Raw genomic sequence first — 256,147 nt, 5'->3', positions numbered from 1 at the left:
CAGAAACATCCCAGCTGCAAGTGCCAGGTTTGGGCAATTGCTACCACCTTTTCTTCCCCATTCCATTGAGCCACTTTCCTTCCAGGTCTGTGTGGTTCATGGAGCCTGTTGGACCATATTCCCATTGTTCCTGCTCCAGTAGCAAGGAATCTACAAATCAGTTCCTGTGTCTGTTCTGATCAATAGTTATGTGCATTATTTTTGTTTCCAGCATCTAGCAATAAGGACAGGAATCTTCAGCCAGTTCCCCCACAATCTCCCTTTTGGGTAGCATTTGAATTCACAGGCACCACCATGTTTTGGGAAGGTTTACTTCCTATTAGGTAAGTGTTGAGCAATCCGTGGGAAATCTGAATAAATCTGCCCGAAGGCCATCCTTCTTTCCATTTTTCTAGGCAGGAATATTGTCATCTCCTTGGACAGGTTATTAATGCTACCCACAAGCATTGTAATAGAGATTGTGTTTTTTCATTCAGGGATTTTTGTCCTGATAAACAGACTGGCACAGACAAGTTACCCCAGTCACTGCACGAATGCTTGCCTTTAAACGCAGCCAAATCCTTGAGAGCCCCTGGCCCTGAGCCAGGAGACCTCTGTCATCGCTCTTGGCTCCTCCTCTGCAATCCATCAGCAGTGACCCGTCACCCGGCAGCTACCAGAAGAAATCTGGCATCTGGTGCATGTTTTTATCCCAGCCCGGGTTCTGGTGTCTTTCCTTTATCTTCATGTCTGGCTCAAAGCTGCTGAAACAGAGAGATATCTCTCTGTTGAATTCAACAAGCTTTGGGTTATGCTTTTCTTCCCTTACACAGGTCGTCTTTCTGTTTATTTTTGATGTTCCTTTGTGTAAGGGAACAAAAATTAACCTTCTCTCTCTGTTTACTCTATATCTCATCTTTATCTGTTCTACATGTTGTTTTTATGGATTATACATTTCTAGCTGTATATCTTAGAGATTCCTTGTCCTCAGCATTTCTCATACGATGAGGTGGCTTGTGAGGGCTGTAATTTATGAGATGCGGAGCATTTCCCAGCTAGGTCAGCAGTTCAGTTAACCTGGTTCAGTGGTGAGGAAAAGTTATAAAAATCTGAGCTTTTGGGTTGATGTGGACCAGGGTTCTGAACTCCAGATAGCCACGGGGGGCGGTGATTTGTGTTGTAAAACAGAGGGGGTGTTACATGCTCTGTGAGCATCACTGCCTGTGAGCACAGAGTCCAGGACAGGTCCTCTCCTTTGTCCAGGGAAGCTGTGGCTGCCCCATCCCTGGCAGTGCTCAAGGCCAGGTTGGACACAGGGGCTTGGAGCAAGCTGCTCTAGTGGAAGGGGTCCCTGCCCATGCAGGGGTTGGAACTGGATGAGCTTTAAGCTCCCTTCCAACCCAAACTAGGCTGGGATTCTATGATTCTCCTCCCCTCTGCACTGGGCTCCTGCATCTCACCGAGCCCCAGGAGATCTTGTGCAGGGAGCAGTGGACTGATGTTTTTCAGCACCCTCAGCAGCTGGGATAGGAGTAACCGGAGCACATTTACACTCCAACAGAGTATGGTGGCAGTCAGGGTGACTGAGCACTTAACGGATCATGGACCATTCAGTCACCCGTGTGACCCAGAAGGAGTAAAGCAGTTGTTTCTGATTCATCACAGGCAGAGCCAATCTTATCATCATGTAATTAGCACTTGCATCACCCAGTGGGGAGCAAGAGTGTGCACAGAGCTTGGGGCGGGGATGGGGTCCACTCAGCAGGACATCATTGCTCCCAGCTGCAGCCCTGCAACTCATTCCCCTGAGCTCAGATGACCATCATCTGAAATACCCCCAGGGCAGAGGCACAGCTTCTCCTTTACCATGTTGGGGCAGGAAAGCACCAGGTTTTGTAATGGTTCTGGAGCCTGACTGTGCTCTTGCAGAAAGAAGGCTAAAAATAGACCATAAGGTGTGAGGAGAGGAAAAAATGTGGGTGAAACGGTTAGGTCTGTAGTGGGTGACAAGTCAGGTAACTCACCCTGCAGCCACTGCCTTTCACCACTGCTGAAACCACCAGGAAACCCCAACTCTGTGATGCTGTCGTGCCTGCAGTAGGCTCCAGGTAAGAACAGAGCAGCTCTGGAGCCCACGTCCATGTGCACAGGCAGAGCTGGTGAGTACAAACAGGCTCCCCAACTGAGTGTTCTGATGTGATATATAAGCTGCTGCTTTAAATTATTCATTTGTTTGCCATAGTGTGTTTGGTTTATATTTAGTTTGATGTGGTCTAGGGGTTGGAGTCATTTTCTAACTCACTGAATGATCTTTTTTTACTCGCTTAAGCACCTTCTGTGCCACATGAAAACAATTTTCAATCAAGAGTACAAAGCACCCACTTGCAGTCGATGGACTCTATTTCCTGTGAACATAATTTAGCAGCTTTGGCTATATTTCATTGAAATATATTTGCATGGTGAGGCCAGGGTAGTTTTTGACTTAGGGTGAGCCAAACTCCTTTCCATGCAAATACTTCCAGGAGGGAGTGACCCCTGCAGCATGCAGGTTAAATATGCTTTTGCATAATGTGTGTGTGATGTGAAATGCTATTTCTGCCTCTCTCTTTCTTGCCTCAATTTTTTTCTCTTAAGGAAAGTAATTAAAGGAAAGCATTTGAGTGTTGTGGAGGGGAATTCTGGTTTGGGTTTTGTCCATTTGGAGCTATGGAGCATGCCTGGGTTTGCAGTGGGAATTGCCCTGCTGGCGGTGACAGCCGGTGTGCCCGGTCAGAGCCGCTTCCCTGGGTCAGCCTGGCAGAAGGAAATGCCATAATGCCTGTTTCCTGCCTGGATTCTCTTCCGCTGAGTGATTTATTAATTACAGTATGTCAGCTGGAGAATAAAACCTTGGCCTAGTTTTGGTTTGAGTGTCATAGGATGAGAGCTTGCTTAGTAGCTGCAAGTGGAGTACGTAAAGACTCGGCTGTAACGGGGCAAATGAGGTTTTGGGGAGCAGTGTTCACTAGCTTTCATATAAAGATTTCCATGCACCTTACAGAGGAGAGAAAGGACCATTTCACAGATGGGAAAATTGAGATACAAGGAATAGCAATGACGCGGTGAAGGTCATACACAAAGTGAGTCACTATCTGTGATCCCCAGGGTATCTACTGGAGTTTTGCTTCTTGTGTTCATCTAGTTTTCCTTAACTTCAAGTAGATGGTGAGAGAGGATGACAAGTCCACAGCCAATGCTGTACAGGAGGTTGGATGCAATAATTTCAGACTATTTTGGCTTCAAAAATCTACAAATTAATGAAATACCATCAAGGGTGAGATGAAGTTCAAGAGGTTCTTGATCAGCCCATCCTATAATCAACTGACATTTAATTTCCAAAGCTGCATTTAGATACGTTCGATGAAAATTGAATTTAAATGTGGTCAGAGAAATCCTTCAGACCAGCAGTGGTTGCACCCAGCCAGTGACATCAGAAATGAGCAGTATAATCAAACCAGTTTGTATTTATGGAGACCCCTGAGTGCCTGAAGCACTGGTTTACAGTAAAACCACTACCAAAGTATGTGAGAATGTAGCTGCTCCCGGGATAATCAGAACTTGATCTTGGAGAGCCTGAGAGAAGAAGGGAATTTGGAAGGAAAAGCAGTTTGATCAGCAGTTACTTTTAGTAAATAATCTGCTGAGCTCACTTGTGTCTGTGTTCCTCAGAAAAGCACTTAGAGGCAGTGGCTGTCTTTTAAACACGGCTTTGTGTGTTCAGCATCTTCTGCAAAAGAGGTTTGAGCTCTTGTCAGTAAACACTAAATAAATTATAACAGTAATTAAGAACCTGCCTTGTGCTTGCTCCACTTTTCCAGTGGTGAAAAAGGCTGTTTGTGGGCAGCAGAACTGTGGCTCTTGTGAGGTGGAGTACAGACCAGGTTCTGAACATGCTGATCAGTGAAATACCCCAGCCCAGGTGGCTCTGTGAGTACAGAGGAGGAAACGAATCCTTTCCTAATGCCTTTAATGCCAGCAGGATGAGTGTCAGCTTCCACTGGTTTTACCTGGTGAGAGAAACCCAAGCACCTGGAAACATCTTGGATGCAGCACTCAGCCTTTGGTGGGAATTTGAAGCTTTACCTACTAACCTGGAAATCCATTTTGCTTGCTATGAACACTTGAAGTTTCTGTTGTTTCTTCTAACATCACTCTGGATAATTCCTTCTAGCTATCTTTATAAGCCTAAAAGGTATTCAGATTCACCAGAGTATTCACTGCTTAAAGGCAATTCCTTCTGCACTGGGAGAAATAAATGGAGGCTTTCAGAAGCAGAAAATGAGCAGCCTGTGCTCTGAACTGGCGTTGCAAGTGCAGTTCCTCCTTGAAACCATGATGTGTTCCAGCCCTTTGGATTTCATAATCCATGGTCTTTCAGTGGGTCAACTGCATGACCCTTAAGCTGGGGAGGGAGCTAATACTGTGAGTTTAATCTGCCTAAAACTAGCCAGGTTTGAAATACTGAGTCAAAATTGAAGTGCAGCTGATCTAATACATAGTGATTTTTAGGTGTGTTTAAACTGAGTTTGTCTTGGAAATGCAGGTTATCAAGAAATGTCTGGGGCAAAATTCACTTATTCTTTTGTTTGCTGGCAAATAGGAGTGATAGGTCTGCTATAATATCAGTGCCATATTCTTTCTGGTGGTTATATGTATATAATATGGTGGTATATATATTATCAGTGGTTATATACCCCAGTTTGTCCCTTGTTCTAGTCTTACAATAAGGGACAAATTGGGAAATCATAGAATCCCAGCCTGGTTTGGGTTGGGAGGGACCTTAAAACTCATCCAGTTCCAACCCCTGCTGCAGGCAGGGACACCTTCCACTAGATCGCGTCTCTCAAATATAACCATTGATGCCTAATCAGTAGCTGAGGATTTCCAAGTCTGGGGGTAAAGTTTTGGGGAAGCAGCTTATTGAAAATCCAAGTGAAATGTGGTCTCTTAAGCTGCGGCTGTGAAAAATATATCCTTCCTGAAGCTGGGAGAGGCCTCATTTGCCTCAAGTGCTTGTAATGAGCTAAGCACTGAGATTTCCGATGTATCGCCTTTCTACAGCCCTAATCCCCCCATAAGGGACATCCTGTGTGGGCACAAGCTTAACGTGAGTCAGATACAAGGGAAAGAATTCCTGCCATCAGGAAACACTTCTGACAAGGGTTGCGTGATATTTTTGGTCTTAGGCTTATTTAAGATAAAATATTTGCAGTTGTCATAGGCAGCCTTCACAACAGCCAGGTCTGATAGCTCCAAAGGAGGTAGAGATAAATGACTTTAGCTCTGAAAATATGTGAAAACCAGGGAATGCTGAACGTAGGCACAAGCCTGAGCTCCAGCCCAACTAGAGGAAAGGCAAAGAACTGGCCCAAGGTTCATAGAAATCCCTGAAGTGTATTAAAATGCACAAGGATGTGCAGATTCACACCGGGAGGGTTTTGATCCAGAGCATCCATCTGACTGCTCCCCATACCCACCCAGCAATCCTGCCTGGAGATAGTTTTATAAAGAATGCTTCTAATAAATTGGATTTCTGCATAGAAAGATAAAACCTTTGAGAATATTTTGCAGCATGTTCCTATGGAATGTAAAATCTCCTCAAATGGGAAGCGGTGTAGCTATCATATTTAATTAATCTTCTTCCTCAAAGAGGTTCTTATCCTCCCACCTTTGTAATGCAGTTCAGGTCACTCCACTGGGATTTTCCCCCCATGTCTGGCATTAATGCCAATTCAATGCATCAGTTCAGATGAGGAGATGGAGGAGTTCAAACCAGAGGTGAACTGGGGTTATGCAATTTGAAAACGCAGGAGGTCTTTTGCTGAATATAGATAGTGCCTCGTGCTTCAAAGCCAGGCAGGAGCCCCAGTCCACTCTTCCTGAAAAAGACCTTCCTTCATCATGCTAACCTTGCCAAAGCTCCCCCTGCTCCCCTGCAGGGCGTTTGTTTGTGATCTCCTGGATATGATACACACAATACAATGTACAAAAGCAGAGAAAATGATAAAATATTTTCTTGGTCTTATTTTATCTCTTTTCTCTCTTTTCTGTGCTCTGTATTTTCCTTCCTTTGGGACTCCCCCATCTTACCCCTGCATTTCTCACATATGGAGCACAGACAGATGTTTCCAATGGAGTGTGTTCACTCCATCGATGCATCCCTTTCTGAGGCATCACCCATTAAATAAGTGTATCCGAATACATGCTGCCTCGCCTAAACCTGAAATGCGTTAGAGTGATGGGGATCAAATGCAAACTCTGGATTTGATTCAAATCCGGAATCCATGCTCAGCTGACGCTGTTCTAATATCAGCCTTTAGTTAATGCATTGAACAAGACAAGATTCTGCTGTGGTGGCTGCTTTCATCTGTATAGCAGTGAGAACTTGCAGCACTCCAGGCACATCTCCTTGACACTGAAGTTGTGTGCTGAAACCAAGGCTCTTCCTTATCTGTTCTGAGTTTTCCGGTTATTCTGAGTTCAGTACTTTGCTAGTGTATATTCCAGTTCTCATAGCTGGTCTGATCCCTCCTTGGCCTGAAGCAGGGTTTCTAGGTTACTATAGTTTGGCTCTTCCAAGCTCTCCTCTGCAGAAGCTGCAGATCCTAAAACAGTATAGAATCACAGACTTGCTTGGATTGGAAGGGACCTTAAAGCTCATCCAGTTCCAGCCCCTGCCACGGGCAAGGACACCACCTTCCACTAGACCAGGTTGCTCCAAGCCACATCCAGCCTGGCCTTCAGATACCTATTTCCTTCTCCAGTAAGGGGCCCCTAAACCACCGTGTACAAGTCTTTGTATTTATCATGTTCATCTTGGTTCTCCAAAGCTCCAGGACTTCCAGAAGGCAGCAGGGATGTGTTTGGGAGCTCCCCCTCTGTGGGTGCCACGGTCGGTTCATCCTGGCAGCGCCAGTGCTGATGTGACCGGGGCAGCACTTGCTGTCCTGCAGCTTGCTCCCAAGAGCTCTTCCATTTCAGAAGCTGCCTTTGACAGATGCAAATCTAGATTTATTTGCTGAGCTTTCAATAAATTATCCTGGCATTGGCAGAGCAGCTGAACTGAGAACACTCGGGGAAATAAACAAATAGGCAATGCAGAATTTATGCCTCTACATAAACTGTCAAATCCCTGGATGATTTATGGCTGTCTGGATGTGGTTGTTAATTGTTAGCTGCTCTTAGGCATTCCTTATGCTGATAGTAAAGCAGCAGAGCCCCTAAAGCAGGTTTGTACCTAAAGATCAGCTTGTAGATTTTGCCAGCGTGAATGGGAAGTTTCTTTGGGATGGGGAAGTGAAAGCCAAGTGCAAACAGGCAGTGAAGCTGCACACCACCTTACCTCCTCGTGCTTCAGTTCCATGTAAGAGGAGGGCATTTCTTCTGTTCTCTGACTCAGTTCCATCTTGTGGTCTTGACTTTAATGCATTCTTACCTCTTACCTCCCCTTCTCTTACATGCTTGGGACAGGAGTGTGTGTACCCAAGACCGGCTGCAACACAAATATTAAGAGTTACCTTTAGAACAGCAAGTGTGGAAACTGGGTAGCAATAGAGCAGTGATGTCCAAATGCGACCAAAGTTGTTTGGAAATAACTCCTCATTTTCTTATTCTCTTTTGTGCAGTCTCTTGGCAAATGTTTAAGAATCTGGCTCTTCCTGGCAGCAGTATTCATGCAGATCATCACTAAATCTGTTCCTAGGACGCACAAAGGGTTAAAACCAGACATCACCAGAAGCAGCTTTTTTTCTGGGTGGATGGGACAAGGAACATTTAATTTAACAAACCTTCTGTATCCTAAAGATGACTGAGGCAGTGAAATTCCAGGAGGAACCCATGTGCTGCATCAAGCAGGCATCTCATCCATTTTGAAACTGGATTTTTAAGTTTTCTTTCTGGAAATAAAGAATGCCCTTTCCCACCCTCAGTGCTGTCTCCTCCTGCAGAAACAAATGCCTCTTCAAAACCCTGTGAGCTTAGCAAACTAAGAAAATCAATGAGTTTCTTTTCCCCCACCAATATCTAAATAGACATTTTTATGTGGTTTTACATCACTAGCTGTTGAACAAAAGGTCACAACTCATTTGAAGTCAGGCTTTATAACCCAGATGGCTTTCAAATAGAAAAAAAAAACCCAACATTTCTTTGGCTTTGCTTTTATCAGAGAGAGAATAAAAAGATAAAAGAACCATGCAAATGTGCATAAATAACACTGTGCTCCGGCATTGCAAGAGCTCTATAGCAAAAGTCAGGCTGTTGACAAACACAGGGTACAACCAATGAACGGGTGTGACGTTCGGAAGCACAACCTTCCTGGTAGGCATTGGTCTATAAACCATGGAGATTTATGGACAAATAGTGAAAGAACAAGAACCTTTCTCCCTTGGAATGTTCACCTCTTGGTTCGTGTTGTAGCAGCGTGTTTGTGTCGGGAGCTGTTCTCTGGAAGTGTATCCTGTCAAAAGCAATCTGCTACAATGCTCTCCAGATTTAAGCCAAAATTAAAGAGAATCAGGCTTATACCGTAGGAGGGAGCAGAACTCGGTGCAGTTTAACTGCTTCTGCTGCAGAGCAAACGCCTGCTATTAGAGCTGCCCCAGCCAGAGTCCTGTGTTACTCCTGGGTAAGTGATTGAGCCTGGTTATGAGCAGAGGCTGGAAACCTCTCTGGAAGCAGTTACACCGGAGGGACTGATTTGTGCAAGTGGCTGTTTCCCCTGTTGCCACCTCAAGAAGTTCCCAGGCCTTTATACCTGATACCAAGATTAAATATTTCTCTTCTGAAGCAAACCTAAGCTGCATGTCCAAAATAGCGTTTGGTGGTCAGAGAAACAGCAAGGAGGGTGTTTGCTGATGTACCTTTCTTTCAACTGAACAGGAAGAACTTGTGCTTTGTGGTGAAGAGGGTAATCATAGAATCACGGATTGGTTTGGGTTGGAAGGGACTTTAAAGCTCATCCAGTTCCAGCCCCCTGTCCCTTCCAAGTGACAGACAGTAAAACCCCCTGGCTGGGCTCCTGCTGCATGGAGTGGGGTATTCACCCCAAAGCAGAAACAGGGCTGGAGGGAGCCCTGAGAGAGCTGCCTGCTCGTCCCAAGCAGGACCAAATCCCTGTAAACACTCCTGACTAATCTTTATCTAACCAATACTTAAAGACCCCCAGGGATGGATATTTCAGAGGCTTCACAAACAGTCCTTTAATAACCTGCTACAAAGTGAAAAGCAAATTTAATGAGGATTCCAGCAGCTCCCAATTCAAACATCACTTTAGAAAGACAAAGAAGTTAAAGAATTGAGTCAATTTGTATCTTTTGGCAGGAAAGTGTAAATTACTAAAAGGCATATGGTAAAATACACTCTTAGTACGTAAGAAGGAAGGGAAACTGGTGCAGCAGCTGCATTTACCAGCCGAAATGGGGAAAAATGAAAATGAAACTGTTGAAAAGTATCAAATCCAGCCAGTACCAGTGGTACTAAACTAAAGGAATAACCATCAAAGAGGCTACACAAAATAAACTATAGGATGTACCGGGATGGCACAGCCAGATCCGTGGGGCGAGTGACATCCTCCTGTATGAGGAGGAGGCCTCTGCAGCCATAGCAGAGCTACAGCTGCCATGCAAAGTGTTTCTTCCAAGAGAGAAAAATCAATGATTTTTTTCATTGCTTTTATTTAAATTAAAGAAAATAATCTATCTACAATAAGTTATGACATTAAAGAGGTGACTGAAATAATTCTTCAGAAAACAAATACCCATTTGAGACATCTTAATTTGGCCTAAATATAGTAGGCTCTGAGATGCACTGCTCCCTTACCAATAGAATCCGTGGTATCAATCAGGCTCGTGATGGGCACGTGGCAGCTTTGGATGGGTTCCCTCCAAGATGATTGCTCTGTCTGCTGGAAAAAACCCAGTTTAATGTGACATCATCAATCTAAGTGCAAGAACGGGATAGATTTTCTGATTATGAGGGTAAGTGATGCATCAAGAGAGAGCAGAGCTTGGTCAGTGCTAATCATTTAAATTTAGGAAGACTGAGGACCATGACATTATTGGCTGGCATTAAAGAACAGCTCGTTGATACCAGCCATTTGTATGTGTCCTTTCTTCTTCATGACTATATTTGTTATCCAAGCAATAGGAAAATAGGCTTGGGAAGCCATACGGTTCAGTCTTTTGGTCTTCAGTCCTGTTTAGCTGGTAACAGCACCATGATGTAACCCAGAAACTTGGCCAGGTCTGAATATAACACACATTTCGCTCTTGGGTCAGTGTAAACTCACTGAAACCATGGGAGAAGGGGGAAGTGTATCAGGTATAAAAGGAGCTTGGGCACTAGATTTGCAGACCCCGTTACTGGTGTGTGGTTTAACTTCAGTGTGTTGCTATTCTCATATAGACTCCAGGGCCAGTTTTGAGTCGGTTTCATCTGAATTGTGCAAAACAAAGGGTTGCATCTTCTGCAACAGTCATTTCGTTGATTAGAAATGTGGTATTATTGACAGTGAAATGACATAATGTGGAAATAGTCTGGTTTAAGCTTCAGCCAAGCTGGGAAGTAAAGGGAGGGACATCCATCTGTACCCCTAACAGCCTGGTTCACCTTTGTCTCTAAAGTTTCTTCCTTATACTGTAGTGGTTATAAATATGGCTCACAGCCTGCAAGAGGGTTTTTGTGTTTCTACACCAGCTCTGTCCATGCAGGTGTCCTGAGTGCTTCATGAGTAGCTGTGCCTGGGTAAGCTGCTGCATTGCTTCTTGCAAGACTTGGTTTCCCGTGGCAGTAATCCCGTTACTAAATCACTGTTCCCCGGTGCAGAATGTCAGCTCTTAGTGGAAGATGAGATTCCACTTTCATGAAAGAAAAAAGGAAGACAAGGTTGGGCCTTCGAGAGTGATTTTTAATTATTTCCAGATCTTCTGGATCATTAGGAAGATGAAAGATAGCATCAGTTAAGATGCAGGGCACACAGATAGAGGGTAATTGATTTTTACATATATTTAACTGATGATTCATAAAATGTGATGTGGCTGAAGCAGCACAGCCTTAAGTGCAGCCTGAATATGAAAGGTCCAGGCTCATAATAGAGAGATTACTGGGTCTGCCACTTCTGAAGGTGAGGGCCTGAGGAAAGGATTCTTGACATTATCATCCTTATCTGTATTTATAAATTTATCATTATCTGCAGTATAAAAAGAGGCTGCATCCTGGTGCTGATTGTGATGGGTGCTTGCAAGTAGAAGAGGAACGGAAATACAGGAGTGCCTGCTGGGGTTGGAATTCTTGTCCTTGCTGCGTGCAGGGATGTGCTGGCCAGAATCCACTAGATCATTTCTTTCCTAACTTTCTATCCTTTACCTACAGGAGGCTTGCCAACCCCACCATTCCTGGTATCTAACCTGTCAGCAGCCAAAAGTGGGGGTGCCCCTAGAGTCCCCCCCACCCAAGCGACCCTTAGGGGTGTCTGCAGCTCTGAGCGAGGGGCACCCACAGCCCCCTGCATCCCACAGAGCATCACTCCCAGGGTGCTGCTGCAGGCAGTAGTGGTGCAGAGGCACCAGTCCATTGGCTTTGCTATAAAAGTCCCACACCCTCAGAGAGCCCATAGATCACGGGCAGGATGGCTCAGGGCAGAGCACAAGCTAAACCCACCTTAAGTAATCTGTATCACAGCTACTATTTGTCAGGCTGAGGACTCTGAGGATTAGATCTGACAGTCAGCCTAGAAAACCTGTGCAAACCTTCCTCATCTGCAAGATGTTGCAGGCTTTGATAGCTTCAATTTTTCATTTGGGGGATTTATATTGATTGCTTTAAGAATTACACACGCACAGAGAGTACAGGAAAACCAGAGCAAACTTTTTCCCAAAGAGTTGTATCCCAAAGGACTGGGAAGGATTGATTTTTACACGTTCAGCTTTTAGGTTTATTCACAACTCAATCCAGACAATTTTCTTTCAAGGGAGTCCCCTACAGTCCACTTAATTGTATTTTCTGACCAAGCAGTGGAAGAGATTTGTTGGCTTTACTGTCCAGAGAAGACACAAATCTTTTCTTCCAGTTTTTTCCATGAGTTGATAATATAGTGAGTGTATTTCTGACCCTAAAAGCAATAAAATAGCAAATTGTTGAGTCCAGCACCACAGGGAAAAGATTAATCCATGGAGGAATTTAAAGACTTGGAAAGGAGGACCTGGCTGTGTTTCTAATTCTTTTATTGGATAGAAATTACTCTTAGTATAAGGTTCCAGTTTGGACAGGGCACTTTGCTGGCTTTGGTTCTGTGCTTCATGTAATAACTTGGAAAAATAATCCCAGTGTGGGCATTAAAAAACCCCATTCTTTTATATATTTTTTTTTGGCTCTGAGTTTAATAGTTGAATATATTGTACTTGACCAGGTTAGGAATTGCAGCGGCATCTTGTAAATTGGGTTAGAAATACAGGTTTGTAATAACTTCTGTCCAAGTTTGCAGGTGTATTTAGGGCTCAGATGTTCTCAAGTAATCAGTTAAACTATGCGCGTTTATTTGCAACCATGCATCCCTTACCTTAGAAGTAAGACCATGAGATAGGTCTGAAAGTGCTGCTTGGTGGAATGGCAAGACAATTATCTGGGGAGATCTTGGAGAAGCCTTCCAGTACCTGAAGGGGTCAACAAGAAAGCTTGAGAGGGGCTTTTGACACAGGGACAGGACAAGGGGGAATGGCTTTAACCTGCCAGAGGGGAGATGGGGTGAGCTCTTAGGCAGAAGTTCCTCCCTGTGAGGGTGCTGAGGTCTTCCTAGCTAAGAAGTCTCATTTCATAATCCAGCTTCCCGAAAGCACCCCCATGGACAGCCTGGTAAAGCCAAAAGTAAAGTTTCAGCCCACTTTGTTTCTTGCAGCAGAGGTTAAACCCCTTGGGGAAGGAACGTGAGATGCCCCGATCAAGCAGACATTGACCCTTAAACGCAACGTTGCACGCATGAAGTTGTAATAACTGTTACTGCGAATAACTGTTTATTCCATTCCAGCAAAACAAGCAAATAAAGTGCCGATGGTGGTTAGAAACTTCATCCAGTGTAATATTGCTGTAATGGAATGCTTTTAGAGAGGAGCAATAAAAATAAATTGAAAACCGCTTTGCTGCTGGATACAGCTGGCATAAGCACCATCTGAGCAAACAGGATAACATGAAGCTTAACGCGGCATCTCTGGTTTTATTACTCAGAAGCGACAGGTCTTATAATAGTATAAATTAACTTTAAAAAGTGACTTTTTTTAGAAGCCCTCTCTGTTAATTCTGAGCTGTATAATTACAGGTCTTTTTATGATTTAGGTTAGAGACCAATTAGCTTGCTTTTGAGGCTTCGCAAAGACTGCTCTTCCTCTTCCAGGGCAGGTCTCGCTCTGCTCTGAATTTATACACATGAAGCAGTAAAGTGAAACTGTTGATAACCAAGGAAGAGGCTGTATCTGTTGGCTTGGCTTTGCTTTAAGTACATTTTCTGCTGTCATAAGAAATGCAAATTAGTGACAAGGCACTTGCTTCTGAAAACTGAAGTACATAAAAGGGTTGTGTAGATCTTGGGAGTCATCAGTGGTTTTGCAGTCCCCCTCGGGCTGTCCCTGTGTCACTCCATCTTGTTCACAGGCTGATTGATTCCTTATCCCTCATGCAGCCTTATATGTCCTGTTCCCATCCCCATCTGGATACAAGCACCCATCCTGAGCCATCAGGACCTACCCAAGAAGTTGCCTGTTCTCAACAGTGAAGTCACTGGATTGCCTCTGAAAGCTTGGAAGCAGGATGCTATATAAAACCCATGTACTGTCCTCTAGGAAAGATATTCCAATTCATTCCCAGGTTCTGTGCATTAAAAAAGTGTCTTGTAAGTGGTTCTGTAAGGAGTTGCTCAAATTCATGTATCTGCTTGCTCTTATTTTGCACCGCTCGGCAACAAATCTGGATGTGGGTTGCAGAATGGTGTTACCCAGCAGTTTGAGAGCCAGCTCAACTTACCTTTGTAAAGAATGACAGACATGGCTTACTGGAAGGACTGTAGAAAGATAGAGAAGATTTCTAATTGCTAATCATATTACTTAATTTTTAAGCCAGGACTTTAGCTGGTTTAAATAAGTGGCATTCTTTCCCTACTCACTTTTTGTGTATCATGACTTGTAGCATAGCATGGACCCGTCTTAGTGAATCCAGAATGGGACAGTGTATAGGAAGTGTACAGAAAGAGTAAGACCTCCCTGCTTGATGTTGCTGTTGCAGATAAGGTCTCTAGTCTTCAAATTTCCCTTTGGAAGGTCATAACTAGGAAAAGCTGTCAGATAGCCTGAGGCAACTGCAGCACTACCACCAAATTCGTGCCACTTCCTTTACTAAGCAGCCACTCTGCACCTTTATTTCCTTACTCATGCTCAATAGTACTTGATGATGATCTGAATTCGTGTCATTCTTTGCATTCTAACTAAAGAAGACTTTTACATCTATATTAAGGGAGTTGCTCCATCACTGCAATGCAGGGTTCTCTGGGAAAGAGTTCCCTGGCTATTTAACAGTGCCTGCACACAACAGCTCCGGACATGAAGCGACAAATCTGTTATTAATATATGACTAAGTAGCCCAAGAGTTCCATAATGCCTTTCTCCTCCAGGTCACCAGTTCAAATCTAACACAAGCTGGAAGGTGAAGTTATTACCATTTGATGGCTTTTTGTTAGTCTGTGTAAAATTATGACTGCACATCTTGCACATTAATGGACTTTCTCCAGGACCTGTCTTAATGCCGTGTGCTTGGCAGAACTCTCAGGCATGCAGAATGATGGCCCTTTGGTGGTGTGCAAACGCTTCACCCTTTGCTGGTGTTGCAGAACTGATGTCAGTTGTTTGCTGTTTTCAGAGCTGTGATACTGATCTCTTTTTTGATGTCTCCTCCATAACTTACACACTTTCGAAATATGAGCAGGCTATTCTGGATATACTGACACAACATTTTATAGGGAAACGCAAGCTTACTCTGCTTTCTTTCCAAGCATTTTGATCTCAAGGCTGTACTGTCACATCTAACCTAAACTAATAACTCTGCCGAGTCTTAAGGCTCAGTGATGTGCTGATACACAGCTTCTTGTCATCTTGAAATGCAGATGGCTTTTGTCTGTCTTAGTCCCATCGTAGTGGGAACATTTCCTTCTAACAGGACACCGGTGCTCATTCAAGCCAGGTCCACCACGGGGGGGGGCTTCTCAGGAAACCAAATTCCTTCTCCCCATGAGCTCCTGGAGGCGGCAGCAGAACAAAGGCACCATCACGTCTTTGTGATGAGAATGGTCATGGGCCTTGTGCAGCTGCAGGCTGGCAGCAGGCAAGCACAGAGCCTGCCCCTTCCCTTTATTGCTTTTAATCGGGCGTGCAGTGCTGGAGATCGGGTCTTTAATATGTGACAAACATCTGATCTGTCCCCCATTCCTCAGGCCTGTCTTGTTGCCTTTCTTGTTACAGTAGAATGATTACAGAGCACTTTGTCAATAATCCAGCAAACCTATCATACAGTCCATCAATGAGAGCTGGTTCTGTCCAAACTTGCCTTAGCTCTGTGTCTGAAGAATGCCAAGGGGAGGGATATTGCTTTGTCGCTTATCAGGAAACATTGCCCTTACGGATATTCCTTTCTGTCTCTTTTGTCTCTATAAAACCTATTGTTGCTGATGAGTATCTAGGAGCTCTGCATAAAAGGAAGTCCCTCAGTTCCACTCCTGCTATCATCCATTAAGTCATATGTGATTTGGGCACTGGGACACGGGAGCTCCAGGCAGGACCGTGTCCCATCATACAGCACAGGCTCAGTGACAGCCTCTCCCCACAGACTGAAGGCATCTGGGGCATGAATGGACTGAGGGAGAAGATCCTTGTCTGTGTCTTGTAGTAAGGAGGTAGGAGAAGCTGGATCAAGCGGGTGGCCCAAGATCCCTGATCCCTGGCAGCAGTACTGGGCACTCATTGACCTTGAGACTGCACCATTCATATGGATTCCTATGAGGAAGGATAGGAAGCTGTGGGGTGGGTCCCCTCCTAAGAATCCTGCCGTGGAATTTTCCTGCTTTGTCAGAAGCACTTGCCTGAAGCAGCTGAACTGGGAACAGAATTGTCTAAAAGTGAAATAACGAGACACTTGCAGAAGCTAATTCGGCCCCATCTGCAGCCAGAGATCTTCCAGAGATGCCTGTCTGCTGACTGCTGCCAGCTATTAGCCATTGGATTTCTAACCTGGAAACCTCAGTTAAGTGCTTGAAGTGAGGCAGAGCAACTCCAAGCCCTTATGTTCCCATTTTTTAATCCTTTTATGAATCTGTGATCTTGGTGGCAGGGAATGAAGGCCCAGGGAAGCAAAGCTACAGCATTTCTGTTCACTGATAACACTGTGCCACTGTGTCCTCAGTGTCAGTGCCTGTGACCTGTACTCACTCACCATCTCCATGCTGTGGCCTTCCTATCTGCAGATCAGGAGGTGAAAGCTCTGATAGTATCTCCAGTGTATGTGCTTGCTGGTTCGCTAAATAGACATTTTAAAGACAAGCATGGGTGAAAAATACAGAAAGTACTGCATTAGCTGGTAATTTGTAGCGGCTGTTGTAAAAGCTCTGTCTGACAAGGCTGTAAGAACTAAGTGGATGTTTCCCTAATGCAGAGGGCAGGAAGGAATTGTATCCCAGTTGGTTATCTGACCAATTCTTGCTCTGGGTTTGCTGCTGAGTTTTTTTTCCATTGTTAATTGTATGAAGAAGGTGCCCAAAGGCTTGGCTGCTCATGCAAGTCCCTCTGCCTGTGACTCCTTTGTCCTCGCTGCCTTCCCCAGTGGTGGTGGCAGGCAGTGACCTGCTGTGCGTGCTCTGCTTTCCTCTTCTGTGCATGCCAAAGTTTTGCTCCTAAGAAACCAAGCTGGTGGGTCTAAAGGTTTCCAGTGTAGAGTCAGTGGTGTCACTGCTGCTTTGGGGTCCAGAGGGAACTGGACTAAAGGAAGATATGCTGAATTTGATATCCAAGGATGCTGCCCAAGGACAAAGCAGTTTGACCTAAATTCTTCCACGTAATGGCAGGGCTTGCAGTAATGAATTCTGTCTTATCTGTGTGATGGGGTTATGATTTGCAGACGTCAAAATCTGTAATTCAGTGAATGCTGCTCTAAACTTGGGAGGGCGGCTAAATAAATAAATAACATTTGTCAATGCAGAATAATGTGCTTGCGCATGGTTAACAATAGCCAGGCGACTGTAGAGTACAGCGAAGAATAATGTCAGGTTTTGGAATCAGATAAATTGCAAATAACAATGCAGAAAGCAAGTGAACCTTGAGGAGTATCAGCAGCTGGGCCAGATGAGGTGGCTGCAAAAAGCCATTGCTTGGAAGAGAGAAATAGAGACCAGTAAGACATGGGGGGGGGAAAATACCTGGGGAGGGAAGAGCAGGCCATAAAGCTGTGATCAAGTGCAGGAGACATGATAAAAGGCCATGGACATCCCAGGAAAAACATTAAGAAACAGTAAAATGCATCATCAATGGAGATAAGATGATAATTTGTTATTCTCAGCAGAGCTGTTTGTGCACTGGGGCTTTTATCTAGACTCAAAAGCTCAGCTCTGTTCTACCTTGTGCTTTGTGCAGTGATTTACACCTTGGGAAACCAGGGGAATACCCTCCAACCAGCAAGTAAGTGTTTGTATTCTTATGTGTGTGCAAGTTTTGGGGGGGAGGATTGGTCAGGGAGGAGTAGTGCATTTGTGACTTGTGCAAATGAGAATCAGACCCCAGGAAAAATGGCTCTGCAATGCAAGTGGAGATGTGAGAACCAAATGCCCCTGTAATAGGTGGTCAAACATGGTAGTTCAAGACCTTAGAGAAGCCTTCTAGTAGTTGAAGTGGCTGACAAGGGAGAGGGGCTCTGGACAAGGTGGGAAGGCTTTAACCTGCCAGAGGGGAGACTGAGATGAGCTCTTAGGCAGCAGCAGGTGGGTGCGAATGGATGTGTGCCACAGGGCAGAGCTACCTCCTGGGGTGTAGGAGCCAGCCTGAGTTGAAGTAACATGGACTGGAGAGTCTGGGGCTGCCCCTGGGGCTGGAAGGGAAGGAAGCTGCATGGAGCTACAGCTCAGCTCCCTCTCTGCATCCTCTAAATGACACAGGCATTGTTCAGCACTTTTGAAGATGCTGAGAACAACGATACAGATCCCTGGTACTTATTAAGCTGATGGCTTTTAAACATTAAATCTCAGCTATAATTAAATCAACTGAAATTGTAGTTTTAAAAAAAAACCAAACAAAACAACCACCAAACCCCATAACAATTGTAAGCACTCCCCAGTCCCATTTAAAAGGTGACAGAACTGCCTGCAGGCCTAAATCAGCGCTGCTGCAGATTGCAGCCAGGAATCATTGCTAGCTAATGACTGAAGTCTGGGGACTAGAGAGGAGAGGGGGAAGAGGGACAAGCTCTTGTCTGGGGAGGATTTCGTGGTGCTGCTGCTGTTTTGTCTGGAGTAGCTGTCCCCTGTGGAAGAAAGGCAATGTCTCTTCGGAGCTTTAATTACCTCCAAGACTTTCTCATCCTCTTTGTCTCGCAGGCAGCCTTTGGGAGGGATGGAGAGAGCATGGAAATGGTGAGAAGCAAAGAACTGGGGTTTGGCTCAGCTGAACTGGAGTCTGATGGGGTTTGGAGCAAGTGGAGCTGGGGTCTCTGGCTCCTTTGCGCTCTGGCAGTGTCACACTGCCTTTCCGTGCATGCTCTGCCACGGAATGGGGCTGCTGCTGGGTGCAGTCCTGGTAACAGCAAGGTAACGACCCCACTCATCCCAGCATGGTGGGGTTGCCCAAGTGTGGATTTCCAAAGGAGCTGGGGAAGGGAAGGCAGTGCTGAAGCCTTCGCTGGCCTTAATCTGAACGTAGCCAAGCGTCAGGCTCCTGAGCAGGCAGGCTGGGAACTCTCATGAGCACAAAAATCCATTTTTAAAGAGAAGAGCTGAAGGAAATGACAAAGTAAGTTACAGAGACTCTAACCCAGCTTGCTGTTCTGTGTTTAAATCCAGTGTTACAGCCTCGGGCATCCTGCAATAATTACTTTTGATGAGTGGCTGTGATGTGCTCCGTTCAGGTCTAGGTGATGCTACCCAAGGCACATCACAGCTCTCCAAGTTCTGTAATTCCAGTAGGGGCTGTGTCCTACCTGGAGTGGAGGAACCACCACTGATGGACTTCGGGAGGACAAACCCCTGAGCCCCACGCTCCTTGTCTCCCTGTGCTGTGTCTCTTCTCCCCATGTGAATGTTTTACAGCGTGTCCTTGGGCAGACAGGCTGCTGCCCTTCACAGTGGCAGCCCAACACAAGGCCTGAGGCAGAGTCAGATGGTCCCTCAGACAGCCACAGGCCCCTTTGCTGCAAATTACCATACATGGGGATAAAACCCCAGCAGTTTTCATCACTCTTGTGTAAAGAACTTAGTGCTGATGAAGCTGGTTTCCACTCCAGCAGCAGCATTTACCTGCAAGGGGAAACAGCTCTGGGACAGGCCAAATAAGAACTTATTTCTTAAAGGGAAAATTAAGACTTGGGATCAACGGGCCAGAGAAACACACTCCTGTATAGGTTAGTCCTCATCCCAACAAACCCAGTGTGTCTCTGGTTCCTGTTTACATCCTTCCCCTGTCATTTGGCATTTGAGCCTGGTAAAGTCCAGGATTCCCTTGGCCGTGGGCGCTGCTGGTGCGGCTGCCCACATGAACTGCTGCCCTGTGAGCAGGCAGAGACTCAGGCTGAGCATCTCCCTAAACCTGATATCCATGGGGAAGGCACATGCACTGGGATGTATGTGCTGCATCAGCCTTGTGCTTGTACCTCTTCACAGGGGTGAATTTAATCTTTGCGGCTTGCTTGGGTAGGTGAGATTAAAAGTGAATGTGAATGTCAGGATCTGCTCTTCAGAGGTTCTGAGCTACAGCACATGCTTTTGTCGGATCACCTTCACCAGCATCACCTCTGCAGAAATGGCTTCTGAAAGACATGTAACATTTCTGTTCTGGCTTTGAAGATCTGACTAAACTGTGTTCTGTTTTGAAGGAATTGAGAATATCCTCGTTAATTTAATAGCTGCCTTCTTCGGGTTGCAGGATTCATCCCTGTTAGGCACATCATTCAGAAATTACCCACTGTGGGTGTAAAAACTGATTCCAAGACATCTGGTTTTGTGCTAATATCTCTAAGTGGCAAGTCTTTGATTTCCTTCGTCCTTCATTACTGGCTAGCCCCAAAAAAACAATCCTTTCTTAATCAAGGCTTGCTTTTCCTGCCAGGTTATTGTTCATCACGATATATGAAGCAACAAGAAGGCATTTTCCTAAGGTGAGCTAACCGTCCACTGCTGGCAGCCCTGTTAAAAGAGAACAAGTTGAATGTTTAAGTCATAGAGGTTTACATCAAATCTATCACTTTGACAACGGACATGGCTTTCCTTTATTCCCATCCTCTGAATCTCTTTCCCAGGAACTGTGTTTGGACCAGTGAAAATGAATGTGTATTTATTTCCCAGTGTGCGTTTGACAACACAGGCAAGAAAAGGATGGCTGTGTGATGGGAAAAGGGACAGGGAACACAAATTCCTGTCTCACGAAGTGACCTCAGGTGTCCAAACTCCACAGGCTTTCTCTTTTGCTGTTGGGCTTTCTCAGATTAACCTCTCTCTCTCCTTCTCCTGAATAGGTTATGGCTGCTGCTGGAAAACAAAGGGAGAAAATCCTCTCCTGAGGTAGTAGGTGAAAATGCACTGAAGTCGATCAATGTGACCCAAGAAATGCAAAGGGAAATATTTTGTTGTTTTCCCTCTTCTGGAACAAGTTGCTTTTGTTCTTCAGGTCTGGGTGGCTTTGCATTTCCGTGTTGTAAGTACGCATAATCTAGTGAAAGCAGCAGATACCAATGCAAGCCAGAGCAGCATCTGGCACCTCATTTGGCATGAAGAGGGCTGCAGCAAACATCTCTCCTGTCCTATCAGTGCTCTGAAATGGCTCTTTTTGACTTTCTTATCTGTAACCTGTGTCCTCACATCGGGATTTTATGCACGGATGAAAAGAACAATAGGTAAAAATAAGATTATTACATCTCTTCCCCACCTGTTAGTGGTTTCTTCTGTGCTCCTCACTGGTTAATGCTGTAAAGTTTCTTTCCAGTGGTTGTAGTAGTGCCTTTTATCTGCTTTTCCCTGGGGCTCTCCCTGTAACATCAAAAGTACCAAATCTATTTTTATGAAATTGCCCTGTAAAAAAACCACACACAACAAAAACCACAACCAAAACCCATAAACTTAAAAGACCAACAAGAAAAAAAGGTGATGAATTAGATCCTAAAGCACCAGAACAGCTCCTCAGGCTCTTTTCTGCCAGAATGGAGCTTCATTTCAGAATGTTTTCTTCCCTTGTCCCCTGATTTTCCATGGTCTGTTTTACTATCGCTTTTCTTACAGCATTTATCTAACACCATGTCAAGTGTGAGGCTCTTGAAGTGCACTTTGCAGGGGAGGTGGTGAGGAATCAGATATCTCTCTACCGGTCTGGTGGATAGATGCATGTGGGAGTTTGGAGCCAGCCCTCCATGGTCTCACTTAGCTTTGCTAACTGAAGTTGAAGAGTTGAAGTTGGCCAGTGCCCTCTTGCAGCCCTAGAGCTGCACCAGAAGTTGGGTGCTACATGCAGCAACCCTGCCTTGGGGTTTCATCACCACTAGAGCCCAGTGCTGGGAAAGAAATCTGTGCTCCTGAGTTTCCCATAGCACCTGAAGCTTTACCCTGCATCCCCAGACAATAAGCTTTGTTCAGTTACAAATGAAAGCAAATATCACTTTAAAACAACTGGATTAAAATAACCTGGTGGGTTCTTTAGAAATGGAAAAAGGGATGCTGGTGTTTGAAGCTGTGTGCGGATGCGGTCACTAAGCTGTCTGGTTTTATGTCACCTGTGGGATTGTCAGCAGAAAGGCAAAGCTTTGGAACAAGGTTTTCAGGCCCTGATCAAATGGTTTATTCCCCTCCTCAAATTTGAGGGGGTTTAGATCTTCCCTGTGAGGGTGCTGAGGCGCTGGCACAGGGTGCCCAGAGAAGCTGTGGCTGCCCCATCCCTGGCAGTGTTCAAGGCCAGGTTGGACACAGGGGCTTGGAGCAAGCTGCTCCAGTGGAAGGGGTCCCTGCCCGTGGCAGGGACTTGGAACTGGATGAGCTTTGAGCTCCCTTTGACCTAAACCAGTCTGGGATTCTGTGATATTCTCTCACCCACCATCAAGGCATCCTAAATAATACTCACACCCAAGAGGTGCAGCTGCAATTCATCCAGGCTTCTGAGCAGGTTAGGTGCCAGGGGATGTAATAAATGCTACAAAGGAATGTGTGAATATTGAGAGTGGTTTTGTACTGCTCAGTTTTCTTTTGGACTGCACAGTTTATCTACCGCAGGTTTAAAAAGAAAATGGAAATCATCGAAACTTTTCACTTGCAGAAGGCAATAGAGTATGTGGTTTTTCCATTTATCCACGTTTAGGAGGTGTTAAATGTACTGGAACACAGCAATAACAGCAGGCTGCAGCTGTATCCCAGCTTGGACTCGTTAAGGCAGTAAGGTGCTAAAACCGGGTCTCCAGCTCTTTCCTGTGGGTCCTGCCCTGAGGGTGGTTTTGTCCAGGCAAAAGACTACACTTTAATTCAAAACTAATGCTCCTTTCTAGAGGTATCCAGCATGGAATGACTCCAAACCACAAAGCGGTCTCAGCCTTGCTGTGCTCTGATGCTGCCAAGTCCTGCTCGCTTTGGACCACCTTACTGCGAGCAAGGAGCATCTCCGTGGGGTTTCAAAGGGGCATTCAGAGCCTTGATTGGATCTTTGAGGCAGGTCATTCATTTTAGATGCGTTAAACTTGGCACTGGCAACGTTATTGTACATCCCTGTTTGACATCCTTCTGCTGCCTTGGCTCTGGAAGAGCATTAGAGTATTTTTTTAACAAAATTATATATGCCAAAGGCTCAAGTCCTGAACTTGTGTGGGACTGATTTATAGCTTTACTTGGCAATCTTGAAGCTGTTCAGTGTTACCTATCAGCTCTGTTTATGCATTTTAAAATAGAAAGGGTGACAGTTTGCTAATCCAGTGTGCAGCTTGATGAAAACTTTAAGCTTTCCTTGGAAACAGCAGCATTTTGTTACACTTGGAGCTCCCAAACTTCCTATCCCTGAAATTAGGATGGTTTCTTTTGAAAGCCGAGGAGCTTTAAATTCCACGTGTGCCTTACTCCTGGCTTTCCTTCCTCCTCGCTGCAGCACGTGACTGCAGCAGAGGTGACTTTGAGAGAGGCTTGCTGGGATGGAGGAGCACACAGGTTTTCCTCTCAGCAGGATGAAATCACTGCTTGCTCTCTGGATCAGCTAGCCCCTACACAGGGCTCTCCAGCCTGGATGTCAGGATGTCAGGAGCAGGGGAAGCAAAAGAAAGAGGCTGCAGCACAGAGTTAGTTAGAGCTGAAAGCTGGTGTTGACATTTGGCCTTGTTTAGGAGCTTCAGAGGAGGGATTCTGAAAAGAGATGGGGAAAGACACCTTCAGTTGTTTTTCAAGTAGGATAAAACCATCTTAAAGACACCATTAAGAGAAGAGCTGTTGAGGATAAAGGCCAATAAGGATGTGGCTGAATCTTTATTCAGCTGGAGAACTACTGAGCCAAAAGAACCAACAAAGTTGGGGTTGTATTTGAACTTTTCTGTTTCATCTGAAAGGGCTGGATTTGTGTTGGGTTTGGCTCCCATGTCACTGCTTTGGGAAAGGGGGAAGATTTGTTGTCACAGGGAGTAACCCAGCTGCTGAGGGAGAAATCTGAGTGTATCCCAGCATGTCCATTTAATCAGATAATCAAATCCTGGCATCTACAGCCCTCTTAACAATGGAGACAAAAGTTCAGCCAGGCATATTAACCCCTTAATTAATAATCCTGACACTTAACTACTCTGCTGTTACCCATTAAGCTTCTGCTGACATTGATGGAGTACCAGGGCACATAGTATGTGGTATGTACAGTGGAACCGGGTACTGCTGGTGGGCAGCAGATGTGCTTTCTCTTTCAGCAGTGTCCCTGAAAGTCAGTTGTGTTCTGTGGTGGTTCTTCAGGGTCTGTTGCCTGATTCACATAGGTACAAACTGCCAGACAGTGGTTACACCTACACTGGCTCCTCAATGCCCTTGCAGACAGCTCCATCCCCATTTCATCAATGATCTGCATTCTCTGAGGGTGAAAGGAGAAGGTGCTCTGCCACCCGGATAAAACCTCTGCAAGGGGAATGGCAGAGGGCTGTGTGTTCCGAAGAGGTCACTGTGACAAGTGGAACCCTCTCATCACCGGAGGGACACCAAAGAAATGAAATGGCCCATCCTAAAAATGTATGTCTTAAGCAGAAATACAATGTACAAATTCCAGATGAACTGAAGCATGAGCAATGGGATCACTCGTGTGGCGCATGACCCTGAATTGCTTTTGAATTTTCAGAAGCTCTAGAGTGTAACGTGGTACCCTGAATGTGACAAAAATCTGGTGTTTCATCTTGCAAATGATCCAAAACAGAGCCCGCCACATTCTTTTGCATTCTTAGCAGATTGTGCCATGTTCTTCTTTGAAGGAAGTAAAATCGAGTTGAGCCAAAGCTTGGAATTCAGCTGGCTAGTACTCAGCTGAAAACCTTGGGCGAGAGTCAAAAGTAGAATAGGAATATTGTGATTTTGACTGAAGCATAGAAATATGCAGGAGGGCTGGAAGAGCCCTGCAGGAGTCTGCTCGGGAGCACTGAATCATAGAATCCTGGCATGGTTTGGGTTGGAAGGGACCTTAAAGCTCATCCACTTCCAACCCCCTGCCACAGGCAGGAGCACCTTCCACTAGAGCAGCTTGCTCCAAGCTCAGTCTCTCAGTAGTATCTCAGATCTTATAGCACCAAAAGCAGTAAGGTTGCTCATGAGTAAATTTTTACTTAACAGAGGAGGATGCTGTCAGTTAATATTTGGTATCATGTACTTGATAGAAGCAGGATTTAAGCAGCACTTAGACCCTGTGCAGTATCTTTTAGATAAGTCTTTTCCACTTCACATTCTCTGATAGGTATGTATTTTTCCTTAAACTATTATGCCATTACTTTTCCAGATAAAGTACTGGAAGGTGACGAGAGTGGTGGCTGGCAGGCAGAGCCATATCGCTGTCAGAGAGCAGAGAACATCAGTTCCTAATGCAGGACGAGGAAAACTCATTGCATGCTGGAATGAGGGTATGTTCCTCTGCTCTTAGGGGAATTAGCAGACATGGCTTCCCAGAAGAACGTTGAATTGCAAATGCAAATTCCTACCAAAACTGCATTTTCATGCTGTATCTTTCATCTTCTGTAGAACTCTGTGTCTGACCCCTCTAAGAAACTGATGGTCTCTCTCATACACTAATAGCAGAGAAAGTCAAGGGAACAATAAATGAAATCCTTTGTTGTCTCTAAGAAAAACAGGCGAAAGCCTGAAAGAGTCACCAGTGCGCCTGTTTTCTAGGGCTTAAAACCAGATTCTTGGCTCAGAAAAGTACATGAAAACAATGAAAGTGTTTCCTCAGCCTGTATGCTCTCCCTCCACGTTAGGTGGGACCGTAAATGCATTGACCTGATCACTGTGCTGGCTTTGGGATTGGCCACAATGTCTAATTCACTAAATAACCTTGAGCATAAAAATGAGATTCTGCTCCAGAAAACTCTTTAATCTCCCTTGTTTTTATGGCTCAGCAAAGGTGTCAGAAGTTTGACACTCCGGATAACTGAGCTCCTGCATTTAGAGTGCAGCCTCCGAAGAGTGGCAACTTTGCTTTGAAATAGTCTTTCTAAACTTTGGTTGACAATTAGCATTTCAAACGGTTGCAAGTATGTAGCTGCCATCTCCTAATACACAGTTTGAATCAAATGCAAGGATTAATAGCACAGCACTAAAAACAACCATAAAATCCACCTGCTTTGGAAGTGTTCCTGCCAACTCTCAAATAGATGAAGGTCTTGAGCCATGTACCATTGGCCATCCTCAGTGTGGGGTGAGAGGAAGGAGACATTCACCTACCTGTGCAGACCAGACCTCACTGCCTGGAACTGTTTTCTGCCCTAGATAAGTGTTACAAGACACAGATTTATTTGCATGAAAAAAAAACATTAAGAATTTTCCCACCACAAGACAATGTTGGTTACTTCTAGGTGTAGATGGTAAAACTCTGATGTTCTGTCTCAGAGAGGAATAGTCTCCCTCCCGTGCATGTGTTGCAGGCACTTGCTGAATTAGCTCAGGAGGGAGCTGATGGACAGGGCTATCAGCAAAACACATCATTTCCATAACTGGGGGCCCACCAAAGCCAGGGACAATGTCTGCTCTGGTCATGTTGAAAAGAGAGCTAAATCATTGCCATGGATTTTATCAGCCATCTCTGACACTGTCAAGGGGGTGCTTGAGAGGCAGTCCGAACAATGGGAATTCTCCATGTGCAGAGGAGGACAAGAGGCTAACATGGCCAACAAGATCCGCTCAGTCCCACTTCTATGCTAGCCAGAGACTTAAGGGTTTCTCTTCGAGTGTGCTCACAAACTAATCAATAAAATAGAGCCAGAAGTGGCGCCCGGATCTGCTGTGCCTGCACATCACCGGGATGGGATCCTGCTCTCCAGGACTGCCTAATGCTAGGCAGGAATACTCTTATGAGGGGCGTTTTTTCCCTCTCCTTTAAATGAATGCAAGCAACAGGGGTTTTCTTTACAGCTCATTCTCTAATAACTCAGGTTAGTCATAATGAAATCTGTTCTTAGGGTAGAATTAATATGAGATAGTAATGGTGATGAGGTAATTAGCAGCTACCAGGAGTATTTAACCTTCCTGGTGACAGCGTGTCTGACATCACCTGAGCTCGTGCAGGCTCTGTGAAAAGAATTAACAATTTTAAATTACTCCATTTAAGTTATTAATTATGACATAGGAATGGGCTCGGGAAGAATGGCAGCAGTGCCCTGTATCCTGGTGGGTTTTCCACCTCTGCATATCTTAAATCTGTGTATTTTCTGTTTCATTATTAAATTGAAATAGGATGGCACGTATTGAAGGACATCTGCTTGGTAACCATTGGCTACTCACTTTTGTTACCCCACCTCCCATGAACCATCGGGATGACAAAATTCCTTTTCCACTCGTTTTACCTGGAAATTCAGTTCATACTGAAGGGTTACAATGGCCAAATATTTTGATCGTTTTTTTCTTAGTGCCAACGTTTTCCTTGGACCAGGATTCCTTCTCCCTGGTAATGTTTTTAACCTCTTCAACACATGTCATTGCAAGAGGTTATTGAGCTGCAGCGATACCTGAATTGATTTCTTTGTGTTGTCATGTACCATCTCCTGGAGTGTACACCTCAACAGGATGCAGGAATGATGCAGGAATGATGCAGCCATCCTCCTCTTGAGAAACACAAGAAAACAGAGCCCCCCCCCCCCCCTGCAGCACTGCTGATGGAGAGAGGAAAAGAAGTGACTCTTACTGAGAAGTTTCATAAGTAACTTGTCAGAGATACGGAGCTGTTGGAGGCCGGGAGGACAGTGAGGGGCTGGAGCACCTCTCACATGAAGACAGGCTGAGAACATTGAGGCTGTTCAGCCTGGAGAAGAGAAGCTGAGTGGAGACCTCAGAGCAACTTCCTGTGTCTGAAGGGAGCCTATGAGGATGCTGGAGAAGGACTCTTCATCAGGGACTGTAGAGAAAGGACAAGGGGTGATGGATTCAAACTGAAACAGGGGAGATTTAGGTTGGATATAAGGAAGTTCTTCCCTGTGAGGGTGCTGAGGCGCTGGCACAGGGTGCCCAGAGAAGCTGTGGCTGCCCCATCCCTGGCAGTGTTCAAGGCCAGGTTGGACAGGGCTTGGAGCAAGCTGCTCTAGTGGAAGGTGCTCCAAAAGAAATTTGCAAACATTTGCTTCTATAGTGCATTTTTATGGCTTGGGAGTTTGCTTTCATAAATTTTCCATCTAGTCATTTCATGGGTTGTAAACGTGCATGTGTGAGTGCATGAATCTGCCTGTGCACACCCACCCATACCCACAGGGTTCTGTCTGTCCCACCCAGGCTGACCCGCTCCCCTTAATGCACTTGCAGAGCTCTTCTCCAAGTTCCTCACGCTGCATTACAGTTTCTCTTCATTAGCAGCCAGTAATGTATTAATGCATTCCTTAGTGGGAAGTGTGCTCCTCACTATTACCTTGGACACTCATTTAGTTGAATTTGATAGTGACAACACATTGACATTGGTAAGGTTAATGACCCAATACTTTATTTCATTGAACAAGTTGAACAACATTTAGTACGTTGTTCCACAATGTCCTAGAGAGCTGTCAGTGCTATTACTTTTATGGTACTATGGCATTTTTGCCCTTTAAGTAATTGGCACCGTGAAAATATTCTCTAGATCTTGTCACAATTGATTAGTATTGCATTGAATTACAAAAAAATGACTTTTATTTTTCTTTTGCAATCCCTTTTTGTGGAAGGAAGGCAAAATTTGATCCTTATGGAATAGAAAGGCTGACAGCCCTAAAAGTAGATTGGGGAGACAAAGTCCTAACTGCTTCCTTGGCTTTCTGGATCTGTAGCCCCACAAAGCTCTGCCCCTCACCTGTCCTGACCTGCTGTGCTCATCCCCTCTGGATTTCACAGGAGATTGTTCTAGCTCTGCTTTTTTCTGGCCAAGGCAAGTAAGGCACAGCCATTCTCAGTGAGTTCTGCTTTTCCCTGTGCCCTGGCATGGCTGCAGGGCTGTTCATGGCTTAACCACATCCCACATTGCATCTGCAGGGGAGCAGCATTAATGGTGCTGCTGGTGGAAGGCTGGTCCCTGCAGCAAACTCTGAAGCACAGCAGCATCCCCCAGGCTCCTCTGTAAGATTGTCTTTCTAAAGGACATGACTGTGCTCATACTTTTTAGAGGAAGGAGAAAACAAATATAGACTTAAATGGACTGGGTGATGGATTACAGTGTGGCTGATTCCTATTTGCATCCACTGCTAGACATGGTGATGTGATCCCCTTGCACTGTATGTGCCAGGAGTCTTCATGGCTCAAAAGCAGAGAATACTGCATCTTCCGAAGAGGCTGGAGGATGAAAGGAAAGATGTGTAGGATGAATTCCCTGTTGACAGCCAGGTCTGAAATCACAGCTTCTAGAAAGAGAAGTGGCATCTGGTGGCAGTGGCCCAGAAGACAACCAGTGTTTTCAGCAAGGGACTTGAAGGTGCAAAGTAGAACATAGTTTTTGTGTTTGTATCAGCAACAACAAAAAAAAAAAAAGCCTTGACTTTGGATTCATGTTGTCCTTCTGTCACCTTCCCCTCGCTTTTAAATTACCCTTGATTGTACAACATCTGCTCCCTTCATGCATGCATATGGCTGTCTCCTTAAATCTGCATTTCTGTGGAGGGGCTGCATACAAATACCCAGCTGAAAGTTTTCTTTCAAAGATCTGACTACCCAGCTTGCTCTGGAAAAGCAAACTTGGCATCAAGATAACTGTAAAAAGCTGACAGTGGGGGAAGGGGATACCTGTGCAGAGGAATGGTAATGACAAGTGTCAGACAGGGACGCTGGCAACGACCGAAGATGAAGCAATCGAAGGATCAAAACTGGCAACGACCAAAGATGAAGCAATGGAAGGATCAAACCCCGCATCTTCAGAGGGGAGGTTGTGTTTCATTCTTGTATTCAAAACAGAAAATCCTCACAGATGTGAATCCTGGAACATGAGAGGAATGTCAGGTTTTTAGGTATATGAGAAAAACTCCTACAATTGGCATTCTCGGAACGTCTCCTCACCAGACATTTGCTACCCAAAATAATTCCCAAAGATTTTCAACAGAGCTCTGGGTTTCAGGTGTATAGGATGGCAAGATAAAGGTTTATCTGCTGTAGGCTCTACTTGGTAAAAAGTTATCCCTCTTTTGATTTTGAATCTTAAAAAATCACCATATAAAAGTACAGCACTGTCCTCTGATCATCTCTGGCTGCTTACAATATGTTATGTAGCTTGTTCTTCTGTTTTTATGGAATATGTTAGCTGGCTTTTAGTTTTGTGGTAGAGGAAATACATCCATATGTGGATGGTAGAGGGCTGAATTCCAAGGCCTTGGGCAACCTGGTCTAGTGGAAGATGTCCCTGCCCATGGCAGATGGTTGGGACTACATGATCTTAAGGTCCCTTCCATCCCAAACCATTCCATGGTTCTATGACTTGCAGTATGCCTGTAGGCTGCTTAATTAACTTCTCAGTGCCTTGACCTCTACTTGACAAGTAGCTGTTATCTCCTGTTCAAGTCCTTACTTGAAGCAGTCACTGTGGCATCTGGCTGAGCTCTATTCCTTCTTCTGTGCTATGTGAGGTTGGAACTGGCCAAGGGAGCTTCCAGGGTCCCCTGGGAAGAGTACAGGCAATACCTCTGTGACTGAAGATGCTCGGCTGAGGATGGTTGTGTCCACACAGGCAGCACCACTGTAGGACAGTGACATCCAGCATCCCAAGGTGAGGCAGAAGCATTTCTCTAACACTGCAAGAGAAAGGTCTCATTTGGTGAACAAGTATATTTGGGTTTTTTTCTGCTAACCTTCTTCTCTTCTGCCTTCCCTCCCTGCTGCCTACCCCCTAACCCTTTTACCTCCCTTCCCCAGCTGAGCCTTTCTGGAATATACTCTATATTTGTCTCCTGCTTCCCTGAACACCCATTATTATGTAGAATAATAATGCAGGAGCTCTGCTCGGCACCTCTGCTCAGTGGCTCCAAGTGGGTTGAATTGTAGCCAGCGGCAGGGGGTGATAAATGTAGCGTAAGATGCCTTTTCCACAGCAAACTGCAAATTGCCTCAGCAGCACAGCCCACAAAAGGTTCCTGCAGAGCAAATTTATCTCCCATTGTCGACCCAAGGAGGAAAGTGGAGAGGACCAAGCATCCTATTTTTAAAAAGTCACATTTGATCTTGTTCAGACTCAGAGTCCAGAGTATTTTAAAGGACTTTTCATGGAAACTGCAGACTTGAGAATGCAGCACAGATAAAGGGATTTATTTTTAACTGCAGCCTGGGTTCATGACCATGTAAGCATTTCAATTTTAAGCCACTCAGTTTGAATATTCACCAAAGTGAATGTTATGTCGCCTAATAACTCATGGGTGGGAGGAGGGATGGTGGCTGGTGAAGGGAAGAATAAGACTGTTAGAGAGAAATTGCCCTCTAAAGATTACCCTGCACTTCCTAAGCAAAGGAGAAGGGGAGGATCGATACCACGGGGGTTTATCTGCCCACTCCAGAGTTCACACTGTGCCTCCTCCCATATGGTTTAGTCCTCAGACAGCAGCATGATGGACAGTCCTGAGGAATGTGTGGTGATGGATATATAGTTGGAAACCCCCAGTGATGGATGACAGAGAAAGGGAGAGGGGGACGTTTGGTGATTGATCGATAGTGGCACAACCGCAGTATCCACAATTAATGGTATGAGGTGTCTCTGATGTATAACTCTAAGTACCTTTGTATTTGATACTTACTTGCCATCTTCCTACTCTACTGTCCTCTAAATGTCAGTTAATGAATTAAATACTGATAATTGGTATTAGTTTGCTGAGCTTGGCTGTGGCCAGGCAGGAGGAGCCCTCCCCACCATTCCTGAGCATCCACTGCTGCAGAGCTGGACTTGGGATGCGGTCCGAATGGTCCTCCACTCATCCGCACTGGTTGATGGGATTTGTGAGTGTGTTTCCAGGAGTAAATACCTGAGTGCCTTTAATTGTATCCTTCATTAGCATCCTAGAGTTATTGTTTGTATTACAGTAATTGTTAGGATCCACCTCTGAGATCGAAGCTCTGGGCAAACAGAGAACAGAGCAGCTTGCGAGCATCCACAACTGCGTGACAAGGGTGGGAGGAGAAAACAAGGTGCTGGGAAGCAGGGAGAATGGCCTGGGCATAGCTGACGGGTGGAAGGAATAAGCAAAACTTCAACCCCAGTATCCACACGCTGCTCTGTGCCTCCCTTGTGTGCTAAATCCCATGGAAATGCATTTTGCTTGTGTTCACTTGCCTTCAATATGAGGTTAAAGGCTTCAAAATCTGATACATGCTTGCTGTATGCTCTTCCAAAGCACATTAGTAAGTGCAAAGGAATTATTCTGGAATGAGGAGTGTGTAAATGGAAGTAGATTAGCTCTCTTTGCCTCAGCGTTCCTATTTGTGATGTATTGCTAAGTAAATACTTTAATGCTGGTGTGAAGTCAGGCTTAATTTATTAATGTCATGCCTAATTAACCTGTCAAGATCCTTCCTCAGAAAGAGGATTATTAGGAACAATAATGTTACTATTCCACTGGTGTTGCTTTTAGCTGAACTCACATGAAGAGGTGATCAGAACCTGGGAGTCAAGAAGCGATGAGCAGCACCAAGGGCAGCCTGACCTGTGTCCGGGGGCTAACAGCAGATTCCACCCAAGCAAGGAGGCTCGTGCTCTGTCCTGCAGGCACATGGGCAAAGGAATTGGTAAGAAAACATCTAAACCAGCTTGCATTATATATATATATATATTCATTTTCCTTTAGCTTAGTTGAAAACACATCAACCTATTTGCAATTCCAAGTTGAATTTGAGGGACTAGATTCTATTTTTGTGGCGTTAGCATAATGAAAACTAAACGTAAGGTTGCAGTTATTTTCTGAATGGCCTTTAAGCTTCAGGTTTATTTATACACTGTTTCCAAAGGACAGAAAAATATTCTCCCTTTGTCTTCATCTAAGATATCTTCACATCTTTTCGCATGCAAATAATTCATGTCACTGAGAAAAAAGTTGTCTGTGAATCACTGATGAGTCTTTGATGCTTAACGTGCTGTCCAGCGTATGCATAGAGTTCTCTTGGAATGGAGTTTAACAAGAGAATCTGATTTTCTTCCTCACATCCTTAAAGTTTCCCATTCAGATTTCTCTTTAACAAGCAAATGAATGTTCCAGCATCATTATGGTTTCTGTTGTAAAAATGGCAGCTTCCTCCATCCTGTGTTTTCACACAACAAGGAGCCCAGCAGCTGAGCCATGCTGTGATTGCTTCCAATATGGCCTGTAGCATGGTTTGAAACAGGAGTCTGGCAGGACTCTCAGGGAGGCAACTTCCCTGTGCTCAGGGAAAACATGGCAAAACCATTTGTTTAGGAGCAGGGTTCCTTCCTGAAGGGTTTTCTATAGGAAGTTGTTGAGTCAGCTTTGATGTGCATTTGTTCAACATTTCAGTGTGAAATCTTAATGCAGAAGGGTGTTCTTATAGACCCAGGCTGAGAGAGCTGGGCTTGTTCAGCCTGGAGAAGGCTCCTTAAGGGGAGACTTTAGAGCAGCTCCAGTGCCTAAAGGGGCTCCAGGAAACCTGGAGAGGGGCTTGGGACAAGGGCCTGTAGGGACAGGCCAAGGGGAATGGCTTTAACCTGCCCCAGGGGAGACTGGGATGAGCTGTTAGGCAGAAGCTCTTCCCTGTGAGGGTGCTGAGGCGCTGGCACAGGGTGCCCAGAGAAGCTGTGGCTGCCCCATCCCTGGCAGTGTTCAAGGCCAGGTTGGACACAGGGGCTTGGAGCAAGCTGCTCCAGTGGAAGGGGTCCCTTCCCTGTTGGACACACGGGTTGCAGCTGGAGGAGCTTTAGGGTATCATCTTCTAACCCAAACAAGTCTGGAGTTGTATGGTTCTCTTAGGAGCAGCCCAGAGCCACTGCTGCCCAGTGCTTGCTAAGGCTTCAAACCTGGCTCTTGCTGTGTGTTTGCAGAATGATTAAAATCATGCTCCAATACAAATAATAATAAAATATACAATGCATCTCAAAGTGCCTGAGAGAGAATGAATAATTAGCCATAGAATAGAATATATAAACAGAAACTGCCTTAAAACCAGATGAAAATATGTCGGGAACAAGCTACTGTTACATTTTCCACCCCCATCTGAATATGTCTGGGGATGCTTAAACTCTACTCTGGAGGAAAAAACCTCTTCTCATTTCTCCTTTACTAGTATGCTACTGTAGCAGTTTTGAGAAATTAAAAATAATTGATACATTTGAGAAGGCACAAGCAGTAACTATTTCATATTTTTAAAAGCTTTGCAAAATATCCAGGAAAAAGTGCTGTGCATGCATAATGCCAAAGCTAAAATCTGCTCGGAGTGATGCAGTCAAGCCCTCTTTTATGGGAATAACCGTCCATGTGGTGTAAATGGAGGGTTTCTGCTGTAGCTGGGAAGAACCTGAGTGATCCCCGGTTTAAGTACTTGAGCTCTTTTAGCTGGGCTGGGAAAGGTTTTCCCTTCAATCAGCAAAGGTGCTTGAGGGAGAGCTCCTGGTGTAGCACCCATTCTGCTGAATACATCCATGCTGCTGGCCTCACACGCCCTTGTTCTGTAACAACAAATGCCTTAATTACAAGTGATTTGGTCAAAGTCTTGCTAGCTCTGCATGCATTAAACGGAACAGATTAAACCTGAGACGAGGCATTGTTGGGGGATTCTCTGGCAGCGGTTTTGTACCACGTTTTTTGATGCATATCTAACACATCAGCGCTCTCAGCTGTTTACAGTATCTGCATTAGGAGCAATCACACAGAGTGGACCTCCAAAGGAGGCTGGTTTTGTTAGGTAAAAGGGAATGAAGCACAGAAAATAGTATTAAAGATGAACAAACGCTTCCATTATTTCAGCAAATTAAATGCACTTCTCCAAGTGAAGAAGGCAAAAGTCAGTCATTATCTGTCTGTGGTACAGCGCAGCAGATAATAAAGAGGGGTTTATGATCTCTGAAAGCAAATTAGAGGATATTTAAACAACACATCTTTCTATGAAGCAGTGATAATTACAAAATCAGGTCAAAATACAGAACAATCTAACCCTGCCCCAAGCTAATGTTACTTGAATAAGCTGAAATCTCCTGTATTCTCTCGCAGAAGAAGGAATCATTTGGGATGCAGCTGTTCTCATTATTGTTTATCATCTGGACTCATAAACCCTTGTTAGTGTGTGTTGATACTTGTCACATCCAAAGCTCAGCACTGCTTTGTGCCTTGCTGATCAGCTGAGCAGGCACAAGGCACAGCTTCTCCCTGCTGCCACCTTCACCTCCCGCACCATTTTGGGGTAGGAAACTATGATTCTGTGAGTCTGTGAAACTGGTCTTCCTCTGGCTTATGCAGCTACGCAATTCCCACTACCAGTATCTATGCGGTCCTGAAGTTTAGGAGTCAAACAAAGGCTTATTCAAACCAGGAGATGAATTAGTGTGATCTTCAGTGAACTTTGCATCCAACCCTTTGGTGCACTGGTGTGTCCATGTTGCTTGCTTTTTCTTATTAGGCATTTCTAATAGTACCTTTTCTTTAACGCACAGTTTAGGCTGGGCTTTGGAAAGTGTTTTGATAACCTGCTCTAACTCCTAGGACTCCAGGACTGATCATCCCAGGAGCTGCTGAGGATGTTGTCCAGCCTGGACCAAACCTGCTCCCTCTGAAGCCAGTGGGATTGTTAACTCACTGCTGGTAAGAATGTCAACACAGAGCACATTCCATGCTCATGAGTGACAGATACTGCATGGTTTTGACAGACAGAGAAATTAGGTTCTAAATCCTTTAGCTATCTTTTGCAAAGTTACCCATAGCCCGTCTTGTAGTGATTTTAATGACTTCTCTGGGATGGGGACAGCTGCCAGCCTTGCAGGGGCACCACGTGTTGATGGTCACATTGAACGTTGCAGGAAACGTGTGTAATGATCAGCCCCGAAACCAGGACACCTTGTTAATAGAAGCCATAATATCAGACTAAAACAAGTGTTTTGGATTCAGGCCACCTCTTTGCTATCTCCCTGGCATATGAACTCTGAATTATCAAGCATTCAGCAAAATGCTCAGTTTCCTGCTGGTTTAGCCCTGAACAAAATTTTGCTGATAAAACCAGAGGATGAGCTGATTCCCCAGACCTTCCCCTTGTCTAATCCTCTGTGACCCACAGGATGAAAATTGAACTGATTAAAGCACTAGAAAACATACTGTGGGAATCCTGTCGCCGTTCACCCCTGAGGGAAGACTGGAACGGCCTAAAAGGTCTTTTCCCTGCTCTAATTTGGGTGATCTTTATGATTCACTTTGCTCTGCTGGGGGAATACAAAGGAAGAGGCAGAGAACCTGGACAAATTGTTGCTGGCCTTGGATACTAATAGAAAGAAAGATGTCAGAGTAGATGACAATGAGGTCGCGCGTGCCAAAGGAGGGCAGCTGATGAGATCACAGCACAGCCACCAGCTCTGCCTGGCCTCTCATTAGCAGCCAGAAAAGAGCCCGGCTGATGGGAGAGGCCAGGGGTGGTGGCACCAGCAAAAACACACTGCCAGAGGAGAAAATCTCCCTCTTCCTCCCCAGGGAGCTGCTGCGCTGCTTTTCCTTCTTGCTGTGAAATGGGGAAATTGCCAGCACTCTCTCAGTCCAGGTTTGTTTGTTGTGTCCCTTCCCAGAGAGTTCTCTCAGACATCTGTGAGGACTGGGTATTAGGAACAATTCCTGTCCCAGCGGGTGCTCCGGCAGTGGAGCAGGCTGCCCAGGGCAGTGCTGGAGTCACAGTCCCTGGAGGTGTTCACACACCGTGTAGAAGAGGCCCTCGGTGCCATAGGTTAGTGGTGGCCTTGGCAGTGCTGGGGAATGCTTGGACTGGATGAGCTTAGAGGTCTTTTCCAACCTGGTTAAATCTAAGATCCCCCCTCAAAAAACCTGTCCTGGGGATTGACGGGCGTCCTTTCTGCCCCAGAGGCACCTTGGGCTGTGCCTCCCTTGGAAGAATCCTTCAGCAGCAAATGCAGTTTAAGAAGTCGAGCAAAATGAAGCACACTCCTCCTCATGGTTAAGATATTAATGCAGTGGTATCCTTGGAGGAACTACAGAGCAGTTTCTAAACAAGCAACCTTTCTGCTCAGCTTTGCTCCAGGCATCTCGGGATATGTCTGCAAACATTAAATTTCAGCCCTCTGCTGTCTGACAGTTTGGGACTGGAAACCGGTCCCGAGCAGACTCAGCAGCAGATCAGATGGGTGATGACTGTGTAATTTATGGAAGCCTTTGCCTGTGTTACAGAGAAAATAATTGCAGCAGCAGGCATAAAATAATGAGCTGTGGTTGTGCTGCAGATTGTTTTCTCTTACTTTTATGGCACCTGACATCCAGTGCATGTGCTGGACAGCACATTATAGAGTCGTTCCTATAGACTGGATGTGAGACATTCCGATTAGGGTTGAGCTCAGCTCGGAATTGGGAAGTGTAATGCTCCGGCACATCGCACTGACAGAGCAATTCCAAGGAAGCAGGGATTTAACTGACGTGCTGCCTGGCCAAGCTGGTCCTGAAACCAAACAGAAGCCCGAAGTTCAGAGGGTTTGCTGAGATTTGGAGTTTTTCCTAGGACAGGCAGTGCCTGGAGGCCTGGAGCTGCACTGGGAGCATGTTACTCGGGTCTTAGAGTCACTCAGGATCATCTAAAGAACAGCATTAAAAACCATGGGAGTGTGAAGGCTGCACCCATGGTGCATGCTGTAGTAGTGCCAAGCAAATATAAACGCTGTCAGCAACACAGGAAATGAATCCTTCCTTAGGACAAGGGGGTTTCCCTGCACAGAGTTTTCTGCTGTCCTTTTATCAGCTCTAGCCAGCTTGAGGAATCCAGCAAGAAACTGTATCTGCCTGGAAAATTCCTAAATACCTTGGTAGCTTTTGATTGAATGGCTTCTTTTCTAGGTCACAGCACTGCCATAGCAGGTACCATTTTCTCCATTAAACAGTGTCATTTGTTGTGAGTAATTTTGTAGGTCTCATCAGGTTACTTATTTCATAGAATCCCAGACTGGTTTGGGTCAAAGGGATCTAAAAGCTCCTCCAGTTCCAACCCCTGCCATGGGCAGGGAAACCTTCCACTGGAGCAGCTTGCTCCTCTAAGCCCTTTCCAGCCTGGCCTTGAAACACTGCCAGGGATGGGGCAGCCACAGCTTCACTGGGCAATGTCCCGGAGTCTACAGCCTGGGGCCTGGTCATGTACTGCTAAAAGAGCAGCTTCAGTTTTGGAGGTATCAGGGAAGGGTCACACACCGACCCCTGGCAGAGCTCGATCCCCAGCAGTCCATCCCTGAGATTAAAAAAGAGCATCCAAAGTCACAGGGCTTTGCTACAACCTCCTGTTTCCTTCCGTGTCTCTCCAGTTAATTAGTTATGTTCTTCTTCCACTTAATTAGCTCAAAACCATCTCTTTGTACTTAGCCTTATAAATTACAGACTTTTTCTGTCTGATATGTTATAAGGGGTGACACTTTCAGCATTTTCTTAGCAGGGTCACATTTACAATTCTTAAAGGTTTGGAAGGAGCCTCACTTAGCCCTGCTGTGGAGCACGGATGCTTGGAAAGGCTGTTCAAAGGTACCATGATTTCCTTTAAAAAATTGTCAGAGGAACTGGGAGAAAAAACTTGTGAGGATCAAAGCAAATGAACTCCATTAAAAAAGACTAAGTAATGACAAAAAGTTACTGAAATAGCAAACCTGCATGAAAGTGGCAAAAAGAACTTCAGATGTCCATAAGGTACCACCTGAAAAACGCGGGTGACTGTTCAATCAGGTAGATGACAGTAGGTTGCTGCAGTCAGTTTTAAGGTTGCAAGAACATTGGAAAAGCTCAGACTCATCTATTTAAAATCAAAAAGATTTCTGGCCTTTACCACCATGCTGGGCCTATGCAAGTGATAAGCTCTAAGTGTGGAATCTCCTCAGCATGGGGATGCACAGCTCACCCAAAGGAAGGTACAAACAGCAGCCCCATGATGCATCGTCCCCATGTAACAGATTAAAAGGCTGGTGGCACCCATGACATGAGGTGCACTGGAACCAGAGCCTGGTGAGCTAAAACCTGCATGCCCAGCAAGAGGGGATGGGGGCACTGGAGGTGCTGGAACATCTCCTCGGGAGAGTTTTTGAGAGAAAAAAGTAATTAATTCACAGTGACTGCAAGAATAAATACGCAGAGAAAGGAATTTGGTGATTTTGGACAGAATACAACAATACGTTACCAGTATTAGTATTTGGAGGAGGAGATGTCAGGAAGAGATCAATTGCACTGAAGACAAGAGTTTTAATTCCAGATTTACACCAGGGTAAGGCAGGCTAAAACCAGCCCTGTGAGTGCATTACTGACTCGGTAGTCATCCATCCGCTTCCTGCAGAAAAGCTGTGTGAACTGGGATCTGCTGGGGCTGCTCCCTCCCCACACAATACATCTCTGCTGCATGCAGAGCTGGGCTGTGCTTGCACTGTTTATCCATCTATCTTTCCACTCCAAATAGACCCGGCCCTGTGCATACACAAGACATAGACTCTGAAAATACTCCGTTAACAATGTGTCATTGAGGCAGGGAGAGGATAAACACCAACACAGCTCTTGGCAGACTTGACATCAAAGTTCACGGGTGGGTTTTTTTCCACCACTCCAGCCAGAAGTGATGTTAAGCAAGAGAGCTCCCGGAGCTGTGTTTATTGTTACAGAAAAGAGTTCACGTGCTTTGTGATCTGTTTGGAGCTTTTGAGCTCTTTCTAGGGCTGGACGCTGATTTCCTCCATGGCATTCAGAGTGCATTTCTCAAGTACACCTTATCATAGAACCACAGACTGGTCTGGGATGGAAGGGAGCTTAAAGCTTATCCAAGTTCCACCCCCTGCCACGAGCAGGGACCCCTTCCACTGGAGCAGCTTGCTCCAAGCCCCTGTGTCCAACCTGGCCTTGAACACTGCCAGGGATGGGGCAGCCACAGCTTCTCTGGGCACCCTGTGCCAGCGCCTCAGCACCCTCACAGGGAAGAGCTTCTGCCTAAGAGCTCATCTCAGTCTCCCCTCTGGCAGGTTCAAGCCATTCCCCTTGGCCTGTCCCTACAGGCCCTTGTCCCAAGCCCCTCTCCAGCTTTCCTGCAGCCCCTTTAGGCACTGGAGCTGCTCTCAGGTCTCCCCTTAAGGAGCCTTCTCTTCTCCAGGCTGAACAAGCCCAGCTCTCTCAGCCTGTCCCCAGAGCAGAGGGGCTCTGGCCCTTGGAGCCTTTTCATGGCTGCCTCTAGACTTGCTTGAGCAGGTCCGTGTCCTTCTTGTTTGGGGGGCTCCAGAATATCCTTCTACAAGGTTATCATGTAATATGAAGCTGGGGCTTGTGCTTTCAGTCCTCAGACCCAAGCCACAGAGCTCCTGGGGATGGAGTTGAGAGCAGAGCCATACATCAGGCTCTCTCCAGTGCTTCACCTTCCACTGGTGTTAACTGAAAAGGGGAAGAACCTGCCCAAGAGGGGGATAGCAGAGTTATGATGTCTCTTATTGATTTATCTACACAACACTAGGGAAAGAATACAGAAAGAGAATTTAGATAATACAAAGATAGACATTTTCAGTACTGACTTAGGGTCACAGGAATTCTATAATCAGATCTCTAACTCATCCACCTCACTTAGATTTTGCAGCAGTGGATAATACATGACACATCAGTCAGAAACCTCCGTGGCGAGCAGGACAGTGTTTTGAAAGCTGTGTCCTTGCAATATTGTTCCCATCAGAAAAGGACATTTATCTCTCCCTGGGCTCTGTGCTGCGTCCCCGATTGTTTGGAGAAGGAAAAAAGCCCAGCCAGACCAGGCAAAGCTGAAGTTTGCCATGACAAATTCAGCGAGCAGCTCATCTCACCTTGATGTCTTCTGCAGGTGCAGCTACATAAATCTAAGTGCCCGTGGTTAGTGCTCAGCTGCAGGACCAACATCTAGTGAGAGATTAGCTCAGAGAGAGGGGGAAAAACAATTCCAAAGCAGTCAAGATCTTAATCCCAGCAGTGAAAAGATGGAAGAAGTTTCCAAACAACCACATAGCTGCAAAGTGTTAGTAGTGAGCATGGATCTGATTTTACCTGTGGTAAAGCCTGCAGCCAACTGCTGGAGCCCAGACATTAAGCATAGAATCAACCAAGTTGGAAAAGACCTTTAAGATCATGAAATCCAAGCATTATGATGGAGTAAGGGCTCTGCGGTTTACACATGGCCTGCTCATCCAACCCTTCCCAGCTTTCAGCACTCAGCTCCAGCCAAATTCTTAGTTTATGGAAAGAAAATGTTGGAAACCCCCCAGTTTTCCTGAAAGGGTGTCTGAAAGTTGAATTAAAGAAGCCCAAATTTTCCTTGCCCATCTTGGATGGAGAACCCGATTGGGCATTGATCCCTGGCAGGGATTTAATCATTATTTGGCAGCAATTCCATGCATGGTTTGTATCCTGTCCCTTAATTGTTTTGCAGGTTCTGCCGCAGACATGGCTTTGACCTCCAGCTCTCACCCCAGGACGCACCATCTGCTGAGGGGTTTGAGGTGGTTCTCCCAGCCAGGATGAAGCAGCCTGTCCCAGTGCTTGGAGCAGGGCAGGGCTCGCCCTCAGGGACGCAGACTTTGTGCAGGTCCTTTAACACCAAAACTCTGGAATTAGGTAAAAAATCTCACCCTGGGATTTTTGGATACGAGCCTAAACTCCAAACCCCACGTGGTTGCATTGTGCCTAATTACAGCCTGTCTAAAATGTTAATGGATCCCAGCAATGCAATATTCATACTAGAGGATTATTATATTGCACATACTTTGCAGTTAATGTAGTTGGGCAAAAAGGCCCAATAATAGGAAACCAGCCTGCTGTTGGGTTGAGTTTTCTTGGCTTATTGATTGAGTTTTAAAGTTTAATGCGAGGAGACAGTTCTATAGTACAAAGTGTATTTTAAGCATCTATTTATTAAAGCTGAATTGTGCTAGAACTCCTGTGCAAAAGTACACCTGACAGCTAAATGAATAGCAAATTATTTCCCGGCGTCTGTGCTATTGTCTGATGTTTCTGTGCAGCTGGTTCCTGCATGTACTGCAGGTTAAAAGAATCCTCAACCTTCTATTTAATACAACAAACTTTGTCAGATGTTGTTATTATTTTTGCTGGATGTCATAGCCGAGTGTAATGTATGCATAAAAAACCTCCCTGACTCCTTGAGCAGCCTAAATCAGGTGGAAACAGGCTGCAGGAGTGAGGAAAATTGGAGCATGGGGGCTTTTATTTAATCTGGTTCAAACAGGCCGTAATTAGAGGCATTAAAATGCTGGTGAATCCAGTAAAACATTATTCACAATCACTAAGGAGTCTGGCTAGTTCCTCTACAGAGTGGGGAGCAGGAGCTGGATGGCAGGATGCTCTGGACAGAGCAGGGGCTTGGAATGCTGCTCATGGTCCATGAAATGATAGATACCATTGCCATGGTGTTAACAGCCTGAGCACCCCACAGAGAATTCTAGAATCTCGGGGACCTCAAAAATCATCTGGTTTAACCTTTCTAGGCACAGCACCACCTAAAAGATGTCCAGCACCCTGTCCAACACTGGGGAATCCACCACTTCCCTGGAGGGAGAAGGAGAGGAGATAGCACCCTAAGCTTTGCAAGGAAAGAGTTAAACTAGAGTTAAGGAGAGGTTCCCAGCTGCGTGTCCTTAGCAGTAATGAGCCCAGCTGGAACGAATCACCAGGTCCTTTACCATTTGGAGAGGTCCAGCAGGTGCCCAGGATTGGCAGTGGGCCTGGCTTTAAAGGCTTGTTGATAGCTGCAGCTCTGGGTGGAGGGTTTTCCTGCTTTGGAGTTTCTTGCTGGGATGATGTTCTCGAAAGAAGAAATGCAGATTCACTTGAGGCTTATTCAGGAGCAGCTTGTAGTAGTGTTTCTCCTTTGGGCAAGAAAGGTAAGAGAAATACCAATATGGAAAAAAATAGATATATGTGCTGTGTATCAGGGCATGGGGGCAGGAGTTCATTGCATGAGATACAGAAGTGCAATAAATCATTGCTATGTGTAGCCTAGAGTTGATTAAATCAGATGCTGGGTCTCTTGTTGAACCTGGAAAGTTGTGAGGTGACTTTGTGAGTTAATTGCTGTGGCTGTTGCTGGAGGGCTGGGAAGAAATGGGATTGAGGTTGCTGGTAAGGAGTCTGTGCTGATGGCTTTACCTTTTGTGCTGCTCTGCTGTAGTAACAACAGATGCTTATGGTTTCTTATTGTTGGGGTTTGGTGCAGTTTGGGTTTCTTATATTGAGTTCCTTAGCTTGAATTACCCTGTTCTCTGTGAAACAAAGATTTAGAGGGGAGGTTTAAGAGGAGATTTCCATTAGGTATATGTTTAAAATGAAAGGTGTTCGGAAGCAGCTAATAGGAAAGGAACTGGGAGTTTGATGCACGGTGGGTGGGTAAGCTGGTCATAAAGTTTGACCTGATTTATTTAATTTTCTGGGAATAATAATAATTCTTTCCTGAAGTGACAGTCTGCATGTCAAAGTTTCAGCTCAATTTGAAATAGCTGAATGATGGATTCCAAGGGGAAAATAATGCTGGGTGTGCGGTGTACGTGCTGACAGTGTCTAACCAAGGTGTTGCTCGCCACCTTAACGTGCCACAGAAGAAATTATAGGCTGGCAAAGAGAGCTGTATTTCATGTGATTATGGATTGCTTGTGTTACTATCCATTAGGAAATAAAAAGGAGAAAAGGCATTGGGGGGAGTTGTTAGTTTTTTAAGTCTTGCACTGAAAGTGTTTCAATCTGGAGTAACTGAGTTACTTGCAAAAATAGTAGTTTTAATGATGGTCTGGCCTCTAAGGGGGCAAAACGTCTGCCCTGGCAGAATTCAGCCACCTAACCTTATAGTAGTGCTGCTTGGAAAATCACGTTTTCCCTGAACCTGTAGCATTTTTAAGAAATTAATTAATTCTGCTCTAGTTTTCCTTGTGATAGGACCTTTGAAAATCAGATGCACTGATTCACTCGCTATCCTTTGTGTCCTGGTGTAATTTATCATATGGGAGCAAAATGTCCTGTGTAAATCACAGCTGAATATCTGAAGAAGCTCGCTAAAAATTATGGGGACCATCAAAGTTTGTTTCACTGATAAAATGTCTGAGAGCTGTTTCTGATAGTACACTGGGTATCTTTTATTAAAGATTTAATTTCAGGAGCTTTAGGTGTGATTGGATTTTGGAAGTCTCAGTGGGTAGCTTATGAGAGAAAGAACAATTGATGAAAATAGGTTGCTAAGATAACTGTCTGCAGCCTCTAATCTGTATGCTTGGTTGTCCCAGGACAGCAATCCCCACAGCCCTCCAGAGGCCTCTGATTTTATGCTATGCAGCAATAACATGGTCCATATACTGTGCAAAGACCACCTGTAACTCCTGGTCCCAGGTCTTGAAAACATTTATGTACATTATTTAACTCCACCTCTTAAAATGGGGCCCATTGGCAAGCCCCATGGATAGATGAGCATGTAAAAGCTGTGTTTGGATGTATCGGTGCTGTGAGCTATGGGTCTCTACCAGTGTGTTTGTATCAGCCCAGTGTCGCTGCAGCAGCTTCTGTGCAAAGAACAAGCCCAGGCACCAGCCTGGGACCACATCTGGCAGGAGCTTTCTCACCTTCTTGACAGTATTATGGGGCCTGAATTCAAACCAGGAGCTCGTAGTTGGCACCAGGTTGAGTTTATTTGTTTAGGATGTTCAGTTTTGTGGTGTTCTTTGCATTTGTTTTAAGAGCTAAATAAAATTTGCTGAGTCCATATTCCACTCTCTGTTGATGCAAGTGTAAATCAGGAAACTAGCCTGCCCTACCCCATAAAAGGCTCAATATTCTTTTCTACAACTGCCCATTAAGCTTCACAAATGGATAAATAAGGAACCGAGATGTGTCATTTATTCATAGCACTTGGAAGGCGGGGAGGAATGCCATAAATCCATGGGCACCTTGGGCTTCACATCTGTCACTAAGCAACCTGGAGCATTACGGCTGGCGGTGGTGCTGAGCACACGTCCCCTTGCCTTTCCCCCAGGCCTTTGTCTTCAGACCACAGGAGACACACTTTGCTGCCCACCACCAAGCCAGTGCCCCTGCCTGAACCCCGGGAGCTCAAGGGATGGTGGCTTTTTAGCCCTGCTCCTTCTCACCTCTTCTTTTCTGCCATCTCACCTGCCCAGACCCTCTGCCTCCTAATTTCTCTCCATTTCACTCTTCTGAACTCTGTAGACCTGGTTTCTTACTGTGTCAATGCAGCTTATAGGTAAGAAAAGCACCATAGATGTCACATAACCGTCGTGCCAAAAGAAGCAGGAAATAAGTTATTTAGCTCTCCTGCACATGTGTGTGATGTGTGTGTGGAAGGGGGGGGCTTTTGCAAATGCACTAGGAATAATAATTAAACTCGCAGCTCCTCATTATTAAAATGGAGTTACAGGAATGCTTCTGGCCTTCGGGATTATCTGACCATCCTCACATGGCATTATGTAAAGCCGAAGGCTTCGGGAGAAGGGCATCATCTGCACTAACAACAACATACCTCTCTGTCTCCATATAATAGAAAGCTGGCGGTTTGAAGGGGCTGATAGATGAGACGGGAGCACCTTGTTTGCACTGCAGCAGAGCCCAGTAGTGAAGGGGCAAAGGCAAAGGTGTATTTCTCAAAGAAAATGATGTAAATGAGGTAAGAATCCCTCCAGTTAGTGAAGTTACTCCAGCAAGTGGCTATATAAATGTCTTTATATTGTTATTTCTGATATTAGTTTGTTGTTCCTCCATGAAAGCTGATTTATTTGAAATGTTATTACTTGAAACACCCTAATCTTTTTGTAATAATTCATATACTGGAGATTACAGTTTTGGAAGGCAGCCCAGCTCTGGCTGGAATCCTATTTATGGATTAAAGGATTTGAACAGCATTGCAAGCTAGATCTCCGAATAGCAGGATAATGTAAACCTGGTTCCATATAAAATGCTTTACCTCTGCAATAGTAACCCCATTAAAGGCAGATTGTTGGAGGACATTGGACAAGAGGACTTTCATTACAGTAAAGCAGGATATCTTGCACCCCTGAAGAGCAAGGATTTTCAGGGCTGAGTCTTCCCCTGGTTAAGATGCTCTCAGCTGCATCTCTCCTTTCTTGTGGAAGCCATCATGCCAACTAATTATAGGGGCATTATGGTAGGTTTGAACAGACCTTCTGATGCAAGAGCCGTTGTTTCTGGTGAGAATTGAGCCACCACAAATGAGGTGCTCCAGCAAAGAGCAACTCCTGCCCCATAGCGGGAGGGAGGCAGCTGGGAGCTGTGATTCCATGTAAACAGCAGCACAAGGGCCCACCTCAGGGCTCATTGGTGTTATTGAAGGGATAATCCCACCCCAGGAAACTGGGAGCTTTGGGGAGTGTTGTTATTAATTTCCTATTTAATGTAACAGCATGTGGGGAGCCCAGTCACAGGCTGGAGCACTGTTGAGACAAGATTTGAAGCAGAGCACTGAAGTGGCTATGGGGCTATTTATAGGCAGCTTTTACCATAATCAATGTGCAATAGAGCCTGGCACCCTGGGCCAAGTGGAAGAAAAGGTGGGAAAGGGAGGCCAAGCAGTTGGGAGGGATGAGCTAGTGGAGAGCTGCACAGAAAGGGGTGATGCAAGACAAACCTGCTGGTGTTCAGAAGATGGAAATGTGCTTGTTGCAATAATTAGGCCGGAAGATGATGAAAACCTGGAGAAGACTGAACCCCAGGGAAGGCTGAATGGTAGAGATACTATGCAAAAAATCCCTCAAGATTTATTGGTGCTGTGGATGTAATGCCCTGGAGAGACTTCTAAGCTGATGCTCAGCTTTTCTTTATTGTATGTTCCCTATAGAAGCAGAGGAAGGCATTTGAGAAGAGTGCTTAGGAGAAGATTAAGATCTTGCTTTTTCCATATGGGTGCAGTGCTAATACTGAGGAGGAGGTGGGGAGGAAGACTGCTGTGATCAGCTGCACAGCATTGCAGGGGGATTAGAGCAGAAATACATGATGAGGATCACCTGCTCCGGGAGGTGAGGCTTTCCTTTGGTGCCAATGATGCTCTGCAAAGGCAGGTTGTAATAAACAGCTATAAATGGGGTGCTCAACACATGTGTTTGCAGGTATTCCTTGTATCCACCCACCCAATTGTGGTCTAAAAGCAGCAGTTCTGTGGCATGGGGAATGATTACAGCACTGCCCTGGGCAAAAATCATTCCACTGCTCCAGATCTCCACTTCCTTGTCTATGGAACAGGGTAATACTATGTGCATCCCAGAGGATTTGAGCATTACTTATTATTTCTATAGGGATTTGAAGGTTAATAGCTTTACACAAGCCTAATTAATTGCTATTATTTAGTTTAATATTCTCTCAGGGTACTTTGTCCATACAAAGCTTGTTCTACCATCCTCCATGTAAGAGCATCTTGAAGCAGCACAGTGTGGCTGTGGTACAGGAGTGTTTATCCAAAAATGAGAGGCTGTGCAATAGGATGCACAGGTATGCCAGAATTTATAGTGATCTAATACATTGCCTGCTATATTGTGCCCTGCTTTTCAGACAACAGTAGCTGGTCACTATTCAGGGTGTTCTGATAAAAACAGTGGTAGAGCAGCTCTTCAGTGGAGACAAGGTCAGATGGGACTACGAAAGAAATAAGGGTAATAAACACTTCTTTCTGTGATGTAGATTGTCTTAACTCTTTGTATTTGTTGACCCTAAGTGAAGGTGGGCTTTGGACTGATAAGCTCAAGTGTTCACTCTGGTTTTTGCAAGAGTCAGATTTCATGCCTCTTTAGGCTGTTTTCAGAGAGCCCAAACACTTCTTGCAAGAGAACTCTTGTGTTAATGCTTCTGAAATAATTCATGGAGGCTTTTGATGTGGTCGTGTTCTGGCTGACAGCCCTGGTGTTTAATGGAGTCTGAGACTGGGCTTTGATGGACATTAGTACAAGTTTGAATGCTTTCCCGTGTAAACAGAAGCAGCGTGATTCCTGCTGCAAATGACTTCATTTAGGCCTGGGTAGGAAAAGCTGTAGTTTGCTAACCCTGCTTTCCTGGTGCTTCTTGTTCTCTGGGAATTGTGGCACGAAGTGGTGCAGGAGCATCCTGAAACTGGGGCACGCTCGCTGTGCCTACAGGGGCTTTTCGCTAATACCACCAGTGGTGGAGAGCAGCCCCGGCTTCTCTGCACACCCTGTGCCAGGGCCTCGGCACCCTCACAGGGGAGACCTTCCAAAGATCCCGCATTGTTCCCTCTGGGAAGGCTCTGTTCTTGCAGGGCAGTGCTGAGGCAGGGGCTCTGCTGCAGAGCCTTGCTTGCCAACGAGGAGATCAAAGCTGTTCTCTGCAGTGTCTGGACAGGAACCGTGGCCTGCTCCCGCTTAAATAGAATGTGCCATTAATAACAAACAAAGCAAGAAGATAAGAACTTCACTGTTAGTGCTTAAACCCCACTGTAACAAATGAAAACTGCTGTAATGTCATTTGAGGGGGGACATGTGGTGTGCCTGAGAAGAAAGATGGATCGCATACATTGTGTGCCTGACAGTAAAACTAATAGCTATTGGATGGAGTGTTAAGTATATCATAAAATCAGTGTTAGCCGCATTCAAGAAGATGCATTCAGACTGTTTCCGTTGCCTGTACTGAGCGTGTGACAGCAGCCAAGGGAGCTGGGGACCACAGATGTCACCAGGGGTGAGGGAGGGCACGGATGGGCTTGCTCCCCAAGGGCTGGCCTGCAGCACCCTGGCTGTATGGACACAGCACTCTCCAGAGGACTACCAGAGCAAGCCTTTGCTCCCCAAAGGTGCTGGATGCCCAGCCAGCACCCTCTGAATGCAGTTCCTCCACGGAGTGGCAGCAGGGGTACCTATGGTAAGGTGCGTGGTGTAAAGCAGGGGGTGCCCAGAACATAAGGCAGGAATACTTCCCACCCCGGAGCTTCCAACAGCTGCTGTGTGAAGTGAACTTTGATTCTGGGAAGAGGTGATTGAGGCAGGAACAATGAACTGAGGGTTATCTGCTGCTGGCTGAGCAGGAGCGGGGGAAGGAGCAGTGCTATGGACAGTGATTTCCTCAGCCATTCCAGCCCTTCTGTGAAACTCGAAGGGCTCCAGCTTTGTTTTCCTTCATTAGTTACTTCTGTGCCATCTCCTCCCAGCCTGGCTGCGTGCTGTGGTCATGAGCATGGGGGAGGTCGGGGCAGCCCTGGCTGTGGAGGCTGGAGCACGAAGTGTGGCGGTCCCCTGGTTTGCTCCTCCTGGCCCGTGTGTGTGTGTTGTCAATACATCAGGAATTGAACATCCCCACCCTTCACAGGGCGAGGAATACTGGTGTAAGAGAAGGCAAATCACTGGGGACAGACATGGGCTTGGGTCACTTATGCAAAAGCTTCCTGTTGGCTTTGCAATTGGCCAGGGATCCAAAGTCCTGTTTTCTCCTGTGTGTGGAAGGCTGATGTAATGTTTAGCTGCCATCCTCTGGGAGGAAGCGTGGAGCTCCTGGGAGGTCACGTAGCTGGATCTGGGCTCTGTGCATCTGTTTCTTGCCTCTCAGGGCAGTGCTGTTGCCAAGCGGCCAAGCTGTGTGCTGGGCAGTGCAATTGGGGATTTATCTCGGGGCTCATTTGGCAAAAAGACCTTTGGTATGTGGTGTGACCCGGAGCCTCTTCCTGAGGCCAAAACCTATTCATTTGGTGTCCCGGGGATCTGTTGAAGGTCTATCACGAGCACTTGGATGCTTCATGAGATCATTGGTGTAAGAGATGAGCGGGATTCGAAGATGCGGGGAGGTGAGGAATGCTGTCCTTTCCCAAAATGTCACTTGAACACCCGCTAAAGTTGATAGAAGTTGCTGAAAACCTGACTGCAGGCCTCCTCATTAATAATGTACCAAAACCCCCAGTCCTTCCCCCTTTCAGGGAGACCAACTGCTGCTCTCCCTTACTCAGCATCCCCCTGAAAAGCGCAGGGTCTGCTCATGTGGCTGAGACAACCTTTTGCTGCTGCACTGAGTTCACTGGGTGGCCTGGGGAGGTGATTGCAAAAGCTACGAGGGCTTCCAGTAGCACAGTTTCCTGCAAATAATGGGCCTCAGCATTTTGGTTCTTGACTCCGTTTCTCTCCTTCTGCTCCGTGGCTGCCAGCAGGTCGGCTAAGTGCAGAGCGAGCAGAGCATGCTCCTTTGCTGTGATCTGAGGAAAGGAAAGGTGACTTCTGCTCCCCTTGCAGCAGCTTGCTGGAGGAGTTGAGGTCTGTGGTGAGCAGTAAAAGGCTCTATCAACACACGGCGCTGCCAAGCCCAGCTCAGACGTGGCGGTGTCTTCTCGGGTCCCTGGGCACGGAGCTGGGCTCTGGCCAACCTTCCTTTGGGGACAAGACGCTCCTGCTGGGAGCGTGGGCACTGCAGAAAGGAACATGCGCCCAAGCAAAGCCTGGTGTCTGAGTTCGTGGTGCTGGGGGTCAGTGTGGGTGCCGTGCACGATTCCATGCTGTAAGGAAATGCAAATGCCAATTAATCCCCTGTATCACCAGCAAACTGCTGTGAAAGAAGCTGGGAACACGTTGTCCATTCCTAGCCTGCAGCAGAACCTGTTTGTCCTGGTGCAGCCTCCCTGGCGTTGCTGGAGCTCATCCTGCTCCATCCTAGCACAAGAAAGAGGTGAATACCTGAAGCTTAACTGTATGCTTTAACTCTTGTATAAAAGTCTACCTGGCTCTATAAATTTTTTATGACAAATTAATTAAAAGCCCCGTTATGGAAGCTTTAAAAGAAGAAATAAATATTTCATATTTATTTAAATATTCATATGCCGCATGTTTTTTAATCTTGAATAAATATTTTGGGATAATCAGTTGGGTTTTTTTGTTGTGCTAAAAGTTTGCATTGTAAATGCAACCGTGATTGATTAAAAAAAGAAACAGGCAATCTATTAATTCTGTAATTACACATATGCTGCTCAGGACCTGGAAGAAATACCTATATCTGTTTTTCATAACCAGGAGAGTTATCAAGATAATTTGCTTATTGAAAGCTTCAATGAATGTAATTATGGCAAGATCTCTACCTTCATATGAGTGTAAGTACAGCTTTTGGGTTTTTTCCATAAATCATCTTTTGAAATAAACAAGACATGAGAAGTAAGGAGTGATCCCTCACGTTGCATTGGGAATGCTTGCGAGATCTGGATGTAGTACTGATAAGCTCTCAAGTTTTGTTTTGTTTAGATCATAGAATCCCAGCCTGGTTCGGGTAGGAAGAGGCCTTAAAGCTCCTCCAGCTCCAACCCCTGCCACGGGCAGGGACCCCTTCCACTGGAGCAGCTTGCTCCAAGCCCCTGTGTCCAACCTGGCCTTGAGCACTGCCAGGGATGGGGCAGCCACAGCTTCTCTGGGCACCCTGTGCCAGCGCCTCAGCACCCTCATAGGGAAGAGCTTCTGCCTAAGAGCTCATCTCAGTCTCCCCTCTGGCAGGTTAAAGCCATTCCCCTTGGCCTGTCCCTACATCCCTTGTCCCAAGCCCCTCTCCAGGTTTCCTGCAGCCCCTTTAGGCACTGGAGCTGCTCTCAGGTCTCCCCTTCAGGAGCCTTCTCTTCTCCAGGCTGATCCAGCCCAGCTTTCTGTTGTTTCAACTGAAATGCTGAACTTAATTTTCCAGTCCAAGGCTGGCTCACTGCAGGTGTTTACATCTGCTTGAACATGGCACAAAGAAGGGCTCACTGAGCTCCTGTGCAGTGCTTGTAGTGCTGCCTTGCCCTGCTCTGCTTTCACTCCATCCATTACTTTTTTTGCAGTTGTCATGGAAAGGAGTAGTAATAACTCACTCATTTCCTAACCCTATTCTCAGCGTTTTTAAAGACTATTTCTAATGCTTCTTGGACTTCTGCATTCTCTGAATAAATCACAGCAGCGCAAATGGTACTCGATGCGTGTTGTTCTTAATGAGCTGAGATGGAAGCAGCAATGCTGCTGACCCTGCCGTCTGTAGCCTGATTTATAAGCTGCTTCAGACTCTGACACTGAAGCTTAAGGAACCCTTAAGTCTCTTTTTCCTCTGCAAGACAAATAAAAGGCTGTTATTGCAAATTAGAATGTGAGCCAGAGCTGCTAAAGACACCAAAGCTGAAGCAAACAAAGGGAAACTGAAAGGATTGTTTGGAGGGGTTTGTTGCTATTCTCAGAAGGATTATTGTTGATTTTTAGGAACAGTTCATCCTGGAGGCAGTTGCGTTGCTTTAACAAGATGGAGCTGTTTAACATTTCAGGCTTACCCGCCAAAAACTAGTAATAGGAAGCTGTATGGAGAGGAATGTGCTGACAGCAGTGATGTTTGGATAGTAATTCACATGCTGGAGATGATGCTCTGGAAAGCTGCCCAGCTGGGTGATGCAGAGTGGGGATGCTCTGGTGCTGATGGCTGTACAACTGATTGGCATTTCTGCTCCGTCATGAGATCAGGTTGCAGATGAAATGGAGATGGCTGCAGAGGACAGGGCTTGGAGGCAGCAGTGTTAGAGGAAACCTCTTGGTGGTTGGCCTGATGTGATGGGAGCACCTCTCCCCTGTGTTGTTTGCTTTCAAAAGGCAGCTTGGCCATGGTTTGGGCTGAGGGACAAGCTGATGTTCTCCAGCAGCAGTAGGGGTTATGGGTTGTCCCAGGAACAGTCAGTTGTTGGTGTTGTCTAGACCTTGTTCTCCAAACCTGTTCCACGGGGTCTTTCTGTGATAGAGCACATAATTGTTCAGAGTAAAATGGTGCTCCTGGACCTGTTGATCGCTTTTCTTCTGTTTGTCATGGGGCTCCAAGTGGCATTACACTTCCTCATTCTGCAAATGGACCTTGTCCACGATGCTCTTGGATGGCCATGCTCCGTTTCGGGCACAGGTTGTGTTTACAGCTCACTCCCAGATCATCCAGCAGCACAAGAAAGGCAGAAACTGCTCCATTCTCCCACCACTGCAGCCTGTTTCTGTGCTCCCCAGGCCCTAACACAGGGATTTCCTTTTTGTCATGAATTTGAGTTGCTCTAAACCCTATCGAGGGGACCTAACACAAGAGACAAGATCTGTTGGTGATACTGTATTTAAAATTACTCCCTCATGGATTCTTTTCTTTAGAAATGGTTGAAGTGACTGATAACTGTTGTCTTTTAGCTCTGTGAGCAGCACAAGCTCCCCGTCAGAGTGCATACAGCCAACTGAAATGCAAATTCCACACCGCCAGCAACTTTATTACACATGAAAACCAGGTTTCACTGAGCTCAGAAGTTATCAGAGGGAGAACAATAGTCTATTACCACTCCTGTGCAGAAAAGAGGCAGCACTTGTCCTTGAGAGACCTGGCCGCCAGCCATGCTGCAAACCAGGCTCTTGGGTACCTACTGGCATTGTGTGGAGCTTCTTCATTAATAATTAAAACCCAAGCAATACCTGAGGAATAAGTAAGTGTCTATTGACACAAGTGCCGTGCTCTGCATCACTGCTTGTTGGCATTGTCACTGTTTAACCCCAGCCAGCTGCCGAGAAAGGGGCTCCTGATTGTACCTGCTCCTCCCTGAGCCACCGAATCCTCATGGGTTTAACAATGAGGATGTGCTGCGTTAAGGAAGACCCTCCTGCATCTTCTTCAGTGCTTTAAAGCCAGGGTTATTGAGTGCCATCCTTGCAGCCGGGCACCTTCCTGAGCCATTAGCAGGTCTGTGTTACAGCGGTCTTAGTGACTTCATTAGGTTTGAGCTGAGATCATTCTCCAAGGGCAGTATCTTTAGGTGTGAATATCCCAGGTTGGTGTCAGAACCTCAGGGTCTGCAAATCATCTGGGGATTTATGTTTCATCCCTTGCAACTCCTTGGAAAATGGTTGGGATCAGTTACAGCTGTGAATGTCTAATTACCCCTCCAGATGGCTTCTCCAGAGTCCCACTCACTTGATTCTAGCATTTGGTGGTGTCCAGGAATTACAGGCACAAAAAGCAAAAGGCCCTTTGAAGCCTGACTGAAAACTTGACTTAAGCCCCCGGAAATAATAAAAGGAAAGTAAAGAACCCAGTAAAGCTGCAGAAAAAGGATTAAGAGGGGAGAAAAGCCAATGGGGACAAGTAATTCTGGCTCTGTGTGATGGGGTGATATAATGTTTATGCTGTCACTGGAGCCAAGGACTGCTTCCAGGTCTATACACATCCACTTTTTCAATCTGCAGCCACTCTCCTCTATTTTTGTGCTATACTAGCATCATTTAAAAAGAAGCTAAAGTTTAAGAGCAAAGATGTATAATTTTTTATCTATTTCCCAGAAGTATTTTGTGTGTCATAAAGAGCCTGAATGTGTTCTGCTGCCTCTGAAGTCTTTACCAAGAAACCAGGCCAGCTCAAAACCAGCAGCAACAACAAATCTGCCTTTGGTTTGGCTTTTTACAGACAGTTTATTCCATTTCTCTGGTGGTGTCCCATAGGAGGGAACCACTGGTGTAACCATCCCTGCTCCTCATGAGCATCTCTGCCTCCAGTCCTCTCTCATGTTGGAAGAGGACCATGTGTCCCCGAGTTGCTGGTGTTGGTGGCAGCCAGCACCCCTGCCTGGCTCTCCTTACACCAATCTGAATGCATTCCAATGTCAGATTGTATTAAAAGGGTTATAAATCCTTCTGGTAGGAGCCTGCATTTTAGGATTGATGAGTGTGATCAGCAAACTATTCAAATAAGTATGCTTATTATTAAAGCCCTGCCAGCAACAGGATGACATGCAGAGAAACTAATGCAAAATAATTTCTCCTTCATTTCTGCGCCTTACCCTGGTTTTAATGCAGGCTTAAGAACATTGGGTTTTAATTGTTTCTTTGGGTAGACTGACTGCTTTTGTGTTTGTGCATCTCCACAAGCTGGGATTTGTATGGGAAGTGGCCATACATGTACATATTGCACTAGCCAAAGGCATTTGAAAAGCAGCCAGGGCTAAGACTGGAAGGTTAAAATGGAAAAAAATGGAGCAGCTTTCCCATTACTAATATCTACATTTTTATGAGCTGCTTTGTAATATAATTCCCACCTACTGGGACAATTCCTGAGCTGTTTGTTCAATATTTATCTGGTTCTGAGTCAGACAAAACTCCCAGATCTCCAGGCGACATAAATTACCACGGATGCTGTAACTGCAGCTGGGGACTGGGCTCTGCCGAGGCCAGGATAATCATGGAGATTTCACCTTATCTGTGCCACAGTTACTTGACACCAGTTGTACTACATGTGTGTCCTGATGTTAGAATAGGATTTAGCTCCTGCTTTTGTAAAGGCAGCAAATAACTGAGTGATGTGCTGAGCAAACCATGGCGCAGCCCTCTTGGGTCGGGCTGGTCTGCAGAAGCAAAGCTGGAGCATGAACACGTGTGAGCAGCAAGGAAAGGTTCAAATTGCTCAATTAAATGGAGAGTGCATGCATCTTGTGAATGTGTTTGGTGTGCAAGCAAAGTAAATGCACCCCCACTAGTATAAATGGGTCTGGGATGGAGACTGCTGAAGAGGAAAAGCCCCAGTAGACACATTAGCTTTCAAAACAAGTCTCTATGTATTTCTGGTACATGCTGAGTGTCCTTCAGTTTTGTTTCAACCTTTCAGATTTATAGGCTCACATTTCCTGAATGGCTTAAGGTGTTTTTTGTCTAATTGCAGTAACAGAAAACCCTCTGACCCACAGCAATTAGCCAGGTACCAAACCAGGAGTCCCAAGTGCCTCATCCCAAACCCAGGGTTTCACTGCACGCTGAAGGATTTTGGCCTGGTTTTCAGCACAGAAACCCTAAGAACCATACAATAGAGGTCACTGCTTTCCCTGTGCAGGTAATTTTTGATGTGGTAATAATCTGTTTCCTAAAACTAGAGAATAGAGAACTGGAGAATAAAATGCACTATAATGTGTGAGCAGAGCTCCTTGGAGCATCCCAAGGAGGCTCCGGGTCTCGCCCCGCACAGCTGCATGTGGCTCCTGCCAACACACAAACCCAGGTGCTGTCTGATTGCTGCTTTAATTCAAGGGAGTTTTAAAGTGTGACATTGGAGAGGATGAAACCCTGTGGCACGGGTTAAGAGCTGTTGTTGCTGGAAGGATGATCCCTCAAACACGTTCTGAATGTGACTTCCTTAAAATGATGGGTGGTTATTATGCAACTCTCCCCATTTATCTGCAAAACTCCTGTGGATCAAGACCTATGAATTATTAGTGTAATGAGATTAGGTATACATTTATGCTACATGGTCTTAAGTTGGTTTAAATTCTGAAGATGAGATAGGGTCAAGCATGAAAGGGCAGTGAGGCAGAGCGCCGGTGGCTGACCGTGTGAGTGACTCGTCTTCCTATTAATGTTGTCACATCCCTGTTGGGTGCCTTTCCCACTTCCCCTTCTCCCTGGGAGTTGGCTGGGAAGCTTCATCTCCAGAATTGGCAAGGAGGAAGAAAACCTGTGTTTGTGTGGCCTTCGGACTGTAGGAGGGAGATGGTGGTAGGGAGAAATAAAAAGATAGGGAAAAAGGTAAAATGAGGGGATGGAGTGGAGGAGGTGGTGGTGTCGCTGCTACAGAGGGAGCACGAGCCCTTTGAGTATTTCCTCTTGTAAAGCCTGTTGTAACTTTGGAATACGGGCAGGCACGTGTGTATCCCCACCACCCCTCCCACTCTTCTGGTTTGCTTCCTGGAGAAGCGGAGGTGAGCCCCCTGAGGAGAGCTACCAAACACAAGAGCCAGGAAAGCATCCATTTTTCTCTCATTACGCACAGCTGCTTGTGCCGTGTGGTTCCCCTGGGGCTGTCCTCTGCAGGGACACGGGTGAGACGTTCCACAGCCTGCAGCTGGCTCCAGAATTGCTTTGCCAAAGAGAAGTAAACATGGAAAAAGGGAAAAAAAACAGTTATTTTATAAGGAACAGAACATCCTGAGGTGCTGGGGTTTGATCCTGTGAGATCAGTTCCCAGCAAAGCCGATGTGCTGAGCCATACTTGTGCCCATCATTTGGTCACAGACCAACTCTGTCCAGGAATGGCACTGCTGGCTGTGCAGCACCCCGGGTCTACTTGGTAACTGGGGTGGGAAGGGTGGTTGTGATGGGGAAATGATGAGAAGGGTGATGTTTCCCCATCAGCGACAAACTAGAGAGTGTGAGATGGCTTTGGGAGCTCCTGGTTTCATGCCTGTTCATCGTGGGGCTCTGTGAAGGGGTTTGTGTTGTAATTGTACCCTTCCTGGTGACGGAAGCCCAAGGCTGGACAGCTTTCCAGTTTCTCCAGATCCCTGGGCTTCTCCTCTGGTCCTGCTTGCAGATTTGTCTGCATGTGCAGACCCCCCTGGAGATGGCTTGAGCAGTGCTTTGTGGGGGGATGACAAGATATTTGCCAGTTCCAACAGACAGTTTGTCTGGCAACTAGAGGTGGTTTTCCTAAACCCCTTTTATTAAAGCCAAAATGGGTCCCACGGTCCCTGCCTGTGGCAGGGGTGTGGAACTAAATGCTCTTTAAGGTCCCTTCCAATCCAAACCAGTCTGTGATTCTGTATTCAAAAGCAGGGAAAATAATAGCAGCACAGGCTCTGAGATGGTTGCTGGAACCTATTGTATAAGGGGTAGCTACAGCAGGCTCCTACTGCTACTGTTTTACCTACCTGCCATTAACAGCCTTTGTGATGCTCTTGTTTGTTTGCTGTACAGTGGTGATTTCCCATCCTATTGCTTTGGGTTAGGCGAGTTGGGGCCGAAGTGGGAGAACTTTGTGTGCTTCGGTTTTCTTGTCCTCAGTTCTTTAAAGTTACTCACCTTGAACGTGTGCACTTCTTCAGTTTCCAATGAAATATACATACTGTGGCATTCTTGGAGGGATGTGTAAGGGAGTGACAAGGAGGAAAAGCATTTTAAGATGAATTATAGATCAAGATTTTGATAAAAACAGTGATGGCCATATGCTGTCTGGTTGCACAGGGCTGGGTCTTGCTGTAGCCCTTGCAGGGTTAAAGGAGACAACCTCTTGTCTGACAGCGAGTCCATTCACTGCCTGGCAAATCTGTATTGCCCAAGAGTCCACATCCTAAATCAGGGCAACCACAAAGAAAAATGGAAATGGCTTAAAATATAACAGCCTCTAGGAAATTTGGGAAATGATCATGATGTAAAGCTGCGTGGAGATGGATTGGTGATGGGATAGACAGTTATAAAGTTAAAGAAATGATGTCTCTGAAACTAATTCTAAATTAATGACACCTTGTAGATCTTTACTGCCTTCTGTCTGAGGAACTCAAGTTGACGTATACTGACATTTATTAATTAGAATTCATTTTACAAGAGTACAAGCAGAGGCTGAGAATGGAGAAGTCGCTCTCAGCCCATCATAAGTCAGATGTCAGGGATGTTGGCAGCAATAAAACCCAAGAACGTGGATTCCCAGCTGTGTGCTTGCAGCCTGTGGTGATGCTGACCAGAAAGGCAGGAGAAATAAATTCTGCACAAAGGTGAAAACAACACTTAGGAATAGATTTATTTTCCTCGGAGTTGAAGTCATTGAGGCTCTTTGTCAGGGCTGAAGGAGGTAACAAATTTGTGCCACAAAGAAAAGCCCAATGTGAAACCCCCACGGGGTGTAACCCTGTTGCTGAATTAATTGCAGGATGATGAGCTCTGTAGATACACTGTGCTCTGCTCGTTTATCTCAAGTATCTCATGCAGGCTATACCTAGTGGATAACAGCCTTTAATCTGCCCTTTCTTCGAGCTTATTTGTACCTGTTTATGGGTTTAATTAAAACCAAAACATTTTAAAGTGACTGAAGGAAATGAGAAGTGATGAAGATGAGAAAAGATGTGTGAGAGCAGAGGAAGGTAGCAACAGGGAGGAAGGCTCTGCCCAGCTCCTGCCTGTGTTTCATTTAGCTTTGAGGAGCCATCAGGTAAAATTAATGTTTAGTGACATAGACAGTACAGCCTAATTCCTGTACTAGGACCGGCCTGGAGTCTTTCTTGATCAAAGTTAACAGGACAGGATTTAAACTGAGGTTCCTGAGCTGGAAAGGTGAAATGTAAATCTAAACTTGGTGCTGTTGCACAAGCCAGAAACAAGGTCAATTTTTCTTAGTGATGAAATGGTTTGTCTGCCAGAAGATGCCCTCTGGATTGACACACTACCCACAACTAAGTGTCTGCATGAAATTAATGAAATTAGGGGGAAAATAGTGTAATAGGGACCAAAACTGTAATTGGCTTCTGCGTCCTCTGGGGTTTGAGCTCTTACTGGTGAGGTTTTGTTCCAATTAAATGCTGTCTTGATGGACACAGAGCTTTCCGGGAAGGAAAGTGAAAAACCTGTAAGAGCTGCAAGACTCATAGAAGCACACTGTAAGTTCTTTAACCCCTTGCATCAAATCCACCTTTTCCCTGCCGCCAGCAGCAGCACATGCTGCAGCCTGGCCTGAGCATCCCTGCTCCTACAGGAACAGATCCTCTTTTGGCATAAATACTCCTGACTTTAGCTGGATTACCCACAGCCATCGAGGATCTTGTGGTTAGTATTGCAGCGAGGCCAACGTGTGTGTGATACCAGGTGCCAGAGGCATTTGCAGAGGTTGGGTATATCGTAGCCATGACCCACGGTGCTGCTGATGCACCAGTGTAGAGCAGGACCGTGTGGCTGCAGCTTGCCAAGCTGTACTGCCAGTTCCCCCCCGCTATAATCCTCTGTTTGGGTGGTGAGTGTCTGTCTTTTGATATGATGTGATGCCAGCAAGGCAAGCGATGCTCAGGCTGAACAATAATTTATACAGAACCAGAGCCAAAAAGGTAAAGCCTTCTACCGGTGTTATCTTTGCTTTGCCATAGAGGATCACTGCCCTGGTAGAGAATAGTTCTCTGTCAGCTGCTGATGTCCCAAGGAAATTCAGCTAAATAATGTAAATGGTGATGACCACCATTCTAACCGTTTCAGTGCTCACTTCATTCTTTCTTCTTGGCGGGGGGGTTGGAACTGGATGAGCTTTAAGGTCCTTTCCAACCCAAACTGTTTGATTCTATGAAGAATATGATTTAGCATAAATCAAGATCTCTCTTATCCACCTGCTTTGTTCCCATGGGATAAAGCCTTGCCATACATTAGTGGTATGGCAAGGACCGAACAGCAGCCTTGATTTTAAAATAAAAAGTTAAAAAATGGAATAGCCTTTAATACAGATTAACCAGATTCCATCCTTTTCTGCAGTAATGACTGATCTCGGTTACCCACTGACTCCTGATGTCTTTCCTGGCAAACTGGGGCAGCATTCAGCCAGGTGCCAAACTTCACTATTAAAATGCAACAGAATGAAAGTGAAATATTAGTTTCCCTGTGCACATCCAGCCCCAGCCTGCCTTTGAAGAAAGTGAGCTGTATAAAAAATGGATGAAAAGGATCCTTGGAAAATTACAGCGTTTGCCTACAGCACAGTCTGGTATTAGGGGACAGATCCACAAACGTATTCAGGTACTTGAAAGGATTGGGTTCCCCCCCACCATGTAAACCTAAGGAAGATGATGTGCCTGCCTAAAGAAGGCAAAAATGACCAGTCTCTGTTATTCCAGCCCCTTGGTTTTGCCTCAGAATAAGCCTGAAGATGAGATCAGAGCCTGTTTTCATGTGTAACTGAATTGTGACTTTGCTCCAGCAGCAGATGGAGAGTCCTTGGGCTTCTGGAGCCTGGCTCCGGGGATGTGGATGCTGCGGGACTGGGTGACCTGGTGCTGCCCTGCGTGGTGGGGGAGCCAGGCTGAGGAGGTTCTGAGCATCACACAGAGCCAGCAGGTTTTCTGTTAGCAGATACGCTTTTTGGCTTAAAAATCCATCTTGTCAGATGCTCTCACCCAGTCAAGCGTTTGCATGTGTTTATCTTCGTGGCCTCATTGTGTGATGAGCTGGGAGCCCAAACTGGAGAGTACTCTGGGGTTTTTGGATTTTTCCCCTGCTGCTCTGTAAATCACCAGATGTGCTTTAGTCTGCAGGGTGGTGTCACTTTAGCATAGAGAAATGGGTCAAAAGGGTAGAAGCACTGGGAGAAGGAAAACGTAGAATCCCAGCCTGGTTTGGGTTGGAAGGGACCTTAAGGCTCTTCCAGCTCCAGCCACAGGCAGGGACCCCTTCCACTGGAGCAGCTTGCTCCAAGCCCCTGTGTCCAACCTGGCCTTGAGCACTGCCAGGGATGGGGCAGCCACAGCTTCTCTGGGCACCCTGTGCCAGCGCCTCAGCACCCTCACAGGGAAGAGCTTCTGCCTAAGAGCTCATCTCAGTCTCCCCTCTGGCAGGTTAAAGCCATTCCCCTTGGCCTGTCCCTACAGGCCCTTGTCCAAAGGCTGTCCCTCGGTTTCTTGTAGCCCCTTTAGGCCCTGGAAGCTGCCTCCTGCATCGCGTGGTTTCGGGTACTGGCAGGCAGGAGCTCCCGCGCCGGGTTGTACAAATCACTGCAAGGAGGCAGAGCAACCAGCATCTGTCGCCTCAGTCAGTGCGGAGGATTGCTCGGTTCTTTGGGCCAAGGTTGCCTCCTGTGCTGGTTGTGTTAAACAGCACTTCTTCCTGACAAATATGTGAGCTGGAGCCTTTATTCCAGGCTGTAGCCAGAGTGTCTGGGCTGCGGGACGGGAGTGCTGCGAGTGGCACCTTGCTTCGCAGCCAGCTTTGCTGCGGTGGGCTGGAAGCCAGGTCCTGGGAAGATCCCAGACCCCTTTTTTGGAAGCCTGAGCAGAGCCAGCCTTTGCAGCTTGTTTTTCAGAAGGATGAAGCTTTGCTTCTGCTATGAGGACTCGCAGAAAAAGCGTCTGTCCCCTTCAGAGAGGAGCTACACAAGGGTCGCTCACCTCATGAGGTTTAAAAGGGGATTCAGTTATCTATCCTTCTCTGACCTTAACGTCTGAAGCAGCAGAGAATGCCTCCATTTGGGCATGTGGGAATAAAACTGCATCAGTCTTCCTCCTGCAAGGTCCTCTGCCTTGCCCTTTTTATTGTCTGAGATCTTGTTCAAATCCTGGCTCTTTCACATGTGATCAGCTTCTGCTGTGCTGGAGTCAGGCAGAAGCAAAACCAAACAGACCTCGATTCCCTGATACAACAGCCGTGCTGGTTGATACACAGTCCTCTAACCTCTTCCTGCAGAGGCTTTGAGCCCTTCCTCTCCCACTGCCACCCCCTTTAGCAGTGAGTCCCCAGCCCCTGCCATGGGGATGCTCCTCCATCACCTGCTTCCTGCTTGTGACTCAAGTTGGAAATTCATGGAGTAAAATCTCTGTGTGATCTAAAAGCTTGCCAGGAGTCTGGCTAACAGGTCATGAGCAGGAAATGCTGTGCTCAGGGTCTGATTTAATGCATAATACCTCATGTTAATGGGTCTGTTGTACCCATGCTCCCCTCGTACACCTCGCATGCTAGGTCAGTAGTGAGTCTTTAGCTTAATTTTACACAACTGGAGTAATACAAAGCTCCTGGGGCATGCTGGGAGGTTTGCTTACAGGCTCAGACTCCTCTTGGGAATGATTGATGGTGTTCAAGTAGCAGCACCCAGCTAACCTTTCCTGCCTGCTCTCAAAAGCAGGCAGTATTTTCTAGACTACTTTCCATTTTCCATATTAGCATACCGAAAGAGAGGGATCATGCTTAAATGAGTTTGTTCAGCTCTTTGTAACAGTTATGAGCATCTCGCAAAATCACACCACCACTGTCTGCTCACTGTGTTCAAATACACTGTCTGTATTTGAACAGAAATGAGCTTTGCGGCGTCCAGGTCTTGTGCGTGGTGATTTCTTTCCTAAAATACACCTTTTGTTCTGGACTTTGCCCCACTTGGGGATGGTTTTACATGGCCTGAGATCCCTGAGGAGATTTGGGCACCTTGCAGATGGGAAAATGGAGGGTTCTGCTTTGCTAACTCGGAATTGGGGCTGCAAAGACTCTGCAGACATTTAAATCTTCGGCAGAAGCTCTTCCCTGTGAGGGTGCTGAGGCACTGGCACAGGGTGCCCAGAGTCCCTGGCAGTGCTCAAGGCCAGGTTGGACACAGGGGCTTGGAGCAAGCTGCTCCAGTGGAAGGGGTCCCTGCCCGTGGCAGGGGGTGGAGCTGGAGGAGCTTTGAGGTCCCTTCCAACCCAAACCAGGCTGGGATTCAGTAATTTCATCCTTCCATTTATCCCAGATTTAATGGATAAAAGGTGAAAGCTGACAAACATCAGAAACTTGCTGTGTGCAGTGCTGATATGACAGTTCATCCCTATAATCCTGTACCATGATTACTCCATCCAGTCCATCATCCTGATGACTTCTCATCCAGTTTGTTCCTTTTCCAGCTCAGCATTTCTTTCTGCATATTCCTGCTGCAGGCATTCATATCTAAGAAATATAATCAATGACTTGATTTCAATGCTGTAGGTGCTCCCTATAGAAATCCCCTGCTCAGTCAATTAGTAGGACTGAATTTCCTATTCCTTAACATCTATACTCCTAGAAGGCAGGTGATTCCAGCATCTCCATCTGTATTTGCTGAGATTATTGCTCAAAGGTGGCTTACCTGCTAAGCCACTGCTGCAAAAGCTCTATTAACTGCTTTACTGGTTGTACGTGGGAGCTGGAAGGATTTCAGGACCACAGGTTGAATAAAGAAACCTGACACGGTTCTTGGAGCAATTAAACTTTGTAAAGTAAACTGTGTATTTCATTAAGGAAATGGATCTGTCAGCACTGGGAATACCAGGTATGAATGTTTCTTTGTAATGGAGAAGTGAGCGTGTTGACAGGATGAATTATTAGACGTATTTACAAACAGCTGTTAAAAAGCCGATGTCTTGGCTGTACCTTTTCCCTTTTTCTGCAGGGTTTACAGTGTTTGCTCTTTGAAAAGCCAGCTTTGATTGCCTTTCTCGCAAAGAGAGGTGAGCCTGATCAGTGTATTCGTGCTCCCCAAGACTGCGGTCACACCTGGGGGAGCAGTCTGTCTGTCTGCACTTTGTTCACGGACTAAACCCAAGGGCAGACAACCAATACACAGCCTACACAGGGTTTAATTGCAGCTATTGTGTATGCTTGCTGCTGGGATCAGGAAGTTTGAGTCTTTCCCCAGTCACGCCGATTTCTCATGGAATTCTGCACTGTGGGCTGTATGAGGAGGAGCTGAGGTCATTAGTGGGAGTTTGACACCAAGGGAGAGGGTTTGGGGCTCGCTGGCGTTGTAAAGGATCTCACATGGTTCAGTGGCTGATGCACCGGGTTTAAAGAGACAGATAGGCAAAGAAGGATTAAGACCAAGATATTGCCACTTGAGGTATTGTGAATGCTGCTTCTGAACGTGTCAGCTTGGAAGTTACAGGAAATGTGAGTACTGTGGCATTAGACAGATCACAGGTACAGAATATGCAATGAGATTATTGCCAAGACTTTCAGATTTTTCTCCTGTCTGCACCCCTCCTGCTGTCACTTCCCTGCTTCAATCTTTGTGCTTCTCTTATCAATGAAATAGGTACAGCAGCTCTCAGCTCGGAGAGGCACAAGCAGGCCCTCGTTCTGCACCCAAAGCACTTTGGGACTATGGCATACATGGCACTACAGCAGGGAAAGCTTGACCTGAAAAGAGCTGCGCCTGCTTCCCGCAGTGAGATTCCCCTGTATCCCCAGCCAGCCTCTAGCAGATCCTCTTTTTTTTTTCCTCTCTTTGACTAGACGCCATGTGGAAAGTTCCTTGTGTTGTTTCCATCTGACTGCAGCAGCATCTGCTGCTGCTGATAATGCTGCTAAAGAACTGGGAGAGGATCAGCCTTGGCCTGTGCGCTGCCCCCTCAAGGGCATCGGGCAATGGGTCCTGGCTGGTGGCAGTGCTCTGGACCCACCTTGGGCTGCATCAGCCTCCCCGCTTTGACCCTAATTGCAGTGCCCTCAGCCGTGTGCTCAAGTCCATCTCTACTTACAAAGGGGTGTAGCATCTGCTGGAGATAACAGAATGTGCTTAAACGTGAGCGCACACTTTAGCATGCTTTCTCTTTAGGGGTCTACCCCTGTCATCCATCTAAATCTCTCCGTCATCTTTCATCATCTCTGCTCCAGAGCCAGTTTCTCCAAGGGAGAGACTGTGGAGCTGGGGTTCTGTGGAGAAATGGAGCACTTGGGACTAGAGCTGCAGAGAGCCACTTGGAACAAGCTTAATGTTTTAATGATTTATTTGCTGAGGTCAGTTTCTGTATTGCCTGAACCTGGGCTTCCCGTTTCCTTCCCTTGGCTCCAGCAGTTACCGCTTTGCCGTATAGGATTGACAGAAGAATATTGTTCCTGTAGCACAAGAGATGATAATGTAATAGAAGCTGTGCAAGTTCTCTGTGTTTACAGCCATAGTTCTGATAAATGTATTTAAACAAATAGGCCTGGTCTAAAGCCAGCTCTGTTTTCATATGTTGTGATTCTCTTTGAGTATTTTGGGTCGCTTGAAGCTAAATGCATGAAAGCAATACAGTATTTTTTTTAAAGAAGCCTTTAAAGTTAAGAAATTGAAGTATATACTTACAAAGATGTTAGATTTGGTATAGCGTCCGTATCTAATACACCTAGTTTCAAAGGAGGTCTACGAGTTCTCTCTCTAGGGTCGATGGTCGATGAGAAACTTATTTGTAAGGAAAATCGACTTTGGAAATGGTTAAGAGCAAACTGCTGCTCTTTTCTAAGTCTCTACCAAGTGCTTGATTTGGTCCATAGGTTCATCAGATCATTGCTTCCAATAATATAATGTTGCTTATTTATTTCATATATGGTCAATATAATACATAATAGAGAAACATGGAAGTGCCAACCAGATTGTTTCTGGCTGTACCGGAGTGGCGAGGGGGCGCGCTCCAGCTTACACTATGTGCCTTGTGAAGCAGAAAAGCAATTCAGTCAGACTAAAGGCTACAGATGAGGCTGTATGTTCTCTGCAATAAATGCAAATGATTTGAATTCATTTCACTGGTAAGAGAAAAAAAGGGGAAAAAAATTAAAGCTAAAAGATATTGCAGATCAAGGAATTCAACTTTAAACAGACACAAAATTAACATAAAAGAAAACATGGCAATAAGAGAGGAGAAAAATAGATTTCACTAAAATAATCATCTTTAATGAAGAGCCCATGATCTGTTTCTGAAGTACCTCTCTGTGGTAGTGGTTTTCAACCCCTTTATTTCTTTTAGAGCATGTACAATAGCATTATGGCCTAGCTGCAATCAGTCTGCTGCAAACAGCTTGTATATATTTAGATGTTCACTGGCCCATGAGAGCAAATCGTCCTCCCTTACTGTCAAAGACTTTCTTTTCCAGTTCCTTTATTCGGTAACAAATGGTTCCTGTTTCCTTTGTTCCTCAGTGTTCAGCACATTCGGTTTTCCTGGCTGTGTTCTCATCTTTCTGTTTAGATTTGTTTAGCTGTTTTTGTTTAGATATGTTTCTTTGTTTGCCAGGGGATGCTGGTGTCTCTTCTGCTATTCACTAAGAAATACCTTGTAATGCAATACAGCCCAGAGCTTACCAATGCAGAATATAGACCGAGCTGGGATTCTGCCATGAAACATTCACTGCAGCATGTTGGGGTAATTCTTTCTAAAGCCTCGTTAATGGAAAGTAAATTCTTACTGTTCATGGCAGTGCCAGTAGTGCTCAGGGGGCAGCCAGTATCTCCCCCAGCTGGAGTCCAATGCCATAGAAGAAATAACTGATAAGAGATAAGAGAAGGCTCTGGGAAGACCTTAGAGCAGCTCCAGTGCCTAAAGGGGCTGCAGGAAACCTGGAGAGGGGCTTGGGACAAGGGATGTAGGGACAGGCCAAGGGGAATGGCTTTAACCTGCCAGAGGGGAGGCTGAGATGAGCTCTTAGGCAGAAGCTCTTCCCTGTGAGGGTGCTGAGGCGCTGGCACAGGGTGCCCAGAGAAGCTGTGGCTGCCCCATCCCTGGCAGTGCTCAAGGCCAGGTTGGACACAGGGGCTTGGAGCAAGCTGCTCCAGTGGAAGGGGTCCCTGCCTGTGGCAGGGGTTGGAGCTGGAGGAGCTTTAAGGTCCTTTCAGCCCAAGTAATTCTAGGATTCTATGACACGGGTTTATGGATAGTTTGCTCAAGTCTCTTCTTATTTAGTTTGAATTACTTCTAGGCTGAGGAGTTCTGTGAAGGAGTTCTGTTGTTTTCTGCATCCTTAGAGGCTCACCATCATAGGAATCCTGCCAAGGGTACGAGGGCTCCTGGCCCACCACCTGGATGGCCAAGCACAAAGTATGGGCTCTGCTTGCATGGGAATTACCCCATCTGACAGGGAAATGAGCTCGAGGCTTGGTTTTGAGTGATCATGAGTAACTTGAAGTGATTTGAGGCCTGAAGTTGCCACAGGCGATGGAGCCTGAGGATGCTGCGGCGCCAGCGGTGCTAAGGAATTCAGAGATGTGGCTCAGATATTAGCAAATCTGTGTATTTGATTTCCCCTTGCCCCTTTCCCCTCTCCCCAAGCTAAACCTCTGGCCCAGGCAACATCAGAAATCACGGAGTAGAAAAATATAAGCATTAGTAATTAGAAACAGCCTTTTTCTTTTGTCTGGGCTGGGTATATTTAACTGGTCCAGTTCTGCTGCCAATACGTATTTGCCAAGGAAAACTTTCTCATTTAAAGCTTCCACTTATCCAAATAAAGAGAGAGTTGCTGGAAGTAGGTCTTGGCGCAGTTTTGCAGGGATTTGAGTTGGGAAAAATACCACGCTTGGTCTCCTATTTTCCCTGTGATCTAGTCTGTTCCTATCAATTTGAAATTGTGAGTTGCTTTGCTTAAATAGGTGACCAGCGGGTGCACAGCTTGCAGCCCACATGGCACTGTTCTTGGTATCAGTTATGGCATAACAGTAACACAGGGGCTTGGGCAGGGGGTTTGTTCTTACTTTATTCCCCAGTACACCATCACAGATCCCAAGCAGCAAAGGCATGCTGCCCCAGCGCGCTGGCACCGGGGAGCTGCCATCGCCACCACCTCGAGTGGCCTTTTGGGAGGAAAAAATGGTGGTTTGGGTCCTTTTTCAGTGAGAAGGAAAGTTCTTAAAACCAAACCAGGTTGTGAAGACACCAGCAGCTCAACAGAGACAGCCTGGAAGAGCTCTTGGGGCTCTTGCTGGAGGGAATCCCATGTTTTCTGTTGCTCTTTGGTGTAAGCTGAAGGACTTGCTGGGGTTCCCCCGTCATGAGGCAGGCCTGTCCACGTTGGAGCAGAGCATGGCTTCATCCCCTTCTCCCAGCGCTGAGCACTCGGGCTCTGAAAGGCTTCATCTGAACCCCGGCAGCTCCCTTTAATGAACGCAATGCAAATGGGCTGCAAGGGAGAAGGTGCCAGTGAAAGCAAAAGGAGCTCATGAAAGGGAGTGCAGACAAGGAAAGGAAAAATTATTCACATAGCCCAAAAGTTTACTTCTAAGAGGTCTTTTTTTGTTCAATTTCATATATTTTCCTTGATCATTTGAGAGAAAAGATCCGTCCATAGACAGATCTCCAAAGAGATGATTATTTTTTTCAGCATTGCCATTGCTTTAATCCATGGCCTGTTCACACAGGGAATGTTTAATTGGTGCACTGGTGAAATAAAATGTTGAAATGGATTGAATGGCAGACTTTTTCCCTCTGTTGTGACATTAATCCCTCAATATTCCAGGGCCCCTTGCTGGGTATTGAGGCAAAGAAAAGAACCAGGGGAGGTCCTTCTCTATACATCTGCCTGTGATGTGAAAACTCCCTGGATACACTTATCATACATGATCCAATACATCAATTAAACCAAAGACCTTTCTGCAATAATCACACGTGAAATAAATTATGCCGTATGATACATCTTTTGTGAGTGAGGGCAGGCTTCTCTGCAGAGGCGGTGTGGTGGGGGAAGGCAGGAGAGGAAGCCCTGGTGCCTGCTCTCCAGCAGAACATCTCCCTGGAGGTATGAAACTGTGATTTCCTCAGCCAGCCCTGCATCATGCACGTGGGCACATGTGCACTGAGAGAGCTAGAAGGAGATTCCAGTGAAGATGATGAGATGGGAAGGTGTCCTGCTGAATTAGGCCGCCTTTATTACCTTAATTAGGTAAATTAAGAGGTTGGTGCTCTTGAAGTTGCCTTTTGTTGTTGGTTTTCCCCTTGGCAGTCTGTATTCATTGTGATTGTAGCAAGGTGGACAATATGTGTGTTTAAAAGGAACGTGTGTACCTGTTCTGCCTTTCTCTGACTTGGGCTGAGCTCCCTGCAGGGGAGTTCCTATAAACTTCTGGGTTTGCATTTGAGTGTGAACATCTCCCTCCCTGTCCTGAAGAAACTCCGAAGCAGCACTGAAAAGGCCGTGAAACGATAAGCAGGCTTCAAGCTCCACACTCCTCACTCACAAATTGCAGCTTTTGCAGCAGCAGATTAACACTCACAGACCCACAAATCAAAGGATTTCCAGTTCCACCCCCGTCCCACCCGTTATGCAGGGGAAGAGCTCAGTCTCCTCAGACAAGTGGGGAAAAAAAGAGATGAAATAGGGTTTAAAAGAATGTAGGTTTGTGTTTAAGTTGGTTTGCCATTGTCAGTAATACACATTGCCTTCAGGAAAATCACAAAGATTACTGTAGAAAAAAGGCAGAGCCACAGCGTGTTTGATGGTAGGCTCCACGGTTTATGTTCATTAGGACGGGAAGCCTGAAATACTCATTTCTTTATGATGAAGGAACTAAAGATTTCCAATGAACATGCTGCAGTGAGCATGCTTCGGAGAGTTATTGCTAAAGCAGCACGTTAATCACAGCGACCGCCTTTTAGGCTTCACGGGGAGAGTGACTAAGTTGTGGAGATGCTTCTCCCCCAGAACACCCCTTCCCTGTACTGGGGAGGTGGGAACCCTGCAGACAAACTTCAGCAGGTCCTGAGGGAGTTCAGATGTAGCTATTTAGAGCCAAAATCTTGGAAAACCTGCACTTTTTAAGGATTTCTGCAAATCTCCTAGCTGGGAATGTTGAAAGCAGCCCCAAGGGCTCAGCATCAGTGGTCTGGGATGGAAATGGCAGGCAACAGAACTGTGGTGGTTACCAGCATCTTAGAATAACACTGGTGATGCCTGTGTGGATCTGTGGGGTTCAGGGTGTAAGGACCTTTTCCCCTGATACTAGACCAAACCCAGACAGGAAATCATCAGAAGCTGCCTCAGGCACAGCGGGTTTGTTTGTAACTGTGTCATTAGTGAATAATTAATAAGGCAGATGAACCAGTGACAATAAAACCCAGGGTCTCTTGTGCTGCATCTGCTTCAGCTGCTGAACAGGAGCAAGTTGGAGACAGACCAGGCTGGTGCTGGTGAGCAGCTCTGAAGTGACCCCATGAGCAGGGAATTGTCACTTCCTTGCTGCAGAACGTGCCTCTGATCGATGGCAAAGCATGTCAGAACAGGATTTGGCCCTTAGGAAATCATTAAGCTGTAAATTCTCGACGTGACAGGCTGGCGTAGTGCTGGGCTTCTGTTTTGTGTCGAAGGCTGTGCGGAGTCTCCTTCGTTAGAGGGTCGATAATTGGCTCAATGGGCTGCAATCGCTCACCCCGGGCAGTCATGGTGTGGAGGTGGAGGTGCAGCCTGGCCTCACACAGCCCTGCCATGCTCCGGCAAAGCACATCCCAGCCTCGAGCATCACTTGGCAGCTGGAGGGGCCACATCTGGATCGTGGGTCAGCAGCTGGGGCAGGTATCGATCCCAGAAGTGATGGATGGATGCCCAGTCCCATGGCCTGTCTCAGGGGAAGCTTCCTGCTCCCCGTTCCCAGGCATCCAGTGGCTTTTCCGGCTCCTCTGTTTATCTGTGTGATGGCGAGGGGCTTGCAGAACACTTTGGTGATGCTTCTGAAAGCAGTTGTGTTGCAGAGCGAGAGCAGAGTGCCACAAAGAGTTGACAACCTCTTCAGACAGCCCTGGTTTGGGCAAGTTGCTTAGCTAATGACTGAGATAGAAAACCTCTCCCCGTTTCTGGCAGTACATTCAAAGGGAGGTGTGGAACACGGGGATACAGCAGGATATTTATCTTTAAAGAGAGATGGGAGCGGCGTTGTGAGTAGCCCCTGGGTGGTCACGTTGTGGAGCCAAAGGAAGGGCTAGGAAAAAGCAATCCACTTGCCTTCTGCCTGTGGGCCAATGTGAGCAATGTTTTCATGTTGTGATCTGTTGGGTTTGTATAAATCACTAACTACTGCTAGTATCTTTGCAGGGTTACTTTTGTGCTCTCCCCTGTATGATGCCCTTGATTTCAGCTGAGGCAGTTCTTAGCTGTAGGAGGACAATTAAAAATGGCCTGTTGTCTGCACCTTGAATTTCTGACACAACCTGGGCACGCGCTGCCGGCAGTTGTGGTTTTGACAGTAACAAGATGCTCTGGAACTCGGGATTCGGGGACTTTCTGTTCTCCTGCCCTTGCTCCCAATGAAAACAGTTTGTTCTAGAAAGAAGAAATGTTTGTGAGTTAACTTCAGCTCAGTTCAAACCAGAAGATCCAGAGGCAGGAACCGAAGCTCACATTTGTGGGGAAACCTGAGGAGGGAAGAGGAAAAGGCACATTAGGAAAAGGAAGATCCTTCTCATTTTTGAAGAAGGTGTTATGAACAGTAGAGAGAGGAAGCAAATGACTTGACAAGGTTCCCCTGAAGAGGAGGGATAGCAGAAAGTGCTGGGTAAATTCCCATTGATCTTTCACTCAGCTTCCCTATCCATGTGGGTTTGACTATTTAATATTTCCTTTCACTGTCATAGGTAATAACTGAGTGGAAACAATCATTTCTAAATAACCGCCTGTGATTCTTCTATTGTAGTGATTAGTGCTGAATAATTATTAGCTCTGCTGCATATTGCATGGATAGATATGATGCGAGGAACTGGAAGCTGACAGCCGCTGGCACCTGCGCTCTAGAGTGATGCTGCGCGGTCCCTATGGATGGTGCCTATAGATGGAGCTCTTCCCCTCGCTCAGCTCAGCAGCTGCTCTAAGCCAGCCCTAACGGGTGATCAGAGGCCAGGGATGGGCTTTCCTCACCTCAGTGGCTTGTCCTAAATGGGCACAGAGGAAAAAAACAAGGATACTTTCCCACTTTAGAAAATAGGGAAGAGCAGAATCTATTGTATCACCCTGGGAATGGCAAATGCAGAGCAAGTACTGATGTTGGGTCTTGCTGCATCTGTGGGCACCAAGAGAAGTGCCAGAGGCAGTGTATGAAGCTGGGTTGTCCAGGACTCTGAGCGAATATGAAGGGCTGATGCTGGGAGGATAGAAAGGCTCGTTGCTTCTCACGGCTCAGACAGATTCATGACCCCTGTGCTCTGAAGCAAGGGCGTTTATCAAAGATGAGGACAGAGAGAAATTGTGCATACACAGGCTAGAAACAGAGAGCGATCTTTCACCGGCGCTTTGCTTCACCAGCTGCTTAAAGACTGCTTTGTCATCTGCAGTCCAGATCCTGCCCTGCGGAACAGGAGTGCTCAGCAAAGGGTCCTGTGGCTCAGGACACGGAGCTGAGAAGTTGCGTGCCGAGAGTTTGAAGAGGCCTTAGAGCCCATCTTCCCCGCTTGGCCAGCGGTTGTTGAGCTCCTGGTTTGCTTCATGGTGAAGCTCAGAGCTCTCTGGGGGATAGGATGAGGGCAGTGCCAAGGGTCTGTCCGGCAAAGCCATGGGTGTGTGTTGGTGACCCTGTTGCCAAAGAACCCAGGTAGATCCCAGTTGTGCATCCCAGCGCCCTTCCTGCCCTGGCTTGGACGCATACAGGGGCTGTCAGACATGGACTGATATTTGCACTCCTGGTTTAGTTTGTGGTTTTGCGCATAGGTATGTATGTGTGCAGAGGTTCCGTGGAGCTTTGCGGGCATAGGATTGCACTTACGTGTATGCGCATCTCTATGCGCACACCATGTGTATTTGATTGAACTAGTGGCAGGTTTGTCCTTCTGTTACAGCTCCAGACTTCGATTCCAGGATTGTGCCTGTCACCCTTTCCAGGTAAAGGTGACTGCAAATATCCACAGAAGGGGGGAGATTTAGATTGAGCATTAGGAAAAACGTATCTCCTTGGGAGGGTGCTGAGGCGCTGGCACAGGGTGCCCAGAGAAGCTGTGGCTGCCCCATCCCTGGCAGTGCTCAAGGCCAGGTTGGACACAGGGGCTTGGAGCAAGCTGCTCTAGTGGAAGGGGTCCCTGCCCGTGGCAGGGGTTGGAGCTGGATAAGCTTTAAGGTCCCTTCCAACCCAAACCAGGCTGGGATCCTGTGACTTCTCCAGGAGCTGTTTCAGCACAGAGCTTGCTGATATTTAAAGCACAGAGGCACCTCCTCAGCCCAGCAGCACATCCATCACCTGAGCAGACCCAGATGAATCTCCACCTGTTTTGTTTCTCTCCCTGCATGCTGGAACAGCCCTTTGCTCACGTGCCCTGTGCATGAGCTACTCCACAAGTCTTGGGGCTGCTCCCCAGCTGAGCAATCGTGTAATGAGCTTGTGCTGGACTCTCTATACAGGAACATAATTGACCATTAATTAAAAGAAGGCAGGATGCAAGAGGAGAGAAACGGTTGTGGGGATGCTCTGACTGCCTCATATGGACTTTGCAAAAGGAGAAACAGCATTAGTGGGATGTGCATTTAACCAAGGATGGTAGCTGTAATCGGGTTTAGCATCATTCATTGTGAATGCACGGCACAGTAAGTGTATTAGAGACAGCGAAAGAGAAAAGCTTGCTAAGGAACCAGTGCTGCCATCCACTGAGTGTCTTCTGTTTCCTCGCCTGAGCTGAACAGCTGCAACCTGTGTGTCTTCTCAGGATGTCAGAATCCCCACTCTGGAGCTTCCAGAGAAGTTGAGGGGACCCTTTCCGTGGCAGTGACTTGAGTGGGGTGTGGAGGGAGCTTTGCCTGTGCTCCACAGATGGTGGCACAGGCACTATTGGAAAAGAAATCCTTTCCTGAAGGACGGTGAATGTGGTGAGGATGGGGAGAGAGACACCGGCACTGGTCTCCCTGGAGAGGGGGCAGCACAGGCACTGGTTTACAGCCCTCCTGGAGGTGAAAAGCACAAGATCCAGAGCACAGTGGGATGCAGAGGCATTCCCTGCCCAACCCCACACAAGAGGCTTTTGAACCCTGTACACAAGGCAGGCAGCAAAACTAACAGCAGCTGTGTCTTCCCCTCTCCAGACCTGCTCTTGGGTCAGTTCAGTCAGTTGGGTTTATAGTGGCAGAGGCCCAGGATTCTGGCTATAATTTTCTCTCTCAAATACTGCCATGTGTAGTAAAAAAATCCTTGATGACAGGAGATGGAAGACAGCAATCCATCATGTTATTGATTCCCTCCACCAGTTGGGCTGCTCAGAATTGCTCCTGTGCCGCAGTGTTGGGGCACGTTTAACTGGACCGTGGTGCTGCTGGGATTTTGGGGCCACACTGTCCTGGTGGGGGTGACTCTGCCTTCCTGTTCCCTGGCAGGTAACCAGTGTGGCTCTGGGGTGGTTGGAGATGCTCCTCACTTTGGGCACCCTAACAGCTTCCAGGTATTTTTCCAGCACTTGAGCGAGGCCAGGTAAGGGCTCTGTGCTGAGCTGCTCCATCCCAAGGAGGGATCCTCTGGATCCCAACAGCGGGTGGTCACTGGGCTCCTTGTCCCAGCTGGCTGTGGCCGCTGTGGTTGGTCTTGGACGGCTTTTGGCAAGCCAGGAGGTGCGAGGGTTGGTGGCTTCAGAGACTGCAGCGCACAGACAACTTTTGCTCTGCTGTAGGCGATGCGTTCTTGGCACAAAGCTGAGCCGTCAGCTCGAACGGCATTGACCTAAATGGGGAAACTGAGGCACGGAGCGCTTGGGGGTCAGCGTCCGCACCAGAGCCTGCGGGGAAGGGATGTGCGGGGGGCGGAAGGAAGAGCTCCATTCCCCTCCCTCCCAGCGCTGATGAGAGGCTGCAACCCACCCAGCGCGGGAGCCTTTAGGAGGGCGCAGGTGCGGGAGCCGCTGACTCGCTCAGCGCGGCCGGGGGCGCGCAGCCGTCGAGGTGAGTGCGGCGGCCCCGCTCCCCGGCTTTGTTCCGTTGCGGTGCCGCGGGTTCCCGGTGCTGCCCCGCCGCCGAGGCTGCGGAAGGGTTAAACGTGGATCGGGGGCGGCGCGGTGGCGGCGGGAGCGCGCCCGGGCTCGGCGGCGGGCGGATGCCGGCGCGGCGGAGGGGAGCCGGGGCTCGCCGCCGTGCTCGGGCAGGGGCTGCGGAGGCATGAGCGGGCGGCGGAGCTGAGCCGAGCCGAGCCGGGGGAGGCCGAGCGGCTGCGGGAAGGCGGTGGAGTAGCGGGCACCCGGCCCTGGATTTCCATGGTGTCGGGAGCCGGGTGGACTTCCCCGCCGTGAGCCGGCACCCCGAGGAGGCGGGCGGCACCGGAGCTGCGAGGGCTGGTGAGTGAATGGCCGGGGCTACGGAGCGTCCCCGGGGCTGCGGCTCCCTCGGGCATCCCCGCTGCCCGGTCCGGCCGGGAGGGCGCAGGGAGGAGGAGGAGGAAGAGGAGGTCGGGGCTCGTTCTTCTCTCCCCAGCCCCGAACCGACCGCGGGCTCTTCCCCGGGGCTGCCCGGAGCGGGAGGTACCGGAGGCTGCAGCCCGCGGGCGGTGCGCGGCGGCGCCCGCCCTGCCGCGGTACCGGGCGAGCCCCGGGAGGTTCTGCCGAGGGGAGGCTGGAAAAATGCCTCTGAGGTCCCCGTGCCCGGTCACCAGCCACCCCCCTCTTCCCGCGGTTCCGTTTCGCGGCCAGGCACGGGCTGTAGCGGGGATGGATGTGCTCGTTAATTCCGTTGTCATTCGTTACCGCTCAGTCACGGTCTGGAGCAGTCAATGCACCAGAATCGACTCATTTCCATAAAAAGTTACTGTTGGCAAGGAGGGGCTGAAAACACCCGGAATGCTGGGGAAAAAAATCCCCGTTAACGCTTCCCTAAATCCTCACAAGACCCTTTCTGAAAGGGGATGTAGGGAGGGAAGGGAATGCACCCGTGCTCCCTTCAGGGGAATCCTTACTTCAGTGTGATGCTGAGTTTCCCCAGCCCTGGAGCTGGTGGATGGTGTGATGAGCTGAAGCTGCTCTGTGCGAGCACTGGAGGGGCCACACTGTGACCTCCCGTTGTGACCTCCGTGGATGTCCCCTCCTGTTGTGACCTCCGTGGCATTACGGGCTTTATCTCCCTTTAAGCTGTGGCAAATGCTTTCACCTTCCCGTAGGTGAAGTGAATGATGCTCAATTAATCTGTGCTCTAAGGGGTATCAGAAAGTCAATAGGTTAATATTAAGTGAGGTGAATAGTAAGTGGCAGAGAAAAAACCTCTGTACATCGGTGACCAACAGTTCAAGGGACTGGCTTGGGGATGAAAGAATGTGAAGTTTGCGGAGTATCGTGATGAGAAAACCTGCTGCTGACAGGGTTTCCCTGTTGTTTGCTGAGCACTTGATGCTTTGCTGGTGGCTTGAATGTGTTTAATAGATCGCAGCTGACTCGGGAGATGGTCTTGTCTCTCATTCTTCAGATGGCTTCATTGATACGGTGTCTAAAAGTTAAATCAAATGACCTACTTTAGAGCTGAAAGACAGATGCCTTGGAAGAAGTCTGTGCTGTCTTCAGAGCAGCTGTTCAGCTTCTTTCCTTTAGCACAGAAGTGTTGGATCATTTAAAACACGATGTTTTTTTGGTCTTTATTGCTGTCCTTTTGCCATTTGTTGTCACTTTGAGGACACTCAAAGCTTAAAGTGGTATTTTGGGGTGGTGCAGGGAACCAGTTAAAACAGCTTTGATTTAAGAAACTTGGTGCAGGTGATGGGTGACGTGAATGTACAACTGTTGTGAAATGGCTTATCTAGCAAGCCAGTCATCTTCCTCAACTCTTCTAACCATATCCACAGCGCTTGTTGCAAGAAGATAAAGTAGCCCAATTTACTCTTCATTTACTTTATGGTGCTGTTTGATGTAATTAATTGTGGAGTTCCCCCAGCTTATAACAAGTTTGTGTGGTGGAAACAGGTAACAGATGCTACGTAAGATCTACACACCATCCATCCACCAAGATGATAGAAACAGTGCTTCCCGATGCTCGTGCTACACTGGGTCTTGCTCTTGGTGTTAACCCTGAGCTTCCCCTCCCTCTGAGCAGAAGGGAACTTGAGCTGGATGCAAAAGGGAACACACGAATCCCAGTTGACTGCGGCTACTTGGGGAAGAGGGGTCTGCTGCTGCCCTGTGCTCTTTAACTCCCTTCAGCAAATTGCATTAGTATGTGACAAATTGGCTTGCAAAGCAGCTAAATGGAAATGACATTTGGAGCCGTTTGCTGGGCAGACCCTGTGGTGTCTCGGGGAAACCTGTGCTTTGTAGCATCTTCCCGAGATCTCCGCTTTAACTACCTCTGCAAGGCTTTCCAGAACTTACTCCAGGAGCTCCTGTTGCAGCTAAATGTGGGAGTCTAGAGCATGTCTTGGAATAATTGCCCAAGAGCTAGGGCGAGATGTGGGTGCAGACTGTCTCATGGTGTAGGCAGCTTCTGTGAAGAACTGGAGTAGGAAAGGAAGCAAAAGGTAATATTCATGGGGCAGGAAGGCTTAAAAAGGAGCTTATATGAAGAATTGAGTTAGGAAAGAGAGGAAAGAGAGCAAAAGCTAATACTTACGGGGCAAGAAGACTTAAGGTAGGAGCTTATATGAAGAACTGAAGTAGGAAAGAGCAAAAGTGAATATTCGCAGGGCAAGAAGGCTTAAAGGGGAAAGCTGTGCTTGCCATTGGGCGCTAACCCAGTGTGGCCCTGTGGGAGCTGCATCTTTGAAGCCCCTTTTGTTCAGCTGTGGTTGTTTCGGTGGCTCTCTGAGGAGCGGGCTGCGTGGTACCACACCAGGAACGTGTACCCCTGCCTCCCTCACCCCTCTCCTCGGAGCAGCCGCGCGTCTGTTTGAACACAGCAATGATCAAGCTGGTTTAATTGGCCCCTCTGCAGTTTGAACAATAAATATGCAACGTGGGGAGAGTGCCCCCCTCTCCTGCCCGGCGCCGAGGCTGTCATTTCTGACGGGGGAAGCGTGTGTGCTCTCCGCTCGCTTCGTCCCTGCACGCTCGGGCACCGCGCTCTCTCCCGCTCCAGCGTGTGAAAACTGCATCCCCCATCTGTGTTTGGCATCCTTAAAAAGGGAGGGGGTGAAGAAATGCTGAACCTGAGCACGCAGTGCTCCTGAGACAGGCCCCTTCACATTTCTAAACACTCTTGATTATTCAGCTAATCTTTATTTCATGGGCCTGTTACAAGAAACACAAACGGGGGAGAAAGTAGAAGGCGGTGACACATTTAAAATACACAAGAAAAGTGCTGGCAGGAATATAATCGTTCTTATTCCAGCGATATGAAATATTTATGGGCCTAAGTTGTGGCAAGATTTTCTGCTTCCCCCCCCCCCCCCTTCTCTCCTCCCACCTAACTCCAAGATGTTTATCCCAGTAAAACAGAAGCTGGGGGCACCGGCTGTGCTGTGGCAGAGCCCTGTCCCCATGCACAGCCGGAGCCAGTGTCCGTCTGTCCATCCCTGGGCAGAGGAGCGCGGAGCTGTGGCCAAGCTGCCCATCTCGCAGGGGGAGCAGAGCCTTGTGTTACAGTCTGTTAACTCAAAATAATCCAGAAGCATCCCCTCGGAGAGCCTGTGAAAAGCCCCCTTTGAGGTGCCCGTGTTTGGTAGGAGCCTGCAGCTCCCCCAGGGCATTCTGCTATTAATTCATTAGATCTGAGGGATTTTTTTCCTCTCTTCCCCCTCCCCTCTTTCTCTTCTCCCCCCCTTTCTCTCCCTGGCAATTCAAACAGTGATGAATGGACAAAAATCCCTCAAGGGAAACATTTTTTCACTTAGTTACAAAGATTTCATGGCTAATTAGAGTAAATGTGGTTTTTAGAGTGTTAATCTCTTAACCAGCTTGGCTAGGAGGCCACCGCCACAACAGCAAAGGGGAGGGCAAGGGGGAACCCAGGGGGAAAAGGTCCCACTGAGTTCTTCCTGGGGCTGAGCCACAAGCGCCGATGGCTGGATCTGATGTGTCCTTGTCACCGAGAGCATCCCATGTGTGACCTCCTCAGCTCTGCTAATCGGGTGCCCACCTTCCTTCTCAGGGCATGGCACAGGGCGAGGGCACAGCTTGGCTGGGTGAGGCGTGAAGGTGGTTTGGTGTGAGGAGGCCACGAGCTCTTTTGTCTGCAGAAGTGGTGCAGAGGGAGCCTCCGGGATGGAAACCAATGCGGGAACAAAAGCAGAATTGAGGGCAGTGTTGCTGTCCTTGGGCAGCGGCAGCGGCCGCCTGGGGCTTGTGTTCATGTTCTTTCCTGCAGTGTAAGTACACACGTTTACTGGGTGGTTTAGTGATGGAGATGGGCTATGAGCGCACGTGGTGGGTGCTTCTGGCTGTGTCCCCATGTGCCACTGCAACCACAGTGGCCACGACGCCTCCAGCCTGTGCTCTGCAGGCTTGCTGGTGAGGTCCAGGTCTGGGTGGCACCTCATGGCCAAAGGCGGGTGTTTTACTGATGGAAGTCATCCTCTCTTTGCTGCCGTGAAGGGGATTTATCCTTGATGTCTGCTGTCTTCTTCCTCTCTCTTCCTATCCGCGCTGCCTCCCGGCATCTGCCTTTTCCAGCCTGGTTTTGACTTCATTCCAAATGGCTCTGGCCAAACGGGATGAGGAATTCCTGAGCTGCAGCCCATCACTCAGCCTGGGCTGGCCGGTGGCTGATGCGGAGCTCCGGAGGAGATGGGAGTGGGATGTGGGCTTGAAATTCCTCCTTATCCCACTAGAGGGGATCCTCCGGATCAGGCTGACGGAGCCCAACTGGAAATGAACATAAACCCGGCGACTGGCAAAGCTGCCCTGAGATGATGCAGCCTCTGGCTCCCGTGTGAGCCCCTCGGAGGGGCTGCGGGTCAGACCCCTGCTTTTGCATTTAGGGGCGGGGGCAGGAGGATTTTGGTGCTTTTTGGACATTCGTGCTCCTTATCCAGGAAACTGTGGCCCCTGAGCACAAGCCCTGGGAGCTGCTCAGGTTGGGGTGAGGCTCTGATAGGACTTAACCAGAAAGCACAGGTTTACCAAACACACAAGTGCAGCATATGTCAGTGATGTCCCTGATCTGCTGCACGTTATCTGCTGGGCTTTGCCTCCCAGTTATGATCCATCTGTGTGTTTCGGAGGGGCTGAGTGATGCTGTCAGCCTCAGGCTGGATATGGGGCTGCGAGGCGGGGGGCTGCCAGGGACAGGGTGCTGGGAAAGAGGTGCCCTCCCCTCCGTTATCGGGTAGAGCCCATCTCATGTTTCTCACTGTAATCGCTGCTTCTGTTTGGGTGAATTCCAGCTGGGAGGTGGTGATGGGGAGGGGGGCAATGAAAAGCAAGATAAATGTATCGTATTATGAAAATTTAATCCTGCTTTGCCTGGGCTAAAATTGCATTGAGAGCAGGAGATAAAAGGCATCAGAGTCACGTTATAAAGAAGTCCAGATCAGCTCCAAAGACAGAGTGATAGTGAGCGTGGGAGAGCCCTGCCAAGCCAGGGCCTCTGCTGTGCCAGGGCAGCAGCAAGTGCTGGACAGGGGACCAGACCTGGCTCCGTGCTGGGAGGCACGCTCGAACCCATCTCTCCTCTTGGCAGAGGAGGTGGTGCTTCCAAGAAACAGAGGTCCCCTGGGGACGTTTTGGGAGCCAGCTGATGCACTTCCCTGCTGGCTCCCTGCTCTGTGTGCCTTGCCTCCTGGGAGCTCCATAAACACCACGGTGCGGAGGGATGGCCCCGTGGTGTGATGGGCTCCTGTCTGGAGGAGGATGTCCTGAGGTGCAGGACACCTGGCTGCTGCCTACCCCAGCCATTCCCTCCGCCTCTCCAGTGGGGTGGATGACAGCAGTAGAGGGAAGAGCCCAGAGCCCAGCCCCAGGTGTGTTTCATGGCTCTCCGGAGCCGTCCTCGTGTTGTGCTTGGTGTGGCAGCAGCTTCCCAGGCAGGATCGTCCCCCGCAGCCCTTTTCCTGCTCCAGCGCCGCTTCCCCGCTTCATGAAAGTGAAAGGTGACCTCTGAGTAAATATTACCCTGACCTCTCACCTCGCCTCCTCCCGCCGCCATCGCTCCTCTTGCAGGGCCCATTAACGGAGCTGCGGGCTGACCCGGGGCTGCGCTGCCCTGGCGGGGGCTCAGCGCCGGAGCACGGTCCCAGCACCTCACCACGGGGCCGGAGGGGAAGGGAAGTCTCCTTCCTGGCTGCTGCCGAGGCTGAGCCTCCTCCCGAGCGGGGTTAAGTGGATGCTGGATCAGCTTGGGCTCGGTGGGAGCAGCGTGGGCTCGGTGGGAGCAGCGTGGGCTCTCCCGGTGCGTGCTGGTGGTTGTAATACCATAGCTGTGCTCGCAGTCCAGTGGCCGCTGGTGCTGGTGGGAGCAAAGGGAGGTGCTGGTTTTGGGTGCTGAAGCCTTACGGGAACAATTACACCAGCACAAATCATTGTGAGCAGGAGGCTGTTCGGAGGAGCGGGTGTAGGTAGGAAGAGCTGAGCACGGACCTGGACTCTGCTTCTCTGTGGTGACTTGGAAGGGCTGAACCAGTGGCTTCCACCTTCCATGACCTCAACTCAAGCATGGGAGTACCAGGAAGTGGGGGGTAGGAAGCCGTTGGGGTGCACAGGGAAATCTTACTCCATTTTCCCGCTGAAGGGATGGTTGTGGATAGTCCGTGGAGAGGCCATTCCCTGCCTGCATCAGGGAGTGTTAAAGGAAACGGCTTATTTTGCTTTCAGCTCCTGGCTGGCTCTTAACAGCGGTTTAAAACCAGGCGGTTTGGTTCCTGCAGCAGCTCGGTGTCAGGCTCCGGAGCCCCCTTTCCCTGTCCCATCTCTCGGGAAGCCGCGCGGCACTGGGGAAAACAGGAAACCTCTTGGGCAGCGCTGGGCTGCTGCTCTGCCGCCCGTGACGCGCGCCGGGAAGGAAGCGCATCCACCGCGGCCGGGCCGGGAGCTGCCGTCAGACCCTGACTCAGCGTGGAATAAGTTCCTCGTGTTATTTCCAGGCGCGGGGAGCTTGGGAACCAGCACCTCCCGGAGAGATTGATGTGTACGTTTCCTCCCTAGCAGTTCCATGGCATCGGTAAGAGCGAGCTCCAGGCGATGCCTCGCGTGCGGCGTGGTGCGGTGGAGGAAGCCGGGCATCCAGCAAGCAAAGGGCAGAAAGCTGTAGCTGTAAAGGGGTTTTCCTTGGTTTCCACTTCTGTTTGTTAACCTGGGAGCGAGCTTCCAAAAAGTGAGTTTGAGCCTTGAGGTTTTGAGATTAATGATACCCAAAGCAAGGCTTTGAGTTCTTTTTCTTTGCTTCCCGGTTGCTGCGTTCTCAGAGTTTGCCTTGTCAAGGTTTTCTTTATAGCCCAAAGGAGCTGTTTTCGCCCCCAGGAGCGGGAAGCTGAGGTTCTGGGAATTGGCTGTTGGAAAAGCAGGTGCTGTAATGAATGGCTGTGCAGGGCTGAAACCTGTCATAGTACTGAAATGGGCAATTTCCCACTTTCTGGAGGCTATTACAAAAGCAATAGTGAGTGTGGCAGACCCCAGCAGGCTGGTGGCTTGCCCAGGTAGCCAAATCGGAGGGATTCACATGTAGCCAGTTCATGTGAAGAGCTTTGTTCCCTGTGGCTGGATAGATTTATTGGTGTCAGAGCAGAGAAATGGTAAGTTGGCTGCTTAACAGGGATGTTACAGTTCAACTCCATAAAACACACAGGCTGTCTCCTTTACTCATTCATTTGCCAAGTCCCCAAAAAGTGGCAGTGACAGGAGCAGAGGATGGAGCACTGCCCTCATGGTCATATTTCCTGCCTGTGCTGGTTTATGTCACAGCCTGTAATGTTATTGAAACAAAAAAAGCCTGTGAATTTCCTTTTGATTTCTAATGGAAGTGCAAAGAGGTGGGGTGGGGAGGAAGCAGGAGCATGCCTGAGGTTTCCGAACCGCCTGAATTATTCTTATGCTAAAGATTTGTCGTCTCACGGGTTTTAAATCTCCACTGAAGGCAAACCAGGGGAGCTCCTGCCCTTGGGGCATGGAGAGGGTCTGAGCAGGGTGGGGGTGCTGCTGCTCTGACTGTGGTACAGGAGTACAGTTTGATGCTGGCAGCAAACCCCACTTGGAGTAAGCTGTTGCTGGTTCTGTGTGATGTGAGGGATGCTGTGTGAGATTCTGCGTACTCTGAGCATCCCGGTTATCCCAGGCTTTGACGAGGAGTGACTGTGTGGGTGTAACGGACCCCTCCTTTATCAAAATCCACGTGGGCACAAGAGAGCGCTGGTTTATCAATGTACCCGTTCCGCTGCTGGCCCCTAAGCGTGTCTTCTGCTGTTTTCCTCTTATTAAGTGTCAGTGCTGAAGGTAGGGCACAAGTGAAAACAAAGATGCCTAAATCTCTTCTTTCATTCAGCCACTGACTCTGGGAGATGTAGGGCAGCCAGAAAGGCAGGACTGCCTGGAGAGGGCTGGTTTTTGATTCAGGGTTCTTCAAAATCACTTCGTTGTGTATTGAGTGCTTCCCAAAGATGCTGCTTATGTACTTGTGTGGGGTGGGGAGGGAACGAGCTCTTCCCAGTTGGCAAACTGGGAGTAAGAGCTTCTCAAAGTCTACCCCCGATTGAGAAATGTTTCTGTGTTTGCCCTAAAGCTTCTAAAACTTCTGACCTTTGATGTCTGCCCCTCTGTATTTCCAAATCAATTTAACACGATGGAGGCATCATCCGTTGTGTTGTATGAAGCTGGAAGGGCCGGATGAGAAACATCCACAGTAAGTAATCCGTTTGGCTGAGAGATGGTGCAGCAGCAAAAGGTTTGCTGCAGGCTAATTTTCTCCAAGTTGTGAAGTTCTCTCTGCTGCTCACAAGGAGTTAATCGCAGCAGCAGTGATGAGCCCTTCTCTCATCAGTGGGCTGTGGTGTCTTTGGCTCCACTGGCAGACGAGGAGCTTTATGGAGCAGGAATTGTGTTAAAAGCCCATTTGGTGGTAACAGGTTTCAACTGCCTTTAAAATCTCATAGCAACCAAGGAGCACTGGCAAGCACTCCAGGGTTCACTGGAAGAAAGAGGCAGGAGCCCCTTTGCTTGTCCACCGGGATATAATCAGGTGCTGGTACAAGTGCTCATGCAACTTGGCTTTTCAAGGCATAAATCGTGTGACGGGGCAAATCTGTTCCATCGGTTCCACCAAATAAATTCTGTGACAGGGAAATGGCCACAACTTGGGAAGTGCTAGAACAGATTCTCGGGGAGAAACCAAAGCCAGAGGCTTTTGAAGGACTTCCAAGGATGTTGTTTAACTTGTTCTGAAAAATAAGCCCAGGATACTGGGCCCCTGGGAGATGTCACCTCAGGAGTGATGGGTTAGGTGGGATTGGACTGACTTTGCAGGTGGAGTTTGTCTCTTTGCAGTGTGATTTCAGCACTATGGGGTATTTTTAACCATTCATTTCCTTGCAGACTTGTCCAAAACGTCAGTCCCATTCTTGATGTCAGTAAAGGCCCATTCTCCTTGGGTGTGAGTCCTGCTGGCACAGGGCTTTGGGCAGCTCACCTTCCCCACCAGCCCTGCTTTCACACTGTCCAAATGGGCTGCAAAGGTCCATTGAAAACTGAACCATTTTGGCTTAATTTCCTTCTCCTTCCAAGACTGAAAGAAAGGTTTTTACCACAAACAGTGTAAATTCTAACATGACATAAAGCAAAATACTGACTCATTCGTTCATCCCTGACAATTCCTGTTACGTTCTCTGCAAGTTTCCATTATCAACATGACACTTTGCCAGACTATCTGCTTTAGCCATCTTGTTACGGAAGAGGATATATTATTAATTTTCTTGTCATTTAGTTTTTCTCATATACATGGTGTCATTTGGTTAAGAGTGTTGTGAATCTTAATGTAAGTCAGTTGGGCTTTGCTCCTGCCATCTAAACAGACAATGGAAGCAGCACTGAAATGATCCTGGGAAATGCACCAGTTTGCTGCAGAGCTGCAGGGGAGCACAGATTTGGGAGTTGCTTTTGACAAAGCATCTCGACCCTGTTGTGTCAGTGGAAGCACAGCTGTAGCTCATCTCCCTCCTAGATCCTCCCTACCTTTTAGGGAATCAAGGGGATCTCATTACCAGTTCTTTAGCCATCACCCCTCAGTGATGACTCTGGTTGGGGTGAGGAGGAGGTGTTGGTCCACGCTTGGGCTTGTGCAGTGCCCCAGTGCTGCTCCGGGTGGCGGGAGCAGCAGGGCTGGGACCTGGGCCAGGGTGATCTGGCCTCCACCGAGGAGTGTTGAATTAAAGGGTGTGTGAGGAGCTCTCCAGGCAGGCAGGCTTGCTGCATTCCTGTGAAATATGGCCTCACAAGCCCTTGAAGGATTTATTGTTTTCCAGGCACTGCTGGATCCAGTCCGATAGCCTGGATATAGGAAGGAAATGACTCAGTTGCTCTACAGACAAGTGCAGCTTTGAAATTCAAAGAGGCAGGAGACAGCTGAGAGGCTCCAACTCATTCCCATCGGGAGCCGGGTCCCTGTGTGTCTCTTATTCCTTGTGCACAGCACTTGGAGGTTGCAGCGGGTGGGAGGGAGGAGGCTCTGCTGGGTCACACCATGACCCAGCCGATGCCTCAAACCCTGCGGTGTGAGGAGAGCGGATGATGGCGAGTGCAGCCAGGGGCCAGAGGAGGGGTGATGGCCACTGGCGCTGGGGCCAGTCTATGGTGCTGGGAGCAGCTGCTGTGACCATTGCCAATCGATTGCCACGCCAGGGGCACAGAGCGGGGCTTCAGGAGCTTGTGTTCTCCAAGGCATGTTTCCAACACAGACGTGCAGTGACCCTTGAACACGTGGGGTTTGGGTGCTCCGTCTCCTTTTATAGAACCCCAGAATGGTTTGGGTTGGAAGGGGCCTTGAAGCTCCTCCAGCTCCAACACCTTCCACTAGAGCAGCTTGCTCCAAGCCCCTGTGTCCAACCTGGCCTTGAGCACTGCCAGGGATGGGGCAGCCACAGCTTCTCTGGGCACCCTGTGCCAGCGCCTCAGCACCCTCACAGGGAAGAGCTTCTGCCTAAGAGCTCATCTCAGTCTCCCCTCGGGCAGGTTAAAGCCATTCCCCTTGGCCTGTCCCTACATCCCTTGTCCCAAGCCCCTCTCCAGCTTTCCTGCAGCCCCTTCAGGCACTGGAGCTGCTCTCAGGTCTCCCCTTCAGGAGCCTTCTCTTCTCCAGGCTGCCCCAGCCCAGCTCTCTCAGCCTGGCTCCAGAGCAGAGCTGCTCCAGCCCTCAGACCATCTTCATGGCCTCCTCTGGAATCGCTCAAGCAGGTCCATGTGTTTCCTGGGCTGGGAGTCCCAGAGCTGCATTTTCCTCTCACCCAAGTTGCCTGGGGCTGGCCCTGGTGTTTGCCCTCTGGTCTGTGCTACACAGGGATTTGTGTAGCTGATGGTTCTGCAGGATAGGCTCAAGCTTCTGGGCCCTCTCCCCCATCAAGGTGTCCAGTCCCTCCTTAGCCTCATGCTGTAACTTCTGGTTGATGTCAGATGTGGACGTAAGCAGATGCTTCCTCCCGCCGACGATGAGCTTGGCTGGAAAGAGGAGTTTGTAAATGACAGAAAGATCCTTAGCAGCGAAATGAGAGTTAGTGTTCGAAATAAAGAAAACAAGACAGCTTGTTTCATCTAAACAGAAGGGTTATTAAACAGGCTTGAATTAATCAGTGATCTGCCAGAGCTCTGAAATTGAAAAGCAGGGCAGAGGAGCATGGAGCAGACGGGTGGGAAGGGAAGTCACTTTCTTGAGTAGACACTGATGTCTGAATGCTGTAGGAGAGGAGATGGTGTTCAGCTGATGGTGGGGATGTCTCCAGGTCCTTGGCTGGACCTGCTGGCATTGGGAGCCCTGTGGGGAGGTGTGCACGGGACTCAGTGGAATCCTGCAGCAAGCAGTCACTGTCTGTGTGGCTGTGAGCTCTGCAGTGGTCACTGCTTGTCACGCTCGGTGGAGCAGACTGCGCAAGGAATGGAGATGCTTTACATTTCCCAGGGCTCAGGCGCTTGGAAACACGTTCAAAAACTGCATCAAACACCCCAGTGATGCACTTAAAAGGGCAGGTGACCCTGTGTAAAGAGGCTTCGAGAGGTAAAGGCACTTCTTTCATGTGGCTGATAATGCTGGTGTTGGTTGCAGTTCATAGCACATACTTCCACTAAGACAGGCCTGACGATGGCTGGTTAATGGTCCCTGAAGGGTTCTTCAGTGCTGTGTGGCTCTCTCCTACATCAACCTGTCTGCTTCAGTTTTGTTGCTAATTTAAGGGCTTTTGCAGTTGTTTTCTGCTTTCTGAGTCCTTGCAATCCCACAGTGGCACCATGGTGGATGGTAATTTCTTCCACTTCTGCAATGGGAATGCATCATCCCTGGCAGCTGAAATCTGGAGAGAAGCAGTGAGGCAGTGGTGCTGGTCACACAGTGGGGATGAACCTCTCCCTTTGTGTGTTCCTTTGCTTTTCATCCTGATGGCTCCTGCCCTGGTTTGGTGCCGTTACCACCCCTACCCTCATAGTGTGATGGGGAAGGTGCAGTGATGGGCAGCACGATGCTCTGCAGTTCTGTAGGCTTGACTTGGTGGTTGTGGCTCGTAATCCCACTCTGGAGCGGCATAACCAGTAAACACAGGCAGTGGCCTGCTCTTCAGCATCCCAGCGCTGCAGGCTGAGTGAAATCTATAGCTGCACAGTCGGGGATTCAGCATCTCGGAACCTAATTTTAACAAATGTACAATTTCCTGGTTTACTTAGGGAACAGTGCTGTGGCTACTGTGTAAATACATCTGGCCGCCGTAGGGAGCGGTGGGGATAACGAACACCACTCGCTGCACAGGCCTGGCACAGCCAAAGGATTTCTGTTTCAGGATTTCTGCTTAATGGAGTGGCTGGGGACCCATTTAATTTGAAGCTGGGGTTCTTCACTTGCCTGTGGTGCACTTGGAGTGAGGCCAGGAGGAGCTGCTGCTTATTTTACTCCTCCAGCTCGGTGGCCGCGCTGTGATCCTCCCTTGTGCCGCGCTGTAATATGCTCCTGTAATAAAGCGCAGATGGATGTCACCCAGGGAGAGGCTGGGCTGAGGCTGGGCAGATAAAACCCCTGCCTTTGCCACGGGGACCTTTTGACCAGCCTTGGGCAAGTCACTTAATCGTTTAATCTGCTTGCGCCGGAGGTCACCATCCATTAAACTGTGTTTTGTTGGGAATCAAGTTCATGAATAATCAAAGGATGCTCAGGTGCACCAGTGAAGAGGGGTGGATAAACCTCGGTCCATCAGGACCTGGGTAAGAAACCAGCAAAAAGCACTTCTGAAGGGACATGCTGACCTGGATTGCCTGGAGGGCTTGTGGAGGTCCTTAAAGACAGTTTAGAGGAGAAACCTATTGAATGAAGATTATAACTGGTCCTTCCAGCAAGGGACTGGACTAGAGAATCACAGCTTCCTGCCCACTAACTTCTATGGCTGAATGTTATCCAAAGCCAGTGACCTGTTTGCAGAGGTTTGGCTGAAACCGAGACTTCCCCTAACTTGACTGATCACCTGTTAAACTCAAGCAGTGTTATTTTCCCTTTGTGTCATACTTCATCCAGGAAAATCGGGGTCTGCTCTGCTCCGTGCTGCGGTCATGGAGTTGTCTCCAGCCTTGGGCCTGTCCTCGGGGACTGCATGGTGAATAAAGTCCTCTTTTCCCAGCACCTCTCTCAGTGCAAGGTAATTTATAAGCTATTTGGCAGCAGTGTACTTGAAGCTCAATAGCTGCCAGCTGTGGTTTCTCAGATTGCAGGTGTCAAGTAGCAGCACAGGGGAAGAAAAAGGGGTCTAATTTCTGCCACCTAGGTGTCCTGGGTTCATTAGGAGCTCGCTCTTTTGGGGTTGGTGGGTTAAATGTCTCCAGCTGCAGTACACAGCTGGATGTGAGCCACGGCTGCGGTCCTGCTTTAGGTTTGCCAGAGGAGCCAGTGATGACTTTTTCAGTGTTAAAGAAATGCCTCCTTGCTCTGCCAGCATCCTTGGCGGTTGCAGGTAGCTGTGGCTATGCTTGCTCGTCACCACTGTCATAGAATCAACCAGGTTTGTCTGGGACAAAGCCAGGAATAAGGTCAGGTCAGAGCACTGCACCGTGCTCTCCAAAACGCAGTTGCAAAGATGGGGCTTGCAGCAAGGATTTCCTGTTTCTCTTTACCCCAGACCTGTTGGGATGTGTGTGCTCGAGGGGGAGGAGGGTGGCTTGTCCAGTATGCATTGTATAACCAATATCTGAAGTCTGGACAAATTTTGTGCATAATTCAGGCAATCGTGTTTGTTATCAGGGAAATGCCTTTTCATGGCTGGGTTTTGTTCTTCCCCTCCTCTTCCTTGTCCCAGGCCTGGAGGAAGTAATAATCACAATGCTGTATTTTGCCCTCTTAACTCTTTCTCAGAAAGCTGACGAGGTTGTGAAATACCATCCCTGTGAATAAACAGCTCTGGGGGAGCGGGTTCCTGCCTGCGGCTGCCAGCACAGCCCTGCGGAGCCAGGGACAGGATCTATCTCCCCATTAGGAAGCAGTCACGGGCCCGTTGTCCCACTCCCTGCAGGCTCAGTTCTTGCTCAGGAGGCTTCATTGTGTGAGGCAGATCCACAGACCCCTATGGCCTTAGGGCAAAACAAGCCTGGTGGATATTATTGCCTTCTCTGCCCTCACCGTGTCTCGTGGTTGGTGACCCTGGTGGCCTCTGGGCTGGGAACAATGCAGGGACATCCCAGGAGAAGCACGTGGCACTGGGATGCTGGGAGGGAGAAGTGAAGATGCTCGGGTGGGTGCAGATGCATTTGCTGTGTCTCAGAGGTGCCGGGGCTGCAGGAAGCCCCACTTCCAAAGGGGATGGAGTGTCCCAGGAGGGCAGAGGCGAGTGATGAGGGATGGGAGGCAATGTATGAATCACTGCTCATGAGACCAACTGTACCCCAAAAGAAAGGACCCCAGGGCAAGAAGCAAATGCAGGTGCCACATGGGTGACAAAACTTGTCCCTTTGATCCATCATCTTCCACAGGAGAGTCTTTTTTTGCTTTTGCTTTAATTTTCCTTCATTTGTGTGTGTGTGTATGTGCATAAAATGCCACTAATGACAAACTGTGGTGCCTGGGAGTGAGTGACAGCTGAAATAAGAGAAATGACTAATCGGGCCTCCTGAAGCCCTGTCGCATGGAGATTAAATGAGCCCTTTTTTCATCCCCCTCAATGAGAATCATGGGCATTTGAATAATAATATTATAGCCTCCATTAGGATGACAGTGGGGGAAAAAAATCAGCTCAGAGCTGTGATTATTCCTTCAATCTAATAATTATTTAAATACCAGATAACTCCTTTCAGCTTAATTGAGGCCTTTCAGCTGCTTGGGTTTATATTGTGTCCCTGAATTTACTCTCTCTTTCACCTTGTGTTACTAATAGCTTTAGATTGCTTTGAAGGCCATATTTTAAACTGGCTTCCAAAAAAAAAGAAAAAAGAAGAATTAATGGTCAAATAGTATTAAGCATCAGAGTTAAAATTGCCTCCTCTCCTGTTTGCCTGGTGTTTAACTCCCCAGCTGCACCCAGCCATCCCCAAACTCCTCTGCAGGGCATGCAGTGGGTTTATGCTGATGGTTGATGTCTATCATAGAATGAATCAGATGGTTTGGGGTTGGACGGGAGCTTAAAGTTCCTGCAGCTCCAACCCCTGCCACGGGCAGGGACCCCTTCCACTGGAGCAGCTTGCTCCAAGCCCCTGTGTCCAACCTGGCCTTGAGCACTGCCAGGGATGGGGCAGCCACAGCTTCTCTGGGCACCCTGTGCCAGCGCCTCAGCACCCTCACAGGGAAGAGCTTCTGCCTAAGAGCTCAGCTCAGTCTCCCCTCTGGCAGGTTAAAGCCCTCAACCTGCTGCTCACGCTGCTTCATCTGTATTCTTCACCCACATGTTGCCCCAGCTCTGGGCTAGTGGGGACCTGGTAGGAGCAGCTCCTGCAGTGGGTGACCTGGAGTCAGGGATGGATCATTTCCCCCTGGCTTGTTCATGTAGGATGTCAGCTCATGGCCGTGCTCTGTTGTCTTCAAATGATGTTTGAAAGTGCAGATTCCTCTTCCTGGATGATCTCTCCTGCCTTTGGCAGTGACTGTTCACAATTACTCTGCAAAACCTTCTCTGCAAGGCACCGCATAGGAGCGGGGCTTCACTGACAGCTCTGCTGCACCCACAGCCCCAGCCTGGCTCTGGCTTTTATACTGTTCCTGAATGAAAACGTTGCTGGGAGGGATATAAAACTGCTGTGGCCTACGTGAAGAGCTTCTGTTGGCCCATATGTATATCACCTTCAATTATTTAAATGTATTAATTTCTAGCTTGCCCTGTTCTTTTCTCACTTTGTAATGGAACAACATTTTAAATATTGGAAAGCTGCCGAGCAGGAAAACTGGTGTGTGTGGAGCTGTACAGCAGAGCCTCCTTGTTCCCTGCTGAATCTCTTTTGCTTTCTGGGCTTCTCTGGAATCAGAGCCCTCTGCCCCAGAAGCATCTCTTCCTAAGGAATGAGAAACGGTGGGATGCTTTCTTTTGGGACTTGTGTTATGAGGGATGTTTTGGCCTCGAAGGAGAGCCCATTTGTGCTGCCGAGGGCAGAGCCTGTCTTCTCTGTACCCTGTGGTGCTGTAGCCATCACCTCCATGCCCTCCCCAAGGCCAGGGCAGTTGGGTTTCATGTCTGAGCTTTGGGAACAACAGTGCTCGAGGTTTCTTACGTGTTGATGTTGAGGTGCTCTGCCATGACCTTGTGCGTTGATCTGAAGGTGCTCTGACGCCAGTTCAGATGTTCCTGTATCAGCAGCTCCTGTCGCAGCTTTCTGGATCCCTCTTGAGCTCTCCCATGGTGCAGGGTTCCCTGTGGGGGGTACAAGATGTGGTACATCTCCCTGCCAGTGAGACCTGTGGCTTGTGCTGCACTGCTGTGTTATCCAAGATCAAAGCTGCTGTCTGTGATGAGGTTGTTGGTGCCCACCATGGGTCACCAGCAGCCCTCGTGTGTGTGAGCCTTCTTCGGAGCACATCCTCAAGAACCATTTGATTTGTGTTCTGTAGGAAGATTCTGGAGTCAGATAATAATTTTGGGGTGTTCACTTGGGAATTCAATGGGGAGAGCTGGGGAGGTCACCCCGGCATGTTGGGGTCTGCAGCACAGGCAGCTGCTTTTGGCCACAACCATCCGAACAAGGACAAGCATGCAGCAGGGTCTGTGTCCTCACTGGCGGAGAGAGAAACTGCCTCAGCCCAAGGTAGAAATTAAGAGACTGGCACTAAGAAGCAATCAGCTGGGGACCTGTATCTATGAGCAGAAGCAGAAACCCATTACCGCTCTCTTTCTCCTGCCTTGTCAGTGACACGGCGACGTGCAGCCGGGGACAGAGCTCCTTTGTCACCTCTCAGAAACACCCGTCTCTGCTTCCCGGCGGTAACAGGCCTGAGGAGCGGCTGTTGGGTGACACTTGCTGACGAGCTCGGTGCAGGTTTGCAGTGCTGGGGTTTGAAATACCAGAATGGAGATCAGCGTCAGCTAAGCCCTGAGGACAGCAGAGCCCAGGCTGTGCTGGGGAGCAGCCTCCTGCACCTGCACACAGGGCAAGGGAGGAGAGTCCAGGTACATCAGCAGGGAGGGCAAATACCTCCCTGGTGTGTGTGCTTGGGGCTTGCATGGCCGTGGTGGGAGGTGATGGGGCTTTGGTGCAGAGAATGCAGGTGAAATGGGGTCTCATCCTCAGCCTCTGTGGTGCTGTAAGGCGGTGGAGAGCATCATTCGCCACAGCAGGCTGACATGGTTCCTGGCTCCAGGCTGGAGCAAGGAATGCATAATTTGAAACAAAGGAGAACTTTGTGATGGCTTTTTTTTTTTTTTCAGTCCAGACACTCAAATGCATCTTTGGTGGTGTGCAAGGCTGAAGTCAAGCCAGGGGTTCAAGTCCCATCAGGTCTGGAGGTGATAACAAGGGTGAGACACAATCCAGTGTCTTGTCTGTGATGACAAGGGGGGTGCAGAGCCCCAGTGCAGGGATGCTCTCGGGGACCTTATGTGGTGCCTGCCTCAAGGCTGGCTTCTCTGAGCAGCTCTGCTGGGTCCTTGCTGCCTGGCAGAGCGCTTGACTGGCATCAATTCCAGCTGCCTTGTAGGAGCCCGAGGTGGAAAGCTCTGACGTGACCACGTCTCTCTCAGCTGGAGCGTCTCTGAGGCGCGCACCCGCTTCCTAAGGAAATTCCAGCCTGGTGATTGATTCCTGATTCAGGCTGAGAGCACCCGTGTGAGCCGGGAGGATGGGACCCAGCCTCAGTGGGGCTCCAGCTGTCGTTTGGGTCTGATGCTGTGGGAGCACGCACAAAGAGAGCAGCTAAATCTGCCTGTGTTTTGTGCCTTATTTCCACGTAGATTTTGGCAAGAGGTCTCTGCCTCAAGTCTTACCTTGCCTTGTCTTTATGAGTGAGGGCACATCACTCAAAGCATACTCCTGTTATCCACAGAGCTATCTCAAACAGCATATGGACATTTGGGTGGTGTTGGGTCTTTTGGACCCCATGCCTAAGCTGTTGCTTTTTGTAGGTTTTGTTAGAGCAGGAAATGTGTCCAAGGCACCCAGGTGGGCAGCCAGGCTTTCCCTGCACACCATGCTTTTGGCAGTGTTGGGTTCCTGATCCAACCACGTGCCTCCCACCCCAATGGGAGCTGCTTTTCAGCAGCAAAGTACCTCATGAAGCCTGAGAAGCACCTTCAGAGCTGCTTCTGGCTCTGGGAAGGGGGGATGCTGGCAGCTTTGGTGTGTATGTGCTCAGTGAACTTGCCTGCGTGAGACTTCTTCCTCAGGTTTCCGAATTAAATCGTAGAGGATGCAAAGGTAGAAAACACCTCTTATTTCCTCTGCTGCTTCCAACAACATACCCTGCAGGAGACATCCTTTTAGCCAAGATTGCAGATTGATGGTTGGGTGTGTGAGCTGCAGGCTTTGTCTTGGGCTGAAGCTGATTATCCCCTCCCATGGCTGAGCAGTGTTCATTAGAAACAGCTAACCCACACAACAAATTAATGTGCAGAGGCTGAACCAAGTGGCAAAGCATCAAGCCTGGGCTGTTTACCAGTAAGTTAGGAGACCTGCTTAATTTTTTGTTGGGCTTAGAGACATCCTCACTTTATCTGAAGGACTGTGTAATTAGAAAATCTCCTTTGAATTTTATCTGCAGGGCACACTGGATCTAATCCTCTGCTCTCTGTGATTCTTTTCTTTCCTCAGAACCATGTGAGGGACATTGCTGGGGCACAGGACACACGTAGGGAGCACAAAGTTTGCCTTTCCCAGGATGGATCAGAGGAAGAACTGGCCTCGGGTACTGGACTCTGATGGCTGGTCGGTGGCTTTGTTCTGTCTCTTCCTGGCATCTCTCTCCCGAAACGTGTCCAGCAATGCCTTGTTCAGCACTTTCCACTCTGAGAACCGGGACTGGACGTTCAACCACCTAACAGTCCACCAGGGCACTGGAGCAGTCTACGTTGGAGCTATCAACAGGGTTTACAAGCTTTCCGGTAACCTGACCATTTTAGTAGCTCATAAAACTGGTCCTGAGGAGGACAATAAATCCTGCTACCCCCCCCTCATCGTCCAGCCATGCAGCGAGATCCTCACCCTCACCAACAACGTCAACAAGCTGCTCATCATTGACTACTCTGAGAACCGGCTGCTGGCTTGCGGCAGCCTCTACCAGGGGGTCTGCAAGCTGCTGCGCCTGGATGACCTCTTCATCTTGGTGGAGCCCTCCCACAAAAAGGAGCACTACCTCTCCAGCGTCAACAAGACGGGCACCATGTATGGTGTGATTGTGCGCTCGGAGGGTGAAGATGGGAAGCTCTTCATCGGCACGGCGGTGGATGGGAAGCAGGATTATTTCCCCACCCTCTCCAGCCGCAAACTTCCCCGGGACCCGGAGTCGTCGGCAATGTTGGATTATGAGCTCCACAGTGACTTTGTCTCATCCCTCATCAAAATCCCCTCAGATACCTTGGCCCTTGTTTCGCACTTTGACATCTTCTACATCTATGGTTTTGCCAGTGGCAACTTTGTCTATTTTCTGACTGTCCAACCCGAGACCCCAGAGGGTGTCTCCATCAACTCCGCCAGCGACCTCTTTTACACATCTCGCATTGTCCGTCTCTGCAAAGACGACCCCAAGTTCCACTCCTATGTCTCTCTGCCCTTTGGCTGCACCAAGGGAGACATGGAGTACCGCCTCCTGCAAGCAGCGTACCTCTCCAAGCCAGGGGATGTGCTGGCCAGGTCCCTCAACATCACGGCACAGGAGGATGTCCTCTTTGCCATTTTCTCCAAGGGCCAGAAGCAGTACCACCAGCCGCCCGACGACTCTGCGCTCTGCGTCTTCCCCATCCGCACCATCAACGCTCAGATCAAGGACCGCCTCCAGTCCTGCTACCAAGGGGAAGGCAATCTGGAGCTCAACTGGCTGCTGGGGAAGGATGTCCAGTGCACTAAAGCGGTAAGGGTGCTCTGGCTGTTGGCTGTGGTAGCCTTTGAGAACTGGTATCAGTGACCCTATGGAACATGAGCTTGCAGAACAGGATCACATGTAGAGACAGGACAAGGGGAAATGGCTTTAAACTGACAGAAGGGAAATTGAGATGAGATCTTAGGAAGAAGCTTTTCCCTGTGAACAACCTGCTCTAGTGGAAGGTGTCACTGCCTGTGGCAGGGGTTTGGAACTGGATGTGTTTTAAGGTCCCTTCCAACCCAAACCATGCTATGATTCTATGCCTCAGTTTCCCTTAACATAGAACAGACCCAGTCCATGGCCTTATCAGAGAGTTATTGATGACAATGAAAAGAAGGCGTAGCACTAAGGTAGATGAATACACGTGTGCAGCTTGCTGGAAGTGTTTGCTGTTCCCAACCCAGAGCTCTGTAAGCAAGAGGAAAGCTCTTGCCTGTCCCTGAGCAGGAGGGTGGTATCAGCAACCTAACAAGATAAATACAAATGGCAGTGACATCTTTTCTGTTCTATTTAGCTGAGTTCTTTAATCTTTATTCACTTGTAGATGGTTCCTGGGATGACTTGGGAATCCCTGGGGCCTTCTTTTGCCAAACATAGTAAGCTTGGCTGCTGAGAAGAGAGAAACATGGGTTAAATGAAATGAAAGAAGGAAGGTGAAGATTATCTTGAGTGCTGGCTTGCACGGGGGGGAGTCATCCCATCAGTTACAATTAGATGTGCCTGAGCATTTGGTAGTTAATGTCCCTTGTGGAAAATAAGTGGACTGCAGTCAGTGTGACGGTGAGCGGCCACCCATGTCCACCCTGCTGCCTGTGCCATGGAGGAGTTCACTCGAGCAATCCCAGCTGATGTGGCTTAATAATACTTTAGCTGTCAGCAGAATGGCTTTTCCCTCGCTTGTAGCAAGTGGTGTTCCAGGGAGAAGCCAGCATCCATATTCCCTGTGTCATAGAAGGGAAACTGAGGCACAGAGAGGTGGTTTGTAGGAGAGTGCACAGCGGAGCGATGGAAGGAGCAGGAGTGCCTCTTCCCACTTAGTGCTCGGGTGGTTGCTGGAGCCCATTCCCTGGATGGTTATCTGCCTTTCCAGGGCAGGCAGGCTGGCACTCCCCACAGCCCCATGGTCACATGGGGAAGGTTTATCTCTGTCCTGGAGCTGAGCCTTTCATGCCAGAGAGAGTGGAAGTGTCTGGTGGGACTCAGGGCTCCTCCACAGCCCTGTCCAGACGCCTTTTGGAGCAGCTGCAGAGTGCCTTGGCCATTGGGGAAGGTAGCTGAAGCTGGCAGGGTCCCTGGGCAGGGGGTGGCATGTTGGTGGCTGCCACCCTGCTGTCAGCACCCCTGGCTCCCGTCTGCATGTGTGGGGCTGCCCGGTGCTCTGTGTTTCACTCACGGCTGTCCCAAACCTCGTCTTTCCAGCCAGTCCCCATCGATGACAACTTCTGTGGGCTCGACATCAACCAGCCCCTGGGAGGCTCCACGCCCGTGGATGGAGTCACGCTCTTCACCTCCAGCCGGGACCGGATGACTTCTGTTGCTTCCTATGTCTACAATGGGTACAGCGTGGTGTTCGTGGGGACTAAGACTGGCAAGCTGAAGAAGGTAAGCTTATTTCCATGACTTTGGAGGGCCAGGGTCCAGTTTTCATCTTTCTTGGGAGACTGAGGTGTGTAATTGCTGCTGTGTCCTACAGATGTTTCCCGGTGTGAAACTGGGAGCCAGTCAGGAGCAAAAATCACAGGGTTTGGGTCACAGAGCCTTGCATTGGTGAAGCAAAGCTCAGTGAACTGTGGTGTGTGTCTGTGGGGCTATTGCAGAAATGATCAGGGCAATAATGGGCCAGACTGATTAAAGTGAGGAGCTGGTTTGCAATTTCTGAGTGAACCTCAGCAAGCTGTGTCCAGGGTCTCAGATCTTCCCTTCTTTTTGACACACTGATGCAAATCTTACAGTAGTTCCGAGCTGTTTCCCAGTAATCCTTGTGTAGAAGACCATGGTGGTGTCAGGATGTTTGGCCATGGAGAGATAGGAATGAGTTAACTTGGCTGCTTTTGGAAACCAAGCCTCGGGGCAAAGTCCTACTGCTTCTCTCTGCCTCTTACCTCCTACTCTTCCTTTGACAGTTGGATGATTGATCAGTCTTGGAAGATAACATTCCTCACCCTGTGCATCACAAAGCCGGGGTTAGTTGCCCAGGGCAAAGAGATGCTCCTGCTGGTTTCCTCCCCCAGCACAGGGGATGGGGGGGGGGAAATGGTGAGTTTTAGGATTCTGAAATCCAGCTGGGATTGCCTCCTCTTGGAGTCCTCTGAACAGCTCTGCAGTGTGTGCAGCCCAAAGGCTGGTCAGGCTCGGTCATGCATCTCTTGTGGGCTCCTCACCAGTCCCCCATCAGGAGTTCCGTGTTTAAAATGAGGGTGGAATGGCATTGGGGACTGCAAGCAGAGGTGTGTAAGGCTGTTTGTGGGAGCTGCATCTCAGCAGTGGGTGCAGAAGTCAGCTCCAGCAAAACCAGCCTTAGAGGTGTTGCTCTGGAAAGCTGAGATCCTTCACATTACCCTGAAATAGAAATGACACCATTAAGTGAACCTGCTAAATGCAGACCCTGCTGCTTTGTACCAGGGAAAGAGTTAACAAATGTAATCCACAGCAGGCTGTTAATTTTTTGTGTCCTTAAGCAGCAGGGAATTTCTTCCTCATCTATCCAGGAAGATGCAAGGACAGGCAGATACTACACTTGAATGTCTGCATCATTTTAATTACATCAGTTCATTAATATTCATCCAGCACTTTGCAAGTGCTGAGTAGTAGTAAATGAGGTGCCTCCCTGGTGCCTCTCCAGCATCAGTGGGACAATTTTGAACATGGGGGAGAGTGAGCTTGTAAAGCAGAGCCCCTCTCTCCTCCCTGCTTGTGTCCCCTGCTGTCACACGTGGGAGCCCTGGGATGTTTCTAGCTAAATGGATGGAAGAGGCGTCCTTAGCGTATTGCAAATGCATATTCAAGCCAGACTTGCAGCCAAGTGCTTGTGTTTGCAGTGTTTTGGGGGGCATTGTGTAGGCACCTTATTTAGAGGCAGTTAAAGCAAACAGCCTGTGCCTGCACACCAGGTATTTACTGTCTTGTGCCATGAATTATGTAGGGTTACAGCAGGAAGGTTTAATTCCTTGGGCTCTTCTGCATGAAGCACCTACCTTTCTGATGCAAAGTTAATCCGTTCATGCCCCTCCACCTCGCTGTCCGGAGTTAGGGCTGCTGGGATCCTTTACCCGTTTGAGACAGTAGTAACCAGGCACTAAGAAAACTGGTTCATCCCATAGCAGATTCATTCCAGGCGCTCACTACAGGCAGCCTTTCATGGTGCCTGCAAAAATCAGAGCTGCCTGCAGCCGATGAAGCCCATGCCTTGTGTTATTGTTGGCTGGAGTGCCATCCTCCAGTGCATGGGACTGAGGATGATGATGTTCTGTAATCTCGTGGTCCTGTCCTTGCCTTTAATAAATCTTTCCCTATCTGACGCATGGGATTATCTTTTACATGGCCTAAGAGAGACCACAGGAAGCAGCTTTGCACTGAGCTATGGGGCACTTGGGACTCTCTCTGCAGACCCAGTGGGAAGTTAACAGGTTTTCTCCAGTTCTTGTGCGTATTCCAAGACCAGACATGTCTGAAAGTCAGGAGTACTCAGGACTGTAAATGTTTCCATATCTTTTTCCCCATATGTGAAAGGAGGATGGTAAAAATGTAGGTACCTCTAAGTGCCAGAGATTTGCAGATAGGTTCCTTATCTCCTGCAGCTCACCACCTTGCTTGTCTACCTGCACAATTAATGTCTGAAAGCGCGCTCACGCCTATTCCCTCTCCCACAGCTGTTGATTTACTTTGGAAACAAGCTGGTGGCTCAGACTGGGGTTTTAAAGAAGATGCTTTTGTGTAGCTGGAGGAAAGGAGTCAAGGAGCCAGCTCTGAAACCTTTCAAATTTGTCTGTGCTTCCCCAGTGAGAATTCATTACTAAAGCTCTGTTACCTCACTGATGTCCTCCTTCCCATTAGCTCTTCACCTGACTGCCTCCTGCACGCTCGCTGGGACTTGACTGCTTCTGCTTCAGCCTCTCCTCTCAAGGAGCTCAGTGCTGAATGTCCCCAGTCCTCTGCCTGCCCAGACATCCCTTTCAGTATTATTCAGAGTTGTTTAGCTCTACCCCTTCCTTTTGTGGCTGCCCCATCCCTGGCAGTGCTCAAGGCCAGGTTGGACACAGGGGCTTGGAGCAAGCTGCTCCAGTGGAAGGGGTCCCTGCCCAGGGCAGGGGTTGGGGCTGAATGAGCTTTCTGGTCCTTTCCAACCGAAACCAGTCTGGGATTCCTGTTTCCTGTGTACATTTGAAGTCCCTTTTCTGCTCCTTCCAGCAGCCAGCACTGGCTCAGGGGTAAAGGAATAAGTTCTCTGTTTGCTTGGGAGCAGTGTAGAGCCCTGTGGCATGGCTGGCAGCTTTCCCGTGCTGAGCTCACCACTTGAGAGCCCCACGGGGCCGGGGTGATGTGGGCAGCCCAGGCAGGTCATCCATGGAGTCCGTGCAGCCTGGCTGTGAGTTCAGTGTGCTGGAGGGGTGTTGATCCAGAGCTGCTGACAGGTCAATAAGAGCAGATTGACAATGAACTTGGCATCTTTCCTATGGGGAACCTGAGTGTTTGGTCCAGCCCTCCTTCCAGAGCACCTCAGCTTCATGGCTGGGGGAGAAAGGGAAAGGGGGATCATGTTAGAGTTGTCATCATTCAGAACTGTGGATTCCTGAAATAAACCAATTTTCATTGAGTGAAATTAGAAGCGACATTTATGCAACAGTTAACAGCAACTAACTGCTGGGGGGGGGATGTGTTGGCTTGCTTGTTCTGTTTATGGGCTTCATACAATTCCATCAATATTGATGTGTGATGCCTTTGATTTTGACACTAATCATTGCTATGAATTAAATTTGCAGCCATATAATTAGGACTGCTATTAATAGGGCCTCAAGCTAAGTACTGCTGTGCTAGTTGTCTTTTTCCTGATGGAAAACGGCATCCACGGAACTCAGCTAATGTGGTTTGCCTGGTGGATGTTGAGACTGATGTGGAAATTATGCTTGCTATATTTAGAGGAGCTTCTCTGAAAGGCAGATCATGGGCAGGGGCTGACTTGGAGGTTTCCCAAGATCCATATTGGAGTTGCCCTTGAACTTTTGCTGCTCTTAAGATATATAGACTTAAGTGGGAGAGAGACAAATTGCAGGAAGAAGAGAGTAACCCTCAGTTGGAAGGGCTGCTGTTGCGAGCCTTGTTTCCTTCCATTTCGCCTTCCCTTCCTCGTGCGAATCTTCCCATTTATTTCCCCAAGCCAGTGCTGTTTCAACTCTCTCTGTCCCTGTGCATGCCTGGTTTCATCTCATCAGGCTGAGCGCAGTGGCTGGGATAGCAGCATGGCTCACCACTAAAAATCAATCTTGTATTTCATCCCAAGAGGTCTGCTTCTTATTAGATCTAATAAATCAGTGAAGTGCCCTTCATTCAGCTTGTCAATGGAGGACATTGTTTGTGATCAAGAATAAATAAATGTCTCTTCTATGTCTGACAGTGCACCGTCTATGTATTATTCTACCACCGTACTGTTCATGGCTGCTGTAGGAAAAATGCAGTTCCTGCAGTGGGAGCCTGTGGCCTTGCTATCCCGTGCCTGTGTTCACATGAGCTGGGTATGCTCCTGGATGTATCCCAGGGAAAATCAGTAATGGTGACGTTGTTCCTGGCTTTCCCCCAGAGCTGAGTTGTTCCAGTGGCAGTAAGGCTTTAGTCTGGAGAGGGGCTTTGGACAAGGGCCTGCAGGGACAGGCCAAGGGGAATGGCTTTAACCTGCCAGAGGGGAGACTGAGATGAGCTCTGAGGCAGAAGCTCTTCCCTGTGAGGGTGCTGAGGCGCTGGCACAGGGTGCCCAGAGAAGCTGTGGCTGCCCCATCCCTGGCAGTGCTCAAGGCCAGGTTGGACACAGGGGCTTGGAGCAAGCTGCTCTGGTAGGTTGGTGGACGCTGCATCCAGGGGTTGCTCCTCCAAAGGAAGATGCTCTGCGCTGTCTGTCCTCAGCGTAAGCTTTGGTGCTACAGGCAAGAACCCAGGTTTGGTTATTTCAGATGCCCTGAGGTGAAGGATAGCGTGTGCATCTCAAGTCGCACTGGATCCTCCTGGATAAATGGGTGTCAGGCGTTGTTCTGAGCTCTTGTAACACCCTGTCCCAATGGCAGCTGCTCCGTACGTGGCTTGAATCGATTCTGGCGTGCAAGGTCACCCATGGAGAGCTGCTTGGGGTCTGTGTGCAGGAGAAGTGCTGCAGAAGAGCATGAAGTGCTGTAACTGCTTTTCGTGATTGGAAAGGCATGTTTACCTGTTGAGTTCTGGAGTGGGTGGTGTGTAATGTCTGACCTTGCTTTCAGTGAAAGCAACTGCTGCTTTTTCCAGGGACGGTGATAAGTGAGGGGATGACGCACTCAGGGGAAAGGGGAACTGGAAGCGTGTTGTTCCATCTTGGTATGTGGTAGTTTTTATTCAGCTTGGCTGATTTAATTTCTTCCATTAGTGGGAATAAAATAGGTCTTTCACAATGAAATCTATGCCTGAACCTGTCCTTATCTGACTTCATTCTGGGGATGGTTATCTCACCCTTTTAATTTATCCTTAATTATCACCCCCACGCACATTCCGTAGCACTTTAGGAGAAAATCAGTTGCATCAGTGTGTAGAGAAGCCAAAAAGGCATCAGGCTGTTATTGAACAGATGAAAATGAAACATTTGCAGGCACGTTGCAAAGGAGATGCCTAGTTTTAGCTATAGGTTGTAAGGTCAGGTGCTTTGCTGGTTTGATAATCAATCCATCACCCCTCGGAGCACAGACCTCTGTATCTCAGCAGAGGTGCGAGATGGCACATGAGTCTCCTTTGGCTGAAGAAGCTGTTTAATTGAAAGGTCTGAGAAACGAGTCTCTGTTTCTTGCCCTAGGATGTGAAATAAGGAGGTATTTATTTGGTACTGTGCTGCTGGTGATTTACTCTGGTGTGGTTGAAAAGCTGGGATTCTTTTTCCCCCTCAACAAGGGTTTTCCAGCCTCAGACAGTAATTCTTCTTTGCTTCTATCTGTGTAAAAAGGTGCTGTCAAACTGTGACCCCAGAAATGTGTCCCTAAAATGTCCGATTGTCCCTTACATTTGTTGGAATCTTATTAATTGGAATTTGAAAAGGAACATGAAAAGTGATTGAAGCCAAGAGAGCTGCCAAGTCCCTCTAGACTCTGGTTTCAAACAGTTCAGGAATGTCCCTGCCACCTTTTAAAGGCAGGGAAAATTGGCCTCCTCTTCTCCCACCATCATTTCTCTAGTTCTGTTATCTATTGCCTGGCAGAGCAAGTGAAATAAGATAAAAAGAAGAGTTGGCATGTATGGTTATAGCTGCTGGAGAGCTGAGAGGCAGCTGTTGAGGAAAGGCTGTGTATGGGAATCAAGGCAGGTGGGCTCAGAGTCTGCTTTCATCTGTTTCTTGGCTTATGAGATGGCAGTGACTCTGGTTCCTGCCCAGGTTCAGGCACCTTGAAAAATCAGCTTGAAATGTTTGAGTGCAACTATTCTGTTTTGCCCATTTCTAACTGAAGTGGAGCCATCAAAGGCTGCAAGTGTCTGGACAGCCTTAGGCATGGAAACCAGCCAGCTCCAGAGATCAGAGAATAGTTTGGGTTGCAAGGGGGGACCTTTGAAGGACATCTAGTCCAACCCTTGCAATGCGCAGGGACATCTTCAGCTACATCAGGTTGCTCGAAGCTCCATCCAACCTGACTTCGAGTGTTTCCAGGTATGGGGTCTCTACCACCTTTTTGGGCACCCTGTGCCAGCACCTCACCACCCTCACGGGGAAGATTTGCTTTCTAATATGTAATCTGAATCTAACCCCTTTTACTTTAAAACATTACCCCTTGTCCTATCCATGCAGTCCCTGTGGCTTCATGTGCTGCTGGGCTTTCCCTGGGGCATCTGTTTCCTGCTCCTGCATCGCTCTTAGCACTGACAAAGTCTTGGGAGGTTTGACTTGAAGTCTCTCTTAATGCCTCCCTTTAGATGCACACAGCCTTAAATAGGAAACACGTTTCATGTCTCACCTTTCCCAGGGTTTTCATACAGGCAGGAGTAAAGCTCGAGCGGCACTCATGAGGGTAAGGGGAGTTTTGAGGTGCATCAGTCCATGTACTTTGGAACTAGTTACCAAAGTAGCTCTTGGGAAATAGTTCCTAAAAAGGCTGTTTTCCCCTCTTGTACATATAAGGTTTTTTTCTTTAATATATTTAGAAGATAATTAAGCCCCACAGCTTGTATAAGAAGAGGTTTTATCTCCTTTATGAGCATGAAGTGAGGCAGAAGTTATTCCTCCTCCGTTTCACACTAGAAGCAGAGCAACATTTTCGTGTGGTTCAGGAATGCATTTCTTCTTAAAGTAATCTTGGTGAAAAAGACCAGGAAATACCGAACTGTTTTGTGAGTTCATGTTGGTCTTTCTGACTGTCCCCTGCTTCCCTCCGAGTTTAAATGTGCAGAAGTTGCTGTGTTCTCGATGTTGTTGGGGTTTGGTGGTAGGGCAGTGTTAGACTCCTGCCTTTCTATTCATGAGTCAAAAAGTTCATGCTTTCTTTACTATATATATTTTTTTCTGAAGGCTTTTAAAATCCTCAGAGGTCAAACTAACAGGGGTTTTGGTCCATTTGTAAGATCTTAAATCCCCAGGTGGCAAGAAATACTGTGAGAAGACCATGCTATGTTGCTTCTATAAATGCCTCCTTGAGGCAAAAGAAAAACAAAATGTGGAAAACATGAATGTGTTGGGAGAGACGGGGGAATCTGCAGGAAGAGTCCCACATGCTGGTGCAGCCCCTGAGCTGCAAAAGGTTGGGATTTGGGGACAATTAGGGGGTGAAATGCCATTCACGAGCAGCGGTTTATGTTCGGACTTGCTGTTAGGGTTTCCCTTATGCATCTGACTGATGCTGCCTTTAATATTCCCTCAATCCCACAATCGAGTTTACTACCCATTGTTGTTACGGTTGCTTTTTGCTGCTGGCCAGGGCAATGACAGCGTTAGCAGGGCTGTAAAATACTGCCTGGTTTGTGAAGGCAAATCCATCTCTTGAGCATCTGCCCGATATTTATGGATGTGCCAGACAAGCGTGGATTGGATGCGGCCAGTCTCTATATTAGCATTAGTCCATTATGCCTGTTATGATGCATGGTCTTCCCACCTCCCCCTGCTTTTTATTACCCTCTTTCCATTACTGCTGAGATGCATGGACAGGCAGATGCCCACGTTTCTCATGCCTTCAGGGAGCTCTTTGCAGTCAGCCCAGCCTGAGCAATAAAGGAGGGAGATAAACCCCTGCCCATAGTCAGAGCTCAGCACCAGGATGGATTTTGCACTGGAGATGTTCCTGGTGTCTGTGATAGGGCCATAGGCTTTTCTGGCTGCCACTTGGAATAAAACAACAGCAAAACGCTAAGTCTAAATGTGACTGCTGCTTATTACCGGCGATAGTAGCAACTCCTGGCCTGCACGCACACCGTCCGAGGGTCTGATGGATTCAGTCTTTCCATGTGATTAGGTTGTGGTTTTGGAGGTTTTTTCCCCACTGTCACCTTAACTACAGCTTGGAAGATTATGGTCATTCATTAGATTTGTCTCAAAGAAATCTCAGATGGTGCTAGTTGGGGAAGGAAGGAACCGCATCGACGTGTTGGTACTGCAGGCTCCTGTTGTCCTTCTCATGTTAGCCACTAGTTCTGTTGAGCTGACATTGTGTTCCTCAAGCTTTCAGTTTTCTGCTCTCTAACTTGAATTTGCACATTGCGATTTATACCCCTGTACCTGGCCACATTCCCCCTGGGGCTGAGTGAGCTGAAAGGGATCTGTATTCTGGTCCCAAAGGCAATTCTCCCTCCTGGGCAGGTTTCCCTGTGCATTCATTCCCTGTCTATAAAATGACAACCTTTTCCCAGTGCCCTGCTCCAGGGTTTGCTGCCAGCCTTGAGGTGCTGCTGCCCTGCAGATGCCATGCAAGCCCACCAAAGGGGTGATGGCTGGTGGGGCTGAAGCTGCCCAGTGCAGGACCAAAAGCCATCAGCTCCACGGGGTTTGCATGTTACTCCTGGCCAGCATTAGGCTGAGGCAAGTGCCACCAGCCACCACCAATCAATACCAGAACCAGGAGAGGATGGCAGAGAGATAATTGGCTGAGTGAGGGTTTAATATTCCTTTGACATGGATGCAAACAGGAGAGCACAGGCAGCAGCATGGGCAGGCCTGGGGTAATTAGTGAGTGGCTTCAGCATCATTCGTCCTATCATTCCCTGCCTGCTTCTCCACTGGGGACCCTGCCACCTTTCCTGGTTGTTCCTTCTCGCTCGGTTACATGTCTTTGCATCAAAGATATACATGTAGATGAAAGCGATGTGCATTTAAAATGAATGTATACATCATACAGCCTGGCTTTTATACAGCACGGGTTTTTTTTGTGGTAAGCTGCTAAATTATTTATTGTGTGCTGGGCTTTAATCTCATAAACCTGCCTGCAGGCCTTACGAGAACCAGCCTGAGCATCCTCTAAAGCCTGCGAGGCAGGCAGCACAAAGGGCTGCTGTGGCTGTAGGTGGTAATTGTTTGTCTTCCCTCGGCCTCTTCCTCCCCCCCATCAGCTCATTAAAACCATTGGGGCCTGTTAAGTTTGGTCATTGCCACTAACTTGGAGAGTGATTTGCATTTGCTGCTTGGAGAGGATGCCAATCTCGAGATCCCCCTTAGATGGAAAGAACAAGAGCTGGTCCCTTGAGCTGCTCAAAGCACAGGAAAAAAGGTGAGGAAGAGACATCGAGGGAAAAGAAGGTCTTTCAAATAAACACGGCTCTGCTCCAGCGGGGAGCTCTTACCTTCCCGAGCGACTGGGAGCGTTCCCAGCCTGCAACCTCCCCGCTCTGAGCTAACATTTGGCTGACTAATGCAGTGTTTGCTTTTCCTACTCATCCTGCAGCCAGTGGCTTATTAGTGGAAAACCAGAGCTTCCTTTTGCCTGCTTTCAGTTCCTTCTTTCTTTGATGCTTTTTGCCTGATGCTCTTAAAGCTTCCCACTCCGGGAGACTCTGTACCACGAATGCAAGTGAGCATGCAGAAGTGAAGGGGCTCTCCTGGTGCTTAAATGAGTGAATGGCAGAGTTGGAATAAGCCCAGTGTCCCCTCCTCCCACCTTCTTTCTTTTGGCTCTCAGACCAGTCCCACCTCTGGAGTCTATTTGGGCTAAATTATTCTGCAGAGCTTTGAAGCAAAAGGGCAGCAGGGGGACCCTCTCTGGTTTTCTTTTCATGCTTTCTTTGTGCAGAGCTTTTCACACTGGGAACTTGGGCTTTTTCTTGGGAAATAAAGAATTGGAATAATTTGGGAGAGGGACAGGTTGAGGGACAGGTATAGTGGAAGAGAGACTGAGGTTTGAAAGACAGTGGGCTGCTTTATGCCTCCTCTTTTCCCACCAGGAAAGGGGATAGCATTCCTTTCCGACTTTTCAGGGAGTTCATCTGAAAATTACTTCATGTAACCCACATGTTGTCTTCCATTTCCTTGCTGATTGTTAAACTCTGTGTGTGGGATGCTGCTGCGTGGGGAAGGGATGAAGGTCCTGAGCTCCTTTTCTCACTCCAGGAAGCTGTTTAGGAGCGCAGCTAGGGATGCACCAGCTGTAAACGCCAAAGACTTAACTTTGGATTTCATTTCAGCAGCTTGGACTGGATTTAACCCTCCCTGCAAGAGTAAAGCATTGACCCTGTGAGAAACAGTGAGGCTTTAATGATTACAGTGCAGAGAGGAGGGTGTCCACCTAACCAGTAAAAGCAAAATATCTGATTGCTCTCTCAGCTGCCATTACCAAACCCTCTGTGTACAGGGAAACGCTGTTGCTGCTGGTGGGGTTTGACTGGGGTTAGGTTGATCCCAGCAGCTTTGGAGCTGGGATTGCCATGGAAATGCAGCAGCAATGGCTGCAGAAGCTGTGTGCAGATCCAGGGCAAACAGCACAAAATACCAGTGATGGGGTGCAAGGAGAAGGGCTCAGTATTTGCTTGAGAAACAAACCAGTTTTTCAAGTGTGCTGCAGTGAGGCTGGGGATGTTCAGAAACCTGGGATCAGAGGCACCCGGCAGCCTGGGTTCCCTGGGATCAATGTGTTATTCCTCAAGGAGCATTAAAGACCAGCCAATGCCTTCTGGAAAACATTGATAAAGTTCTCTTTTTAGAATCATTTCTGCTTCTCTAGCACAAACGTACTAGTACTTGTTTGTCTGTGTTGCTTTCTTCCTTCTCCCCTTTATTATTAGGGGCATTTACATGAAAACAGCAGTTTTTTGCTCTCACAGCACATTCCCCAGTTGCAGCTGCGCTTCCTCAGCTGGGGATCTCTACCTTCCCTGGGAATGGGGCTGCCCTTTCTCCTGGGCATGATTGCATCTGCACTTGCTCGGGGACACACACATGGTGATGGCTCATCTCCAAGGATGCTCCGGGAGGGATGTGGCAGCGCCGTGCTCATCTCATGCTCTCTGCTGTCTTGTGATCTGGGTGGGATGCTCAGTGCATTCATTTCCTCCTGGGTATAGGAGTGGTTTGTGCCTTTTCAGCTGAAAGAGGCCAATGTGAAATCCCTGAGCAGGAAGGAATCCTCTCAGGGTTTCCCAGAGTGACTGGCTCTGGCTGTGGTGCTTCAAGCAGCAGGAGAAGCAGTGTGGAAAAGGAGAGCTAATGGGGATGTCTGGCAGTTAGTGAGTGTATGTGATAATGTAGGCTAAAGAAAAAGCCCAGAAGCTAATGTTTAGGGCATAAGTGATGACATAAGCAGTGTGGGATGATTTATTCACCCCAGACCCAGCTTGCAACCCTTAGCAGGCACCTGGAGGGGAACCTGAAGGACCTTTGCTTTCTCTGGGTGCCTCGCTCAGCTCTGCAGATGGAAGATGGGAACTCCAGATGTGTTGAGCAAATCTTTAATTTCCTCTCACTCTCGTTTCTGCTGTAGCTTTGCTTTGGGGGGGGGGGGGTAGCAGTTAGGTTTGGTTTTGCTGGCATCTTGATAGGCTTGAGATAACCCAAAAGAGGAGGGAAGACCTCAGGAGAGCAGGGGCAGGGTTGTGTGCATCCGCCCAGGGATAGGAGCACCCTCCTCTGTCCCCATTAGCCCCCACCACAATGTCCCAGTGAATCCAAGCACCCCTGTGCCGGGCAGGAGCTCTGTGGTGGCTGATTCCTGGAAGCGGATGGTTGGAGAGGTGACATTCCTCCCCTCTCTGCTTCTCTCACCCCTGACCCCGCTACATTTCTTGCCTCTAACCCCTGAATTTCAAACCTGACCTTTTGTATGATGGGGGGGAGGGCAGGCAGGAGGGCAAGCAAAGGGCAAGATGGGGGAGAGAAAACCAGCTGAGTAACGGCTGGAGGCGTATGGATGCTGGGGGATGCTGGTCCGAACTGGGTGCTACTGCTCTATCACACAGCATCCGCCTGGAATACTTGCTAGTGCAGTGAGTTCTCTGCAGTGTAAAACACTATGAAAAGCTGAGCTCCTGTACTGCTCTGTGCTTTGCCTTCCTGCCCTGCAGGGAAGTGCCAAACCCCCCCTCTCCCCCGCATGTGCTGCTGATGGTGTGCAGTGATGGCTCAATGGCACAAGGCAGGGAGGGCTGTGTGTGATGCTCATGGCATTTGGGTTTAAATGTGCAAGTTCATGGCAGCTCCTGTTCTGTGGCTTCTCGGGCAGCAAGTGGGAGGGATGTGGGGTATGGCTCAGCCTGGATGGGCTCTGGCATTTCTGCATCAAACCCAGACAAACACAATAGGTACCAGTATCCCACCTGAGCTTGCTTCTGCTCCTTCCCTGCTCTGATGCAGTTGGTTGTTCTCACCCTTTTAGAACAACAAAACCAAACTGTGCTTTGTCACCTGCAGTAAAACAGCAGAAGGCCCATGCTCAAGGGAACACATTTACATTTCCAGAGCCTGATGGCACAAGTAGGGCTTAGTTGTCTTACTGGGACCTTTACCCACACCCTTTGGTCTGGGGTTCTACTTCAGTGCATCCCTTGGCCTTCAGCCCTGTGTGTGTTATGGGATGACCTACCAGTTCATGGCTTCTACCCTCTGACATACTGCCCGGGGGGGGGGAATTGAAAACAAAGAGCCCTGCTCTTCTTATGCAGAGGTAAACTGGTGCTGCAAAGTGGCCCCATCAGTCTCTGTCCCCTCCCAAGCAGGTTGTGTGTCCTCCGGGACCCCTGGGAAGGCCCTGTCGATAAGGTGCTGCATCTTGTCGTAGCAGAGACGAGTTCCCTGGGATGGATGTGGAGGCTGGGAGTGCTCAATATCCTCCCTGACAGGTAGAGTCTCATTTAATAGGATCCTGCCATATTCATTACCCTGGCAGAGCGGCCAGAGGCGCAGGTGCAGTCGTAGCCCCGCTTCCCCCCCGCTGCCCCTGCTGGCACAAAGGCTCTGTGTGAATAAGTATGCAGTAAATGTCTCCCTCTCACAGATTTATTCCTTCATTAGGTATTTAAATACATTCTGCTGTATAGGATGCTTCTGTGAGCCTACTGCCTTTTCTCTTGGTGGAAGAAATGTGTGGTGGCTGCAAAGCAGGCACCCTGCGGAGGGATGCGATGGGATAGGTGCTGATGGGCTGCAGGTTCTTGCACATCCATCCTGACACAGACCTGCTGTCCCTGTGGTCATGTTGACCTGTGCATGCACCAGTGTGGTCAGAAACCAGCTCTTCAGCCGCTCCAGACCAGCTTAGGGACCCAGACCTGCTGGTCATCACAGCAGGGATAGGTCCACGTGGCTCTTCCTTGCCTTCCCCTTTGACGTTGATGCCTAGGTTGGACCATCCTGGTGTGTAGGGATGTTAAAGCAAATGTAAACGTGTAAAGTAAATGTGTGACGTTTTAGGGAGCTGCAGTAAAGTAAATGCTCCCAAAGTGTACAGTCATCCAAGCGCACGGCTCGGGGAAGAACAGAGGAACTAAATTTAGCAGGGGAGCCCCAGGCCAGGAGCCACCTGGGGCTTTGTTTGGTTTCACTCTCAGCTTTCATCTCTTTTATTTATAATTTGTGGCTGAGTGATCCTTAATTTTTTTTAACATTTCTTTTTCCTTCCCTGTGCCAATGAGGAGCTTTTGCTGGCTCATGAATCAGAGAAGAGTTTGCATTGGAAGAGACCTTCAAAGGTCATTTAGCAGTGATGTGGCAGAGTCTAATCCTTGCAGACCCGAGGGTGGCATTGCCTTCCCTCTGCCTTTCCTGCCCCAGTTCTGCCTGATTCCTCCCTCTCAACATCATCTGCCACCCAGAAGGAGATGTGGGGGGCAAGCCCTGGGGGCCTTGGGTGCATGTCCCACGGATGGAGCCCAGGCTTGCCCACCCCATCTCCTCCTCTCAGCCCTGCCTTAGCTGGGGCTTTTGTGCTTAGTGCTGCTTCATCCCCATCTGGAACAGGACCTTCCCTCACGGCTTGGACCTCCACGCTCTTGGAGGACCCTCATGTGGTGATTTAAGACAGTGTCACCTCGTTGTCTGCTTTGTTTCAGACCTCCACTACTGATTTAAATTGATGTAACAGGCTTTGTCCTGGGCTGCTGAAACAGATATATATCCCTCCTGCTAATGCCTCTGGGCTCAGAGCCGGGGATTGGAGCCTCTTGAGGCACATCAGCACAATTTGCTCATTTGTTAAAGTCCTGATCCTCAGACCCACCAGGCTTGTGAGGTCTAATGGCTCATTGAGTTGCAGAATATCATGATTGGGCCTATGTTTTCAAAGCTGCCTTTCATTTGGGGTGCTGAAGTAGTCAGATAACTGGCAGGTGTTGAGCAAGCAGAACTGGTGTTTTAGACTATCTGAACACCTAAAATGTAGGGGAAGCTGTGGGTGAATGAAGCTCTGAAGTGTGAAAGGCTTCAAATACAAATGCACCTTATTTATCTGGGTCCAGAGAACATTGTCAACCAGTATCTGCTGGTGGGGGAACATGGTGCTGCATACAGCTGTGTTGTTTGGAGGTGATCTCGGGCTTCCTGTGTCACCTGTATCCTCCCTGCCCTTTGGGTTTGGGTTCTGCACAGCCTGCACCCTTCTCCTGGAGAATGCTCTGTTGTAGGGCAGAAGACTGGAGTCTCTGGCTTGTTTTGTTCCTGGCTTCGCTCACATCCCAGCTCTGTGCCAGCTCTGCTGCTGATGGAAGCAATGTGCCTGCCGTTGTCTAGAAAATAAACAGAATCTCATTCAGCACTGGTCAGCAAGGCGAGCGCTTGGGTGAATTCCAGTGCAGCAGGAGCTGGGAAGGATTGGAATCGATGCTATAAGGTTTGACAGTGCCTCACCGGACCCGAGCAAAGCACCCCCCACCCTCTTCATTATATAGTTTATTCTTCTAATGAGTGTTACTTCCACTGAACTGACCCTCCCTGATTTTCTTTGGTGTGAGGTGCCCTGACCTCTGTCGCGTGGAATCGCTGTTATTGCTTTCCTGCCTTCCCCAGGGCTTTGTCCTGGCCCCAGCTTTTCAATGCCTTCAGCTGGGGATAAACTCACAACCGAGAGATGGATAAAGCCTGTCCCTGAGCTTGTCTCAGCTGCTGCATGGAGCAGGACAGCACAAGGCTTAGCCTAAAACATGCTTGAAGGTGGGAAGCAGAGCGTGCAGTGGTGTGGTGGCTCCCATTCCTGGGTGGTAAAGGGGACAGCCAGGCTCCGGAGTGCTGCATGACCCTGGAAACAGGGAATGGGAGATGTTCAGTGCTTTGTTCATCGCTAAAGGTTGGAAGCTTGGGTGAGAGGAGGAGCGAGAAGCTTGGGCGCTGCCCAGAAAGCGATTCCAGAGCTGGAATTGAAGGAGGGGACAGTGTCAGTGTAAGTGAGTTTGATCCATGAGTTTCATTGTAACTCGGATTTCAGTCCACATCTTTGGTCAGTGTGGATCAGGATTTCTTTTCCCCTCTGGGAATGGCTTGGTAAATGAAATATTCATCTTAAACAAGGGTGTATTTTAAAGGTCCAGAAAATCCAGTTCCTTCCCCTGAACCATTGTTCTTTCCTGCCGTGTCTCTGGCTAAATTAAGACTTTCTTAGAAATGCACAGGTTAAAAGTTTAAAAGCTTAAGGTTTCATTCATAATTCACATATCAATGAGGCTTTGATTCCTCCCGGGGAAAAAGCCGCCTCTATCTGCAGTGCATGTTGATAGGGTTACCCTGTGCCAGAGCTGAGGACCTCGCTGCCTTGCCTTTCCTTTCTAAGCACGGTGGAGGATGGCTCCCAGGGGCTGCTGCTGGGGAAAGCAAAACCTCTCCCTTTAGGGTCATTGCTTTGAATCTGACCCAGGTCAGGAGTTGCCAAAAGTCATTAATGTCTAATGGCTGCTCAGTGCCCTGTGAAAAATGAGCTACTGGGTCCTGGTTCTCTTCCCAACGCGAGCCGACATCCGTATCCCCAAAACCTGCTGTCACCGCTGTCTCTGGTGGCCTTGAGTAGGTGAGCGAAGGACCAGCTGGACCCTGTTCTCAAGGAATACCCCTTAGCCATACTCTAGGCTTGTGCAGCTTTTCCTACCAGCACATCCCAAACTGTTTCAGGGAGGTGGAGCCTTGCTGTCCCCAGGAGGGACAAAGGGCTGAGCCTGCAGGGCTGGAGGTCTCTGTGTATCAGTGAAGAAGGGATGCTCTCTGTATGGTGCTTACCCTTCCCGGATGGAAGAGTAGGGGAGGAATAAAACCATATTAGGATAATGCCGCTTTGCTAATGTTGCCCTCTTTAATAGTGCCTACATTGTGAAAGAGCTTTAGAGCAAGCTGGAAGGCAGATCAGATGGCAGTTTTAGGGGCTGTCGAAAGGAGCAGAGGTCATAGAATCATAGCAGGGTTTGGGTTGAAGGGACCTATCCAGTTCCAAGTGTCCACAGGCAAGGACACCTTCCACTAGACCAGCTTGCTCCAAGCAAGGAAGCAATCCTGCAGTTCCCATTGGAGACCTTCCATGGCTGTGCAAGCAGCCAGCTCCTCCCTACCAAACCAACCTGCCCGTGTCTGAGCTCCAACCTGTTACTTCACTTCTTTAGGAGAGGAAGAGGAGGGTGGGAGCAGGTCCTGCACACACAGCTGGGAAGACCTGCCTTCCCCTGGCTGGGCTGCTCCTTCCAATGCCTCCCCTTGGCACCCTGCCCTTCCTCCCCTTGCCCAGATGGTCCCTGTGTCTCCTTGTCAGGCATCCAAAATATTTCCCAGTGTGCTCTTCCCATCCTTTTCCAGCAGACTCCTTGCCTGGCTGTAGCCTTTCAGCCTTAATCTCCTCTTTGTGCCTCTGAGACACCTCTGCAGGGCACAGGCTTCTGCTCTTTTGCTTTTTAGGGGACGATGCCCCCATCCTCCCCCTGTATCCCCCACATACATTGCTGACAGTTTTAGAGGGATTAGAAGTGGAGAAGCCTGGCGATTTGGCTTGAAACTTCTCCCTTTTGAGAATCTTTTGCCTTTATTACCCAGCAGATAAATCTGCTTTCAGCTGCCTTTCAGTGCTGGGAATGGGAACAGCATGCAGCAGCCTGCTGGGTGAATCCCCCTGCCAAGGTGTGGTGCCTCTTCCATAACATCCAGGACCACGCTGCTTGGGGGTGCAGAGATGAGCTGGGGGCTGGTGCTCTCTGCCTTTGGCTCCTTGGCTCTTCGTCTTCAAAATACAATTAATTTCAGATATGAACCTCAGGATTTAGAGGGATTTTTTCCCCTTCCCTCCCCCCCCCCCCCCCCCCCAAACTTTCCCAAAGTATCTGTTGGCAGCAGCCACTCTGCAGCAGCGGGGCCAGGAGGGCTCTTGGCAGCCAGCTCAGAGCAGAGGATTGGGTTGCAGGAGCAGAAATCCCTCCACACTGTGCTCTTGGTTTTATTCTGCCATGTGGCATCTGGCCTCAGAGCACTGCCTGGCCCTGCCCTGAGCAGAGATGATGCCTGTCGCTGCCTGTGGCCTCCTCTGCTCCATGCTCTCGGTGCAGGAAAGCACTGGAAATCCTGGGTTTGGGAATGGTTTTTGTTGTTTTGATTCTTATTTTCCTTAAACCTTGAGATCTTTGTTGAAACAAGCAGCTGAAGGATGCACTAAGACAGCTGCTGCTCTCAGTACTGAGTCATCAGCAGCAGCAGCATGGGGCAGGCACAGTTGCCTGACAGACATAGCGCTTGGCAGATTTGGGGGGGAGGTTTGGGCAGGTTCAGAGCTTGGCCATGGGTCAGATCTTCCCCTGCCTCATTCCACAGCACTGTAGTGGTGAGGGATCAGGGCTCAGCATTTGTGAGTAGTCACAAAGCTGTCTATGGGAGTTGGCCATGAAGACAGTAACAAGCGTGGCCGTGGGACCAGAGATAGGGTAACCCAAGCAGGTTTTGGGGTTTTCCCTAGTGTTACATTTGATGGCTGATCTTTCCTCCCGAGAATCCCGCAGTGACTCATTTTCACCTCTTTTCCCCTTCCCCATGGACCACATCTGCCTCTCCACTTATCCAAAGCTCACCTAATACTTAAATCTGTACGTAGGCCTATGGCATTAACTTGGTAGTGCAGCAGAATGCATTGGTGCATACAGTTCTTTGTTAATAACGCAGGTACTGGGGCAGTGAAAGAGAAAACACTGAATTTCTTCCTAAAGAGACAGGAAGGGGGCAAGCAAAAGCCACCCCAGGACCACGGGAAGGGCACGTGTGCCTTGCTGCTGGAGGGCTTTGGGCTGTTTTGTACCTGGGGAGGTAAAGGAGGTAGTTTCCCAAGTCCTCCTGTAGAAAATGCTGCCTCGGGGCTGCATTGCTCTGCCTTTCCATGTGTTCTTCCTCCTGTGGTGCTCCCTCCTGGCACTGCATGGCATGGGCTTGCTGGTGGGATTGCCTGGCTCCTGATTGCCTTGAGCAGCCAGGGTCCCAGCTGGAGTGGTGGAGATTAGAGCCGAGCCCGTCTGGGCTGGCAGATGCTGTGTTAGCTGATCTTGTGGCTTTACTGCTCTGCTGTGAACCTTCACAGCCATTCCTTCAGATTTTTCCAGGGGTCAGGTTGATAATGAAGGGATTAATTTAATTCCCCCCGCCTTCACCCCAAGCTTCTCGTGCAGCTGGTGTGTGCCTGTTCATCTGTTAGTGTTTTTATTGGCATCGTTCAGTCCTAGCTTGTGTTGGAGCTCATGAAATCGGGTTGGGTTGTGGTTCTCCCAGCAGACCAGCACCTCCCACTGCCACTGCCCGGCCCTGGCAGCCGGGATGGGAAAGGAAAAACGCATTTGCAAATCCTAATAATAATGAAAGCTATTGTGACTTGGATGTTATGGATCAGTTCACTCTGCACTGCCTGGCAATGTCACAGAGGCACAGAATTCCAGGTTGAAAGGGGCCTCGAGGCCACCATCCCTGCGAGTGTTCACACACCGTGTAGATGAGTCCCTCAGTGCCATGGGTTAGTGGTGGCCTTGGCAGAGCTGGGGTAAAGGTTGGACTCAATGATCTTGAAGGTCTTTTCCAACCTGATTGAGTGTTTGATTCTATAGGGCTGAGCTGCTGGGTCTCAGTGCGAGACTCAAGCCCAAACTGGTGACCGGGGGGGGCTGGTGGCCAGTGTCCCATGAGCTCAGGATGGGTTCTCATGGGTCTGTTCCCTTGCCCTTGGGCGGGAGGACACATTCCCATGCTGATGCTGGGGGCAGCAGTGTGTGTGTCTGCTTTGAAGGAGAAGGGTGGCTGGTAACTGAGAATCACATTAGTATTGCTGGCTGCAGCTTTCCTGCCTCCAAGGAGCTCTTGTCGGTGGGTGGCTGTGGGCTTTTTTTGTTGTTCTCTTTATTTAATTCTATCCAAACCTGTTTCAGATTAAAAGCAAGCGCTGCTGCTTATCCATTTGTCAGTCAGACCTAATCTCTAAAAATAATCTCTGCCAACCCTCCCTCTCCCCCAGGATGGGCAGTAATTGTTTCAAGACCTGTCAGCCTTTTGTTTCAAGTTAGTTCTGTGTTTTCTCGAGGCTCAGGTAGGAAGACAAGGCTGTGTTTTGTCCCTTTAAGGGAAAGAAAAGAAGTACGGGACAGTATCCACTGCAGGTTGCCTTGGGCGGGGAGAGAAGATAAGGGGATGTTCTTGCTGTTAAAGAGATGGGTTGACTCTGACCACTGTCAGAGCAGCAGCTTCTTCCAGTCCACGGTGCCCTGGAGCCAGTGGCTTCATGGGCAAAGGCTTTGTATCCCCATCCATGGTGCTGTGCAGCTCCCCGCATCCCTCTGGCACCGGTGGCTGCTGCTGCAGGGATGTTGCTGCAGATTCCCACAGAACAGTGCCTTCTCCAGGACCTTTCCCTGCTGTCTTCCTTGCAGGAATCCAGATGGCTCTTTTCACTTCTCACACAGAGAAAAGCTAGAGGTGACTGTCTCTGCATGGAAAGGCTGGCAAACCTCTGCTCGCATCAGGCAGGACCAAGGAACTTTGGGGGATTATCGATGCCTTATGGATGCTGTGGAGAGCAGCTTTGCCCTCAAGCTGCACAGCAAGCTGTGAGTCGGGGTTCATGTCAGATAACAGCAACAAGTTGTTTCAGGCCAGTTTTCAGTGTTCAATACAAACCCAGGTTGTTTGCACCTCGGAGCGATGTTAAAGATGACTGTGTGGCAAAGATGACTGCCTTAAATCACAGAATACAGAATGGTTTGGAAGGGACCTTCAGATCATACAATTCCAACCCCCTGCCATGGGCAGGGACCCCTTCCACTAGAGCAGTTTGCTTCACGCCCCTGTGTCCAACCTGGCCTTGAACACTGCCAGGGATGGGGCAGGCTTTGTCCTGTGAAGGATATGCAGGATGGGTGCCAGCCACAGCTGCCCTCATCCTATGGATCCTCCTGATGCCACCCAGGGGAACGGTGAAACACGTGGAACAAGGCAGCAGCTGCCCCTCCAAGAGCACTTTGGGCTCATGACACCTTTCACCTCCCCTTTGCCCCCACTTTTCCCCATGTAATCAGTGTGCCTTTGCAGAACAGGGCATGTTACCCCCTGCTGATGAAGTAATTGAAAAGTCACGGAGGTGTAAATAATTGAGGCTCATTGTGGAGCATGGGGAGCATCCTCCCGAGCATCTCGTTGGAGCAGGTTAGTGCCAGCTGATTGATGGGCATAATCAATGTCCCTAACTCAGGGACATTCAAGTGTCAAAGCCGCTGTCGCTGGGTCAAGACAAGTCTGTAGACAAAGGCAGCATGTGGCTGTCTACAATGAGACTGTGAGATAGTCTTGTGTAGGCATTAATGTATTTCAGCTTGCTGTGGAAGAAGGAGGTGCTCTCACTGCTCTGTTCCTTTTCCCACCCAGATGTGGGACATCTCCTCTCTCAGCTGGCTGCTTTTCACTGTTGCTATGTAGCTTAAAATGGTGCACTTCGAGGTTTTAGGAGTGTTCTGGGTAGTGAAAGCAAAATGGAGTTGTATTGGCTCACTGCAGTGGAAGTGAAGGTTTTTTTCTGGATGAAAACTGGCAAGCCTGTACTGGGCATGGGCTGCCTGCAGGTCCTGCTCCTCTGACCTTGGCATTGCCTCCCATATCGCTCCTCTAACACAAGCAATGCAGATCATGAACCCCAAGCAAGAGACAAAGCTGAAACCACGCAATAAACAAAGCATCTGCTTCCGTGCCATGTGTAGGAGATGGACTCCATGGATGCATCCTGGATCAATTGTGAAGGCTTTGCCCCTTCCCTGTGTAAAACATCCAGAGCAAATGGAGAGTGACAGAAAAGGGGTCACTGGTCTGGGTCACCACTGAGGTGATGGAGGAGATAATCAGACCCTTTTCCTTCCAGTTCAGTGGCTGCCAAAACCGTCAGAGCACCACATCGAAGTGCAGAGCTTAGTGATGCGGAAGCACTCAGCCACAGTGTTAGCCATGGCAGTGATGGGAGACCCCAGCTTCCATATCCCGGGGTGCCCTGAAGAGCCCAGCTCTTGCATTGCACAGCACCACGGGGCGATGAGGACTGGGGTTTGCATGTTGGAGCGTGTAGCATGCTCATTGCTCCCTATCACCTGCGAGGTGGCAAACTTCTCCTCGGATGCTGGTGCAGAGTGGTGTGCGGTCCCTGGGGGATTCAGGCATGTTGAATCCCAGCTTGTATTAGCATCCCTGTTCGCAAAACTAAATAGCATCTATGCTCCAGATGGGCCTGAGCAATACCAGAAGACGGCATTACTTAAGCTTTATGTTAGACACCACTAACGCTGCTCCGAGGGGTTTTCTCTCAAGCAGTCTCGCAAGGAACATATTGGTAGTTTGCTGCTGGTTAGTTCAAATCTTCCTCCCCAGATAAGGCTTTGCTGGTGATAGCATCTTCAAAAAGGCTCCCTGCAGGGGATGTTTTGACAGAAAGCTTGATAAAATATAATACAGTTGATATCATCCCGTTTGCGATTTATGAGGAATTTTGTAACCTAGGGGGATTAATTCTATATCATGTAACGGCACATAGTATAGATTCTCTCCTCTTGCTTGCTGATCCTTTGCATACATAATGAGCAAACCTTCTGATGGACCTTGCTTGTATCCGAGAAATTTTGTGGCTGGTTTGAGCCTATCAGGTTCCCGTCTCCAGTATCTTTCCCTCTCTTTGTCCCCAGATGATCTCAAGGGGCCACACTCATCCCAACTTGCTCAAAAGCACAAAATGAAACGCTTTCTGTGTAACCTGCAGTTGGTTTTGACATCTCGGTGGCTCTTTGCAGTGGGGGAACCACAAAAACCCCTCCTTGTCTCCCCAGTTTAGCACCAGACCTCTGCTGCTTTCTGTCTTCCATTGTCATTTGCAGGCCTGCGGAGGGGTGTGAGCGAGGGCAGGGTGCTGACTTGGGAATTTTGCCATGTGTGCCAATTTAGCCCTGAAAATCAATGGGATTTGTGTGGTTTTGGAAATCTCTCTCTGCTCACTGAGCACACGTGCAAATGATCAACAACCTGAGGCAGGAGATTTGTTCCTTGCTACCTCTTTCTGTCAGCTTTTATGTGCCTTCTGCTGCCCTTCTGCACAATCTATAAGCCCTCCTCTTTTGCATGCTCGTCTCCATTTGCATTTCCAGCAGATCCACTGACATTTGGCTGGACTCTGGGTGAAACACTCCTTGAAATTAGCCTGCATGTTGAGTTTGTTCTGGGGAGATAAGGAGGAAAGTGGCGGGGGGGGGGGGTGTGCTTAGGGGAAATTATGCATGTGAAACTCGCACCAACAGGCAGACTCTAGGCCAGTCACATTTCCCTGGGATTTGTTTTGGAAGCAGAATTCCTTTTACCATGGGCAATATACGCTGGTCTCTCCCACCCCACTGGCTTTCAATCCCGGCACAAGCCCGTCTGAGGAAGCCAAAGGATAAATTGTCTGCTCGCTTCCTCTAAAGTTGCTCTGTGGTGCTGGCAATAGGATACTGAAGAGGAATTTTAATTTCATGCTGGGTAAGAAGAGTGCATGCAACAGTAGCAGCCGTATGGATTTTCATATGAATAGACGTACAGTATTCATAACAGGGTAGCAGTGTTGTCCCGCAGGTTTTCATTCTTCTTGTGTCTTCGCTGTTTTCACATTTCCTTTGCTGTCCACCCATTCTTGCACTTGCTGAAATGGAAAGTATGTCCTTGCCAGATGGATGTACAAAGTGATGAGCCTGTTTCTCAGTTATAGTGCAATTGGCTTCAGAGACCTTTTGTTGCTTTAATTTCTGCACAATCCAAGTGCGAGTCTGTTTTGCCTGAGAGGGAACATTTTTTAGCCTTGTGCCTCTCTTGCTCAGCTTTGCGGGTATCTAAGCGAGAGCAGTTTTCAGACAGTGGAGCCCATTAATGCTGCTCTGTCTCAAGGACCCTTTAAAATAATGTGACTTAAATGGCTTGCTTGGTAGGGGAAGGCAGGTCGTGTGAATGGCCAATTTGCCAGCAGAGGATCCACATGGATGGGGTGGGTATGGCTGATGCATTTCAGCCCCTTCTGCTTCTCAGTGCTGGTGAACTCTTTAGTTTCACCCAAGACATGAAGTTGTCTCGGTGGTTTATAAACTTATCTGCTTTGCACTTTTTTTGGGGGTGTTTTATTGTATTTTCCTCTTTTGAATGTATTTGTTAGGGAAGGAGCCTGACGTGATTTTTCTGGAGGTTGCTGATCTAATACGTTCTCCACAGCCATAAAATGTGCTTTAAATAAGCTTCTCCTACGAACATCTGTGAGGTGCTTTGCTTTGCCGGTTCCCATGCTAAACTGGTCGTTAATGCATCTGCACATCCCTGCATGTCTGTCAAACCCAATCAGTTTTGCCAGTTAGGACAGGTGAATAAATCTGCCTGCCTGCAGACGCTGCTCTTCCTAATATCCCTACGTGGTAGGAAAAGGCACGCATTGGAGGAATCCTTCTCCCAGCTGCTCAAGAGGTGTGTACGTGCAACAAGAGATGAGTGGAGGAATACAAGGGACTCGGTGCAGAACTAACTTGGCTGCTGAGGTTAGCAAATGTGGCTGGAGGAAGAGTTTGCAAGTGATTCTTGCTCCCATCCTCATCTTGTCTCTTTGACAGCTGCTGGCAGCTCACTAAGCTGAAGCCCAGCAGCGCTGGAGCTGGCTCCTTGCATTTCTTGCCAGCCAGTGTGAAAGATGGAGAAACCCGGCAGCGTCACCAGATGGACTTTGCTTTGCCATCATTTACAATCCTGATGGGTTTGTCAGGGCAGAGCCTCTGCTCCAGTCCCACAATGTCCCTTACTTTGCCCCCACAAGGTGAGGTGGGAGATGTTCCTGCAGATGAGGGGAGATGGCAGCTCTGCTTAGCCTCACACCTCCGGTCTAACCCAGGTGACGGATGCGCCCTAGGAGAAATGCTACACGCTCGAGGCATTTAGATTTAATGACTTCTTTCATGGCTGTAGATGGATACAGCTGGGAGACACATTAAAGAGTTCAGCAGCAAAGCAGACACATAATTAATAAAATACAGATTTTCATTTGAAATCATGGCCCGAAATAGCTCACTCATGGAGGCAGAGCTGGCTGCTGAGCAGAGGTGCCCAGTCTGCCTGCTGGCATGCTCGATGCGGGTGTCCCCTCAGCCACAGGCATGGGGCTGAGCTCCAGCACTGCCCTGGCACCCAGCAAAGGGGGAACAGCCCAGCAGAGCCAGGATTGAGCAGGGGCACTACAAAGTCTGAGGTCTAAAGAGCAAGTGTCAACCCACTGTCAGTGCCTTGCTCGGTCCGGCAAAACCCATCAGCCTGTTCTTCCTCTGTCAAACGTGGTGAGCTGTGCTGAGAGCTGGTGGCTGCTTCTCCAAGGAATGTCCAAAAGGTGCTCTCATGATCTGAGAAGTGAGAGGCAGGAGCTGGCAGTGCTACAGGAGGCATCACTGCTTCCTGGTCAAGGAATGTCCAAGAAGGACAAGGGAAATGGCTTTAACCTTCCAGAGGGTAGATTGAGGTGAGACCTTAGGCAGAAGTTCTTCTTTGTGAGGGTGGTTGGAACTGGGTGAGCTTTCAGGTCTCTTCCAACCCAAACCACTCTGTGATTCTATGATTCTCCAGCAGCCTGGCTTAGAGAGGATATGACGAAGCTGTTTCAAGTGCAGGTTAAGAGGGAAGCTAAAGCAACCCAAGAGAAGAATATGTCTCTAGCACTTGTAGGGGCTTTGGGATCCTCTGAGAAATCAAAGCATGCAGGTAGCCTCCTCTGAGAAATCAAAGCATGCAGGTAGCCTCCAGGTGTGGGAGCAGAGAGCCACAGAGCACTGTTAGTGAGAGCATAGAGCATGCTTTCTGGCTCTTCCATGATGGCAAAAGCGAAGGCGAGTGTGTTCTGTCTCACACAGCCTGAGACTCTAATGAATATACAAGTTCTTCAGAAGGAGAAAAGGGCCAGTCTGGGGAAAAGGACCTTCTGGGCTGGCTCATTCCCAAAGATCTAGGAGCATACAAAGCTGCTCGTGTTGCTTGCTTGCTAATTGGAGTTGGCTGTAACTGATTGAGAAAGTGATGGCCTTAGGGAGCTGAGATTGTTGTTTGTATTTGTCTGGGATTAAATACAGATGGAATTAAAAAGCAAACTAAAACTTGACTCAAGAAGGAAGCTTTGATGGAAATGAATTCATGCTGGTAGAAGAGAGTGAGTAGATGCTGCGGTCGCCTGCTCTGCGTTTCGGTAGCATTCCCATAGAAGCACACAGGGAAACAATAAAAGGGTAGAGACAGAAATAGAAAGCAAAAAGTGGACGCTGATGAAAGAAGTCATATTAATAATGAAAACTGGAGGGTTTGAAGCTGCTTTAGAATAAGTTTTCAAGACATAAGGCCTCTTGGGAGCAGGCTCTTTGGCGGCTGGCTCAGCCTTGCTTAAGTCCCAAATCTCAGGACTCCAGATATGGGGAACAGGACTTGATGCCCAGCCAGGCTTTGTGCTCTGCCTCCCTAGGAACTGCAGGAATAGGCAGAAAAATACCTGCTGTGCTGAAATTGCCAGGCCACAGGACTCCAACACCAGCAAAATGCGATTCTCATGGTTTTAGGTCACTGAAAGATTGCTTTGCAGCCGAGTGCAAACCATGACATAACTAAGAAATGGTGGCACTGACAGTATATGAGGCCTGAAATCATTAGCAGATTGCATTATGCAGATATATGGATATGGAAGGGGCACTGTGTTAGTTCTTATGCAATAGGAAGAGAAAGGCAAGAAGTAGCTCAGCTCCTTGGGTAATAAGCTATGGCATCATGCTGTAGCTGCAAAGAGGCTGATGAAGTTGCCAGCATTCAGTCACTGGGGAAATCTGTCCTGGGAGGTAGCTTTCCGTATCATTTCTGTCCCTTGGGGGTTTTGGCTCAGTTTATAGCTCTTACTCTAAAAGCTTCAGATATGTGTGATGCCTGGTCTCTTGTTAGTGAGAGCAAGTCACATCTTACCTCATTAGAAACTTCAGCGTCTGGAGGTAGGAGGGGTGGAAGCTGGTAGCTTCATGACCCCGTGTTGTCTTTCAAGTCATTTAAAAGCTGTCTGTAGGTGAAGCTGAGCAGATCCCTTTCCTTCCAACGTGGCTTTCTGTCCCCTTCACCACCCCCTGACGCTGCTTTCTGACTAGCTGCAGATCTCCTGCCATTGCTCAGTGACATGAATGCAGAGACTCCGGAGACTGCAGGGTCTGACTGGAGCCACTTCCACCATCCTCTGGTGAAACAGTGGCTGGGAAAATACCCAGCTCGCTGGGATGAAGCTTTATTGCCTGTGAGCTGGTAGCAGATGATGTTGGGGTGGCTGTTGCATATACCCGACCTGGGACTGTGTTCCCATTTTATGGGAGGTACAGTGGCGAAAGTGAGCACAAAAAGCAGCCAGCCTGCAGCTGCCTGCAGCTCCTCTCATCAGCCAGCAGCTCTCCACAGACATTGACAGTGCTGTGATTTCGGAGTGCATGGGGGATGGAAAGAATTTGTGTTGCATCTAAGGCAAAGAGACCACAGACCAGTCAACACACGGGCTCGTGTTGGTGTTTGATACCGAGGGATTGGGCAAGAATTTCCCCAAAGCTGACTAAAATCTGGAATTACACTGAGACAGAGAAATGAAATACACCCGCATCACTGTGACTGCTGACAGCCTCAGTGGGCAGACGTGATGTCCCATCTGGAATGCATTAGCCAAAGCGTCCCCATCCCTGTGTTTGACTTGAAGAGTGCCCATAAGGGAAGGGGCGAGCACGTTGCTGGTCCCAGTGGTAGTAAATGCAGCTCTGGAAGTGGCTGTAGGTTCCCTCCTCCTGAGCCAGAGCAAAGAGATGTGCAGTTTCTAGCGTTGCTTTGTGAGGTGTGATCACCAGGCACCCATAAGACACTGGCTGGAGGTTCCCTGGGTGGCTTTGAAGCAGAAAGTCCTTTGCTTGGCTTCAAGTGCTGTTCCTGTGTAAGGGGAGCGATGGCAAAGCACCAAACTGTGCCATATCATCACCGCTCACTTAAATCCATATTGATGTGTTGCCATCCAACCAGGAGGCTCTGTTTGCAGTCGATAGTTCATCTACAGTGCCTTCCATGGAGAATAATGTGTGTTTGAAGGGAAGGGGTGGGGAGAGGAACTGGCGTTCCAGCGCAGTGCAAGCAAGCATCTGGGCTTGCTCTCCTTAGGGGCTTCTCTTTAAAAGGAGCTTTGAGTTGATAAATTCTCACTCATTTTTGTATAAAGAAATCTCTCTGGCTTTGATACAAAGGAGCAGCTTGCTCTGCTCACTGCTGCTTTGTTTACAGACCATCCCTGTGATGAGGAGGGGAGAGGAGCAGTGCTGGGGAGACCAGAGCCTGGAGCCCAAACATGGGCAGCGGCAGGCAGAACCCCCTGCCTTTCATCAGCCCGTGGCCTCTGTCACTATGAAGAGTTATAGCTGCAAAAACATAGATGGTTGGCCCTCGCCTGCCAGAGCATATAAACAAGTGTTCTGTAAGAAGTCAGCCTGCAAAGCTGAAGCTGGGAAATGGTTTTCAGCTTTTTCCTTCAAGAAGGTGTTTTGCAGTCTCCCAGGCACAGAAATTTGGCCTCCAAAACCAGCAGAACAGAGATTAATGCCTTTTTCCAAAGCAAACCCAGAAACCCTTTGTATCGTAGCCTAGGATGATGATTAAAACCCTCCTTAGAGAGACCCCAACAGACACCTCCTAGAATAATACTCCTTTCAAATGATGTATTTTAGGAGACTGTCTAATAAGAAGTCTGAAGATGAAAGGTGTAACTAGCTGAGTACTGGAGTAGTCTGTAATTTCTATCACAGATGAGTTTTAGACAAGGGAAATATTTAACAGTGGCTTAAGTAGTTCAGATCCTTTGATTTTTGCTAGGGGGTGGATGAAGTGGTTAGGCAAAGGCATCTTATAGCTGTGCTTTCTTGGTTTCCCTGCCTCCTTGTTGGCACATTACAGCCATGTTCTCTATTCCTCTCCCATCTGCTTCCACTTCCCAAATTTCTAACGCTTTAATCTTAAAATTTTACCTTTGTGTATATGGATGGAGAAGCAAAATACCACTGTAGATCATAAAGGCTCAGTGCTTGGGATGGATTTTAACCTACAGCATGAAACTCCTTGTTTATGTGGTAGTGTTGTTATTGCTTCCAGCTCCAGCGGGTTGTGGTGCTGGTGCTGAGCATCACTCACAAGGAGATTGTTTCCCCATCTCTGTGACCACCAGATCCTTAGGCACTTAACGATGGTACAGTCTTAATAGCTTGGTGGCAATCACTTCAGGATGCAGATACTGGGGGGGACCACTCCAAAAGCAGCAGCTCGTGCTGTTCTATGGGAACTGGTTGGTTTATTTCGTGACCATCAGGGATGTAACGGGCTTGGTGGAGCAGCAGTTTCAGGGCTATCAGGCCTATTGCAGTCACGAAGCCACTTAGTGCTGTTTAGGAAAGCAAGCCTTAAGGACAGCAGAGGGGAAGTTGTTTCAGTGTTCAATTACTGAACCATACACAGAGTATTTGCCTAACCAGCTAGACCTGAATTGCTGTTCAAACACTGCTTTTCTGCCTGACGTTGGCAATCAGGGAGCTAATTACACTGGATTAGGGGTTTTCTCTTAATTACATGAAAAATTTAGCGCGGCTGATGTTCATGAGGCTGCTGGGGATTAAGGCGGAAGCCATGTGTTTATCTACAGGTCAATTATGGAAGCAAAAGCAGTAACGTGTTGGAGCTTTGTCTCTCCCATCCATGGCCCCCAGCTTGAACCTATCTCATGATGTTGATTTTGGGCCACGGGCATGATAAGGGATTATCTGTGCTGGCTGGTGTGTGAGCAGAAGCAGGGACCCGGGGGAAGAGCTGCCTCAGTCCTTCTGGTGTGGTGTTTCACAGCTCCAGGGCAGATCTGCTTCACCTCATCGTGTGGAGGAAACTACAAGCAAAACCTGTCAGTGTGAAATGAGACACAGGCTGGTTGGGTCCTGCTGGACCAAGGCTTTCAGAGCCCTTCTGCAGAGCAGTGTGCTGCTCATACACACCAAACCCATCACCTTCAGTTCCAGCCCTGGAGCTGTGTCCCCTCTACTCCTTCATCCCCCTGGTTTGGAGACATCTAATGCTGCTGGTGTGCTTTGCCCGGGTCACCCCATGTTGTTACCATAGTGCTGTAGCTGCTCTCGTGTTCACGTGCCAGTGGTGTCCATGTCCTCTAAGGAAGAGCTGTGGCACCAGTTTAAATGCTCCTTGCCCCTGGGTGCTGCTGCCAGAACTGGGCTGGGGCTTTGTGCTCCAGGGCTGTTACTGCATGCTTGCAGCTTGGGTTGGAGCTTCAAGTACTGAATGCAGTTCCCGAGTACCGAGTGCAGCACCATCCGGGCTGCTTCAGAGATTACAGGCAAAGCACCAAGCTCCTTCAGGTTTCTCTCCTTCCCCAGCTGAATGTGAACTTTGAATTTGGACATTTTGAGGACCTGAGAGTTGATCCATCCATCACCTTCTTTCTTTTTCTGCCTCTCTTTGGTGCCCAGCAGGGTGCTTCATGCTGTCCCAGGCTCGTAGTGTGTGCCTGGTGGCTGAGCCAAGTCTCCTGAGATGGGGATGGATGTGTACATTGAGGTCAGCAGTCTCTGCTGTTTTCAAGGCAGTGTTTCAGCAACACTGCATGTGTTGTATATACAGATTGTTCAGAGCCAGTTCATCTGCTTTATCTGCTGATTAATTCTCCAGTGCTGGAAGGGGCATATGCTGAAGGCTTAGTGAGTTACAGTGGAGAGGTGGAAGAGATTTTGGGTTGTGTTTTTATCCTTGATCCGCTCTAGAATAGCGTTTGGGAAACAGCTCAAAGGGCAGAAGTGGTCCTTGGCGTGTGCTGAGGAGCGTGAACCACCTCAGGCTTCTGTCTGCTGGTGACGGGGAGATCTGGGCGTGAATGAGCAGATAGGGAAGCATAAGGAGCAGTTCAGCTCCCATGGACTTATACTTGTCTCGATCCTCTCAAGAGGCTTTAGTGCTTCCATCACAGGGCTCTGTGTAAGCGAATGTCCTCGAGCCGGGTGCCAGCAGTTTGTTCTGTTTCTTGGTTCTGCTTCTTGCCTCCCCTGATGAAACCACACTTGGGGCAGCTCCTGCGTGCCCAGTGGTGGACAAAACCCCAGCACAGAGCAGGTATCCCCTGGGAGGGAGTGGAACAGCGATGAGCCAGGCTGCCGTGGTGCATTGGGAAGGGGAGAGGGCCGGGCTCTGTGAGTGAGGGCAGTGCCAGGTTGGCTGTGGCTCTGCCTGTCCTTAAGTGACCCCGCTTCCCAGGCGGTTGCTTTAGTGAAATTCAGCCTCTGTACAAGCAGCATGGTCAGGCACTGGCTGGGGAGAGGTTTTTGTCTCTTGTGCTCTGCCTCTTAACTAGAAAATACCCATTTCCTATCTGCATCTCTGCCCACTGGACATCCACTGCGGTGGTAAGCCAGGGGGGTGCGATGTTCCCCACAGCCTGGGTCAGAGCAGCAGTAGAGGGAGGGCCTCATTTCCTGGGCTTTAAGGGAAGCTCTGTGCTCTGTAATTTCCTCACATCCTCTGCCCGAGCAAGGTTAGATCTGATCAGTAACACATGACTGGTTCTACATGCACAAGTGAAACCAGTAGATACCCACGGTCTCCTCGTTCATCTCGTTGCTCCTGTCTGACCTAAAGCTTTGCAAAACTCCCAGGCAGGATTTCTTCACAGGTTTGTAAAACCAAAAGATAACAAAATGTAGATTCTTATATTTCCTTCTGGGTTTTGGCCTTTAGTGCCTCGCAGGTTGGCTTGTGTTGCAGCATTCCCGGGAGGCGCTGGGCAGGAAGTCGGAGTCATTTGAAACATATTGCTTACATGATGTTTTTGAAAAGGAAAGAGAAGAATATTTCCTGAGGAACGTTCCGGTTCCCACCTGAGCAGCTGGGAGCCGTGGCTTGGGAGAAACGGGCTTTTCATGTGACAGTTCTTGACAGTCGTTTAGGTTTTCCCTCCTTGGGGACATTCGCGCCTCGCTGCTGCTCATTTAGAGGCAACTCGACATTAGACAATCTTGTCTAAGTGGCTTTTTATTCCATTTTACATGGCCACTCAAGGTCAACAAAGCAAACTAAGCAAGACCAATCCTTTCAGCTGTGAAATGTACTGCTGTGGGAGGATGATCGGAGGGAGAAAGCTTGACACCGAGCTGTGGAGGATTATGCAGCTGGAAGGGCACAGGTGAGGTGTGGATGGATAACAGGGATACACAGCTATTTTGGGGACTTTGGTGAAGAGCTGCAAATGGGATGTGACAAGCAATTCTGAGCGGATACCCAGTAACTCTATTGGCAGAAATACCAGCTCCGTGCTTCCTCTCATGTTTTGTCAGTCACAGAAGACTTCGGTTTAACTCTGTCCAGTTTCTCTCCACTGTGGCTATTGCTCAGTCCCCAAACTGGTGGAATCCCAGACTGGTTTGTGTTGGAAGGGAGCTTAAAGCTCATCCAGTTCCACGGGCAGGGACCAGGTTGCTCCAAGCCCCTGTGTCCAACCTGCCCTTGAAGACTGCCAGGGATGGGGCAGCCACAGCTTCTCTGGGCACCCTGTGCCAGCGCCTCAGCACCCTCACAGGGAAGAGCTTCTGCCTAAGAGCTCATCTCCTGCGAGCAGCAAACAATGAGGTGTGCCTCTCTTCTGTCCTTGCTCATGAGTCTCTTCAGCTGTGGGCTCAGGGCAAAGAGGAGAAGCCAGGATATGCCCGATGATTTTATAATACCCATAGGGCTGAAAGGTAGAATGGGATCAGGCTGTCCTGCTCTGCACAACCAGGGTTCCTCTTGCACCCAGCTAACCCAGCTGTGCAGCCCTGCCAAAGACTACTAGTACCACATAGAATAGGATGGTTTAGGGGCAAGAAGCCCCTCTGCCTGTTCCTGGGGCTCTTTGCTCTCCTGTACTTTCATTTACTTCACAGCTGTAAGGGAAGGAGGTGCTTTAAAGCCACACAAAGCAGGAGAAGCAGGGATAAGGAAAGAATGGCAGAGGCTTGAAGGAGCACATTGCAGAAAGGTTGGTGTGCAGTGCCTTGTAATACAGCAGCCCCCACCTCGTTCCTTTCTCTGGGAGGCCGATACTTTGGTGTCTTTGATTTTTCTTGCTCAGTGCCAAAATGTAAAGCCTGCATGCAGTAGAGTGCTGCTATCTTAATGATTCCCATTGCCCAAGAGGTACCGAGCCATCCCTTTAGAAAATAATACAGGAATGTAGAGGGAGAAGGGTGCTTATTGCTGAACAAAAGGGAAGGGAAATCATTGCACGCTGTGGCTCTTTATTAGGGGACAAATTAGAAGTGGATAGGTTTTGTACCATGCTGCAGGCATGCCCCGAGCTGTCCTCCTCCTGAGGAGTAAATCCACGGGACGCTCTGGAGTGTTTCCACCTTTAATGGGTTGTACTTTGATGCTGGTGGAAGGTGCAAGGCTGATAGCTCTGAACCCCAGCAAGTCTCTTTGCAACACGTGCTCCAAGCAAAGAACACTGCTCCTTTGCAGGGTTCCCTGCCTGGCAGCCTGATCCCTGGAGCCCTCTGAGTTAATAGTCTCTGCCCCCTGCTTTTGAATTGGGCTTGTTTCCTACACTGGCTTTCCTAATAGTGAAGGCAATATTCTGGGCCCTTCATTCCAGCATTTTATCCGTCTCCCTGCTACTCTTAAGTCTGGTCTGTGATACGCACATGGTCAGGTTGCTTTGCACCAATTCACTGGGGCATGCTCAGCCTTCCCATGGGCTCAGGGATGGGAAAGAGCTTCCCTCCTGATGGGAATCCACCTGAGTGCCGGGACTCAAGGCAAGGGCAACGCTGCTGTTGTCAAGCATCCCTCCAAAGCAATCCGACCCAGCCAGCCTACCCAAATCTGATTCTAATGAATCCATCCCCGGAAGAATACTACTTAATTAATTAGCAGCTCATTTGCATGAGGTGTCACATTATTAAAGTGCTGCTGCTGCAAGTGGGGCTGTGACAAGGTGCGAGCTGACAGCTTTTCAAAGAAGAAGTCTTATAAACGAATGATCTCGCGAACCCACAGCTTTGTTCTAAGTGAGCCTCTCATGCAGTAATAAATTAAAGACATGGGAGCTGCTGATTAGTCTCTGCATGGTGCCTCTGTACCATCCTCCCTGGTTTATCTTGGAGGATCAGCTCTCCAGAAGGGTGGAGGGAGCAGAAGGATGGAAAGAGGAAATAAAGGCTTAGGAAGGGGAGAACAGCTTCAGTGGCAGTCCTCTCGTACAGGTTTGTACTGGTACCTGTTAGGATGCCTGGGCTGCAGCAATGGGCTGCTTTCACCTCCAGAAGCCAGCAGGGAGGCAGTGAGGGATTCTTCTCACAGGCTTCTCTTTCCATCTGTGAATGGGAAGGACTGTGTTTGTGGAAGCTCTTCTCCCTGCAACAGATCCAGGTGTTCCCCGGGACGTACCCCAAAGCAGCATCTTGAACACTGCTATCGCAGCTGGTTGCTGTTAGCCAGGGACCACGGGGGGGTGTTGGAACAGCTCAGATCTATAGAATCACAGATCAGTTTGGTTGGAAGGGACCTTCAAGCTCATGTGGTTCCAAGTGTCCATGGGCAGAGACACCTTCTACTAGACCAGGTTGCTCCAACCCCATCCAGCCTGGCCTTGAACACTGCCAGGGATGGGGCATTTGGTGCAATAGCCTGTTGGCTGTGGCTTGAGCTTTAGCACAGAAGAAAGTGGTTAAGTGAGAGTTAATTTGGGTTTGCTTGTTTGCTGGATTGGCATTTCTGTGCTTAGCAGCATATGTGGTGCCAGCATTGCAGCCTATGACCCCCCTCCCTGCCTGAGACCCTGGCGAGCTTCTCTGTGCTTTTCCCCAGTTAGCCCAGTGCTTCCTCTGGGGAGATGCAGAGTCCCAGGTGGTGACTTTGAACACTTAGATAACATTTCCCAAGCAGAAGAGATGGGAAACACATGTGGGTGTGAAAGGCACATACACAGAGACATTTTTGACATAAGTATTGAGTTCACAGAAATCTCAGATCTATAAATAATTTGGGTCATGAAGCCTGATTGGAATAAACTCAGGCTTGAACCCACGTTACCTCCTGCTTCCCTCTCCTCTGTCCCCTTTTGAAGGTATAAACTCAGGCATGCAGCCACACAAGCAGGAGGTGTTTGCACATCCTGGAGAAGAGGGATCATCTGAGTGCATGGTACCAGCAATTTAATCTATTGGGAAAGATGAGATGGGAACAGAGATCTGTCTCCTTGCACCTGGAGCTTTGCTTTGAGTTGAGGGAAGGGATGGAGGAGGAAAATGTCTCCAAATGATTAGGACTCAGAAAACATGAGCAGAGAAAGCAGTCTTGGCTCTGCGTTGCCTTGATGCTCTGTCTGCATTGTGCTCAACAGCAGGAGGGAGAAGCTGGGATGCGGTTGGTTTGCTCCGATGGGGCTTTCATATCTCTTTGAAGTTCAAAAGGAAGAGTAAATGTGAACAGCAGGACTTTGCACGGCAGGGTTGCCTCGGTGGCCCTTGCTGGAGGGGAGGGGGAAGCTATGGGGATTGTTCAGGTACTTGCAGGTGACTTATTTGCTGCTCAGTGTCACCTCTTTAATGGAGCCTTTGAGCAGCGTCCAGTGGCAACGTGAGATGAGAGGCTGATGTGATGCTACCGGACTGCTTGTCACCGGTCCCCCTGGTTTGTTCCCTTCCCATCGCTCCGATGGCAGCCTGCCCTGCTCTAGGCCCCTCTCTGGCACCTCATAGACAAAAGTGTCCGATGGCTGCCTGTGGAAATTCATGGAATGATCATGGGTCAAATAGGCAGTGCCTGAGGAAACCTCTCTTGGTTGCAGCACAGCTCCAACACCTGTGAGCTCACTGCGACCACCCCTTCAGACTGAGTTTTCTCCCCCACTGAGCTGAGTTTTGTAAGGGCAGCCCCAGATGTGATTAGTGAGTGTATTTAATGTTTAGTTAGACAGCATAATTCTGGAAAGGATGGCTTTTCTCCTCCCTCGGAGACCAGATCATTTGGTCTTGAGAAGCTGTTTTGCTCCAAGCCACTCAGCCTGATAGCATCATGACTTTGTAGAGTGAACCCATCTATCAAGGCTTCTCCCTGCTATCTTTGGGGTAAAAATCAAGGTGATGCCCTCCATGACAGACAGATTTTATCCTAATTTGGGAAAAAGCATAAAGAAAATGTGAAAGGAGAGAAGGAGACTGGGATATGAGGGAGCCTCCAGGTAATGAAGTTAATTGGATATGCTGATTTGAACTGAATGTGCATGTAAGGGTTGTCATTAGCTTCCTCACGGACATACCTATGATTTAAAGGAAACATACTTAATGGGATTACTATTTCACTTTAATTTCAAGGGGTGACTTCCCATGCAGAGAGCAGTGAGCTGATTCCCAGTCTGCCTGTGGAAGGTGTGTGCAGGGAAAGCCAGATCTTCAGCCTGGGTTTCTCTTCCTGCAGATGGACACAGGGTGAGGAATCCCATTCAGAGGTTCAGGCAGGTGCCGTGAGTCTGCATTAGCAGATTCACCCAGGGACTGGGTGTCGATCCTTAGCAAACCACTTGGCTTCCCTGTGGTCTGCTAATAACCTGCAAATGGCTCTGCTACACCTCCCCAGCTGATGTTGAGGGAGTCTAAGGGGTACTTTACTCCCAAAAGAATTCCATAGAGGGTCTGAAGGGCTCTGGGAAACCTCTTTTATAAAGATTTGTTATTTCTATTCCGGATTCTTCTAGAGATTGCTGTGCCTTTTCCTCCTTGGGTGTCAGAGGCAGAGAGTGTAGAACCATCAGCAGCACTGGTAACCCTGTAAAATGATACTGCAAGAAAGGATGTTTGAGAGGGTGACAGCAAAAGTGGCAGCCACCTCATCGTGTGCATCTCACCCTTTTTAGGCTGCTGTGAATGTAGAACAGCCTGGTTTTAATTGAACCGGATTAGTAAAAGTAAATCCTTCTTGCAAGCAGTATTTGGAGGAGGCACACAGAAAATCTGGAGTCGTATGGATTTATCTTGTCCTGTCTTTAGCATCGCTGAGTATCTTGCACGTGGAAACTTCCTCTATTACCAGGTCTAGGTAGGAATGCCCCCACAGAGCCCTGGACAGCAGGAGGTAGGGGAAGGCTATTTACACTATACTATGCTCCAGCCTCATTCAGAAGCCTGCTGCCAGTAGCAGTTTTTCTACTGTATTTCCAGTGCTGAAGCAAGAAATCCGTGGTGCAACTTTATGGGAAGCTTGAATGGGAAATGCCCAAGAGCTGCAGGTGTCAATGGCAGAAAGGTGGCAGATCTGCAGAGATGCACCTTGGCCGTGAAGGCTGCTCTGTGTTGTGTTTGATTTCTGTTTCAGGCAGTAGATGCAGTAACGCTCCGGTGCGCATTCCCAGGGCTGATAGAGTTCTGTTTTACACAAATGCAATGTTATTTGATAGTATCCACCCTGGAGGGCTGGAAGGCCTAGCATGAAAGGAGCAGTCCTAAGGCTCCAGGCTTGACTGGGCTTTTCGCTTTGCCACTGTTAGGTACGAAGACAAACATGCTCAGCCAGCGCGTGGTGCCTCCTGACCTAGGGCATCGTGTCAGGATCCTGTCCACTGCCTCCGTGGGAGGCAGCCCTCAGCAAGGTGCTTAGGGATCCGTCTCCCATCATGTACCTGCATACACTGGGAGGAGCTGCAGCTCTTGAGGAGTTAACGGGTGGCCTCGCATCTAGGATCTGGGGTGGGGAATCAGTCCCTTCATGCATGGGCTTACTCAGCTGTTCTTCTGGCAGCAGTCATTTCATCATGAATCAGACTCATTGAAACACTCAGAATGAAAACAGACAGGTAATTTAATCATGGAAAGTTCCTACAGATTCAGTGCCTTCTAATGGGAGCCTGCTGGGGGAAACTGGAGGGGAATTCAGACGTATCTTACCTCTGACATAGGCTGGGCAAAATGCCTGACAAACTTTAGTACAGTAGGTGTGTTGGAGCTTCCTGTCATGTTGGATCCTTGAATGGCTTATGCATGGGTGCTGCACTGCAATGTAGACGTGACACAATGTGGTATTTTGCTAATCTCTTAAGATAATGCAGAGCTGGTGACTGCAGTCTGTACTGTGGGGGAATTGGACACGTAAGTCTGCATGGTGCCTTTGCAGGGAAGCTGAGGCTCCCTGACTTGAGCGGCGTTCTGCTCCATCACGTGGAGCAGGGATGTTGGATGTTTTACTGTTCAGGGATGCTGTTTGGATCTGCAGATGCTGTCATTAGCACTTTGTGAGCCATATTTGTAAACATCTATCAAGAGTGATTGAGGAAAGTGCTGTATTCTTCACTATGAGGGTGCTGAGGCACTGGCACAGGGTGCCCAGAGAAGCTGGGGCTGCCCCATCCCTGGCAGTGCTCAAGGCCAGGTTGGACACAGGGGCCTGGAGCAAGCTGCTCCAGTGGAAGGGGTCCTTGCTTATGGTGGGGGATTGGATCTAAATTAGCTTTAAGGTTCCTTCCAGCAGAAACCAGTCTGTGATCCTTCCCAAATGACTTCTCCAACTCCAAGTGTGTGAGTCTGGGATCTGTCCTCCGGGTCTGGGCTGTCTCTCAGGTGGCTGAGCATGTCTCTGATCCCGGATACCTCTGGTTTCCATTGCACCCGTGTGCTTCTCCCCATACCCACCTGCTCCCTGTTTCACTGTGCTCTCACTCATTCCCAGCTGCCCTGCTTCCCTCTGTGTCTTTCTCCTAAACCCTTCCCATGTCCTTTGATCATGTTGTCAGAAAAGAAAAGCTGGTAGTTGTTAGCGGACGTAAAGTACCACAGCCACCAGCAGCCCAGCTCCATCCTGCACTTCTGCTCTCTTGCATCACTGGTGCCTGGAGCCTGGGCTCAGGGGTGAACCAGACCTGCAGGGTTGGGACTGTGCCCCAGTTCTGCTGCTGGGTCAGTAGATGTTGGGCACCGGTAGGGCACCTGCAAGTTAGGCAGAGGAATTATTTCTCTCCCCAAACATCAACAAGAAGCTTCCTGCTGTGGAGATGATCCTTTTTCTTCTTCCGCATTCACAGGAATCATCCTTCTTCCCTGACATCATCATTTGTTGTCATGGAAACCGAACCCTCAGGAAGAGAGGCAGTGGAGCATCCTGGTGTCTGTGGGTGCATCTCGGGCACCATGCGCTGGGTACCCATGTGGGTACGACACACACCATGGTCCCCCCATGGGACAGGAGAGCAGTGGGCTCTGCTCTCTTGTCCTGCAGTCCCTGAACAGCATGGAGCAATCTCACGTTGACAGGCTCAGTGAGAGACCCCAGCCTGCTTCCCCTGCCGATGGGGGAGGCAGGAGGGTGCAGGCAGCACCCAGCACCTTGTGCAGGGCCCCAGCTGTGTCCCAGGACACCCATACCAGGCACAGCTCCAGGCTGGAGGAGGCATCATGGATGTAGTGCTGTCTCCAGCACAGACCCACAATTCCCAGTTGGAATTGGCCTGCACAAGGCTTGTCCAGTGGTATCTCTCTTTATTAGCCCTGTCTGACCTCATTATTAGAAAGAAGCTCAATTTAACGAGCTGCTGGTGCCCCAAGGGAACTCTGAAAAACAGTTGTTTCTCACAAAGGCTGCTGATCCTTCATGTGCGGCGTTTCCATTCCCCTTGGCCCATTAATCAGGTGCTTGTGTGGAAGCAACTCTGTGTCACTGACAGCCCAGCCTCCTGGCTATTAATTCCCCAGCGGATTTTGCAGGCTTATCCCTATGTCCATTGCACGAGCTGGCATGGAGATAGCAGTGGTGCATGCTCGAGCAGTGGCTCTGGCAGCAGCATGGATCGCTTGGGTTTGCATCGCAATGTGGTGTGATGCAAGGCACTGATCTCATCCTGGTGTCAACCTGCCTCTAGTTCTCAGTGTTTCATGAAAGCATTGAAATATCCTAATTTGGACAGTGCAGCTGAAGCAGGATTTGACCTTCTGCCTTTTTCTGTGGGAATTTCCTTTCTGAAAGTTCAGGGCTCCTGAGCCAGGCTTGGGCTGCCTGCTTAATCCTGCCAGAGGCAGCCTGCATCTGCCTGTGGGTGTTAAATCAGATTCACACCTGATGTTCTTATATGTCACTCAGAACTCAGAGGGCAAGGAAAAAAAGAAATCCTGGAAGTACATGTTTGTGTATGCAGTATGCCTTTACATGGCAGGAGGCATCAGGGCTCTTTCCAAGAGGAGGATTTATTCGGAGGAGGGTGCAGGGGAGCCTCTCTTCTCTGTGAGTGTGAAGATACCCTTGTATTTCCAGCTGGGATGGCATGTTTCTCAGATAAATCTTAAGATACTTAACAACCTGCTTCTTACCTCCTGGGCACATGAAGCAGGAAAATAGATGTCCCTCTCTGCTGCGCCGTTCTGCCTCTTCTGAAGGCTCAGGCTTGTCCAAGCTGGTTCTTGGTGCCTCTTCCTCTGTACCACAGCCAAGTAGTGAGTAATTGAGCAGCAAAAGGGGACGAGGCAACACAGCTCAGCATGAGGCTGTAGCAGATGGTATAGAATCCTAGAATGGTTTGGGTTGAAGGGACCTTAAAGCCCATCCAGTTCCACCCCCCTGCCATGGGCAGGGACACCTTCCACTAGAGCAGGTTGCCCAGCCTTGGCTCACCCGTCTGCTCTCACCTCCGTGCCTGCGGCTGCCACTGTTTGCAGCTCTGTAGACACCGTGTTGCAATCAAATGATTATCCAAATATGCAAATCCTGGTGGGAAAGACAATGTAAATGATTTGTTTATCCTCCTCCCTTCCCCTTTGCACAGCCCCCAAGGCCATAAATCATTAACTTTGGGGAGAGATGGCATATCCTCAACAGCAGCCGCTCCTGTCAGGGATGGGATTTGTCACAGCTTGGGCAGGTTTTCCTGCAGGAGGAGGGAGTTGTCACTTGGCTGGGTGGATGGCTACTGGGAGCCCAGGCTGGGCTGGTTTCACCTTGCTGAATCCTGCAAATATGAAAGTAATGGGACGGCAGCAGCATCTCCCAAGTTTAAGGCAGAGATGGTGTTGCAGGAGGCTTCTGTGGCAACAAGAGGTGGTGAAGATTGAGCCTCATTCTTTGTGAATTCACCAACTGCTGTGGAGAAGGAGCCTTTGCTTTACCTGAGCCCATACGTTGCTTGCCAGCTCTTTGCTGCGTCTCCAGGTTGCGTGCTGAGATTTTGTATTGGATGCCTTTTCCTACCTCATCCTCCTCCCTTCCAAAGTAACGTCAGAGTTTGGCTGCTATGAAATCACCTGTAATCTCTTTGTGCTTCTTCCAGATCCGAGCAGATGGTCCTCCCCATGGTGGGATTCAGTATGAGATGGTGACAGTTTTCAAGGACGGGAGCCCGGTCCTTCGAGACATGGCCTTCTCCATCGATCAGAAGTATCTGTACATCATGTCAGAGCGACAGGTAAGGTGTCTGCTTCCATACCTCCGTGCTTGAGGGTTCCTTCCGTAAGGAGTGTGTTGTTGGAGCACAGGGAGCGGAGGTTCTGTGTTGAGCCCTGTGGTGCTGGGACCAGTGCATGTAGATGGAACACCAGCAGAAGCTCAGTTTTATCTGCCTCTGACCAGAGATTGTCATCAGCGCGCAGGAGAGGGAGTTGTGCCCATGTATTCTTGTCTGCAGGTGATGGAAACAGAGCTGAGCTGCTGTGGTTTGAGGCTCTGAACCATCCCTGTCTAGATAAAGAGATCCTGAGCCTCAGGCATTACGGATTCACTCCCTGCAGCGAGGCTGGCAGGCTGTGGGTTTGCATTGCTTTGTCAGAGCATCCTTTATGACGGCTCTATCTATTTCTTTACTTGCCGGTGTATTTTAAGTGGCTGTGAGTGTGTGATGCTTGTGCACAGAGGTGGGACCAAGCGTGGTGTGGGCATGAGCTCTGCAAGCAATGCTAGCACTGAGTAAGTGCTGTGCTATCCATTACCCTGTTGGTTCTGATGGTGCCCAGCCTGGACCAAAAAAGCACACCCAAAGTGTGTGATGGGAATTAATGGTCAATGGTCCACAAGCGTCTGCTGGGGAGCCAGCATGAGGTAAATAATCTGGGACCTTCAGTTCTTTGAGACAAGAAAACACATGATGTGCCCACCATTAAGCCAGACTTCTGGGTTCACTGAGTGTTGAGCATTTTACTGGCTATTACTCACGACTGTGTAATTCAGATTAATCGAGCTGGTGCCTTGTGGGTGGTGGAAGCAGGAGAGGGGTTGCATCTGAAGGTTGCTATTAAGTTGCTCTGTGTTGAGTTAACCCTCTGGTCACTAACAGCTTTCCACATCTGCTGGTGAACAACTATCTGTCCTCCCTCCCACCTGCTCCCAGAGGGATGCGATGGAGAGGTGTCAGTGGGAAGTGCTTAAAGATCTGCTGGTGGAGATAAGAGAGCAAGCAGCTATCGTAACAGCTCGCTTTGCACTAGGGAGCTTATAGCTCCTCCCAAAGCCAGCAAAGCTGTTTTGATAACCTGCAGCAAAACAAAAAGGTTGGGAAATACTTAAGTTGGTTATGAAGGGATTTAAAGCCAGGGAATAAATTCTTTAGAAGGGTGCAGAGTCTTCTACCTGCTAAAGGACTTAAACTGAATGAATCCCTCTGGCCAAAGAAGGCATTTGATGCTTTTTAGAGCAACTCGGTGATAGACACTTCTGCTAATGGCCACAAATTTAGGATCCCGTTCCAGTTTGGACTTGGATTACATAGTAATAATGAGGATCTATGCAAACTTTTGAAGTGAAATTAGAATGTTAATGCTGTGGTCATCTTCTCCAGGAGCCACGTGCTCCTTCGTGCTCTCACCGGGGAGGAAAGCATCCAGTGTGTATCTCAAACAGTTGAGGAACTGTTTTCATTCAGAGGAAAATCCAGTGGGAATGCCTCCAGCTCCTCTTTTATGAGGCGTGAGCATCTTCATATTCATCAAAGTGCTAATTTGCTTAATTGTGAAACAAAAAGCAAAGGGAAGGGAAGGGAATTAGCAAATAATAGAATATTCCTGGAACGTTAATTCAATTTCCAGCCACGGCTCTGGCAAAGCACTCGCCTTTGGGGAGACTCCAGGAGCACGGGGACAAGATCCCTCATTCCTTGCGGGAATTGCTATGGGATTTGCCTTTTGCCCTTGTAGAGGTGCGTGCTTTGGGTCCAGAAGTCCCGGCATGCCATTACATATGGATTTCATCAGCTCCTGTGACCCCACTGCCCTAATCCTGGCAATGTGATAGTTCAGCAAAGTGAAGGGTAGAATATATTTTCCCTGCAGTGCTATATAAAGGAGCCTGATGATTGAAATGGGGTCAGAACTGAGAGAAGGAGAAAGGTCCACCAGCTTCAGAGGGCTGGTGGGAAAGGGTGGGACGTGCCCTTCAGAAGTACTGGGAATGTGCAGTAAAAACGTGTTCTGAAGCCTTGAAATCTGGAGCAAAATGCAGTTCTGCCACAGTAAAATGACACAGAGAGCAGCTGTGCTAAACATTGAGGTGTTTCTATGGTGGGATTCAGCTGAGGAATGCGTGCTCCCAGTGCTGATGGGGAGCAGGTCTTTTGGTGTTAGGTACAGACCCACGGTGAGACGCGATGCTCTGTGCTGAATATGCTGAATAAACTGGGATGTGTGGATGCTTCCCACAAAGAGTAGAAGCAACGTTTGGTCTGAAGCCCATCTTCCTTCTGTGCTAGCAGCAGCCAGGATCAGCTTTATGCTGAAATGCATTTAGGAAAGGAATCGCTTCATCCTAAAATCTGGAGTTGTGGTTGTAGGCGAGTCCTTCCCCCCCTCCCCCTGGCTCCCATCCCAGCCCTGTCTGTGCCTCGCTCCAGTTTATGCGCAGTCCTTTTGAGCTCTCCATGAGCCTTTCATGTTTCGTTGCCAACTTCTTCCAAAGCAGAATATCTGACATTTGATTTCACTCCCACAAAGCACAGAAGCAACAGTTGCACAGCCCAGTCTGGGGGAGAGGAGGATAAAGAAACTTTGCTTCCAGCCACTTGTTCTGAGTTCTTTAACCACATGATTTAAGAGGCTTATTAGGAGCTTTACAGGCTCTTCCTGCTGCACCTGGTTTCAGATGGCTCTTAGAGCAAAAGAGGAACGATTCTCCCAGCAATAGGTCAAGGATAAATGACTTTAAAACTGCCCAAGGGGAGACTGAGATGAGCTCTTAGGCAGAAGCTCTTCCCTGTGAGGGTGCTGAGGCACTGGCACAGGGTGCCCAGAGAAGCTGTGGCTGCCCCATCCCTGGCAGTGCTCAAGGCCAGGTTGGACACAGGGGCTTGGAGCAAGCTGCTCCAGTGGAAGGGGTCCCTGTCTGTGGCAGGGGTTGGAGCTGGGTGAGCTTTAAGGTCCCTTCTAACCCAAACCCAGTCGTGTGCTTCTATGACTTTATGATTCCGATCCTATTTGAAGCAGAAATTCATTCCTCAGCGTTGCTCTACCAAGCCAACGCTGCTTCTGCCCACAAGCTGAGCAAGGCTTGGATAGCACCTTGCATGCAGCTGAGATGGAGACGTGTTGCCTTAGCTGAGCTACACTGGGTGCAAAACCAGTGACAAATATCCTGCTGACACCAAACACACACCCCCCCCCAGACTAAAATCATCCTATTCTAATGCTGCACGTTTCAAGGAGCACACACCAACCCCCCTGCAGAAAACCTTCTAGAATGTCTTGCTTTCAGAGAGGAAGACTGCGAGGCGAAAAAGTGGCTTTATAATTCAGTCCTGAAGCATTAATTGTCTGTGTGTCAGGGAGGTGGCTGTGCTTTTAATGTATGAAAGCCCAGTGCATTTCAATTAAATCAGCCTTGTAGGATGAGAGCAGTTTTACGCTGCCAAAGCTACAACCCCTTTCCAGGCACTGTGTCTGCTCCCTGTGCAAGTTCAAGCTGTTGCAGCGCTGGTTCTGCTTGCAGCAGGTTTGACTTTGCTCCCACGTACACCTTCAGCCGTCGCGAGCTAACCCTGTGAGAGGTGGTGGGCATACTTCAGCACAGAGTTTTATATAATCTCCTCATCATCATCTTGGCATCAGCAGAATTGGGGCCAAAGATTTTTGCAGCTCTTGATAGAAGAACAAATTTTGTTATTTTTAATGTGGGAGCGAGCGGAGGCTCCATCAAACACATGGCAGGGCAGGGATTGCCGTCTCCAAAAGATTTCAGCACCTAATCAAGGGCTCTGTGCATGAGATTTAAACCAGCGTGATCAAAATACTTGTAGGAGGGCTTGTTAGAAGGAATCCTCTGCTACTGATGAGAAACATGGCCCAAAAGAATCATAGAATCGCAGACTGGTTTGGCTTGGAAGGGAGCTTAAAGCTCATCCAGTTCCACGGGCAGGGACCAGGTTGCTCCAAGTCCCTGTGTCCAACCTGGCCTTGAGCACTGCCAGGGATGGGGCAGCCACAGCTTCTCTGGGCACCCTGTGCCAGCGCCTCAGCACCCTCCCAGGGAAGAGCTTCTGCCTAAGAGCTCATCTCGGTCTCCCCTCGGGCAGGTTAAAGCCATTTCCCTTGGCCTGTCCCTACGGGGCCTTCTCCAAAGCCCCTCTCCAGAGGTCTCTTCCCTTCCCAAACTCAGAGCTGTCAGCCCTGGGGCAGGGGTGTCTCACACTCATGGATTGTGAGTACCGGAGGCAGCGATGGGCTCAGGGTGCAGGCAGGTGCAGAGGAGCCAGGCACTGGAGCAGGCACTCCCCTCCTCTCGCTGCCTTGCAGACACCCCGTACTAAGACATGTTTTTCCATCTTGATTTTCCAGCACCTCTTTCAGCTAATCACCCACCGCTTGGTTGTGCTAATCACGTACAGTATTTGATGAAGGGCTGAGGTCATGCGCTGCGGGTCTGCTCCCTGATGGGTGAAGCAGCACCTTCCTAATGAGATACCTGGCCAACATGTTGCAAATGCAACTTTCATCCTCCACGAGCAGCCTCCAAAATCCCTGTGCATTTCATTGCTTCCAAAATGTTGCTGCTCTCAGCTCATCCATAGTTACTTCGTGGTTTATTCTGCCACAGGGGAATGATTTCAGTCTGGTTTTATACAGTATGTAGCAGCAGCATCCTGCTCTTTAACTGGGAACCTCACCATTCCCCTGCTAGGAATAATGGCACATAATCACCCAGTGAAATGCACATAACATCAATTAGCGCAGCCAAGCTTAGGAGGCCATAGACCTCTGTAGCTTGAGATCTACTGAGGATCCTTTGCACCTCGAGCAAGTACCAAATGCTCCATGGTCATTCTTGCCTGCATGTGTGTTGCTGAGCTACGTGTGATGGTGATCCCCTCCATGCCCATTGCAGGTACCATTGCTTTAGGGGGATGCAAGGAGGGTTTAGATGGTGCAGGCTTCTTGTTAGTTTTAAGCAAACACCCACCAGAGCACCTGAGGGATTTCTTGTGGCCAATGGGACATTTTTATACCTGGTTGATATAGTTCATAGACCTTTATGCAGAGTGGTATGAGCAGAGCTGTGCCTGGTAGGAGGCAGTGAAGATGAATGCTGGTCCCTAAAGATTCCTCTCACACTGTGGTGAGAAGGGCAGCAGGAGGGTGGAGGTTATTTAGATTGAAGAGGTGGAAGAGGCTGTGTAAGATGCTTGGAGCTGCTTTACCCTCACCTTGTCTTTTACCAGTGAGGACCAGTGCTGTAGCATCATTACTGTGGGGCTTGGAGCAACCTGCTCTAGTGGAAGGTGTCTCTTCCCATACAGGTTAGAACTGTATGAGCTTTAAGGTCCCTTCCAACCCAAACCCTGCTATGATCAACCTGGCTACCAGCATGTTCATGAGGGGCAGAGGCAGTGCTGCTGGAGCTCACTCAGACCTGTTGCTTTCCCCCCCCGAGCGCAGTTTGCCCCTCACTCTCCATATACGTCATTGTGGCTTTAGGTAAAGAAGCTGTCTTTTCATCTGCTCTGTTAGCTGTGAAATATTTGCTTTGCAAATGCCCCTGTGTCAGGAGCTGCAGATCTGCAGGAGCCCCTGAGGATAATTTGTTGTGTGCCTCCATGTCCTGTAACCCTGAGATGTTTAAGTCCTGTGAAAACTACTTTGCTTTGGACTGATTGAGAGGGATGCAGGCAGGAACTGCCCAGGTGATTTAGAAGAAGCTGGAATTGGGGTGAGGGCTGAGAAAAACAAGGAAGTCCAACAGTTCTGGAGTAGCGAGGCTGTAAATACTGGTGGTGTCCTGAAAAGAACTGAGAAAACACAATAAAAAATGCAAGAGATGCGGAGAAAAGGGTCTGGAGTCATCAGGAGGGAAAATATGAACTGATTAATTTATTACCTACGTTATCTGCTAGTTGAACAGCCAGTTAGCTGGATATAATGTTAGCAAAGGCTGAACCACTGGGACAGGGACAGCAGCTCAGCTAATCCTCCTTCCCATGAGCTATTCCACTGGGTCATCCTGTGCCAGCGCCCATGCGGGTGAGGAGAGCTCATCACCCCATGCATGGCTTGACCCATGGTGTTCGCAGCCTGGCTGGGACCTCCTACTGCTCCAGCATGTTGGGGTGTCTAAACACACTTATCCCACTTGTTTTCCTCCACAGCCTCTGCCAGAGAGGTGTGAAATAGCCATAAGCTGGGGCAAAGAGGGAGCAGAGCAGTGGGATGAATGAGGGAGAGTAGGATGGGGAGAGAATCCCCCTGGAGCAGTGGGGTCCTAGCTGCAGAAGGAGCTGCTGGCCTGGAGGAAGGGCTGTGGGTTTATGCTGTCCTCTTCCATCACCCCCTGTTCATGCTGCACTCTCCTAAAATTTATGAGCTGATGCACATTTTGCCCACTTTCCTCCTATGGTCAATTAAGAATAATGGAGAAATTCAGCTAAAAACCTGTCTGAGATCATTAACAATATCTCCCGAAAAGAAGGATCCGTTAATAAACATCAGTTGGCCAAACACACCCCAGGATGCAGAGCTGTGGCAGTGCTGCAGCTGGTGGGTCAGTGTCCAGGCTGGTTCTAGCATCTTCCTGCAGCCCTTGCTGTGATTTACGTACAGACACACAACTCAAAGGTGTGGAGTTAAGTGCAGGAGTCTTTGAGGTGATGAATGCTTGCAAAGTAATATCCTGGAAGAAGCGGTAATGTTAAAACTCAGCACTGGGGACAGTGACTCATTTTGCTAAATGAGTTATATTTTAGACGTTGCTCATACGGGTTTTTTTCCTTCCAAGTGCTTGCCAGGGTTGCTTTCAGGCTTTGTTTTGCTTTGCTTTGCTTTTTCTTTGTATTAGGGTTTTTTTTTCCCCTGCCAGTTTCAGCTGCAGGGTTCCCATGTGTTTGCTTCAGCATTTGCTTCCCTTTCCAATTCCTCCGCTTGCACAGACCTATTGTTTCATTTTTAGGCAAGCAACCACAGTCCTGAAATATTCCCAGAATTTCCCTGATGTGCACATACACACAAAACTCAGCACAGCAGTGCACTGGGTGTTTGTATTCCCAAGAGACTATATTACTTGGAGGAGAAATCTGGACTGTCCCACTCAGTGCTCAGCTTCACCTAGATGATCTTTAAGGTCCTTTCCAACCCTAACCACTCCATGATTCTATGAAATCCAAAGCAAACCTCAGATTCCTCTTTGTCTCTACCGGAGCTTTTAAACTTACTTTCTTGCCCCCTTTCTCAGGCTGCTGCAATAGTTTGTCTTCTCAGCAAATGAGTTTGGCGGCTATTCAGCCGGTGAGGAGGGGAATTGTTCGCACCGGGCGCTAACGGAAGAGGAACATAACTCACAATATGGTGAGGGGAGCTCTGCAATTGCACAAATTATTCTATTTTATACTTTAATTAGTTTGAATTAGCAATGGGAATAGATGCATAAAATGATCCAGTGAAGGGTGAAATGGAAAAAGGGATACGGTATGGAGTACTGCTTTATTATGATGCAGTTTGCAGGAAGGAAGGTGCAGATGATGTGCAGGCACTTGCCCTGCTGAATCTTCTCTTGGTGAGCCCAGACCTGAGGGCTCTGCAGGGAAGGAAGGCAGGTTGTCTCATGCAGCGATGTCCTTGGACGTAGGCCAAGGTCTGGAAGGCTCAGGACAACCTGGCACCTTTCCTGGTGGCTGTGAGCGGGACTGGGAGCAGTGGGGAACCCCTTCAGCAGCCTTCACTCTACACTTGGCTCCTGGCTCTTCCCCAGACCTCAGCATCAGTGTCAGACTGAACTCTGTGGCTCAAAGGGGCAGAAGGATTTAAGAGAGTTCAGGTCCACCCTGAGTTTTAGCCTCTCAGCATCCTTCGCCAAGTTCTATTTTCCCCTTCAGCATTCTGAAAAAAACAGAGGCTCTCAGTGTATTTTTTGGTTGTTGTTTCATTCGAGTTGAGGAAATAAAACTGCAGAGATTCCTGTGATCATTTGGAAAGGAGCAGGGCTAAAAAATGCAATCTAAGTACCAGTCCAAACCTCTGAAGGCACTCAGGACCCTCAGGCCAGACCCACTGGCACAGCTTTAACGCAAACAACTACTGAGGTTTCAAACCAAATTCCCACCAAACTATTTGGAAAGTTCAGAAATGTTCAGGGAAAAAGTTCCTGCAGATTCCAGATAGGTTGAAAATGATGGATGGGCCCCAGGGGAATTGGCTGCAATGGTTCAAGTTAAGGCTGGCTGCAAAGCAGGAAAACAACTGTTTGTGAGGTTTGCTCTTGTTCTCCCTTCTCCTTCCCTGGTGAAATATTTCCCCTGTTAAAACTTCATGTTCTAGAGCATGCCAGCCTGTGGATACGGAGGAATCCCAAGGGGTTCCCTGAGACATTTCTGGAGGGCGATTCAGCATCCAAGATGAAAATCCTGAGCACCAAACCCAGGCAGGTCCTGGCCAGAGTTGTCCAGACCCCTCCATCCTGAGGGTCCCTCCTCCATCCTGAGGGTCCCTCCATCCCCATCCCTTTGGCGTCCTCAGGAGCCCCAGGCATTCCTGGCTGATGCGAGTGAGGAAAAGGAGCTCCGTTAATAATCCTGTATTTATTTTAGCAGCACACAGGAATGTGCCCAGCAGACTAAACACTGCAGCCTCCCCCCTGCACCGCAGGCATGGGGGCTCTGTGCCAGCCCTGCCTGTGCCCAGGGCTCTGCTTAGGACCATCCCCTGCCAAGTGTGCCAGGGGCCAGCCCCTAAGGAGCACAGAGCTGGGGAGGAAAATAACAGGGAAGGTCCTGAAGGCTTCTCTGTGAGTGCAAAAGAAATCATTTTTCTTGTAATCAAGCCTAGAAAGTGCTCCTTGCACCAGGAGATGGTTGTTTTCCCTCTTTCTTTTTCCTATGTGTTTACCTGCCTGCTCAGTTATCACAGCTGCCTCATTTTCCCTGGCTCCTTTGCAGCAAGCACCACCAGGCTGTGAAGGTTTTGCTATCAGCTAACAGATTTATCCTCCCCAAAGCCCTGTGAGATGGAGCACCAATATCACTTTTTAGATGAGAAATTGAAGCGTAGAAATGCTACGTGACCTATCCTAAGTCACACAGGAAATTTATGGCAGAGGAAGAGATTGAACTGAAACCTCCCAAATCTGTAGTCCCAGAAGGAAGGACCACGCTTCATTTCATCATTGTTCGGTTTGGTTCTCCATCATCACACTGGAGTGAATGTAGGAAGAGAAGGCACTGGTCAGGGTTTACAGTGACAAATAGTTTCTAAAGTCTTCATCTATGTAAGCAGCACCTCACCAGCTGCAGCTGGTCACAGGGACTCTTAGAAGTGTACCTTTAAAGGAATAACCCTTCATAAACCTTTCACAAGGGCCTGTAGGGACAGGCCAAGGGGAATGGCTTTAACCTGCCTGAGGGGAGACTGAGATGAGCTCTGGGGCAGAAGCTCTTCCCTGTGAGGGTGCTGAGGCGCTGGCACAGGGTGCCCAGAGAAGCTGTGGCTGCCCCATCCCTGGCAGTGTTCAAGGCCAGGTTGGACACAGGGGCTTGGAGCAAGCTGCTCTATGGAAGGGGTCCCTGCCCGTGGCAGGGGTTGGGACTGGGTGAGCTTTAAGGTCCCTTCAACCCAAACTATTCCATGATTGTCTGATAAATGGGATTTCAGTGCACAAAATCACTTTGAAAGCATTTAGCCATCATCAGTAAATCCCCAAGTGCCTGTTGCAATGGGGGGGATGCTCCTTAAGGAGGAGGCAGCAGCCGAGTCCTCAAGAGCTTGGGGAGCATGTTCCCCCCGCCCCAGCAAAGCAGCTGGAAGTGGCCATAGCCAGCAGTGTGTTTCCAGGCTTGACTGAGCAATAGGGTGTTCTGTTGTTGCAGCCTTTGAGTCTGAAATGAGATTCTGTGAGCATTGCTGCTGCCTGGGAATGTTAACAGATTCTGGGGTTTTATTCTTCCCAGATTGGGATTTTTTTCCCCAAAAATCTCACTGAACGCTGGCAGGGACAAAACGCTGCTTCTGATGGCAAAAACTGAAGTTCAGGTGGGATTTTGCCATTTCTGCATTTAAATGCCCAGTCATATAGAGCATCTCCATAGCTTTGTCCTTCCCAAGTACGTACCCAATAGCATCATGGATTTCTGCTGCTCCTTGGCTGTGCAGGCAAAGCGGGGCAGAGTATTTTGTGAGCAGGGCCTCAACCAGGTTTCTGCTGAGTTTGCAAGGGCTGAACAGAGAGGCAGGGCCATTCTAACCCAGTCTTCCCACCATGACTGCTCCCCTTTCCTTGTTAGAGAAAACTTGGGGTTATTTTAACCCAAGAGGTGGCAGGAAAATGTTCTGCTTCAGATGATGTTCCCCTTCCAGCATGCTGACTGCAGCCCAGAGGGCTGCTCAGTTGCAAAGGAGCTGGCACGGGCATTTCGGAGCGTGCTGGAAGCTGGCATGTACAATACTGCTTTACCCAGCCTTATGGAGCAAGCCAGTGTTTCAAATGTGTATTGCTCAAGTCAGTGGAGGAAGAAGAAGGTTTTAGGGCAGTAGTGGAAGTCCAATGTGTTCGTGTAAGACCGGGTTCTGATGATGATAGGAGTATTTTGAGCGATAAGCACTATTCTGAAGTCATGCCATGAAAACCAATGACATGTTGCCTCCTCCCCTCCCTGGCTCCACTTCAGAGTGTGTCTCTCCAGTTTTCCTTGCAACACATATTTATCTGCTCTGTGCCCTTATGGTTGTTTAATTAGTATTCATGTTTCCTTTCAAACAGAAATCGAGTTGAGTGCTCAGAGCTCAGAGTCACTTGCATTGCATGGGCGGGATGGTGCCTGCTGCTCTCCCACTCGTGGTATTGAAAGACCTGGAGGAGACTGAATTAGGTTGTCAAGACATCAGAGATGCTTTCAGATAACTGAAAAAGACCTGTCTGGAATCCCAGTAGATAAATAAGAGGATTTGAGTAGTACAGGGGCCCACACACAAGACCCAAGCATGGAGGTGCTCTTAGCAGCTGGGATGATGGGAGTCAAAATGTCAAGGCCAGGTTGGATGGGGTCTGGAGCAACCTGCTCTAGTGGAAGGTGCCCCAGCCTATGGCCGGGGGGGTGGGGGGGTGGAACTGGATGAGCTTTAAGGTCCCTTCCAACCCAAGGGTTTATGTCCCTTCAACCCAAACCAGGCTGTGGTTCTTTCTGGTGTTTGCAGCTGTGAGCGGAGTCTCCCCCTGTTAGACCCAGCTGCACTGGGGATGCACTAAACACGTGAGCATCTTCCATCTGATCTGCCATAGGAAGGATGTATTTAGCACTATGGTTCATGAATGATATTTTCATTGTCTCCTAACAAGCCACAGTTGTTGCAGGCTTTTTCCCATCCCTTGAAGAAGTGACTCACAGGCAGGCAACTGTCAGTGTCTTGGGTGCTATTAATATCTCCATAAGAACATGATGATAAGTATTTTCTTTTATTTGGGGAGGAATCAGAAGGGAGGATGAGTGTTGAAAAATAACTCTTCCTTGTGTGGCTGAGCCTTTGTGTGAGTGAGCCGACAGTCCTGCCCACAGAGGGAATCTGCTTAAAATCCTTCCATCCCAAAAGAGCTGACCACACTAGAGCAGCGTTAGTGAAGGAGCTGTGCCAGAAGCAGCGTTCCTGTGACTGCAGAGAGGACTGTGCACACTCCAGTTGTTAGGCAAAGACAGGCTGGGTTTTTCCATTTTAGGATTTGCTTTCAGTGAGCGTGGTCCAGGCTGGTGGCCTCAGTTTTGTGGGAGGTGGCAGGGGGTTGGAACTAGATGGTCTTAAGCTCCTTTCCAACCCAAACCATTCTGTGGTTCTGACCCAGCTCATTCTCTGTTGTCTCTTCCAGGCAGGATGCTGAAGGGAGTGTTGAACTTGTAGGAGAAGCATCCCTGTAAGGCAGCAGCATGTTATTGAGGGGTCTGGGTTTAGGCTTTATATAGGTGCTGAATCGCTGCAGCAGAGGATGCGGAAAACTATATCCCATCCAATGAAGGACCTTGATCCACCAAATTTGGAAGGGGATGGCTGGCTTAGGGCTCTCCCTATCCTTACAGGGGTGCAGGGGGGCTTGGGACCACAGTCCCATCTGCAGAGAGACCCCCTGAAACACCCCCCTGTGCAGGGATGGGTCTGCATTACTGCGCAGGAGTGGAGCTGCTCACCCCAGCCGGGTGGTGAAAGGAGAGGTGAGAATGTCAGTTAGATCCCAGCTGGCAATTTCCTATCCTTTCCTAATGGACATAACTATAAATTTTCCTGGCTTGGGTCAGTTGAAATTGGAGGCTTAATGCTACAGAAGGGCAGGTTTTTATTTTACTTTTGTGCTCTGTGTAATCACATTGATGGCAGCAGCGTAACGGCCTTGAATTACGGGTGACCACAGAAAAAGAAGGCATCTCCTTAGCTCCCTGTTGTTATTGTCTTTGGGTGCAGAGCAAAATGTGTAGGCTTCAGGCTAGATTGTGTAAATCTCGTTAGAAAGCCATTCCCAGCTAATGAAACCCTGGGAGAGAGGGATTTGGCTTCCCAGCTTTCAGCCTTATAGCAAAGGCTGGAATAAATCCATCTTGGGTTATGTGTAGGCTGTTTTCTCCCCTCTCCCCCATTGCGAGTGTGCATTTATTGGTGGAGTGGAGATGCTGTCGCTGTTGTTTGAGATCAGCTGCGGGTCAGCAATTTGTTGCTTCTGCACCTGAATGAGTTCAATGGCAATTATCTTCTCTTCAAAGAAATCTCACCTGGTCTCTAATCCTCCTATGGAAACGGGGAGCAGACATGTAAATAGGTTTGGCTCCCCCACTGTGAACCCGCTCTGCAGCCTGCTTGGCAGTATGTAGTAATTCAAGGGGCCAGAGCTGTTAAGGAAAGCTGTTGAAATGAAGTATCTGAGATAAATGCATCTCATCTTTCCCTGTTTGTGTAGGCTGAGAATGTGCCTGCCAGAGCCATAGATCCCACTTGGGGTCATGTTTGTTTGGCTGTGACTTTGTTGCTCTAAGCATGGGTTTACCAGCTCCTGCTGGGTGAAATACGATTGGCTTTGTCGTCCCCTGCTTGATGGCCGTTGTGGTGTTCGCTGGAGTTTGAGTGCATCTGCTGTGTTACTGGGTTTGTGAATGCAAAGGTGAGGTGGACACGTCGTAACGCAGGCTCTGCTTTCAGCTCCAGGACATGCTGCTCCTCTGGAGGTCATGGGGGTGATTTGGAGACCCTGACATCCAGGGCCTGCTGCTGTCCATGGACCTTAAGAGATCTCTAATTCCTCATGTTCAAGCCCATCCTTGTACTGTGCCTTCCCTTCCCACTGCAGCGTCTCACTGCAGACACTGAAGCAGGAGTGTTTATTGCTCTGCTCTCTGCTTTTTCTTGTTTCATCTGTTCTTGCTCACCCCCCTTGCCTAATGCATATAGACACAGGGGAGCTTTTCCCCCTCTTTCTAGACCTTGCTCAGGGTTTGCTCTGTGTTGTCCAAGCATCTCTTGGGTTTTGCTGCAGGGAGCAAAGCCAGCAGGGCTGGGAGCTGGTGCCCAGCAATGGATGGGGACAGCCCAGGGCAGAGCACGACACCTCGGGCATTGGGGCAGCACAAAGGGAAGTGCTGGAGGACTCCCTTGCCATGGGCACGAGGGCTGCCCAACAAGTTGGTGGAGTGTTTCAGGCCATCAGCATTTAATGGATATGTGCTTTGGTGAAACAAACTTCTTGTGTTTGAAAACAACCTGGGCCATTCACTGGGGGAAGAAATCAGTGGAAGTGGGACACAGACAGCCCTCAGTAGGGGCTGCCTGCAATAGCTGAGATGGAAATCCGGTAGTGCAGCAGCATCCAGGCCCTTCTGGGACAGCACAGGCTGCTGGAAAGATTTGCATTGTTTTGCATTCGCTTTATCTCCTGTCTGTCCCAAAGAATAGAGGGCATCCTCTGCCTATAATGAAGTCTCTGAAGGTTTGAATACTTTTTTCCTACTCTAACTGCAATCTTTTTTAATGCTTTACAGCCTTATGTTGTGGAACTGAATGCATTTTATTTAGAAAATAATATTTCGTGCCACTTCGTATTTTCAATTTTTCTTCAATTAGGCTTTGAGGGCCTGATGTCTTTGTCATTTTGATATGTGCAGAAGATGACAGCATCCATCCCTCACAGCATTCAAGGCCAGGCTGGACAAAGTCTTGGGTGACATGGTTTCGTGTGTGGTGTCTCTGCTCGTGGCAGGGGGGTAGAACTGGATGATCCTAACGTCCTTTCCAACCCAAACCATACTATGATTCCATGATCAGAGCAGGCAACAGGGCTTGAGCTGAACCTCGCTCTGTGCCATCACTTCACCACCTCCTTGCCACATGGGGTTTGCTTTGCAGACTCACCCAGCCTCTGCTCTCATGCCCCTGTCCTCTGCTGGGTATGTATATGGGCAGAGGTGCATCCCTCGACGCCTTTGCCTTTTCCCTGCCTGCAGCCCCAGAGCCCAGCCATCCCATGTGCTTTCACAGCCTGGGAGTCAGGACAGAGGAGCAGCGATGCTCCTGTTTGTCTAAATTTGCTCTTCTTCTCTCATTTAAGAGAGCAAGTCTTGCACCTTATCGTAGGGCAAGATGTGCAAGGTTACCAGGAGCAGGGTCAGCCCAGAAGGGTGTCTGGTACCTTCTATATGCTCATCCCTATGGGAGAAGTAAAATGCCTTGTTCAGAGTAGAAAACTGGAATTAACCACATGTCTTGGGGCTTCAATGCAAACAGCATCTTGAACTCCAGCCCATCCTGCTCCATGGTGCTCTGGGTGGAGGGTGTGCAGCTGGTACTTGCTGTGCTGTGGGCAAAGATGACACCTTAGAACCACAGAACCATGGAACAAGCCTCGTGTTCCGGCAGCTTTGATGTAGCCCCTGAAGCTTTGCTGTGTAGTCTCCTAAGATGTTCTTTCTGGTGACCACCCCCTCACCATCCTGTGTGCCTGTGATAGCGGGGCTGCTGTGCTACAACTGCCACGGGACAGTGGTTTTCTTCTTGGGGGGAAAGGGCTTAAAGCTCTTTTTCTTTTCGAATTAGAGAGTTTGGGATATACTTAGGAGGGTTCATTTCTCACACTGGTGGTCAGGTTCCTAAATTATTTTTGACAGCCGTATGTAATGATATACAAATGGGAAAGTGATGGAGTAGCAGAAAATTGACTGGCAAGGACAGCGTAATGTAGTTAGAGAGCAATACTTACTAAAAAGCCATGGAGATTATGGCAGTGTTCTTGGAGCACATGAGCAGCAGGTCCATGGTCAGGCTGTGAAAGCAGTAATGATGTGACTCTGTGACCTTTAAAGCTACTTGGGGCATTCAGATGCTTTGGTTTTTCAAGGCTCTATAAAATCACACAAACCAGTCGTGCCTGTGAGTTTCCTCCTAGGTTTCTGTAGTATTTAAAACATTTGAAGAACCCTGAAGTGGTTCAGAGGATGGAGAACAGAGGGTTGCTTGTGTGCAGGTCTGGGATGGCTGCACTGAATGAATCTCCCCCAGCACTGCCCCAAAGCTCACTGTAGGGACAGGCCAAGGGGAATGGCTTTAACCTGCCCCAGGGGAGACTGAGATGAGCTCTTAGGCAGAAGCTCTTCCCTGTGAGGGTGCTGAGGCGCTGGCACAGGGTGCCCAGAGAAGCTGTGGCTGCCCCATCCCTGGCAGTGCTCAAGGCCAGGTTGGACACAGGGGCTTGGAGCAAGCTGCTCCAGTGGAAGGGGTCCCTGCCCGTGGCAGGGGTTGGAGCTGGAGGAGCTTTAAGGTCCCTTCCAACCCAAACCATTTGAATACTCTCTGAAAGCAGGCAGAGAGGTGGGTGGGCATCGTAGGAGCTGGAAACTCATTTTCTGCTCAGCCCATTCCCTGGGCAGAGCTGCTGTTGAATCATCATGTCAGTCACACGCGAGGTGCAGGGGGCAGAGCCGGGGTTGGGCCATTGAAATGATCCTCGCATGTGCCAAGAAAACAAACAGAAAGGACCAGTCAAAGCTTTTCAGTGTCACTGACACCCTCGGACGTGCCAGCGCCGCGAACAAAGCCCGCGTTGTGGCGGAGCACAGCCCGCGGGTCTGTTCGCAGTGGGCAGATGCGGCGCTGCCCACCCTGCTGTGCCGCGGCCAGTTGGCCACGTGAAGCCCCTTTGAAGGTGGGTGGTGAGACACGTCCCCCCGTGCAGCCCAGGGCCTCCTTCTGAGCACGGAGGGTAAACAAAATGTGGCCTCCGTGTCCCCGTGCGTGCCGGGGGTGGCAAGTGGCCAGGGGATGGGGAGATGCTGTAGGGCAGAGGGAGCTCCAGCTCTGCCTCCGTGGTGGGCAGAAGACAGGAGGTGGCATCAGGACACTGATCCCCAAGGATTTAGGGGCGAGTTTGCTGCAGAGCTTGTCCCTGCTGCTAGAAAGTGACGTGCAGAGGCCTTCATCTTAACAGGCTTTGTAGGAAGAGCAGCAGCTTCCTTGAGGCAGCCAGGGAATGGCCACAGTTCTCGAGCCAAGGCTGCAGCCCTCGTGCTGTGCCCCGTTCCACTGCTCTCATCCTTAAACGGAGGATAATGTTTCATCTGCTTCTGGCAGCAGCTGTGCCCTATTGTTTTGTGTGTACACATGCTGCCCATTCCAGAAGGGCTACGACTTCTCTTGAAGCCCCTGGGCACGCCAGAAATGTAGGGAACACGCTGCCGTTCAGGACGCGCTGTGCTGGTGACCATCAGGTGCAGCTCAGGTCCCTGGTTTTGATTTGCTCCGTCGTGGTACATTCAGCAATGGAGCAAGGCAAGGGTTAAGCACAGGGCCCCTCTGGAGAAAGGGAAATAACCAATGTGGCAAGGAGCGAGTGGTGAGGTCCATCTCTGGGCTCCAGCTGCCTCCCATACATATGCTGCTCATTTTTCATACTGAACACAGCTGCCGCCAGCATCCCTTCCCTACCCCTGTTCCTGCCAGTTTTATGAGGAAAGAATAAAGAGGGGAAACACATAACTGCAGAGGTTCATTTGCCAATTGTCAGCCTGCTGGTGCATCAGAAATAGAGTCATTGCTCTGCCTCCTCCACCGCGCCGGGGCTGCGCAGGCATCTTTTCATTAGCAGCATTATTTATTCATGCCCCCCCCCCAAGCTGCTCTCCCTTTTGGAGGAAGAGACCTGCTGATGCTCCTGTTTCTCCCAGGGTGGCTTTGGCTGTGATTAGCTCACTTCACGTGCAGGTAGGATGGGGGAAGCTGCCTTACCCAGAGGCATCAGCCCCTACCCGGTGGTGAAGCCTTTCCCATTGCCGGTGGGCTGTGATCGATCACATCAGCAAGGGCTGGCTCGAGTGATGGGATCTGGCTGCTTGCTGGCTGCCCCTTTTCCTTGAGCTTGGTAATTAGAAGCTCTCAGAGAGAGGTCACACATGGAGTGGGCCCATTAACCCTGTCCCTTGCCAGCTACCCTGCAGAGAAATGCCCTTGGAGCAGCAGCTCTGGTGCAGGCTTCCAGCAGGAAGGCAGCTGATGGGAGGCAAGATCTTTTTCCACCTTATCCAGGTGGGGATTCGCCTCCCATGAGAGGTTTGCAGCTGAAAAACATAATGCTAGAAGCATTGGTAGCCTCATCTTTTTCATGTAGTAGGTAGTAAGAACCACTGTGGTGGCTCCCTGTGCCCCGTACCCTGCTAGAGCAGGAGACAGAAAGCAGGTCACATAGCCACTAGTCCTTCTGGTGGGTATTAGGAACAATTCCTGCCCCAAAGGGTGCTCAGGCATTGGAACAGGCTGCCCAGGGCAGGGCTGCAGTCACCGTTCCTGCAAGTGTTCACACAGCGTGGAGACGAGGCCTCAGTGCCATGGGTTAGGGGTGGCCTGGGCAGTGTTGGGAATGGTTGGACTGGATGAGCTTCAAGGTCTTTTCCAACCTGGTTGTCTGTGATTCTCCTGGTGCATCCTCACTGGGATTTTTGGCAATCCCGAGTTGGCCTTAATGGACTGATCTCTGCAAGTCTGTTCAGTGCCATCGACTTCCAGCCTCCTGGGGCAATGCGTTGCCCCTTTTGAGAGCTGGGAGGGATTTCCCCCTCATCTGCAGCCTCACCAGAATCTGAAGGCTACCAACTGTCATGCTAGCCTGTTTATTCTGTGGATTCAGAGCCCTTTCTGCCCTATAGCTCTCCCTGAGCCGAGCTGTAGGTAGACTCGGCAGCAGGCTGCAGGATCCCCCTCGCAGTCTGTTGGGTCTGGTGCTGCACTGACGCCGGGGATATTTATGGAAATCTATGCAGAAGTTCCTCAGGCTCTGATGAAGCAGAAATAGTTTCATGGCATTATTTGCCCCAAATGCCACCGTTTTGAGGTGCTGGATCCGAACAGTGAGAAGCTAATGTCAAAGTAACTGTTTACAGCAGGAGCTGATATGGCTTCTGGGGACAAGTGACTTAGCATTGCAGCGCTGGGAGCGTTAATGCAGCAATTCTGAGGTTTCTGTATAAGCTCTGAGCTTAGATCACCTCTGCCTTTCAGAAAAGCAGTGCCATAGCCCCTGTGCTGCATTTTGATTCCCCTTCTCCCATACGGCAAAACAGCAGCCCAAGGAAAAGCAGGTAAAGATGAAAGCTGAACTCTTTGCCCAGCCTTCTCTGGCTACAGAATCCATTCCAGCTTTTTTATTTCAGATAATGGGAGGCCCTGGATTAGTTTTCCCAGTTTCCCAGGGGCACTTCCAAGCCACAGGCAGTGGTGTTTGCTCTGCGGTGTGCAAAGGGAGGGGAAGTGGGTGTTTAAAGTGCTGACTTGCTGGTGGCACTGAAAATGAAGTCATGTCCCAAAGGAGGGGAATGTTGTGGGGAAGGTTTGATGGGTGAAAACCACCGTGCTGTGACTTGTGACCCAGCGAAACCCCTAATTGTGTGTTTAAAGTAAACCCCGGGCTGGGGCTGTTTCTTTTGCCTCTGTCTTGGCAAGTTGCCTTTGGCTTCGTGGGCTCCTATCACTCATCTTGTGGTTAGCTGGTCAGGAGTCACCCTAGTAGTTAGGAAAGGAATGTTAAAGGCCTGTTGTGCAAACCAACCGCAGGCTGAACAGACTTTGTTTTCAATGTAAATCTGCTGCAGGGAATGATTTAACCTTCATTTATTCCTTTTTTTTTTCTTTAATGATTTCATTAAATAAGATTTATACAGGTACAGTATTGGAAAGGTCATCCAAGCCCCAAGCTGTGGGAAGAGCTCTCTGCATTCCTCCCTTTTCACTCTCCTGCTTTACTACTTGTTTCGCAGTGGGAAAGCACAAAGACCGGGGTTTGTTGCCTTTCTGGAGAGTTAATTTATATCTGCATGGTACACACAGCCCTCAGCCCTCCTGCCCCTCATTCCCACACTGAGTGAATCCTCCATGCTCAGTTCTGGATCTGGTAGCGATCCGCTCTGTGCTTTTTCTGCAGGTTGCTCCTCTGGTACCTCTGAAATGAGATATTTGATGGTTTTCTTGGTTTCCGATATAAATGAGGGTTTGGTTGGGTTTGTGGGATTTTCTTTGCAAAGGTATTTAAGATCCCATAGCAGCAAAGCATCAGTGATTTGACACACCAACATTGGCGTGCTTACCGTTGTGCTCTGGTTACCCTGTCAGCTAGGCTGGCCATCCAGCTCTGAGCACAGCATCTACTGAGAGGTGTCCTTAGTCACATAGAGAAGACTTCATCCAGGCATGAAGGTTCACAAGCCAAGGCAGCAGAGCTGGAAAGGATGTTTTGCAGCTTTCCTAGCAGCAACCTGTTCTCCAGGGCTTTCCTGAACCCAGAGAACAGATGGTTGGGCTGGAGGCTGGGATGCAAGGACAAGGGATTCTTCTTGACATTACCTTTACCAGAGTGCCTTTCATCATTGGCATGTAAATGCACCCAAGCACCCAGGAATTATCCATCTATGATCTCTTCATTAGAAGAGGCCTCTGATCAGGTTAATCTCACTTTCCCCATGTGGAAAGGAGGATGCTGAGCAGCTGTATCCAGCAGCAAGTGAAGGTGGAGAGAGATGGAAGGATGCTGCGACACTGGGGTTTAAGTGAATCGGCGGTGATTGCTTTGGCTCTTGCACAGAAATTCAAGAGCTGAAGTAGTTGATGGGAGTAATTGGGACTAATGGGACTGGTCCTCTGGAGCAGGTGCCCTGGAATCCATGTGCAGTGGATGCTGGCTAGCCCAGGTCTCCTGCAGAGAGCAGGGAAGCGATGGAAGCTTCCAGCATTATTTCATCCTCTCAATGGTCTGCTCTCCTTCTTGGGAGGCAGAAGCCAAAGCAAGCATGGGGGAGGGTGGAGGAAATGTGTTTTAACAGTAAATATGGCCTTGTTATTTATCAATGCAGAGTAATTGAAGTAATGTCATGTCATTTTTAAATGCAGTGCCTAGGGATCTAAGCTATCTGTCTAATATTAATGGGTAATATTTGGTTGCCTCATTCATTCATTACTGTTTTCATTAAGACTCTAATCCCATTTAGGAGTCTGTTTGTCATTTTAAACTCCCCTGTTTTATCTTAGCCTGCCACAATCCTTTTTAACAACTTAACTGAATTCATGAGTTCTAGGCTAGCAGCTTGGGGGAAGGGGCCTCTGCTGTCTGGCATGTGGTTTTTATGGGGAGAGAGGAAAAACAGACGGCTGAAGGCACTTGGAAGCAGCAGGCACTGAGCTTTCCTGTGATACACACCGCTGAGATTTAGGTCTTTCATAACAGATCTGGATGTCTGTGTTTCAGAGCATGGAGCTCCCTTCTCTGACACGGAGAGTGCACTGACACCTCCTTTGAAGCCTCCATCATTTCTAAACCCGTATTAAGAAGCTGCTTGGAGCAGGGTTGTTGTTTATAAGTGCTTCTTCCAAGGTATCCTCACTTTCACTCGTTAGGTGCTTCTTAACACCAAGGCTGGGAAGTGCTGATGAGGGCTACAGGGATGTACATTGCAGCGTTGACCTCCCAGAACATCTGTGCTGGGGCAAACCGAACAGCACGTTCTTTGATTTCAAGGTGGAGCAAGCTGCATCCATGCAGCTGGTACCCACCACTGTGGTGCTTGTATCAGTGCTGCAGACCAAGTAAGCACCAAGTTAGAGCTCCATCCAGATCCTCTTGACGTTGTCTGATGCTGGGGCTCCATCCCCTGGCCTAGCTCTTCCTCCTCGGGCTGGGAAGCGCCGGGGAAGCCTTGTCTGGGTCCCAGTGATGCTGCCAGGCATCACCTGTAGTGTGGAGTGGGCATCAGAGCTGGGCATCCCGGGTATCCCAGCGCTGTGAGGCGTCCAAGTCTAATTAGAGTCCCTGGGAATCAAACCATTGTGTTGCTAATGACTCTCTGGCAATGCTCTGACTAAAACAGTAATTTTAATAAGCACAGCCCAATTGTAAGTGTTGGTTGAACACCTAATTACACTGCTTAGAACTCCAGAATTCTGCCGAATTCTATTTTTTGCCACTTCCTTTGCAAAACAGAGAGGGAAAGAATCAGGCACTTGGTAATTATTCACCTTAATTAATTTTTCTAAGCTTCTCTTAAAACTTTTAAATGCCTGCAGGGAGTGCGCAGTGAGTTACATGGCAGCAAGGCAAAGCACTGAACGCAGAGGCCGGGAACTGATGCGAGATGAAAGTTTATTGCGTTGGACTGATCCCCACCTGAGCCCAGGAATTTTGGAAAGCTGCTCCTGTTTTATCCTTAGTAATTGGTTCCCCTGAGGCCTGGACTCAATCAGTGCTGCACTGAAAAGGGCACTGCTTGTTGGCTGGGGGGGGGGGGGGGCGGGGTGTGGCAGGGTGCTGTTGGTTAGAAGATGATGCCAACGCAGCAAGAAGCCACTTCTGATGGCAGAAGTGATGTTGCCCTGCAGGGATGATGGGATGGGCCACGCAGCCACTGCGGATGCATCAGCTCCTCGTCCTGACATGCGGAGCAAGGCCAAGGAGCTGCTGTGGAGCATGTCCAGGCAGCATGCCTGGAAAGAGCCTCATCTCCAGAAACACATTTAAACATTTAGTTTGCAGTCAAGAGCAAAACTGCAGCTCCCTTGAGGCACGGTGGTTTTCCAGGGAAGGAAAGGCGTGGATGTGTTGCAGCATAACCTCGTTTTCCTGATGGAGACCTTTAGCATCTCATTCCTCATTATTAGTGCGTGTGCACATTTATCACATTACCCCTTTTCCTTGTCAAGTAGAGTTTCTGCGAGTCAGTTCTGCAGCAGAACAGAGCAGTTTAGTGTCCCAGGTGAGACAGGTGGTGTGCTGAGGATCCCATTTGCGCCACGCAGGACAGGAGCAGTGTGGGATGCAGCACTGCAGGGGAGCTGGAGTGAGCATGTGGCTGCACCTCTGTGGTCAGGTTTGACCTAATTATTCAATCCGTAGGTTTTGCTGCATTTGCTGATTCCAGAAGCGTGTGTAAATCCTTCAGCCAGGGCTTTGATTTCTACACTGGAGATGAAAGAATCACTTCCTGATCTTGTACGTGCACAAGGTTTTCCTGCTGGCCTGCTCACCGATAGAAGTGGCTGTGCATTCCCAGCCCCTTGCTCCCCATATGCAAATGATCCATGGAAAGCAGGAGGGAGAATCAATGCTGCTAAGGCACTCTGGGATGCGAGGAAGATGTCCCTGCCCATGGCAGGCGGTTGGAACTGGGTGAGCTTTAAGATCCATTCCAACCTAAACTATTCCATGAGTCTACTACCTGATACTAGACTGCGATATCCAGTCCAGGAGGCAACATTATTGCTGGCAAGGGCAGAGGAGGAGCTGCTGGGTTGAACAGACCAAGCACTCAGTGAGCAGTCCATGTTTGAGATGAAAACCCATTTCTCCTCCTTCAGCTTTACAAGACACTGCTGCTCTGGGAGTGGGGGTGCGATCTCTGCCTGCCACTTTGTTATTCCAACAGATCTCGCTCAGATGTCCATACTGATGCAATGATCAACTTGATCATGGTAAACCATGGGAAAGCATTTATCTATAGGAGCCTGTGTGTCAGAACATGAGTCTGCTCCAAGGCCAAGTCATGCTGGGTTAGATGGAAGAGGCTCTGGCTTGAGGATGATTTTACAGCTTGCTCAAACCTTACTTTGGGGCATTTGCTGCTTTTTCACTCCTTGCTTGCTTCCCAGAGGAACCTGCCTTGCCTTTCATCACCTCCCTCAGGAGCCTAGTGCTGTACATGGAGACAAGAAGGTGTGGTGGCACTAGGAAAGCTCTCAGGTCTCCTGTGCTCAAACACACCTTGTCCTCATAAGATGCTGATGAGATTCTTACAGCGGTAAAGGCAAACTCATTGGACAGGTTGCTTGGATCAGAGTCGAAGGGACTTTCTCCGCATGCATCTGCAGCGCTGTAATTAAATAATCCCTTTGTAGTCATGGAAACATTGTCTCGGAGCCCTCTCCCACTCGCTGCTTTTCTGCCAAAAGTTCCAGGCGTTGATGTGGTTCTGACAGCCCCTCCGCAGCTCTCCTGATCCTTCCTCTGCTGAGCAGCGTGGGAGAGGAGAGCTGGGGCCTGTCAGAACTCCCCCTCACCCACTGCTATGGGTGCACACCTTCATGTTCCAGGGATTGATGGCTGGAGCAGGTATTCCTGCCTTCGGGGGCTTGATAGTGCTTTGGGGATGCTCCTCAACGCCCCTATCCCTTTGCCTTCTTCCCCTACGTCCTGGCTTCTGCCCCACACAATGCACTGGCTGCATCCCATGGGGTTCTATGCTTGCTGGCATCAGCCTTAGTGTGTCCAAGATCTCCACTGGATCTACTCCAGTCAAGAATAAATCTTTTGCAGGTAGGATTTCTCTTATGTTATGGGGCATGTTGAACCCACAGGTCTTGCTCAGCAGAGCAACAAGTCCTCCACAGCCCTACATGCTGGATTTCTCCTTGGCAGAAGCAGTACCACAGGAGGACTTCATGCCCTATCCCTGGCAGTGTTCAAGGTCAGGTTGGACGGGGCTTGGAGCAGCCTGCTCTAGTGGAAGGTGTCCCTAGGAAGGAAATAGATGAGCTTTAAGGTTTCTTCCAACCCAGACTGTTCCGTGATTCTATGACTTGGTGCTAGACTTGAACAGTTGTGCATGGAGACGCAGGGAGGAGAAACAGTGGGAAGAAGACTGTCAGAAGCTTCTGAGGAAGTTTGACTTTATTTTCCCCAGCTCTGTTACCCTGACACGTTAACGGCTGGAACCGATGAGTCCTCCTTGCTCCTTCCCACACGTCTCCATGTCTCCCACAGCAGCAAAACCTGGTGGTTTTCTCATGAATGAAGAATAAAACCTCATTGGGAAGTTCATCAACTTTGGGCTCACTGAGTGATAGCTTTAATTACACTGCGCTGCTTGGCATCTCTACTGCACTCCCCAAAGTCATTAAAAATAGATTTTCTGGTTGAACTCCAGCCCCCTGAGGGGTCTGTGGGCAGTGGGCCGTGGCCATGGGGCTGCCCTAGGGCTGTCTCCAGCCATGGAGGTCAGAGCCCTGTACTGGTAGCAAGCATGAACAATGGAAACTTGGCTTCATGTGTGTGTTTTAGATGTTTATTTATTTGGACCTGGATTCTTGCACTTTCGGCTCCTCTGGGGCTGGCAAAGTGTGGATTCATGTGGTTTGGAGAGCTTGTATTGATTTTTTGGGTCTATTTTTTGCTGATGTTATGGGTCAGGCAGTCAAGGAAAGCAGCACTGAGACTTCATCACCTGGTTATTGAGAAGCATGTTTGTGTCGGCATGGGTAGAAGGAAGAGGTAGCAATCGGGCTGCCGGGAGGAGGGTTCTGCCCTCAGGAGTAAGGAAGTTCCCCTGAAGTGTTGGTTTCTTGGCTCTTGTCCTTCAAGCAGATGCTCCTCAGCTCTGCTGAACTGCTTTATCACTTTGCATTTGCTGTGACCATAGTGATGTGGAGCTCCTGTCCTTCTTCCTTATCCCCAAAATGACCTGCTGCCTGCTTCAGCAGAGGTATCGTGGCTCTGCAGGCATCTCCAGGCTCTGCAGGGAGAGGAGGTGCAGGGTTTGAGGCTGCATTTGGAACATTCCTGCATGGCTCTGTGTGGCTTCAGGACCTCTCACCTCCTGTTTCTGGTAGCTAGAGCAGAAATCTCAGGCATCCAAAACCATCATTCACTTTCAGAAGCTCAAGCATGACTGTGAGGTCTGCAAGTACTCATTGGATGCAAGGATGGGAGCTGGCGTCAGGAGCTCTGCTCTGGGTACCACAGGAGATCGTGGATGAGTTCAGTGCAGGCAACAGGGCTTTGTCTGGGGTGGGGAATACACTCCTGAAGTGGTGATAGACCTTCTCAGGTGTTTGCTGTGAGTGCCAGGAGCATTCCCCTGACTTACCTCTCCAATGTAAACTATGAGAAGACTTTGCATGGAAAAACTAAACCCTGAAACCCAAAGCCCTTTCCCAGTAAACTGTCCTGCTGCACACAGAGCTGCCCCTGGGGCTGGCAAGGAGGAGACAGCAAACAGACCAGGCTGTGACAGATGGGAGTCACATTGGTTATGCATAGCTGCGAGGTGCTGGTGCCCGCTGGGACCAGGATGCTGGGATGAGGATGCCAGCAGTGCTTGTGGCCATCAGAGCGGGGCTGGGCAGGACCCAGGGTGGCCGTGATCTGGGGTTACTGAGCGAGTACTTGGTGGCTGCACCCACTCCATTCCTGCTCTCAGCCTTTGAGAGCCGTGGGTGCACGGAGCCGATACTGCAGAGCTCATGGGCAGGATTGGATGGGGCTTGGAGCAAGCTGCTCTAGTGGAAGGGGTCCCTGCCCATGGCAGGGGGTGGAGCTGGAGGAGCTTTAAGGTCCCTTCCATCCTAAGCCATTCCATGATCGTATGCAGGCAACTGTGTTTATGGCAGCAGCCATACCAGAAACTATCAGCAATCCCTCTTCTGTTTTCTGTCTTTCCTTCTGGTTTTCCCTTCAGTGCTTTTTTGTCTCATTTTGTTACTATTTCCTTCCTTATCAGCTGCTCCTTTGCCTTTTCCCTCTCTTCTTGTCTTCTCCTTGATGGCAGCCTGGGGCTGAAAGGAGTATGGGGGGAAGCTCTTGGACTTGGGAGTCTGTGTCCTCCACCCTGATCCATGTTGTTTTTCCTTCCACCTACAGGCATTGATGTTCCGTGTCGCACACACAAGTGCTTTGGTCTCATAATGATAGTTAAGCTGGCAGAGAACAGCTTAAAAATATGTAAAGCTTTCCAGCCTGCCGTCAGGAAGAATAAGCACATCTGAGCTTTACTTCTTTACTGTCTCTGAAGGAAATAGAGCTTTCAGTCTTCTGTGTTTGTGATAGGTATGGGATAAGATATGGATATATCCTACTCTTTAATGGGATTTGTCTTGTTCTCCTGTTAAAATGAAACATGTTTGTTAGAGGGTTGGACTATTTTCAGTATGTGGATCATGGATGGGAAGGGTGGTTGATGATGGGTTGGTACTGGGCACATAGTGCAGACCCCCAAATCTTTTTCATGCATGCAGATACTTCAGTGCCTTCTGTTCATCATGGTTTTGAACTTCTTCATTCAAATGTTGATCTGGGTATTGCAGCAATGCGGGGTTTCAGGCATTAATTTTCATGAAGGGTGAATTTCAAAGTCATAGCCATAAGTATTAGAGAAAAGCAGGTGGTTTATTCTCCTCCAAAGTCTTAGGCTTTCCTCCAGCCAGGACCACAGGAGTTATCTAAGGAGCCAGGGCTACAGCATTGCTGACCAAGAGGGATCCTGTGACTGTTCTTGGTCAGAGCAGGTCCCCCAGCTGAGGTGATGCCTTTGCCCTGGTTGCATCAGGCACCAGGCACTGACTCTTGCAAAGAGATGAAGGGGTGAAGTTCTCTGCCTTGCATTTTGTAGGCATCACAAAGAAAGGATCAAATAGTCCCTTCTGGGTTAGAAACTGCGATTCCAGGTGTTGTTCAAAATGTCTGTGTCATTTTTAAAGAGTTACCATGTGCAAAAGCCACAGCTTCTGTGCAGGAAAAGAACCCAAATGCCTAACATAAAATCATCCATAATGAACTGTTATTCATATAATTCAAATTCTCTGTTATTTATAGAGTGCTGCAAGAGCATCCTGCTCCTCACAAACATGAAGCAAGTCCCTGAGCTGCATATAAATCACAGGGACAGATCCTGTCAAGTCTCACATGGTGGGGAGGACGTGGGGGATCAGCAATGCCCAATGATTTCAGGGGTGTCCTCAGCTCTGGGGTGTCCCCCCCAAGACAGCTCAACATGCTGAGCACATCCTAGAGGAAACCCAATGACTTTCCTTGGCCGGTGTCTCCCGTGGCTGAGAGCCACCACAGCCTCCATGGGTGCTCATTTGGTTTGGAAGACACCCCAGGGAGGCTGATCCTGACGCCAGGCTGGTGGGTTTGCTCCCACCATGTCTGTGAAGTGCTTTGAGGTCTTTAGCCACAGCTTCTCTGTGCTCCAGGGCTGCTTTTCTCTTAGCATCCCTGAGCTGAGCCCTGTGCTTGTCCACAGACTTCATCCCAGCACCAAACCACCCCAGCCCTGCGCATCCACACGCGATTCTTGTTTTAGGAGAAGCTGTCGAGTAGGAAACAAGAAGAATAGCAGCCCTATTGGTGTCATCTCTAGAGAGGAACTGGATTCTCACTGTGTCAACAGCACTTGGCATGAAAGTGGCCATTGTTTGGCAAGACACTGCTCCTTTCACCCCGCGCACCCCAGCTGCTGGGAGCCGGGTGCTGTTTTGACGGACAGAGCGAGTGCAGTGCCCGCAGTTGGTTTAGTTTCCAGCCAGTTGCAGTTGCTCCCAGGGCCTGAGGGGAGCAATAATTATTTACACTATTGGATAATAGGGATGGAAGTGGATTGAAGTGGGAATGGGTTAACGCAGGAGGGCAGCGTCAGAACAGGAGGTGCAATCATCCCATGCCCGCTGGAAGTGGCAAGGGATGGGTTGGAAAGGTTAAAGTGGCATTTCTTCATTGGAGTCAAGCAATGACCCATGGTTAAAGCTTGGTGTCATTTTGGAGCCTTTGGGGTTTTCTGTGTTGATAAATGGGTCAGGACCATGCTACACCTCAGCATCACACAGGGATGTTGTGGGGGTGTATGATTAAGTGCAAGAGGAGATTTGAAGCAGTGACCTGGGCTGGTGTTCCCTCATGGGCTTCCCTCTTTCTTCTGCTCTGGAATCTCTTGCCTGGGAGAGATAGGCAACCTGGAGGGAGTTTTGCCAGGGTCAGTGTGTGTGTGTGTGTGTGTTCCAAACAAGCATAAGTCCATGCTGGTGCTGGAAGGGCTCAGGGTGGCCAAGGAGGAGCAAGTCATGAGCTGAATAAGCTTCCAACTTGCGATATCCCAAGGGATTTTGTTCCCTGCCAGCTCTCCTCCCTGAGGCAGCTTCCCCGTGGCACGTGTGAGACAGCAGGCTGTAAATCAGAGAGGAGAGGACGCAGCTTCCATTACTGGAGCATCTCTGGGCAGGGAGGTCGGGAGGGCTCCTGGTGAGCGGGCGCCAGGAGGGAGCTGGGGCTCTGTGATTCACAGCACCCAAGGGATGCAGTGACTCCATGGCTCCAACCCCAGTGCTTCCTGCTCTTGGCTGAATTCTGCATGGATGTTGGAACAAATTGGTTGAAGTCTGTGAATCACTGTTGCGTTACTTAGAGAATCACAGAATGGTTTGGGTTGGAAGGGACCTTAAGGCTCACCTAGTTCCTTCCTAGGGACACCTTCCAGGAGACCAGGTTGCTCAAAGCCCTGTCCAACCTGGTCTGTAAAGCCAAAAGAAGGAGAAGGAGCCCTGAGCTGTGCTTTTGCTTCCTTTGCAGGTGTCCCGGGTGCCTGTGGAGTCCTGTGAGCAGTACACGACCTGTGGGGAATGCCTGAGCTCCGGAGACCCGCACTGCGGCTGGTGCACGCTCCACCACATGTAAGTCCAGCCTTGTCCAGGTCATTTGAGCTGCTGGTGGTGATGGGAAGAGCAGCTTTCAAAGCCACCAGGCACCTCCCACTCAGTGTTAGGCTGAAGTTCCTTAAATCCATTTTTCCCTTCCCCGGTGTGTGTGTGTGTGTGTGTGTGTGTGTGTGTGTGTGTGTGTGTGTGTGTGTGTGTGTGTGTGTGTGTGTGTGTGTGTGTGTGTGTGTGTGTGTGTGTGTGTGTGTGTGTGTGTGTGTGTGTGTGTGTGTGTGTGTGTGTGTGTGTGTGTGTGTGTGTGTGTGTGTGTGTGTGTGTGTGTGTGTGTGTGTGTGTGTGTGTGTGTGTGTGTGTGTGTGTGTGTGTGTGTGTGTGTGTGTGTGTGTGTGTGTGTGTGTGTGTGTGTGTGTGTGTGTGTGTGTGTGTGTGTGTGTGTGTGTGTGTGTGTGTGTGTACATTCCCTGTGTTGCAGCATGAATGCCATTGAATGCCCTGAGCTGCTGTGAAAGAGGTAAAGGAAACCAAATTCCTGCTTCAGGAGTGGAGAGGGTGCTGTGCATGCAATGGGAAAGCAGAGTTTATATTCATGGGAGTGAAGACCCTGTGTTTTACACGCTTCTCTTGCCCAAGCAAGTCCCTCCCAGTGGAGAGGGAATTAGTAAAGGCAATAGTTGGCTTGAGTATATGAGTAGGACTGTGGTTTGGGAGAGGTTGCTGCACTGGAACAGAGCAGAGCACCCAAGTCCTGTTAAGTCTATCGGGAAGAGGTGGTTGTATTGTGCAAGGAAGGGTCAGGGGGTCTGTGCTCCAGCTGTTCCCAATGGGGCAGAGGCGGCAGCGCAGGGCTGGGAGCTGGCAGCCCCTCACACATCAACAGGCACAAAGGGCTAAGGGTTGGTTTGGTGGTTTTTATTTCGGGGGAGCTCCAGGAAATGCTCTCTGCATTCAGGAGGTGTCTGTGTCCTTCCTTTCTCTCCCCTGCCATAATACCCATCACTTCCTAAGGCGGAAGGGGGACCAGCGGGCAAAGGGAGATTGAGAGAGGAAGGGAAAGCCTCGAGGAGAGGAATAGAAATCCCTCCGGCCGCATGCCAGCTTGCAGAGCAGCCCCGTTAAATGCATGGAAATCGGTGGAGGCAGAGTTCAGGGCCCCCACAGCAGCAGTTGGCCACTTGCCTGAGGAGCAGGTGCTGGAGGGGGGAGCAGGGAATGACAGGCTCCTCCGCAAATCCGGCCTGGATTTGGGACCTGTGGGCTTTGGGCTGCAAACTGGCTCCCTGCGGCTTTGCTCGGTTTGCACAGAGTCGTGGCCACGCTCCGGGAGATGCAGGAGAGCCTTGGCAGCATTACTCTTTAGCTTTCCCCCTTTCCGACGAGCCTGTCCAGCCCCACAGCAAAGCCACCATACCTGTGGTGGTGTCCAAAAGCTTTGTTGTGACAGCGGCTTTGTCAGAAGGAAGTGATTTCCAGTCCTGCTGGTTCCCACCCCTTTGGCTCTTCCCTCGGGGTAGCCATCCCATGTGCCTTTCCAGCGGTTGGCACAGCTGTGCAGTAGGAGGGGATGGCTGCATTGGTACCTGTGGGTCTTTGGAGTCGCGCCTCAGCCTCCTGCAGCAGCTCCTCTGCAAGGATCACTGAGTGCTTGCCTAATGCTAATGAACTGAATCTTCATGAACCACCTGGGAAGCAGGTAAAGGTTGTTATCTTCATTTTGCAGACAGAAAACCCTCAATGTCAAGAGGAGAGAAGAGTGTCATTTCCTCTGCCCTTTTGGCCATGACATTTCAGCACTAACCTATTCCCAACAAGGGTTTCTTCCCTGATGGTATTTCTCAACCCTCCCTTCAAGCATCTGCACTTCCCTGGCCTGCTTGGAGCAAGGATCATCTTTTAGCTTTGGTCTTAAGCTGTAAATAATTGAGTTTCTCTTGCTGTTCCTGAAGCCTCTGTCATAGTTTGTTTGGAGGCCCCAGGCACTGGAGTGTTTGTACTGAATTTGTCATCTCTCTTCTCTTAATTCTTCCGTGTCCCTGCTGCCAGATGGACCAGCTGCTCAGTGGAAGGGTTGTGGGTCAGGGTGTATGACGCTCGTGCTGTGGTTTCTGAGGGCTGGTAAAAGGGTGAGGGGCAGAACAGGAAATGATTTTATCCTTAAAAGAGCAAGAGGGTGCCTGGTAAACACCAGCACATGTGGGCATGGTAAAACCAGCACTGTGACACCTGGGGACTGAAATCCAGATGCTTCTTCCCACTGCTTGTTGTGGGGTTTTGCTACTTGGGCTGGGGGTACCCAAGATGCCGAAGCTTGGGGTGTCCATCCAAGAGTTGCACCCTGCTGAGGAGCAGAGCAGGGCAGGACAGCCCATAAGGCAGCTCCTCTTGGGCACTTGGCATCCACATTTGCACTTGCCAGAGGCTTAGCTGAGAGCATGGGTGTGCAGGTACTGAGCTAGCAGGGAGCCAGGAAAGAAATCAGAGTTTTCAGTGACGTGTTGGATGTCTGAGCACAGATGGATGTGAGATAGATGACCAGACCACTGCCCCATCCCATCAGGAAGTGTGTCCTGCCTTCCACACCACCAGACAGAGAGGAATGATAAAGGAAAACTCAAAGGGTCTGAGTTGTCCTGGTGTAAGCTTTCATTATCCGATATTACATCAAGCCTTGTTAGTGTGCTCTTTGTGTAGTATTATTTCTTAGGGGCCTGAGTCAGGGCTTAAGGCTCTGGTGCACAGAGGAGTGCTTGCACATACATGTGCATGCTTAGAATTCAAGGGTGTTTATGAATGGGCTATCTGGGTGCAGGACATTTGAGAAGGTGCTAAAACATAGCACCTTAGAATCATAGACTCAAACAGGTTGGAAAAGGCCTTGAAGATCATCAAATCCAACCTTTACCCCAGGGCTGCCAAGGCCACCACTAACCCATGGCACTAAGCAGGCAGGGAAAGGTGCTTGTCCTCCTGCAGAGCTGCAGTGCCAATGCTGAGCAGCCCAGTGTCCCTGCCCAGTGCCTCCACAGTGTCCTTCCAGCCAGGGGCTTGCTGCCATCCCAGCTCATCCTCTACATGTGAGAGCAGGATCCTGTGCTCCTCTTCTACAAACAGTGTCCTTTGGGAGCAAGCAGAGGCCTCAAGAAGATTGTTGAAGAGTTGCTTCAGCCCAGTGGGATTTGGAACCTGCAGGACTTCCATGTGCCGCTCTCTGCAAGTGTGTTATTGTCTACAGACCCATTTATCTCTGTTAGGGCTGTTGCCATAAATAGTACGATAAAAAAGAGCCATTCCAGCAAGTCAGTGAGATAAAGGCTCCAGTCAAGAGCTCACTTTAAAGCTATCATACAGATTCGCTTAAACCTCAATAATTCTCCCTTTGGCATCGTTCATATTTAGCTCCATTATGCTCCAAAAAGAAAAGGTACAAGGCGAGAGGGTGGGAACAGCAGGGGTCGCATGGGTGCCTTGGAATGGGAAAGGGTAAGGCCCACTTTCCATAGTCAAAATCAGAAAGCCTCCTGGGGAAGGTGATGGTCCAGTGTTGCAGAGTGGGAAGCCCTGGTTTTGCCAAGCACTTGTAAGCTGGCCAAAGCTGGATGTGCCTGGCAAACTCAGCCTCTGTGTAGACACAGCATGTTCCTGCTGATGTGTGTGTCTGGGAACAGCCGAGCTGCTCACCAGGGATCCAGGAAAAGCAGGAGTTTGACAGCAGCACCTCCTTCATTCATGTAACGCGTACACAGAAGTAACTGTCAGAAGGGAATTTGCTGGCGGCCTCTGTGGCTGGTGACAGCATCTCAGTCCTCTGAGCTTTGTGCCACCATTTGAAATAGGATCCAAGATGAGCAAGGAGTGAAAAGTGATGAAGTGTGCTGAAAGCTTATTGAGGCCATTCATACCAAAAGGCCAGTATGTCATCTGTGCCCAGGGAGGGTGGGATAAAAGGATTTTCCCAAAATGACATAAAACAGAAAATCAAGGAGGGATGCCAGTGCTGCGCTGCAGCCTCTGTTACCTGCTTGGAAACACTGATTCTTCCATGGTTTTCTGGTGGTGGCTCCTCTGTCTGCTTGAAACAGCTTAATTTCACTCCATCCTAAGGACACCTGCTGTAAAAAAAAGGGATATTGAGCCATCCTGGAGCACAGGGCATGCTGGGGCAGTCCTGGTCACCATGCCATGCTCGGAAGCTTGCATTCCTGATGGGACAGAGCTGGGAAGGCGTGAAAACCAGCCAAAGCCCAGCCAGCAGCTGCCAGAAGGTCCCACTCCCGGCCCTGCCACACTCCTCAGCTCCAGGAGGTGATTAGTGAATGATGTGGTTTTGTTTTAATTGGAATGGGGGCATCATCTTGTTACTGCCTTTTATTGCTTTATGGTCTATTTTCTGTGTAGGTGATGAATTTATGGCTTGCAAGGGCAGCAAGCAGTGGCAGGATGCCTGGCTCACCCTGCACCACTGACACACGGGATTCAGCAGCTCTGGATTGCATCCCAGTGCTGGCAGGACTGGGAATAGCTCATGAGATCCTTGTGGTCTCTCTTCCCTCTGATCACAGTCTGTTTTCCAGCACCCCTTGATCCTAACCTGATTCCTGGTCACGGTGCAGAGCAACACCCCGTCATGCTGATACCCCCCTTCCCCTGGCTCTGCCCTCCCTTTGGGCTCGTCTCAGCTGTAGCACCTCGTGCTGTTTGACCTCTTGCAGTGCTCTGATGTGTGCTCCTGTGTGGCAGGTGCTCCCCGAGGGATAGCTGCGAGCGAGCAGACGAGCCGTACCGATTTGCAGGCAGCATCAGCCAGTGCATGACCGTCACCGTGCAGCCCAGCAGCATCTCTGTCTCCGAGCACAGCCTGCCGGTAAGTGCTACTGGCCAGGGGTAGACTTGTTGGGGAGAGGTTCATAATGAGCAGCCCATTCTGCTTCCCATTGGCACAAATGTTTTCTCATGAAGTCAGGCTCGCAGAGGGGCTGTGAGGGGAGAAAGGGGTCACCCGAGCCAGGGAAGAAACAAATTCCCCTTCCCCTTAGGCCTCAGCTCACATTTCTCTTGGTCTGGTTTCATGAGCTGTTGAAAGGAAAGGCTTTGTTTCCCCCAAAGCTCATCTGTGAGCTGTGCTCAGGCCTGGCTCAATGAAGCATCCCAGCTGTTGCTCTCAGAGCCTCCCAGCACCCCCTGGCAGCTGGTCCTGCTGCAGCCCCTGCCTGCTCCCCGCCGGCACTCGGTGATGGATGGTGTGGGGCTCTGGGAGGCCACTCAGCCCTTCCCACATGGGTTTTTCATGGCCACTGTCCCCAGTCATGATGGGATCAGTGGGGACTTGCTTCTGATGGCCACACGAGCCTCAGGCAGGGCTGGATCTCCTGTGCATGCAGAAGGCTGTTGTGGGGCAGTCACTGCTCTCTCATGCATGAGAGGGCAACGTGCTGCTGCTGCTGTCACAGGTTTCTGTGTGAGGGTGGCAGTGTTTCTGTAGAGCAACCAGGGGGACAGAAGCCTGCATTTGCCACCTCTCCTGAACCGCAGACCCCCCCAGGCTCAGCAAGGTGGGGTTTGTAGCAGTAAAGAACCTTCATCCTTGGCTGGCTTCCACCTCTGCTTCCCATGAAGGGCAGTTGGCCAGCTCCTGTGGGTGGATGGGTCATGTAGGGGGATCAGTACTGAATGCGGAAGCAGCAGATGCTGAAAATACAAAGGCAACTGGGGCAGCTCTGCCTGCTAACAGGTTCCTGGCTGTGTTTTGTCTCCTTCTGTTGCTCCGCTCCCTGCTGCAGCTCAGCCTGCTCGTGAGTGATGCTCCGGACCTGTCAGCTGGGGTCACCTGCCTCTTTGGAAACCTGACAGAGGTGGAAGGGCAGGTTTCGGGCAGCCGAGTGGTGTGTGTTTCACCAGCAGCAAAAGATGTTCCTGCCATACCCGTGGAGCAAGGTAAGTCACTGACTTCTGGACAGTAACACAACGGCTGAGCCACAGCCTTGCCTCTCGGGGTGGATCTGGAGTATGGGAGCCCTCCCCTGGGCCTGGCTCAGCACCCACGAGTAGGTGGATGTAGTTTCTATTTTCCGGTCCCGATCTTTGGGTTGTTTCTTCATTAATGTCACTGCTGTCAGATTCTCTCTTCCCATAACCAAAACTCATTTTCTCCTTGGCATCCTTCCATGTGTCAACTGTATTTCCCTGCTGGTATCTTTGTGTTTCAAGGGATTATATGGAGCCGGAGACTGGTGAACACTGGGGCTGAGAGCTGCCATGATAGTAGTGCTAGCGCAGACTTACAGCAGCTCCAGAAGAGCAGTCTGCTCTTAATTAACTCAGTGCTAAGAGCTTCGCTAACGCCCTCATTTCCAGCATTGTCTCTTATTCAAGTCTTAGGCTGCTCCTCAGTGGTTTCATACTGGAGACAGAATCCTTTAGGGAACAGGCTGAGATTCCAAAATCATTTTGACCGGGACCCAGTGCAGTGCTTAGACCCTGTCTCTCCAATGCATTTTGCCATCAAGCCTGATTGAGTTTGGCGGCATTGCTGGAGACAGACAGCCAGGCACCATGGGGTGCTCGAGGGCAGGATCTGAGGGGGATGCTCAGCCCCCAGCCTGGGGAACTGCTGCAGACTCACCATGGGGGGAGCAGGGAGATGGAAGCTACCTGACTTGCACCTTCTACCCCAGGAGCGGATGGCTGAGCACACTGACAGGTGGGGAGTGGGTGCCTCTGTGTCTGCTGTTGCTTCCCTCCTTACTGCTGGCAGGACTGATGGGCTCTGGTTTGCATCCCCAGACTGGTTCGGCGTGGTGCTGCAGCTGAAGTCGCGGGAGACCGGGAGGATGTTTGTCAGCACGGAGTTCAAGTTCTACAACTGCAGTGCCCACCAGCTGTGAGTGCTCCCTTCCCATCCCTGAGCAGAGCCAAACACCCTCTGAATCAGAATCCCAGCCTGGTTTGGGTTGGAAGGGCCCTTAAAGCTCATCCAGCTCCAGCCCCTGCCACGGGCAGGGACACCTTCCATAGAGCAGCTTGCTCCAAGCCCCCGTGTCCAACCTGGCCTTGAGCACTGCCAGGGATGGGGCAGCCACAGCTTCTCTGGGCACCCTGTGCCAGCGCCTCAGCACCCTCACAGGGAAGAGCTTCTGCCTAAGAGCTCATCTCAGTCTGTGAAATGGATGCTGGGCTTTGGGATCAGCTGGCAGGGTTATTGCTCTACTTGGTTCATCCAGCAGACACGTGCGTTTGAAGGGGAGCCCACCAGTGTCTGTCTTCTCTGAACTTCTCTGGGTGCTTGTGTTGCTTTCTGTGCCTTGGGAGATGCAGGTGGAGCGAGCCTGAATAAACCTTAACCTGCTGGTGCCCCCAAGCTGCGCGATCCTGCAACTGTGAACTCGGATGCAGCTTTGCAGGCAGCTGGTGGAGGCAGAGCAGAGGGCGCTGAGATGGGCTGCAGGCAGCCAGAGGAGGCAGAGCCCTTCCACACTGCGCTGCCCAGGAGAGCAGTGTGCTGGCTGCTGCGAGGATGCTCTAAAACACCAGCATCGGGCTGCTCCATGTGGGGCTCAGTGCTACTGAGCATCGTGGCAATGTATCCCCCATGAACATAGCATTCAGCTGCCTGGCCTTAAGAACAGCTTAAAAACCTGAAGTACTGAGCGGAGGTACCAGGATGAAAGGAGTCCTGTGAGTCCTTCGGTCCCCACATGGTGCCTCTCCATGTACCCATTACCCCAGTGATTCTGTTGTGCTCCCTCTTGTGCACAGCTCTGTCCTTATGTCCTTGCCCCTCAGCTGGGCTCTCCAGCACCAACCTCTCCTGGCTGTGATCACTTGCAGTCCCTCCAGCAGTTCCTCTGCATCCTCGTGGGTTTGAATTTGTATGAGGGATGGCATCACAGAGACCCCTGTTTACACTTAGAGTTTGAATCAAGAAAGGCAATTTATCTTCCCTGGCCTGTCATTTGGCTTCATCTGACCATGCCTTTCCACCAGCTTGTATCTGGAGATAAAGTGCTAACGGGGTGGTAAATCTTGCAGCACTTGGATCATACCAGACTCGTTATCAGGGAGTTCAACAAGGGCAGGAGCCAGCCTGGCAGGAATAAATCACAGCATGCAAAATGGAGGAAGGAAAACAGGTCTCAGCCAGCGGAGAAGAGAGACCTATTGATCCTGAGACTTCATTGCAATGAAGGCCATGGGCCTGTGTGATCAGAGGTCCTCCTCCCCTGGCACCACTTGGGAAAGCTGGAGGCCAGGGTGGGGCAGGAGGGAGAAGTGCTATGGACTGAAATGGGTCAAACAAATGAGTAATTAAAAAAGCTTGCAGCACTGGATATCCTTCTCCAGATTTGCATGTGCATGATTAGAATAAGCTTCCTTAGCTATTAAGGTCACCAGGAATGCCTCAGAAGGAAAACACAATTGAGGTATTAAAACTCAAACGTGTCCTTGTGGCAGCAGCCTGTGAGAGGCATTGCCCAGCTGGCAACAGAGCCTGTGCCCTGAGCCCTGCTTTCCTCATGTTCCAGAGTTTTCTGCCTAAAGCCATACTCCTGCTTCCTTGCTGATGCTCATCTGCCTGCACTGATGCTGGGATCACTCCAGTGCATCCCTGCCCACTCCAGACAGCACCGTGATCTCTGGAGCTGCAGGTTACACCATGGAGCTGAATACCACAGGCACAGCTTATGCAGACTGTCACCAGAACAGTGCCACATGGCACAGAGGGCTGGCCTCAGAGACGGAGGAGGGGGTCACTGCAGGTATCAGCAGCTCTCATGGAGCATGTGTCTAAGGGGCAGCCGGTTAGTGTGGAATGAGCCCCCCCCAGGCAGTTCGCTGGCAGCTGGGGCCACCCCATGTCTGAAAAGGGTCTGTGTTCTTTCAGAAGCCTTTCATAGACAGTTAATTTCTCCCAACGTGAATCAAAAGTATTCTATGAAAGCACTTGCTGGACTCACTGTGCTCCAAGGCCGAGCAGAGGTGTTACTGTTGACTTGAAGCGTTCCTGACTTGTAAAACAACTGATCCAGCTTTTCCCAGCCTTGCCTTGTTTTCCACTTTCCAGGAACTAAAAAAAAACCCCAAGTCTGGTGCCTGTGCAATATTGTGCCTTGTTTGACACCAGTGCAATGACGTGTAATAAATCCCAGCCTCTGTTTTATTAGTGAATGAATTGCTTAAACTGTCTCTTGAGCATGTGTTTTCCCAAACGTGTCTGTTGGAACTAACCGTCCCTCCAAAGGAATTGCTTTCCCATGAAGGAGCCTGGGCTCCTGGCTGGGCCTGTCTCTTATCCTATAGCCCCCCCCCAGGTGATAACCTCCTTTAAAACTCCTCTTTCTCCCCTCAGGTGCCTGTCTTGTGTGAACAGTGATTTCCGCTGCCACTGGTGCAAATACCGGAACCTCTGCACCCACGACCCCACCACGTGCTCCTTTCAGGAGGGTCGGATCAATGTCTCTGAGGTACTGGACCAGGGGTTTAGCCCTTTCTTCTTTGCTTTTCTATGGTGCAGGTGGCATAACCAATGTAATGTGAAGTTCTTCGGCTTCCCATGGGTCAGGGCACCTCTCTTGGCTGGTATTGAAGGTGCAGATGTGGCTTTAAAGGAGCGTGGGAAGAAATGGTCAGTCAAGCTAAAGCGATGCGTCTTGGAACTCCTGATGGCAAGCAGCAAGTCAGATGCAGAGCTCTTGGTGGGACCCATTCAGTGGGTTGTGTTGGCAGGTCTGATATTTATGGCAGGAGCTTGACTGTGAACTGATTAAGAAGGGAATTACAGACGTGAACAGCCCCAGAGTTTGGAAAAGAGAACTGATGCAGGTTCCAGCACTGTGGAGCACGAGCCATCTCTCTTAACAGTTAATAAAAGGTGCAGGGCTCAAGTCCAAAAATGCTTTTAATGGTTGGAAGGAGGTATAGCCCATTAACAGCTCTGCCAGGTCTCCTGCATGTCCTGAGGCAGAGGGATCCATGGATGAAAGGAGTTTCTGATCAATTCCTGATCAAAGATTACCACTAACCCCTTGGTCTGAGTTTTCTGCACCCGTTGTCTTGTCCAATTCCCACACCACTGCCTGCTTCAGGCTCACTAGAGACAGAGCAGATACAGCCTCCGATGCTGGTAGCGTTCTGGTCTTCATCCTTACTGCCCCTCCACTAGCTTTGTAGTACCTGAAATGAGTGCAGGTCCTAAAGCACTGAGGAGATAAAAGAGGGTTTAAAAAGTGCTTTGAAAAATGTTGTGGTTTGGGAAGTGGGAAAGGCAGGAGTGAGGACATACATGAATCTTAGAAGAAAGGACAGTTAGGGTTAGCCAGCATCTGGACAAACCCTTATGAGTAACAGACACAGTGGAAAATGAGATTGGTCAGTGGAGTAGCACACTGACCTGTTAAAAAAAAAGTGACTTTAGCTGCTGCTAAACCAGTACTAAACTTGAAGCTTAACTTGGGGTCTTTGTGGTTAAAATGCTGCCAGAAGGCACATGGATACAAGGCAAGAAATGTTAACGGACTGCATGTGCAGAGACCTCAGTGAGAACCAAGGGATGGACAGCGTAACAGGGAGCCTTGGTGGTGGCAAGGGACAAGGACACTCCAGCAGCAGCCTCAGAGAGTTGTCAAATGCAGCAAAGGGAATGGATACCCAAGGGGAAGCATCCGTCCTGGGGACAAACCAAAAGCTTTCTCAGCCCAGTTCAAAGTCAAGCAACTTCCTTTCAGCACAAGAGAAAGCAAAACCCTTTGCTTCTCCTTCTCTTGAGCTATGTGCAGGTTTTTCTCCTTCACGCTCAAAGCATCGCTGTCTTCCCAGGCTTTACAGCTGTAGTTCTCAGTTCTCTAGGTCTTCAACCCCATGATCTCAGAAGTGTTTGAGAAGTCTCTGGTAAAGCAGGACAATCCCATTAGCTCAGTTTTCCTCCTGGGAGCGCTCAGGGCTTGCCTGAGATCACACAGAGGAAGCGAGTGGAGGAGTTGGTGTCTCTGCCGATTCCTGCTGGGATCACAGGACTGTTGCATCTCCAAAGCACTTCCTTTGTCATCTTCATCTTGTAGAGGTTGTTTCTTACCAGGGATGTTATGTGCTATTTCATGTGCTATCACACCTTCCCAGTGATACCTTTTGATAAGAGCTGATGATTAATGATACAGATGCTCCACTATTCATCCTGACTTCTCCAGACCTCTGAACACACAGGCAAAACCAGCCACCAAAAGCCAATTTGCTTGCTTATTTAAAGCACACACAGTGCGGTGCTAATGCCTTTATTACAGGCATTTCACTCCAGCTAGCACAGGACATGAAGTAAATGCTTCCTAAAGAGTTTCCTCTCTGAAAACAATTCACGTCACAGTGTTTTCACTGTGGCATGGCCTGATGTGTTAGCAAAAGGTTTGTTCTTACCAGCATCGCTCCCTTCGTAGCAGAAGGTTGGGTTTGGAGCCAGAGCATGGTGATAACCATGGCAGTGCCTCCACCATGGAGCGAGCAGCACCAGCATGTGCTGCCCTACTTTCAGTCCCATGTGCCTCCCTCATGTAAGATTTACACGTTCACACGGGGGTGGAAGTTTTCTTGTGCCTTTAATTTAACAGAAAATACCTTGAATATTCCCTCTTACTCCTGGCCCATCAGAATCTGTGTCCCAGTGGGATTTGATGCGTAACAAACTCCCTTTGAAGCTCCTATCTTGAGGAGGGAAAATTGCTCAAAGCCTCAGCTGCTTTACAAGGCGATAAGGGAAAGAAGGCCCTTCTTCATGAGCTGTACACTTGCTCCTTGCCATCTTCTGGTTGTACTGACCGAGGTAAAGCATAGAATCACAGGTTGGATTTGGAGTCACGTGTAGATAAATACAGGACCCTTCAGAGCCTTTAAAGCAGAGATGTCTTCAGGGCAGAGCTGGTTTTTAACATCCTCCAGCTGGTGGGAAGTGTCTGACATGGGGTAAATGCAGCTCTTTTGAGGCCTCTGTTTTCAGGTGGTCAGTTAATAAGTAGATAAGCAGCTCAGCCTTTCCTTAGCCTGAGGCTTCATTTCTCCACAAGGATGCCTGCTTGGACATTACTGTCCAAAGAGCAGTGGGAAGGCAAAGGGGCTGGCTTGCACCCACAAAAGCAGAGTCTCTTTAAGAAGAGGTCTGTGGGTGTGTAGCACTGCCTGTTTCACTTCACAGAGCTTTGGATCAGGCCTGTGATAGTGATGTTTTAATGTGTCTGAGGTGCCTGGGTTAATGTGTGTGAGGCTGTAAAATGTCTCTTTTAAAATGTATAAAAGAGGAATGTAGATACATAAACATCCTTACAGCCCATCCTAGTGGAGCCCAGAACCATGTGCATCCTGTTAGTTACCCTGAATGTGGGATCCTGTCCCTCTTTCATGTCCACTGAGTGCAGACTCCTTTAAATTCTCAATCCTTTCAGAGCAACACCTTGGCCTCTGGCTGTGCCCTTAGATGCCAAGAGCTGCTTGATGTGCCTTTAAACCAAAATCAAACTTCTTTATACCTGTTTTCCTAATCCACATTGTTGAATATCTAAATGGGAACTGTGGTAATTAAGAGACAACTCGGAGCCACATCCAAGTCCACCAGAGTCAGCAGCTGACTTTGCTGGGTCGCACCTAACTTCTGGAGGGATGTGATTGTCTGACAAAGTACCATATAGTACCAATGGTAACAAAAACATCACAGTACTTCATCCATGAATGGGTTACAACACGTGTACAGCACAGAGCTCAGGACAGAAGGGCACTGGGTAGGAGTTGCCTTTCTTTTCATGTCTGGTTTCTAAGGAGCAAGGTCTACTCTCCTTTCCAGTAGCATAAATGAAGAATAATGTGTTTCCCTGAGTGACAGGGTCTGTAATTTGCATCACTGGGAGCACAGCTGGGAGCCAGAGGTTTACATTCATGTGCCAGATTCATTTATGTTTATAACTTTCAAGTATGTGTAGCAAGTTAACATATGTGGAGAGCTGGGTTTTTGAAGATGAAAAGTATGAAAACAGTATATTTTCTTCTATTTGGGCTAAATCCCATTTCTAGGCATTTTTTATTCAAATAAGAACAATATTTGACCTACTAAAACTGCTCTGCTTTAAATACAAATACTAACCATGGGTGCTGTGTCCTACTCCCGAGCCATGCGTATTGAGGGGGGCTTTAAGATATTTATAGACCTGGGAATCTTTGAGGCTAAAACGTGTTGAAGAAGCATAAAATGCCTTTGTAAATGGTGTGCAGTGATACTTCATAGGCAGAGTCTGTGCCACTCCTGCGTCAGACGCTTGTCTTTCTCCAGCAGATTTGTGTTTATTCTGGTGCACAGAAGTCAAGCAGGATAATGAGAGGATTCAGGATGTGTTTGTTTAGCAAGAGGAGGCGGTAATGGCCTTTCTAACTCACTGCAGGCTTTGCTTCTCATGAATTAAAAAACAAAGTAAACTGATCAGGGAACAAATTGCATATTCTGGCTGCAGTATCCCTTTTTCTGTATTTTCTGGATGCTCAGCTCTTCCTGGTGCGGGGAAGTGCAGAATGAAGCTCTACAAACAGGAGCTGCCTCCCTGGTGCTTCCCAGCACTGTGCACCCCGTGTATGCCTCTTCTTCACCAGAATCCCAGTGTAAGATTTTTTTTTCCCACTGAAAAACAAAGGGAAAAGTATCTGTTATGTCCTACGCACCTCTGATGATGGCAGAGCAATTTTTGCTACCAGCATTTTAGCTCTAGAGAGCAGATTTCAAATGTAAGTCCTCTCCCATGTCTCTAAAGAAAGAAGCATTTCTTTAGCAGTCGGCTCACGAATGGCAGTGGCCAGGAAGGATAATGGTCCATAACATATTCATTATTTTCAGGACTGTGCACTGAGGTTCTCCCACTAGTGGTGAGACTGAAGGTTTTTTGTTTCCAATCATGATGTGCTAAAAGATTCTGGGGATGCAGGTTGTCTTTATGCCTTTTCTCCCAAAGATGGGCTTTGCACAGGGCTGGGGGCCAATCTGTCTCCTGTTGGTCCTGGATATGACTTTGAGGTTAAATGCAAACCCTTAAATGCAGCTGGATCTAAAGCAGGAGGAGGTACAGGTGTGTGGTGCATCCTAGAATGTACATGCAAAGTCCGCTCAGGATGGATGGAAGCCTCAATGAATCCTAGGAGTTTGCTGGTTGGTGGTGCAAAGGCTGAGCTGAGGGTTAGATCCATGATAAGCAGGGTCTGCAGGAACCTCTGAGCCAAGCAGCACAGTGGCAGTCCCTTCCAGCCTGTAAACCTGCTCCAGTGCAAAAAAGGGCTTTTTTTCCCCTTCCCAGCATAGCTGCTTTCTGGACATTGGAGTTTAAACTTGCTCTTGGCTGTTAATCCGTGAAAGTCCCTGTTAGGAATAAAATCAAAAATATAGAAGGCAAAGTGCCACTAAAAGGGTTTATGAGGCAGCGGTTCCAGCTCCTGCCTTCTCCAAACTGGAGTAGCATCTGGTTCTCATTTAGTACTTGCCTGAGCCAGTAGTGAAACAGCATCCCATCAGCCTGGCTGGGAGCTGGGAAGGGAACGTGGCTTGGCGTGTGTCACGGTCGTTAGTGGGAAGCGGGGATTTTCTCCCTGCATAGGCAGTGCTGGTGGGAGCCTGGGGAGGATGGTGATGGCTCTCTTTGTGCTGGCATCTGGGTGATTGACTTGAATCGCTTGGCAGGGTGGCAAGGGCCTTGGGATGCCAGTGTGGGATTTGGGAGAGGGAAGGGAGATGTCAGTCCATTTTTATACTTCAGTTTGGGATTAATCCTTCAGTGTCAGATGCTTACAGGTACTTAGGTACCTAGTTCCATTAGATCAAAGCAAATTAGAGCTAAACCATATGTAAATACTTCTGATGGTCAGAGCCTTTGTTCTCTGTGTGCTGCAGTTCTGGGTATGTAAATTGAGAAAAACCTGTATCTTCTGGTGTGCTATGAAGAGATAATGTTGAGGATATTGAGATCTCATGGGAGGAATGTTGTACAGTTATCAGGCACTGACAGGTCTTGCTTTGCTGTTCATCCCAGCTGTGGCTGCCCCATCCCTGGCAGTGTTGGAGGCCAGGTTGGACACAGGGGCTTGGAGCAAGCTGCTCCAGTGGAAGGTGTCCCTGCCCATGGCGGGGGGGGTTGAACTGGATGAGTTTTAAGGTCCCTTCCAATGCAAACCAGCATGTGGTTCTATGACCTAGTTCATGCTCATGGGGACCTGGAGATCTGCTCATCTGTGGAATGATGATTGCAGGGAGAGTGTCCTTTTATTTTGCAGACAGCATCTTGCATAGCAAAATCTCCTGCAATATTAAAACTTGTTATTAATTTACAGTTGCATGATTTTGGACAGACAGTGGCAGAAGTGAAGCAAATCACTTCTGTGTACTTAATGTTTTAATTGCTGTGCTTAGTCTTCAGAATACGTAGTTTCGGAGGCAGCATCATTTTGCTCTTTTCTTTGCTCCTTTACTGCAATCACACAGATGTTTGAAATATTTTCATATGGTTTTCAATGGAACACTTAAAGACTGCTTCTAGTTTTGTGGTATTTTTTGTACCCAAAAACCAGGCTGTTTTCAGGGATTGGGGAACTATCCTTACACATTCCTTCACTGCATTGAGCTCTGAACTCCTGAGCTTTAACTTGTTTATAGAATGATCATCAAGGATGAAGTCCCATTCTTTATGTGAAGTGAATGAAGTGAAATGAAATACCTATGTACTGTTTCGTCTTAGCCCCACTGCCTCCCTTCTCCTCCTCCAGGATCCTGCTGAGCAGCCTCTGCCTGCTCCTGGAGCTCAACATCCCTCCCTTTTCCTGGTTGTCTCCTGAAATGCCTTTGCTCTGGCCTGGCAGGGTGATTGATAGTTCTGTGAGGCTGTGGCTGGAATACACTTCCCAGTTTGCATTTGACTTGGAAAATGCATTATTGGAGCAGCTCCTGATTGCATCCTGGAGGTGCAGAAAGACTTTGATCTGCAGCAGGAGCTGGTGTGTGCTGGTTTGAGTCATTGAGCTTGGCTGGGACATCACCTTCCTCCTGCCCATGGGGCTGTGCAGGCCAGCAGTCTGGGTTTGCTCTTGCTGATGCATACAGCTTGGGGTGCCTGTGTCCCAGGAGGTGGAGGCTTAAGTCTCAGAATCACAGACTGGTTAGGGTTAAACTGGTTTGGACCTTAAAGCTCATCGAGTTCCAGCTGTGAGCTGCAGGCAGGAGCATCGCAGTGAGCTGGTGGGATGTTTCAGAGGTGTCGGAACATGGCAGGGGATGAGAGCAGATAGAGCAGAAATTAACATCACCCCAGAAATTAATGGCACACTTGGAGGCATTTTACTCAGATAACACAGAGGAGAACAGTACCTGGTAGCGAGAGAGAAGCACATCCCATGCTGCACATAGCCGAAGGGTGTAAGGATGAAATGGGATTAGAAGCAGCCCAGGGACTGAGAGCAGCCCACTGCCCTCCTGGAGCAGTGGGGCTCAGGCAGAGCTGGAGCAGCTGATAACACACGGCCACTGCTGCAGGAGGGCAGAGTGAGAGCGTGTGTCTCTGCAGATAAAACCCACGGCAAGCTCAGAGCAGGGGGAGTGCCTTCCATGGATTCCCTGAATAGCAGCGTTCCTTCTGTGGTGAGAAAATCAGTGTCAGCCTCAACACAGGGAGACTGAGGGGGGAATCTTCATCAGGGAGTGTAGTGATAGGACAAGGGGCAAGGGGTTCAAACTTAAACAGTGGTGATTTAGGTTGGATGTAAGAAAGAAGCTCTTCCCTATGAGGGTGCTGAGGCGCTGGCACAGGGTGCCCAGAGAAGCTGTGGCTGCCCCATCCCTGGCAGTGCTCAAGGCCAGGTTGGACACAGGGGCTTGGAGCAAGCTGCTCCAGTGGAAGGGGTCCCTGCCTGTGGCAGAGGACTGGAGCTGCGTGAAGTTTAAGGTCCCTTCAACCCAAAGTAGGCTGTGATTCTACGATTTCTGCACTTAACCTGCAGCTGCATCGGTGGACTGAGAAGTGGCCAGTGCTGTGCACCGAGGATGTGCTGGGACATCAGCCCTGGCCATCAGAGCAGGGACCAAGACCTGGCCGGAACTGGAGGTCACCATTACTGCTGTAACCTTTTCTTCTCTTTCATTACCCCACTAGGACTGTCCCCAGCTCTTCCCCACAGAGGAGATCCTGATCCCAGTGGGAGAGGTGAAACCCATCACGCTGAAGGCAAGAAACCTGCCCCAGCCCCAGTCTGGCCAACGTGGGTACGAGTGTGTCCTCAGCATCCAAGGTGTGATCCACCGCGTGCCTGCCCTGCGCTTCAACAGCTCCAGTGTCCAGTGCCAGAACAGCTCGGTGAGGGACCAGCAGGCTCCCCAAACCGGGTGTCAGATGCAAAGGGCATGGGCTCAGCCACGGGGAGAGTGGAAAATCTGGAGTTAAACTAATCCTGGAGTTAAACTAATCCTGAATCCCTGGCGGGAACCTGCCGCGGCCATGTGAGGTGTTTCATTATAGCACCAGCTCGGAGAAGATCCTTTATCTGGCAGTTCCCTGTCTGACTGAGGGGGGTCAGCAAAGAGGAGGAGGAGGGAATGCAACCAAAGGTGTTAAGGCAGGCTAATTCACATGGGGGAGATAAGGCGAATCACAGACCCTTTATCGGGGAGCTGTCGTAATTCCAGGGCACAGTAGCTGCATGAATGCAGTAATGCTGAAAAGCAGCATGGTGCAGGGAAGGAGGGGGAAAGGAAAATTGCTGGGGGAGAGAGCACAGCGCAGCAGAGAGAGGGAAATCACCTGAATGATGCTGCTGGGGAAGCAGGCAGGGGAGGGTGGCTCTCCTCCATAGCCTGGGGCTTAGCCAAGCCAGTGGACCTGGCACATTTTAACCCAGAACACCCAAAGTCACCATGGCAGGTACTCAGGGATGGCAAAATGTGAATGGCAAATGCAGCCCATGTTTGGTCTCGTGTGGCACACTCCAGCTGGAGGACTGCAAGAGAAGAGTGCGGTCCTTCCTCTCCTTTCCCATGATGTCCATGGGCAAAGAGGGCACGTTCAGTTTGGTTTAGGCAGCAGAACAGGGTCCACTTGAATATTCAGTGCAGATGGTCTTAAATTGTTAATGAAGTTTTGAATTTTTAACAATTTCACTGGATATTTATATATCATTGGCCATCTTTGGGCCTTGCAGCTTGGTAGGTAATAAATGTATTAATACTATAGAGTACTTTTCCTATCCAAAGAGATTTATAAACATTAGAGAAGCACTTTTATTCCTGTTAGGCTAATAGGAAGTGGTAGGTGGAGTATGTAAGGGCCATGCGGTACTCACAACTTACCACTTGTGCAGAAGACCTGGTTTCACACCAACTCATTACAACCCAGGCCAGGCGAATCAGTACAACTGAATGTAGAAGTTAAAGCTGTACAACTACTGCACAGGGGACAGTCAAAGTAATCTGCTTTGGTTTTATCATCATTCCCTCATTCCAAAGAGGTAGGAATGTTCGCTCCCCTTTTTAAGTCTCTTTAGCAGCTCTTGGTTTGCTGAAAGAGAATAACAGAAAAAAAAGCCTCATTGGTGCTCATTGTGAGAATGGGAATTTCAGATTCCCCTGGGAATTCACCTAAAGCATCCAGATTCCCTCAGCCACAGCCCCCAGGATGTCCATGCGAAGGTGAATAATTCGATCCGGTGCTACCCTAGACTGGGCTGAAGCAGAGATTGGGAAAGGACCTCTCTGCACCATCTGTCTTTTCTCAGCTATTTCATCAGGCAGAACATTGCAGTGCAATTTTGGAGCTCCCAGTCACACTAGGGTGCATGGTGATTGTGTGAGAAGATAGCCCAAAGGCAGCAGTTCTTCCACTGTGATTAACTGGAGGGGCTGTATTGATAAGGTGGAGACTGAGTGACAAGAGCAACCACTGTGCGTGGAATAATTAATCTATTACCTCTCACAAGGACTAGATGTGATTTAATTATCTCTTCCTGGTGAGGAAGAGGAAGTCAAAGCAGAACCCTGGAGATGAAGTGTAGAAGTTTGGTGGTTCAGACATCAGCAGGTTTTGGGCAGAGAATAATGGTTTCTTTAAAAAAGAATTCTTTTCCTCTTATTGCCTCTGGTGCATTCTCCAACCATTTCATTCTCAACCTTCTCCTCCAGTATCTCTATGATGGGATGGACATCAGCAACTTAGCAGTGGACTTTGCTGTGGTTTGGAATGGGAACTTTGTTATTGACAACCCGGAGAATCTGAAAGGTAATGTCTGCTTGAGTTGGCTTTCAAGACATGGGAAGGAGGGTGGTGATGGGGCTGGAGTGTGGCTGTTGGGGCAGAGCAGCTTTAGCTGCCATCAGAGGCATTGTGGTCCTGGTGGATCTTGCTGTGGGTAAGAGCAAACTCACTTTGCTCCACTGATAGTGGTGCTCACTAAGTGCCACTGATACAGCCTTGGCTGTGGGAACCACATGTGCAAGTCCAGTCTGCAGCTTGCTAAGCCAAAGGATATTAGATACTAGATTTAGATATTAGGAAAACATTCTTCCTGATGGGAATATGGTGAGACAATGGAAAAGGTTGCTCAGAGAAGCTGTGGCTGCCCTATCCCTGGCAGTGTTAAAGGCCAGGTTGGACTTGGAGCAGCCTGTTCCAGTGGAAGGTGTCCCTGGAAGGTTGGAACCAGATGGTCTTTAGGATCCCTCCCAACCGAAACCGTTCCATGATTCTATGAAAACTCACCAAATGCCTTTGCTTGTTAAGTGCAGGAGCAGCTGCAGTCCCTGTGACTCCTTCAGTTCTTGACTTTGCACTCAGTGCCCGTCCCCTCTTCCCCGCAGTGCACCTCTACAAGTGCGCAGCCCAGCGCGAGAGCTGCGGGCTCTGCCTCAAAGCCGACCCCAAGTTCGAGTGCGGCTGGTGCAGCGGCGAGGCCAAGTGCACGCTGCGGCCGCACTGCAGCGCGCCCTCCGCACAGCCCTGGCTCGACTGGTCCAGCAGGAACGTCAAGTGCTCCAACCCTCGCATCACCGAGGTAAGAGCATCTCTGGTCCTTCTCCAGTCCGAGGCTGGGTTGGAGCAAGCTGCTCTAGTGGCAGGTGGAAGTGGACGAGCTTTAAGGTCCCTTCAACCCAAACCGTTCCATGATTCTCTTTGCTCCAGACAGAATGGATTAGTGTCTGTCTCCTCCTTTGTCCATCCGGTGCTGAAGAACAAGGAATAAAACACTCTACTGCTTCCCATGAAATTAATGTGCGGATCCAGGCACGTGGCTGGGATGCTCAGCCCACTGCCCCACAGGCAGCTGTCACTTGCCAGTGATGCTACCAGCATCGGGGTGACCGCTACGGACTGTTGCAAGAATGCTAATTAAACTAGGGAGCTAATTAGTCTATAGTTGATGCTTCTGCTGTTTCTGTTCAGACCACTGAGGGATGCAGAATGTCTCCCAGGAGCATTTTTACCAGTAAAACTCTGCTCAGTCTGTTAACGTTACCATTAGGAGTGACACTCAGGTGGGGATGAAAGAAGACTTTGGTTTCTCACTTAATTAACTCCTCCTAAAATGCCTCCCTTGCCCTGAGTGTGTGGCCAAAAGAGCAGAAGGTGCTGGATCCAAGTAACCTGTTGCACTGCTGCTTGTGGCGGGGTAGCAGACAAGTTTCTGCCAGCTGAATAAGGACCCCAGTACAAATGGAAGTTGCCCTCTAACTCAGTTTCTACACCAGCTTAGCTGAAGTGACTCATTCTCACATCCCCTGGGAGGAAGGCATCAACCTCCTTTTAATGGAGGAGGGGAGGAAAACGCAGAGGCTGGTGGGGCCATATCGGGGCTGGGCATGGAGGAGGACGTGGCTGTGGAGGGTCCATCCATCCCCAGGGACATTAGCAAGCTTTTGGTATCTCTTTCCTAGACCTTCTCCCCAGCCACCCTGTATGTTTAATGGGCAGGTATTGTGCTGCGTTTTGTGTCCTGCAGAGTGGAGCTTGTGGGGCTGCAGAGGAGCAGAGGTGGCTCTGACCATGCAGAGACATGAAAGCATTAAGTAATGCTGAGACTCTCCTTTGGTGGGTTGGTTTGTTTGGCAAGTCATAGCTATCTTTACAGAGAGATAAGACGAGCCTTACAGGCTTGCCTTGATATTCACCTTGCCCTGCCAGTAGTCAGAAACCAAAGGTTCCTTATCTGAGTGCTGTTCTTCTTATACAAGGTTGTGGTATATGATGAAAGCAAAACGGCCTCTGCCCGAGATTTTCTTCACCATAACCCATTCAGACAGTTACAGTGACAAAGTCTTAGAAGTCATTTATTCACCCCTCCTAAGCTAAGCAGAGAAGGGGAAAAGCACTGCTCCAGCCACCCAGTGACTTGCATCTAAGCTCTGCCAGGTTGGCTGCAGGCATGGCGCTGCCACCAAGTGTTTTATCACCATCCAGCTCGAAAACAACGCTTTTGGTCTCTGTCCAAGGAGAAAAGAGCAAAGCTTTGCTGCTACAGATTTCTTGTCTCCATCACCAGGTCTGTGTGTCAGCCTTCAAAGCGGGAAGCGCAGGGTGCCTTGCCAGGGGATGTTCTGAGTCTCAGGAGATTGCTCTGAATGGATTCAGAGATGTGGGACTCAAGTAGGAAATCTGTGCTTTCCTTGCCAGATTGGCTATTGACCCCCAGAGAGGGTCAGCAATAGAAAACACAGGTTTCAGGGGGATGTATCGTCCCATGGCCTCTGCTGACTGGCAGCGTTCTGAGCTGTGTGATTTGAACACAGTGTTTGGCATTTTTCCTTGAACTCCATCTCCCGCCCTTCTCCGTATGAATTTACAGCTTTGTTTTTACTTATTCTTCAAGAAAAGTCAAGTTTTCAGTTTTCACTGTTGTAGAAAAAGGAGGAAAGGAGCAGAGGGAAGTAGTGGCCTTTTTGTGGGCTTTGACATCCACTGATGGGAAGGGCACTGAGAGGGCTGAAAACTCTTACTCCTAAACACAGACCTTTCAGCAGCACAGGTTAACTTCTCTTAGCCCTCTTCCCCTGGGGGTCTCTTGGAGACCATGAGACCTTTACAGCCTTCATTGCAGTTGGGTCGTTTTTGCTGCCATCTGAGTTGTTTCAGTCTTTTGGGTACCAGTTTGCCATGTCCAGTGCCTTTGGGGGATGCATAACTAGTAAGAAAAGATTCTGTTTGAATAGCCATATGAGTAAATGAGCAGCAGGATCTGTTCAGTCCTGTTTCTGAGTGAGAGGCCCAGCCATCACCCACAGTGTCCCTCTAACAGTGTAAAACTTCCACATGGTCTGTGGTCTGAGCAACAAGTAAATAACCCCCGTTTTCTTGTAAACAAGAGGCACTCTGATCTCCTACTTATTTATTTGCAGGCCTCATTAATATAACATCAGTGCAACAAACAGCTGAAGGGGGGGCAGTGTCAGGCTGAATAATGGAGTTGCTCTGCTGAGATAACAATTAGGCTCTGAATGTGCTATCAGCTAAAGCAGAGACAAGAAGGGATCATGTCGGGATGACAGTGCTTGTGTGCTGGTTCCCTGCTGGGCTCATCAGCTGGGACCCAGCTAGCTTAGAGCTGGATGAAAAAAGACAGAAGGAAGGTAGATGACATTTTGGGAGGGGGCAGGGGTTATGCCATTTATTCTGCAAGCCATGTGCTTGCTTTGCACCCCAACAGATGCTAAGGGGTTATTGTGCAGAATGGTCTTAGGCTCGTGGCTTGCCTTAAGCTCCGGAAGGAAAACCCCATCCGATTCACAGCCAGCCCTAGGTCTCCTTGTGATGTGCACAGACTTCTCCTGGAGGCTAAATATTGCTTTATGTCAGAAATGCTGACCCATGACGCTGAGATCATTTAGCCTGCATTGTTATACCAGTGTCTTCTGCAGGCTGGGGAGGGAAGTGTGCTAGCACTGTGTTGGGGCTCCTGGATCCCTGGGATGGCTTGGATTCCAACCTCAGGGATCCTCAGGATCCCTACCTTGGTTTCAAGAAAGAAGCAGGAACACCAGAAATGCAGTGGTGCATCTGCATCCCTTACGTGGTGTGAGTGCAGAGTGTGAGGGTAACCAAGCTCCTGCCACCAGCCACTTCATCTCTGTATTTGGATCCATTCTGTGAGTAACCCAATTCTTCACGCTTGGAGAAACCCTGGTCCTGAGCAGCAGGACCGTGCTTTGTTAGGGGTGGTGGATTGCTGATTTGTTTCATGCTAGGCGAGGCTGATGCTCAGGAGAGAGGTGACCTGCTCAGACATCAGCAGAAGCAGTGTCCCTGCCTCCCACACCCCACTCCCAGCAGAGGCGCAGACCCCTGAACAGTAGGTGTGGAATTCCTGGTGATGGCCTTGGCTTTAACTTAGGTGCTCTTTGCAGCTTCTTGTGCCCCTCCCCAGAGCTCTGAGCGAAAGCCACTCTGTGAGGTCTGGTGCTTGAAACTTGGGAATATTGCTTCCTAATCCTGTCTGTCTCGGGTGAGGAATATGGAACGTGATCACAGCCAGCCCTGCAGCTCCCAGGACAGGCAGGCTGGGGTTAGGGCAGCCCTGGGCTGGGTTTGCTGGAGATGCCTTGGCCACCACACGAGGAGGTGACCCAGGGATGCTGCTTGGAGGGGTCACCAGCGCTTGATGTGATGGGACCTTTAAGACTTATCTTCTCTCTGTGGTTTTGACTGAATCTCTCCAGCTGTAATTAATCGAATGCATCTGTTCTAACCCTGGGGCTGCTTTGTGGCACAGTTACTTCAAAACTGTTCAATGAGTGGTCACTAAAATCTAGGTCGAGTGGAGGGAGCTCCATATTGGGGATTTTCCAGGTCAGGACATCTTGAAAATACAGCATGAGCTCTGCTTTGTGTGGGGAGGCTCCACTGGCTGTGGGGAGGTCAGGAAACGGTAAACTGGGACTGCTTTTGAACAGTGATGAGACCACAAGTGCAAGTGCTCCAGCAAATGCATTTTAACATACTCTAGGGCTGCAAGGGACAGTTGTAACTGTCAAGTACGTGAAGTGCCGAGCTCAGGTAATTCCCATTACCAGTGCAGGCCTTCAGGACTTGGTGTAATGCAATCCGATGTGATTTTGTAGTGTCTTTAAAGGGCACACAGAGCTTTACGGAGCTAAATGGTACAAAACCTGTGACGTGGTGTGAGTTACAGAAAGCAGCAGCACCACAGAGAGTGTATGGTGAATAAATCAGCAGCCTCAGTCGTGTGGTTGAGGGCAGAGGGAGGTAGAAGTTGGAGTCTACACAAAGGAAGGAGGCGGGGGGTTGATGTTTGGTGTATGGAGCAGGCTGAACCCCAGCATGTGTGGCCAAATCCCATTCAGGAAGAGATTTTGAAGAGCTCAAGTCGTTTGCCAAAGACAGGGCCGGAACAAACAAGCCTGAACAAGATTTCTCCATTAAATTAATTGAATTGCATTACTGTGGATTATGTTTGTTTATGGATAACAGCTGTAGCACGGGGAATACTGGTAACTCACCCAAGAGAAACGATGGACCGGTGGCAGATTAAGGATGACTATTTGACAGTCTTGGGTCCAAATTTTGTGGCGTTGCATCATTGTAATTTATCCTCCTAATTGAAGAGGATAGTGTCCTTAATGAAAGTCTATGGGAGCAGAGATGATTATGGCTGAGGCAGGCTATAAACAGGCAGCTTTAAAGTACACACCTCACACTTTAACATTTCTAAGTCACTTGAGGTGCCAACCCCCTAATAAAATGTGACATTAACGTTCAGGGAGCAGCCAAGGCAGGAGTTACAGATCTCCAAAGCAGCAGGCTACTTCTGAAGGGTAATTTACCATATTCTGGGTGTATAAAAGAAGTCAGTCTCATCCTTCTGCAAGGCTTTCTGGGGGGGATAGCATTGCCCATGCCTCTCGGCCAGCTCAGGGACCATGATGTCCTCCTTTGGAGCATGGCACAGGTGGATTTCAGCATCACTGGGCTTCTCAAAGACATCCAGAGAAGTCATGAGAAGGTGGCAGTGTCCTGGGTTGGGCAGCAGGAGGAGGTGGAGGTCGCAGCACTCGGCATCCCTGAGCAGCCCGTGGAGCAGACGTCTGGACATCAGCTCAGTATCCCTGTGTTCTGTTTCCCTCTAGATCCTGACGGTCTCGGGCCCCCCAGAAGGAGGGACGAGGGTGACCATCCGTGGTGTGAACCTGGGCCTGGACTTCTCAGAGATCGCCCGTGGGGTGCAGGTGGCCGGGGTGCAGTGCACGCCGCTGCCCGAGCACTACATCGTCGCCGAACAGTGAGTGGCTTCATAGACCCCACCTGTGGGTCCCCAGGGCTGGCCAGCCCACACAAAGCCTCTTCCCTGACCCCCAGCAAACCCACCCTCACAGGGAAGAATCTCTTCCTTACATCTAACCTCAATCTTCCCTGTTTAAGTTTGAATCCATCACCCCTTGTCCTATCACTAGAGTTGAAGAGTCCCTCTCCAGCATCCCTGCAGGCCCCCTTCAGATACTGGAAGCTGCTCTGAGATACCCACTCAGCTTCTCTTCTCCAGGCTGAACAACCTGAAGGGAATGAGGTGCTTGGATGCTCTCTGGGGGTGTCCAGCAGCCGTTTAAGCTGTCATTAAGTGTTTTTTTTCCTTCCACACCAGCATTCCTGCTTTGCTAAGCAACTTTTCTGATGAGCACCTTGCTGCTGATGCTGAGCTCTGCCCCTTCTGCTCCCCACTGTATTTGAAATGCAGGCGATGCTGCTGCCCGCACACAGCTATCTGTTAGGCGGGCGAGGCGGTGACAGCCGCTTAATCTGAATGGGCCTCCACTGGAGTCAGTTCATTTATTTCACTAAGGAAAACGTCAACCAAAAATTAGAGAACAGGCACTGTAAGAGAGGATGGGCGAGCAAACCTCCCGGAGTGACATGTGCTCCTGGGGCTGTTGCCAGGGGGGTGCTCAGGGGTGTGTTAAGGGTGATCTGGGCAGAGTAGGAGGGGAGCAATACATGATGTCTTATAGAATGGCTTGGGTTGGAAGGAACCTCAAATCTCATCCAGTTCCAGTCTCCTGCCACAGGCAGGGACCCCTTCCACTGGAGCAGCTTGCTCCAAACCCCTGTGTCCAACCTGGCCTTGAACACTGCCAGGGATGGGGCAGCCACAGCTTCTCTGGGCACCCTGTGCCAGCGCCTCAGCACCCTCACAGGGAAGAGCTTCTGCCTAAGAGCTCATCTCAGTCTCCCCTGGGGCAGGTTAAAGCCATTCCCCTTGGCCTGTCCCTCCCTGCCCTCTGAACATCTCCATGGCCTCCTCTGGACTTGCTCCAGCAGCTCAACTATGAAGGGCACTATGGGCATGCAGAGCATCACTGATGTTATTGCAGGAACAGCTCCAACCACTGCACCACCAGTGCTGTCACTGCTAGTGGATTGGGCTGTTCTGCTGAGCAGTGTTTTGTTTTATTTTTCAAATAAAGGATGGAAGATTATGAAATTATCCTCCTTTGATGGTATGAAACCCTGATTTTATAATCATGACTCTAATTATGGCTCTTGAGCTTTCGAAGTTTGTTAACATCATTAAAACATTTACCCTGGGCAGATAACAGCAAGCATTAGCAGGAGAGCTGTCTTTTAAAGATGAAAACAGATAATAGGACCCTCTTAAGGGTTCTGTGGGCAGACTGAATTCCAAGACTGTAATGACGCACCATATGCTCCAGCCACGCAATCTATCAGCCAGCAATTAGGTTAATGTTGGTGAAAGGGCCACTTAGCCCAGCAATCAGCACCCTACAGCTCTGCCGAATGCATCATTTTGTAACAAGGTACCTGCTGGGAATTTGGCTTTTATCAGGAATTGGGATCAGGTGTATCAGGTAGCTCATGCCCCACCCCGTGCCCCATTATGATGGCTGGTGCTGTACAGCAGCTGCTTTACTGGCAAATCATAGAATCATAGAGTAGTTTGGGTTGGAAGGGACCTTAAAGCTTATCCAGTTCCAACCCCTGCCACGGGCAGGGACACCTCCCACTAGAGCAGCTTGCTCCAAGCCCCTGTGTCCAACCTGGCCTTGAGCACTGCCAGGGATGGGGCAGCCACAGCTTCTCTGGGCACCCTGTGCCAGCGCCTCAGCACCCTCAGTGAAGAACTTCCTAAGATCTAATCTAAATCTCCTCTCTTTCAGTTGAATATTACATATTCAGTAGATATATTCAGTGTTTCCCTCCCTATATAGAACTTGGTGTATCCTTGCTTCTTGTGGGAGAAAACCCTCACTCTCCTCTCCTGCCTGTGGGGTGTCAGGAATCACTTCATCTTCCTTTGTCTATGTGCTGGCAGGAGCAGAGATGATTGCTCTCAAATGCCAGCCCTCCATCCTAGCCCACCGCCTGGCAGCACAGCAACCCTGCCAGGCTGCAGCAGGAGAAGCAATGAAATAGCAGAGAGGTTCACGGGCAATGTCTGGCTCAAAGGCAGAGAGAGGAGCACGTGGCAGATGAAGGCACGCAGCTGAGACGCTTCAGTTCCTGTTCTCCAAAGGCAGCATCTCTCTAGGCAACTCGTTTTGATATGCAGCAATAAGGACGTTCACATTAGAGCTCTTGACTACATGTGTGTATTTGTTAGGCCTCCTGGCATCACCTGTGCATGCTCATCTGCAGGTTATTTTTCTTCCTTTAGTCTATTTTATGTTATTTGTAGTTAATTCAGTGCTGCTGACGGCAGCTGACATGCTGCCTCCACAAATTGGAGCCTTGTATGTGTTGGCACTTCATTGGCAGAGGAGTGAACAGTTTCCCTGCTGCTCTGCAGAGGTGCCTTTAGCCTCATGTGACAAACAATGCTCTGGCTCATCCTCTGACCCCACTGTCAGGGCCAGACACCAAGTGTCTCATCCCTGCGTTCCCCTGCCCCAAGGCAGGTTGCTCCTGTCCTCAGATTTCCAATGCCCAACGGGATTCTCTTGGATTTGTCTTCCCACTGCTGCTGCAGGAGCAGCATCCATCCCCTTTAGGTACAGCTAGAGAGCCCCACCAGCTGACATCCCTTTGCAAACCCCTCTCAAACCTGACAGGCATTCGCTCAGTCTCGTCTCCAGTCAATGTTACACATCCCCTGGGTTATGTACCATACCCACAGGGCCATGAGTTGTTTCCTCATCTTCCAGCCTGGCCTGCTGGGGTTAACCCAGCAGCTCGCCCTGTCCTTAAGTGCCCACAGGGCTGAGCTGGCCCACGGGAGGAGCGGATCAGTGTCTCCCCAGCAAATGCTGCTCTCCAGGGCTGTCTCTATCATTCCCAAGCAGGTTTCTCCTTTTTTTGATTAACTGGGAGACTGCAGCGTGAGCTGTTCCCTTAATGAACTCATCTGTTACTCTGAGGACTTCGCACTCGCTTTGCTGCTGGCTAATATATTGCCATTAGAGCTCTGCTTTGCTCTGGAGTTTACAGCTTGTAATAATTATGTCTAATTTTGATTTTTTTTTTCCCCTTTAAATTATAACATGGGGTAAAAATAGACTCAGTAATTAACTTCCCCCAAAGAGGTAGATACCAAAGTTAAAGAAGAGGGGGAAGAAAGGGAAGGAAAAAGAAAGCCAGCCCTGCATGGGCACTGTTGGCATCTCCTGCCAAAGAGTCCCTGTGGCCTTTCTGCTTCCAGGATCGTCTGTGAAATGGGGCAGGCTCTTCCAGGGATCAGCTCCGGCCCAGTGCTCCTGTGCATCGGAGAGTGCAAACCGGAGTTCACAGCCAAGTCCACGCAGCAGTACATGTTTGTGGTGAGTGTCCTATGAGGGTGGGGGGGTGAGGGCAGCACGTGTGTCCCATGGGAACAGCTGGGTCAAATGGATAGGGTTCAACACCAGAAGGCAGTCCCAGAATTGCCATCTTCCCTGTGGCACTGCACAGTTTTGGCAGCCCAGCCTGTAAATGTCTACAGAATACACGGGATTTAGGTGGGAACCTAAACCCAGGGTTCCCACTGGCTTTGGTCTCAGCTTTGCACCACCAAAGTACTGACAAACTTCCCTACAGTTCTAGGCTCACTCTTTGCAAGCGCACTGGTGTACTCCCAGCAGGAGCCTTACACAGATCATAGAATCCCAGAGTGGTTTGGGTTGAAGGGACCTCAAAGCTCCTCCAGCTCCAACCCCTGCCATGGGCAGGGACCCCTTCCACTGGAGCAGCTTGCTCCAAGCCCCTGTGTCCAACCTGGCCTTGAGCACTGCCAGGGATGGGGCAGCCACAGCTTCTCTGGGCACCCTGTGCCAGCGCCTCAGCACCCTCACAGGGAAGAATTTCTTCCTTACATCTAACCTGAATCTCGCCTTTTTCAGCTTAAAGCCATAACTTTGCTCTGTACCTGGGGATTTTCTGTGCATGAGGAATTGTCAAGGAATTGGAGTCAGCACTGGAAATATTCCTGTTTGCAATGAAGGGATGTTGGTACCTTGGTACGTAGTTAATGGGAGTAAATCCAGGGTGCTGCTTCTTGCTGGTTTTGAAGACATTTTTATACAGACCTGTGTGTACATACAGGCACCAGTATGCCTTTTTGCATGAACCCAGAAACAAACAGGACAGCAAGCACTAGAGACCATCTGCTGCAGCTCGGGTACTGCTACAGACTTAACTCTGAAAACAAACTATATCTGAGTTAGTTTCTGTGTCTCTAGATTTAATTCTACCCTTTTGGATGGAAGGGTAATTCTGCATCCAACTATTATGGGCTTTTTGGTTTTCCCCCCTCCAAGGATGCTGGTTCAGTGTAAGCTTTCTCCCTGCTTCTTGGCTTGGTGGCTTCCATTGGTTGAGTGGGTCATTTATTTCCCTTGTTTAATTAGCAGCCTTTTGATTCATAAACTACAAAGGTACAGCTGAGCTTTCGCGTACCTCCAGTTTTGCCTAAACAGGGCGCTTCATCCTGCCACACTGATTCTGTGCTCCGTGGAATCTGTATGCAGGGAAATGCCAGCACTTCCCAATTGCCCACAATCTGTAAACTAATGGAGAGATAAACCAGGCTAACCCCTGCCACCCCCTATTAGTGTTGTATCCCACACCCTCCCCTGGGGTTTCAGTTATTCCACAACATAGCAGGGGTGCAAAATACCACCACATTGTGCTCAAGTATGCCAGAAGCTCTGATCATCACAGGGCAGTGCCAGTATAGTCCCCAGTTCCCCCATTATCAAAAGGCAGGTTCCCATGTGACACAAGGAGGAATCTCTCTTGCTTTGTGTTAAATAATAACCAGGAGCCAGCGGAAGGTAATTGTGGAGATGAATCTTGGAGGAGTATCTTGCAGGAACCCAGTAACATATGCTGAGCACCATCATCCTTTGCATTATTGCTTCTGATTTCCAGCACTTACTTGATTAGATCGTTTCTTTTTCTCAGGCACCTAAAACTTCCAGCACATCACTGCCTTTTGTTAGTTGGCCTTTATTTTTCTCTTTAGTGCTGCCACAGATTCCATTACAGCTGCTTTATGCTGTTAAAGTCAGTAGTAAAATTGATTGGTACCTTAAAGCAGAGCTCTGTTCTGACCCCGTGAGGGTTTATACCTTCATGAGCTCATCTGGAGCCTGACATGGTGCAGGAGCAATGCTGTCACCTGAATTACACCCATTTTATCTGGGGAGGTGGAAGCTTGGAGCCGTCTTGGTCTGTAAATCTGTCATAATTATCACCAAATCAAGAGCTGAAGATGGAAAATCTTTATTAAGCTCTCAGGCCCTCATCCAATGCCAGCTGCAACCCAGCCTTAGGATGGGGCTGAAGGAGGAGGGAGGCTGTGGTGGGCTCTCTGCCTGCAGTGTCACAGCATTGCAGCTTGCTCCCAACTCACTTTAGGGCACAGTTGCCAGTGTTGGGCTGGAGGCTGAAGGAGGTTTCTGATGCAGAATTGTACATGGAACATCCTTTGAATGTGGTGTTTGCATTTTGAAATTGTTCCTCTTGGTTGTATGAAATGGTCCCCAGCCTGCCCAGTGTAACCATTGCTATCCCCATTCTATAGTCTGCTATTGCCATTAGCCGAGGTAACCATCAAATATCCTCAGCTGGAAGGGGACCCATAAGGATCATTGAGTCGACTTTGACCCCAGCTAGAATAAGAACTGGGAGCTGCCAATGAGCAGCTGAAAGATGAATCTTTCCCTCCTGCACCATTATCCCATAATAGCCCGCAACAGGGTGAATTGTATGTTTTATTCTCTGGTCTATTGAGGAGTCAGGGTCAAACAGGCCTGAGCTGCTTTGGCAAATGCTGTGGCACCCAGAAAACACATGTTGCATTGTGAAACCAGTAAAGAAAACAGGACAAACTCTGGGAGCTGCCAAGCAGGTGGTGCCAGGGGAGCAGAGCTGGGAGGCTGCCAGGCTTTGCAGATGAGAGTCATAAGGAGGGGAATGCGGAAGCATTAGGAAAACAATTTGGTAATATCCACTGATTGAAAACAAATAGAAAGGTGCCTGCTGTCTGCAGACTCTATGAAGAGGGATAAAAGCTCACCCGGTGCAAGGTAGGATGAAGACATTGCTGCAATAACATCACCAGAGAGATGACGAGTGGGATTTGTTTGCTAAGGATGTCTGTCCATCAGCAATGGGAAACAGGCTCTGCCCCTACAATACCACCACAGGGGGTTCATGTTAAGCTGGAGCTGCCTTTTGTTAAAGGCCTGTAGTGTTGCCCATGACCCTGGTGGGGGTTTTTTTGATGCGTTACCACATTGGCAAACTTGAAATATTTAGGTTCAGATTTCCAGCATGGCAGTTTGCCAGGCTTAGGATATATACAGCTTTTGAAACTGCAGTGCAAACAGCTTACCTTTGTGTAAAGACTGAGTTGAAGGTAAATACCTAATTTTGCCAAGGCTAAATTTACACTCAGTTTGTTGAACCACATTTTATCTTTCAGAGCTGTGTTCAAAAATGTAGCAGGAGATTTGTCACATATCCAGGACACATCTTCTCTTTTGCTTTTCCATTCTAAAAATGATACCTGCACTCAGCCAGAGCATAAAGATACTCTGGAGAGGATGTTTCTTTGTCTGGCGCAGTCCCTGGACTCACAGCATCTTCCTTCAGAGCACTGAGTTTGTCCTTTGGTTTCTCCAGACTCCAGCAGTGAGTTTCCTGAATCCAAGTCGTGGTCCAGAGTCGGGAGGGACAATGGTGACCATCTCCGGGCACTACCTGGGAGCCGGCAGCCGCGTGTCAGTGCTCCTGGGGAACCAGACCTGCGAATTCTACGGGTAAGGGATCGAGCCGTGTCATGGAATTCTGTGTCCTGGAACCCCAGACTGGGTTGGGCTGGAAGGGACCTTAAAGCTCATCCAGGTCCAAACCCCTGCCATGGGCAGGAACACCTTCCACTAGAGCAGCTTGCTCCAAGGCCCGTCCAACCCGGCCCTGAACACTGCCAGAGATGGGGCACAGCATCCCGGTTATCAGGGCTACAGCACAGTGTATCTCCTGTAGCTGAACACGCAGCCACGGCAAAAAAACTCATGTGGGAACCCCTGAAGGCTCCCATTTCCTATTACCTGAAACCATCTTTGCCATACTGTGACTGAGCCTTGCTTAGCAAGGGAGGGACTGCATGAGTATTAGTGCTTCCATTATTTCACATTTCCTGCTGTTACAATGTTAACTGGTCCAAACGTCTTCAGTGAACATCACTGCGATTTCAGAATGTTTATAATGGTGATCAGGACCTGCCCTGAGCCTGGTTAATCTGAAGAACATGCAGCATTTATAAAGAACAACTGGTTTCTCTTTTCACAGATCAACAACTTGCATTACTTTTATTGCAGCCACCTGCACATCCCTCAACCTCCCAGAAATGGTCAGAACAAGGGGTGGGCTTCTGTGTGGCAGAGCAAAGCGAGGATGTGCACACACCTTCTTGCTGAGAAACTTTCACAGCCATCCATCTCCTCAGGGATTTCTATGGCAAATTTGCCTTTTAGCCAGCAGTGTAAACAGAGAGCTGACATTTGCAGGGTTTAATGGGTTTTATTGGGGCTTAGTTAAAAAAAGATACACGCCGTGCACATCTGCGTGCATCGTACATCTGTGTGCATACACATCTATGCCCTGTACCAACCCAAAGGTGACAGGGTGCATTTCAGAGCGTGGGGAGCCTAAGCAAAGTGGTGTGATGTGCAAAGGGACTGTCCGATCAGGCTTCCCAGGAGGAACCATGGAAGTTCCTCGGAAAGAAAAGACCCCTGAAGGTGAATTTCTTATCTGGAAGACTGAGAGGTTCACTATGGGAGCTGTGGATGTCGAGATCATACAATCACAGAATGGTTTTGGTTGGAAAGGACATTAAGATCATCCAGTTCCAACCGCCTGCCACTGGCAGGGATGCTCCCACTAGATGAGGTCGCTCAAGGCCCCATCCAGTATAGCCTTGAACACTGCCAGGGATGTGGGAGCATGTTGGGATATTAGTGCTTATTCTGCATCCATCCTAGAGTGGTGCTTCAGGACGTCCCAAGGTCTTCAAGTGCAGATCAGTTCACTGTAACCAATGCACCAACATTTCTTCCCTCATCCAAAGCAAAGGTGCCAGATTGCTGCCCCAGATGCACGCGGGTAACAGTGTTCCCACCGACAGAAGCAGCCTTGGAAGCTGGCCTGCAAGCAGCATCAGCCCTGTGGTATAATCCCTTAAATATATGATTATATTCAGGCAACCTGCAGACAGTGACCTGCAAAACCTGGAAGAATTGTGAATAATCTGTATGGTCTAATTACAGCAGGCAAGCAGAAACTTAAACAAAGCCAGGGCAGTGTATGAATGGCACCATCCTTCATGTGGGGTCATGCTGTGCACTTTGTTTTGCTTGGACTGTTTGGAGGCAATGAACTTCAACTGGACTTGAGGGTGTGGGGGAGCCTGATTAGATGAAGCAGCTTCTAATGAGATTCACTCTAATTACAGCTTCCTCCATTCTCCCCTCTCTGCTCAGAGGAGTGGGTAGATTCACCATGACGACATGCTAATAGCATGGAAAGCTAATTAACTGATCACAGAGAGCTGAGAGCAGCCCTGCCAGCAGTGAGGTGTCGCTCTGGATCTTGTGCCAGAGCTAAGCAGGCACTGTAGACTAGCAGGGCTGGGCAGAAAGCAGGCAGCTCTTCAGCAACCACAGAAACACATAGAGAAGCACCAAGGAGGGTGGGGAAATGCACTTCTCAGACAAGGATGCCATTGTGGTTAAATGAAACCTAGGTGGAGAATAAGAATGAGACCAGAGGGGAGGAGGAGAGCAGGAAGGGGTAGACAATTGCATCAACAGAAATAGTCCAGTCCAATCTATTTGAGATATTTTAGGAAGTTGTTTCTGTTCCCTGGGTTATGGTGGATGGGCGTGCAAAGGTGTGCCCTGGGAATATTGCAGTACCTGCTTTAGATACCCCTTGGAATGCCCAGTGCCAAGTGATGTGCCTGTACTCCTTAGGGAGTGTCTGAGGGACCTTGGAAGGGGCCCACAGAGCATCCCCTTACCCAGGTACAGACACCAGAGCCTTGCTGGAAGCAGAGCAGGGGCACGGCTGCACTTGGGCCTCCAATATTCATGCTTCTTGAGCTGTGCAGCCTCTAAGGGTGAGGATGGGGAAGAGTGGACATTAAGTAGTGCCAGGTTTTGATTTGAATGCTGTGCTGCAGAGCTGCCTGCCCTCTCCCCTGTGAGAAGCAAAAACTAAATGGGCCACAGAAGCAGCATGGCCTTTCTGGCAAGCCAGAGGCAGGTTTGGGCAGGCAGGACAACCCACAGGTGGCCCTACAGGACACCGGCCTTCAAGGGATGTTGCTCCAGCAGTTTTGTATGAGCAGTGTCCAGGCTCACCACAGAGCTGTGCAGATCCTTGCAGCTCTGTCCCAGCAGCGGGAGCATCGCTGCTTGGATCTCATTCCCCTTCATCCACCCATCCATCCTTCCCTCCCTCCATCCCTCCATCTATCCCTCCATCCCTCCATCCATCCACCCACCAGTGCCTTTGTGCTTTGACAGCTCCTCTCTTCTCTGCTGCCTTGACCTCTGGGGCTTCACTGAAAGCAGATGGTCTGTTGTGTCCAGCCAGCCAGTGCCAAGGCCGAGGTCACCCCTGCTTTGACAGGGACACAAAGGCAGAAGGCAGTGGTGACGGTGGCATCGCCCTTCCCAAGGGGCTTCGTGTGCTCCATTATGCTGCTCACAAGAGCCCATGTATGCAGTGGGGTGGGAGGGGAAGAATTTAGCTTTTGAGTGAGCTTATGCATCCCATTTCAAAAGCAGCCATCTGTTTTCACATGCCCAGCAGAAGGCAGCAGGTTCACAGAGGGATGCAGGAGGCTGCAGTTTGGCACAAAGAGTAATTTCAGGGAGCCTGCACTTCTCTTTTGGTGGGCAGACAGAGTCCCTTTCCATGCCAGTGAACCTCTCCTGCCCATCTCAGGAGCTCAGCCCCTTTCAGGTATCAGAGTGTAGGGCTGGCTGATGGCTCAGCCTTTTAGTGAGCTGCAGGTCAGCACTAGGACCAAGGGGTTCCTGCCCTTATGCTGTGACTGCCCATTAAGGCTTCCCTGGCTTCTCTCTTGCACAGGCGATCCATGAACGAGATCGTCTGCGTGTCAGCTCCATCAGCCCATGGCCTGGGGGCTGTTCATGTCTCTGTCAGCGTGGACCGGGCTCAGCTGGAGAGGACTTTGCTGTTTGAGTACATTGACGATCCAAAGGTGCAGCACATTGAACCTGAGTGGAGCATTGCCAGGTAACAAAAAGCTCTGACATAATTTCCTTGGCAAGCAGGAGGGTAAACCAGCATGCCTGGTCTGGGTTTTCTCTCTCAGCCTGTGATCTGCCAGGTCAAAAGAGGGTCAATTTGAAAATGCACATCCCATCCTGGATTTGTCAGGGCTGTGCGTGTGCAGCATTTGCAGTTACCAAAAATCAGGTCCAGAGTTACTATCAAGTAGCTGCGATTACCAAGGCAATTACAACAGCAGCAGTCTGCCCACAGATTCTGGGAGCACGAATAAAGCCAAGATCACTTCCATCTGCTGAAGAAGTGCACAATTGCTCATTAAAGGCTCCTTCTCATAGTCCTGCAATAAAACAAAACCAGCAAGCACCAAGAAAGGAAAAAGCTGATGCTAATCAACACATAGTGTTTATTCCAGATTCACTGCTTGGTACAGAGTGACCGGTGCTGTCACTTCACTGTGGCATCATCACTGCTAAAAACCCTATGCCAGCCTCATCCCCTGGGGTTACTTTAATGGTTGTGCTCACACAGGCTGAAACATAGCAATTCATTTCAAATTCCAACTGTTTTTTAAAATTGCCCCTGAATGAAGGGCACAGCAGGCTCTGAGGTGTTTGCTTTGAGCCCCAGTTCAAGATAACGTCTGGTCTGGGGTGAGATGGGTTTCGTGGGCTGGTTCAGGAAGCCAGAAGTGAAACACTTTACACAGAGGCACTGGCTGTAGGAGAACTGGGGTTGTGTCCTACCTGGCCCACATGGCATTGGGGCTCTTCATCCCTCCCCTCCCAAGTGTGACAACTTGCTGCATCTGCAATCCAGATGCAAGTGCATGTCAGCTCCTTCACTGCACATACCGTTCATTGTGTTCCTTAAAAACATCACTATGTAAATCATTAACCACTGTGATTAATGTATTGTCTTACATATTTAGTCTCAGCTCAGTTGATTTCTTTGGTCCCATTTCTCATCCTGCTGCCTTGCAGTGCTGTTAGGTGGGAGAAAGCTGCGAGTATAAAATCTTGCTGACTTTGGACCCCCCTCCCCAGTGACTCAGGGAGTGGGAATTAATCCATGCTGTCTCCTGGTGCCTGAAGTGTCTGCAGAAAACATCTTTCTGAGATCAACAAGCATCCTTCTTGTCAAGCAGAGCCTCTCTCCACAGCATTAATCAGGTGTCTCCTGGTTCTCCACAGCGGACACACACCTCTGACTGTTACCGGCTCCAACCTGGATGTGATCCAAGAGCCAAGGATCCGCGTCAAGTACAATGGGAAGGAGTTTGTCAACGTAAGTAGCTGCTGTCAGCACGGTGCCTGGGAGCATCCCTTGCATGGGTTCTCCCCACCTGGGTGCACACATGCACTGGTTACTGGTGAGGCTTGCCATGGTAAAGCTGCTTTGGGGTTGTTTCCCTAGATTTACCGAAACTGGGAACGCTGGAAAGAGGGATTCTTACACACACAAATTACTTCTTCAGCAGCACAGTAACTGCCAAGGGGTTTTCAAAGCTAGAAATGGAAGCCTCCAGTCTGGATCATCTCAATCACATCAAATTCTGTCTTGGGTCAGATAAAGTTTCACTCTGAAATTCCCCATTTTGTCCGAGGCCCTGAAACCTTTCCTCTCCCCAGCACCTTTGATTTCCAGTCCCTAGCTCAGGTCTACAGGCACATTATGATGGGAAGCCCGTGTAGCTGCCTCCATCATTCCCAGCTGCTCCACACTTCCCATTTTAGTCCTGCTCTTTCTGTAAAAGCCCAGAGTAGGCGCTGAGACCTGCCAGCTCTGAGGCTGCTATGTTTAACTAGTCTCTCCCTAGCTGCCTCTCTATAAATAAACCTCCTACTGCCACAGCTCTGGGCCCAGCAAACCTGTACCAGCCCAGGGAGGGGAGGAGAGAGGGAACCACTTCTGAACAAGAAGCTTTCAGGCTGCTTTTGCAGCTCAGTCACTGCAGTAAGGCCAGAGGCTGCTTCCCTGTATCCACCTCACCATGTGAAGGATGCTGGACATGGGGCTCTGGGTATTCTGGTGAAGCTGGGTGTTATTTTTAAGGCTCTTTTCCTTCCTCCCTTTTATCACTCTAATATTCCCAAAGCAAGGAGTCGGTATAGCAGAATTTGGGCTTGATCTGGAATGCCACCTCCTTCCCCAGTCTGTTTTGTTTCAGTCCAAGGGTAAGAAACTGAAATGAATCCCTAGGTAAGTGGGAACTAAGCAACGTCCTTTTATGCTACAAATACAGATTGTACCTCCAGAACCTGCAGAAATTATTCTGACCAAGTAAAATTGCAATACGCTGTTTCTATGCAGTGATCTTTCTCACTGAACCTGTATTATCTTGGAAAGGGCAAATCACTTAGCAGTCTTTCCTATTCCCTTTCTCCCTTCCCCTCTGAAGACCTTTTTCATTGGAGCTCTTTTTAAAGAGACATCTAATTTTGTTGCTAGCACTTGCAGTTACAGTGCTGCAAAAATAATCCTGAAGACACAAAATAGAGTGAAATTAAATTTTCCACTTATGGAGGGAGGCCAAACGGTTGGGCTCTTGCTGCTTTATAAGGCAAGAGCCTCATAAATCAGCCAGTTCCCTGCTTCCAGGCCTGGAGAAGCTGTGGGTGTCCTCAGCCTGGCAGGAGATGACCTTCATGTTACCTCCAGCCCACAAGTGCCAGACAGTCATTCCTCTCCCTTGCTGGGAATTGCCTCTAATCACCAGTTTGTAGCCGGAAGCAGGTATTTGCTGTGGGTCTGTTTCTCTGGGCTTTCCAGGGCGTATTTAAGGAATCAGAACATGGTTGTGCAGGTCAAGGTAAAGTTTCCCCTGCCATCTTTCAAAGCATCACCTTCCTCCCAGGTCTGCAAGGTGGTGAACGCTACAGCGCTGTCCTGCCTGGCTCCCCCCCTCACCTCCGAGTATCGGCCCGGCCTGGATGCTGTGGAGCGGCCAGATGAGTTTGGGTTTATCTTTAACAATGTGCAGTCCCTCCTGGTCTACAACGACACCAAGTTCATCTACTACCCCAACCCAACGTTTGAACTGCTGAGCCCAACCGGGGTGCTGGAGCAGAAGCCAGGGTCACCCATCATCATGAAGGTAAGGAGACCTTTACTCAACCCATGGGAAGAAACAAAAAAAACAATCCCAGATTTTTATTCCCTCCTTGGAGAATGGGATACCCTGGATGGAGTCCCATCATTTGTACAAGGAAGGGAATGAGGCAGAAATGAGAGAAATGCATCTTTGTACAGTCTTCTCTCCCCTTGTCCCTAGGGCAGAAACCTGTGCCCACCCGCTCCTGGAGGAGCAAAGCTCAACTACACCGTGCTCATCGGAGAGACACCCTGTGCTGTCACTGTCTCTGAGACCCAGCTGCTGTGTGAGCCACCCAATCTCACCGGACAGCACAAAGTGATGGTGAGGGACCAAACACTCCTTTCAGCATCCTTTCCCTCCCTCTTTCCCATCCTTTTGCCCCCTTCTCTAGCTCCCTGATGCACTTGGATATTGAGTGCAGTTTCTTGTCCAAGGTTTGGTAGGATCTTTATTGCTGTCTAATTGGAAATACAAAATACTGATGTGGATTAGCATGGACAAACTTCTCTCCCTGAGGGAACCTACTACCAAAGCCTTCTAGAAGGAACAAATCTTTCTGGAAATGCCTTCAGCACTAGTTATCATCCTTTCTGTGGTGCTGCATAGCATTCCTTCAGTAAGTGAGATCACTGGCATTAAACTGAAAGAGGGCAGATTTAGATTAGATTAGGAGTATATTCTTAACTATGAGGTGGTGAGCACTGGCACAAATTGCCCCATCCCTGGCAGTGTTCAAGGCCAAGGTGGATGGGGTTTGGAGCAACCCGCTCTAGTGGAAAGGGTTCCTGCCCATGGCAGGGGGTTGGAAGTGGATGAGCTTTAAGGTCCCTTCCAACACAAACCATTCATGATTCTGTGATTTTCAGTGGGTTGTGTTCTCCCTCCTGTTGGGATTTTGACAGTCCTTCTAGCCAGACCTGATCTGCAAAGTGGATGGGAAGGTTTTCCTTTTCCTAAAGCAGAAGCAGCTAGGAATATCTGAACGCTGGAGTGGTTGAATCAGTGGCCTCATGCAGGATAACAGTCGGTGTCCTCCTCTGCTTTGGTTTTGGGCATTGCTGCTTCCTCTGATCCACTCGCAGCTGCCGAAGTGCTTGAGTGGAGCCCAAACGAGATTGTAATTGTGATTTATTTCCCTTTAAGTTCAGCATCCAAAACATATTCACATTATCACAGTGTGATGCACAGAAGCGCAACCTGGCTGAGAGCTGCTTACATCTGTGGCCGGGGCACATCCAAGAAAAGCCTGTCCTGGCATTAACCTCCAGCATGTTTGCTCTTTAGCTTTCACATCTCTCCCCTTCTCTGTTCTCTCTTTCCAGTCACTCTGGTTTCTTGTCAGTGAAATTATCACTAGGTTGCGTATGTCCACACTTTACAAAAGGGAGTTGAAAGCTTATAAAATGAAAGTCAAATGGAGCCATCAGATAGTAAGAACAAAGCCCAGATAGTGAAGGGCTGGCACATTTATCATGACTTGAAGCCTCCCTGTGTTCGCATAAGCTACACCCTCTGTTTGAAGGCAACTGGAGTTGCTATATTCTTGGCTGAAACACAACTCTGTTCAGTGCTTCTGTAGGGATCTGCACAGGCCATGTGGTGTGTACTCAGGCTTTGGGACTGGCTGACACCCTTAGCTAAAGCTGCTGGTTACCTCCATTGTGCTTCGTAGGTGCGTGTTGGTGGTATCATCTTCTCCCCTGGCTCGGTGAGCATCATCTCAGACAGCCTCCTGACCCTGCCAGCCATCGTCAGCATCGCAGCTGGAGGCAGCCTGCTCCTCATCATCGTCATCATCGTCCTCATTGCCTACAAGCGCAAGTCCCGAGAGAACGACCTGACACTGAAGAGGCTGCAGATGCAGATGGACAACCTGGAGTCCCGAGTGGCCCTGGAGTGCAAGGAAGGTCAGTACAGACCAGGCACACTCTGTGTGCTACAGCTCCATGCCGTGCTCCCCAGCTCGCCCCAGGAGAGCCCCCCCCATTACCTGATGTTTGTGGTGAGGAATGGAGTTCATGCCCCGCCACGTTTGCCCCCCAGACAAGCTGCAGCAGGGTGGGCAGCCACAGGTGTGTCAGCAGCAGACACAGCTTTGCTGCGTCATGTGCAGAGAATAGGATTAGAGCTTGATCCTCCTTAAGCGACATGCCTGGATGGTGCTGGAGGGATGGTGCGAGCCCCAGGGTGTCCAACACAGTATGACCCCTTGTCTAATGGCCTTTTAGTACAGGGCTTTTAAAAAGGCACAGACATATGGGGGAGAAAAGGTTTGGACCCCCAAGAAACAGTGTGCATCCCAAATGGAAAGCAGAGGAGGATGGGAAAGCTGCTTCAGTCCCTCCTCCAGTCTCTAAGATGTGAGCCCAGAGCAGTGTGAAGCTCCTCAGCATTTATTTCTGGGGAATCTTGTGTGTTATTTGGACTAGATTTCAACACAGACAAGTCTTGCCCCTTCAGTGAGGCAGCTGCACCTGGCTGCTCTGCATGAGAGTGAAGGTAGAGGTGTGCAGACATCTCTGTAGCTGGTGGGTGAGAGGAGAAGCATTCTGCTGTAGTTCTCTGTGTCCTTCCAGCTGGAAGGGAGCTTAGTGAATTAAAGAAAAATAAATCAAAAGCTGCAAATTCCATAGTGTGGCCTGTTTCTAGAGAGCATCACACTGGATTTGTTCAGCTAGTTTTAAAAGGATAGCCTTGGAAGCACAGGACAAAAAATGAGATGTATTCAGGCGAGAACACCACCTGGGCATGGGCACAGCCTTGCTGGGGTACAGAGACCTCACTGAGCCAGCATTTCATACTTTGGAGGATGAACACAAGGCCACACATAGAGCTGTATAACACGGTGATGTTATGTAGCAAGTGGAAGAATAAATCCCTTCCTGACCCCTACAGTAAGCAGTTTCTGCTTGGATTTGATCTGCATGAGCTTTGATTATTTTGGCAACTGTTGACAGAGGAGGAAAGGAAGAAGAAAGGAAAATACAGGAGGCACCAAGTTAGGAAAATAGATCCTCACTTCTATCTGCAGCCTTTAAAGCTGCTGTAGGTGTGTGTACACAAGTGTGAACTGCATACAAATTAATAGGCATCTTTTGTTCTCAGCATCTGCTCTGTGCAGTGTGTGCTCTCTTGCTTTCAGCAGAACCTCTGAGGGAGAGGGTTTGTCTGAGCTACATAGCAGGGTCTCCTCCACATCGCTTTTCTGAGCTGGCCTATTTGTGGGTCCTACTCGAGGTGAGCGGACGGGCAGCCCACCCTCCCCCAAAGCCTGGCCTCCCTGAGTTCACATGTGCTTCTCTCTTGTTCCATTCTCCCTCAACAGCTTTTGCAGAGCTGCAGACGGATATCAATGAATTGACCAGTGACCTGGATCGCTCTGGGATCCCATACCTTGACTACCGGACCTATGCCATGAGGGTCCTTTTCCCTGGCATTGAGGACCATCCTGTCCTGCGGGAGCTGGAGGTAACGTACAGCCTATGCTCAGGCCCTTCAAAGTTTCCCTGAGCTGGTGTGAAACCCAGAGCCCTTTATGCCTTCCACACAAATCTTAATGAGAGGCACTGGGATCAGCAGGATGAGCTGCCAGTTCATTTTAGCTAGGAAGCTGGTGGTTCATCTCCATCTCTCATTGCTTGATTCCTTTTGCTTTCTTCCCTCTGGTGTTGCTTTATGGGGTTTTATATTGCTATAGGCCAGCAGCAAAGCATACCACGTAAGTTACTGGTGTCCTTTTAATCTCCTCCCTATTCACTGTACTGTACAGGGAAGGCTCTGAGCCTGGGAGCATCCTGCTTAGAGCATTCTGCTTTCCATGGCATGTCCACCGGAGGGCAAATGCCGTGGCTCGGCATGGCTAGCCTGCCTGTGAGCACCTCAATGTTTTATCCACCACTATGTCTAAATACATATGGAAAATTTTCACTGGGGATACAGCAAAATGGGTGATGTGCAAGGGTCCATCGGATCCCCTTGCAGATGAGCCCTGCTCACCTGTGAGAGCACCCAAATAAATGATGGTGCTTCAAGAAACATTCTCTGCCACTGAGAGAACGTGGGGCTTCCATCCTCCATCCAGGATGCACAGAAGTACAAGCTCTGCACTCCCTCTTGGAGTATTACTCCAGTATCCTGAAAGTCGTAAGTCCTCTTGCCTTCACACAGCCCAGGGGATGGCTCAAATCTTCAGCCAGAACTGTAAGAGGAAGAAGCAATGCTTGCTTGTGCTCCGTACGGCTGCACTGCTTTACCAGGCAAGCACTACTTAGCATTAATGCATCAAATCTCATTCATCTTCAGTGGGCACCAGCAGTTGCCCTGGTGTTGGTAAAACTCATCCAGGCTTTGAACCAACCTCTCACAGCCCATTACCTGCTATTTCCAGTCCCATGCACTATGTTCACTGTTTAAATTGCCAAATAAGCCAAACAAATATGAAAGTTTTTTGTTTTACTCATGAAAAACAGAATTGCAGAAGTGATGTGCTGCCAATTACACAGTTGCTTAATTACGTAGTGTTAGTAAAACCAATACATAAGTCTCCAAGATGTTTGGTAAGGAGTTGCCTGATGCAGTTCCATCATTTTCACTTGTAATGAATTACTTCAATCTGCAACTGGCTGAAAGCCTCAATTAATTTTTTACACTTGTCCCCTAATAAAGCAATAGTCTAAATTAGTATTTAATTTACTTATAAGAGTGTCACTTTTTGTGCAGAACAAGCAGAATTATATGTTGTTTATAGGGCTGTTAGCCTCACAGTAGCAGCTTTATGACTCTGAGTGCAGTTCTGAACAATGATCATAGAATGGTTAGGGTTGGAAAAGACCTTAATATCATCTAGTTCCAACCCTTCTGCCATGGGCAGGGACACCACACACTGTCACCCAAGACTCCATCCAACCTAGACTTGAACACTGCCAGGGATGGAGCGTTCACAACATGATGAAGGTGAGCTGTACAGAAGTGCTGGGAGGGGACAGAAAAGGTGACCAGGACTCGCCAGAGACCATGTCCAGGGATGCCAAGACTTTGAGAGATAGGGTGCTAGCTTGTGCACTCAGGGTTAAACCATTCACCCCACCCCTAGTGATGCTCCCCTGTTCTCCCAAGCCTTGGCTGATGGGTATTCTCTCGTCCACCACAGGTCCAAGGGAACGGGCAGCAGAGCGTGGAGAAGGCCTTGAAGCTATTTGCGCAGCTGATTAACAACAAAGTCTTCCTGCTGACCTTCATCCGAACGCTGGAGCTGCAGCGCAGCTTCTCCATGCGTGATCGTGGCAACGTGGCCTCACTCATCATGACAGGGCTGCAGGGCAAGCTGGAGTATGCCACTGATGTGCTGAAGCAGCTGCTCTCCGATCTCATTGAGAAGAACCTGGAGAACAAGAACCATCCCAAACTGCTCCTGCGCAGGTAGGGCAAGTGACGGGTCTTAGGGCAGTCACTGTGCTTTCCATAAGGTTGCATGGACACACTGCTGGTGGCATCTGGGGGCTCTGCAGGACCAGGGGGCTGGCTGCAGGAGGAAAACACTGTTCATCCATGCTGGATTTTGGATGACCCACCTATTTCCTTGCCTGTCTCCATGACACAAGATTAACTTAGCGTTTTCACAGATGGCTGAACAGGGTTTTGAACTGGACCACAGAATTACAAACGGGTTTGGGTTGGGAGGGACCTTAAAGCTCAACCAGTTCCAATCCCTGTCATGGGCAGGGACACCTTCCACTAGAGCAGGTTGCTCAAAGCAATCTGGCTTATTTCTCACGTCTGTCCAGTACCTGCGGACCTTGTCTCACATGAGCTGTGCTATTAAGATCGTGAGTAGACCATTAAAGACCTAGTGAAGAGGGGTACTTCCTGGATGGACAATGCCATGCACTGCCCCTAGAGCTGTAAGGGAAAAGCAGGCTGCATCTCCTTCTTTATGTGCTGCGGGGGCAAGGTGGGGTGTGACAGCCTCTGCCCCAGGGATCTCTGCCAGGGCAGCTGCAGCTTTCCCCTCGTCCGCTGCCAGGCAGGCAAGGGTTCTGCTGTGCTCCCCCTGAGGCTTTGCTGCCCCAGGCGACTTGAGTGTTGCAGGTGGCATTGCCACCTTGGCCCCGGGCAGGCTTTTGGTCATGTCCTTCTGTTCCACCTGCCTCTTCTTGGTTTTCTGGGGCACGGCCACAGGTGGGAGCAGAGGCTTCCTCTCTTTGCCTGTGCCTGTGCCCTGCAGAGCTGCCTTGAATCCTCTGCTGCTCTGTGGGGCAGGTGCCTGTCTCTGTCTCTGTGCTGTGGCCTCCTGCTTGCTGAAGCCATGGGAAGCTCGTGCTGGTGCTGCTGGAGGGAGAGGTGCCTGGAGCTGGAAAGGACCTTAAAGTTCTTCCAGCTCCAACCCCTGCAACAAGCAGGGTCACCTTCCACTACAGCAGGTTGCTCCCAGCCCTGTCCAGCCTGGCCTTGAACAGGCCTTACATCCATCTTCCCTTGCCAGGGATGGGGCAGCCCCAGCTTTTCTGGGCACCCTGTGCCAGGGTCTCAGCACCCTCACAGGGAAAGAGCTTCTGCTTACTAAATTTCATCTCCCTCAAAAGCCCTCTGTGTGGTCCTACACCTGGGTCAGAGCAATCCCAAGCACATCTACAGGTTGGGCAAAAAAAGAGATTGAGAACAGCCCTGCGGAGAAGGACTTGGGGGTGTTGGTCGATGAGAGAATGAACATAAGCAGGCAGTATGCGCTCGCAGCCCAGAAAACCAACCATATCCTGGGCTGCATCAAAAGGAGCGTGACCAGCAGATCCAAGGAGGTGATCCTGCCCCTCTGCTCTGCTCTTGTGAGACCTCACTTGGAGCATTGTGTGCAGTTCTGGTGTCCTCAACACAAAAACGACATGGAACTGTTGGAACAAGTCCAGAGGAGGCCACGAGGATGATCAGGGGCTGGAGCACCTCCTGTATGCAGACAAGCTGAGGAAGTTGGGGCTGTTCAGCCTGGAGAAGAGAAGGCTGTGTGGAGACCTCAGAGCAGCTTCCTGTATCTGAAGGGGGCCTATAGGGATGCTGGGGAGGGACTCTTCATTAGGGACTGTAATGACAGGACAAGGGGTGATGGGTTCAAACTGAAACAGGGGAAGTTTAGATTGGCTCTAAGGAGGAAATTCTTTCCTGTGAGGGTGCTGAGGCACTGGAATGGGTTGCCCAGGGAGGTTGTGAATGCTCCATCCCTGGCAGTGTTCAAGGCCAGGTTGGATGAGGCCTTGGGTGATATGGTTTAGTGTGAGGTGTCCCTGCCCATGGCAGGGGGGTTGGAACTGGATGATCTTAAGGTCCTTTCCAACCCAGACTGTTCCATGAATCTATGATTAAGCTGAGGTAACAGCCGAGGTCCCTACATAAAGACCAGCCTTAATGGAACAGATACTGTGTAAATGTACCCTCTCACAGCTGTATTCCACCTCAGCTCTGTGGCTGCATGAGAAGTCCGGGAAGGAGAACGCGGGTTGAGCCTTCTGTTACTCAGGAACACCCATGAACGTCTGAGACACAGAGAGTGAAAGGGGGGCGGTGGGGAGGCAGACAGTGAGAGATCGCCAGTCTGCCAATGGGAGGGCTCGTTGTAGAGGGAGCGCCGCAGGGGCTCACAGACGCCCCTGCTGATTGGCCCCGGTTCCCGGACTTCTGGAAGCGTCTCTCGGCCCAGCTGCAGGAGTGGCTGACACAGCCGTCACTCAAGAGAGGCTGCTCCAGGCCCCTCCCCGTGCCTGCCCTCTCGGGTTTCTGGAACCTTCTGTCGGTGCAGTCTGTGTGTGCTTTCACAGCCGCAGACCCTGGGCAAGAAAATCGCTAGGGAATGGGGTCGGGGAGGGAACCAAGGCCACGCTTGCGGTCATGCTGCACTACAGCTTCCCAGGCACAGCCTTCAGAGCTGGTTTGCAGCAAGGGCAGGTTGTTCTGTGCTTGCTTTGGTTGCACTGTGGCGCTTTAGGGGCCAGCCGCCCGCAGGGTGGCCATGAATACAAGGTGGATTCCCCACCCCAGACACAAAACAAGAGCTGGGTCTGCGTTCCTGCACAAGTGCATCTGCAGCCTTAGCGCCACCTCCCTGTCATTCCTCTGCTACAGCCCCGGGGACACAAGACCATGGCTTGGGGCAGCTGCAGGACAACCTGCGCTCGAGTGCTCTGAAGCTGCGGGATGGGGGGGGAACAAGCACGGTCCCACATCTGCTGCCCGTTTACAGCTCTGTTTCTGGAAAAACTACCAGCTTCTCACTGCATTGCTTCAGTGCTTGTCTGTGCAAGGGAAGAAGTACAGTCGCAATCTTTCAGCCCTTATCTCTGGCCTTTCTTCTTATTCCTCCCATCCCTCCTACAACCCTCTCATTTCCATTAGAGTGCTGCAACATGCAGCTGGCTTCAAAAGGCAGCTGACGTGTGAGCCACCGCATCACACCCTGCTTCATGCCATCGGGACGCGCTATTCCTGCATGGGCAGCACGTGCTGCCCAGAGGCAGCAAGTCTGCAAGCCCACCAGCTGGGAAGTGCCTCAAGGAAAGAGGTCGCTCCCCAGGCTTCTACACTGCTGACACGAGGGAAAAGCAGTAGGCGGCAGAGGCGAGCAGTGGGGGAAAGGGGAATGGTTTATTGTCCCAAGAAGGTGTCCGCAGCGAGCGCAGCCTGCAGCACGATGTCCTGAGCGCAGCTCTGTCGGGGCTGGCGCCGGCAGTGGGGCACTACTCCTGCTCTTGTGTGTCCATGGAGGAGAAGCTGGAAGTCTTGCCTGGAGAATTCATTGCTCTCCTGAAGCGGGATGGTTGTCGCTTCATGAATGAGACCTGCAGAGCTCTGTCCGCAAGTATGCACTGCCTTTGGGCACGTGCCTGTGATGCTGCCTCCTCAGCGTCGTAGGGTTCAGAGCCAGGGGAAGCTGGTACCAGCTCCTCCTCTTGTGTCAGGGCATCGAGAGGTGTGCGGTGCTGCTCTTGCTCAGCAGCTGCAGGCAGGGTGGGAGCTGCTGGCTCAGTGTCAGTGGGTCCAGTCAGGGCAGGAGACAGGCTCTGTAGCTCCTCAGCAGCCTCTCGTGCTGTCTCTCGTGCTGCCTCTCCTGCTGCAGCTGTGCCCACACTGCTGGGGCTGCTGGATCCCTCCTGGGGACCCGCGTGGCGGGCCTGGGAGAGCTCTGGTGCAGAGGTGTCGCCATAGGTGTCCCGTACGCTGATGGCTTCCTCCTGGGACAGCTCTTTGTCCCTGTCATTTTGTGACTCGGTTTTCACCTCCTCTGTCTGTTCCTTGGCCGAGTTTGCTGGCAGTAGCAGGCAGAGGCGAGCAGTGGGGGAAAAGGGGTATGGTTTATTGTCCCGAGAAGGTGTCTGCAGCGAGCGCAGGCTGCAGCACGGTGTCCTGAGCGCAGCTCTGTCAGGCCTGGCGCCGGCAGTGGGGCACTACTCCTCTACCCGTGGGTTCATGCAGGAGAAGCTGAAAGTCTTGCGCAGAGACTTCATTGCTCTCCTGAAGCGGGACGATCGTCGCTTTTGGAGCGCTCCTGCATCCGGCTGGGTGGCAGTGCCTGCGGGGATAGGAGAGCTGTAGGCATGGGGCTGGGTGGGCGCTGGGCAAGCTCCTGCTGCCACCCAGCACCGCGGGCTTTCCCCGGGGGCTTTCCACTGAAGGCTTTTTGGCCCTCGCCCACGGAGTGGAGGCCGGGGCACAGGTGAAGTCATGTTCACGCTGCTGCCAGCCTGGCCTGGCTGCCACTCGACGCAGGGACGTACCTGACTCGTCCTCAGTGTCCTGAACTGCTGCAGGTGACACTGGCGGTTCCTCCTCTTGTGCTGCCCGTGAGGCAGGGGCACTGCTGGCCTCACCTTGGTGGTTTTCAGATGCTCTCCTGAGTACTTTGCGCACGAATGAGAGCTGCAGAGCTCTTTCTCTAAGTGTGCGCCGCCTTGGGGCAGGTGCCTGAGATGCTGCCTGCTCTGCGACACAGGATGCAGAGCCAGGGGAAGCTGGTGCCGGTGCCTCCTCGTCCTCTTGTGCCAGGGCAGCGAGAGGTGTGCGGTGCTGCTCTTGCTCAGCAGCTGCGGGCAGGGTGGGAGCTGCTGGCTCGGTGTCTGTGGGTCTGGCCAAGGCAGGAGACAGGCTCTGCAGGTCTCCAGCTGTCTCTTCCGCTGCCTCTTCTGCTGCCTCTCCTGCTGCGGCTGTGCCCACGCTGCTGGGGATGCTGGATCCCTCCTGGGGTCCCGCGCGGGGTGCGTGGAAGAGCTCAGGCACCAAGGGGTTGACATAGATGTCCCGTATGGTGATGGCTTCCCCTTGGGACAGCTCTTTGTCCCAGTCACGTTCTGAGGACTCCTTCACCTCCTTGACCAGGGCTCTGGTCCGTATGTTGCCCTTGATGACGTCCAGCAAATGGGACAGCAGTTGGTCTCTGTCCTCTTCCCTTTTGTGGTCGTTCTCCTCTTCCTGCTCCTTCTCAGTGGGCAGTTCCTCCTGTAATCACACAACCGGGATGCAGGGGATGAGTGTGCTGCAGCTGGGCAGCGTAGTGCCTGGTCCCAGGCAGGAGCAGGCTCATCCCCCTGTGTTGTCCCATCCATCATTGGCGCTCACCTGTAGGTACTGGAACAACGCCCTGTGTCTCGGGCAGCAATATTGCCTCTGGCTGTCTTGCAGCTGGAGCTCCCTCTCCTCAGGGCCTCCCAGCAGCCCAAGCAGGCTGGCTGTCCTCTGCCTGTCCAGACTGTGCCTGCTGCTGGCAGTGCTGCTCCTCTTCTGCCCCTCCAGGACCTCTGTCCAGGCGATCACCAGGAATGTCTCTGCCACACGCAGCCTGGGGGAGGCACCTGCCTCCTGCACCTCGAGACCTGTGGTGCTGGGCACATGCGCCTCAGTCACTGGGGGCTGAGATTCCTGATCTGAGGGAGAAGCAGCTGCATGTCCTTCTATGCCTGCTCCTGGGGCAAGGTGGGGTGTCGCAGCCTCTGCCCCTGGGAGCTCTGTCAATGAAAATGTCGTTTCACCCTTTTCTGCTGCTGGGGAGACAACAGCATTGGTGGCCTCTTCTTGCTGTTCTCCCAACACGGGTGACACCATGTCTTGTACACCTCCTGCTGCTGCAGTAGCGGGAGGGGCTGTGGCCACATGAGACCCAGCGTCCTCAAGTGCTGCAGGACTGCTTGTGGGCACCGCCACATACAAACACTGTGTCGTGTCCCGGTGTTCCAGAGGCTGCTGTTCGGTTCCCCTGACCACAGCCACAGAGTGGACCATAGGCTCCCACTCTGTGGGTGTGGATATCACCTGCAGAGCTGTGTCACATACTGCGAGGCTCTGCGGGACACGTGCCTGTCTCGGTGCCTGTGCTGCTGCCTGCGGCTCGTCAAAGCCAGGGGAAGCTGGTGCCGGTGCCTCCTCGTCCTCTTGTGCCAGGGCAGCGAGAGGTGTGCGGTGCTGCTCTTGCTCAGCAGCTGCAGGCAGGGTGGGAGCTGCTGGCTCGGTGTCTGTGGGTCTGGCCAGGGCAGGAGACAGGCTCTGCAGGTCTCCAGCTGTCTCTTCCGCTGCCTCTTCTGCTGCCTCTCCTGCTGCGGCTGTGCCCACGCTGCTGGGGATGCTGGATCCCTCCTGGGGTCCCGCGCGGGGTGCCTGGGAGAGCTCAGGCACCAAGGGGTTGACATAGATGTCCCGTATGGTGATGGCTTCCCCTTGGGACAGCTCTTTGTCCCAGTCGCATTCTGAGGACTCCTTCACCTCCTCCGTCTGTTCCTTGGCCAGGTTTGCTGGCGCCTCCTGTAAACACAGCGCAGAACATCAGAGCTAACAGCTCTCTCCCCAGCCACATCTCTCTCAGGGCTGCAGGTGCTTGTGTGGGTGCTGTGCTGTGGGCTGCCTTCTCCCTGTGGCCCCGTGACCTGCGCCAGGGCTGCTGGTGCATCAGCCCGCCCCTTGGGTTCCAAGGCTGCTGCTGGTGGCTGCTCACTGGGAGGGAGGTCCCTCACAGGCTGCTCTCCTTCACAGCCTTTGCTCGAGAGGAGTTTGAGGGGCGGGGAAGCAAGAGCACAGGCAGGGGAAGGAGGGAATGTCAGCGGGATGGCACAGGGGGCACCAGCAATGTCCCTGCCAAACATCCCTGGGGATCTGGGTCTGCCTCCAGCACCTCAGGATCTCCGGTGCCAGCCTGATGCGTGTGGCTTACCTGGCAATCAGAGTCATGAGCTGAGGGAGAAGCTGCTGCTTCTCCTTCATCGTCGTTCCCCTTCAGGGGATCCACATCGGGGGGCTGGAAGATCTCCAGGATCGAGGCTTTGATCCAGATGTTGCAGTTGGTGGCATCCTGCAGCTGGGACAGTTCTCTGTCCTCTTCCCTTCCTTGGTCCTCCTCTTCCTGCTCCTTCCCAGCCCTCGGTTCCTCCTGAGATCGCACAACGGGGATGAGGGGATGAGTGAGCTGCAGCTCAGCAGCGGAAGAGCTGGCCCCAGGCAGGGGGAGGCTCATCCCACTGTGCTGTCCCATCTTCTTCTCAGCACTCACGTGTCTGTGTTGGAGGTCCCGCTCCTCAGGGCCATCCAGCTGCCCATGCAGGCCGGCTCTCCTCTCCTCTGTCTTGGGGAGCACCAGGAATCTCCCTCCCACACGCAGCCCCGGGGAGGCAGCTCCTTCCTGCACCTCGGTATCTGTGGTGCCGCCCGCACGTGCCTCAGTCACTGGGTGCTGAGCATCCTGAGGCAAAGGAGAAGCGGCGGCGTCTCCTTCTTTATGTGCTGCGGGGGCAAGGTGGGGTGTGACAGCCTCTGCCCCAGGGATCTCTGCCAGGGCAGCTGCAGCTTTCCCCTCGTCCGCTGCCAGGCAGGCAAGGGTTCTGCTGTGCTCCCCCTGAGGCTTTGCTGCCCCAGGCGACTTGAGTGTTGCAGGTGGCATTGCCACCTTGGCCCCGGGCAGGCTTTTGGTCATGTCCTTCTGTTCCACCTGCCTCTTCTTGGTTTTCTGGGGCACGGCCACAGGTGGGAGCAGAGGCTTCCTCTCTTTGCCTGTGCCTGTGACCTGCAGAGCTGCCTTGAATCCTCTGCCGCTCTGCGGGGCAGGTGCCTGTCTCTGTCTCTGCGCTGTGGGCTCCTGCTTGCCAAAGCCATGGGAAGCTCGTGCTGGTGCCGCTGGAGGGAGAGGTGCCAGTTTCTCCTTAGTAGCTCTGGGCAGGCAGCTCCCCTTTGGCTGCTCCCTAGGGTTGATCTTGCTGGGCAGCGGGGGCAGACGCTGTGGAAGCACCTTGTGGTGTAGCCCCAGCGACCTGGTGTTGAGGCTGTCCTTGCTGCCCGTCGTCAGCATGGCTGGCAGGTGCTCGGCCACTCTCCCAGCGTTTCTCAGTGTGGGCTGAGTGGCAGGGGCCTTGCTGCTCTTGGCTGCCTGGACAGTGGCTGTTCTTGTGCTTGTCCCGGCAGCCCTGCTGCGTGGTGGCTCCTGCTGTGCCGCTGGCTGCTGGCGGGGTTCCTGCCTCCTTGCCACAGTTGGCAGCCTGCGGGAGCTGCTCATGGGTGTCTGTGAGCGAGGCGGTGGCAGGGGTGTCATTGCCACCACTGGTGGCAGACGAAGCGTCTGCTGCTGCGTTGCGCCGCTGCTGCGGGGCAGCACCACTCGGTGCCCCAGGCTGCCCGTCTGCAAGAGAAGCCGAGGAGAGGCTGTGTGATGGTGTCCCTTGTGTCTGTGTCACAGCTTATGCAGTTGTGCTCCCCTGCCAGCCCCAGGGCAGGGCTCAGCCCCGCAGGGAGCTGCCGCTTGCCCCCCAGTCCGGCAGGGGAGAGGGCTGGCCACCCGCAGCCCACGGCCACTGCCCAGAGCACCCCCGGCGTGCCCGGGCAGCCTGACGGGCACGGCACGGGGGGCTCAGCTTGCTCCCTCCTGCTCCTCCCGCTCCTCCCATGGTCGGGAGGACATTCAGCCCCGTCTCCCTCGCTCTCCCAACTAGTACCTGCTGGTTGATAACAGGGTGAAACCTCTGCTGGTAGGGCACCCGTGGCACGGTGATTCTTTGGCGGGACGAGGCCTGGCTCAGGCTGCCCTGCGGCTCTTCCTCGGGCTGCCTGCGGGCCACCTGCGGGCAGAAGGAGGAGGAAGAGGTGTGTGATGAATGCGGCTGCATTTGCACAGCTGCCCCCGCGGTGCCCGCAGGCCCGGCCCTGCACCCAGGCGGCTCCGTACGGCCCTGTCCCACCACCGTCCTCTCCCTCCTGCCCCGGCCCTCACCTGGCGCATCCTCTGTGCGCTCGGCCTGCCCTCAGCGGGCCGGGAACGGGCGTTCGCCTCTTTACCGACGGGCATCTCCCACGTCCTGGGACGCTGAAGTGCCGTAGGCTTCCAGGGAAACTGCTGCCTCCTGAGGGAGGCTGCTCCTCTGGCCTGGGGTGCTCCAGGGCTCTCGCTCCTTATATACCCCACGGTCAGCACGGGGGTACCTCCGTCACAATGGCCTCCGGGCACAAGGACTCCCCCTTCATCACAAAGCCTCTGAGGTCACGATGGCGATGCCTGCACCCATGACTGATGCCAGGCAGTCCCACAGCGTCTCCACAGCGACCACCGAGGCTTTGTGATGGCGGCGGCCCCAGGGCTGCTGCGGGCACTCAGAGAGTCAACCAGGTTGGAAAAGACCTTTAAGGTGATCAAGTCCAAGCATTCCCCAGCATAGCCAAGGCCGCCACTAACCCATGGCACTGAGGGCCTCGTCTACACGGTGTATGAACGCTTCCCGGGAAGGTGACTCCACCGCTGCCCTGGGCAGCCTGCTCCAATGCCTGAGCACCCTCTGCGAAAGCAATTGTTCCTAAACTCAGTCTGGTGCAGTTTGAGGCTGCTTCCTCTCATCCTATCTCTTGTTCTTTGTGTGAGGAGAGAGGCACTTCCTGGCTCCGTCTTCCTGTCAGGTAGCTGTTGAGAGCAGTAACCTCCCCCGAGTCTTCTCCAGACTGAACCCCCCCAAGGTCCCTCAGCCCTTCCCCATCACACTTGTGCTCCAGGCCTTTCACCAGCTCCGCTGCCCTTCTCCGGCCCCGCTCCAGCACCTCAGTGTCTCTCTTGTAGTGGGAGCCCAGGTGTGAACACAGAATTTGAGGGGTGGCCACACCAATGCCCAGTAGAGGGGGTGTCCCCTGTCACGGCCCTGGTTCTGCTGGCCGCGCTAATGCTGATACAGGCCAGGATGTTTGCAGGTTCAAGCCCCTGCCCTTTGCCTCATACCATTGGCCACAGCTCATAGATCCAGCTGGTCCAGATCCCTCTGCAGAGGTTTCTGCCCTCTAGCAGATCAGCACTCCCACCCAACTTGATGTCATCTGTACAGTGCTTCGGGTCCTTGCCTCCCATCCTATTATGATGGTGAGTAGAGCATTCCAGACGTAGTGAAGAAGAGTACTTTTTGGATGGACAATGCCATGCATTGCCCCTGGAGCCATCAGGGAAAGGCAGGCTGCCCAGCAAGGCTTGGTCCCGCTCCTGATAAGCAGCCCATCGTTCTGTCACCTTCACCTTCACATACCTGAGCTACCTCACACATATTTACAGGCTTTATCCTTGCAGCAGCTCCAAGCCGTTCTTCTTATTCCTCCCATCCCTTCTACAAATCCCTCATGCCCATTAGAGTGCTGCAACATGCAGCTGGCTTCAAAAGGCAGCTGACGTGTGAGCCACCGCATCACACCCTGCTTCATGCCATCGGGACGCGCTATTCCTGCATGGGCAGCACGTGCTGCCCAGAGGCAGCAAGTCTGCAAGCCCACCAGCTGGGAAGTGCCTCAAGGAAAGAGGTCGCTCCCCAGGCTTCTACACTGCTGACACGAGGGAAAAGCAGTAGGCGGCAGAGGCGAGCAGTGGGGGGAAAGGGGAATGGTTTATTGTCCCAAGAAGGTGTCCGCAGCGAGCGCAGCCTGCAGCACGATGTCCTGAGCGCAGCTCTGTCGGGGCTGGCGCCGGCAGTGGGGCACTACTCCTGCTCTTGTGTGTCCATGGAGGAGAAGCTGGAAGTCTTGCCTGGAGAATTCATTGCTCTCCTGAAGCGGGATGGTTGTCGCTTCATGAATGAGACCTGCAGAGCTCTGTCTGCAAGTATGCACTGCCTTTGGGCACGTGCCTGTGATGCTGCCTCCTCAGCGTCGTAGGGTTCAGAGCCAGGGGAAGCTGGTACCAGCTCCTCCTCTTGTGTCAGGGCATCGAGAGGTGTGCGGTGCTGCTCTTGCTCAGCAGCTGCAGGCAGGGTGGGAGCTGCTGGCTCAGTGTCAGTGGGTCCAGTCAGGGCAGGAGACAGGCTCTGTAGCTCCTCAGCAGCCTCTCGTGCTGTCTCTCGTGCTGCCTCTCCTGCTGCAGCTGTGCCCACACTGCTGGGGCTGCTGGATCCCTCCTGGGGACCCGCGTGGCGGGCCTGGGAGAGCTCTGGTGCAGAGGTGTCGCCATAGGTGTCCCGTACGCTGATGGCTTCCTCCTGGGACAGCTCTTTGTCCCTGTCATTTTGTGACTCGGTTTTCACCTCCTCTGTCTGTTCCTTGGCCGAGTTTGCTGGCAGTAGCAGGCAGAGGCGAGCAGTGGGGGAAAAGGGGTATGGTTTATTGTCCCGAGAAGGTGTCTGCAGCGAGCGCAGGCTGCAGCACGGTGTCCTGAGCGCAGCTCTGTCAGGCCTGGCGCCGGCAGTGGGGCACTACTCCTCTACCCGTGGGTTCATGCAGGAGAAGCTGAAAGTCTTGCGCAGAGACTTCATTGCTCTCCTGAAGCGGGACGATCGTCGCTTTTGGAGCGCTCCTGCATCCGGCTGGGTGGCAGTGCCTGCGGGGATAGGAGAGCTGTAGGCATGGGGCTGGGTGGGCGCTGGGCAAGCTCCTGCTGCCACCCAGCACCGCGGGCTTTCCCCGGGGGCTTTCCACTGAAGGCTTTTTGGCCCTCGCCCACGGAGTGGAGGCCGGGGCACAGGTGAAGTCATGTTCACGCTGCTGCCAGCCTGGCCTGGCTGCCACTCGACGCAGGGACGTACCTGACTCGTCCTCAGTGTCCTGAACTGCTGCAGGTGACACTGGCGGTTCCTCCTCTTGTGCTGCCCGTGAGGCAGGGGCACTGCTGGCCTCACCTTGGTGGTTTTCAGATGCTCTCCTGAGTACTTTGCGCACGAATGAGAGCTGCAGAGCTCTTTCTCTAAGTGTGCGCCGCCTTGGGGCAGGTGCCTGAGATGCTGCCTGCTCTGCGACACAGGATGCAGAGCCAGGGGAAGCTGGTGCTGGTGCCTCCTCGTCCTCTTGTGCCAGGGCAGCGAGAGGTGTGCGGTGCTGCTCTTGCTCAGCAGCTGCGGGCAGGGTGGGAGCTGCTGGCTCGGTGTCTGTGGGTCTGGCCAAGGCAGGAGACAGGCTCTGCAGGTCTCCAGCTGTCTCTTCCGCTGCCTCTTCTGCTGCCTCTCCTGCTGCGGCTGTGCCCACGCTGCTGGGGATGCTGGATCCCTCCTGGGGTCCCGCGCGGGGTGCCTGGAAGAGCTCAGGCACCAAGGGGTTGACATAGATGTCCCGTATGGTGATGGCTTCCCCTTGGGACAGCTCTTTGTCCCAGTCACGTTCTGAGGACTCCTTCACCTCCTTGACCAGGGCTCTGGTCCGTATGTTGCCCTTGATGACGTCCAGCAAATGGGACAGCAGTTGGTCTCTGTCCTCTTCCCTTTTGTGGTCGTTCTCCTCTTCCTGCTCCTTCTCAGTGGGCAGTTCCTCCTGTAATCACACAACCGGGATGCAGGGGATGAGTGTGCTGCAGCTGGGCAGCGTAGTGCCTGGTCCCAGGCAGGAGCAGGCTCATCCCCCTGTGTTGTCCCATCCATCATTGGCGCTCACCTGTAGGTACTGGAACAACGCCCTGTGTCTCGGGCAGCAATATTGCCTCTGGCTGTCTTGCAGCTGGAGCTCCCTCTCCTCAGGGCCTCCCAGCAGCCCAAGCAGGCTGGCTGTCCTCTGCCTGTCCAGACTGTGCCTGCTGCTGGCAGTGCTGCTCCTCTTCTGCCCCTCCAGGACCTCTGTCCAGGCGATCACCAGGAATGTCTCTGCCACACGCAGCCTGGGGGAGGCACCTGCCTCCTGCACCTCGAGACCTGTGGTGCTGGGCACATGCGCCTCAGTCACTGGGGGCTGAGATTCCTGATCTGAGGGAGAAGCAGCTGCATGTCCTTCTATGCCTGCTCCTGGGGCAAGGTGGGGTGTCGCAGCCTCTGCCCCTGGGAGCTCTGTCAATGAAAATGTCGTTTCACCCTTTTCTGCTGCTGGGGAGACAACAGCATTGGTGGCCTCTTCTTGCTGTTCTCCCAACACGGGTGACACCATGTCTTGTACACCTCCTGCTGCTGCAGTAGCGGGAGGGGCTGTGGCCACATGAGACCCAGAGTCCTCAAGTGCTGCAGGACTGCTTGTGGGCACCGCCACATACAAACACTGTGTCGTGTCCCGGTGTTCCAGAGGCTGCTGTTCGGTTCCCCTGACCACAGCCACAGAGTGGACCATAGGCTCCCACTCTGTGGGTGTGGATATCACCTGCAGAGCTGTGTCACATACTGCGAGGCTCTGCGGGACACGTGCCTGTCTCGGTGCCTGTGCTGCTGCCTGCGGCTCGTCAAAGCCAGGGGAAGCTGGTGCCGGTGCCTCCTCGTCCTCTTGTGCCAGGGCAGCGAGAGGTGTGCGGTGCTGCTCTTGCTCAGCAGCTGCAGGCAGGGTGGGAGCTGCTGGCTCGGTGTCTGTGGGTCTGGCCAGGGCAGGAGACAGGCTCTGCAGGTCTCCAGCTGTCTCTTCCGCTGCCTCTTCTGCTGCCTCTCCTGCTGCGGCTGTGCCCACGCTGCTGGGGATGCTGGATCCCTCCTGGGGTCCCGCGCGGGGTGCCTGGGAGAGCTCAGGCACCAAGGGGTTGACATAGATGTCCCGTATGGTGATGGCTTCCCCTTGGGACAGCTCTTTGTCCCAGTCGCATTCTGAGGACTCCTTCACCTCCTCCGTCTGTTCCTTGGCCAGGTTTGCTGGCGCCTCCTGTAAACACAGCGCAGAACATCAGAGCTAACAGCTCTCTCCCCAGCCACATCTCTCTCAGGGCTGCAGGTGCTTGTGTGGGTGCTGTGCTGTGGGCTGCCTTCTCCCTGTGGCCCCGTGACCTGCGCCAGGGCTGCTGGTGCATCAGCCCGCCCCTTGGGTTCCAAGGCTGCTGCTGGTGGCTGCTCACTGGGAGGGAGGTCCCTCACAGGCTGCTCTCCTTCACAGCCTTTGCTCGAGAGGAGTTTGAGGGGCGGGGAAGCAAGAGCACAGGCAGGGGAAGGAGGGAATGTCAGCGGGATGGCACAGGGGGCACCAGCAATGTCCCTGCCAAACATCCCTGGGGATCTGGGTCTGCCTCCAGCACCTCAGGATCTCCGGTGCCAGCCTGATGCGTGTGGCTTACCTGGCAATCAGAGTCATGAGCTGAGGGAGAAGCTGCTGCTTCTCCTTCATCGTCGTTCCCCTTCAGGGGATCCACATCGGGGGGCTGGAAGATCTCCAGGATCGAGGCTTTGATCCAAATGTTGCAGTTGGTGGCATCCTGCAGCTGGGACAGTTCTCTGTCCTCTTCCCTTCCTTGGTCCTCCTCTTCCTGCTCCTTCCCAGCCCTCGGTTCCTCCTGAGATCGCACAACGGGGATGAGGGGATGAGTGAGCTGCAGCTCAGCAGCGGAAGAGCTGGCCCCAGGCAGGGGGAGGCTCATCCCACTGTGCTGTCCCATCTTCTTCTCAGCACTCACGTGTCTGTGTTGGAGGTCCCGCTCCTCAGGGCCATCCAGCTGCCCATGCAGGCCGGCTCTCCTCTCCTCTGTCTTGGGGAGCACCAGGAATCTCCCTCCCACACGCAGCCCCGGGGAGGCAGCTCCTTCCTGCACCTCGGTATCTGTGGTGCCGCCCGCACGTGCCTCAGTCACTGGGTGCTGAGCATCCTGAGGCAAAGGAGAAGCGGCGGCGTCTCCTTCTTTATGTGCTGCGGGGGCAAGGTGGGGTGTGACAGCCTCTGCCCCAGGGATCTCTGCCAGGGCAGCTGCAGCTTTCCCCTCGTCCGCTGCCAGGCAGGCAAGGGTTCTGCTGTGCTCCCCCTGAGGCTTTGCTGCCCCAGGCGACTTGAGTGTTGCAGGTGGCATTGCCACCTTGGCCCCGGGCAGGCTTTTGGTCATGTCCTTCTGTTCCACCTGCCTCTTCTTGGTTTTCTGGGGCACGGCCACAGGTGGGAGCAGAGGCTTCCTCTCTTTGCCTGTGCCTGTGACCTGCAGAGCTGCCTTGAATCCTCTGCCGCTCTGCGGGGCAGGTGCCTGTCTCTGTCTCTGCGCTGTGGGCTCCTGCTTGCCAAAGCCATGGGAAGCTCGTGCTGGTGCCGCTGGAGGGAGAGGTGCCAGTTTCTCCTTAGTAGCTCTGGGCAGGCAGCTCCCCTTTGGCTGCTCCCTAGGGTTGATCTTGCTGGGCAGCGGGGGCAGACGCTGTGGAAGCACCTTGTGGTGTAGCCCCAGCGACCTGGTGTTGAGGCTGTCCTTGCTGCCCGTCGTCAGCATGGCTGGCAGGTGCTCGGCCACTCTCCCAGCGTTTCTCAGTGTGGGCTGAGTGGCAGGGGCCTTGCTGCTCTTGGCTGCCTGGACAGTGGCTGTTCTTGTGCTTGTCCCGGCAGCCCTGCTGCGTGGTGGCTCCTGCTGTGCCGCTGGCTGCTGGCGGGGTTCCTGCCTCCTTGCCACAGTTGGCAGCCTGCGGGAGCTGCTCATGGGTGTCTGTGAGCGAGGCGGTGGCAGGGGTGTCATTGCCACCACTGGTGGCAGACGAAGCGTCTGCTGCTGCGTTGCGCCGCTGCTGCGGGGCAGCACCACTCGGTGCCCCAGGCTGCCCGTCTGCAAGAGAAGCCGAGGAGAGGCTGTGTGATGGTGTCCCTTGTGTCTGTGTCACAGCTTATGCAGTTGTGCTCCCCTGCCAGCCCCAGGGCAGGGCTCAGCCCCGCAGGGAGCTGCCGCTTGCCCCCCAGTCCGGCAGGGGAGAGGGCTGGCCACCCGCAGCCCACGGCCACTGCCCAGAGCACCCCCGGCGTGCCCGGGCAGCCTGACGGGCACGGCACGGGGGGCTCAGCTTGCTCCCTCCTGCTCCTCCCGCTCCTCCCATGGTCGGGAGGACATTCAGCCCCGTCTCCCTCGCTCTCCCAACTAGTACCTGCTGGTTGATAACAGGGTGAAACCTCTGCTGGTAGGGCACCCGTGGCACGGTGATTCTTTGGCGGGACGAGGCCTGGCTCAGGCTGCCCTGCGGCTCTTCCTCGGGCTGCCTGCGGGCCACCTGCGGGCAGAAGGAGGAGGAAGAGGTGTGTGATGAATGCGGCTGCATTTGCACAGCTGCCCCCGCGGTGCCCGCAGGCCCGGCCCTGCACCCAGGCGGCTCCGTACGGCCCTGTCCCACCACCGTCCTCTCCCTCCTGCCCCGGCCCTCACCTGGTGCATCCTCTGTGCGCTCGGCCTGCCCTCAGCGGGCCGGGAACGGGCGTTCGCCTCTTTACCGACGGGCATCTCCCACGTCCTGGGACGCTGAAGTGCCGTAGGCTTCCAGGGAAACTGCTGCCTCCTGAGGGAGGCTGCTCCTCTGGCCTGGGGTGCTCCAGGGCTCTCGCTCCTTATATACCCCACGGTCAGCACGGGGGTACCTCCGTCACAATGGCCTCCGGGCACAAGGACTCCCCCTTCATCACAAAGCCTCTGAGGTCACGATGGCGATGCCTGCACCCATGACTGATGCCAGGCAGTCCCACAGCGTCTCCACAGCGACCACCGAGGCTTTGTGATGGCGGCGGCCCTAGGGCTTCTGCGGGCACTCAGAGAGTCAACCAGGTTGGAAAAGACCTTTAAGGTGATCAAGTCCAAGCATTCCCCAGCATAGCCAAGGCCGCCACTAACCCATGGCACTGAGGGCCTCGTCTACACACTGTCTACACTGTCTATGCCATTTCATAGGTGGAGATGGGCCAAGGGAAGTACCTACTGCAGACTTGTTTGCAAGGAGCCACCATTACTCCTTGTGCACGCTGCAGTGATGAAATTTTGAAGCAGCCAGTGCAAGACAGTGATGATTAGTGCAATTGTTGGCCATTCCCAGGACTGATGCACTACAAATAGTTTACACTGTCAGCCTGTGTTGAGATGAGAGTGAGGTTCGGTGCTTGAAGAAATGGAGAAATTGATTTGACAGAGATGCTCCGAGGTGTTCTTTTTTGCTCTTCCCTTCCGCTGATCTTGTATTTCTGATATAAAAATCAAAGGGAACAGCTGAGCATGAGAGTGTCTGATACCATTCTTTTGCACAACATGCCCCAACTTTCCTGTCACTCCACATTCCAGTTATTTTTACTGTGTCAGTGGCAAGCCATGAGCAGCCCACAGGGACAGGACACAGCATTACTTCACTGTGGGCCTCATAGAGGGGGAGGCTTGCCAATCCTTAATAGTGTAATAATAAAGTAGTTTATTAAATTAATATTCACTTTCAAGTCCTGAATGATTATTTTCTGAGGTTTTCACCTCTTCTCTGGTTTGTATCACTGACTGTGTTTTCCCTGGCTCACATCCTAGTGCTTCTTCTCCTTAATTGGGTGACTGAAATATTTCTAGCCGGAGAACAATGTGTGTGTCTATTTGTAGCATGCATTTTTAGGCAGTTAATCAATTCTGTCTGAAATTCTTTGGGGATCTGCAGACATTTTCACAAATTCCTGGCAGATGTTGCCATCAGAAGAGATGATGGGTAATGCAACCCCAGGTCTCTTTACCAACTGGTGTCAGTTTTTGTATGCTGGAATCCATGTCTCCTGTTTATTCTTAATCTGCCTGACTTCGGGATCAAACCCTGTTGCTTTTCATTAAATGTCAGTTTTCAAGCATGTGGGATGCTGTATAAATACATACCAAGAGGCAGTCCCTAACTCAAGGCAGCAGAGCGAATGTTGAAGACAGGTCTGGAGCAGGATATGACTTGCTCCAGGTGAAGGTATGGGCAAAAGCAGAGGCTTGGGGCATTGCCACACCCATGGGACATCTCCTGAGCAGGGTTGGTGGCACATGGTCAGAAAGGCAGTGTTGTCAACCAAGAGGACAAAGGTGGAGCCCAGAACCAGCTGGGTCACTAGAGGAAAGGGTGCTGCAGAGGGCAAGGGGTTGGATGCATCCCTTTTCCCTGGCTGAAATTTGGACCACATCCTGATATCAAATGTGGTGTGAAGGCCAAGGTGCCCAGGGTCATGTTCCCATTTGACTCTGATGCAGCAGAGCAGCTCCCCTATGCATGGCCTCACATGCAGGCTGGCAGCCTTGCCTGCCTGCCTGCTTTCCTGTCTGCTTGCTTTCCTGCTTGCCTGCCTTCCTGCCTGCCACAACGGGCATGAGATGCCTGGGTGGGGCTCAGATGCAGACTGTGGGGCACTGCCACCAGCTCATCCATCCTGTCCCAGGGAAAAGTGGATTGAAGTGCTTTAACCAGAGTCTCCAGGTCCTGCAGAGCCAGAATTAAAAACTGTCATTAGAAGCCATTGTATTTAAATTAAAGATAATCTTGGGTATAATGTGGGGAGAGGACACTGGGTGGAACTGGGGAGAAAGCTGCAATTTCCCTGCCATTGTCACTCAGCTCTCCCTGATTGCCAGGAACTGCTGCAAATCCCAGTGATTTCCTGAGCTAGGCTGTAATTTGCACCACGTGCAAGGAGCAGAGTGTCACCAGGCTCCCTGTCACCAGCCCCATCAGGGCTCTGATGGGCTGTCAGCTGGGCAAGCTGCTGTCAGCTTAGTGTGTTGAGTGGGGACAGCTCTTGCCACATCCTGCCCTGGTCCAGAGCATCACAGGAGCGGTGCCAGGGTGTAGCCAGGGAGATCTGGGGCCTCTGATGCATGGGTTGGTTTAGTATGTAATGTGTGTGTCCTCCTGGCTTCCCTAGGACTGAGTCGGTGGCTGAGAAGATGCTGACTAACTGGTTTGCCTTCCTCCTCCACAAGTTTCTCAAGGTAAGGAGGGATGGAGCTGAGACCCTGCTGCTGCTGCTTTGCTGTCTGCCCCAGGGTGAATCTGGACTTGAAACTCTTCAGTCAGGCTCCAAGTCAAATGAGGGGAGGCGGGAGATGGAAATTTGCTCCGGGGACACCTACACCCAGGGATGCTGTTACATGGGCTGAGTCAAGCTGCCACAGCCTCTGTGCTCAGCATTCTTCAATGTGGTGTCATTCCCATGTAGTGGAGTTTCTGTTGCGCCTCTTTAGTACTTGGGAGAAATTCTCACTCCCACCTCCATGCCTGGGCTTTCATATTTCTTAACTTTATTTATGGTTTTGAAGCCCCAAAGAATGTGCTTCATAGGAGTGAATGAGGAGATCAAGATCTCAAATTGCTGGTTTTTTACAGCCATATAGATTCTATAGAGATTTGCCAAGCCAAAGACAACATACCCATCGAGCAATGGAGCTTGTGGTTTTGGCTGTCTTCCCCAAAAGCTGCTGGAGGCTGAGCCTAGATTGCACATGTGCTAAAGGTTGAGTCAATGAGACTATGAATCATGTGCAAAACCTGCTGTGCAGGCCAGGAGCCCTGAAGGAGATTCACCTTCACCTCTGTGTTAGTTTTGCTGTCTGTCTCATTGTGTAGGAGTGTGCTGGGGAACCGCTCTTCATGCTCTACTGTGCCATCAAGCAGCAGATGGAGAAAGGCCCAATTGATGCCATCACAGGAGAAGCTCGTTACTCACTTAGTGAGGACAAGCTGATCCGGCAGCAAATTGAGTACAAGACTCTGGTGAGTGATCACTGTAAGAGCTGCTATTGAATTACTTCTCTCTGCTTGCACTTGAGCTGTTGTGACCTTTAGGTCTGTAATTAAGTGTCGTGGTTTAAACCCAGTCAGGTAACTCGTTCACTCACTTCCCCCCCCCCCCCCCCTTCTTGCCCTCCCCCTACTCCCAGAGGGACGGAGAGGAGAGTCAAAAAGAATGCAACTCCCACGGATTGAGATAAGAACAGTTTAGTAACTAAGGTATAACACGGATCACTACTGCTACCACCAATAATAATAATGATAAAGGAAATAACAAGGGAAGAGAATACAACACCTCAGCACCAGCCGACCGATAACTCGCCCCCCAAGCCCGACCAAGCTCTGACCCATACCTCCCCCAACCCTGCAGTCCCCCAGCCCTTCCGGGTAACTCCCAGTTCCATCCTGGGCATGACGTGCTGTGGTATGGAATACCTCTTTGGTCAGTTTGGGTCAGGTGTCCTGTCTCTGCTTCCTCCCGGCTTCCCCTCCTCCCTGGCAGAGCATGAGGCTCACAAAGTCCTTGGCCAAACCAAAACACCCTTGTTATCAGCTCTGTTCCCAAGCCGAAAGTCAAAACACTGCACTGCACCAGCTACCAAGAAGGAGAAAAATGACTGCTACTGCTGAACCCAGGGCATTAAGACACCACCATGAAGCTTAAATGTTATCAGTGCTATTAAGTCTCACTCAACTGAGGTGCATGCCTAATTTGCAGGTAGAAATAGCCTGAGATAAGGTTTTGGAAGGTAGGGTCTGAGTGGAGCATTTTATCTTCCTGTACACTGACCTCCCTCTAGCAGGTAAAAATGGACATAGAATCATAAAATCATAGAATAGTTTGGGTTGGAAAGGACCTTAAGATCATCTAGTTCCAACCCCCCTGCCATGGGCAGGGACACCTCACACTAAACCATCTCACCCAAGGCCTCGTCCAGCCTGGTCTTGAACACTGCCAGGGATGGAGCATTCACAACCTCCCTGGGCAACCCATTCCAGTGCCTCACCACCCTAACAGGAAAGAATTTCCTCCTTATATCCAATCTAAACTTCCCCTGTTTAAGTTTTAACCCATTACCCCTTGTCCTACCACTACAGTCCCTAATGAAGAGTCCCTCCCCAGCATCCCTATAGGCCCCCTGCAGATACTGGACATCCAGGACTCCTATCTCAGTAATCAAAGATATACTAGATAAAATTACGGATGCAGTGGATTTTTTATGAGGTCAGGTTGTTTTGACACATGTGGTTACAGTTCTCCTGGATGCTTGTCTGAAGCCCATGGTGCGGTTCTCCTTCCCTTCCAGATCCTAAACTGTGTGAACCCAGATAATGAGAACAGTCCAGAGATCCCTGTGAAGGTGCTAAACTGTGATACCATCACTCAAGTAAAAGAGAAGATCCTTGATGCAGTATACAAAAATGTCCCATACTCTCAGAGGCCAAGAGCTGTTGATATGGACTTGGGTAAGCTTCCTTGCCTCATAGATGGGGAAGATTAGAGAGGTTGATCAGTGATTCTGGGTGGATTTTGCAGGGCTTGAAGACCAGAGATCAGACTGCACAACACCATATATGTTTCAGCCCAATGAAAGCATGGGCTGTGCTCCTGACAGATAGGTTTTGAGCTCTGAGGGAGCTCCATTGACCACAGAGCAAATGATTCCTGAAGCTTCCTTCACTCTGCTGAGAATTTAGCTTTATCTTGGTGTCTCTTCCTGGGAAGTGGGCTTTTCTAAAGGCTTATCTGTCTAGTAGTTACTATTCAAAAGTAGATAGAGCCTTTTAGTATCTTTTCTGTCTCTGACCATATGTCTGTCTGGTTTCTTGCCTCTCCTGCAGAGTGGCGGCAGGGCCGGATAGCTCGTGTGGTCCTGCAAGATGAAGACATCACCACCAAGATCGAAGGAGATTGGAAACGCTTGAACACCTTGATGCATTATCAGGTAAGAAAGCAGCCCCAGCAGACAGCTCCCAGAACACTGTTAGGAGAAAAGAAAAGGAAAGATTTAATTCCCAAGTATCTTGTCTACCAAGACAGATGGGGAAGTCCCATTTGTATGATAAACCAGAAGGGTTCAATGTGCTCACGCATTAGATGGGAAAACAACCTTGACATGGATCTTAGAGAAACTAGCAGGGTTGAAAATTGGCTAAATTAAACCCATCAGCTGTGCTAGTGAGACACAGAGAGCAGTGGTGATGGCTGAGCTGCTGCTGCTGGAGATGCAGGGCCAGAGGAAGGGTGGTCTGCGTGGCTCAGGTCTTCACATGGGGTTCTGAGGCAGGGAAGGAAGAGGAGTCTCTGCCTTCCTCCAGAGCTTTGCGGACACAACACGACCTGATGCAAAGCACAGGCTGCAGCAGCAGCTCATCTCTCGTACTTGTGAGCTTCCTATGTGCTGGCTCTTGAGCATCATTCAAGGAGTGAAGAAGGAAAGGCTGCATGCCTGAGCCTAGGCTGCTCTGGATAGGCATGCATCTGTCAGAAAGGGCTTCTAATAGGCTGGGAAAGATGGAAAGAGAGGTAATGATGGAGCTGGGGAGGCTTTGGTTAAAGAGAATCAAAGCCTGTCTGCAACAGAGGATAACTGCATTAATTGGCACCTGTAACCTACTACTGTCCATCACTACCTGCACAGAAGTGTTAAGTATTTAATCTGGCATCTTTCCCTGTTTATACACTGTCTCGAGTCCATCAGCATGACTCATGCTGTGTAAGTTGAATGTGAGCCACTATTGACAGGAGCCATATCATCAGGGAGTGAGGCAGAGAAAGTGGCATAAATATGCAAAGTACATCTAAAAAAGCACCAGGAGGGTCGACTTTTCCAAGCTGCCCAAAGGATTTAAACACAGATTACCATAAAATGTCATAGGAGTTGTGCAGGTTAACTCCGTTGTTTCTGAAATCTGTTTTACCTGACAGTTACAAGGGATTAACCAATATGCAGGGAAGCAGCAAGGCTTGATTATGCCTTGATGTTTAAAAGTCATCTTAAGGAAGACACAAGTGAAAGCCGTGTTTGTCTGATGTGTGTTGGATGCTAGGGGAGGGAGTCCTTTTACTTCAGTGCCTGTGGGGAAATCCAAGCCACAAATTTACCCTTAAAATAAACAAAATCCTTCCAGCACTCAAGATGTTGCAGCTATTCCTGCCATTTGAATGTCACTTTTGCTCTGGAACACAGCAAAAGTTTGCTGCCAGGCATCTGAATAGGTACCAACTGCTCATGTCCTCTCCTCACTCTGGCCCCAGCTCTACACAGCCCAGCAGAGCTAGTTCATGCATTAAAAAGAAGCCAAGTTCTCTGTATTGCAACAGAAATCTTGTTGAGGCAGAGCTTTTGCCAAAGCCAAACAGCAATATTTGATTTTTTTCTGGTATTCCTACCAGGGTTTTGTTTGGTTTTTTTTCTGTTTGGGCAATAGATGTTTTTATTAGGTATCAAAATACAGATGCTCCAGGACTATAGACTAAAAGATGTGGGCAAAGGCATAGCTTAGAAAAGGGTTGAAAATCGTTTGAGTATCAAAGGCTACTGTCTCACTGCTTATTGTGCTACGTATAAAGCAGGTATGGTTCAAGTCATTCCCTAATGCCTAATACCTAAAGGTAAAGCTTTCATCATTTTTTATTCAGAGCTGTATTGTCTGTATTCAGATCTGAAGGCAAAGTGGTTTCTGGATTTGCATGCAGTAGCTGGAGGTGAAAGCAGCCTCCTCCTGCTCACCGTGCTGTGGGCAGGGTGCTGAGGCTCTGCAGAGGGCAGTGATTTAACTACAAGAGGATTTTGACACTGTTACATTGGGTTTCTCTATGTTTAGGATGACAAATCCAATATACATCTGCATCAACTGATAAAATCTGTTTTTCATGGGAAGCCTTCACATGAAAAACTAGATTGGATTTAGAGAAAAAGATTCATCTTTCTGTAACATTTTTGAACCACCTTATAGAATTATAGAGAGAACTGTATCCCTGCTGCTTACTTGTTCCATTATAAATATAGATGTGTTAAGTTAAATAGGTGTAATTCTTTGTTAAATTCTCCAGAGCTATGTTGTAAGGAATTGTATTCCATTTGTGTAGCATCCTTCTGGTTTCATGCCTATTAAAACTCCATGGGAGAGTCTCACCCCATGTGGCTTTACTCAAGAAAAATGAAACACTGGATTTAATATCAGATGATTTACAGTGGCTCACGCAGGGTTAACTCCTAGGCAGCAGAGCATGAATACCTGTCAGCCACTGTGAGCTGGGAAAGGCTGAGAGACTAGAAAACTGCTTTAAATGAGAAATTAGAAGCAGAGAGGGAAGATATGTGTGGGAAATGAGACCTGGGAGCCGAGGGTGGTGTGAATGTGGAGCTGCCATCCTCACCGCATCCTCACAACCCCACGCAAGCTCAGTGTTCTCATCTGGGCTTCTTCACCACTGCTCTCCCTGCTCTGGGTTTGGGGTTTCTTGTCTTTAAGGTGTTTTGCACAGCATGTTTCCAGCTTGGAGAAGAATTGGAATATTTATAAAGTTGTAAAAGAGCCAGGCAGCTCTTTTTCAACCCAGGCATCCCTGGGGTTTTATGGGAAAGTAGCAACAGCAGAGCAAGATGGGAAGTGAATGTGTGTAACATCTGATGCTCATTTGCACGCTGGTGGGTTTTAGCTGGCAAAAGCCATTCAACCCAAAATTTAGAGAGTGAGAGTGCTCTGTGTGTGTGTGTATGTAATTTGTAATGCTGCTTCTCTCCCAGTTAACCACAGCTCTGGTGGAAACAGATCCCAACACAGTGGCCAGGGAGCTATTGCCTCTGTGGGAACATGCTGGGCTGCCGGCACACTAGGGTTTCTCCCTAGTGAAATGGAACTGAAGTGACAGCTAGTAACAGCCTAAGAAAATAGTATCACCCCTGGTTGTTTCTACTGTTGACTTAATCAGTGGGATGAAGTGAGGCAGGAGCAGAAGAGGAAGTAACAGAGGTGTTTGAAGTGTTTTGCTTAAAAATAGCTGACTTTTGTACTGGGAAACACAAGGGACTATTATTTCCACTGTCACTAGCAATAATAATAACTCACATTTACATGGAACCTGTCATCTGAATGGAACCCGGAGCATTGAAGGTGGTGAAATTGTTGTGTGCAGGTCACCTTGCTGCAGCAGATGTACAAACATCCTTGTGCTGAGAGAGCAGGATGATGCCGGGCCAGCAAAATCCAGATGCTGCCATGGAGCTTCCCCATGTGTAGGGACAGGGCTCCTGGCAAATAATGGAGGATTTAGCTCCAGAAGCATTTCTCCAGCACAAAGAGGCATTTCTTTTGTGCAGCTTCTCTAAATGATTTGTTGGCTGGGCCCCAGTGGGTCCATCACCTGTAAGATCATAGAATCACAGAATGGTTTGTGTTGGAAGGGACCTTAAAGCTCCTCCAGTTCCAAGCCCCTGCCACAGGCAGGGACCCCTTCCACTAGAGCAGCTTGCTCCAAGCCCCCGTGTCCAACCTGGCCTTGAGCACTGCCAGGGATGGGGCAGCCACAGCTTCTCTGGGCACCCTGTGCCAGCGCCTCAGCACCCTCACAGGGAAGAGCTTCTGCCTAAGAGCAGACTTGTGGTGCCTCTGCTCTCTGCTCCCTTGTGCTGCACCACAAGCCACAAGTTCAATGTTAAAAGACACTTAGGCCATTCCTTTGAAACCTGCAGATCCTTAATTAAGGGAAATGAGTTAAAAAACTTCCAGTGACTACTAGATTTATAGGGAGGATAAAATTAAGCATGGCTACTAAAATCTGCTATAACAAAATCTTGTTAGCACTAATGTTCATTTATAGTTTGACTTCCCAGCATTTAATTCCTTCTCTGGTGCAGTAGAGGGACTGAATTTAATACCCTGAAAGATGGCTTTATGATTTGCTCAGCTGTAAATCAAACTTTTAAAGTTTGTAAAAATTGCTAAAATAAAAAATGTTTTAATAGGAATGTTTTATGGGCCATAACGTTATTACAGCCCTTTTATTCCCTCTGCATTGTTACTTTAATTGGATCACAACAATTCTTGAGATGCTCATTTTTATGGGATAAAACATAATCTTAAATCAGAACGACCAAAAACATCTTCAGTACATCTTTTGATTTATCACTCCTTTCCTTCAGTCCCTTGCTGCAGAGCTGCTGCTGACCCAGCACAGAGCCCAGGCTGGGTCTTGGAGACTCACCATGACCTGGCCATGTGCGCTGACAGCCCAGCAACCACCTATGTCCTGAGCTGCATCCCCAGCAGCGTGAGCAGCAGCTTCAGCCTGGAGAAGGCTCCAGGAAGACTTAGAGCAGCTCCAGTGCCTAAAGGGGCTACAAGAAACCTGGAGAGGGGCTTTGGACAAGGGCCTGTAGGGACAGGCCAATGGGAATGGCTTTAACCTGCCCGAGGGGAGACTGAGCTGAGCTCTTAGGCAGAAGCTCTTCCCTGTGAGGGTGCTGAGGCGCTGGCACAGGGTGCCCAGAGAAGCTGTGGCTGCCCCATCCCTGGCAGTGCTCAAGGCCAGGTTGGACACAGGGGCTTGGAGCAAGCTGCTCGAGTGGAGGGGTCCCTGCCTGTGGCTGGAGCTGGAGGAGCTTTAAGGTCCCTTCCAAGACAAGCCATCAGATGGCTCCATGATGCTATGACTTTCATGCCTGCGTTTGCAGGAGGAGCAGCTGGTGTTCGCGGTGTGAATGGTGGATCTCACTGATCTTTCTTTGCCTCTCCAGGTATCTGACCGCTCAGTTGTGGCTCTCGTTCCCAAGCAGACCTCCTCCTACAATATTCCTGCCTCTGCCAGTATATCCCGGACATCTATTAGCAGATATGGTAAGAAGCAGAGTTCAGGGCTGGGAAACAATGGCTCATGTATAGCGATTGAGCATTGCTCCAGCTGCACTGCACATTTTTGAGCCAGACTGGAGCTTGCAGCTTTACTTGAAAATGTATCTTGATGGTGCTGGTAATGAAGCTGCCTTTAATGCAGGGGGGCAACACTTTAAGGGAATTCGATTGAGAAAGAGCAGCTGCTTCCCTCAACCGCACCACGTCAGCCAGGATGAATGTACATTCTGGTGCCAAACAGCAAAATGTCCTTGGCTGCTGTGTTTTTGGAAAGGCTTTTCCATCTCTGAGCAGAACAGCAAAAAAAAGACCAGAGAACTGAGAGGAGGGAAAAAGAAATGCCAAGCATGTAAGCAGCTGTTGGAAATGTGGGGCTTGGAAAAGCCCAGGGAAAGGCTTTTGGCTCAGACGGGCTGCATGCTGCAGGAAAGCAGCTTTGTGTCCCTTGCATACAAGCAGGGCTACGAGAGAAAAGCCTGATTCCTTCATCTATTGCTCTCTAAGTGGAGGATCCTGAATTCTTAACTAATGGGTCAAAGATGGGAAATGGCAATGTTCAGGGATGTACACACCTGGGAATTCATTATTTGCATAATAGCAAGGCTCAGTTCTTCACAGAGGGTCCCTGAAGACACTGCAGCCTTTGTAAATGAGCCTGTGACGGGCCAGGTGTGCATTTATAGCACTAAACCCACAATAATAGTAATCATAGACTTCCATAAAAGGCAGCAGTGGCAAAATCTCCAGTGTGCTGATCTTTCATTATCTCTCAATTTACAGAGTGTTCCACAAACGAGAGGTCCCCTGACAAACCCCATCTCCTCTTCTTGTTTAGAGCTCCCAAAATAACGTTATTGAAGGGTTCTGAGGAGCCATTCACAGGAGAATCTTAGGGAAAAGCCAGGAGAAAAGGCATTTCTCCCTGAGAGGTATTGTCCACCCATGTGCCCAGCACTCCCCATGCTTCAGGTGATGGAAAAGTCAAGGCTGGGTCACACAACCCGAATCCTCGGTGCTCAGTGGTCTGTGTCAGATGGAAAAGCTTTTGCAAGCAACCAATATGAACTATCATTGCTCATGCGTAAGATTAATGCTTCTAATTGTGCCGACAGAATTTCAATGAGATACTTATTTACTTCCCCCAGTATATATCAGCACAGAGCTATGTTTAAAAATAGAATTCCTAGATGCTTCCTTAGCTGTCCCCCTGTCTGTCTCCTTAATTATATCAGTTGGAGTACTCATTTATCTAAGCCTTAATCAGGGATGAAAATCTAGCTACTTTCATAATGACTTCTGTATTTCCCTCGGCTGATTTATGATTGATCCCCTTACTCTTGATGAGGAGGCTGAGCAAGGAATTGGAGGCTAAACTTGAGCAAATGCACAGGGTTCCCAGGGAACAAAGAAATGTAGGGAGAGAAAAAATCCCAGCAGCACACCTTTGTGCCACTCAGCCCTGGGTCTTGCCTTGAAGACACTGTGGATGGGATCCAGGGAGGCACATTCTTTGGGAAGTTAAATAGATCTCACATCCCTCCATGTTTTTTTAGCAATTAAGGGAAAAATCCTTTGTCTGCTCCCCTTTGAGCTCCCTTTCTCTGCAGGAGGAGGGCAGAGGCAGGGACCACAGGGAGGCTGGATGGGAGGCTGGGATATAGGACTGGCCTCGGGCTCTGGCATTGGTGCTCAGCTGGAGCCCTTGTTGCTCTAATGAAAGCCTCAATACCAGGAACAGAGTTTCCTCTGCTCTTTGTGCTGGTTGTGCTGGGCAGCTTGTTATTACAGATGTCAGGACTCTGGTGCTGCAGGAGCTGGTGCCCAGGATTGATTTGTGAGAGCAAGTTACAACTTGTATGGATCTGGATTACTGAGTTTACATAAGTAAAGGTTGTGCATTAAGCAGGAAAGTCCCATGTCTGAGTATGAAAACAGAAGGGCTGGAATCTGAGGGACTGTATTCAGTGATTCATGTTCTGAGATCTGGAGGAGCTCTGCTGTGGAGCCAGGCTGAGAGAGCTGGGCTTGCTCAGCCTGGAGAAGGCTCCGGGGAGACCTTAGAGCAGCTCCAGTGCCTAAAGGGGCTACAGGAAACCTGGAGAGGGGCCAGTAGGGACAAGCCAGGGGGAATGGCTTTAACCTGCCCGAGGGGAGACTGAGATGAGCTCTTAGGCAGAAGCTCTTCCCTGTGAGGGTGCTGAGGCGCTGGCACAGGGTGCCCAGAGAAGCTGTGGCTGCCCCATCCCTGGCAGTGCTCAAGGCCAGGTTGGACACAGGGGCTTAGGGCAAGCTGCTCCAGTGGAAGGGGTCCCTGCCTGTGGCAGGGGGTTGGAGCTGCATGAGCTTCAAGGTCTTTTCCAACCCAAACCATTCTTCGATAGGACCAACATGTATCTTTGGCAGACACCATATTTTCTTGGTGCCTGAGTGGAATTATGCTTCATTACCCCATACAAAAGCCAGTGTGGGTGACTCTGGCATTAGTGAGCATAGTGGCATCACTGAGAAGACACAGGGAAATGAGCAAGGGGTTTGCTATGAGCGTGACTGACTTCTCCTCCCATTGTTCAGACTCCACCTTCCGCTACACCGGCAGCCCCGACAGCCTGCGCTCCCGGGCCCCCATGATCACCCCCGACCTGGAGAGTGGTGTCAAGGTCTGGCACTTGGTCAAAAACCACGACCACGGAGACCAGAAGGAAGGGGACCGGGGCAGTAAGATGGTGTCTGAGATCTACCTGACCAGGCTCTTAGCTACAAAGGTAACTTCATGCACCAGATCCTTTGAGAAGTATACAGGGAGATTCGTCTATACACACTCGCCTTTGCGGCCCCTAATGATGCTTGGGGGTGGCTGTTCGTGTCGGGCTTTCCCGGGACCCTGGGTTGGTTGGCTACAGGTTGGAGCATTCCCCCGGTGTTGGTAAAGACCCTGACCTTACTTATACCTTGAGGTCCATGGTGGCACTTTATGGGGCTGCGCAGAGCTAGTAACACCATCTGGCATCCCCCTTGCTACCACAGCTGCCCATCCCTCCTGTCACCTCTTCCCTTGCTGTTTCCGTTAGGGTACGCTGCAGAAGTTTGTGGATGACTTGTTCGAGACACTGTTCAGCACCGTGCACCGTGGCAGCGCGCTCCCGCTCGCCATCAAGTACATGTTCGATTTCCTGGATGAGCAGGCAGATAAGCACGGCATCCATGACACAGACGTGAGGCACACGTGGAAGAGCAATTGGTAAGGATGGAGGAAGAGGGTGGAAGGAGGCACAGTTATTTGTGTGCTAGAGAAAAACAGATAGGGAAGAGCTTCACGAAGGCTGGGAACAACCAAGTCCCATATCTCCAAAGCATGGAATGTACCGTGAAGTCATGCTGATGCTTTTCAACAAGCACCACTGCTGCCCCAGTGCCCCATGGGTATATGGCCGTGGGGTTTGCTCCTGGATCATGCTGCCCCATGTGTACACATGAGCTGAAATCCTGGTGCAGTGTTGAACCGCAGACTCTGGTGTCTCTGGGTCCTCTACCCAGTTTGGTCCTGAGCACTGTCCTCAGGTTGTAGATCCACACTCATGGACTTTGGATATCACTGGGTTTGCAAAGTCTGCTCCATGCCTGCACCATCCTGCCTACACCACCCTGCCTGCACCACCATGAATACCAACACAGGCTGCTCAGTGCCTGCTACATCTTCCCCATCACTTCAGGCAGCAGCTGGAGGATTTGGGCAGCAGAAGGAGGTGGCAAAGGGGGAAGGAGCCAGCATAGACTGCAGCCAGGTTCAGCCTCCTCCAAACAATAAGAGCTCTCACATTTACACCGCTGCTGTTATTTTAGGATTAAAAGCTCTGTGGGTTAGAAATTTAACATGGGTTAGGAAAAATAAAGGCACCACAAATGGTTGCTCCCTGAAGACTTTGTATTTTCAAACCTAAGTCCCTTGTGGTTTAAAAGGCCTCTAACCATTGTGGCTGCAAGAGCTGGGTTCCCTGCTAAGGTTGCAGGAGGCTAAAAACTGTTTACTGATAGTCTAAAAGAAGGAGTTATTTGGATAAAAACTCTTGAATCATCAAGAAAAGATGAGACTTCTTAAAGCAATAAAAAAGCAAGTGTCAACCAGCAGAGTTTGCTCTGCCAGAGCCATCAGACCACAGAGCCCTGGTCCTTCCCTCTGCACCCAGGGCATGGGAGGCTCAGGAGAAGGGCAGAAATTTGGTCTCTGAACTAACAGCTCTGCTGAGCACTTTGCTTGGCTGCAGCATTCCCAAATGGGAATTTTACTGGGGAAAAGGGGGGGGGGGGGGGGGAGTTGTGACACTGGAGCAGGTTGAAGCAAATGGCTTGGAAAAGAGATCTGGGGGTCGGTAGAGCTGTGCTGCTGGGGATGTGGTTGAGCTGCTTGCCTGAAGTGCAGCAAGGGTTAAGTCTTCCGTGCAGCTAGCTGAATAGATGGAGAGAGCCGAGACTTGAAAGGTAATAGAAAGCAGCAGCTGTTTTTTTGATCCTGCTATACAGGCAAAGAAAAAAGGAATAATAATTCCCCTTTGATTACAAAGGCCTCGGGATTTGGGGACAAAGCCTCTGATGCCTGCTGCACCGCTTAGCAGATGATGGACTGTGGAGTAACCAGGCAGCAGCTCAGCCCTGCCATAGGCTCCTGCTCTAATGAACTCAGTTTAATGGGCTCCTGGTGGAACTGCTCAGGCATAGCATGACCCATGACAAGCAGTCTGGGCGGCAGTGGGCTAACTGGTGTTGGATGGGCCTGGCCCAGCTCCTGGCCAGATTACTGTTGCTTCCCACCATTCACATTCTGCTTGGGAACACAAACTGCAGCACGTGTCCTTTCCTAGTCTTTGTTTTAACATCTAATTTGGTTTCTTGACAGCCTGCCTCTGCGATTCTGGGTGAACGTCATCAAAAACCCCCAGTTTGTGTTTGATATCCACAAAGGCAGCATCACAGATGCCTGCCTCTCTGTTGTGGCTCAGACCTTCATGGATTCATGCTCCACCTCAGAGCACCGCCTGGGCAAGGATTCCCCTTCCAACAAGCTGCTGTACGCCAAGGACATCCCCAGCTACAAGAGCTGGGTGGAGAGGTGAGCAGCAGAACATGGGGAGAAGCAGCTTTACCCTTGGTGGGTGATGATGCAAGGGTGGCTCTTGCAGTGAGATGGAGGCACAGCCCTGCTGAGCATCACTGCTCTTGTTTTCAACTCCATAGAACAGAATCATAGAAAGGTTTGGGTTGGAAGGGACCTCAAAGCTCCTCCAGTTCCAACCACGGCAGGGACCCCTTCCACTGGAGCAGCTTGCTCCAAGCCCCTGTGTCCAACCTGGCCTTGAGCACTGCCAGGGATGGGGCAGCCACAGCTCCTTTGGGAACCCTGTGCCAGCGCCTCAGCACCCTCACAGGGAAGAGCTTCTGCCTAAGAGCTCATCTCAGTCTCCCCTCTGGCAGGTTAAAGCCATTCCCCTTGGCCTGTCCCTACCCGCCCTTGTTAAAAGCCCCTCTCCAGCTTTCTTGTCAGCCTCTTCAGACACTGGAGCCTCTTCCAGACCAGGATCATGTTTTGCTAGATGTAAGCATAAAGCAAAACAATGTCCTTCTCCCTGCAGTCTTAGTTTCAATCCCAAGGAGAAGAGGGACAGTTTTAGTTTCCCATGGCCTCCCACAGCCTTTCTTCCCACAGGTATTACGCAGACATCGCCAAGCTCCCTGCCATCAGTGACCAGGACATGAATGCCTACCTCGCCGAGCAGTCACGCCTGCACTCCGTCGAGTTCAACATGCTGAGTGCGCTCAACGAGATCTACTCCTACGTCAGCAAGTACAGTGAGGAGGTGGGTGTCCCCTGGGGTAGGCACAGAGGTGATGCTGCCCTGTGGTGCACACACAGCATAGGAGAGGAGCCGTGTTTCTGTGCAGTACTGGGATGTGCAACAATCCCCCTTGTGCCTTCCTCCTTGTCCTTGATGCAGCACAGCTGTAGCTTGCACCACTGCTGCCTTGCTCTGTTCATGCACATAGAGATTCTGGTCCTGGCCATGCCTGTAGCATGCTTTCCATAAGATTTGATATCTAAAATACTGTGGGAGCAACTGGATTCCTCAGCCTTGGCATACACCCAGCGCAGCCCCCTCTTAAATGCAGTGGAAAATCGTCATGACCCAGTGAAGCTCCTCAGAAACATCCCCATCTTTTGGGAACAGCATGGTACAAATCCCATGTTGTAGTGACGCAGACTCCTGTTTGCAAAGAATTGCTGGCAGTGTGAGTGCCTTTAATGAATGCATCACTTGAAACCAAGTTCTCACCATCTGTTCCACCCCTTCATTTCAGCATAAGACGAACCGATTTTGCCATTATGCCCATTAAAAGGAAGGGGTTTGTCATTTAATTGCATGGATGCATTTGTAATACAATGCCACTCGATGAGGGTTTAAAAATCTCATTACTTTCCTGCTAAATGAGACAAGAAATGTAGAGTCCAAGGTACAAGAGTGGGAATGATGGTGGTGCATGATAACATGCTTTTCTTGCACCGAGAAGTCCAACAAATGGGTGGCACAGCTGCGGTGAAGCGCTCAGCACATTGCTTTGCTGCTTGTTATTTAAGTTTCACACATCCCCATTTCAAGTTGCTCACATCTTGCTGCCCACCCACCTCCACCTCCCCCTCTCACGCACTGATTCTTTCTCTTGTGTTTTTTCCTCTTCCTTTTTCTGTACCAGCTCATTGGGGCTCTGGAGCAGGATGAACAGGCACGTAGGCAGCGTCTGGCATACAAAGTAGAGCAACTCATAGGTGCCATGTCTATTGAGAGCTGAAGAAGGGTTGCGGTGCTCAGCTGGCAGCAAAGGGCAGAGGATTGCACAGACTCTCGGGAATTCAGAGGGAGAACAAGCAAGGAAGGCACTGGACACGTATAAATATGAGGGCTGTTCTGGAGGGAGCGGAGACAGGCCCAAGGACTGACCGTGTTCCAAATCATACAGGATCCGGCTTGAAAAGGCAGGAAGAGAAAAAACACAAAGCATCTCAATCCAAGTCAAATCAAGATGGATCTTTTTTTCAAGCATACATGGAAAGAAGGAACCTGGAAAGTCTGGATGTCTCCATGACTGCTGCTTTGCATGAAAATTGTTTGATGTATATTAGAAAATAAAACTTTATTTAAAGGGTTTTTTTTAAAAAAAAAAAGGAAAGAAAAAAAAAAGAGAAATAGAGCAAAAATCACAGAGGCCACAGAGAAAATCCTGGCAAGAAGGAACAAGGTTCAGCTCTGACTCCTGTCCTCGAGAGACTCCTGAGGCCACGGCTCAGGCATCCTGCGAACGGACTCTTATGCCAATTGGGAAGTCTGGAGAACCAAAATGTTCTTCTTTTTTGGGATCTTATCAAGAAATACGAGCACAAGTTTGCACCACACCTTTTTACACGAGTAAAACAGCAGCTGAGCAAGAAAACAGTTCAGTGGCTGAGTAACTTAGAGGCTCTAAGAGGAACTTTACCTGAATTGCGAAACCATCAGATCATCCAATCTGTCTTGAAATCCAGCTTTATGTATTTATATAGTGTCAATATATATATATTTTTTAAATCCCACTTTCTGTTGAATGAGGAAAGACCTGATTTTAAATGCTTTCCCCTTCTCCCCCATCCCATCTTGCTGTCTGCCAGCCTCCATGGTGAGCCAGCAGCACCCTCGGCCATGGCTATACCCAGTTGGCACATTGCTGGTCCAGTTGGAGCAGAAGGGGCTGGCTGCCCTCTCCCTGTTGGGCAGGGCTCCTGGGTTGGGTTTTGGGGGGTTTCTGGCAGCACCTCTGATTTCTTGCAGTAAAAACCAACAACCCCGCCATGTTTACAGTGAGTGATACTTGAAAAGACTCGGTGCAGTGAGATGAGATGTTTCTTGCTTTTCTGTTTGACTTGCCAAATTGATGAGCACAGCTTCGAGGTTCTCAGTCAACATTAGCAGTGTTGCCCAGGGTCAGGCCCAGAATGTGTGTTTCCACTGAGAAAGAGATCTTTGCTCTAGGCAAGGGAAAACCTTAACCAGCACTCCACGGCCAGCTAGCGCTGCTGTCTTGTCTCTGTCTCGGCGTGTCGTTCTATTCAGTTCCTTGCTGGCCCCACTGGCACGTGTTCTTGTGGCCAGTGACAGGCAAGTGTTTGTGAGTGTTATTTCTTTCCAAGACACCAAAGCTTATGTGTGTCCGTTTGTAGAGTGCCAGGAGGGGAAGGAACACTGTAAATATTTCTCTGTCTAATAAATGCTGATCTTTGTGCAGGCTGCAGTAGGGAGGACAGCGTGATGAGGGCTCATGGGAATACAAATAGGGACAGCATCGGCTTGGCAGTGGCAGCAAAATAGCTTCAGGCAAGATAGCTCAGTCCTGCCCGGGCAGTGCTGTGCCAAACTGGGACCTTACTTTGCAGCCAGTGTGTGTCAAAGGAAAATCCATTCTCCTATCTTCCCCTCCTCCACCAGAGAAGCCCAGGAGAGTCACCACAGGCTCCCTGTCCACCAGGCTCTTGGTCTCAAGATGCAGTCCTAAGGGGAGCCAGCATCAAGGGAGGATAAAAGCATGTAGAGAAGTACTCAGGAAGCTACTTGCTTTAATTACAGTTCAGTAAAAGCCATGCCAAGTCCACTTTCTTTGGGTAATCCACTTCTGTGAGTTTTTTTGGGCCCTGTTAATACTCTGGAAGAGAATACTAATGCTAATGATCAACCTTGTGCAATAAGTTCTTGACATTTACAACAGCCTGAGCTTTGTAACTGGAGGGCTTGGATTTACTGAGGCAGGAGAGAGCTGGAGGAGGGACTGAGCAGCAGAGCAGGATTCCTACTGCCTATTATCAGAATTCCCTTCCCAGGGATCCTTCTCTGCACAGTGAATCTGATTGCAAAGACACAAAATGTGCAGGTTCTCATCTTTTTTCACTGGTTTCTGTTGCTGCTGTTGGCAGTGATCCAGCACACAGCTTAGGAAGGATTTCCAGATCTGTATTCTTCACTGTGGTCATTGTTTTGGGTATTTGTATTCAGCTCATTCACCATATTTTTATGGTACTCTGAAACCCAAAGAAAGCTCTTCCCAGTGGTTTCCAAACAGTTCCCAAACACTTCTAGTCTGAATAGTTACCTCTGCAGGATTCACAAAATACGAGTACTGCCCGAAGCAAAGACCTGGCTCCTCATCACCTGGCTGCTGGTGAACATGGACCAGCTCAACAGCCCAAGTCTTGGTCCTCTTTTCTTCACATCTATTTGAGAGGCTTTTGAGTAGCTGCTTTTAAACTGACTCTCCTCCTCCTCCTCTCTACTTTCAGGCCAGGAGCACCCCATGAGCAGCCACTTTGTCATTCCCTCTCCTCCAGGATTTTCTCAGTGAGGTCCCTGACCATCCCCTGGGTTCTGAGGCATGGGGTTTGTGGGGCAGCCTGAGAGTGTGTGCTGCAGTGATGCTGGGGACCAGTCTGTTCTCCACATGCATTTTAGCTGCCTGCTCTCCCATGAGCAGGCAGCAGGAGAGGTGGCACATGAGAGATGCTCATGTGTGGGGTGATGGGCTGCCAGCCCTGCTTGGACAGTTTGCCCCTTAGCAGCCTCTCCCATCCCCTTGAATGGAGCCTGGAAAAGGCCCCATAAACTGGGATTATCCTGAAAGGTAAAGATGGGGAGGGAGGGAGGGTCAGGGAGAGGAATGGGGGGAGCCCAGAGGGATTGGTTTGTGAGCAAGGCTTCAAAGGATCTAAGGTGTCCAAACACAGGGTCTGTATTCCATGAATACAGGAGAGTGCTAAGAGGGGAAACTGAGGCTGTCTTGTGTGCTGTGGGAGGAATTTGAGCAGAGGAGGAGAGGAAATGCAGCAGAAGCACTTTACAAACCAGGAAGCTATTACACTTTTGACTGACTTTGGAGGGAAGCAGTAGCAACATCTCTGCTTCCATCATCTGGAAAGGCATTAGGAGGATGGCGTGGGGACGGCATGGTGCTGGGTGGAAGTGGTGGCCTATAAATAATCTGCCACGTATTTACTTGTGGTGGTTGACATTAATTATGGATCTTTACAGGCAATTATATGGAAGGAAGCAACATATCCCCTTGGGGCAAAGTTCTTGTAATCCATTGCCCTGTTTGCATCCGACTTTTCCGTTACTCGTTTGGGAAGAGGAAGCTTCAGATCAAAATGGCATTTTCTTTGCACTTGCAGCAAACTAGACTCCAGTTTCGGTCAGGAGGGGGCAGTGACATTGCCTTAGATGAAACCATTTCACATCCCTCTCATTGCCCCCTGCCTCCTGCAAGGCCCGTTGGTGTTTTGATTCTCCAGTTCACTTTGGTTCAGGTATTCCGACATCAAAGCGGGAGACGTCATTTTCCGGGATCTCTCTGCCTGGTGTCACTGCTTGAATAATTCCATTTAATCTTCTGCTCATGAGCAATCAAAGCACCCACTCCAAGGGGGAGCAAGGTGCTAATCAAACTCTTCTCCACCTTGAAAGCCTTTATTAAAAACCCATATACAGGAGTCTAACTTACAGGCAAGCTTGTCTCTGCATGAAGCCCGCTGTGGAGCACCGCAGTGCTGCAGCCCACCAGAGTGCAGAGGATGTGGACGTGAAGTGGTCCACTTGCCATAAAGGATGAATTTATGTTTAAAAGAGAGCCAGCACGGCCGAAGTGCTGCAGCCCCTGTGTGATGCAGCATGGACCAGTCTGCAGCTGCGTGAAGATCCATAGCAGGAACCAGTGCTGAGAAGCCAAAGCACTGCCATGGCCTCACTGCTGGTGGGCAGCATCCCTGGCAGCAGAGGAGGCTGGATGTGGTCGTGCCGGATGGTGATACCTTCCCACAGGGTCTCAGTGTTGCAACACAGTAGGGATGATGCGGACGTGGTGGCAACAGAGACCTTCATCACAGCAGTGCCTTCAACACACTGTCTTAAAATCCTAGCGGCCCATCCCCACATGAGTTCTCTCTCCTTCCTTCAACTGTACTTCACCCAAAAATGCCATGATGTAGGAAGCAATTTGGGTGGGCTCGTGGAGGACAAAAGCAAGAGAGCTTAAAGCTCTTAAAGGGGTGACATTCCTGCATGCTGCTGGTTCAGAGCACCCCGGTGCAAGTTCAAGTCTGCATGGAAAGGGTCAGAGCGCTTCCCTCCTCTGGTGCGCATGACCTACAGAGAAGGTTTTCATAAGTCCCAAGCAGCCAGAGGGGATGAGGAGCACCGACCTGCCCACAGCCCTCACCCTGTCCCCAGCAGGTTGCCAAAGGGCAGCTCCCAACATGGTCGCTATGATGCTCCTGTGCCTCGAGCTGGTTCCGTGGCAGCAGCCCAGCCATGTTCTTGCCTGTCACTGGCTCTTCTCCATCCCGTTTCCAGTGCTGTCAGAGCTTACCTGGTGCTGGGACTCAGCTCAGCAAACTAAATGAAACTAAACCAGACTTGAATGAGCTGGGACATCAGGGGAAGCTCAAGTGTGACTGTGCCATGGAGAGAAGAAAAAATGTTCAGAGGTGGATAAATAACTGACATCAAAGATGCATTAAAATGCCACACAGCTTCAGCCATCTGATTGCAGAATTGCATTTGTACCCTAAACCACAAGCCAGTAACACAGGGAGCTGTGACACTGTAAATAGTTGTGTACTAGGTAGAGCCAGATGAGCAGTCCTGTGTGGTTAGTGAATGTGTCCTCAGTGAAAGCATCACCCCAGCCTTCACCCAAGGCCACTTGGACCGTCTGAAGAAGGTGCCATTCGGGATCTGCTGAGCTGAGCAACCCTGAATGTGCCATTGGAACTGAGGTTGATCAGATCAGTTTTGAAGGGAAAGAGGGTGGGAATCTTCAAACTGACTTTTGCCTCCTGCAAGGCTTTGTGCAAAGCCTCTGTTCAGGCAGTGGTGCTGTTCTAGGCAAGGCATGGCAATGGAGGCATCCCACCTCCATGGGGTACCTGCTGCTTTTCTGCCTCCTTATGGAGCCCTCTGGGTCTCCTGTACCCCAAGGAGGTTCAGTGGGTGCTGGGGGCAGAGCCTTGGGTGTGAGGTGGGGAGGAGACAGCAGCATGGGACAGCAGAGACCGACTGCTTCCTTGCTGCAAAAGCAGCTCCTTGTCTGTGCCAATGTTGCTGCTATGGTTGCACCAGGAGCAGCTCAAATGCAGCTGAAGGTGTTTTGGCTGTGCTGTGAGCACAGAGGTGTCTGTGTGCTTGTTCTTTCTGATCCCCGTTTGCCCCCTGTGTTGCCCATTCCTCCCCTTTCTTTGTGCAAGTGGAATAGAACTTGAGAAAAGAGACGTTCCTGCAGCGTGTAAGGACATGTTCAGAAGACCTGCAGGCTCCATCCAGTTGCATGGACAATATCCCAAACTCTCTGGGCCTCCTGAGGCTGCCAAATCAAAGCTAAGATCTCCTGTATGGCCTTTCCTTTGAGATTTTTAATACCTCTACTTAGAATAAGCTTGGAAGTTTATGCAACAGCGTCTCCATCAAATGTTCCCATCTCACAGACTGGGCAGCAGAGGTGCAGCTGCAAGAGGAGCCATTGGAAAGTAACTGAAGTGGGTTTGACCACGTTGTTTCAGAGCTTCAGAAGTAAAATGTCCTTCTCATTGATGAGTGTTTCTGTGTTAATGGCACCTTGGGGGCCATTACAAGTGGGAAGCAGCAAGAAGGGAATGTACAGGTACTAAAACTTCTGGAGTTGTCCCGAACTGTCACAGAATGCAGAGATACCAGCCCTGGAACAGCTTCTGGTTTCTTCTGCCTCCTCCTTACAATAATCACATGCCAGTCTTAGGGAATGTGTGTATTGGCAGGAATAATGGATTGGTTTGTGTCCGTACCCATTCCACCGTATCGTTCTCTGGCTCCTCCCTCCCCCGTTATACTTGACACACTGGAGTTCTGTATTATATATTATTTTTTATGATGATTGTCTGGGGTTGTTTTGGTTCTTTTTTTTTTTTTTTTGTTGTCGTCGTTTTTACAAGTGGTGTGAAAAAAAAAAAAAAAGACCTGTAAGAAAGTTGAAGTATTTAAAAATGTTCCAAGGAAAAAGGGGGTTTTGTTATTATTCTAATATATTATTGTGTACCTATTGTAAATATGAAACACTCCTATTTTGCAAGCCAAGGACTCACTTTGTACTGTTGTTATATATAAATAAAGTTTACTGGTTAAAAAAGCCCTCCTGAGGAGCTCCCTCTTTCCTGCCATGCGCTGTGTGGTATGCATTCTGTCAGCTGGGTACTGATATTTACTCACTGAATCACACCAGCGATAGTGGAAGCCTGGAAATAAGCCCCAGCTAGCAGAGCCAGGGGGGCAGATGGAGGCTGGGATCACCCCTGGCCTCCAGCCTTTGAGAAACAGCTTCTGCCTTTGCAGCGTGGGGTTGTTTTCCTGTAGTCAATGAGAAGCAAGGTGCGGTAGATGCGGGGAGGCTCCGAGGACCATGTGGGCTGCGGGAAGCACTGGAAACATCCACTCTAGGTAAGGAAGGAGCAGGCAAACGCTGTTTGAAAAGCAAAAGCCTGGATGAGTTCTTCCTATTTCCTCCTCCTTGAAATTATCAGCGCTTCAGGTAAAATGCTTTTGCTTCCATTTCCTCCATTCAAGCTAACGTTTGAGTGAGCGCTGAGAGGCATCTGCTGAGTAGTAGGAATCAGCAAGTGACTCCTTCAGCAGCTGCCTGTCAACTTTAATGACCAATATGGTTGCAATTACAGCAATGAACTTTCTCTAACAGCCCAAAATTACTCTGGATGATGATAAGTGACAGAAAAATGGAGCCCCTTAAGGAAGCATTAAAGAAGAAACATGGGGATCTGGAATAAGAGGTCTTAGAGCTTCTTGTGAAGGATCTTAAGGGTTGGGGTTTTTTCCTTTCTAAATGAGATACTAAAAGGGATAAATCTAACCCAGAAGGGGGAGGCATGGCACAGTGTGGATCACAGCAGGAGTTCAGTGCTGCCCCAAGATGTAGTTTCTGTACAGCCATTTGGCACTGACTTCACTTGGTTTAGTGTAGAACTAATAGGGTGAGGGGAAGCTACTCCTATTTGAAGTTAATGCAAATATATCATGTCAGTGAGGCAGTCTGCTCCTCAGGCAGGTCATTTTATCTTATTTTCCTCAAACTGAGAGCAGAGCTTGACATGAACCTTAGGAAGGCAGTTGGGCCACGTCCTGCCATCTCTCACTTTAAACCCGTAGCTTTTAACCTTGGCAGATTGATCCCAAGGGGGGGGGGTCAAACATTATTGAATAGAACCATAGAATCCCAGCCTGGTTTGGGTTGAAGGGACCTTAAAGCTCCTCCAGCTCCAACCCCTGCCAGGGCAGGGACCCCTTCCACTGGAGCAGCTTGCTCCAAGCCCCTGTGTCCAACCTGGCCTTGAGCACTGCCAGGGATGGGGCAGCCACAGCTTCTCTGGGCACCCTGTGCCAGCGCCTCAGCACCCTCACAGGGAAGAGCTTCTTCATGTCTAATCTAAACCTCCCTCCTGGCTGCACATGATTTGGGAATGAAAGAGGAGATGATTTTTTCCACTTGTGCCTTTGGGTTAGTCTAAATTTATACCAAGAATGAAACACGAACTGAACTGGGATTCCCAGACCTTTCCTAAGAGCTGGAGGAGAGGGATATGCTGTGTTAGAGGGGACCTCTAGAGGTGCAGCTCTCTGTGCTGACTCGCTCACTGTGGTAGAGACGCTGGAGGCAGGCAGCAGGACGGGTGCTGGCAGGAAGCGTTTCCACTGCATGTGTGACCTCTGAGAGGTTATTGACTGCTTTAGCTCAGCAAAGGTGAGACATTTCAACGTGGATCGACAGCATTGACCATGGGGTCATTTGAATTCATCTGCACCTTGTTAATACATCTGATATAATAAGTATACTCAATTAAAATTACATTTCGATCTGGCATCCACTTCACAGGGCTTTCTCAGCACTGACAAGGTCAAGTGATGCTTAATAAAGATTATAGAAAACACAGATGGCTTCGATCTTTCTGACATTTCCCAGGTCCAGTGCAGAAGGCTGAAGAGCCACAGCCATGCTTTGGAAGGCACCCATGTAAGAGCGGGTTTGGACCCTACCTGGTAAGGTTGTGGGTCCACCAGCTTTTATTTCACCTTCTGACCAGATGGGATCACCCTGTGCTTTATCGCCATCACTCTGTAAATAGTGGAAAGGATTTTGACCGTCCTGGTGTTGGCTTTTCAAGCCTGGTTTTCAGGGCAAGCTAACGGAGGTGACACTTTCAATTACCAAGTACAGTTGTTGTGTTCATTTTAACCTGTTTAAATTCCCACATCTTTTCTCTTCTGTGAATGCTTAGCCAGAGGGTGACATAGAATTGTATATAACCAGACAGTTATCTTAGACTGGCAATAGTAACCACAAAACCCTCTTACTTTTTATTCCACTCAGCATGCGTGGTTTTGTTACATCTAAGTAGCTGACTCATCTGCAGTGGACGTTTAGCTTAGTGTTGAGTGGATGCTTCATTGCTTCAAACGGAGTGTATCACTAATAACCATGTTAACATTGCACCTCCCTAAGCCAGAACTGGTTCATGGGATGCTCAGGACCCCTCACCGCCCCTGCTATGGGGCACATCTCCCCCCGTGCCAGGTCAACCTCGAACATGCAAAGTATTGATGTTGCTAGTGGGAGGCTAGAGATCTGACAGCAACAAGATGAAATAGAGCACATTTATGTAGAGCTCTTCTAGAAGAGGCCTCTTGTTTCTGCTCCGGTGTATAGATAAGTTTGTGCAGGCAAGTGTGTATAAAATAATGTGGAAGTGTTATAACACAATATAAATGAGATGTACAGCCTAATACAACATGAACGTGTCTATATCTGCATCAAGACTATACCCCGGGGTTCATGTTCAACTTACAATTACAACTCTTGATGCCAAAGCAAAGGATTTGGTTTTAGTTCAAACTAATACCTATGAAAAAGGGAAACTACTCAGGCTTTATTGTTGCTTCATAATTAACTCCAGTGGAGGAATCTTATTACAACTGTTCACTGCTGCCCTTTGGCAAAATGTCTAAGAACAGGGAGGGAGGATGGCCAGGCTGAGGCAACTCAGGTAGAGATTAACTGCATGCTAATATTTGACAATCAAGAGTGCCTCTGCCAGCTCATCTGGGTATTAATGAATTGGGCTGGTCTCACTTTGGATTCCTGGAGGTTTATGACAGTCATTTCGCCCTTATTGCTCCTGGAAGTAGGCTTGTCCATGGCTTGAGCACTAACAATAACGTTTGGGGGGTCATAAATAGATCCCGCTCATCCAGACTTGAAGGCAAAGTTTGGAGCTCTGTAACTGGGTCCACATGGCCATGCATGTGTCCTTCCTCAGTGCTTCGGGCTTGCCTCACACCAGCTCTGTTTCAGATTTTCCCCACTGACAAATAGAGCTACTTCCGACCCCTTGCAGCTATTTCCCATCTCTTGGAGCTACTTCTCATCCCTTATGCAGTTGTTGGGAGATTTGGTTCTGTTTTAAGAGCCTCAGAAAGGCATTGCAGAAGCACCAAGACTGGAACATTCATTAGCCAAGTCCCTGCTGGGTGGCTCTGGACACACATAACCTTGTGCTGCAGTGGCAGAGGGTGGCCTGGGAGCAATCAGGATACAGAGCAGGGATGCATGGAGCTGGCTGGCTCTGCACAGCCAGCATCATCATTCTGCTCCAGCTCTGCGGCCGCCAGGAGAGGAGGAAGCATTTTCTCCTTTGTTAGCACTCAATTAGGCTGAGCTTTGAGGAGAAGATAGAAATGCTTCAAAGAGCTCTTTTTGCCGTGTTCAGCTTCCACAAAGGGAAGTGTTGGAGTGATCTGGGGCGGGGGGGAGGAGGAGAGTTTCTCTTGCACAAGTTTTTTAAGCATCCTTTTGACATCCATGTGATTATTGCAGCAGGAACCTGGAATCTCTCTGAGCTCGCCACAAAGGCATTGCCTCAGGCTGTACAGGAGTTTAGAGACTAGGTCACAGACCTCATGCATATTTTATATGTGCTCAAATAGCATCTTAGCCTTTGACAAGCACAGGTCAGAGTGGCAGCGCCCTGCCTGGGAGGGAAGTGGCTCAAGGCTACTCACACAGTACAGATACACCAAACAAATAGATCAAGCACCAGAAATACTCAAATCTGCTTTGAGACAGAAGTCAAAGAATTGCTCTGGGCATGGCCTGGCCTTTCCGCTGTCCAAGAACAAACAGGTCCGGTACTTCCAGAAGGATTCCAGAGGCTACAGTAAAGGGGCTTTTGACAAGGCCAGGCCAAGGGGAATGGCTTTAACCTGCCAGAGGGGAGGCTGAGATGAGCTCTTAGGCAAAAGCTCTTCCCTGTGAGGGTGCTGAGGCGCTGGCACAGGGTGCCCAGAGGAGCTGTGGCTGCCCCATCCCTGGCAGTGCTCAAGGCCAGGTTGGACACAGGGGCTTGGAGCAAGCTGCTCCAGTGGAAGGGGTCCCTGCCCTGGCAGGGGTTGGAGCTGGAGGAGCTTTAAGGTCCCTTCCCACCAAACCAGGCTGGGATTCTATGATTTATAAGCTCTGCTGGCTGAGAGACTGGCAGCAAAACAATGGCCCTGGCCAGCAGCTCCCCATCATGCTGGTGGGTGGGATTCACCTCCCCTGCTACAGACAAGAGAATAGAGGTCAGATAAATCCCCCCAGCTGAGCAGAATCACCCTGTGGAGATGCTGTGATTCCCTGCCTGGCTCACGAGAGCCGTATTCCTCCTGTTGGAGCAGGAGCCGGAGCACCAGGGCACTGCTGGCACTGGGCTGGAGGAAACACTTCCACAGTGGTCTCAGCACTGCCTCATTGCAGGTCTCAAACAAACCCCTCGTTTACACACACCCTAATGAACTGTCTGCCTTCTGCTGTGGAGCTGTGCAGCACTGAGCTCTGCAGGGAGCCCTCCCCAAGGCTTCACCTCTGCAACAAGGCAGAATCTCCTTCTCCATCTGCAGAGGAGCAGTGAGAAGCCAAAAGCCAAATGCACGGGTGGGAGGATTAGCAGCTTGGTAATGGATATGGGTTGGGTAATAATCTGTGGGGTGATTAATATGGATATGGCTTTTGGGTTAATAAGGATGCAGCAGAGCTGTCTGCACAGGTAAGGTGTTTGCACACACCAGTTAGAATGCAGTGACCGTTACTTTAGTGCTGTGATTAAATCCACATTTAAGACACCTCATTAAATTAGAGTGTAAAAGTGAATTCTTATGACCCGCAGCAAGAAATATATTCAGGTCTGGTGGGTGAAGAATGCAGGAAGATCCCTGGAGCACCTCTGGGAATGTATTAGAGCTGCTGTGGCCAGCCCAGCCTGGCACATATCCTGTACCCAGGTATTTTATTGCTGTCTCCTTGTCTCCTTCACCCGTGTCTTTGGAGCTGTCA

The 256,147-nt window shown here is 49.7% G+C and overlaps 1 protein-coding gene and 2 long non-coding RNA genes across 5 annotated transcripts; all 3 read left to right on the top strand.

Annotated features, from left to right (window-relative positions):
- Nucleotides 1–28,832: 28,832 nt before the first annotated feature.
- LOC130594681 (uncharacterized) lies at nt 28,833–32,570 on the top strand. The gene is made up of 3 exons (XR_008971140.1): nt 28,833–30,641; nt 31,456–31,606; nt 32,491–32,570. It is a non-coding gene; the product is annotated as an uncharacterized LOC130594681 (long non-coding RNA).
- Nucleotides 32,571–32,587: 17 nt separating this feature from the next.
- On the top strand, nt 32,588–42,382 carry LOC130594677 (uncharacterized). Its single transcript, XR_008971137.1, has 4 exons — nt 32,588–32,644; nt 35,563–35,661; nt 40,883–41,060; nt 41,465–42,382. It is a non-coding gene; the product is annotated as an uncharacterized LOC130594677 (long non-coding RNA).
- Nucleotides 42,383–75,002: 32,620 nt separating this feature from the next.
- On the top strand, nt 75,003–244,873 carry PLXNA2 (plexin A2). Of its 3 annotated transcripts, none has more exons than XM_057400688.1 (32): nt 75,003–75,086; nt 94,436–95,690; nt 97,122–97,304; nt 138,143–138,277; nt 167,095–167,195; nt 171,915–172,038; nt 172,955–173,108; nt 173,958–174,054; nt 176,521–176,635; nt 184,322–184,522; nt 186,340–186,436; nt 187,015–187,208; nt 192,292–192,443; nt 195,813–195,930; nt 199,277–199,413; nt 202,757–202,924; nt 204,112–204,205; nt 205,776–206,015; nt 206,193–206,336; nt 207,688–207,922; nt 209,341–209,483; nt 211,165–211,433; nt 229,959–230,025; nt 230,660–230,806; nt 232,132–232,291; nt 232,667–232,770; nt 237,568–237,667; nt 240,254–240,444; nt 240,751–240,920; nt 242,574–242,786; nt 243,381–243,531; nt 244,424–244,873. In XM_057400688.1, the coding sequence occupies exons 2-32, from the start codon at nt 94,503–94,505 to the stop codon at nt 244,517–244,519; spliced, it is 5,688 nt and encodes a 1,895-aa protein (XP_057256671.1). In that variant the 5' UTR covers nt 75,003–75,086; nt 94,436–94,502; the 3' UTR covers nt 244,520–244,873. The 3 variants fall into 3 exon arrangements, with proteins under 3 accessions (XP_057256671.1, XP_057256670.1, XP_057256672.1); XM_057400687.1 differs by lacking the exon at nt 75,003–75,086 and adding an exon at nt 75,214–75,475; XM_057400689.1 differs by lacking the exon at nt 75,003–75,086 and adding an exon at nt 81,414–81,453.
- Nucleotides 244,874–256,147: the final 11,274 nt, after the last annotated feature.

The sequence above is a fragment of the Pezoporus wallicus genome, unplaced genomic scaffold (assembly GCF_028554395.1).
Source record: "Pezoporus wallicus isolate ANWC-B61680 ecotype Strahan unplaced genomic scaffold, APGP_CSIRO_Pwel_v1 scaffold_7736, whole genome shotgun sequence".
In the NCBI taxonomy this organism is placed as follows: domain Eukaryota; kingdom Metazoa; phylum Chordata; class Aves; order Psittaciformes; family Psittacidae; genus Pezoporus; species Pezoporus wallicus.
Note: the sequence above shows the minus strand (reverse complement) of the source record. Positions and strands in the feature narration are given on the sequence as shown.

What these genes read in the sequence shown, in the direction of transcription:
- PLXNA2 (XM_057400688.1), top strand. Translation starts at nt 94,503, where the DNA reads ATGGATCAGAGGAAGAACTGGCCTCGGGTACTGGACTCTGATGGCTGG. An exon ending in AAATTGAGTACAAGACTCTG is followed by an intron (nt 230,807 to 232,131) that starts GTGAGTGATCAC and finishes CTTCCCTTCCAG; the next exon opens with ATCCTAAACTGTGTGAACCC. An exon ending in CCAGGCTCTTAGCTACAAAG is followed by an intron (nt 240,445 to 240,750) that starts GTAACTTCATGC and finishes TGTTTCCGTTAG; the next exon opens with GGTACGCTGCAGAAGTTTGT.